This window comes from Hippopotamus amphibius, chromosome 10 (assembly GCF_030028045.1).
Source record: "Hippopotamus amphibius kiboko isolate mHipAmp2 chromosome 10, mHipAmp2.hap2, whole genome shotgun sequence".
NCBI classification, from domain to species: domain Eukaryota; kingdom Metazoa; phylum Chordata; class Mammalia; order Artiodactyla; family Hippopotamidae; genus Hippopotamus; species Hippopotamus amphibius.
Genome location: NC_080195.1, coordinates 49,098,959 through 49,387,316, shown reverse-complemented (window position 1 = coordinate 49,387,316; position 288,358 = coordinate 49,098,959). Strand labels below are relative to the sequence as shown.

General features: G+C 47.5%; 3 protein-coding genes and 2 long non-coding RNA genes across 10 annotated transcripts; 4 read left to right on the top strand and 1 right to left on the bottom strand.

Moving 5' to 3' along the window:
- Positions 1-22,534: 22,534 nt before the first annotated feature.
- SEC22A (SEC22 homolog A, vesicle trafficking protein) lies at positions 22,535-91,425 on the top strand. Of its 5 annotated transcripts, XR_009047693.1 has the most exons (8): positions 22,634-23,057; positions 28,596-28,796; positions 42,184-42,347; positions 43,500-43,694; positions 71,528-71,669; positions 83,965-84,134; positions 85,111-85,176; positions 90,316-90,377. XR_009047693.1 is itself a non-coding variant. In XM_057696851.1 (7 exons), the coding sequence occupies exons 2-7, from the start codon at positions 28,615-28,617 to the stop codon at positions 90,514-90,516; spliced, it is 924 nt and encodes a 307-aa protein (XP_057552834.1). In that variant the 5' UTR covers positions 22,535-22,593; positions 28,596-28,614; the 3' UTR covers positions 90,517-91,425. The 5 variants fall into 5 exon arrangements, 4 of the variants coding, with proteins under 4 accessions (XP_057552834.1, XP_057552832.1, XP_057552833.1 ...); XM_057696851.1 differs by lacking the exons at positions 22,634-23,057; positions 83,965-84,134 and adding an exon at positions 22,535-22,593 and having other exon boundaries at positions 71,528-71,643; positions 90,316-91,425; XM_057696849.1 differs by lacking the exon at positions 83,965-84,134 and having other exon boundaries at positions 71,528-71,643; positions 90,316-91,425.
- LOC130830014 (F-box only protein 34-like) lies at positions 48,695-50,951 on the top strand. Its single transcript, XM_057696848.1, is given in 3 exon segments — positions 48,695-49,379; positions 49,381-50,167; positions 50,169-50,951. Coding segments are annotated over 3 exon segments (2,133 nt in total). The 5' UTR covers positions 48,695-48,816.
- Positions 91,426-124,104: 32,679 nt separating the features above from the next.
- Positions 124,105-125,107, top strand: LOC130829712 (uncharacterized). Its single transcript, XR_009047643.1, has 3 exons — positions 124,105-124,136; positions 124,478-124,653; positions 125,005-125,107. It is a non-coding gene; the product is annotated as an uncharacterized LOC130829712 (long non-coding RNA).
- A 3,097-nt stretch (positions 125,108-128,204) lies between these two features.
- On the bottom strand, positions 128,205-276,598 carry ADCY5 (adenylate cyclase 5). The gene is made up of 21 exons (XM_057697711.1): positions 275,441-276,598; positions 191,814-191,963; positions 188,045-188,166; positions 175,264-175,375; positions 173,632-173,759; positions 171,720-171,878; positions 170,715-170,856; positions 168,634-168,774; positions 163,927-163,949; positions 162,895-163,039; positions 161,355-161,452; positions 158,017-158,104; positions 146,940-147,056; positions 146,334-146,498; positions 143,430-143,605; positions 141,294-141,323; positions 140,114-140,246; positions 134,301-134,564; positions 133,061-133,265; positions 130,088-130,212; positions 128,205-128,454 (listed from the first exon to the last, which is right to left on the bottom strand). Exons 1-21 carry the CDS (start codon positions 276,596-276,598, stop codon positions 128,326-128,328), a joined length of 3,810 nt encoding a protein of 1,269 aa, XP_057553694.1. The 3' UTR covers positions 128,205-128,325.
- A 6,697-nt stretch (positions 276,599-283,295) lies between these two features.
- On the top strand, positions 283,296-286,017 carry LOC130830259 (uncharacterized). 2 transcript variants are annotated; one of them, XR_009047769.1, is made up of 4 exons: positions 283,296-283,886; positions 284,461-284,557; positions 284,952-285,082; positions 285,711-286,017. It is a non-coding gene; the product is annotated as an uncharacterized LOC130830259 (long non-coding RNA). The 2 variants fall into 2 exon arrangements; XR_009047768.1 differs by lacking the exon at positions 283,296-283,886 and having other exon boundaries at positions 284,250-284,557.
- Positions 286,018-288,358: the final 2,341 nt, after the last annotated feature.

Here is a 288,358-nt window from a genome sequence, read left to right as displayed (position 1 = left end):
ACTCCTCAGTTAGATCACACGAACACAGTTGAAGGCAGTTTCCTGACCCCATTCCCCTCCATTCTTCTACTGCCAAAACCCCATCATCCTAAATTCCATGTTTATCATTCCCAGGTAAGTCCTTATGCTTTTACTAATCATATACGCATCCAAAACAGTAGTATTGTTTTGCAGATTTTAAACTTCGTATAATTGATATCATACTCTTAGTATCCTTTTGTAACTTAGTTTTTAATTTTTTGGAGTTTTTTTCTTTTTAATATGTGCGGATCTAATTCATTCAGATACCACTGCCACCTGTTTTAGTACACGACTGAAGTTTATTCCTGCTATGATGAACAAGGCTGACGCAAAGATTCCCAAACACATCCTCTTGTGTGCTTGTGAGGGAGTTTCTTGAGAGTTGATGCTTGGGAGTGAGGGGATTATAGCTTCCGGTGCCCCCTCCCTGGCAGCCTGCCTGGCCTCCTTGCTCAGCCAGCTTCCGGTGCAGCTCCCTCTCGCTTCCCTTGCGGCCACCTAGGCAGGTGCCCTGATGAAAGCAGCCGTTGTGTTGGTGGCTCAGCACATGGAAGGTGTCGCTCCCTCTGTCCCTCTTGGCTGCCACAGTTCCCCTGCCTGAGCCATCTCTAACTCTGGCACCCGTGCTCTCGTGCAGCCTCTGGAAGACTAGTTGGCAGCCCTTCTGCGTGAGCCCCGTGGGTCACTGCCTATCAGCAGCCTCTCGGCATTGCACCCCATCTCGGCTCTGAACTCTTTCCACTCACTGTCTTGCTCCCTCTGGGTGCACCCTAACTCCACCTCCATTCACTCCTTTCTCTTGTCACCGTCTTCTCCCTGCCACTACTCTGCCATTGCTCCCCTATCCTCACTTACTTTTTTTCTACTTGTTTCCACCAATGTCTTTATTTCCCCTGTCTCAAAACCCTCCTTGCCTCTGGCTTTGTCATTTTCTTACTCCATCACCAGTTTTCTTATCTTCACCTCTCTACTGCTAGACCCACCTCCCCCAAACTTTGTCCTTCTCTCCCACTCAATACAGGTCTTCTCTCTGTCACCAGGACCCCTTCTTCCACCAGTCTCAACCACCTTTTTTTCTTTCTTTTACCCTCACCACTGGGCACCTCTCTGCCACCAAATTACTTAATTCCTTTGGATCCCACATTCTTAATGGGCAGTCTTTCACCCCCATCATTTGCCTTTTCTTCTTTCTCCCTGGGAGATCTGAAATCTTCACCAACTAGACCTCACTCTCTGTCACTGGGCCCTTGCCTGTCATCTGGCCCCCAACACACATCACCGTGACTCAATCTGACTCAATCTACATCACTTTTCTAATCTAGTCCCACTGAATATTGTCCCACAGAGCTCATCTCCCTGGAAGCCCTGGGTTGGCCTCCTCTGTCCCAACAACCTCAGACATTGACCCCTCCAGGTCAATTGCCTAAGAAGTTGGGCTCCTCTATGCTGATCTCCACATTAGAAAAACAATGTGAGACATTAATTTAGGAATTCCAGCAAGGGTCAAAGAATCCAAGGAAATGATCAAGGTTGAGCTCCTCAACTATAACCAGAAGGCCCTGGATCCAATGAACTGGGAAACTCCCTAAAGTAAAATGAGAATCTGGGTATTTATACCCAGGAATGCCCTCCACCACAAGGAATGCTGGTTGCCATGCCTTACAGAGCAGCTTGCTGGTGATTTGAAGCTCAAATTTGAGATGAAGCCACAGAACCAGTCCCAGGCCTGCCTCTTGGTCAGATAGTTTGGCTTCTCAGATCTCACTGGCCAGAGGGTGCCGGTGGGGACATGGCAGCTTCCCAGGGGCTGGGTGTCCTTATGGAGGCCAGAGGGAGCCACCTGGGGCAGTGGGAACACCATTTCTGAGCTCCCGGCTCCAATGAAAAACCAAAACAATTATCTATCCCCAAAGGAAGAGAGAGGGGACTCTCTTCCTTTAGATGAGAGATCTAATACAGGAGACCAAGGAGAAAGGCAGTCAGAATTGGGGACCTCCCAAGACAGAGGGAAGAGCCAACATGCCCAGGTTAGAACAGCAATCCTTGTAAGCAAGACCCCACAACTCCTGGCACAGAATAAACAGACTCCTGCAGAAAGGAAATTGGTGGACAGTGTGAAGCACTTTTTACAATGGCTTTATTCTGGGGGAAAAGATAGGGGGCAAGAAGATACCTTTCAAAAATCCAAGTCAGTGTTAGCTTCTGCACCAAGCCAGGCCCAGTAGAAACTAGCGCTGTCTCATGGGCAGGGGGGATGCTGAAGTTCAGGAGTGCATGACGGTCTTGGGCCTGATCCTGAGAAGAAACTGAGGCTTGGGTATGCGCATCACACTTGGAAGGAGGGTTAGGACAAGGAAGAACTCTGGTCCTGGTAGAGCCTGGAGATAAGCATTCTCGCAACCACAAGGTTTCCTTCTTACCAGAGCAAAGCAAAGTGATGAATGCCACACCCTGCAGCCTCAAGGCCCAGAGTTGTCCCAGCAGCAGTAAGTAATATGACATTATTGACATCAAATACCCATTGGTGTATGGTAGACTGAGAAAGACACAACATGACTTCTGGGATATTCTTGCCCAAAATGCATAAGCTCAATCTGATCAAGAAGACACCAGTCAAACCCAATTGAGGGATATTTTACAAAATTACTCAACTCGCGCTTTTCAAAAGTATCCAGGTCATGAAAAGCAAGAAAAGACTGGAAATGCCACAGATGGAGGAGACTAAGGAGATATTGTTACATGCGATATGGGATGCTAGACTGAATCCCAAGACAGAAAGATATTTGTGGGAAAACTAGTAAAAGTCTCCCTAAGTCTATAGCTTTTTAGTTATTGCATCAATGTTAAATTCTGCGTTTTGATAATTATACTATAGTAATGTAAATTGTTAGCAGTAGGGGAAGCTGGGTGAAGACTATGCAGGAACTCTCTGTACTATTTTTCAACTTTTCTGTAATCCATGATTATTTCAAACTAAAAAGTTAAAAAAAACTCTAGGCCTCATGCCTTTGGGGGGGTCAAATTTTAATAGCTGACACAATTTTTTAAGTTAGTTATGGGTCTATTTAGGATTTATTTTCCTTCTCTAGACAATTTTGGTATTTTTTTCCAAAAAATTTTCTATTTCAAGTATGTTTTCAGGATTATTGGTATGATATTAATTTATATTAATCCCCAATGTGGTTTGAAATCTATATTAGTTTTATAGTTAGGTCACCCTTTTCATTAATTCATTTATGATTTAATATTCATTTGTGATTTTTCTTGTTCTATATTCCTCTTTGATCAGGACTGCAAGAGGTTTGTCTTTTTTATTAGCCTTGCAAGAAATATGTTTTGATTTTGTTGATCATTTTGTTTTATATTTTCAGTAATTTCTGGTTTTATCTTAATTTGTTCCTCCTTCCTTTTGTGTGTGTGTTCATTCTATTGTCCTTTTTCTAACTTCTTGAATTGAAAACTTTGCTCGTTAATTTACCCCCCCTCTTTTTTCCCAACATAAACCATCATATAGTATAGTATTTATTTTAGTTCTATTTGACTGCATCACTGAAGTTTTTATAAGGAGTGTTTTCATTGTTGCAGTTTTAATGGTCATAATTTCGGTTATAATTTTTCCTTTAATCCATGGATTATTTCTAAGTTGCCTTGTATTTTGAAATATATGAAATAATAATTATATTATTATTACTAATTTTATTAAAACATGGGCATTCTTATAGTCTAAATATCAATAATATCACTGTCATTTGGCACAAGGTTCACAATATAATTTTAATTAATACTGTCCATTTGCTCTTTGATCTTGCATCCAAAACATTTATCGGTGGACCAAAATTAGGAAACATTGTTTCAAAATGGCAAAACCAATAATGTTTCAAAATAGAATATATATAGCTGATGATCTAAGGGTTCAGATCAGTTCCCCCTCCGCACACCTTTCCAACAATTTGGTATACTCATGAAGACCTGAAACACAGCTTTAGCTTGGTTTGTGATTGAGTTCATCCTCTTCAAACAAATTACAGCCATTAAACATTCTCAAATTAGCATCTCTTCTCTGGCACTTGGAGGTGTCAATGACATTTGTGTGTGGATAGAGTTTATGGAGATTTGTGATGGTGCCGAGAGTATAGGTCCAGAATCAGTACTTATTATTGCTGGTGTTAAATTATGACAAGTAATATCCTGTTGAATTTATATATTCCCACTATTCGAAACACTGAGCTAAGCTGGAATCTGAAGACAAGGGCAGGAAAGTCACTCTCTAACATGGAACCCAATGAGGTTTAATATACAAGGGAAGGGAGTTTTTGTAACATATCCTATTTTGTGGTTTTGAGTGCTCTTTTCCATGAGCCCAAGATGTTAGAGGTAATGGCCCTAACTCATACAGACTACTAGCAGTAGTTACCCATCACTGCCTATGTTAGTTAGGGTTGTCCAGAGATACAAAACCAATAGGAGAGATTAAAAAGATAGATAGATAGCTATCTATATAGCTAGCTAGCTAGATGAGAGATAGATAGAAGATCGATAGATAGATGATTGATAGAGATGATAGATAGATAGATAGATAGATAGATAGATAGATAGATGATAGATAGATAGATGACAGATGGATGAGATAGAGTTAGAGTTAGAGATATCTACAAGGTGGGATGGCAGGCTGGAGACCCAGGAAAGAGCCAATGCTGTAGTTCAAGTCTGAAGACTATCTGAGACAGAATTCCCTTTTGCTCAGTGGAGGTCAGTCTTTGTTCTGTTGGTATTTAAACCTACCACTAACGAGGTGAAGACCACCTATGTCATGGAGGACAACCTGCTTTTCTCAAAGTCCACAGATTTAAATGTAAATCTCATGCGAAAAAACACCATCACAAAATAATGTATCACCAACCACCAAACACTGTGCTCCAGCCAAGCTGACATATAATATTAGCCATCATACTGTCCAAAGAAGACAGGGCTGTCATGAGTGCCTGCTAGTATTTTGGACCCTGGGAGACAGTGGGCACAAAAGGAAAAGTGCCCTGACTTTGATTCACAACTGTGTTTCTTCTTAGCTTTTTGACCTTGAGCAGTTTAGTTAACCTCTTGGAGCTTCAGATTCTTTCTATAACTAAATAATAGGGTTGCGAGAATTAAATGATATAATCCTATATAACATCCAAGGGTCCTCTTGTAGGTACTCAAAAATTGTTCATTTCCCTCTGTTTCCCCAGGAAGGAGCATTTTCCAGCTGCTGCCTGAGCCTAAGCCAATGTAAGAGGACAAACACCCTGGGCTCTGCTCTGACACCTTGATCACAAAGCCACATTCTGATTCCTAATTCCATTTTCCACATATGTGGACATAAGAATTCTTGTTGGAAAGGATTGTCGCTTTGTTCATGAGTACAATGGCTTTTTTTTAATTTTTATATTTTTGGCTGTATGGGGTCTGCATTGCTGCACACAGGCTTTCTCTTGTTGTGGCGAGTAGATGTGCAGGCTTCGTTACGGTGTGTGGGCTTCTCAGCGCCATGGATTCTCTCGTTATGGAGCACGGGCTCTAGGTGCGTGGGCTTCAGTGGTTGTGGCTCATGGGCTCTAGAGCACAGGCTCAGTTGTGGCACACAGGCTTAGCTGGTCCATGGCATGTGGGATCTTCCCAGACCGGGGATTGAACCCATGTGCCCTGCATTGGCAGGCGGATCCTTAACCACTGCACCACCAAGGAAGTCCCTACAATAGCATTCTTATGCGTAAATCAGCATCTGAGTCAGAAACTGCTGGCAAGAAAAGAAATCCATGCTAAGAAACTGATAGAAAGAGTGTTTGTTATCAAGACTGAGGGGAACCACATAGAGATTGAATTATAAGAAATAGCCTGTCCTCACTGGAAACCGTAAAATGAGTTACCTGTCCCAGATCTCTCTGAGGAGACATAGACTTGTTCATTTCTCTTGGGCTTCCTTTGCCATGTTCTAAACGTCTGCTCGCCTGTAATTCGGGGCCATGTGCGGCGCTTCGTAGACCCTCTGGCCCACCCTCTCCATGACCTGGCATCTCCCTGCACGTGGCGTCTGACCAACCTACTCTTTGTGTTTCTTAGGTCAAATTCAAAGAGTCTGATTGACTGCTGGCCAGCTTCTTTGGTCACATGGTCCAATTAACTGTGGCTAAGCAGGACTGAATCGTGTAATTGACAGACTAATCCTTCCAGGAATAAGAGTCTAAAACTTAAGCTGAAAGGTTAAGTTGAGAGTAACTTGCAACTTACTCTCTAGTATGGTTGCCCAGCTGAATCAGTCAGCGCACCTCAAAGACCGCACCGGCCCTCTGCTCCTACATCCGCAGCTCAGCTTGCCTGTGACTCACAGCAGGCCTCCAGACTTGCACAGGCTGTTTTCTCCCCAAGTGAGAGAAGCCAAGGCTGCTACGGGCCCCTCTGTCTCTGGCTGCCATTTGCCTGGCCACTAGATTCATTATGTGGCTCTTTATAGACGGCTGTGATCCCTGGCATGGACTGGACATCTCCTCTTGTCCTGCCTTTACACCCCTGTCTCCCGTCTCAGTGCCTCCTCCTCCCTCCGCAGACCTGCAGATCTTGTCTGTATTCACACTCCTCCCGCGGGGTTTTAGACATCCCCCCTCAGGATGCTCATGGCCCAGTGGTTTACTCCACTCCAGGATGGACCAGCACATACATAACATTGGTCTTCTGAACTCGCAAAGCTGAGAGCCAAACCCTGACATGGCTGGATCCCTAAGACAGGTGAAGTGTCCTAAGACGACATGCCTGACACAGCTGGTCTGCCTTCCCTGCTGCAGGACCACCAACTGCAAGCGGCAGCAAAGCACCACAGTGAGAGGAACCAGCAAGCCTGGATTTGAGCTCTGGCTCTTACGTTCACTAACCGTGGGACCTTGGCCAAGTTTTCTGAGACTTAGTCCTATGAAAGAATAGTAATTACCACATTCAGGGCACAGGGTTGCTAGAAAAACGAAATGAGATGGGTGCAAAGTAATTAGCACAAAATAAAGAAATGGTAATCGTTATTTTTAATCACGTTGAGCAGTGTTAATAGAACATTTCCTACTCTGCAGGAAACGGTTAAAGTGGAGGGACTGCTATGGCACACAGGCAGCTCCTCATTTCTGAAATAGACTTTTCTCTCCACTCCATCTATCCGACAAGGTCACTGCCGTGTGGGGGCGGTGAAGAAATGACGGATGTATTTATAGCATTTGGGGAAACCGTATTCTGGATTTGGAGAACTTCCCGCACCTAAAACCCTCTCCTGTAATAAAAGTTTAAAGTCCTTTCCTTGCCGCTTACCTTAATTTTTTTCTTAAACGTCAGCAGCAATGTCACATTGAGGTCTCTCTCTCTCTGAGCAAGCACCACTGTACTGAAATATATTTCTTACTGAATTTTGGTTGGACTGAAAATTATTTCTGTCATTTTTCCCTTTAGCCAAGAAGTATATAGTAATTAAAACACTATATGCGAACAGGAACAAGAAATAATTTATAGTTATGGGCGATCGTTTCATTCTTTCATGAACTTATATATTTATGTATTTGAATAAAACCTATGAATACTAACTGGCTCTTTATTCCAGCAAATGAGACTGATGGGGAGTAAACTGAAGAAGGAAAATGTGGGGCACATAACTGAAAAATAAGATGGAATGATGGACTTGAGATGCAGGTCTGCCACGGAATCATTTTGTGACTCTAAATATAACAGTTCACGCTTTGATTCTCCACCTGGAAGATTATGCTAATATAACTATCTGCAAAGTATGGTGTAAGAGTCTATTTTTTTAAAAAGGGAGAACATCAAAAAGATTTTTGGACTTTTGGAGCCAAATAGGCAAACATTCAAAATAAGAGTCTGGGAAATTAGAATCCTTGTTTAGCCTGAAACATTTTATCCTTGGTTAACGGAGTTTGTAATATTTGAAGATGCTGCTTTAAATATAGGGTTTCAACAGATTAATAGACTCACATGTTGTTCAGCCCAAGAAACAGATGAGTGCGCAACTTAAAAACGACGAAACACATTTGACCAAGAAACACAGAAAACAATTACCATCTTCATAAATAGTGTAGAAATTGCAAGCTAAACAATGATGTAACATTTTTTTCACTTTTCAAATTGGAAAAAATATTGAACAGCCTGATGATACAAGTCCAGCTTTCGTGAGGATTGGGGAAATGCACACAATATTGGTGAGAGTATAAGTTAGTGTTGGGTTTTTGAGAGCAAACTGGTAGTAATTTTAAATCCATGTGCTCTTTGACCAGGAAATTCCACTTCAAGGAATGTCTTACCTAAATATTCACATATGATAGTCTTTATGACATCAATGTTTGTAATGGCCTGAAAAGGGAACCTGAACATCCATTAGTAGAAAGTGATTCGGTCACTTAGGGTAATCCGTATTACCATCTGCCACTGTGAAAAAGAATGAAGTAAACCCATAGACACTGACTGGGGTAGGAAGATGGACTGTACATGAAATAGTCTCATAAAAACAAGTTGTAGAACAATATGTAGAATATGCTCTCCTTTTTTGAAAAAGCTTTGTATGGAAGATACTAAAATAGTAAGAAGATTGTAAGAAAAGTTAAAGGATGACTTTGTTTTACTTTATATACATCTAGATTATAATTTTTTAAACAAGTGTAAATTACTTTTTTTCTTAAAATAGTTGAAAATAGCATGTATACTAATAAGAAAAAATATCAAATTGTACACTTTAAATATATGCAGTTTATTGCCTGTCAATTGTATCTCAATAAAAATTCTTAAAGAAAAAAAGTAAAAGATATTCAGTGCAAAAAAAAAATCAATAAAAATTTAATAAAATAGCATGTAATTTTACATGGACAGGCTCTTACAACTATTTCTTCTTCGATCTCCCGCATTGCACTGGGCCAAACTTTTTATTGGATTTTCTCTTGTTGTTTAAGGAGGCTTTTTTTTTTTTCATGATCTTAGTAGTTTATTTGAGAGTATGTTACATTGACATTTCTAACATTTTTTTTAAAGCTTTTTATAATTGCTTTACATTCTTGTGCCAGTTTTTGAGGTACCCCAAGGTGAATCAGCTGTATTTATACATATATCCCCATATCCCCTCCCTCCCGTAATCCCTCCCACCCTCCCTATTCTGGCCCTCTAAGTCATCACCCATCATTGAGTTTATCTCCCTATGTTATGCAGCAACTTCCTGCTAGCTATCTATTTTACATTTGGTAGTGTATATATGTCTATGCTACTCTCTCACTTCGTCACAGCTTCACCTTTGCCCCACCACCCTAACCCCACGTCCTCAAGTCTGTTCTCTACATCTGCATCTTTATTCTTGCCCTGTCACTGGGTTCATCAGTACCATTTTTTTTAGATTCCATATATATGAGTTAGCATACAGTATTTGTTTTTCTCTTTCTGGCTTACTTCACTCTGTATGACAGTCTCTAGCTCTATCCACCTCACTACAAATAACTCAGTTTCATTCCTTTTTATGGTTGAGTAATATTCCATTGTATATATGTGCCACATCTTCTTTATCCATTTCTCTGTTGATGGGCATTTAGGTTGCTTCCATGTCCTGGCTATTGTAAACAGTGCTGCAATGAATATTATGCTACATGTTTCTTTTTGGATTATGGTTTTCTCTGGGTATATGCTCAGGAATGGGATTCCTGGGTCATGTGGTAGTTCCATTTTTAGTTTTTTAAGGAACCTCCAAACTGTTTTTCATAGTGACTGTACCAGCTTACATTCCCACCAACAGTGCAGGAGGGTTCCCTTTTCTCCACATCGTCTCCAACATTTATTGTTTCTAAATTTTTTGATGATGGCCATTCTGACCAGTGAGGTGATACCTCATTGTGGCTTTGACTTGCATTTCTCTAATGATTAGTGATGTGGAATATCTTTTCCTGTGTTTGTTAGCCATCTGCATGTCTTCTTTGGAGAAATGTCTATTTAGGTCTTTCGCCCATTTGTGGATTGGGTTATTTGCTTTTTTGGTATGAAGCTGCATGAGCTGCTTGTATATTTTGGAGATTAATCCTTTGTCAGTTGCTTCATTGGCAAATATTTTCTCCCATTCTGAGGGTTGTCTTCTTGTCTTGTTTATGGTTTCTTTTGCTGTGCAAAAGCTTTTAAGTTTCATGAGGTCCCATTTGTTTATTCTTGATTTTATTTCCATGATTCTAGGAGGTGGGTCCAAAAGGATCTTGCTTTGATGGATGTCATAGAGTGTTCTGCTTATGTTTTCCTCTAGGAGTTTTATAGTGTCTGACCTTACATTTAGGTCTTTAATCCATTTTGAGTTTATTTTTGTGTATGGTGTTAGGAAGTGTTCTAATTTCATTCTTTTACAGGTAGCTGTCCAATTTTCCCAGCACCACTTATTGAAGAGGCTGTCTTTTTTCCATTGTATATTCTTGCCTCCTTTGTCAAAGATAAGGTGCGCATATGTGCTTGGGTTTACCTCTGGGTTCTCTATTCTCTTCCACTGATCTACATTTCTGTTTTTGTGCCAGTACCATACTGTCTTGATCACTGTGGACTTGTCTCTCCATCTGTTTGTATCGTCTTTGATTTCTTTCATCAGTGTCTTATAGTTTTCTGCATACAGGTCTTTTGCCTCCTTAGACAGGTTTATTCCTAGGTATTTTAGTCTTTTTGTTGCAATGGTAAATGGGAGAGTTTCCTTAATTTCTCTTTCTGCTCTTTCATTGTTAGTGTATAGGAATGCAAGAGATTTCTGTGCATTAATTTTGTATCCTGCTACTTTACTAAATTCATCAATTAGTGCTAGCAGTTTTCTGGTAGAATCTTTAGGGTTTTCTATGTATAATATCATGTCATCTGCAAAGAGTGACAATTTTACTTCTTTTCCAATTTGGATTCCTTTTATTTCATTTTCCTCTCTGAATGCTGTGGCTAAAACTTCCAAAACTATATTGAATAATAATGGTGAGCATGGGCACGCTTGTCTTGTTTTAGGAGGCATTTTTAACATATATAACATTTCCCTCTAATTATAAAAGAATATCTATTTATTGGAGAAAATTTGCAAAATTCAGAAGGGTGTCAAATAAAATAAAACAGCAGTAATCTCACTCTCTGGAAATAAAAACGGTACATATATTTTTCCATAGTCTTCTAATCTTTTTAAAATAAATCCTTAAAAATTAGAATTATAGATATCATAAAAATCATCATACACTGATTTTTGTATATGTACTGATGTTTAACTTGATATTTTATTATGAGCACTTCCTCCTGTTATTAACCACTTTTGGCATAACTTTAATAGTTACAGAATATACCATGTTATGAATATACCATCAGTTATTTCATAGTGAACATTTGATAATTTCTAATTTTTGCTATTGTAAAGAATACGTATATATGTATATAAAATATATATATATATATTCCATTATATCTCTTGATTGTTTTTTCAGGGTAAATTTCTAAAAATGAAGGAGTAGTGCAACATCGGCCTGAATATTTTATAAATTTATTTATTTATTGGCTGCATTGCGTCTTCGTTGCTGCATGAGGGCTTTCTGTAGTTGTGGAAAGTGGGGGCTACTCTTCGTTGTGGTGCGCAGGCTTCTCATTGAGGTGGTGTCTCTTGTTGTGGAGCACAGGCTCTAGGCGCATGGGCTTCAGTAGTTGTGAAGCATGGGCTCATTAGTTGTGGCTTGCAGGCTCTAGAGTGCAGGCTCAGTAATTGTGGTGCACAGATTAGTTGCTCCGTGGCACGTGGGATCTTCCCAGACCAGGGCTTGAACCCATGTCCCCTGTATTGACAGGCGGATTCTTAACCACTGTGCTACCAGGGAAGCCTGTATCACCTCTTTTTGTAAAAAGTTTTCTATGTTTCTCTGCAGCTTAGTTAGTTACCCCTTTGTGATCCCCCCAGAACCTTTTGGTCACATTTTTATTGACATTTATCTTATTGGGTTATCATTGTTTTTATGCATGTTTCTCTCCCCATCCTGACTGTGAGCACCTTAAAGGGAAGGACCATTGTCACTGCCAGTATACAGAGGACACACTATTTGTTGAATGTGTGAAAGGTTGATGAAAATATAATTTTGGAAGATAAACCAAGATAACAGTGTGCAAAAGCCTTTGCGGAGTGGTGGAAATGTCATTTCAGAATTTCCAAGATACAAATAAGAAGCTTTTCCCCTCTGTTTCTAAGAAATATGGCTGTCAAAGACAGCGCTAGCCTGAAAGAAAAATAGCATCATATAAATATGACACCTATGTGTTAAGGATGGCTTTTGATGTGTAGTGTTAGTGACAAAGAAATGATGCCACCGTGGCAAAGCTACTGATGCAACTGCACTGCTGGTAAATCCTTGCCCTCCAGCATCTCTAGCCCCTCTATCCCCTCTAGCCCCTCTAGCCAAGACTCAGACACATTCTTCCCCCAAACACAAATCTGTACCTCCTTTCCCACCAGGTCCATCTGGTGTCAGAGGGTCCCTTAGATGGCTGTTGCACAGAGGGTCAACCCCATTTTTCTGTCCCTTGTTACAGTTAAAAACCCAGGCCTTCCATAGAACTGGCTCACAAACAAATAGTGCAGTCTCAGACTAGGGCACATAAGTTTTTAAAATAGGGGATGGTGAGAGTGCTAGAGATAATCTTGATATCTATATAATGAAAAAGTAATGGTGTCAAATAATTCTCTCCAGTAGAAACAGAATGCAAGCCACATATAATTTTAAATATTTAGTAGTTACCTTAAAAAGGAAAAGAAATTTAAAATTAACTAAAAGATATTTTAACCTACATATTAATGTATTATGATTTCAATGCACAAGAATTTTTAAAGTTCCACATTGCTTCCACTTTAAAATCTAAACTTAAATTTAACTGAAGTTAAACAAAATTAAAATGATCAAAATTGGGACATTTAGTATTGATACAATGCTACCATCTAATCCATTCTCCATTGCCAAACGTCACTGGTTGTCCAAATAATGTTCTTTATGGCTATTTCTTCTCAGTCCAGAATCTAATTCAGGATCATACGTTGCACTTAGTCATCATGACTCTTTAGCTTTTTTTAAATCTGGAAAATGGTCGCAGCCTTTCCAGACATTGAGATTTTTGAAGAGTATGGGCCAGTTATTATGAAGAATATCCTCTAATTTGGACATATTATTTTCTGTATGATCGTTTTCAAGTTTTGCATTTTGGCAGGCATCCCGCAGAAAATCTGTGTGTCTGCAGTAGACACAGGGGCTCCCTGCTGGGATCCTCCTTCAAGGGAGGACATGTTCAATGCTATGGACTAAGTGTTTGTCTCCCTCTTTTTATTTTGTTGAAGACCTGCCCCACATGTGATGGTATTAGGAAATGAGGTAGGTAGGTTTCAATGAGGTCTTGAGGGTGGTGCTCCTGTGATGGGATTACTACCCTTATAAGAAAAGAAGGAGACACCAGAGCTCACCCTCTTAATATACAAGGATATGGTGAGAAGGCAGCTAGCCTTCTGCAAGCCAGGAAGTGGGGCCTCAACAAAAACTAAATCTGCCAGCACCTTGATCTTGGACTTGCCAGTCTCCAGAACTATGAGAAATAAATGTTCATTGTTTAAGCCCCCCACTATATGGTCTTTGTTATAGCCGCTTGAATAGACTAAGACAAGAGGACTTATCGTGTACCTGCAGAGTGAGTGACCAGCAGATAGCCTCTAGCCAATAGGTTCTTTATTGTCAGCTTCAGTTTCAGAGAGCAACCTCGTGTGATGTCATGTCCATCTCGGGAAGCCCACATCTGGTGACTTGTGCAAGGATATCAACGCCTGGCCATGTAACCTGACACAGAACACTCTAATAGGTGGTACTTGCTCCAGAACTCCTGCTGGGCTGCCTGAGGCACTCCTTTGTCAGGCCTGCATCACAGTTCAACTTCTTCCTCTGTCAATACTGTTTCTTCCCCTTCCCTTCACAGGTTTTGGTCCCTAATAAATATTTGATACTCCAAACTCCGCTTAGTACCTACTTCCAAAGAACTCAATCTGTGGTGATACCAGAAATGGGATGATGCAAAAAAAGGCAATAATACAAGTGTTTGAAACTGAATCATTTATACCTGGCTGGGGATAGATGGAGCACTGACAGCACCATTTGTTAAAATCTTTAGCAGTGGAAGTTGGGAGGTATATGGGTGGAAGGAAGTATATGAGCAGGTACAATGTCTCAGGCATTCAAGATACTGTATGTGGAGAAAAGAATAGCTATGAGGGTATTAGTTGGATGGTTATTGCTGACTGCCATTGAGGTTCTACATAGAAACATAATAAAAAGCTAAAGGTGAGTAACAGGCAATTGAAAAGCAGGTATGAAAGCTCGAGGACCATTTTGATTACATATATAAAAAGAGAAAATCTCATCTTTAGCAAGAGGGCAGAGAAAGCCCAGTAGAAATCGGAGAACTTAAAAGCTTAAAAGCCAATCAAGGCAGGACCTTTATACCAAGGTCAGATTCCTAGTCAGGAAACATTGGTTGGGAAACAGGACACATGGGAAGGGGTCATATACGTAGAGGACCCCGAAGTTTTGGCATCCCCATCTCACTCCTGTCTCCTTTGAAGCTTCTGAGCCTGCAGAAGCAGCTGTGGCCCAGTTCTCCATATTATGAGCTGGTACCTGAGCCTTACAAGGCAGTATGTGCTCCTGTCCTCACCTATCCTTTTGGCCACCAGGTCTATGATGAGGGCTAAGTGACAGCCTAACCCAGCTGAGGATATGGTGAGCCTAGTAAGGAAGGAAAGGAGCTGTACACCAAGGGAGCTGCAAGATCTGGTCAACAGTTCCCAGAAGGAGCGGGGCAGTGCAGGGGTGACTGGACTCTAAGGCCGCTTAATCTAAGGGGTCAGAGCATAAAATTGGATAGGGAAGAGTTAGGCTCAGGAACACTTGCCTGAGATTCAGGGTTTAACACCCAGCAAGCACCCAGGACTCCAGGAGGCGATGAGAATTCAGTCCTTGGATGGTTCCTTGGAGTGTGGAAAAGTGTGGTACACACAGTGAAGCCGAAATGCCAGAACTGCTATGGCAGGCAGGAGGGGGTGGGATGAAGAGTGGAAGTGAACATGCTGGGATGCTTGCACTTTGTGTGGCTAGAAGAGTTGTCAGACATGTCATGAAGACCCAGAGGAGGGAGCTGTGGGGCATTACAAGAGGCTCGGCAGGGCTCTCTCTGTAAGCCAGGGCTGATGGCAGCAGAAACCATTATAAAATTTGGCTCCCTGATATTACAAGACCCTGAACAAATCGAGGCCAAGTGTTGATGCTTAACAGCCAAACACTGGGGTGAGACTGTTATTACTGAAACGACTGGCAAAGTCAGAGTGGCAGCCCACTGGCCTGACTGCAGAGAATTATAAAAATGATTAATAGAATATGGCCTCCATCGGGGCAAAATAGAGGGGCAGCTGACAAGCTAAATATTACTCAGCTTTCACTAACAGAAAACTGAGGGACTTCCCTGGTGGTCCAGTGGGTAAGACTCCAAGCTCCCAATGCAGGGGGCCCAGTTTGATCCTTGGTCGGGGAGCTAGATCCTGCAAGAATGCTGCAGCTAAGAATCATGTGTGGCAACTAAGAAGCCCATGGGCCACAACTGAGAGGCTGAGGGTACTCATCCACCAAAAACTCCTGATTCCTGATCAAGAGTATCATGATTCCTTGTATCCCTAATAGGAATAATACATGAGTCTGGGTACCAAGGGGTAGAAGCAGATTGGCATCGCTTATTAGGACTTAATGACTCATAGAGAGGCTTCATATTTCTTGTCTCCACAGCCCTGGGCTCTGAGAGGTCTGAGTTCCTGGTCTCCAAAAATGCCACATGTTTGGCAGATGATACAAGAGTCACACTGAATTATGAGCTATGGCTGTGGCCTGAGCACTTTGGGCTCCTTGTGCCCATGGACCAGGCAAGAGGAGGGTCACTGTCTTGCCAGGGGTTGAGCAGCATCAGGAGGCGGCTGGGCTGCTTTTACACAACAGGGAGGAACACGTGTGGAATGCAGGTGACTCACTTGGGAGCCTCTGTGTACTCCCTTGCCCAGTTGTGACTGTAAAAAATCAGGAACAGTAACCACAGCTAGAGCAGGGCATGGTGACCAGGGGATGAGAGTCTGGGTCTGCCACCGATGAGGCACTGAGGCCAGCAGAGCTGGGAATTGAAGATGAGGGCAATTAGAACGGATAGTAAAGGAGGGGCATGACGATCACATGAATGGTAGCCTTGAGACCAACAGCATCCACTGTGGCTCATCTCCCTCCTTTCCTTCCTCTAAGGTTTCCCTCCGGAAGAGGTCCACCGTATTCCTGGAGAAGTGGGTCTAAGCAGCACAAGGCGCTGGCTGAGGTGGACATGAAGCTAAGCTGCCTAGACCTCCTCTCCCCCCACCCCGCCAGTGAAGAAATAGCTGCCCAGCTTCAATGAGTGAAGACCCTTCAGGGTCCGTATTAGCTGCAGAGTGCTGCACCATCCGGGGTCACACCCTTCCCATGGCAGCCTGCATCTGGTCACTGAATGAGCTGGGACTATGACAGACGGGTCATTTTGGCCCACACAGGACACTCTGATAGGCAGTACTCACTCCAGCGCTCCCCACAGGGTCAGGCAAGGTTTCGTCAGGTCTGACTTGCCGTTTGAACACTTCTCAATCCTGTTTCCACTCTGTCTCCCTTCATAGGTGTTAATCACTAATACACATCTTGCACTCCGAACTCCGTCTCCAGAGAACTCAATCTGTGACAGTGTCCTTTTCAGTGTATCATATTAGGAAGCACATAAAGTCAGTTTGTTCTAAAATAGCGACATGAACGTTGGTGACTTGGTGGTGTCTCCCAGGCTTCTCCACTGTAAAGTTCCTGATTTTCCCTTTGTTTAGTAGGCAACTGGGGGAGATGTTTTGAGAATATATATATATATACGCTGTCCCTCATTATACTTTTGTCTACTTATGTGGGCTTTGGCATCCATTAATAATTTTCTAAGTCCATCATTCTTTCTGTATTTATTACTTGGCATTTTACCATAAGGAAAAGCTTCTCCTCCTCAACTATCTGTTTATATCTGGCTATCAACTATCTATCATCTATCTATCTATCTATCTATCTATCTATCTATCATCTATATCTATCATCTATCATCTATATCTATCTATCATCTATCATCTATCTATCATCTATATCTATCATCTACCTATTTATCATCTATCATTTATCTATCTAGCTAGCTAGCTAGCTAGCTACCTATCTATCTTTTAAATTTATATCAATATGGACTCATGGATCATTTGTTTCACTCATTTTTATTCCATTCAAGGTTATAAAAAATTACATTTATTGTTTAGTTTGATACTATGATATTGTCCCAGATCAGGTCAATGGGAATTCCTTCAAGCTGGCTCTTAGGTCCTTTGGGTACATCTCTGTCATTCTTTGGCACATCTTTGCTTTCTGGCATAAGATGTTCCAGGCTCCTATTGTTCTTTCTATGCCCCAGGCCTGAGATCAACCTTTTTTGCCAAATATTTCTGGTCCCTTTTATAGGAAGTGGCATTTTGCTCTCTTATTTTTAGATAACTCCTTTTTTTGTTTTTAAAGCCAAGTTGCAATTAGCACTTTATTATGGAATGCTCTGATTGTAATATGCTGCAAACTACTTATTAGATAACTCCTTTTTTTTAAATAAATTTATTTATTATTTATTTATTTATTTAATTTATTGACTGCATTGGGTCTTCGTTGCTGCACACGGGCTTTCTCTAGTTGCTGCGAGCGGGGGCTACTCTTCACGCTACTCTTCACTGTGGTGCTCAGGCTCCTCATTGTAGTGGCTTCTCTTGTTGCAGAGCACGGGCTCTAGGCGCATGGGCTTCAGTAGTTGTGGCACATGGGCTCAGTAGTTGTGGCTCACAGGCTCTAGAGCACAGGCTCAATAGTTGTGGCACACGGGCTCAGCTGCTCCGTGGCATGTGGAATCTTCCCAGGGCAGGGCTGGAACCCATGTCCCCTGCATTGGCAGGCAGACTCCTTACCACTGCGCCACCTAGGAAGTCCAAACATCAAGCTTTTTTTTTTTTCTGGCACACGGGCTTAGTTGCTCCGTGGCATGTGGGATCCTCCGGAGCAGGGATCGAACCTGTGTCCCCTGCATTGGCAGGCGGATTCTTAACCACTGCGCCACCTAGGAAGCCTGATAACTCCTTATTTTTAACTCCTTTCCCTGACTTGAGAAACCTGGCTTCCATCATTCTCAGCATATTGATTTCTTTGCTCAAACCTACAAAACACAGAAATAGTTTCAGAATTGCAAATTAGAATATAATATTTGTATGACCCTTTTTTCTTGTGAGGTAAAACTTACATACAATGAAGTGCAAAAAAATCTCAAGTGTACCATTTAATGAGTTCTGAAAACTTCATATGCCTGTGAAACCCAAAACCCTATCAAGATAACACATTTTCAGCACCCTAAAAATGTCCCTCATGCCCCTTTCTAGTCAACCCAACCACTAGAGGCAACCATTTTTATGATTTTCTTTTCACTACAGATTAGTTTTACTTGTATAGACTTTCATTTAAATGGAAAAATACAGAATGTACTTTTTAGTGTCTGGTTTCTTTTACTCTACATAATATTTTAAAAATTATTTTCATGGCCCAGGATATGGTGTAACTTTGTGAATATTGCATGTGCACTTGTAAAGAATGTACATCCTGCTGTTGTTTGCCTTTATTTCACTGTCATACTTTGAAAGAAATTTTGCTAGATATAAAGTTCTAGATTGATGGAGCTTTTTCTTTCAGATTTTATTCCATTAAATTCTGGCTTACATTCTTTCTGATGTGGCATCAGTAGTAATTCTTGACTTTGTTTTTTATATGCAATGTGGCTTTTTTCTCTGGTTGTTTCTAATATTTTCTTTTAATTATTGGTTTTCAGCAGTTTTTGTGTAATGTGCCTTGTTGAGGATCCTTCGTGTTTACCCTGTTTGAGGTTGGTTTGATTTCTTGGATCTGTAGATTTATATTTTTCATTAAATTTAGAAAATTTTTGGCTATTATTTCTTCAAATATTTTAAAATCATCACTCCTTTCTTTCTGGGTCTCTGATTATGCATGTGTTGTGTAACTCAGTATTGTCCTACAGGTCACTCAGGCTCTGTTCATTTTCTTTTCTTCCTTCCTTCCTTCCTTCCTTCCTTCCCTTTCTTCCTTCCCTTTCTCTCCTTCTTTCCTTCTTTCCTTTCTGTCTTCCTTCCTTCCTTCCTTCCTTCCTTTCTTTCTTTCTTTCTTTCTTTCTTTCTTTTTCTTCACTGTATGGCTCATGGGATCTTAGTTCCCCAACCAGGGATTGAATCTGTGCCCCCTGCAGCAGAAGTGCAGAATCCTAACCACTAGACCACCAGGGAATTCCTCTGTTCATTTTCTTTTCAACTTTTCTTCTTCTTGTGCTTTGGTATAGATAATTCTTTTGTACTAGTTCCTCATTCACAGAAATTTTCTTCTGTAATGTTTAAGCTGCTTTTAAGCCCATCTAATGAAGTTTTCATTTTGAATATTGTATTTTTCTGCCCTAGAAGTTCTATTTGGTTATTTTTATAGTTTTCATTTCTTTCATTACATTTATGTTTTCCTTTAAATTCTCAACCACATTTTAAACAGCTGCTTTAAGTCCTCTGAAAATTTCATTATCATTGTCATTTTGGGGTCCAAAGACTAATTTTTCTCCTGTTTATGATTCACATTTTCCTGCTTATTCATATATATAATAATTTTTATTGGATACTGGATATTGTGGGTGTTACATTGTTTAGTGCCTGGATTTTCTCTTTAAAGATTGTCAAATTTCATTCAAGGGAGCAGTTAATTTACTTGCAGATAAGCTTTTTTGGCTTTGTTTGAGTGAGTCTAGAATAGCCTTTACTCTTGGGCTAATTTAGCCTTATCTCTAAAGTGTGGCCTTTCTGAGGTCTTTTTACCAAATTCCCCATCTGTTTAATAAGGTTTTTCCATTCCAGTTGGTCAGAACTTGAATGATTCCAAACTTTATTTAAGGTCTAGTAGTTGTCCAGCTTACAGTTCCCACAGTAGTTGTTATTTAACCAGCCTCCTAGAGTTTCATTAAACTGACACTAAAGATTCAAGGAGACTCATGCATATTTCTGGAGCTCTTAATCTGGTTCTCTACCCTGCAAATTTCAGTTGCATCCATCTCTCATAATTCCAATTTTTGTCTCCTCAGTTAGTGAGAGTACTGTATTCTGCTTAGGTTTCTTCTATCCTGTGCTTTGGCAAATACCACCAGAAAGAAATCTGGGGAAATCTTTGGGCTCATCTTATTTGTTTTCCTTCTTTCCAGGATCACAGTTCTACTGTGCCTATTGTCCAATGTCTGAAAACACTTGTTTCATAGATTTGGTTCAGTTTTCTATTGTTTGCAGTAGGAACGTTAGTCTGGTACCAGTTATTTATTCATAGCTGGATCACCATAACATTTTTAAAATGTAAACTTTCTACTGAATAATAAAATGCATACTGAAAAATTGCATATATCTTAAATATACAATTTGATGAATTTTCTTTTCTTTTTCTTTTTTTTCTTTTTGCCTGCACTGTGAGGTATGTGGGATCTTAGTTCCCTGACCAGGGATCAAACCCATGCCCCTTGTAGTAGAAGCGTGGAGTCTTAACTACTGGACGGCCAGGGAATTCCCAACTTGATTAACTTTCATTAAGTGAACACACTGGTGTAACCAACACCCACATCAAACATTATTAGAACGCCATAAGCCTCCTAGGGGCTGTTTCCAAACATTAACACTACCTAAGGGTAACCGATAGTCTGATTTCTATTACCATATATTATTTTTGTCTGGTTTTGAACATTATATAAGTGGAATCAAGTAGTATACAATTTTTGTGTCTGGCATTTATCAGTCAGTTTTAGAATTGTGAGATTCATTCATGTTTTGCATGTAGTTGTTCATTGTTCATTCTCTTTCTTATATACTGTTCCACTATGTGAATATTCTAAAATTTATTTATCCTGTGAACATTCTTATATGTGTCTTGTGGTAAACATATGAATACATTTCTGTTGCACATATACCTAGGAGTGGAATTGCTGAGTTAACCCACTTCAAAACCCACCAGACATTGAGTAATTAGTCCAGACATTTCTTCTGGACTCCAGACTTACATATCCAAATCTGTTTGACATCTCCATTTATAAGCATCTCAAACTTAACATATCTGAAACCATTTGCTCCTCCTTCTAGGTTCCCTGAATCAGTAAATGGCTTAATTCATCTAGTTACTTAAGGAGTCATCCTTAATGCCCCTATTTTCTTTATCCTTCTCCGCAAACTAATTCATTATTAAGTCCCTTGGATTCTACCTCCAACTTAAACATGTCTCAAAATTATCCAAATCTTTCTGTCTCTGCTGTCATTACCCTAGTTGAAGCCCCATCATCTCTGGCCTTGACTAATGTAACTGCCTCCAAACTGAACTTCCTGCAAGCCCGCCTGTCCTCTTCCAAACCACTCTATTAGCTGCCCACTGACCTTAAGATACATTCCAAAATACAGTCCAAAATGTGGCCAGTAAGAGCCTGCACAGTCTGGCCTCTTCCTCACCTCAGCTCAAGTTTTCTCCCTACACCTCAACCACACTGACTTCCTTTCAGTCCTAAAACACATCAAGTTCTTTCATGCCCCAACAACCTCAAACGTAGTGTTCCCTTGGCCTGCAACATTCTTTAAGGCTCTTTCATATGCCTGGAGCTTAACAGGTACTTCCTCAAAGAGTTCTTCCCTGATAGTCCTGATTAATCTATCATCGCACCCACTAATTTTCCTTCATGGAACTGATTACAATTTATAATTATGTAATGATTTATGCTTTAACACGTCTTGCTCCTATCACACTTTAGATTCATCGAGTGTTGCGTCCACTCCTGTAACCCAATGCCTAACACTGTGCTTGGCACGTAGTATGCAGTCAGTAAGTACTTGTTTAATAATGCATGACCGATGCAAACGCTGGAAGGGGCTGCAGGAACAGCATCTGACATTTCTTTGCGAAGGTTAGGTGCCTCCCCGTGTGTGGTGGTAGATGGCGCAGGTCCCCTTCTGGTTCACTCCAAGAGGGCTTCTCCCCGCTGCTCCTAAGTGTTTGCCGTAGGGCCGCGAGAAACAAACTGCCTCCAGGTACAGGCGGCAGGCGGGAGAGACTAGCCTTATTTGTGAGGGAGAGCGTAATCTGTCACCCGAGGATTTTGCACTCTCTTCGCAAGGAAGCGTGAAAAGCTGCCAACGCCCCTGGAGGGGGCGGGTCACTGTGTCCTTCCCCCAGAACCTGATTGGCCTGGACGGGGACGGGGGCGGGGCTTGATCCCGCCAGGCCACGTTGCGCGCGGGACTGCCCCGCGGAGAGGCCCCTCCCCGGCCCCACAATGCAGTGCGGGCCGCGTCAGTCGGAGCGGCGGGTCCTGGCTAGGCAGGTAGGGCTCGGCCCCTCCCAGTTGTCGTTCGTCCCTCGTCGGGGTCGCTCGGACCCTGGGCCGGCCTCTCCCCTGGCTCTCCGCGTTACGCGCCACGGCCCCCGACCCTCGCCCTCGGGACCGCAGCCCTCCCTACCCCGGGCGGGAACTGAGCTCGTGGGGCGGGGGCCAGAGCCGAGAGGCGTCGGAATCGCGGAGCTCCGGCGGGGCGGGATCGCGGGGACTCCGTCCGCTTGGGCTTGAGGGGCCTGCGGGGCCGCCGAACGGCGGTTGCCCCTCCGCGGGGCCGCCGGGATGTGCGGCAGCTCGGGCAGGGGGCCCGAGGAGGAGGGACCGTCGCGCCGGGCTGCCCGCGGGGGCGGGGGTGGCGTTCCTCGGCGTCCAGGTGTCGGAAACGCGGCGGTCCTCTCAGGCTGGCCAGGGGGCCCGGAGAGCTCGTCGGGGCACCTCCCATTTCTTTTATGGTAACTTTGCCTTTTGTGGGGTTGAGTGAGTGTTGAGCCCAGAGACCTGCCCGGGATGGCTCGCGGGAACCTCTGAAGGTGTGGCATGAAGGAGACCTGAGCCATTGGCTCGACGGATGGACTAGGGTTCCGAAACGGGAGGCGGGGCCGCAGCCGGCGTGCCTGTCTCTGACCGCGAACACGGCTTTGGCTTCCATCCGCCTGGGGCAGTGGGAGGGCTTGAGAGCCGATTCCTCCTGTGCCTCTTCAGCCAAGGCAAAGCCCGGGGCTGGAGTGTCAGCCGCCGGGCGCGAGATGCTGGGATCCCAGCTAACAGGTGGAGCAGCCGCTTTTTAGACTCTGGGAATCACTTTTCGGGTTACTGGCATTTGCTCACGTGCTGAGACAATAAGGAATTAGGCAGTACCTTAAACAGTACCTACCGTTTCTGGCGTATGAAGGTTGTAGTTCAGTATTTGAATGTGACATCTGTGACACACATCCCCCAACTTAAGGGACGTCTGGGCATTTCCTGTGTGGAGAATCACGATCAGTTTAGTGCTCTGTGTGTGTGTGTGTGTGTGACTGATTCTTAAAAATCTAAGTATATTTTACACTGGTGTATACATGGGGCCTAGGTCTTATCAGAGGGGTGCCTGTGACCTTCCTGTCCATGTAGTTGAGTAAGAAGCTTGAATATGTTGAGAGGCAGTGTCTCATAGGGTGGTTAGAGTTAGGCATGAGTTTAAATCTGTCCCGTGCTAGTTTAGGGATTGAATGAATTACTTTTCTGGGCTTGAATTTCCTCAGAGATAAAATGGAACTGATAATACCTACCTTACAGGTTACTGGAAGGCTTAAATGAGGTAATGTGTATAAAGTGTCTGGTAAACAGAGGGCAGTCAATAAATAATAATAGCTGTTTGCTGTTAACTTTTAGTCTGCAAAGAGATGTTTCCGGTTCCTTGCATGTTCCTTTGAGGTAGATACCATTAGTATCTTTAAAATAACCCTGTGAGATAGATACTGTTGGTAGCCACAGTTGACAGATGAGGATATTGAGCATAAAAAGACAAAGCTTGCCCGAGTTTGTACGGTTACTACATGGGGGAGCCAGTTTTTTAATCCAGGCAATCCGGTTCCAGAGTTCATCCTGTTAACTACAATACTACACTGCCTCTTAAAGAAAGTGTAAGCTGTTTTTAAAAATTACTCTTATTATTTCAAAATGAGTAGCTAGATAGTTTCTGTATCACGGGGTTCTTGCCCCGTGTTGGTTCTAGGAGGAGCACAGTGATGCAGAGATACAAGAGACTTAGGTTTAAGCACTGCCATATATTAGCAGTGTGACATTGAGAAAGGGCTCCTCAGTTTCCTCATCTGTGAAATGGAGGTTATACCTACCTCACTCTTTATGAACTATGAGGTGTTACGTATATGACTGATGCATTTGTATATGTGTTGGAGGCCCTCATCCTAGATGTGAGTATAATCTGTTCTGGAGCCCGAGGTCTTATACATACTGTGTAGTACAAGCACCTGTAGTAGGAATACTGAAGGCTGCTGGTGAGGTGGGGAGCACAGGCAAAGTTGCAAAATAACTCTGGTTGTTCTCGGTACCCTTTCCCCCTCTTTTCAAGCTCTATCTCCTAAGTGCCTTTCTGCTAACCTATGGCTGAATAAAGTCCTTTCCTTTTCACTCAGTCTTGCCCTAGCTCTGTGCATCATAATTAGTGTGACTTTCTTCCCAAATAACCCCCCGATTTCCAGATCTCAGATAGCACTTTTAATAAAATAGTACGTACCAAGGTAGTGTTTCCCAAACTTTGGTAACATCAGATAGGTAAGATAATTTGAATGATAAGCAGATGAACATTAAAAGAAATTCTCCAAAAATTTTCACACACACATATTTGAGTGAAACAAAAGTTCTTTATATATTTTAATTTAAATTAGGAGAAGAACCTAACACCTCAAAACTGATTTCACAGATACTATTGCTAAGCATAGGGCAAAAAATAAATCAGTTGAAAGACCTGTATTAGGTGAAAAATACTACACGTGGGATGCAGATATGGTGAGACTTCTGAAATGAAAATGGTACTTGGATGACTGAAATAAGGAAATTATTGGGAAATAATGGACTAAAATAAGAGTGATTAACCTATCATGAAAAAAATTTTTTTTTACCTTAAAAGGCATTTATGAAAGCATCTTGCTGGAAAGTAGATATAAAATGTACTTATATATTGATTTTTTTTATTACTTTTTGAGAGATTACCTTCCTGGAACCTTGGGCCTAGAGTCGTTACCCCACAAGGTTCTGAAGAAGAAAGGTCAGCATCTTGTTATCTTGGCTCTGAAAGGCTGCTGACCACTGCTATAGGAGTTTGGCATTGTGGAAGGTTTTATTCCACAGCCTTTACATAAATGTTTACCCAGACCTACCTAGATTCTGATTTGGGCTCTTTCCTCTAGCAGTTGCTATTGGGCAAAGACTATACAAGCCAGCAATCAGATTTCCCTAGGAGTTTTCTGCTGCTGTCTAAAGGCATATGCTATATTTTTTTTCTGTTAAAGTTGAGGGAAAATGGACCAGTGGCCTAAAAATGTGCTCTTGAATCTTCCCATGCAAGTGTTTTAACCTCTTCCTTTTCTCAGTTTCCCACTGGTTCTTCCAACCACCACCTTGCCTAGACTCTGAAGGTATCCTGCACCTAGCTTGGCCTTGATGTTGACAGATTCCTTTTTCTACTGCCACAGTCCAGCTAAGATTGGAATGTGTGTTTGTTTTTTAAGGAACCGCATTAAGAATTCCAGGTAAAAAGGAAAAAGAGGGATATATTTATTGAGTGGATAAAGGAGAGATTGCTTATCCTAAGGTGATTGAAATCTATCTACAAATTAGTCAAGCCTCGCATTATTCATTAGACAGTCATCCTAGTTTCTTTTGTTAGTTTACTGGTTTGAATGCTAGGTTAAATGACTCTGGAAGGAAGAGATTTAATTTTTTCTCCTCAGAAAAATCTTACCTACTGATAAATAGAAGCAATTCTCTGAAAACCTTTCAAGAATTTAGAAAAGGAATATCACTGCGGTGCTGTGCTTTTGGTTATAAGCCTAAAAGTATGTATTAGTAATATCTGAAAGGCAGGTTTGTCTAACTATAGTTTTCCAGTTAGTAAAGTGGCGGGCAACATAGCTTTCCATTTGAATTTCTTTAATTTTGAACTGATGCTTCTTGGTGGTAGGAACCATCTATTCCTAATGTCTGACATAGGCACAGGCATACAGTATGTACTCAATAAACGTTTGTTAAACAAATGGAACTTAACCAGGTTGGTATTCTTTTCTCAGTATATGTTTTAGGAAGTATGAATCATATCTTTCTGTCTTTTAAGTCATTAAAAAGAAAAGAGTAGCTTTGAAGATTACATGAAAGTTGGCACCCTGTAATAAAGATTATTCCTAGTATTTCTGTTGAAATCCTAGAAAGATCAGGCATAAAGAATGCAGTCTGCTTTTAAACACTACTAAGAATATGGATGTTTGGAAACTATAAGTCACAACCCTGCTCTCATGTTAATTCCCAGAGTGGTCACTGTGTTACAGTATACTTCTGGAAAGACAGAGTTTTATATTTAAATCATAAATCTGTAAAGGTATGAAGTGAGACATTTTCCTAATTTCTTAGGCTAGATGTTACAGTTGTGGTTTAATAAATAAATAAAACGTGGTAACAATTTTAAAAAGATATTTACAGTATAGACATTATCCCTTGAGGAATCCCAGCTTTCCTTTGTGACTGCTTTTAGAAGAAAAAAACTGGTTGAATAGGAGAAAAAATGATTTGGATATGTCATGTTGGACCTTTTGTTCGAAGCTTCCATTATGGTAAAGGCTAATTTAATTGCTGCTGTTTTTTTTTTCCTTTTAAATAAATGGAGGAGAAAAATATTGAAGGGTAATGACATATTAGTACCTAGCTTTTCCTCTCATTCCCTCATGATAGGAGGAAAAGGGGAAAGTAAATTGAATGGATTAGCTTTATTATTTGGATTAATTTTTATTGTCAGTCAGTTACCATCATGAACGGGCACTCTGATTCCAACTTGACACAGCATCAGAAACCAGGGACCACTGGTTTCCAAACTTGGTACCAGTTGATTTCCTTTGTCATTTTTTGATATATTACTAACTCAGTTTTTCATTTTTGGAGTGAGATAATATTGACCTAGATGAGCTGGGCAGATAAGGATTAATTTAGTCTCTAAGATACAATATTTTGAAATTGTTACCAAATTTTTCAATTTTAGTTGTGCCTACTGCTAGAGAAGGAGAAGTATTAGTGGCATTGTGCTCTGATGGCCTGGCAGGAAAATGTTATCACTTAGTTTCAGACAGTGAACATGTTTTAATTCAGAGCTTTTCAAAGTATGGTTCTTAGATTATAAGCTTAGTAGTTACTTGGGGAATTTGCTAAAAATGGGAAATTCTCAAGCCCCACCCCCTAGTCAATGGATTAGAATTTTTTTGGGGGTAGACACAAAAATCTGCATTTCTAAAAAAAATCCAGTGGTTTTTATACAGGCTGAAATTTGAGAACCACTGTGTCGTGTGTGTGTGTGTTTTTTTTTTAATCAAAGTTTGACTGTTTAACTGATTTCTTTCAGATCCGCATAGCCCTATGCAGTCTTTTTATCCATTTTTGTAAAGCATGGCTAGAATATAATAAAAGAGGTCATTATGATTTGCTTTCTGGTGAAAGGATTGAGAACAATATTGAAAGTAGTATTCCTTTAGGTTTAAGATTTATTTTAAATAAAAAAATTTTTTTTTCTGATTATAGAAGTCATATGTGCCCATTGTGGGACATTATGGAAAGTTAGGAAATGATAGAATGGTGACAATCACCTATAACACTCTTTCCTGGAGAGAAGCATTCTGATTTTGACATGTTTCCTTCCAGTATCTATTCCTCCATTTATCCCTCCCTTCTTACATCTCTTTCTCTATGTAAAACAACATGTGCAGTTTTGATCCTGCTTTTTTCCTACATAACATATAAGCATTGTACCACATTATTAAACTATTTTTAACAAACATAACTTTTCGTTGCATTATATTCCGTCATAGGGGTGTACCGTAATTTGTTTAACCATCCCCCTATTGTTGAATGTTTAGGACGTTTTCAGTTATTTCTATGAGAAAAATATCTTTTTGTTTAAAATTTTGCCTAAATCTCATTATTTTCTTTAGGATAGGCTTATATATGTAAATTTATTGTGGTCAAAGGGCATAAATATTTTTAAACTCGTGTTGAATTGCACCAAATTGTGTTGAGAATGGTGTTTATTCCAGTATTTATTTCCAAATACACTTATGGAAATGGCAGAAAGAAGCAAATTTTTTTTAACAGCCAAGTTGTGACTGAAGGTATGGTATGTCATTGCTTTAATTAGTATGTCTTTGATTATTAGTGAGTTGCACATTTTTGCACTGTGTTTAACAGCTTTGGCTTTATTTCTTACCTAACCCAAATTGTTCATTTTGTTTTAGGTCTTCTCTGTTGGTTGAAATGTCTGTGATTTTATCTGCCTCAGTCATTCGTGTCAGAGATGGACTGCCACTTTCTGCTTCTACTGACTACGAACAAGGCACAGGCATGCAGGAGTGCAGAAAGTATTTTAAAATGCTCTCGAGAAAACTGGCTCAGCTTCCTGATAGATGTACACTGAAAACTGGACATTATAACATTAAGTAAGACTTCAGTTTGCTCCATTAGAATCATTTGCTTAGTGGTTGTCATTTTAATGAAATGTAAGTGGTCAAAATAGAAATTAGTGTTTGAATAGTTAAGGAGAACTTTTCAAGTCAAGAATCACGTGGTTCTGAACTTACAGTAAATAGTATTCATCATGTCATCACCCTTTTTGTAGTTTCTCTGCATTTATGTCTGGCTTTAGAAAATTTTATAGTTTTGTAGATCACAGATATTCTGTCTTATAATTGACCTTTAGGTATTTATGGGTATCCTTACATGCCCAGGAAAACTGTCATGGGAAATATAAAAAAATTCATACCTGGTATCTGCCCTCAAAAAACGGAAGAAGTTTACATCCTAGTGAGAGGGGATAGCACTCATCACCATTTATTGTATGAGGGTGAGTCAAAAATTATCCGTGCTCTGGCTGTAGGAATTCATTTTAATTAACTTTTAGGAAAGACAAATACATCATTTTTTCAACATAATCTCCTTGCTTTTCAATACCCTTTGTCCATCTGTCAACAACCTTTTGTATTCCCTTATTAAAAAATGTTTTAGGCTGAGCTACAAGCCACAAATGCACTACTGTCTTCACTTCATCAGAAGTGAATCTTCATCCTCGTAGGGCTGCTTTCAGGGGACCAAACAGGTGAAAGTCCAATGGAGCAAGATCAGGACTATAGGGAGGATGCTTTAACACCTCAAAACAAAGTTTTTGCAGAGTGCCGACAGTGTGGGCAGAAATGTGCGGACGTGCATTGTCATGCAAGATCACAATGCCCTTGGATAGCAGTCCTCTGCGTTTAATCCGAAGTTTAGGCTTCAGCTCTTCAGTAGGCATGTCACTATAATGAGCACTGTTGATTGTTGAACCTTTTTCCTGATAATGTTCTATTACTGGCCCTTGAGAATTCCAGAAAACTGTAAGCATCAATTTTCCAGCTGATGGTTGACTTTTGAACTTTTTCTTGGTCAGTGATTGAGGACGTTCCATTCCATACTCTGTCATTTACTCTCAGACTTGTAGTGATGAATCCATGTCTCGTCACCATAATGATTCTCTTTAAGAAACTTTCACCCTTCCTTAGAGTATTGGTCCAAATTTTGTTTGCAGATATCCAAACGCTTCTGTTTATGCTCTTCCATGAGTTGTTTCGGTACCCATCTCACACAAACTTTTCAGAACCTAAGTCTGTTGTGGATTACTTCATGTTGTGGTGTTAAAACATCCTTCCTATAGTCCTGATCTTGCTCCTTCTGACTTTCACCTGTTTGGTCCCCTGAAAGCAGCCCTACGAGGTTGAAGATTCACTTCTGATGAAGAAGTGAAGACAGTGGTGCATTCATGGCTCACAGCTCAGCCTAAAACATTTTTTAATGAGGGAATATGAAAACTTGTTGACAGATGGGCAAAGTATATTGAAAAGCAAGGAGATTATGTTGAAAAAATGATGTATTTGTCTTTTCTAAAAGTTAATTAAAATGAATTCCTACAGCCAGAGTGCGCATAATTTTTGACTCACCCTCATGTGTAAAGAAAGTAAAACCAGGCAATGGGATAGTGACTTTATGGCGGTCAAGGGCCTCTTTGAGAGGGTGACATTTGAACAGAGACCTAAAAGATGTGAAAGACGGCAGTCTTATGAATGCTGTGGATGAAGACCAAGGCAGGGACAGTAGCCAGTGCAGAAGGCCTTCACTGCAGATCAAGGGATCGAAGGAAAACCAAGATGATGAGGCAACATGGACAATTAATAATGTGGTGGAAGGTGTGGTTAGTTAGGAATGGGACAGGTTACGTAGGGCCTTCTAGGCTGTGATAAGGAGTTTGGATTGAGCCTAATGTAATAGGAAGCCACTAAAGAATTTTAAGCTGGAGAGTTATGTAAAATCTGATTTTGGCTTTGAGTAGTTCATCCTGGCTGCTGTATGAAGAATGCGCAATAAGAGTGGAAGCAGAGAGGTCATTTAGGAGACTCTTAGAGAAGTTCACATAGAGGTAATGCTTATAACTTCAATGAGGGTGATAAGGATGGGAAGGGGTTGGATTTGGGCTGTATTTTGGGAGTAGTACCAACAGATCTTCCTAATGGATTGAAGTTTAGTGAAGGAAAGAGAATAATCAAGAGTTACCTCTAGATTTTTGGCCTAAAGAATGTCTGTAATTACTTGGATAATGGGACTGAAATGAGCAAGACTGGAGGATGTGTGTTTCAGTGGTAAAAATCAAGAGCTTGTTTGGACTGTTAAGTCTAAGATGCCCATTAGATATTCAAGGGGCACTGTCAGGTAGGCAGTTGGATGTGTAAGTCTGAAGCTTAGTGAAGAGAAGGACAAGTGCAGAGATTTAGATTTGGAGGTCAGCTTACAGTTTATAATTAAAACCATGGGAATAGATGAGACCACTTGGGAGAGCATACATGTGAAATAATTAGAAAACAATTAACTCAAGCAACTTGATACTGATTGTGCATACAGTGGGAAATCAGGTAAGGACAAGGTCCATGTGCGATTTAATAAGGAGAGGGCTTTGTTACTGAGATGAGACATGAGCTGTGTCCTGGAGGGTTAGTAAGATTGGACTGAGGCAGAGAGGCGGGCAAGTCCAGGTGTAGGGAAGAGGCAGAAAAAGTAAAGAATGTGACTTAGCATGGTAGGTGCATTAACCTGCTTGGCCTGGTGTAGTGAATGGCAATTTAGGAATATGGGAAATGTGAGGTAATTAGTGTGGAGCCATATCCTGGATTTTCCTGAAAGTTCAGGTTGAAGGATATCACTTTGAAGATGTAATAGGTTATAGGAAACTCTTACTGCAGGTTTGAAGGAAAGCGACTTGATAAAAAACAATGCTGAGACAGTGAAATATAGGGTGAAATGGAACATCTGAGGAGAGAAGTCATCTTATAATTAGGGCCTGAGCTAGTAACATAAAAGTGCAAATGAAAAAGAAAATGCCAACCAGAAAGACACTTCAGGAGAAGAAATGGTTAAGCCTGATAAGGTAGAATACCAAAGATGAAGAGAAGGAAGGGACAGAGATGACTTGGAATTGGAATTGCATGAGACCTTTGGGAAGAGCTGCTTATGGGGTGAGGTAGAAGAGGAAGAGAGTGAAGCTCCATTTTGAGTTATGACAAGATGTCCAGTTGAGGTAGGATAGAGATTTTGGAATCATTCACATAGAAATTGAAACTGTGAGGGTAGAAATGCCCACTGAATTTCAGAGAGGCCCAGGATAGAACCTTAGAGAAGGTCCATATTTACTTGGATTACCTGGGATAATGAGTTGTTATCTTTAATTGGGTTTTCTGAGAGTTTTAACTGGAAAATGTGGTGATGGTTGTAGTGGTTAAATATATATCTAAAATGATGTCTTAGTCTACTTCTATTTTTTGAAGAAAAAGCCGGAAACATTCTAATATTTAATAGGCTATTTTAGTGCCCTGGGTCATTATTCTGAGTTTCAGTTGTTGTTTTATATTGTTGTAGACCGATCTCAGCATCACAGAAGATTGGCTCAAATGTATATTAATTCTGGCAGATACCCTGGATTTAAAAAAAAAGAAAAACTTTTTTTTGCAAATTTTTTTGTTACTCTACCTTATGTCTTTTTTTTAAAAATAAATTTATTTATTTATTTATTTATTTTCTTGGCTGTGTTGGGTCTGTTTTTGCTGTGCGCAGGCTTTCTTTTTTTAGTTGCAGTGAGTAGGGGCTACTCTTCGTTGTGGTGTGCGGGCTCCTCATTGCCATGGCTTCTCTTGTTGTGGAGCACGGGCTCTAGGCACGTGGGCTTCAGTAGGTGCAGCACATGAGCTCAGTACTTGTGGCTCACGGGGATCTAAAGTGCAGGCTCAGTAGTTGTGACGCACAGGCTTAATTGCTGCACGGCATGTGGGATCTTCCTGGAGCAGGGATCGAACCTGTGTCCCCTGCATTGGCAAGCGGATTCTCAACCACTGCGCCACCTAGGAAGCCTTACCTTATGTCTTAAAAGCAGAGTAGAATGTAGTGAAATATTAACATCCCTCCAGTGGCCAGTGCTATTTAATTGTTTTGAATTCTAAATTTTGTATTATTTACTTGCACTCCATGTTAGTCCACAAAGGACATAAGGCAATTAAAAAAAATTCAAGTACAGGTAAGAGAATCATATGAAGGAAAAAATAAACATAGGATAGTAAACTGAAATAACATTTTTTTCTGGAGATGCAAACTGTAGTCCGTTCATTTTTTTAGAAAAGGGCTACAAACATTGTTCTGAACTTCCTTGGGGCCAGAACAAAGGGGGATAATGGATCATTTGTAAGATTCACAGTATCCATTGGATAAAAACGTTGCTTTTCATGTTACCGAAACCTGATGTACATAGAGACAGAATTTGGATAGCACTCTTCCAGCAGCCGTAACAATGAGCTTTTTTTGATTTTTGTTATAATATTCCTTAGTGCAAGCAAATAGCATGATGCAAAAAGCAGTTTATTAGCGAGTTTAGGAGTGGTGTGAATCAGCAGAGACCTAATCAGCCTGATCTAAGAATACAATTTAGAAATCTCTAAAGGAATAAATAAATTACATGGCCCTCAGAACCACACATAGAAAAGCCTCTTTGTGTATTTTTGTAGCCAAGTTTTAAAAAAGGATTGAATAACAGAGAATTTTCAGTTGTAGTTCCTGACAAGAACCTGGATTTCATGTATTTTCTAGTACTGATTAGAAGTCTTGTTAGTTGGTTTCTAGTTTATTGAAATTTTTATGCTATATGACAATAAATTTAGCCTGAAATATATAAATTTGGGAATTGATGTGTTACCTGACATTTAAAATTCTCATATGACACCTCTTTTTCTAATCACCATGAGTTTGCCAGATTAAACTCCCAGATCTGTAGTAGTTGTTGTAGCACAGCATGAAGCCGGCATTAGTCTGCTTTCTTAGCTGTGTTTCTAAGTGCTTCTTTTCTTTCAAATCCCAGCTTAGAGCCTGTGTCTTTTGAATCACCTTCTGCCTCCTTAACTACTATTCAATTTCTCTAGTGATTTCACTCCCTTCACAGATCGCCTGTAGAACTTGTTGACAGATTTTTTCATCATTTTTTTCCTATTAATATTTTTTAGAATTTCTGTATCCACTCTCTACAACTAGGTTGTAACTCACTGAGATAATTGACCTGCCCTGGCTTGTATTATTTTTGATTCCTCGTCTCTTAGCATTGTGGTTTTCAAATTTGTCTAGAAATTGAGGTGCTCTTTGCAGAATACCACTGAGAAACAAAACTAAGTGTCTAATTCTGTGCTAAATCACATGGTACCTCACTTTAGATTTTTTTTTAAATTAATAAATTTATTGACTGAGTTGGGTCTTCATTGCTGTGTGTGGGCTTTCTCTAGTTGCAGAGAGCAGGGGCTACTCTTCGTTGCAGTGTGTGGTCTTATTGTGGTGGCTTCTCTTGCTGTGGAGCACAGGCTCTAGGCACACAGGCTTCAGTAGTTGCGGCACATGGGCTCAATAGTTGTGGCTCGTGGGCTCTAGAGCGCAGGCTTAGTAGTTGTGGTGCATGGGCTTAATTGCTCCGTGGCATGTGGGACCTTCCCAGCCCAGGGATCGAACCTGTGTTGCCTGCACTGGCAGGCAGGTTCTTAACCACTGCACCACCTGGGAAATCCCTCACATTCGATTCTAGTTGAATAGGTAGAGGAAGTCTAAAGTTTTAAGAAAAAAAAAAAATAGATGAGTAACATTTGAAATTGAGAAAATTCCTTTAATTTTCTCCTCCTGTATATTGGGAAAAAGGTGAATTTCATCAGATTATAGTAGCCGAATAATTCAGTTCAGCTAATGGATTACACTCTGTGGTGCCTGGCTTGTGCTGGCCCAATGCCTTGCACATCATAGTGACTGTCACATGAGGGATGGTTGGTTGTGGGGTATGGCAGGATTCAGAGTGCAATGAGTTGTCTTCATTTTCTCTATAATTCTTCAACTTGACTCATTGATTGGGGGTGCAGATGGGGGGGGTGTATAATCCAGTTTTGTAATTTGTTTTCGCATTACATAGTGGTATAATTCTCTGTGTAAAATTTTAAGGAAGTCATCTGTTTTATTGAAGGACACTTTCCTTACATTGTAATAAATGTTTTAATAGATAAACTTATGTTACTACTTAAGAAACAACAGTGACTGAAGCAATAATTATGAACCATGTGAAAATTAACTTGTGTCTTATGAGATCTTAAAACTTTGAGATTGGTTTTAGATGTTTAAAAATTATAGCTGTACATTTTGAAATCTCTTTAAACGCTGAGACACTGATCTTATGAACAAACAAACCCTTTAGGAGGTCAGTCATACTCTATTGTGAGTTTTAGTGCCAGAAGTGAAATTCCTTAGTTCTTTCACAGCAGATTCATCTGAAGTCTGATAATGGCTGAGAGCGTCACAGGTTCTCTCCTTACTTGAGACGTCACTTTCTTCATATTTGTGCCCAGACTTCTGCCTCCAGCCAGGAATGTTGTTTTAGACTTACCTGCCTTTTGGTTTTTGTTTTTGGCTTTCCTTTCACTTTTTGGTGGTATTTTCTGATTACAGGAGTAACAACTTCAACAATGACCCAGTTATTGAATACCTGAAATTGCCAGGCACTTTGGTTACTTCTCATTAAATTTTGCAACAGCTCTGTGAATGGCTTTTAAATAGAACTTTTCCCCATTGCCAAGGGCAGAAACACAACTCACACTAGCTTAAGCAAAAAAAAGGGTATTGTGAAGGATAGGCCAGTTTCCCAGCTGGCTAAAGCCAGGGACTCAGATGTTATCAGGAATCTTTCTCTTGTTTCTCCAGTCTTTCCTTTTGCAAGTAGATATTCTGCACATATTGGAAAACCCTGTATAGGTAACTCCAGGCTTACTTCATTCCAGCTGGGCAACTCCACTCCCTCCATATTTCAGGAAAAGGACTTCAGTTGGCCTTGCTGTGTCATGGTCCATTTCTGGACTAACATTGTGGTTGGAGGGCTGAGGTGCTCTTAGTTGGCCTGGCCCAGGTTACATGCCCACCCATTTGATGGGCTTTATCAAAGCCATGTAGAATAGGTAGTTGGGGCTGTAGATATTTCCCCAAAAGGAAGGGGAGAAAAGGATGCTGGGCAGATAGCCTTTAGAGTACTACTACCCCTATTTTACAGATGAGAGAACTGAGACTTGGGGATGTAAAGAAACTTGTTCAAAGTCACAAAGCTAATAAATGGTGTATCTGACATACAGTCTTTTTTGCTTCAGCATTCACATTATTCTCTGGTAAAAGGGGGAGTTACCTCCTTTTACCCTTAACCTCTTTCTTGACAGGGTGCATTCCTAATTCTCCTAATTCTTTTCATTTTATGGAGAGAGAAATTAACCACGGAAGAGGATTAAGTGAAACTATACCCCCCCCACCCTTTTTTTTGGTTGAGAAATGATGAGGAACAGTGTATATGTGAAGTCTAAAATTGATGAGATAGCATTGTCTCGTTGGAGACGAGGTGTTTGGTGGGGAGGGGTGTGACGGGGAATGCAACCCACCAGTAGCTACCAGACCACCTAGGGGAAGACGATAACCTGTGTTTTGTCGCATTACTAGCATCATATCACTTTTCTACCATTTATTATGGTAAAATCCACAGCTTTTCAGCACCGTATATGTTAAATAGGCTCTTATGAACTGGTCTAGGAACCTAATTACTCTTACAATACAGTTTCTGTAGGTGCAGTAAACTTCTGGAATACAACAGGCAAATGAGGGACTATCTATGATTGGTTATCTAAAAAAAGTCAGGATCTTTATTCTCCGGGGTGTGAAGGTATTAGGGTTAGTGGGAAAGGGTGAATCAGGAGATAGATTAACTGTGCAGAAAAAGAAAATGAAGGCTATCAAGGGCAAATTTTGTATCTAAGGTTTTGATGGTGTAATCATCTGTGGCCACTTAAAATCGTCTGATTCTCCTTTAGCTTACTGTTATAAGTTGCTACCACCTGGCATGTTACATATTAATACATATTTTCTTATTTAATGAGGTTTAAATTAGTGACTAAAATGGGTCTTTTATTTATGGGATAATGTATATAGCTCTTCACCACTGGAGGGTAATTGAAGGTTGGCTACCTAAGAGAGGAATAAGTGAGAAAATGTGAAGTTCCTGGTAGGATGCTGCACATGGCACTCAGTGTTACTGAGTTCTCTTTCTGTTTGTATCATCTTACTATCCTACTGATGGCGAAGTCTTGTTTTCCCCTTGTTTCTTATCAGATGTATTTGGTGATAATAAATTCATAAGGTATACTGACTTTCATAACATTAGACCCTTTTTTATATTTACAAGTTTAAGTCCTTTATTTTAGGGGATGGAGTTCAGTGTGGAAGGTTCTCTTTTGAAAATAAAATTTTTCTTATACTAAGCAATTCTAAGAGTAGATTAGAGATTTCATGTCCTACTGGAGAACTTTTCTTCACCTAGGAAAGCTATTTACTGGGTAAACATGGCAACAAAGGATAAGCAGACTTCCTGTGTGCAATGATACAATAGTAGAATGAAAACTCTATGTAATACAAATATTATTGCTGTTTCAATTTATAAATAGTTTGCTATATACTTTGTCATTTGGCATGCTAAAAAAATTCAGTTTTGTTTCTTTAATCTTGTTTTGTGTATTGTTTTATTTGTATTCCCAGTACCTAATTGCAGGTGTTTGGAGGGCAGGGACTTGGTCTTTGACATCAGAGTCTATAGAGTAGAACACGGGACGTATGCTAGGCACTCTGTTGTTTGCTGTGGGGAAGATCATCGTTTTCACTTATTATTTAGTTTGGTACTGCAAGCCAGCAAGTCCTAATAATGTCAGTGTTTAATTGGTGATGTCTAAAATTGTTTTGACATTTCATAAATAAAATTAGATACCAGGAAAAGTTTAATGTCTAAAACCACTTATTCATTTTGTTGAACTTCAGGAATTGCTTGAGGTGTGGCCTGCTTGGATACATGATATAATTAGCTTTTAAACAAAGTGATTGAAACAGGTAAATCCCCTTTATCTGGAATTTGAACTTCCCCCAGCCTTACCTGTTCAAAACAGTTGATCTTGGAAGGCCCTAAAGAAGTTCCTAGTGTGTGTGCTGTGGAGAGGAACCAGAGATGTAATGAGGTTGGATAAATTCCTTGGCCAGAAGAAAGGCAGTAGCTATAGAGATCAAATCTCATTGGTCACAAAGCCCAGAAGTGGAAGGAAATAAAAAAGAAAAAGGAAATTAGAGCAAAGTAGGAAGAAAACAATGGCAATTTAAGAATTGTGCTCAAGGTGGAGGAAAGAGGACTTTTTGTTGTTGTGAGGATTAGTAATGACTCTGATAAAAGGAAAGCAGACACACTTGTTAGACCTTTATAACCATCTGGAGGAGTCACTGCAGAAGTGAATAATTCTGCATGGTCCCTGAGAACAGCGCTGTGTTTTAAGTAGGGGGGATGTTGAAGACTCAGTGACCTGAACTCAAGCCTCCTGGGAATACTGACGTGGAAGAGTAGGTGAAATTCTGTTTTCTTCTGTCATTAGTCAGGTATTTATTGAGCTGCTTCTTTGTGTAGATACCACTGAGCTGTGCAATTATCTGTGCACAATATACTAAACAAATTAGGTATAAGTGAGTAAATAAATGATGCCATCTATGCACTCATTTATTTGTTAATTTATTGAGCACTTACTGTGTACTAGACATAACATTCTAGATGCTAAGAAGAAAGTGGTGGACCATAAAGAAATTATCCCTGGTCTCATGGAGCATAGATATTAATGAGAGAGATACTGCAACAAACATACAAATATATAAGCACAAACTGGTTAGTTACATGAAGACACATAGCAGGTGCTTTATTATAATAAAGTAAGAATGAAATTATGTAAAATATGTAAAGTACTTAGCAAAGGGCCTGGTTCATACTAAGTGATCAGTAAACTGTAGCTGCTACTATTACTATTACTGCTACTTCTCTTCTGCCTCCTCAGCAAGGCAGAAGGATAACAGCCAGATTGTCTATAAAAAGTGAGCTAAATGAACCTGATGGACAGGCTAAAGGCTGCACAAACTGACATGCCTCTAGTGACCTCAGACTATTTCAGTGCGATGGTAGGAGTCTTTCAGTTTGTCCCAGTGATATGAAAAAACAGAACTTTTGATAACAGGTAATTCAACAGAGCCGTGTGTACTTTTGGAGAACTGGCTTTGCATTTCAAATAAAGACAACATTGTAAGTGTAAATTCACTATGAAAAGTCATAATATTATAGAATATAGCATTTTCAGAGAGTATCATGCATTTATAGTAAAATAAAGACTTTGGAATAAAGACTGAAAACATGAACATAGACTCTTAAAAACAGAGGATTTTTTTTTTCAATTTCACAAATAATTCTTCAGTTAAATTGAGTGTAAGCAAGAGAAACCATTTGGAATAAACTCCTGTAGTTGTCTGTGGTTCACTCTGTTATTAATATGGAAGCACAGGAAAACCCTGCTGCAGCACAAAAAATGGTGTCTAAAAGCGTCAGTCATATTGAAGGATAGTGAAACAACTCCTAGCTAGCCACTTGGAAGTTCCAAGTGTGTAGAAGCCAATCACCAATTGTGTTCTGTCCCAATTCAAGTTATTGTGAGATCTGTTTGAATGCCAATGACGTGTCAAAGAATTTTGATGATGACAGTAAAGATTTTTTTGGAAAGGGAAAAGTGCTTGGGAAAATGACACTGTGATTTTTGATTTAGTTGTCAATTTTGTAGGAAAATATGTTATGGCTAAACTTTTTTGACTATGATCCATAACAAGAGATACACTTTACTTTGTGACCATTACTTAACATACAAATAGGCTAAACAGAAGTTTCATGAAACAATAAACGTTCTGGTATTTTCTGTCATATTCTATTTCAGTTTTTAAGAAAATGCTGTGTGTAATTCACTAAACTAATTTTATGATCTACTAGTGGGTCACAACTTGCAGTTTGAAAAACATTGCATCAAATGACTATGTGTTAAGTGGAACTTCAGAAAGGAATTCCAGGTTGTTCCAGAAACATAAGATTAGCACAGTTTCATTAGCAGCATATCCCACACCATTAATAATAGATGATTAATGTGTGCCAACCCCACATCATTTGGCTGCTTTGGGTGGTCTTTTAAGAAAGAACGATATTATGTACATTTGCTTGCATATGCATAAACCGTCACTGGAAGGATACACACGAAATTAGTAATAACAAGAGTTGCTAGAGGAACAGAGAACTGGGTATCTCTGAGCAGAGGTGGGGATAAGACACTTCAAGTATAGTATTTCCTTTCATCTTTCATTCTTTTAAAATTTGAGTAGTGAATATATTTATTTTAAAAGTTAAATTAAAAATAAATAAATTCTGCTTCTACAATATTAGAGAAAAGAGGGGAGGGGGGACTCCAATGTGGGTCAGGGTTTGGCAGTAAAAATTGCTGTGATAGATTAGCAGTGTCTGGCATGGGAGTGGGAGTTACAGCCTGTATGCTGTTTGCTCGCTTTGATCTAGACCAGAGCTATGTCTATAGCACCATGAAAGAATGTTTAAGTGACTCATTAAAAAGGGTCAATTTGTGTCCCATACTCAGCTTGTTACAGGGGAATGTATACTTTATTTTAGAAAGTTTTTTTTTCAATAGAAGATGGTTAATTTAAACATTTTTGTTTTTAATTTTAACTTGTTATTTAGAAATAATTTCAAACTTTCAGAAAAGTTGTACAAATAAGAAAATTACAAATAATACTTGTTTCCAAACTCAGCTTTTGCTAACATTTTACCCCATTTGCTTTATTGTTTTATCTATCTGCCTGATTTATTTTTGTCTGAACCATTTGAAAGAAACTTATAAATACCATGCCCCTTTATTCAAAAACTACTTCAAAGCATATTTTCTAAGATTAGGGATATTCTCTTACTTAACTGTAGTACAGTTACCAGGTCTGGTAAATTTAATATTGATACCATACTTTTACCTAAACTACTATACTGCCTGTTTTCTGTTTTTGTTAATTGACCCAGGAATATCCTTTACAGCGTTTTTCCCCCTCTCTGGCACAGGATCCAGACAAGGGTTAGGTATTGCATTTAGCTGTGTCTCTTCAGCCTCCTGTGATCAAAAACATTTCCAAAGCCTTTATTTCTTTTTTTACAACATTGAGGTTTTTAAAGAACACAGCTCCCCACCACCCATCTTTAAAGAAAATAGGATGTTGATTATTTTGATATTCCTTCATGATTAGATTCAGATTATGTATTCTCAGCCAAAATGCTACGTAGCTGACATGTCGTCCTGAGGCACAGGAAGCCCATCTGCCCCTCATTAGTGATGTTAGAGCACTTGGTCAAGGGGTTATCTAGTTTCTCCTGTGTAATAAATACAGTAGAATTCCCTTGTTTACTGCAGCCAATTAACAATCCATGTGAAGACATTTTAAAGCCATGCAGCGTTTCCTGCTCCTCACCAAAATATCTACCTAGATTTAGCATCCATTGATTATACTTGCTTGATACAATCTTTACTATGTTGGTTGCAAAATGCTGATTTTTCCAATTCTAGCACTATCTCCACATTTACCAGGTGTCATGCAGCATTCTGCTGTGAACAAGAGTCTTCCTTTCTTCCCTTTTGTTTGTTGTTATGAACACCTAATTTCTCTTTTTTTCCCCTAGTGACTCATAATTCATTATTATGTGAGGTAGAGGATTTGATTCTGGGGTCAGTGGATGACTTTAGGAGGTCAGTAATCACCCGACCTTGAAATTGTGTGCCAAGTTCTGGGCTGTTTCTAGGGAGAGTGTCTGTAACTTTCATCAAAACCTCTAAAAAGTTCTTGATTCAAAAAGTGTTAAGTTCCACTGGGTTGAAGGATTGAAACATTAAGCTATCTGTAACCCTTATCTATTTGAATAGTCTTTCCTGTAACCCTTATCTATTTGAATAGTCTTTCCTGCTTTCTACCCCAAGTGATAAGTAACTGAAGTATTAGAATCATAGTGTGTCCCTCTAGATACATTCCACTTTTTTTAAAATTAATTTTTATTGGAATATAGTTGATTTACAATGTTGTATTAGTTTCTGCTATACAGAAAAGTGAATACATTCCACTTTTTTGTCTACTGTTTTTAAATCACAACTGAAACTAGTATTATATTTTGGTTCCTTTAATTTTTTTTGCTGAAATTTGTAATCAGTGTTAATATCGTCATTGCCTCTGTAGCAGCAGTTTATGGTGTATAGAGCCAGTCTTGTGAAGTAATGAATTACCTTGATTTATTTTGAAATTTTAAATCCAATGTTTTTTACACTGTAGTTTTATTAGCTCTATGGGAGTGAGCTACATGATGTTGTGCACTGAAAATTACCCAAATGTTCTGGCCTTCTCTTTCCTGGATGAGCTTCAGAAGGAGTTCATTACTACTTATAACATGATGAAGACAAATACTGCTGTCAGACCATACTGTTTCATTGAGTTTGGTAAGGGCCTCATTTTTTTTCCTTTTCATTATCCTGTCTCCATTCAGTCATAAGTGATTTTTTGTCTAATACTGAGGGGCAGAGGGAAAACTCAGAAAATTCTGCTAACTTGCTTTCGACAGAATAATTTGACAAATAGTCTATACATTATGGCAACTTCTTCATTTAGATGCCTATTAGAAAAAATTCTGAGCAATGTAGAGGATTGTGATTATTGGTTCAAAGAATTAATCCCAGAGGATAATTTTTCAATGAGAAATTTATAAGCTAGAGAGTCAGAGTTTTGTGTTTATGCGATAGTATTTTTAGGCTGCTTAATGTAGAACAGAGGTTGGCAAACATTTGTTAGGAAGGACAAGGTAGTAGTTTTAGGCTTTAAGGATCATTTGGTCACTGTCACAGCTAATCAGCCCTTGCTGTTATAGCTTGAAAACAGCCATAGGCAATACATAAATGAATGAGTATAGTTATAGTCTAATAACATTTTATTCACAGAAAAAATCAGCAGGCTAGATTTGGCCTATGGACGTTAGTTTGCTTGACTCCTGACGCAGAAGGGAGAAGAAAGTAAATTCAAGGTGTCAATAGTGAAAATAAAATTGGGAGAAATTTAGGAAATGTCTTTTATTGTTTTCATTAAATTTATTCTTTAAAACATATGGTCTAATGGTGTAAGCAATAAATAAGAAAACAGATTTATATGAACATGCAATTTATGATGTATGTTTTAATGTAATTACAACTGGTAAATACTGGCAGACTTAATATTTTATGAGATCTGAATCCCTATAAAATTTAAGACTTTGGTTTAAATTTAAAGGGAGCTGTTTTTGTTTTTGTTTTGTAGAAGTTCAGACTAATTCCTTGAAGCAGATATAATAGTAGAAATATTCTCACAGTCATGTAATATTAAATCCTTAGTATATTTATAATTTTTAATTTCTGGAGTATAATTTCTAGTGAGAAAAACTGATGATGCCATGATATATTAACCATTAAACACAAATAATATTAGGACATTCCATGGCAGATTGAACAGCTTAGGATAACAGGTTAAACTTTATCGCAAAATTTACTGTCCATAAACATCACACTTTCAAATGATTTAATTAACAAATGACTGCAAAGAAATTTATTTTTTATTTTACATAGATAACTTCATTCAGAGGACCAAGCAGCGATATAATAATCCCAGGTCTCTTTCAACAAAGATAAATCTGTCTGACATGCAGATGGAAATCAAGCTGAGGCCCCCTTATCAAATTTCCATGGGTGAACTGGGGTCAGCCAATGGAGTCACATCTGCATTTTCTGTTGACTATAAAGGTGCTGGTAAGATTTCTTCTGGTGAGTTCTGGATCTCAATTACTTCCTTAAAGAAATATTTTCTAAGAACTGAGGAACTCTTTAAAATGAATTAATTTAGTCTAAAATTTTAAAGCAAGTACGTGAGAGAATGTAGAAGTTCAAAGTAATAATTTCGCCCAGTGTTTTATAGTCATCTCTCAGATATGTGACTAATCAGCAATATCAGAGGAACTCTTTGCTAGGGAAACATTTAAGAAGATTTCTTTGTACACATTTTTCTAGAAAAGAATAATGGCTTATTTGTAATATATACCTGTAGGCATGCAAAGTGCTTTGCATTATGTAAAAATGACTACATTCAAGGTTAGGGTTCTTGACTGTCACAGAACATGTGATCATCTACTCAGACGTCCCCTTCCAAACAAGGAATACCATTCTCAACAGTTGTGACATGTTGAAAATTTCTGTTTAAAAGTGGAACGCTTGTTATTTTATAAGGTAACATATGCCATTGTTGAATTGCTTATTTTAAAAATTCTTTCTTGTTAAAAAAAATTCTTTCTTATATTTTGAGCTAATAGGTGTTCGCTATAATGCCTACATTTGTCTGAGTTCTGTGATCTCTCCCTCCCTGTCTTCAGCTGTACCAGAACTTTGAAGTCAGCAACTCTGTGTCCTTTCTATCCTATTAGTCTGATTGACTTCATATAAAATATCCTCAGTTTCCTTAGCCTTTTTGTCTGCGGTATTTGGAAACCCTCCTCATCCTGAAAGTTCCCTCTTTATATGCTTTTGTTTGTTAATATTCTTCACATTCAAGGCTGAACACAACACTTCATATTTGGTTTGATTAATACAAATTATGGGAGAAAAGGGGAAGCAGATTTCACTAAAATGATCCAGCTAGTCAGAAAACAAGTAAACAGGCAAATAACAGTAACAAACCGTGGGGGAGAGGAGGTGGATTGGTATCCAGAGTTGTTAAAATATCTAAAATGTCCAGTTTCCAATTAAAAAAAGTTACAAGACATGCAGAAGAAAAGGAAAGTATAATTCATACACTGGGGGTGGTGTACGGTGGGGAAGGCAGGCAATAGAAACTGCCTGTGAGAGTGATCTGATGTCAGATTTAGCAAAGACTTCAAAGTAGCCATTAGAATTTTCTTCAGAGAACTAAAGGAAACCATGATTAAAGAAGTAAGGAAGGTATGATGGTGATGTCACATCAAATAGATAATATTAATAAAAGATAGAAATTTTAAAGAAAAAGAATCAAATGGAAATTCTGGAATTGAAAAATACAACTGAAATAAAAAATTCACCAGTTGGGCTCAACAGCAGATTTGAACTGGCAGAAGAGTTAGCAAACTTGAAGACAGAGCAATAGAGATTATGCAGTGCAAAGAACAGAGAGAAAAATGAATGAAGAAAAATGAACAGAACTTCAGAAAACTATGGGGCAGTATTAAGCACACTAACATGCTTGATGGGAGAACCAGAAGGAAAGAAGAGAGGGAGGGGAGCAAAGAAAGTATTTGAAGAAATAAGGCTGGAAAGTTTCCACTTATTCAAAAAATGTTAATCTTCTGCTCCAGGAAGGTCAAGAAATTCCAAATAGGATACATGCAAGAGATCCACAAATAGATGAATCATATTAGAAATGCAGAAAGACAACAACAAGGAGAAAATCTTTAAAGCAGCAGGAGAGAAACAATTTGTCATTTACAAGGTTAACCACAACAAAATTAACAACTGGCTTCTCAACAAAAACAATGGAGACAAGAAGGCGGTGGGATAACGTGTTCAGAATACTCAAAGAAAAAATAAAACTCAACCAAGAATACTGTATTCAGCAAAGCTGTCTTTCAAAAGTGAAGATGAAATAAAGATATTTGCAGATAAGCAGAAGATGAGAGAATTTGTTGCTAGCAGACTCACCTTAAAGAAATACTAACAGAAGTTCTTCATATTTGAAAGCAAGATCCAGACAATAATTTGAATCCATAAAAAAAAAAAAAATCAAGGAGCAGTGGTAAAGGTAATTATAAAAGATAGCAAAAATGCATTTTCTTCTTTTCTGCTAAGTGATTTAAAAAGCAATCATATAACTTGTGTGTGTGTTTGTGTGTGTGTGTAATCTCAGTAGATGCAGAGAAAGCTTTTTGACAAAGTTCAACATCCATTTATGATAAAAACTCTCCAGAAGATGGGCTTAAAGGGAACCTACTTCAACATAATAAAGGCCATCTATGACAGATCTACAGCTAACATTGTACTCAATGTTGAAAAGCTGAAAGCATTTCCTCTAAGATCAGGAATGGGACAAGGATGTCCACTCTCACCACTTTTATTCTACATAGTTTTGGAAGTCCTAGCCACGGCTGTCAGAGAAGAAAAAGATAAAAGGAGTCAGAATTGGAAAAGAAGAAGTAAAACTGTCTCTGTTTGTGGATGACATGATACTATACGTAAAGAATCCTAAAGATGCTACCAGAAGACTACTAGAGCTCATCAATGAATTTGGTAAAGTTGCAGGATACAAAATTAATACACAGAAATCTCTCGCATTCCTATACACTAACAATGAAAGATCAGAAAGAGTGATTAAGGAAACAGTCACATATACCATCACATCAAAAAGAATAAAATACCTAGGAATAAACCTACCTAAGAAGGCAAAAGATCTCTACTCAAAAAACTATAAGATACTGATGAAGGAAGTTAGAGAATGACACAAACAGATGGAGAGATATACCATGTTCTTGGATTGGAAGAATCAATATCGTGAAAATGACTGTACTACCCAAAGCAATCTACAGATTCATGCAATCCCTATCAAATTACCAAGGGCATTTTTCACAGAACTAGAACAAAAATTTTTACAATTTGTATAGAAACACAAAAGACCCCGAATAGTGAAAGCAATCTTGAGAAAGAACTATGGAGTTGGAAATCAGCTTCTTGACTTCAGACTATACTACAAACCTACAGTAATCAAAACAGTATGGTACTGGCACAAAAACAGAAATATAGATCAATGAAACAGGATAGAAAGTCCAGAGATAAACCCATGCACCTATGGCCACCTAATTTATGACAAAGGAGGCAAGAATATACAATGGAGAAAAGACAGTCTCTTCTTCAATAAGTGGTGCTGGGAAAACTGGACAGCTACATGTAAAAGAATGAAATTAGGACACTCCCTAACACCATACACAAAAATAAACTCAAAATGGATTAAAGACCTAAATGTAAGGCCAGATACTATTAAAAAAAAACACTGAGAGGAAAATACAGGCAGGACACATAAATCACGGGAAGATCTTTTTCAGTCTGCCGCCTACAGTAATGAAAATAAAAACAAAGATAAAGAAATGGGACCTAATTAATCTTAAAAGCTTTTGCAAAGCAAAGGAAGCCATAAACAAAATGAAAAGACACCCCTCAGAATGGGAGAAAAATACTTGCAAACAAAGCGAATGACAAGGGATTAATCTCCAAAATATACACACAGCTCACGCAGCTCAATATAAAAAACAAACAAAAATCACAAAAAAAACGAACAACCCAATCAAAAAATGGGGCAGAAGACCTAGACAGACATTTCTCCAAAGAAGACATACAATGGCCAACAAACACATGAAAAGATGCTCAGTATCACTAATTATTAGAGAAATGCAAATCAAAACTACAATGAGGTATTACCTCACACCAGTCAGAATGGCCATCATCAAAAAGTCTACTAACAATAAATTCTGGAGAGAGTGTGGAGAAAAGGGAACCCTCCTGCACTGTTGGTGGGAATGTAAATTGGTACAGCCACTATGGAGAACAGTATGGAGGTTCCTTAAAAAACTAAAAATAGAACTATCATATGATCCAGCAATCCCACTCTTGGGCATATATCCAGAGAAAACCATAATTCAAAAGGATGCATGCACCCTGATGTTCATTGCAACACTATTTACAGTAGCCAGGACATGGAAGCAACCTAAATGTCCATCGAGAGGGGGAATGGATAAAGAAGATGTGGTACATATGTAGAGAACAAATTTATGGTTGCCAAGTGGGGAAGGGGAGGTGGGATGAATTGGGAGATTGGGATTGACATATATACACTACTGTGTATAAAATAGATAACTAATGAGAACCTACTGTATAGCACAGGGAACTCTACTGAATGCTCTATGGTAACCTAATTGGAAAGGAAATCTAAAAAAGATTGGCTATATATGTGTATGACTGATTCACTTTGCTGTACAGCAAGAAACTACCATAACATTGTAAAGCAACTATACTCCAATAAAAATTAATAAAAAAACAAAACAGTGTATATAATGTATTTTGGTGGCTATGACATATGGAAATGTAATATATTTTCTAATAACAGTACAAAAGAGCTGCTTTGGGTTGAAGAAATGACTCCAGATGGTAATTTGATTCCACAGGAACAAATGAAGAAAGCCAGAAATGATAAGGATTCGTATTAATAAAACCTGAAAAAACATAATTGCCGTCCTTTTTTATCTTAGTTTCTTTAAAAAACATAAAGTTATGTAAAGTAATAACTATAACAGTGTAATTTGGGGTTTATAATATTTATAAATGTAATACACACACACACACACAGAGCAATGCCACAAAAATGGGAGAAAGGGAATAGAGCTTTATAGGAGTAATGTTTGTGTAGTTCACTTGGATTAAGTTAGTATAAATCTGAATCTGTTTCTGATAAATTAAGCTTTATTGATATATGGTAAATCCTAGAGCATCCACTAAGCAAATAACTCAAAAAATAGTGGAAAATCAGTAAAGAAAAATACTGTAGTATAAAATATTCACTTATTGCAATTATAGCAGTAAAAGAGGAATAGAGCAAAAAGGCATGAGAGATATCAAAATAAGAAGAATGACAGATATAAATGTATCTCAATAATCACATCATATGTGAATGGATTTTAAAAATGTGAATGGATGAAACATTCTAGTCAAAAGTTAGAGATTTTAAAAGTGGATTAAGGCTCCGCCGCGCCGCGCCACGCTGGGCGCTCGGTCCGCCTCAGCAGTGGGGAGCAAGCCAGGCCTCCCACCACCAGCGCTGTGTTGGTGTGTGCAGCCCCGGGCCAGGCCCTGGCCAGGGCAGGAGCCCAGAGCCTCTGTTATGCACCTAAAGCCATACTGGAAACTCCAGAAGAAAGTGCGACCTCTGGAAATCAGCAAGGAAACTCTGAGAACTCCTGTGAGCCACCAACAGGCTGTAAATGATGAAAAATGCAAAGCTAGCTGTATGAAACCAAGTGTCTCTCCTTCAGCCTCTCTTGGTAAAGCATCATCTCGAAAGCCTCTTGGAATCCTTTCTCCAAATGTTCTGTGCAGCATGAGTGGGAAGAGTCCTGAAGAAAGCACCTTGAATGTTAAAACCAAGAAGAATGCACCGTCTGCAACAGTCCACCAGGGTGAAGAAGGGGAAGGGCCGCTCGATATCTGGGCTGTTGTGAAACCAGGAAGCACCAAGGAAAAGATTGCATTCTTTGCAGCCCACCAGTGTAGTAATAGAATAAGATCTTTGAAAATAAAAAGCTCCTGGGATATTGATGGGAGAGCTACTAAAAGAAGGAAGAAATCAGGGGATCTTAAAAAAGCCAAGATACGGTTAGAAAGGATGAAGGAAGTCAACAGTAGATGCTACCAGCCTGAGCCTTTTGCGTGTGGCATTGAGCACTGTGCATTACGTGAGTGACAGTGGGGATGGTGTCTATGCTGGGAGGCCTCTGTCGGTCATACAGATGGTTGCCTTCCTCGAGCAAAGAGCCAGTGCTCTGCTAGCCAGTTGTGCAAAAAACTGCACTAACTCACCTGCCATGGTGCGGTTTTCTGGGCAACCCACAGGTGTGCCCCCAGCCTCTGAGCCCTTGTCTGCCCCAGGAGCATGTGAAGAACCCATGGAAAGGAGAAATCCTGAGGTCGGTGAACCACAGAGTGAGCCAGTCTGTGTCCTTGACATGGTAGCCAGGCTGGAGTCTGAGTGCTTGAAACGGCAGAGCCAGTGTGAGCCTGGGAGCCTCTCGAGGAATAACAGCTTCCATCACAATGCGGGCCGTGTATTGCTTGTGAATGGCACTCAGGCTGAGGAAAGCAAAACAAACAAAGGTGCCTTGGAGGTACCTGATACTCAGGTGAAAACTGTGGGGTCTGTATCTGTGGACTGTGGCCCCTTAAGAGCTGACCGTTGTTCTTCTAAGGGGGACCAGGCCTGGGATGGCGCTTCTCAGGGCTGTCCCTCACTGTCGGCAGGCGCAAGTTTGCACACGGACTGTGCACAACTAGAGCCAGGTCAGCAGACTGCCAGGAAAAACAGCAATAGACATGATGTGGAAATGACAGAGGAACTTGTTGGGTCACCTTTCCCTCCTCGCACCTGTCCCCAGGCCATGAAATTGCCCACAGATGCTGTTGATGGCATGAGTGAAGCGCTTGTGCCGCTTGCCAGCCAATGTCCTGGTCAGAGAAGAAAAGTCTTTGCGCATTAGTATCACTGTGCCCAAGGTAGAGAAAGACCAGCCTTCCAGTTCAGAGTCCTGCGAAGACCCACTTCCTGGGATGTTGTTTTTTTTGCCGTCTGGTCAGCACCAGTTGGGCTGTTCCTAAGTGAATGAAAGCACAACAGAAGACTCTACCGAGGCCAGTCAGCTTGAAGATGCCACTGAGGGTGACAGTGCATCTGAGGAAAGAAGTGTCTCGGCCGATTCATTTGTCACGCTGGCCTCGCCTGTGGAAAGTACATTACCAGCGCTTGAGGCATCCATTTGGAAGAAGCGGGTGTCACATGACTTTCTGGAGACCAGGTTTAAAATCCAGCAGCTTCTGGAACCTCAGCAGTACATGGCTTTCCTTCCCCACCACATTATGGTGAAAATCTTCAGGTTACTTCCCACTAAGAGTTTAGTGGCTCTTAAATGTACCTGCTGCTATTTCAAGTTTATCATTGAATATTACAATATCCGGCCAGCAGATTCTCGCTGGGTTTGGGATCCACGCTATAGAGAGGATCCGTGCAAGCAGTGCAAGAAAAAATATGTGAAAGGGGACATATCCCTGTGCCGGTGGCACCCCAAGCCCTATTGCCAGGCATTGCCCTATGGGCCAGGATACTGGATGTGCTGCCACAGGTCTCAGAAGGGCTTCCCTGGCTGTAAGCTGGGGCTTCATGACGATCACTGGGTCCCTGCTTGCCATAGCTTTAATCGGGCGATCCATAAGAAAGCAAAAGGGACTGAAATGGAAGAGGAATACTAAAGTCTGTGTGCGTGGCAACGGACTGATTTTTAAAACTGCAAAACACCACCTAGATAGACCATTCCAGTGAGTACTGCCTCTCAGAGTCATCCCTCCAGGAGAATCTCTGCTACTCTATCAGCACCGCCATTGCTCAGGCATCTTAAGTCTCTGAAATTACAAGCTGTATAAGAAAATCGATCTCATCATTTTATAGTGGCGCCTCACGTTTGATCCAGGTGTATCCCATGGTTTGATTCACTTGGTTGTGAATAACTGTGCCGGTTTTCCCAAGTCTAATCCTTCTTCAAAGGACGAAGACTTGGCACCATCAAGAATGTGCAGCAGAGTTTATCACAAACTATGCAGGCAATCCCCAAAAAGGGGTTTGGGGACTGCTTCGAGCACTGGCACCATATTTGAAATAATGACTAGTGTCCTATGAAAATAGCAATACTCTTGGATGAAAAGTATGCTTACAAAGAAAAGTCAGGCACCTTACCTTAGACCTTGTATGCTTGATCTGTAAGATTGATGTTTGTGGTTGAAGATGGATTTCATGCCCTGTGGTGTTTACAGTGTATATAATGGTTGTGTTTTCATAGGGCTATTGAAGTGCACATTAAACCCCAGCGCCTTTACTTTAGATGAGTGCTTTTGGCCCCTCTGTAAATAACACTGTTAAAATCCAGTTGTACATAGTGGACAGCTGACTGAACATAATCACCACAATGCAGCTAGGGTAGTGTTGCAGCTACAATTGTGTGGGGTTTTTTTGTTTTAGTTTTGGTCTCGTCTCAAGTTTGTATAAAATATGAATGTTTCCCAAATAAACTATGAATGTTTTCTGTATAATATATGAATGTTTCTGAGAAGAAACTCTAAATAGTGAAGAGGTTAACCTGTTGAAAGGATACCAAATAATGGTTTAACTGGACAACCTTAAAAATTAGTATAGAGAACAATCCTTTGTTATAGTTTAGAGATTCATCAAGAATGAAAGAATATTACATAGTCAGATTATGACATTCTTGTCTATTTTATTCTTTCTGTCTGGTTACAATTTTTTTTTTAAATTCAATAAAAATGCATCTTAAACAGAAAAAAAAAGTGGATTTAAAAAAAAACAAGATTCAAAGATACAGACAGATTGAAAATAAAAGGAAGAAAAAAGATATATAATACAAACAGCAACCAAAAGAGCACTGGAGTGGCTACTTTGATATCAGACAAAATGGACTTTAAGACAAAATTCCTACTAGAGACAACGGACATTTTATAATGATAAAAGAATCATGTATAATATGTCATCTGCAAAGAGTGACAATTTTACTTCTTCTTTTCCAGTTTGGATTCCTTTTATTTCTTTTTCTTCTCTGATTGCTGTGGCTAAAACTTCTAAAACTATATTGAATAATGGTGAGAGTGGACACCCTTGTCTTGTTCCTGTTCTTAGAGGGAATTCTTTCAGTTTTTCCCCATTGAGAACGATGTTGGCTTTTGGTTTCTCATATATGCCTTTTATTATGTTGAGGTAATTTCCTTCTATGCCCATTTTCTGGAGAGCTTTTATCATAAATGGATGTTGAACTTTGTCAAAAGCTTTTTCTGCATCTATTGAGATGATCATATGGTTTTTATCCTTCAATTTGTTGATATGATGTATCATGTTGAGTGATTTGCATATATTGAAGAATCCTTGCATCCCAGGGATAAACCCCACTTGATCATGGTGTATGATTTTTTTAATGTGCTGTTGGATTCTGCTAGCTAGTATTTTGTTGAGGATTTTTGCATCTATGTTCATCAGTGATATTGGTCTGTAATTTTTCTTTTTTTGTGACATCTTTGCCTGGTTTTGGTATCAGGGTGATGGTGGCCTCGTAGAATGAGTTTGGGAGTGTTCCGCCTTCTGCAATATTTTGGAAGAGTTTGAGAAGGATAGGTGTTAGCTCTTCTCTAAATGTTTGATAGAATTCACCCGTGAATCCATCTGGTCCTGGACTTTTGTTTGTTGGTAGATTTTTAATCACTGCCTCAATTTCCATACTTGTGATTGGTCTGTTCATGGTTTCTATTTCTTTCTGGTTCAGTTTTGGAAGATGGTATTTTTCTAAGAATTTATCCATTTCTTCCAGGTTATCCAGTTTATTGGCATATAATTGCTTGTAGTAGTCTCTCATGATCTTTTGTATTTCTGAGGTGTCCGTTGTTACTTCTCCTTTTTCATTTCTAATTCTGTTGATTTGCATCTTCTCCCTTTTTTTCATGATGAGTCTGGCTAATGGTTTATCAATTTTGTTTATCTTCTCAAAGAACCAGCTTTTAAGTTGTATTAATTTTTGCTATTGTTTCCTTCCTTTTTCATTTATTTCTGATCTGATCTTTATGATTTCTTTCCTTCTGCTCACTTGGGGGTTTCTTTGTTCTTCTTTTTCTAATTGTTTTAGGTGTAAGGTTAGGTTGTTTATTTGATATTTTTCTTGTTTCTTGAGGGAGGACTGTATTGCTATAAGCTTCCCTCTTAGAACTGCTTTTGCTGTGTCCCATAGGTTCTGGGTTGTTGTGTTTCCACTGTCATTTGTTTCTAGATATTCTTTGATGTCCTCTTTGATTTCTTTAGTGATTTCTTGGTTGTTTAATAGTGAATTGTTTAGCCTCCATGTGTTTGTATTTTTTGCAGTTTTTTTCCTGTAATTGATATCTAGTCTCATGGCGTTGTGGTCTGAGAAGATGCTTGATATGATTTCAGTTTTCTTGAATTTGCTGAGGTTTGATTTGTGACCCAAGATGTGATCTCTCCTGGAAAATGTCCCATGTGCACTTGAGAAGAAAGTGTATTCTGTAGTTTTTGGATGGAATGTCCTATAAATATAGAAATATACATATAGAAATATAATATAGAAAACCCTAAAGACTCTACCAGAAAACTACTAGCACTAATTGATGAGTTTAGTAAAGTAGCAGGATAGAAAATTAATGCACAGAAATCTCTTGCATTCCTATACACTAACAACAAAAAAGCAGAAAGAGAAATTAAGGAAATTCTGCCATTCACCACTGCAACAAAAGGAATAAAATACCTAGGAATAAACCTGCCTAAGGAGGCAAAAGATCTGTATGCAGAAAACTTTAAGACATTGATGTAAGAAATCAAAGACGACACAAACAGATGGAGGGACATACCATGTTCCTGGATTGGAAGAATCAACATTGTGAAAATGTCTGTACTACCCAAAGCAATTTACAGATTCAGTGCAATCCCGATCAAATTACCAATGGCATTTTTCACAGAACTAGAGCAAGAAATCTTACGATCTGTATGGAAACGCAAAAGACCCCGAATAGCCAAAGCAATCTTGAGAAGGAAAAATGGAGTTGGTGGAATCAGGCTTCCTGACTTCAAACTATACTACAAGGCCATGGTGATCAAGACAGTATGGTACTGGCACAAAAATAGAAAGGAAGATCAATGGAATAGAATAGAGAACTCAGAAGTAAGCCCAAACACATATGGGCACCTTATCTTTGACAAAGAAGGCACGAATATACAATGGAAAAAATACAGCCTCTTCAATAAGTGGTGCTGGGAAGATTGGACAGCAACATGTAAAAGAATGAAATTAGAACACTTCCTAACACCATACACAAAAATAAACTCCAAATGGATTAAAGACCTACATGTAAGGCCAGACACTATAAAACTCCTAGAGGAAAACATAGGCAGAACACTCTGACATCCATCAAAGCAAGATCCTTTTGGACCTACCTCCTAGAATCATGGAAATAAAATCAAGAATAAACAAGTGGGACCTCATGAAACTTAAAAGCTTTTGCACAGTGAAAGAAACCATAAACAAGACTAGAAGGCAACCCTCACAATGGGAAAAAATAGTTGCCTATGAAACAACGGACAAAGGATTAACCTCCAAAATATACAAGCAGCTCATGCAGCTTAACATCAAAAAAGCAAATAACCCAATCCACAAATGGGCGAAAGACCTAAATAGACATTTCTCCAAAGTAGGCATACAGATGGCCAACAAACACATGAAAAGATGCTCAACATCACCAATTATCAGAGAAATGCAAGTCAAAGCCACAATGAGGTATCACCTCACACCGATCAGAATGGCCATCATCACAAAATCTGGAAACAACAAATGTTGGAGAGGGTGTGGAGAAAAGGGAACTCTCCTGCACTGTTGGTGGGAATGTAAGTTGGTACAGCCACTATGGAAAACAATTTGGAGGTTCCTTAAAAAACTACAAATAGAACTACCATATGATCCAGTAATCCCACCTCTGGGCATATACCCAAAGAAAACCATAATCCCCAAAGAAACTTGTACCATAATGTTTATTGCAGCACTATTTACAATAGCCAGGACATGGAAGCAACCGAAATGCCCATCAACAAATGAATGGGTACAGAAGATGTGGCATATATACACAATGGAATACTACTCAGCTATAAAAAGGGATGAGATGGAGCTATATGTCATGAGGTGGATAGAACTACAATCTGTCATACAGAGTGAAGTAAGTCAGAAAGAGAAAGACAAATATTGTATGCTAACTCACATATACGGAATCTAAAAATGGTACTGATGAACTCAGTGACAAGAACAAGGACGCAGATACAGAGAATGGACTGGAGAACTCGAGGTATGGGAGGGGGCGGGGGGTGAAGGGGAAACTGAGACGAAGTGAGAGAGTAGCACAGACGTATATATACTACCAACTGTAAAATAGTTAGTCAGTGGGAAGTTGTTGTATAACAAAGGGAGTCCAACTCGAGGATGGAAGATGCCTTAGAGGACTGGGGTGGGGAGGGTGGGGGGAACTCGAGGCGGGGGGAGTCAAGGAAGGGAGGGAATATGGGGATATGTGTATAAAAACAGATGATTGAACTTGGTGTACCCCCCAAAAAATAAAAAATAAATAAAAAAAATTAAGCAAAAATGATATACAGCACAGGGAATCATGGCCATTATTTTGTAATAACTTTTAATGGAACATAATCTATTAAAATACTGAATCACTCTGCTGTACAATCTGAAACTAATATAATATCATAAATAAACCATACGTCAATTTTTAAAAAAAGACCCAACAAAGTATTTTGAGCTCACTGCAGCACTGTTAGTATCTGCAAAATACTGGAAACAACCTAATCATCCGCAAGTAGGAAAACAGTTGAATAAACTATGGTACGTCCACACAATGGAGTACTGAAAAGAATGAGGAAAATCTCTACAACCTGAGTGGTGGAATTTCTAGGACATATTGTTAAGTGAAAAAAACAAAAGAGTAATAAGTGACACCTTTTATACTGATGAACACAGTGGCAGGACAAGAATAAAGACGAAGGCATAGAAAACGGACTTGAGGACATGTGGGGGGAGGGGAAGCTAGGACAAAGTGACAGAGTAGCATTGACATACATCCACTACCAAATGTAAAATAGATGGCTAGTGGGAAGCTGCTGCATAACACAGGGAGGTCAGCTTGTTGTTTGGTGATGGCCTATAGCGGTGGGATAAGGAGGAGGGGAGGGAGGCTTAAAAAAGGAGGGGATATGGAGATATATGTGTAAATACAGCTGACTCGCTTTGTTGTACAGCAGAAACTGGCACAACATTGTAAAGCAATTATACTCCAATAAAGATCGAGAGAAAAATACATTTTTTTAAATGACAAAAAAAAAAAAAAAAAAAGCTTTTGCACAGCGAAAGAAACCATAAACAAGACAAGAAGACAACTCTCACAATTGGAGAAAATACTTGCCAACGAAGCAACTGACAAAGGATTAATCTCCAAAATATACAAGCAGCTCATGCAGCTTAATACCAAAAAGACAAATAACCTGATACACAAATGGGCAGAAGACCCAAATGGACATTTTTCCACAGAAGACATACAGATGGCCAACAAATACATGAAAAGATGCTCAACGTCACTAATCATTAGAGAAATGCAAGTCAAAGCCACAATGAGGTATCACCTCACACTGGTCAGAATGGCCATCATCAAAAAATCTAGAAACAATCAATGTTGGAGAGGGTGTGGAGAAAAGGTAACTCTCCTGCACTGTTGGTGGGAATGTAAGTTGGTACAGCTTCTATGGAAAACAGTTTGGAGGTTCCTTAAAAAACTAAAAATAGAATACCATATGATCCAGTAATCCCACTCCTGGGCACATACCCAGAGAAAACTGTAATCCAAAAAGAAACGTGTACCATAATATTAATTGCAGCACTATTTACAATAGCCAGGACATGGAAGCAACCTAAATGCCCAGCAACAGGTTAATGGATAAAGAAGATGTGGCACATATATATAATGGAATATTACTCAGCCATAAAAAGGAATGAAATGGAGCTATATGTAATGAGGTGGATAGACCTAGAGTCTGTCATACAGAGTGAAGTAAGCCAGAAAGAGAAAAACAAATACTGTAAGCTAACTCCTATATATGGAATCTAAAAAAAAAAAAAAAAAATGGTGCTGATGAACCCAGTGATAGGGAAAGAATAAGGATGCAGTTGCAGAGAATGGACTGCAGGACACTGGGTTGGGGGGCGAAGGGGAAGCTGGGACGAAGTGAGAGAGTAGCATAGACATATATACACTACCAACTGTAAAATAGATAGCTAGTGGGAAGTTGCTGTATAACAAAGGGAGATCGACTCCATGATGGGTGATGCCTTAGAGGGCCAGGTCAGGGAGGGTGGGAGGGAGTCGCAGGAGGGAGGGGATTTGGGGATATATGTATAAATACAGCTGATTCACTGTGGTGTACCTCAAAAGCTGGTATAAGAGTGTAAAGCAATTATATTCCAATAAAGAGCTTAAAAAAGAAAGAAAAGAAAAATGAAGGGGTTATTGCTTTGAAGACTTCCAGTAATGATGGAATAAATAATTCAGACCAGTAGTCCCGCTAAATACGTGTAGAAAAGCTAAATGGAATGTATATATTGTATAGAATATATAGGTCTAATATAATATAGAATTTAATCTAAAATATAATCTTCCTGAAGCCTTTGGAGATCCAACAGGATTACTAAGAATTACTAGGATACAGCGGAGAATGGAGGCTCAGGGGGATGAGCCCAATGTTTGGAGCTACTTTTCCTTTTCGGCTTTTACCAGTCCTGGAGGGAACTGCTGACAGCCTCTCAGGATTTGGGAGACAGGGATTAGACAGCAAAGCCCACCAAAGTGGTGAACCTCATAAGCAGCGCTTCAGCTTTGAGTTATAGCTTTGTATGTTTGCACTCTAGGAATATGGGTAGACAGGAATACTAAGTTGACAGCCTTTTTTGAGGACTGCAGCTTAGTTTTGAATCGCATTGGTCTCTAAAATTGGATTGAGCTGATTACACAGTGATTTGCTCCAAAGATCCTGGCAGAAGCAAACAAATTTCCTGGAAGAAATAGTCTCACAAGCTTCAAATTGTGTCTGCAACAAGATTTTGAAAACAGAATGGCAAACACTGATAAATAACCAGGCTCCTGAAGGGACTAGACTGTGTGAATGCAAACCATTAGAAACATAACGTGTGTGCACGCACATGTTCTCAGGAACCGTGGAAGCCAGAAGGCAACTTAATGATATCTTCTAAAGGGTAAAAGAAAATAACTGCAAATGTAGAATTCTGTGCTTAACAGAAATATCCTGAAAGAATGAAGTGGCAAGAATGTAAATTCTTGCATTGTTCCTGATTTTGATCTTACCAGGGAAAGCTCAGTCTTAAACAGTTAAATATAATATGATGTTAACTTAGGGTTTATATTGATGCCTTTTTACCAGGTTGAAAAAATTCCCTTATATTCCCAATTTGATGAGTGGTTTTTATCAGGAACTGAAGTTGCATTCTGTCAAATGCTTTGTCTGCATTTTTTGGTTTGCATTTATTGAGATGATTGTATGATTTTTCTTTTTAAAGTCTTTATGTGGTAGATTACATTGATAGCTTTTCAAACATTAAATCAACCTTGCAGTTCTGTGATAAACCCCACTGGGTCATGATGTATTATCATCCTGTTTATATATTGTCAGATCCAATTTGCTGAAATTTTGTTAAGATATTATATCTGTATTCATGAGGGAATTGGTTGTAGTCTTCCTCTTTTGTGATATTTTTTTGTCTGGTTTTGCTATCAGGAAAGAACTGGCCTCATAGAATAAATTGGGTGGTATTCCCTCTACTTCAAAATTTGAGAAATGTTTCTGTAGAAGTTTTATTTTTTCTTCAAGTGTTTGGTAAGTGAAGCCTTTCGAGCTTCTGGTTTTCTTTGTTTTTAACTACAAATCAGTTTCTTTGGTGAATATAGGGTTATTCAAGTTACCTACTTTTTCTTGAGTGAGTTTTAGTAGTTTGTTTCTTTTAAGGATTCTGTCCATTTCACCGAAGTTATTGAATTTTTTGGCATAAAGTTTGGCATCAGTCTTACTAGAGTTTATAATTTTTATTGATTTTCTTAAGAACCAGCCTTTGCTTTCTTTAACTTTTTATTGTTTTTGTTTTCTGTTTCATGCTTTATGTTCTAATATTTATTACTTCCTATCTTTTGCTTCCTTAGGGTTTAGTTGTTTTCTTTTTCTAGCTTATTAAGGTAGAAGTTGAGGTCATTTATTTCAGAATTTTCTTTTCTAACACAGGCATTTAGTACTATGTATTTCCTTCTAAATATTGCTTTAGCTAGATTTCATACATTTAAATGTATTGTGTTTTTCACTTTCATTCTGTTCAGAATGCTTTTTAATTTCCCTTTTGATTTCTTTTGTGATTCATGGATTTGTTCGGAATGTATTACATAGTTTTAAATATTTAGAGATTTTCCAGATGTCTTTCTATTATTGATTGCAAATTTAATTTCTTTGTGTCCAGATACCAAATTTTGTATGACTTTAATCCTTTTAGATTTATTGAGACTTGTTTTATTCCCTCAGAGTATAGTCTGTCTTAGTCATTTTTCTGTGTTCATTTGAAAAGAATGTGTATTCAGCTGATATTGGGTAGATGATCACCCAGTATCAGTATCAATGGTCAGTATCATTTAGACCAAGTTGGTTGATGATATTCAAGTCTTTTATATCTTTCTGATTTTTTGTCTACTTCTATTAATTATTGAGAAAGCGGTGTTGAAATTTCTGACTATATTTGTGAATTTGTGTTTTTCTCCTTTTAGGTCTATTGTTTTTATCTTGTACATTTTAAATCCTGTTAAATATTTAGGATTCTCTTGGTGCATGCACTTCTTTGTCACTTTTAATTTACTCTCTTTATACCTAGTAATATTCTTAGCTCTTCAGTCTGTTTCTTAATATACACATGTTATCTTCCTTTTTTAAAATTAGTGTTGGAATGGTATGTCTCTAACTATCTTTTTTCTTTTAACATTTTGGTGCTTTATATATATATTTTTACATTTATTCTATTGAAGTATAGTTGATATACAATGTTGTGTTAATTTACTGTACAGCAAAGTGATTGAGTTATACATATATATATTCTTTTTCGTATTCTTTTCCATTAAGGTTTATCACAGGATGTTGAATATCGTTCCTTGTGCTATACAGTAGGACATTGTTGTTTATCCATTCTATATACAATAGTTTGCATGTACTAATACCAGACTCCCAGTCCATCCCTCCCCTACCCTCCTTCCACCTTGGCTTCCACAAGTCTGTTCTCTATGTCTGTGGGTCTCTTTCCATTTTGTAGATATGTTCATTTGTGTCATATTTTAGATTTCGCATATAAGTGATATCGTATGGTATTTGTCTTTCTCTTTCTGATTTACTTCGCTTAGTATGATAATCTTTAGGTCTATCCATGCTGCTGTAAGTGGCATTATTTCATTCTTTTTTATAGCTGAGTAATATTCCATTGTATATATGTACCACATATTCTTTATCTATTCATCTGTCAGTAGACATTTAGGTTGCTTCCATGTCTTGGCTGTTGTCAGTAATGCTGCTGTGAACTTTGGGGTGCATGTATCTTTTCAAATTATAGTTTTGTCTGGATATATGCCCAGGAATGGGATTGCTGGATCATATGGCAACTTTATTTTTAGTTTTCTGAGGAACCTCCATCCATACTGTTCTCCATAGTGGCTGCACCAATTTACATTCCCACCAATAGTGTAGGAGGATTCCCTTTTCTCCATACCCTTTCCAGCATTTATTATTTGTAGACTTTTTAATAATGGCCATTCTGACCTGTCTGAAGTGGTAACTTGTAGTTTTGATTTGCAATTCTCTAATAATTAGTGATGTTGAGCATCTTTTCACGTGCCTGTTGACCATCTGTATGTCTTCTTTGGAGAAATGTCTACTTAGGTCTTCTCTCTGTTTTTTGATTGGGTTGTTTGTTTTTTTGTTATTGAGTTGTATGAGCTGTTTGTATATTTTGGAAGTTAAGCCTTTGTTGGTTGCATCATTTGCAAATATTTTCTCCCAGTGCATAGGTTGTCTATTCATTTTGTTTACGGTTTCCTTTGTTGTACAAAAGCTTGTAAGTTTGATTAGGTCTCATTTGTTTATTTTTGCTTTTATTTCTGTTGCCTTGTAAGACTACTGTGTGTTTATATTTAAAGAAGTTTCTTTTAGGTATCATGTAGTTGGGTCTTTGGGGAAAAAAAATCCAGTTTGACAATAGCTGCCTTTTTATTTAGGTATTTAGATCATTTATATTTAATGTGATTATTGATATGGTTAGGTTTAAATCCACCATCTTGGCTATTTGTTTTCTTTTTGACCTTTCTGATTTTGATCACTTTTCTTTTGTCCTGCCTCTTTTCATATTGTTACTTTTGATCTATTTACTGTTCTTTGTTGGCTTATTGTATCTCCTTGTTTCATTTATTTTTATGGTTGCTTTGGGGTTTACAGTATATATCTGATATTTTGTGGTAAGTCCATGATTAACAAGCAAGCCAAGAGCTAGTTCTCAAAATAGGAAACGATGTTTGCCGAAGGGCCATGTCATTGCTTCAGAACACCTGGAGCCTCTTTTATGATTCTTCTTTCCAGGTTTGCTACAGGCTCAAAATATCATCCCTCTTTTCTACAGATATTTTGAGCACCATTGGATCCATGGATCATAAGTGCTGAGTGGCAGAATGTCCTGTATTGAAGTCTGGATCCTTCTGTTGCTTTGGGCCCTCCTGAGTCATTGTCATTTAGTAAATATGTTGGAGCATCATACCCAAATCTAGAAAGGCATGTTAAGCAGTATGTTTTCTTAGTGGTATGGGTTGAAAGGTGCAACTTGATCTTTACTTTCAGTGTACTCTAGACCTTTAACCAACTGAAACTTGACTGAGGTGGTAGACTTTTATAATTTTGTGATTCTTTTTCACCCTCTGGCATATATGTGTCATCCCAAGGTATCCAACCTAAGACATATATGTTAGATATATTCTTCAGGTCCTATCAGCATGAGATCATCAATAAAGTAGATTAATACAGTGTTCTATGAGGTGTTAAGATGTTAGTTCCTCTGTAAGCCAAGAGTTAGCAAACTTCTTTTGTAAAAGGCTGGGTAGTAAAGCTTTTACAGGCCACATGGTCTCTCTTTCAACTACTCAACACTTCTGGTATAATATGGAAACAACCATATACAATATGTAAAAGAATAGGTGAAGCTGTGTTGCAGTAAAACTTTATTTACAAAAATAGGTGCTAGGCTGGATTTGGCCTGTGGATCATGCCAACCCCTGCTATAGACTAATCAGTGGCACATGGTTGATATAACCTAGTGGCAGTATGGTAGATGTACAGATATCTCTATTGAGTAAAAGCAAAATGCTTCTGATTTTCTCTGTTTGTTAGGCTAGAGAAAAAAGTGTTCAAAAATTAGTACCTGTGTGCTAGGGAATTAATTGATTTTTTCCATATGAAGACTACATCTGGAAAAGCATGTGCATTTGGAACCTACAGTAATCTGTTGTCATCCTCTAAGATGCACCTATTTGGAAGACAAGCTGGAGACTTTAAAAGGAGTATAATAGGAATCACCATCCATGCATCTTTTTAAACAAGCCTTGGATGGTGGCACTGATCTCTGCATTTACTCTAGGGATTAATATTTTGATGATATTTGTGTTGGGGAAGCTCCAGGACTTCCACTGGCCTTTCCTTCTCAAATAATTTTAATTCCATAGGTCTGGCAGTTGCTAAGAATATATGTCCATTAACATACATACTCAGGATCCAGGAGAAATACCTTAATTTGGGTAGGGTCCAACTTGACCTACTAGGAGGCAGACTCTATTAGAAACTCCTTGTATTTGTTGACTTCCATAAGTCTCCACTCTGATCCGTAGACAGCAGTGGTATATCTTGGATCACCAAATAGGAGATACTTGGAAAATGGGATTTGTTATTGTTTTAAGAAGATAGAAAAGTCTTAAGAAAGAGAATTTTTTGAAGTAATTCACAATTAGAAATTATTTTAATATTAACTTTGTTTATAAATTTATTTATTTATGGCTGTGTTGGGTCTTTGTTGCTGTGCTCTGGCTTTCTCTAGTGGCTGCAAGCGGGGACTACTCTTTGTTGCGGTGTGCGTGATTCTTGTTGCAGTGGCTTCTCTTGTTGCGAAACACGGGCTCTAGGTGCGTGGGCTTCAGTAATTGTGGCACACAGGCTCATTAGTTGTGGCTTGCGGGCTCTAGAGCACAGGCTTAGTAGTTGTGGCGCACGGGCTTAGCTGCTCCACAGCATGTGGGATCTTCCTGGACTAGGGCTTGAACCCATGTCCCCTGCATTGGCAGGCGGGTTCTTAACCACTGTGCCACCAGGGAAGTCCCTTAATATTAACATAGATTTGCTTTTAACTCAGACCGTGCCTGCATAATATTTTCTGTAGTCTCCCGGTTTAAATATGCTTTCCTGTTTCACAATTTTCTTTCCTAAATAAATTTGCTTTGGAATCTGGTTAATAGTTATTTGAGAAACATTATTTTGCAGGCCTTTTTCTCTATTATAGTATCTTACTTTTGATTTACTTTTTTTTGTATTTCTTGACTTTTTTTTTTTTTCCTCTTCCTAACCTTGTGTCCTGTCTCTCCACAGTCTGGCATGAATCTTTTTATTTTTCTTTTTTTTGCCATATTATTATTTTCCGAAGTCTGCAGATGTTCTGCTGGGGTCAGTATGTTAAATACTATGTTCTACTTTTACTTGTTTTCTTCTTTTAAACATTTTATTATAGAAAAATTTAAACATGTATCAAGTAAATAGAATATTATAATTAACACTTTTATGTACTCGTCACCCAACTATAATAACTATATCAACATTTTGACATTCTTGTTTCATCTATACCTCCACTCACTCCCCACTCATCCAGTTGATAATTTCTACAGTTCTTTCTTTTTCTTTTTGAATTAATTTTTAATACAATTTATAAAGGTTACTTTACATTCACAGTTATTACAAAATATTGGCTGTTTTCCCCATATTGTGTAATACATTGTTGAGTCTGTCTTACACCCAGTAGTTTGTACCTCCCATAGTTCTTTCTTTTTTAAGGGAAATTTGCACATGTTGAAATGCGTAAATATTTGCTATATGGTTTCAAGAAATGGATGCAGTTGTGTAAACCAACTCTGTTTCAAAATATAGATTTTACTATTATTCAGGTATGGCAAGGCCAACAGATTAGGAGGCAACAGCTGTTGAAAAGATAGTTTGTTATGCTCACGGATCTCAAGAGAAGGAAGGACACCACCAGCAGCCACATGGGGAAGTGCCAGTTAGGGCCAGGAAGCAAAGGAGCAGGAGGGAAAGGGCAAGAGTCATTACTGTGATTTCCCCAGGAAGGAACTAGGGAGGCAGAATAAGCAGGTTTAGGATTGGCTACTTTGAACACTTTTGGTGAGCTGTGGGACATAGGGCTGTCTCTGTCTGACGCCTGACCCTGTGGTGATTCAGGCAGGGGAATAGTGGCCCTGAGTGTGAGAACCCCATAGAGCAGGTAGTTAGACGTGTTGGCTCCGAATTAGGGGTTTGCTTATGAAAGTCACTCTTGCAGGCGAGTTGTTTGCTATCTCTAGGAATTAGATAGCCCTGGGAGTGGCAGTCCTCTGATGACAGGAAGGACCCAAGATGTCAAAGCATCAAAAATAGAGAGTAAAACACCATGATTAGTACATGCCCCTATCACAGTGTAGATCATTTCCATTTCCCCAGAAAGTTCCTTTGTGTCCCTTCTCGGTCTCCAGAACCTTATGTGAACAAGATTATGTAATGTAATTTTTGTGTTCAGCTTTGTTTGCTCAACACAATGTGATATGTGTGTGTTGCTTGTCTCCATAGTTTGTTTTTCTTTATTGCTGAGTAGTAGTCACTGTATGAACATACCAGTTTGTTTATCCAGTGTGGATAAACATTGGACATCAGCTTGTTTCCAGTTTTTGGTTATTGTATATAAACCTGTTACAAACATTCATCTTTTGTTGTCATATGTTTTCATTTCTCTTGAGTAAGTATTAGGAGTGGAGTTGCTAGGTCAAGGGTTAGGTGCATTTATTTTTTTAATAAATTTATTTTTATTTATTTATTTTTGGGTGCATTGGGTCTTTGTTGTGCGCAGGCTTTCTCTAGTTACGGCGAGCAGGGGCTACTCTTCGTTGCAGTACACAGACTTCTCATTGTGTGGCTTCTCTTGTTGTGGCACACGGGCTTAGTTGCTCCATGGCATGTAGGATATTCCCAGCTCCAGGCTTGAACCCATGTCCCCTGCATTGGCAGGTGGATTCTTAACCACTGCGCCACCAGGGAAGTCCCTAGGTGCATGGTTTTTTTTTTTTTTTTTTAAGAACTTTTATTGAGTTACAGTTAACAGACAATAAACAGCATATATTTAGAGTGTGCAGTTTGGTATCCCAATCTCCCAGTTCATTCCCCCCCAACCCTCCCCGCTTTCCCCACTTGGTGTCCATGTGTTTGCTCTCTACACCTAGGTGCATGTTTAACTCTTTATGAAACTGCCAGTTTTTTGAAACAGTTGTGCCATTTTACATTCCCATAAGCAATGTATGAGAGTTTTTTTTAATTTATTTTAAATTTTATTTTATTTATTTATTTATTGGCTGTGTTGGGTCTTCATTGCTGTGCGCTGGTTTTCTCTTGTTGAGGTGAGCTGGGGCTACTCTTCGTTGTGGTGCTTGGCCTTCTCACTGCAGTGGCTTCTCTGGTTTTAGAGCACAGGCTCCAGGTGTGCAGGCCTAAGTAGCTGTGGCTCTCGGGCTCAGTAGCTGTGGCTCGAGGCCTGCAGGGTGCAAGCTCAGTAGTTGTGGCACACGGGCTTAGTTGCTCCACGACATATGGGATCTTCCCGACCAGGGATCAAACCCGTGTCCCCTGCATTGGCAGGAGAATTCTTAACCACTGTGCCACCAGGGAAGCCCCAGTATGAGAGTTTTGATTGCCCTGTATATTCACCAACATTTAATGTTGTTATCCTTTTAAATTTTATATCCTTTAAAAAAAAAAACTTCACAAAACCCTAAACTTAATACACTTTTCTCAGTTTCTCTGACACCTCTATTTTTAGGATAAATACTTGGTTAATCAGCCTTTTTCAGTCTGTATAATTTTCTAGACAATTTGTCAATTGCCTGCAAATGCTGCTGTATTCAGCCATACCCCGCAAGGCAAGTAGATTTCCCAATCTCTTTCTCTTAACACGGACACACACACACGCCCCTCACAATCTAACAAGTATTTATTGCTTTTTTTTTTTTCTCCAAAGTATTGTGCTAAATATTGCAGGGCATTTTATAAAGATAATAAGCGCGTTATCTGCTTTCAAGATGGGAAAAGCAAATAAAAGTCAATAGATAAAATACAAGGTAGAACATGATACATGCTCTAAAAGATAAAAAAAGGAAGTAACACTTTTAGGTCTCAGAGCCTGGGAGGACAAGCAGGTTTTTGACAGGTGGTGATGATAAGAAAGGGCCTCATAGTGAAAAGAATAGTGTGGTTTTGTACCACACAATCAATGTCATTTAGTCATAACTTAGTAATAAATTATGCTCATTTACATAGAACTGGATTTTTCTCTTACGTTCTAAAACCTGTTTCCAGATATTTTGGGCATCATTGAATTACTATACCTTCTGAACTTTGTCTTTGACTCAGAGCATAGACACTGGTGTTAGGCTGAGATTTGAGGGTTAGAATGGTACCATCTTTTTGAATCCTCACCATGACTGCTCTGGTACTCTGGTTCACCAATTATTTTTCCTCTCTCTTGATTCTTCTATTTTTTCTTCACTGAATTTTGTTGTTCCACCTACAAATGTATTAAAATCTCCTTCCTCCACCCCATTACAGGGGAAGAATAACTATTTTTCAATCCTGTTGTATCTGTCAAGCTGTCATCCTGCTTTCCTCTCCTGTAATTTCTGAATTATTCACTTACTGCTTCTATCTCTTACCTTCACCAGTTATTTAACTTCTTGCAGTCTGAATTTTGCCTTCAGCCACTCTTCTGAAACGATTTTATGAAGGGTCCAAACCATCTCTTTAGTCAGTAAATCTAATCTTTTTTTTTTTCTTTTTTCTTTTTCTTTTTCAGTTCAGATTGTCTTTGGCCTGTCTGCAGGCATTGTAAGCCACGTCTTTGTTCTTGATGATCTCCCCTTCCTAGGCTTCTGTGACTCTTTCCTCTGCTGGTTGTTCTACATCTGTCTTCCCTGCCTCCTCTTCCTCCCTGTAAAGGTAGTGTTTACCAAGGATTTGCCCTTGGCCTACTTCTTTCGTTGGTAATCTCATCCAAATCCTTCCCAGCAGATGCAGACCTCGTCTGTTTCTCCAGCTCACTGCTTTTACATTTTCAGTTGCTTACTAAACATGCCTTACCATCACTTCAAGTTTGATATGTTTAAAATGTCTCCATTCTCGATCAAACCCGAGTTTCTTCCACTGGGTGTGGTAATAGCACCCTTATCTTTCCAGTCACCCACAGTTCAAACCTTGGCATTTTCCTTGATTTTTTTTTCTCCACATCTAGTTAGTTGCCAAGCCTAATAGTTTTAGCCTCCCCTCTATCTTCTCCATGTCTACTGCCACTATCCTAATTCAGTCCCTCATTTCAGTCAGTCTTTTGCAATGACTCTGTCACGAACTTCCTAAAGTAGAACTGTAGAGAGAGCATGGGCTTTTCAGACCCAAGTGCTAATTGTGAAGATGGCATTTATTAGCTGTCTGGCTTAGAGCGAATTTTTTAACCTCAGTTTATAGACGAGAAGATTCAGACACAGAAAAGTTAGTCATTCCTAACCTCATGAAGTACTCTGTGTTGAAGGATAAATGGGACAGTGTATACCTAGTGAGAAGGCACTGACAAGATATTATTTCTATCTTCCTCCTTTCATAACCCACTAACAGATGAATATTCTTTAAGCACAGCTCTAATCACCAATCTCTTGCTCTTCCATGTCTCCCCATTGTCTAATTTGACCATAATTTTTAGCCTCATATTTCAGATTGTTAATTTGCTTCAGTCTCCCTTTCTGACCTTATTTCTTCTTTCTTTTATAAACATCTTTTTGAGCAAAACAAAACCAGTAGCAATGCCCAATAGCAAAGTGGTTAAGAGCATGAGTTCTAGAGTCAGGCTACCTAGTTTTTTGTTTTGTTTTTTTTTTTTCAGGCTACCTAGTTTTAAATCCCAGTTCCTTTACTCAATTTGGGCAAATTTCTCAATCTCCCTAAACCTTAGTTCCCGTCTGAAAAAACTGGGATAACTATACTGCCTCCTCCTGCATTGGGTTCTTGGAAGGATGAAATGAGATCATGTACATAAAGCACTTTGTGCCTGGCGCATTGAAAGCAGCCACTATTTAGACGGATTAGTAGAAGCAGTAGTAGCAGTAGTTTTTGTTGATGCTGTTATTATTTGCTTCTCCCATTTCCATCTCCAGGCTCCTCATGTTCTTTTCTCTGCATGGAATGCAGTTCTTCCCATTTGTACGGGTCTAAATTTCAACCATCTTTAAAGACCTCCCTTGGTTCTCTTACCACTGCTGTGTTACCACCTTTCCCCTAGTTATCTTTCCTCTTCAGAATTCCTTAACTCTTTTAGTTTCGAATGCTTATTACTTTCATGTGCTTATCAGTCCATTTCCCTTTAAAAGACTAGAAGTGCCTGAGGGCAGATTGTGTAATTTTTTTTTTTTATCCTCTTAAACACAGCATCTTACACAGAATCATGCCAAAAAGTATTTGCTGAGTAAGTATATTAGTTCACTATAACCAGTAGCCCTTTTGTTCCAAAGGGATTTACTCTTATTTTTTTAGGAATTTTTGTAAACTCTCCATTAATCATTGGTACATAAAAATTTTAATTTTGTCATGAGAATGCAATTATTGGGCTCAAGGAGACTAATTAAAGAATAAGCATTGTAGCAGAAGACAGTAATAGCAAAACAAAAACTGACCAGGTGACATTGCTTTGAATTCAAGAAAATTATTTTTTTCTATATCGCCTCTCATTTCATCATTTCTTATAGTTCCATATCTGCTCTGTACCTATCATGGTGCCAGATTGAAGTGTGACGTAAGCATTGTGGATAACAATTGATCTAAAATCTGTTTTAAGAAATAGAAAATATAACATATTACATATATCATATAACAATACATTAAAATGTGATTAAATATTTTGTTCAATTTGTTAAAATGAGAAAGTGTCCTTACAAAGTGTCACCCTCACATTCTGTGCAGATGGAGTTTTTCTTGGTAAGTGTTCCCACAGGTCTTAGGAAGGGGGTGGGGTAGAAGTGGGGGGAACGTCCACTTGAGAATTTTCTTTCTCACGGTGATTTGGCACATCTCCAGCCTGTCCTTCAGCATAATGCGCGCCTTGTCCTTGTTAAAGGAGGCTTGTCATTTGCTTTCATGCCCTTAAAAATATTTCTGGTCATTTGAAATAATTAATTTATAAATGGTATACTGTCATTATAAAGAGAGTGCTCCAAGGGCAAGAGGCAAGTATTAGAAACTTAGTAAATATTTAATTTGTATAGACCTATTATTTATTTCTTAAATAGGTATTGATCAACACATTAAAATGGTAATATTTTTCCATTCAAGAATGGCCATTCCTTACTTGACCACAAAAGGCTGTGGTTCTTAATTACAATACAGAATTTTTTTTGTTTTTTTGGTAAGGTAAACTTGTTTATACTTTACAAGTGTTATTTCTATAATCTGTTTAGTTATCAGGTGGCTTTATGCCTGAAGTCCTTGTTAAGGATTTCTTTTTTACTCAGAGGCCAGTTCCCCCTTACAACTCAGAGGGAGTGGGGAAGCATGGAGGGAGGGATGCAAGACATGACTAACTGGTAGACCAGTTGGATAGATTTTTAAATTGTGAGACTTTTTTTCTCTAGTGATAGAAAATTTGATGTCAGTTCTTTATAAAGACATTTAGTTTCTTGTTTTCATATTAAAATCTCAAGGAAATTGATTGGGGGGCCAAGCAGTCAGCTTGGGCACAGAAGAAATTTAAGAAAATTTATCCTATATTAAGTGGATTTTCTGCTGAACTTGAGGAATAAATAAACTTTTTTGTGACGTGGGTTTTTTTGTTTTTATGAGTTGTTTAGGGAAGCTTTTCTGCTGTAATGGCTGAATATAAGTTGCAGAGATTTAAGCCCTTCCTTATATTAATGTTCCACTTCATTAACTTCATTGTTAGGGCTTTTACACTTCAGTGATTTAAATAAAATGATCTAAATGTAGTTCTGTTGTCCTCTCTTTCCCTCTCTCCCTTTTGAGGTCTAGATGATTATGTATTTAGTTTTGTGTTTTCATTTAGACCGTGTAGTTAGTTCTGTTAACCGCAAGACAATGAAGGGAAGCTAGTGTATCTAAATGTCTTACGCTGTGAAGCCCCAGCAGATAAGGGAATGTGTTTGTAAAATAAACTGGTCGCTTCTTCAACTGTTGTTTTAACATTTTTACCTTCAAGTGGTCTTCAGAGACCAGGAACCTCATAACTGTAAGAGTCCATTCTACTGTGGAGTTTAGGTCGGTGATTATAGATGAGCTTTCACATATGTCTCGTTATATTTATAGCTCTGGAACCTAAATAAGAAAGCTTTGCTTAAAAGCAAGCTATATTTGTCCTTAAAAATGTTTTCTAAGCATTTTCAGAAAAAGTAGGAATTATGCAGTAAATTTCTGAGCAAAGTCACCTTTGCAAATATTTGCAGCTACTTGTAAATGGTAGACGTATTTAGGCAGTAAGGGTTTTTCCCATATGATTTACTGCCAGATGTGAGGACTCTTTAGCATTGTATACCCCAAATGCAAATTAGGTGTCTTTGTTTAAAATGTAGTGGAAAAGAAGTTAATTTGAGTTCAGGGGAATGAAGCTGTCATGTCAGACATTTTGCATTTTAAAAAATATTTAATTTCTGAGGTGCATTATTAAATAGTTTTATGAAAATTCATCAATATTTGACCCATTTAAATTGAGCAGTGAATTTCATTTTGTATAAGTGTAGGTATTGATGTGAGATATTGATGTTCATTTCTAATCATTTCTTTTATTTTCCAGCTCACCAGCGACTGGAACCAGCAACTCTGTCAGGGATTGTGGCATTTATCCTTAGTCTTTTATGTGCAGCTCTGAATTTAATTCGAGGCTTTCATGCCATAGAAAGTCTCCTGCAGGTACTGTGCTATTTTTGCAGTTTCAGGTGACTATGCCTTTTGATTCTACTTGTTATACAATTGATTTAAATTGATTTGGGTAGTAGGACAGCTTACAGTACATGCTTAGATTTCGTATTCTTTTTACCTACTCTAGTTTCCCCTTCCTCTAAAAACACTGGTTTCTAGTTGGCTTCTTTGACTTAACACATATTTATTATCTGCTCTGCAGGAGGCACTGTTTAGAGGTATCCTGGGGACACCAAGATATGTGTGGCAAGGGCCCTGCAGTCTCAGGCCCTAGAGTTGAATTGGGGAGGCAGAGAAGTCCACAAGTAAATGTTAAGTACTGAGAGTTTGGAAGAGGAGCGATCAGTGTGAGTCAGGATAGGGGAAGGAAGCTCTGTGGTGAGGGAAGCTCTGGGAGGGGTGAACTGGACTGGAAGGATCTGAGTGGACAGAGAGGAGTGGAAGAAAGAAGAGGCATTCATGGGCAGGTTCTTGTTCTACCTCCGGGTATTCCTACCTAGTTATCTGCTCTTTTTCCTTTTTTATTGGTGGTTACCTATGAAATCACTAATTTCTTCAGCTATTGCCAACTATTTTGTTGTCCAGAGGAGTTTCTTCCAGAGACTATAGCTATCAGAATTTACTTTTTCTCTTATTCTTTTTGTAAACTTTTGAAACTCCCTTTCTTAAAGTTAAGCACTCTCAGCTTTCCTTTCCCTGTATCTACTCATTTTCTCTGGAGATTTTTTAACACTTTCACATTGTAAATTTTTTGGCCAGTACTGAGCTAAGAATATCATTTATAAAAACCAATCAAGACACCTTATATTCTGTTTTTAAATTGCTGTTAGTTTGGGGAATACTCTAGAGAGTGCCATTTTGAGTACCCTCTGAATGTCTTCAGCCATATGAAGCCAAAAGCAGAGGATATCAGAGGTTCCAGGCAGCTAAGTTTTGCCTCTGGTGGGGTTGGAGGTCTTCTCACGACTTCCCAATTCCTCTCCTGAACATCCTGGGCCTGCAGGTAAAGCTCCTCTTCCCTTTCAGGCACAGGACAGCTGGCTACTGTCTCTTGGCATTCCTGCCCCTGTTCCTTAGCCGGCTAGCTTTATTCCAGCAGGACTTCAATTTTGAGCCAGTTAAACAACCTGCCAAAAAGAAACAAAGGCAATTTGGAGACTGCTGACTGAAAATATTAATAAATAAGATCCTCTCTTGCCTTTTTTTTTTTTTTTTTTTTACTTGATGTAGTGGAAAGAACAGTAGCATAGGAGTGTGAAGAGTTGATTTTTTGTTTGTGGAAGAAGAGAGAGAAGGTTGGCTCCAGCTGAGCTACTGATTAGCTCTGTGACCTTGAATAGCTCACCTTCCATTCTGGTCCTCAGTTTCATTGCTTATAAAATGAAGGAGAAAGGTGGATTTCATGAGTATTTCTCTAAGTATAGGACACATTTACACCTGGTTAACAATAGATGGCTTTAGGTGGTAGAGGGATAAATATTTTTAATTTTAAGAGTTATGTATTTAGTGTATAGTAATGTATAGTGTCTGTGTCTAGTTTCCATTAATGGTAGAGATGTAAAAATTTCCTTTTAAAAGAAAATAACTTTAGGGACTTCCTAGGTGGCACAGTGGTTAAGAATCTGTCTGGCAATGCAGGGGACATGGGTTCGATCCCTGCTCCAGGAAGATGCCACATGCGGAGCAACTAAACCCGTGTGCCATAACTGTTGAGCCTGAGCTCTAGAGCCTGTGAGCCACAACTGTTGAGCTTGTGTGCCGCAGCTACTAAAGCCCATGCGCCTAGAGCCCGTGCTCTGCCACAAGAGAAGCCACCGCAATGAGGAGCCCATGCACCACAATGAAGAGTAGCCCCCACTCACCACAACTAGAGAAAGCCCGTGCATAGCAATGAAGACCCAATGCAGCCAATAAATTAATTAATTTTTTAAAAAGGCAATAATTTTAATAAAAGTCACCTTTATGAAGTATCTTAATAAATAATGGTATAATTAGTATTTAGAGTTGGCAAAAATTAGGAAGGTGGTTCTGTGAGGTTAAAATTCTGTTGTTAAAAAAATTCTCTGGTTGTTTGAAATTGGCACACTAATAAATAAGGGGAGGGAGGAAGCCTGGGTAGAGGAAAGGAGAGCCTTACCATCCCTAACTTAGAAGACAGTACATAAGTTGCAGAACCTGGGGTTTAGGCCACATGATTTTTAAGTTAAAATTCAGGCAAGGCTGTCGTATCTTACAAAAGCTTTTAACAGGTAATTTTTTCAGGCATTCAGATATCCTATCCCTCCTCTTCCTGGACTGATTCTTTCCTCTGATTCACAGCTTCAAAACTAAGTAGTATAGAATGGATAAACAACAAGGTCCTACTGTATAGCACAGGGAACTGCATTCAATATCCTGTGATAAACCATAATGGAAAAGAAAAATTTTTTAATGTATATATATATAACTGAATCACTTTTCTGTACAGCAGAAATTAATACAACATTGTAAATCAACTATACTTCAATGAAATAAATTTTTTAAAAAACTAAGCACGTAGTCTAAACTGCAGCTTTTGATGGCTTTTGAGCTGCTATCCCCAGCTAATGCCTGCCTTGATTCCTAAGTGTTTCACGTTCTCCCTCTGATCAGTAATGTCTTTGCCTCATCACAGTTTAGGTTTTCAGAACAACAGTAATCTGATTAAACTAATTACTGCTTATGTGTAACTGACTGATAGCTCTCAGATTTCTCAGCCTACTTATGTTTTAAAAACCAATATCTCTCATGAACATAGATGCAGAAATCCTCAACAAAATATTAGCAAATTGAATCCAACAATGTATAAAAAATACTATATACCACAACCAAGTGGGTTTCATTCCAGTTATGTAGGCTGATTCAACATTTGAAAATGAGTTAATATAATCTAGCACATCAACAGGCTAAAGAATAAAAATCACATGATCATATCATGCTTTTTTGTCAGAAAAAGCATTTGACAAAATCATGATAAAACTTAGAGCAAACTAGAAATAAAAGGGAACTTCCTCAACTTGATAAGGAATATCTACGGAAACCTACAGCTAACATCATACTTAATGAAAAACTAGATGTTTTCTTCCTAAGATCGGGAACAAGACAAGGATATCCCATATCACCACTGCTGTTCAACATTGGAAGACCTAGTTAATGCAATGAGACAAAGAAAACAAAAGGTATACAGTTTGGGAAGGAGGAAATACAGCTGTCTTTATTCACAGATGGCATGATTATTTCTATAGAAAATCCCAAAGAATCAGCAAACTCCTGGAACTAATAAGTGATGGTAGCAAGACAGCAGGATCCAAAATTAATACATAAATGTCAATTGCTTTCTTATATATCAGCAAGGAACAATTGAAATTTGAAATTAAAATTCCATTAATATTGGCACCTCCCCAAAATTAGACACTTAAGAATAAATCTAACAAAATACATAGAAGATCTATATGGGGAGACTATAAAACTCTGATAAAAGAAATAAAAGATCTACCATGTTCGTGGATAAGAAGACTCAAAATTGTTAGGATGTTGATTCTTCTCAACTTGATTTGTAGATTCAACAACAATTCCAATCAAAATCCCAGCAAGTTATTTTGTGGATATTGAGAAAGGGATTTTAAAGTTTATAGGAAAGGCAAAAGACCCAGAATAGCCAACACAATACTGAAGAAAAAGAACAAAGTCAGAGGACTGACACTATCCAATCTTAAGACTTACTATTAAGCTATAATTAAGACAGTGTGGTACTGGCGAAAGAATAGGCAAATAATTCAGTCAGTGGAGCAGAACAGAGAGCCTAGAAACGTACCCATACAAATATAATCAACTGATCTTTGACAAAGAAACAAAAGCAATTCAGTGGAGAAATTTTTCTTTTCAACAAATGGTGGACATCCACATGCAAAAAAAAAAAGAAGAATCTAGACGCAGATCTTACACCTTTTACAAAAAAAGTTAACTCAAAATGGATCACAGACCTAAATGTAAAACACAAAACTATAAAACTTATAAAAGGTAATGGGAAAACCTAAGTGACCATGGGTTTGTTGATGAATTTTTAGATCAACATCAAAAGCATGATCCGTGAGAGAAAAAATTGGTAAGTTGGACTCAATTTTAAAATGGCAAAGGACGTCGTTAAGGGAATGAAAAAATCCACAAGGTAGAAGAAAATATTTGCGAAACACATCTGACAAGGGCTTGTATCTAAAACATACAAAGAACTCTGAAACTGAAGAAATAAACAACCCAATTTAAAAATGGACTAAAGAACTGAACAGATACCAAAGTAGATATACAAGTGGCAAGTAAGCATATACAAAGATGCTCAACATCATATGTCATTAAGAAAATGCAAATTGAAATAGCAGTAGCACACATTAAACATCTATCAGAATGGCAAAATCCAAAAAACTGACCATACCAAATGCTGATGAGGAAATGCAACAAAAGGAGCTCTCATTCATTGCTGATGGGAAATCAAAATGGTACAGTTACTCTGGAAGGCAGTTTGGCTGTTTCACACAAAGCTAAACATAAACTTATCATATGATCTAGCAGTCATGCTTCCAGGTATTATATATGCAAATGAGTAGAAAACTTACATCCACACAAAAACTTGCACATAACTGTTTTTATCAGCTGTATGTGTAATTTCAAAGAAACTGGACTCAATTAAGATGGTTCTTTAAAAGGTGAATGGATAGGGACTTCCCTGGCGGTCCAGTGGTTAAGACTCCATGCTTCCAAGGCAGGGGGACGTGGGTTCAATCCCTGGTCGAGGAACTAAGGTCTTGCATGCTGTGTGACATGGCCAAAAAAAAAAGAGGCAGAATACATCCAAATAAATCCATCATGTTTGTTTTTCTTTTTTTAAAAGTGAATGGATAAACAAACTTCAGCAATCCATTCAATGGAGTATTATTTAGTAATATATACAAAGAAGTGAGCTATCAAGCCACAAAAAGACATGGCTAAACCCTAAGTTCATATTGCTTAATGAAAGAAGCTAGTTTGAAAATACTATATACTATATGATTCCAACTATATGACATTTTGAAAAAGGCAAAACTCTAAAGATAGTTAGTGAAGAGATTTAGATGGGGGGAGGAAGGGATGAATAGTAGGAGTATGGTATTTTTGGGGCAGTGAAACTGTTCTGTGTGTTACTTTAATAGTGGTTATGTCTTTATACATTGTCAAAACTGATAGAATGTACAACACAAAGAGTGGGCCCTAATGTAAACTATAGACTTTAGTTAATAATAGTATGTCACTATTGGTTCATCAGTTGTACCACATTAATGCAAGATGTTAATGATAGAGGAAACTGAGTAGGGGAAAGAGTGGTTATATTGGAACTCTGTACTATCTGCTTAATTTTCTGTAAACCTAAAACTGCTCTGAAGATAGCAGTCTGTACACACACCACCACCACCACCGCCACCGCCACCACCACCACATTAAAACAAAGACTGGGAAGGGAGGCGCGTTCTCCAGACTTTGATGTTTCATTAGGTGTGTCTCCACTTAGTTAAAGTACCACTTAGTTAAGGATAGCCTGCTACTCCTAGCCAGCTCTTAAGACATGGCGGATGGAGCTTTCTCTTCTAATGGAGGGACAGAGCATTCCCCTTCACGTGGGCCAGGTGGGGACACCAGAGCCGCAGCCAGAATGGAGCCTGGGTTCAGGAATCTGATTCATGTTTCATGGTCAGAGGTACAGATTTGTGCCTTCTGAGAACCATGGCCATTTTGAGAAAACCAATGAGAGACAGATCCAGTCCTCTGACCTTGTACCCACCAGTTTGTCTCAGCTCAGCCCCCAACTCCTCTCATCAAAAGTGGCTTGGGAATCTAGAAAAATGGTACTGATGAAACTAGTGGCAGGGCAGGAATAGAGACACAGGCATAGAGAACAGACTTGAGGACACGGCGGGGGGAAGGGGAAACTGGGACAAAGTAAGAGAGTAGCATTCACATATATACACTACTAAGTGTAAAATAGATTGCTAGTGGGAAGCTGCTGCAGAGCACAGGGAGACCAGCTCGATGCTTTGTGACAACCTAGAGGGGTGGGATAGGGAAGGTGGGAGGGAGGCTCAAGAGGGAGGGGTTATGGGGGTATATGTATACATATAGCTGATTTACTTTGTTGTACAACAGAAACTAACACAACATTGTAAAGCAATTATACTCCAGTAAAGATGAAAATAAAAGTATTAGTTTAAGAACTGGAAAAAAAAACCCCAAAGATGGCCTGGGAAAATAACTATATCTTAATTTGCATTAATTTGCATAAGGAAACTGGAACGGTAAGAAACTAATAAATGTAGTGGGAACTGGATGGATAGGAAGCACAGTGGGAATGAGAATCTTCACAATATATACCTGCTTATATATAATTTTTCTTTTTGAACCATATGAATATATTACTTATTCAGATTTTAAATGATAAAAATTAATATTTATTAGCACCTATTATGTAAGCAGGAAAAACACTTTTGTGAATCCAACTTAATAGGTAGATTTTCAAGAAACAGAAATTTCAGGCAGACAGAGTAATGCTAAATATTTTTATGGGGGGGTAAGGGGAAGGCTGAACATTTTCCCTGCATTTTTGTAGCTTCTTCTTGCCTCTTAGTGTCTGAAATTTCCCTAGAAGCTTCAAGGGTTTTTTGTTTGTTTGTTTTAAACAGTTCCTTAAAACTGTGGTGGTGGGCTTGAGAGCAGCATGGGGTGAATTGTGAATAGGGAAAAGGATAGAGTGGTCTTTTTCATTAGTAGATCATTTATAATTTGGGGACTCTCTGGATACTTATATCTTTGAAGATATGTCTTTCTGATGGTTGATACAGAATTCCTTCTTTTTCACTGTTGTCCTAGACTAAATTCACCCCAAGAACACTGCTTTGTCACTTGACCCAGGGAATTGTAAACTGGTCCATATGGGCTTTTTAAGCTATCTGGAAACTAGGGACACCTGGTTATGTTGTTGGGTCTCGTTGTTTTAAATCTTTGTTCTGCCATAACCCACATACACTCATCAACAGTTGAGTGTATGAGGTTCCTAAAACAGTGATGCTTTAAGAGAGGAGTGAGAAAACAAGAGTGCAAAGTTAGGGGAATGTAGTCCACAGATACTTTTTCACTTATAGGTAGTTTTAAGATATTTTCCAGTAAATTCTGATCCCCTCACCTAAATGAGAATTACTGCTTTTGGAAATTCACTGGACCAAAAGTAGAGATTCGCATTGTTCCAGTTATTGGGGATTTTACATCTATATAGACAGAATATTCTGGTAAGTGACTGGTGCTTGGAGATACGTTTCCTTGTTATGAGAATAACGAAGGGAGTACTACGTAGTGTTGGATTCTGTGTCCTAAAAGATGGAATGGACAATAGGCAAACAAAGAAAAATGTCAGAATCCAGAGCGCACTGTGATAAACTTAGACCTCTTAGCAGGATAGGATTACGGGTGCAAACTAGATTGATTTCAATAAGTACATCCTTTATAGCTTGAATTAACCTTGAAAGAAAATGTATACAAAACTAGGGACCTGAGTTCTCTCCCTTTTAATATTCCCTCATTAGCATCTATTTTATCATTGTTCATGACTTGTATTGGTTAAAAGGTCCTTTTTATTCTCACTAAAGCCATTGAACTTAAGACATACTCTTAGCCTTCTCTCTGGTTCATCATTGTACTTTGTGTTAGGAATAATCTCTTGATTTGCTGTAGATAATTCCCAGTCAATAAAGTAGATCCTTTTTGAGGTAGTCTGCTGTGTAGACTTGCATGCAAAATCCGGGACAAGGGGCTTAAACTTTCATCTGTTCTGAAGTTACCTGTATTGGCATTAACTCAGATAGATCATGGTGGTTGGTGATAGAGGAGGCGGAAAGACAGTTCCTAAACAGAGCGGCCTCAACGTTTCTTTAATACTTGATTTAAGAGCAGAGGATTTATTTGGGGATCATATTTTTAGATCTGGCTAAAAGTGTGTATTTCCTGAGTGTGAGCAATGTATTGATACTAATTTAAAGTTTGCTTTTTTAAGGCTGTGAATTCTAAATACCCTTCTCAAATGCTGAAAATGCCGCATTTATCTTCTAGTGTGTAACTTGGTGCCTGAGGCAATTTAAATTTGAGAACCCACATGAATCAACATTCCTGTATATTGTTAATGTTGTTTGAAGATTCAGCACGAGTTTGTTTCTTCTTGATTAATAACTGCCTCGTAGGGTGATAACAAGGGATCTATTAAAATGCCTAGTACTGCAGTTTTTCTTTGGTATCTAAGTTTAGACTGGGGAGGTTTAGGATGAGTACATTGATTTTTTTAAGTTGGTAAATTTGATTTGGTGTTCACAGTAATGTGTAAATTAGATTATTTTCACTCATTTCCATACTTTGTTCTGAGTTGAGAGATGTTAATAAGTTTATGGTGAGTTGACACCTCATGAATGCATGAGCTTTTATCACATTGGGCTTATTTTTCCTGTGTTCCTTGAAGGATCAGCCTTGAAACAATTATCTTAATTAGGCTGATGCCAACGTAGAAGCAATTCACATGTGGTGCATTAGAAAGAAACTGAGTATTCTGACGCAGGAGGAGAAATGCTGACCTGGAAGTCAGCATACCTGGGTCCCATCTGCCAGTAACTAACTTTGTGACCTTGGATGGGTTATTTTACTTTCTTGGATTTCATTTTCCTATTCTGTAAGAGAAAGATTTAGACTGCCTAGGCTCAAGGACCACTTCAGTACTAAGGTTCTAAGACCCTCTGATTCTAAAATTGTTTGCATTGGATACTACAACTAAAAGTAATCAATTTGCTTTTATTTCTTGAGTTCTTTATTTCCTGTGGATTTATTGCTAATTTTAAAGAAATTACATACCTATTAAAGCTCAGTGGAAGTTTTAATTTATTTTGTAGCATATAGTATCGATGCTAAGATGCAGTGCTTGCTTTCTTTCAGAAAAATAAATGTATTTTTCCTGAGTTCTGTGCTCATTGTTAAAGAATTGGGGGGAAATGTATAAAGAAGAAAAGAAAAATTCCCAAATTTTCTCTTATTTTATTAATATATACCATATACCTACACATATCATACCATTATATAACTTTTGTCCTTTTTTTTTCCACTTAAGATAAAAAAGTGAATGTTTCCCAATTATTACAAACTTGTAACTAGTATCATTCTAATACATTGTGTGGCTATATGAAGCTTTTGCTTACCTCTTCATCCTCACCATAAAAAAAAAAATTCTTTCCCTTTATTTGTTAGTTTTCAAGCAATATGTTGGTACCCTAGCATCCTCTGAAGGTGAATGTGATATTTAAATATTTGAACTCCCTACCTCAGCCCTTTCTTCCCCACCCCACCTTCATCCCTTCTCCTGTCCACCCTGCCCCCACTCAACTCCCACTTCTGTTCTCTCTCTGAACCTCTGCCCCATGTTTCCCCAACCTCTAGCTATTCAGCTGTTTTTCATCTGCTTCCTCTCTACTGGCTCTATTCTCTCAGCTCATAAATGTGTTGTAGCCTGCTGATCTTTAAAAAACAAACAGAAAAACCCTAACAAAAACCTCTTGATGTGCATTCCCTAGTATTTTGAAAGCATAGACTATGCTTGTTGCCCCCGTTCCCTCTATTCTCTTAGTTTACCATGATCTCTCTCTGCCCTCATAATTCTTTCAAACATTGACCATTAAGTTCACCAGTGTCCTTCTGATTGCCAAATATTGCAGCCACTCTTGAGGCTTTGTTTTCTGTGTCCTCTCTGTCTCATCTCACACACTGTTCAGTTCTTCCTTTTGAAAATAACTCGTTTAAATTCAAAAATAATGTTTATTTTAGAAAACTTAGAAGCAAATAAAATAAATCGCTATTAATAGTTTGGTGTGTTACTTTATTCTTCTTGACATTATCACATCCCTTCAGTTCCATAAAACAATTTTTTCCTGTTGTATTTTTTTCCTTTCCCTTGTTCCTCAGTTTATTTGGTAAACTTTCTTCCTCCACCTGTCCTTTAAATAGTACTGTTTGTGTTGTGTCCTTGGCTGTATAGTCTTCTAACTCTACACGTTCTCCTTGGATATTTTCATAACGACTTAAAAAAAAAGTTAATACATGTATATCCCCAGACATCCACAGTCACGCATATACACAGTAAAATGTGTATATGATAAATTTCAAAGCCTGTAATTTTCACAGTAAGTAATTCTCTTCCTATTTTTCCTCCCCAGATTCAACCACTGGTGTATCCTTCTAGAGGGATTATGTGCCTATGCTAATACATGTGTATTTACATATTTACTTATATATTATTCTTTTAAAATTATTCCTTTATAAATGGCAGTATACTATTCATAGTGATTTGCATCTTTTTCTACCTAAAAATATGTAGATCATTTCGTAGCAGTATGTAGAGATTCTTTTTAGTGACTGCAGAGCATTTTTTAAAATTTGTATCCCCGTTTTCCCCCACCACACATTTTATTTTGAAAGAACTCAAACTCACAGAAAGGTTTAAAAAAGCAATACAGTTAATATCTACTTGTATACATACCTACCTTTCTTTCTTCCTTTCTCTCTCTGTTTTCTTTTTTTATGAATCGTTGGGAAGTGAAATTGTGGGTATTATGACAGTTGATTCCAAAAGTATTCAGTATATCTGTCTTAAGGACTAGGACATTCTCCTTCATAATCACAATGCCATTATTACACCAAAGAAATTGAAGATCAATGCAGTATTAGCTAATATAAAATCTGTATTCAAATTTCGCAATTCAAAATTGACCCCAGATATCCTTTATATATATATTTTCCTCTCTCCTGTCTATCAGCCAATCAAGAATTAACGTTTGCATTTGGTTGTCATAGTCCTTTATTTCATTTAACTACTATTTAAATATATGGCTACTAAACTAGACCTCTAGGTTAACTCTTCCCTGAAGCTGACGTAAATGTCTGCTAAACGTAATTATTTGGATATCTCACTAGCAACTCCAAAATACCTTGTCCAAAATGAACTCAGTTTTTTCTGCTCTCAAACCTACTTTTCCTCCTATATTCCCAACTTAGTGAATGGTATCATTCAGATGTTGCCTAAACAGGAGACCTTGGAGTCATCCTAGCCTCTTCTTTATTGAAACTGCACAAGCTACTCCCTTTGCCTAGATTTTTCTTCCTGCCTTGTCTATTAGCATCCTTCAAGATGCAAACTAAGCTTTACTTACTGTGGCAAACCTTCCCTGGTCCTTTTTTTCTTCAGGTAGAATTAAATGTGTCTCCAGCAGGCTCCCTTAGTACCCTGTACACACACCTACCCCATCAGTTACCACTTTGGGTGGGAATTGTTGCTTTCTGTATCTGTCTTCCTGATTAGAGTTGAGCTTCTTGAGTTTGTGTTGACTTGTTTTCTGTTTTTGGTCTAGTAACACCGCAGTTGGTCCGTAAGTGTTTAATGAATGACTGTTTATTGAATGGAAGAATATGTTTATAGATATTCTCTTTAGCAAGTGGAAATACAAATTTTTCAAAGCTCAGCTCAACTTGGCATGCATTTGTTGAATTCCTCCTATGTGTACAGTTTCATGCAAGTAGTAAGATTTATTTTCTGCCTTGAAAGAAGGTTGGGATCTCATTGAGAAGACAAGGCTAGTACATTAGAGGTTTAAACAGTATTGAAAGGTAATCCTAATTATCTGAGTGATGCAGACAGTAACCTTTGGGAAAGAGAAGTTAAGAGAATGTTTTTGAATGTTTACTGTGTGTCAGTTACTGTTCTGTGTGTTTGCCATTGTTATTTCATTGAATTTCTACAACTTTTATTTTCAAAAAAGGGAATTGAAGTTAAATAATCCACAGTCATATAGCTAATAAGTAAAGATTTGAACCCAGATTGGATTGACTCCAGAAACATGTTCTTAAGTGTTCCAAAGGCAATTAAGAGAGTTATAAAGTGATAGTATAAATTTAGGGAAAATGTAGTATTCAGTTGTAAGACAATAATTAAATTATTGTATAGCCCACAGTTATAGGTTATATAATTATTACAAATTAAGTGGTTGAGAAATATTTAGTATCTTGAGAACATGTTTATGATATAGTGTGAAGTACTAAAATGCAGTATGTAAAAGTATGATTCCATTTTTTTATGTACAAGTATTTTTGTACAGAAAGGATTGGAAGTACCTAAACGGTTAGCATTAATTCCCCCAAAATTGTGATATTATGGACTATAATAAGTTTCTTCTTTGTTACATTGTGTTTCAGAGTCTCTACAATGAACATGAACTTTTATAATCAAAAAAGATCATTTAAAGGACTGAAGAAAAAACAATCAAGTAGAACTTATTTAAAAGTCTTGGAATTATTAACGTGGAGGGGTTTTATCTTGACCTTCCCTGCCTCTGGGATAGAACTGGCCTAACCATCCCAGAAAGGTTAACAGTTTCTATTTTAAGATCCTCTCACTAGGATAAGCCACTCTCCCTCTGCCTTACAGGTACTTCTGTTGCCCAATAGCAAATGGAAAAGGAATTTTCTCTTTATATTATTTCATGAAGACATGGTCATGAGAGGTACTCTCATGTCTTCTGGAAATTTTTATTGTATAAAGAGATTTTTTCTAAAAACAAGGGCCAAATTTAATGTTTCTACCTAGAAGAAAGAAATTTGATGCTCCTGCTTGGGCTTTAAATTACACTTTATAGAAACAGTGAAAGAAATGAGAAATATAGATATTTCAGAGGAACCAAAAAGGAGTAGAAGGGCTGTCAGGTGTGTCCATTAGTTTCCTTGTAAAAGAGATACTCTGCATAACTGGTCCTGTTTCTCCTCTGGGTGGTTTCTTTCCCTAGCGTAGCATGAATGACTGAATTTCCTCATTGGGATTTAGCACACTCTAGTGGACAGCAGCATTTCAGTTTTGATTGTCTTTTTTTTTATTTTTTTTTTTAAATCATACCAAATGACTTTATTGGACAGTTCAGGGATATGCTTACTAGGTGGTAGAGTTTGTCAATATTTATTTGAGTCAAATAGTAATCCTAGCAATCAGGCCTAATTTTATAGGCCACTGGGGTGTTGTACATTTTTATATGGTTTCTTTAGTAGGAAGAAATGCTTTTTACATTACATGGAGACTTGTTTCCATTGGCTTTCATCTTCTCTTGGGGTAAGATATAATTGGTGGGGAGGCCCAGACATAGAGGAGCACTGGTAGTCTTCCTCTACCTCACTGCCTGGTTCTTATGATGTATTTTATGTTTCTGTTTCAGAACTTGAGAATTTTTACATGCCACTTCTGAAAATTTTGGCCATTTGTGTGTAAATCTTGTCATATCCTATCCCAATGGATTGTTTTTGGAAATGGGCTTCCACCAGGAAAAAAAGTAATTTTTTATTTTGTTTTTGCAGAGTGATGGTGAGGACTTTAATTACATTGTTGCCTTTTTCCTGGGAACAGCAGCCTGCCTTTACCAGGTAGGTTCTCTCCCATTTTTAAGAAACATTTTCCCCATTATTGCTTGTTTCAGGTATCAATTCTAATGATTTCTTGTGCACTTTAAATAAATAAAAATAATGTCTGAGTCCTTTGCCTCTTTTTTTAATTTGAGCCCCTGTTAGCTTCTTGACCCTTCTGAATGGATGTAGATGCCAGTGAACTCAATGTTAGCTCCCTCCTGTGCCGGGCCTTCATTGGTGGCAGGTCATCAGCCTGTGGCAGTAAAGGCTACTTCTAGATATTCTGGTAACTTATTATGCAGCTTCCAGGCTCTGGTTTTACTCCAGGTGGAGAATTTTCTACTTTCAGGAAAGTCTTTGAAGAGGGAACCCAAAAGAAGGATTTTAGGATATTTAATTTAGCAGTGATGAATAGGATGAATTGTCAGAGCAGAGAGACTAGAAGCAAGGAAATTAGTTGAGAGGCAGAAGGTAATGAAAGCCTAAATTATGGTAATGGCAGTAGGAATAGGAAAAAGAAAGGACGCTGAGAAGAAAGACTCACTAGGACTCAAAGACAGAATAGATCTGAGACTTCAGGAGGGGAGCGGTTTTATACCTGAGTGATGGGGAGATGCGTACTCCCATTTCCAAGACCAGAGGAGGCACAGATGTGTCAGGGAAGGGAGAGGTAACCGTGCTAATTACCCAGATTCAAGAATGTCTTTGCTAAAACATGTTAGAGTGAGCAAGGCCTTTTGACCTTGCTTTTATAAGTGACACATTTCTTGGTCTTGCATAGAAAAATGTTAGATTCAGGACTGCAAATAAAAGGCTACCTAAAACTCAGTAGAATTCTTTAGGGAAATATTTTAAATATATGCATTTGACTTTTATGTAAAGACATACTAGAAATTTTAGTTTCAGTGGCCCCATTTTTTTAAAATCCGCTAATTTTTCTTAATCATATATTCACTTCAGAAATTGTTTCTTTTCTTTCAAATTTGACAGATTGAATTATAATGAGTGACATTTCTTGCAGGAAATGTGAAAACTTGTATTCGTTGATGCCACAAGTATCAGTAGTGTAATTTTATGAAATATTCTTGTGTAGATTTTCTACTTTAATCTCTACAGTCCTATCACACAGGGTATATTATCCTCATTTTTGAAAAGGAGAAATCTAAGGCAGTTTCAGTACTATCCTGAGATCACATAGCCAGTAAGTGGTAGAGTCAGAACTTAACTCTGAGTCTTCTGATTTTAATTGTCATATTCATTCCACTATATTATGCTGTCTCTAAACAAAATTCCTATATTTGCATGATTTTTATAATGCTATAGTTATAATTTAATAACTTTTATATGCATTATTTCATATGATTCTAAAACAATGTGAGGTAAATATTAACTTTAAAATAATTTCATGAGTGATTATTCTTATAAAAATACTTTTAGCTGTTTTGCCTTAATGAAATAATTTTAAATGCGAATAGTAATGCAAAAATATGGTGAGCTCTAAATCCTCAGAGAGCCCCACACTAATCCTATTAGTATCACCATTTTTCGCTGAGGCCAAGACAGTTCTTACAGCAGTCAGTGACCTGAACCCAGGTGATTCCAGAACCTATAGCTAGGCAGACCTCTGTTACCTTTCTCAGAACAGCTAAAAGTAGTTTTAAGAGTTGCCTCATGGGGGAACAGTGTCACCCAGCTGTTCTTTTAACTTGGGAAAAGTAAACTCTACTGGTACCATATAGTTTTGATTACTTCAGCTATTTAATTAGTCTTAAATTCAAGGTTCTTAATAGTTACAGAGCTATTCAAATAATGTTTTATAATGGGTGAATTATGGTGGTTTGTGTTTTATGAGGAAGTGGTCCATCTCACTTAAGTTAGCAAATTTGTGTCGAATGCTTGTAGTATTCCCTTACTGTCCTTTTGATGTCTGTAGGATGAGTCTTCATATTGTTCATTTGTGTCTTCTCTTTTTCTTTATCAGTCTAACTTGTTAACTTCATTGATCTTTTCACAGAGCCTGCTCTTTGTTTTACTGGTTTTTTCCTATTTTCTACTTTATTGATTTCTGCACTTAGCTTTATTATTTCTTTCCTCATGCTTGCTTTGGGTGTATTTGGCTCTTCTTTTTCTAGGTTCTTGAGATGGGAGTTTAGATGATTTGATTTAAGAATTTTCTCTTTTGTAATATATACATTTAGTGTTACAGATTTCCCTCTTAGCACTTCATTAGCTGTGTTCCATAAATTTAGAGATTTATTTTCATTTTCATTTAATTCAGTGTATTGAAAATTTTTTTCCCCTGCTACCTATGGATTATTTAGAATTGTGTTGCTTAGTTTCCAAGTGTTTGGATATTTTGCAGTTTTCTTTCCATTATTGATTTCTAGTTTGATTCCGTTGTAGTTCGAGAACATATTCTGTGTGACTGCAGTTATTCGACACTTGCTGAGGTTTGTTCTGCAGCCCAGAATATGGTCTGCCTTGGTATATGTTCCATGGGCACTGAACAGAATGTGTATTCTGCTGTTGTTGAGTGGGTGTTCTGTAAATGTGGATTAGATTCTGTTGGTTGATGGTGTTGTTCAGTTTTTATATATCCTTGATGATTTTCTGGCTGGTTCTATCAATTGTTGAGAGTATTGAATTTTTCAACTATAGTTATGTATTTGTGTATTTCTCATTTGAGTTCTGTCAGTTTTTGCAGCTCTGTTGTTTGGTTCATACACATTTAGGATTGCTGTGTCTTCTTGGTTGATTGGTCCATTTATCATTATGTCCCTCTTTGTCCCTGGTTATTTTTACTTTCTTTGAAATAATTTTTTTTATTTTAGTTTTTGACCGTGCTGTTTGGCATGCGGGATCTTGGTTCCCCAAACAGGGATCAAACCTGTACCTCCTGTGTGCAGTCTTAACCACTGGACTATCAGGGAAGTCCCAAAATATTTGTATAGTTATCTAATAGTAAGGTAGCCATTCATGTTAGCCTTTGATTAATGTTTGCATACTGCATCTTTTTCCATCCTTTTACTCTTTTTTTAAGAACTTTTATTGAGTTATAATTGACATACAATAAACTGCATATATTTAAAGTGTACAGTTTGATATTTTTTTATTAGTAATGTATATATGGCAATCCCAATCTCTCAATTCATCCCATCCAACATCCTTTTACTTTTAACTTGCCTGTATCATTTGAAGTGAGTTTCTGGTAGACAACATAGAGTTCATTTGTGTTTTTTAATATACCCTGCCAATCTCTATCTTTTAATTGCTATATTTAAGCCATTTATATTCAGTGTAATTATTGATATGTTACGGCTTAAGTCTGCCATCTTATTTTTTGTTTTCAGTTTTTCATTCTTCTGTTTTCTTTTTCTTATCTTCCTGTGGATTACTTGAACATTCTTTTAGAACTCCATTTTGATTTATCTACAATGTTTTTGAGTGTGTCTCTTTGTATAGCTTTTAAAATATTGCTCTAGGTCTTGCATTTTATCTCCTTATCTCAGTTTCCTGGTGTCATCAGTTCAGGTGAAGCATAGGAACTCTACTTCCCCTTACCTCCCTCTGTCCTCCTCTGTTTATAACATAATTGTCTTAAATAGTTCCTCTCTATGTATTTAGAACCACATCAGACAGTGTTAAATTTTTACTTCAACCATCAAACATAATTTTTAGGAAGTTCTTAAAAAGGCAAGCCTATTACATTAACCCGTATTTTTACGGTGTTCCTTTTCTATCCGGTGTTCCAAGATTCCTTCTTTTGTTGTTTCCTTTCTGTCTAGAGAACTTCCTTTAGCCATTCTCTTAGAGTACATTTGTAGGTGATAAATTCTCTCAGTCGTCTCTCATCTGAGAATGTCTTTATTTTTCCTTCATTCCTAAAGGATATTTTTGTTGGATATAGGATTCTGAATTGACAGCTCTTTTCTTTCAGCACTTGAAAAATGTTGTTCCACTCTTACCTGAACTTTATGGTTTCTGATGAGAAATCCATTGCCTCATTAATGCCAAGTGGAGGTGAATGTCCAGAGTCCCACTTTTCTCCACTGACACCACGGGGTAGGAGTGAGGGACTCCTACCATCCAATGGGGATCAAAGTTCTGGCTTCCCACTTGCCTTCTCTGAAGCTCTGGAGAGTTAGAACATCTCCTTAGAGCATTATAAGTTCCTCACATAGGCTTCAATGGGGTGGGTGTGGGTGGTCACAGATGTTTTTTGTTGTTGTTTTTGGGTTTCTTTTGGTTGGTTTGGTTTGGTTCTGGTAGTGTTTGGCTGGAGTAGAATAGTTATTATGTAAAAGTTCTCTGTCTTGGAAAGGTGCCCCTCTCTTGGTCTCTTGGCTAGAGAGAGGAAGATTTTTTTCATATAAATTTATTTATGAAAAATAAATAAGTAAATACATTTACTTATGTATTTACTTATTTATTTTTGGCTGCATTGGGTCTTCATTGCTGCATGCGGGCTTTCTCTAGTTGTGGTGAGCTGGAGCTACTCTTCGTTGCAGTGTATGCGCTTCTCATTGTGGTGGCTTCTCTTGTTGCGGAGCGCAGGCTCTAGGCGCATGGGTTTCAGTAGTTGTGGCTTGCAGGCTCTAGAGCGCAAGCTCAGTAGTCGTGGCGCATGGGCTTAGTTGCTCTGTGGCATGTGGGATCTTCCCGGACCAGGGATCGAACCCATGTCCCCTGCATTGGCAGGCAGATTCTTAACCACTGCACCACCAGAAAAGTCCCTGTGGATTTCATTAATGTTCAGGTTCAGCTTATCTGAACCCATTTTGCTGAATAGCTTGTGTGAGTTTTTTGAACTTTTCTGCAATAGAACCCCTTAAGACCCTGAGAATGCTTCTTAGTTGCCTGTCATCTTGAGGAATTTGTTCAGCCTGTTTGCAAGGGAGTCATCCATTTAAAATATGATACAAAATGCTTTTTCTTTTGAAAAATGAAGAACATAAAAGGAAAAACCTATTTTCCTTTTAAGCTGTGGAGCTTTCATAGCTGAATGTCTTAAAGATGTTACGTTGTCTTATCTGTAGTTGAAAAATCTCCTTTTTCTGCTCTCACATTTTAACATGTGACCTGTTACAGTTTTATAGTAGAAACATCTATTTCTTTTCCTATATCCCTAATCATCTTTCATTTTTATATTTTCAACAGTGTTACTTACTTGTCTACTACACCGGCTGGCGGAATGTCAAATCTTTTTTGACTTTTGGCTTAATCTGTCTATGCAACATGTATCTGTATGAACTCCGCAACCTCTGGCAGCTTTTCTTCCACGTGACTGTGGGAGCATTTGTTACACTACAGATCTGGCTAAGGCACGCCCGGGGCAAGGCTCCCGATTATGATGTCTGACCCCATCTTTCAGGCATATTGCCTCGGCTTTAGGGGGAAAAGGAGGGAGCGTATCTTCACCACCACTGTGATAAAGAAACTGTTCGCCACAAATGAGAAGCTCTGCTGTGTTTCCCTCCAGCTGTCCTTTTTGTTTTAAGTCAGCATGACATGCCTGTGAGCATGAAATACCTGCTGGGCAAACTCCTCTCAGCAGAATGTTGGCCATGAGATTGTCATTCACAAGAAGATGAGGAGACCTCTGCAGAGCCATGGCAGTGAAAGAACAGTCAGATGCCATTGGAAGACTTGGCCAGCAGCCCTGAATCCTGCCTAGAGAGTTCGATCAAAAAGTATGTGTGGTACTTGCTCTGAGAACTGAGCAGGAGCTCTACAACCTGGGTTTGCCTTTGTGAGGCATTAGTATAGACCAAATAAAAAGATGCTGCAGTGAATTGGAACGTTTATGTGTAAAACAGATGACTTGCTAAATATCAGATTATTTGCACATTTAAGGTACCATGAGTTTATGAAGTCCAGATTGGTGTGGAATGGGTTTTTTTCTTTTTATATTTTTGCTTGAATCTTAACTCTGGAAATCACCCAGTGTGGGAGAAAGCTGTGGTGAGCTCAGCCCTGGAGCATCACAAGTATTGAGAACACAGTGACACATGTTTCTTTCCTAGACCATGTTTATACGTTCTTTTGAAATCACTTTTAAAAAATATGATTTGTTAGGCTATAGCCATTGTTTGCCAAACTTCAATCACTTGAGTATTGTGTATGCTATTATTTACTTAATATTTATCTTTTAAATTCTAAAATATTTTAAAAAGAAACTAATCTCTACTCCAGGTAGAAAACCAGCATCAGTTTGCCATAAAAAAGATAACTACAAAATAAATAAAAATAAAACAAAAGATGTTATTAAATTCTAGCTGGATACTAATGCCTGCCAAGGCTCTGAATGCAAGAAGCCTACTCTTTGTTGCAGTGAGAGAGATGTTACCCAGCACCAAAATGGGGCTCTCTCTGTGGAATTATCAGAAATTTAAAAGAAAATTATAAAGGGAATGACATTCTCACTGTGATTCAGCATTATGTAATTCTGTGTTATATATCACCTAAAATCATCTCACATGCCACCAAGTGGTATGGGCCCTGCACTGTGGAAACACTGAGCTGTTCTAAAAGAATCAGAAGGTGGCTCTTCTCTCAGCACTTCTTATTATTCCTCTTATTATTTCATGGCTTTGAGGAGTTAAGCACCTACTACCTTAGAGAACTTACTTGCTTTTTGATAACTTTATAAAGATTGTTTAAGTAGCTATGAATTAATAATAGAGAAAGCATAGTTTGGTTCCATTAGTAAAGTCTACAGCTCTTCTGGTTTTGAAGTCAGCTTCATGAGTGATATTCTTGAGAAAAGATTCCAATTAAGGAATTCATAAGGTACTGAAATTTGATATCCAGAAAAACAGTGGACCCATTACATATAATTCATGTTACTGGGTATATTAACTAAGCAGAAGAAATTGTCCAGAGGGGTGAAGTCACTGAACCGCCCTGTTTCCAGAACCAGTATACATAGGTATGTCTGCAATGAGAAATCTTGCTTAACTAGAACATTTTTGCTACACTCTTTTTAGGAGGATGAGGCAAAAGAAGTAAGTAAGTAAGCTTACGATTTCAGGAATTTATTTAATATAAGAAACTCCAGCTCCCTCCAATTTTCTGCCTGTAACAAAACTGCACAGAAATTATGAATATTCTGAGACATATCCCAAGGTACCACATGATCCTAAATCATCAGAATAAAATTGCTTTGTGTCTGGCCTTCTGTAGCTACTGAGCCATGAAAGTAAAATGGTTCAATTTAGAAAGTTTTTTCTAAACTAATGGTTAAAGCAAGAAGAGTTTTCTTATAAATAGTTGATTAACCAGGAGACTGGAATATTCTGGTTAATTGTGATTTTGCTGTACATTGATATTTTATAGCTCTCACCAATTTGGTTCTCCTTATTATTGAATTATATATAATGTTTGGTATTTGGATACATTCAGCAAGAACACTTGAAAACTCACCAGCTATCTTTAAAGGCTTAATTTGTTTTTTTGTTTGTTTGTTGTTTTTTTTTTCACAGCTATTTTGGATAAGGGGATGTTTACATTTTAATGTAAAAAAAATGAAAACAGGTAAAAAAATGTTTTATGTATAGAAATGCTTCCTTTCATTATTTGGTGCCTGCATCTCTGGGTTTTTGCACAACTTCCCTGCCTCTATCACGTTGTTGCCAAAGAAACTATGAATTTGGAAAGATAAATTTTTGCCATGAATGTAAAGAAGTTTTTAAGCTCTTGAGAAAGAATCACTTAGGCCTCTAATGTGTATAACGGTAATGCGTTGCGTTTATATTGCAGTTTTACTTCTAAGGGCAAGTCCGCATTTACCTACTTAACTGTAATGGGTTTTGTAGGTCGAGGAGGTAGTATTTGCCTTCCTGTTAGGAAGAAGGACACTGAGGTAATCGGTTGTTAATGACTTACCTAGGGTCAAGAGCAAAGCACACACAATTTCTGACTTCTTAGCCCAGGGTTTTTCCGCTAGAGTGGAAACTAATGAAGACCACTAAGGTTATATTCAGGGAATATGTCTGTTCTTGGTAAAATTGAGGTACTGGGGACTTCTTAAAATAATGAGCTTTTTAGCCTGCTGTTGTCAAATCTAGGTGTACATTATCTTACTTAAGGTAATTCTGAAATACTGCTTTTGATTAAGGTGTGTTTTGAGGGCAGTGATACTCCCTTCTATATCCTAAAAATAATTGCAATATTTGCGTGCTGTTTTGGGTGTGTATTTGAAGCAGCATACCCAGAAAGACACACACACAATAACGTTAATAAAATATGAACATTAAAGGGAGAAAAGCAAGACCAATTAGACTGGAGGGAAGGGTGAACACATTGCTGTATTGAGGATAAAACTTGATTCTTGAACTCCTTGGAAGTCAAGGCTAGAAGAAGGAAAACAAGTTTTGCCTTGATCTATATCCATTCTCAAAAAAGCATATTTCTCAGAGGAGATGTCTTCCTGATGAATTCAGGTAAAAATGTTTGCAGTTGGGGGTCCTGTGAAATGCTAAAATGAAGAAAATCCTCAATTGTTTTACGTGTATTTCCATATTACAGTTATGCCTTGGATCCTCAACTCTGCCTTCAAAGGCTTTTATTTCAGCTTTTTTGGTGTGTGGTTAATAGAGGATTTTGTTCCCATAAGAATTCTCCTAAGCTAAAAACAAGTATCCGTGTTAAAGCTTGAAAATCCATTCAAGACAAATGCCTTGAGGCATGGAAAACCTTTACCCAGTCTTGTAATTTTATAACTTATATAAAGTGAATCTGCTATCCCTGGATTAGCACGTTTATTTGGTATTAAATATGGTCTTTTTCGCAGTGAAATCCAGTCTGGAGAAACACATAGTTCCATTTCTGTTGGGTTATGTCTGGAATCTCATTAGAATCCTGAATTGTTAAGGCTCCGCAGAGACCAGATTTGTCAGGTGAGCCTTTAATCCCCGTGTCACAAAAGTGCTTCCTCCTGGGCTTAGCTGCCCACCAAAAAGGCAGTCGCTTGGCCTTTATTCCAAAAGGTTTACTGAGTAACCCAAGGACCCACTCCAGGCTGTTGGATTTCCAAGAGACACAGCAAAGTGTGTGTGTCTGTCTGTCTGTCTGTTTCTTCACTTTTCTTTTTGCCATTTCAACAGACTTTTTGTTCACTTTAAAAGTTAGAGCTGTAGGGACTTCCTAGGTGGCGCAGTGGGTAAGAATCCACCTGCCAGTGCAGGGGACACGGTTCAATCCCTGCCCCAGGAAGATCCCACATGCCGCGGAGCAACTAAGCCCATGCGCCACAACTATTGAGCCTGCACTGTAGAGCCCGTGAGCCACAACTATTGAGCCCATGTGCCGCAACTACTGAAGCCCACGTGCCTAGAGCCTGTGCTCTGCAATAAGAGAGGCCACCACAATGAGAAGCCCGCATACCACAATGAAGAGTAGGCCCTGCTCACCGCAGCTAAAGAAAGCCCGAGTGCAGCAACGAAGACCCAACACAGCCAATAAAATAAATAAATAAATAAATAAATTTTTATATTAAAGAAAGAGCTGTAGTAGAATATGTGGTAAAAGAATAAATTGTTTCAAAATCAGCCACCACTCAGACCAAAGTGAATACTTAGCTTTACCACTCATTGTGGGTCACTCTTCAGGGCTGCATTCTTGTCTGTGGTCAAGCCTTGTCTGTGTTTTTCTGCTTTATTATCCCTAAGGAAATGGAGTCTTTCTACCTAAAAATACTGTGGTAAAATCAAGCCTGATTTTTGGTTTTAAATTGGCTTTAGGAATATCCTAACCTAAAGTTAATAGAAGAAACCCCTCCAACTCCAAGGGTTATTAATGAGCTGTGTATAGAGGCCATGTCAGCTGAGGATTTTACTCCTCTAGTCTTATTAGAATTAGAGGTGTCTCATCATCTTCTGAGACTGCTGTTGAATGCTGGCATATCGCAGCCTTCTGTTTGAACATTGAGCTTTCCAAAGAGAAATGGTACCTGTGGCTGCCACTCTTGTAACATCTCTTCCTTGGGTGGCCAGGCTTTCTAAGGTCTCTTCATTCAGCACATGAAATCACAGTGTCGCAGCACTGCGTGGTTGGAAGCCTCGTGGCTTGTATCCTCCTTGCTTGTTTACAGTGAGTGGCATTGACGTGTGCACATGTTTTCTTCTGCTTTGGTGGTGCTGGCGTGTAATGAATAGTCTAAGCACAGTGGAGGCTGTAGGAAACTCAAGGAGAGAATAGGCTTCATTCCCAAAGAGTTCCTGAAATCAACACTGTAGTCTTATGAATTGTTCCTGATGTTTCCTTGGCAACAAATGGTATTTTCAGCCAACCCCACCCACGGTTCACATCTGCCCTTTTCTCCTACATCTCACAGTACAGCAGTGCAAGCGTCACCCGCAGAAGCACATCCAGGCTCCATCTGACAGTAGGAAATAGGGCTCATATGTTCTGTTTGATGTCTGGTCCCAGCAGCCCCTTCCCAGCTCTGCCTTGGTCACCTGCCTCCTTTGTGCCAGTGCTTTTCTTCGAGGCTGGGTTGCCAAGGAGACCTTGCCTAAAGGTGAACAAAGAATACTTTGCCCTTGCACTTTGGATTCCTCCCTACCTAAGACTAATGTAATAAGAAGAATGCTTGTTAGTGCCTTTTGCGGGCTGGTGTAGGACCTCCTACATAGTTCAACCTTGTGGCAGCCTTAGGGGGTGGGGGTGGGCACACTCTCCCGTTCACCGGAGGAGACAAAGGCTCAGGGTCAAACCTGGGATTTGGGATTAAAGGACTCAAAAATTGGTGCTCATTTTTCCACGCCCCAGAGCACTTCAGAGAGAAATTCTTCGCGTGCGTGTTGCTGACAACATTGGGCTCTCACTGTTACAGCAGCAGTAAGAACAGATGAAGCCAATGTGGAGGGAAGATAGCACTGTGTACGCTCAGCCTCCTCACGGGAAGCTTTATGTGGGCTTTCCGTTGTGTAGAGGGAGCACCTGAGGCCTAAGGATGTTAAGTGATTTGAACACAGTCACAATCTAAACTATGTGGTGGCTGGCACCAGGATTTCAATCCAAATCAGTCTTACTCAGAACTCACAGTCTTAACCGCCCCGAAATATTAAGCTAGGCAACATGGAAATATGTTGAAATATATAAGAAATATATATGGGAGTGTATATACAAGTAATGCACATTACTTTTTAAATAGAAGAGATCAGGTCACTGCTAATTCCTGCCTTATAGATGTCCTAGACTGAATAAAATTGCTTCCTAAAACTCCTACATCGGGCTTCCTAGGTGGCGCAGTGGTTAAGAATCCGCCTGCCAATGCAGAGGACATGGGTTTGATCCCTGCTCCAGGAAGATCCCACATGCCGTGGAGCAACTAAGCCCATGTGCAAAAAAAAAAAAAAAAAAAAAAAATTAAAACTCCTACATCTATGACAGTCACATACCTATGGCAGCCATAGGTATGGTGAACCTTAAGTGTGCCTTAGATTTTAGAGTAAGGGGGTATAAAGTTTAGTCTTCCTTAAAAAACTAACTCATGAGTTAATGATTCTTAATATAGAATGTTACAGCTTCATGTGTTACAAACATTTACTCTTTCTAAGGAGGCCAGCATAGATTGGTTCTTTGATATGAAGTAATTTCATGGGAACTCTAGTCCCTATATCTGAAAACATTAAACAAAAGATAGGAGGTAACTATTTGCTTTATCAAATAGTGATTATGAGTTTAAAGCCAGATCCCTGGCTCTCCTTGCCACTGGCATTGGGACCTCGACAAGTCATGGAACCTCTCTGCCTCAGTTTCCTTATCAGTGAAGTAGAGATAATAGGGCTTTGGGCAAAGTGTCATGAGGCTTGAATGAGTCAATAAATGTAAATCACCTTGGACAGCATTTGCTACCATGTTGTGGTCTCTGGTTGGTGTTACTATTGCTTTCAAGACAAAATATTTAAATAGATTTAAATAGTCTTTTAAGTCACAAATGCCCCCAAATATATCATTGCACAGAGCTTTTCAGAAATTGTGAATGAAGAGAGGATCTTGTTGAAATATTTAGTAGGCAGGTGCCCTGCCCTGGCAAGCTCTTATGTGCAGACTTCTGGGCAGTGCACCTGGGACACATTCAAAGACAGAGAAGGGAACTGAGGGACTGAGATTTGCCAAATGCCTGCTGTACATCAGGTGTTTTTACATACAGGATTTGTGTGAGTTTAACAAAATCCATCTGAGGTAAATAAACAGGATTAAGTTGTCAATCCATTGTCACTCAGCCTGGAAAAAGTAGACTGCTCTCCAGGACCCTGCAGTCTCCTAGGTGCTGCAGCACTGCTATCAAATGGGGAAGGTGCCTCTGGGAACCTCGCCTTATAGAGTGTGGCACTGGCATTTTGGCCCCATATTCCTTTACTTTGAACGTCCTATTTCATTCTGTCGGGTACTTCTGGATGGCTGCCACCTAGTGCCCACCACTCTATAGGGCCCCCATGGGTGTGTACGTGCATGTAGCCTATGGATGGGTGGGAGAAAGGGCTGAGGGAGGCAGCCAGCAGCCTTGAAGCGCAGTATGATACATAGATGCTGAGGATGTGAGAGCTCAAGGCACTCTTAAAAAGTGCAGTACAACATGCTTTCAAGAGAGTAATCTGAAGAGAATGGACCCCTCTCCCCTCCAAACAAACAAAAAACCCCATGTGAGCCAGGGAAGTGCCACTCTAGCTAATAGACAAAGTCAAAGCAGAGAAGCAAATTTTGTAAAATTGGAAAACAGCCCAAGTTAGAATAACCAGAGATGCTGAGAAACTAGAGATTACAGGCAGGTCTAAATTGGAAATTGGTTGAGAGGGAAAAAAGTGGTGAGGCTCTTAATGGATTCCAGTGAGACTTCTTTCAATTCACAGGCCTAATAGACTAACAGTATGAAAAGGGCCTTGAAGAAGAAGATGCACTCACCAAGGGAGGGGGTAGCTCAGCTCTGGTCACTAGAAGCGGAGAGTGAGATTTGGGGCTGGCAAGCTAGTAGAGATAGGATGCCCCCTTAATCCTCAGCCCCAAAGAATCCTTTTCCTTCTCTTTGTCTTCTCACCATCATCCTGCCTTTCTGGACCTCTGCTTGCTCTGTGAACCTAGGTTGACCTCCATTCACCTCTCCCTACTCCATGGATCAGGGCCCTTGATAGAAAAGGGCATCCGTCATGCATGACTTTTGCAGCTGCTGCTGGGTTGGCAGGAGGAGGACAGAACAAAGGCTGCTTCCGACTTTGGTTTGAAGGTGATCTTCCCACAGATCCCCCTTGGCAACATGCTTTCATCTCATTTGTCCCTCTGCCTTTGACTCTAACATCTCAAAATCCTAATTCAATTGTGTTTATGTTTGCAGCATCCACATAGCCTGGCACTTGAAGATGGGATAAAGAGTTGCACAAATATTTAGAGTTAGGGAATGCCAGACAAGGAAGAAACCTTGGAGGTCAGCCATTCCAATGGCCTCACTTGGCTTTGTTCTTGTGTCTGTCTTGCGAAACAGTGACTTTGCCGGTGGGAAGGAAAGATAGGCTAGAGGAAGACGGCCAATATATTTTTCCTCCCAAGACAGAAAAAAACCCACCAAAGGGCTTTTGTAAAAGTTTGGAGAGCTAAGAAAAGTACTATAGTAATGGGATCTCATTTCATCTGTTGTCAGCCTTGAAGAGTGGCTGTTCCATCAAGATCACTGGTACTTAGCCAGGTGGGCCCACTAAATAGAAGTGGCCCTGGGCTGATGCCACAGCTTTTGTCCCCAAGTATCCAAGCCACTGCAGAAGCTGCACCAGTCATTTCTCCCAGTGCCTCCTAGGCCTAGGGGGAAGCACAGTCAGAAAATGTACATGAAAGCTCTTTATACGCTGTGAAGTTCATCCAAATGAGGGGGCGTGATACCCTCTGGTTGTCTGACCTCTCGCCTAACCCCCAACCCCACAGATAACAGCAGCGCTTCCAACTTTCCTTCTGACACCTGTGCTCCGTGCTGCTTGCCGCAGCCAGCATGGTCCAGCTGTGTCACTCCTCCCTTCTGGACATGATGACCTGTAGAGACAGTATTTTCTTCAGTGTAGAGCTATTTTGATCTAGACAAATTCAAAAGCTGTGGGTTTTCATAGCGTGCTTGTCCCTGACAGTGCAGTTCTCTTGTGCAGGTGGCAGTGAGTCTGCTCAGCACTACTTTTGGGCATGTACCTCTTGTGCCTAAGAATGCTTTCCTGCCCTGTGACGACACACGCTCAGCATCTCTTGCAGGCTCTGGGAAGCTCATTTTCTATCAATTAGCAGCTCTTGGCTAGTTTGCATATGGAAACAGCCATGTTTTATCGTGTAAAGTCTACAGTTCTGGGCATGATTTATCTGCGTGCCACTCGGGTGAAACTTGCCTTAGGAAAAGTTCTGTAACTGTATTCGTAATTTTGAAAGTCTTAATGTTAACATGGCTACCTGGCGAACACTGAGCTTCGGCTTCCTTAGCGCACCAAGGTTTTCACTGTGCCTCCCCGCTAACATTGCAGCCCCTACCCCCATCAAGTCATCCCCCTGGTTGGGTGAAGTCAGGTCTTGGTTTTAGCAGTCTTTGCTTCTTTGCTGTCGGTGGGCATTAAAGAGGTGCTCAAAACTCTTTCTCCATAATAATGGCGCCCTTGCTAATTAATATTCTAGGTATGGATGTGCTTTTGAAAAAAACTATATAAATCTCTATGGGAGAAACAAACATGTTCTCTGGGATTAGCTCAATGGAGATGGGGATGGGAAGGGCTTATGAAGGCCTGAGTTGTGTCCTTTGTTGTTGCAGTGTGCTTGGGTGTGCACAGGCCTGCCCACGTAGTTTCATGGGCCTGCCCAAGGCTTGGTCTCCACTACCCACAGCAGGGTGGGAGTGGTACCGAACCAGGTTCATTCTGCTTGATGTGCAGCAAGCCAAAATCCTCTGATACTGAGGTTTGCAGTAAAGACAGTGTTTATCTGCAAAGCAGTCAAGCAAGGAGACTAGAGAACAGATCTCAAATCCACCTCCCCAAAAGCAGGGGCTCAGGGTATTTATGGGGTGAAGAAAAAAGAAGCAGGGCAGACTGAGGCATGGGAGTGGGGAGAGTTGATTGGAAAACGTGTGGTAATTGATGTTCTGTGCAGGTATAACTAGGCTACAGGCCTCTGCTTGTTCTGAGGATGGAGTTTTCAGCTCTCTGATGTCAAAAGGTCCCTGAGAGGATGCTCACATGTGCCCAGTTGAAGGATTGGTGTTTCTCCCTAGTCTTAACCAGCTCAGCTTGCACTGGACACAGCTGACTCTTGGCTAAGCTGAACTGGACACAGCTGCAAACATCTTGTTTTTTAGGCTATGTGCCCCTTGGAAGACGTGCAAGTATTAAAACTACCTTCATTTGTGAAAGCAGGTGACATGGATTTAACCCATGGTTTCCATTCCCCCTAGTTTTTGATCATTCCTCAATCTTGAGGGAAGAGGGGCTGTTACTGAACAGAACTTGGGTCCCCTAGCCCACAGTACAGCAAAGCCAATCTACTGACACCTGCTTCTGGTGAATAGTACAGTGTTTATTGCAGGGTGCCCAGTAAGGAGAACAGGCAGCTTGTGCTCAAATGACACAAACTCCCTGATGGCTTTCAGGGGAAGGTTTTTAAAGGCAACATTTGAGGTGATGGTTGCAGGGGGCATGACCTTCTTCTGGTTGGTTGGTGGTGAAGTAACAGGGTAGTGTTTCAGGAATTTTAATCATCAACCTTCTGATTCCAACCAGTCCCGTTCTACTGCTTGTGGTCAGCATGTTGTCACCATCCTCCACCTGGGGGTCTTAGTTTCTGCAGAACAACTCAAAAATATGCATCAGATTGTTATATATATCCCTTGAGGAGGAACTAGGACTGTTATGTTTAAGCTATCGTTATTTTACTTGACTGCTTTTCCTTGGTTTCTGCATTCTCTCACTTCCCTAATTAGTAACTGCTTAAGTCTGCTCTTTGGAACTCAGGGAAGGCCTAAGAGACTAAAACCTTTTTTCTACAAATGAAAAATGGGGGACACAAAGGGGCTTTTGTATCCAGAACGGCCCTGTAAGGTCCTGCTCAGTTTCAGTCCCTCCCCCTTTTCTTTAAAACTCCTCAATCCTGAAGGGAACAGGGGAGGGACAAAAAAGGGAATATAGTTTTAGATAGAGAGGTTAATCATAATCTTAGCAGAGGAAGTGGTTTTAGAGGACCCTGTTTCAGGGCAATGACCATTTTGGCTACTTCCTGTTGATAGGGGGCATAGACTCGATCTAAGGAGGGCTTAAGGAGTGAATCTGCTTAGCACTCATTTGAAAATATTCTCTTGTTCCCTGCTTCAAGTTAATACTTTGACCCCGTTGACTGAGGAAAAGCACACCACCTAAAAGTTGTGAGTTGAGTTTAATTTGGGGATCTTACTGAGGACTATAGCTTAGAAGACAGTCTTGCAGATAGCTCTGAGGAGCTGCTCTGAAGAGGTAAAGGAGGAGCCAGGATATATACGATTTTTTGCTGGAAAAAAAAATGTAGTTAACCATCAAAAGAATACTCCCATTCAAAAAAAAGACACCTCATGTTAATGATTTTAGTTCTTTTCTGTATATAGGAAGATGCAAGAGTCTGGGCTTATTGAAATTATTCCTTTGATATGCATCTTAATTATATAGGGCCAGTATTCAAAATACAGAATGCTTCCTGTATTTCTCCATAATGAATTCCCCTCAGGGCGCACCATCAGGGGGCAGCATCAGTGGCTGGTAGCTTGATCCTTGTAGAACTGGAATGGCAGGCAACATTCCCTTTCCACAGCGTCCCCTCTTGGTCATAAATTCGACCAAGGTTTGGAATGCATTTCATGACTTATTTATCCCTTGGTGCCAGGAATTTTCATTCCTAGGACAGACGAGGATTTGGTTCATAGTCCACTCAATGTGTTATTTTTGTTTTGCTTTGTTTTTCAACTTTTTAAATTTATTTTTTATTTTTTTACATAAAGGTTACATTCTGTTTACAGTTATTACAAAGTATTGGCTATATTCCCTGTGTGGTACAAAACATCCTTGTAGCCTATCTTACAATAGTTTGTACCTCTCACTCCCCACCCTATTGCCCCTTCTCCTCACTGGTTTGTTCTCTGTATCTGTGAATCTCCTTTTTTGTTATATTCACTAGTTTGTTGTATTGCCTAGGTTCCACACAAAAGTGATATTATACAGTATTTTTCTCTGCCTGACTTATTTCACTTAGCATAATGCCCTCCAGATCCAACCACGTTGGTGCAAATGGCAAAAATTTTGTTCTTTTTTATGGCCAAGTAGTATTCCATTATATATGTATACCACGTCTTCTTTATCCATTCATCTGTTGATGGACTCTTTAAGTTGCTTCTCCATCTCGGCTGTTGTAAATAATGCTTCTGTGAACACTGGGGTACATGTATCCGCTCAAATTAGTGTTTTGTTTTTTTGGATACATACGCAGGATTGGAATTTTGGGGCCATATGGTAGTTCTATTTTTGTTGTTTGAGGAACTTTGCTCCTGTTTTCCAAAGTGGCTGCACAAATTTACAGTTCCACCAACAGTATACCAGGGTTCCTTTTTCTCCACATCCTTGCCAACATTTGTTATTTGTGTTGTTTTTGAGGATAGCTATTCTGACAGGTGTGAGGTGATATCTCAATGTGGTTTTTTTTAAATAAATTTATTTATTTATTTATTATTTTATTGGCTGTGTTGGGTCTTTTTTTTGCTGTGTGCGGGCTTTCTTTTTAGTTGCAATGAGTGGGGGCTACTCTTCGTTGCGGTGCGCGGCTCTTCATTGCCTTGGCTTCTCTTGTTGTGGAGCACGGGCTCTAGGCGCATGGGCTTCAGTAGTTGTAGCACATGGACTCAATAACTGTGGCTCACGGGCTCTAAAGCACAGGCTCAATAGTTGTGGCACACAGGCTTAGTTGCTCCGCAGCATGTGGGATCTTCCTGGAGCAGGGATCAAACCCGTGCCCCCTGCATTGGCAGGCGGATTCTCAACCACTGTGCCACCTAGGAAGCCCCTCATTGTGGTTTTGATTTGCATTTCCCTGATGATTAGCAATGTTGACAAAAATTAAAGGCAAAGAGAAAATATTATTAAAAGCAACAAGGGAAAAGCAACAAATAATACACAAGGGACTCCCCATAAGGATATGAGCTGATTTTTCAGCAGAAACTCTGCAGGCCAGAAGGGAGTGGCATGATATATTTAAAGTGAAGTGAGTCAGACAGAGAAAGATAAATGCCATATGATGTCACTCATGTGGAATCTGATTTTTTTTTAAATGACACAAATGAACTTGTTTACAAAACAGAAATAGACTTACAGATATCAGAAACAAACTTATAGTTACCAAAAGAAAACCATAGTGGGGAGGGATAAATCAGGAGCTTGGGATTAACATACACACACTACTATATAAGATAACCAGCAAGGCCCTACTTTATAGCACAGGGAACTCTACTCAATATTCTGTGATAACCTATATAAGAAAAGAATCTGAAAAAGAATGAATATGTGTAATACGAATAATCACTTTGATGTACACCTGAAACTAACACAGCATTGTAAATCAACTATACTCCAATAAAAAAAAAAAAAGCAGAACTAATACATGAGTAAGGAGTCAGGAGAGTGGCTACCTTTAAGGAGGGAGATTAGTTAATGGGATAGTATATGAGGCCAACTTCTGGAGTCTTCTTGTACTTGATCAGGAAGGTAGTTACATGGGTATGTTTACTTTGTAAAATTTCTTTGTACATTCATGATTTGAATACTTTTTGGAATACATGTTATATTTGAATTTTAAAAGTTTATTAAAAGAGAAACAAAAGCAAAAAATAATCATCCAAAACCTTTGGGATGCAGCAAAAGCAGTTGCAAGAGGGAGGTTTAGAGCAATACAGTCTTACCTCAGGAAACAACAAGAACCTCCAGTCAACAACCTAACTTTACAACTAAAGCAACTAGAGAAAGAACAACAAACAAAACCCAAAGTTAGTTGAAGGAAAGAAATCATAAAGACCAGAGCAGAAATATTAATAATGACAGAGATGAAGAAAATTGAAAATATCAATGAAACTAAAAGCTGGTTCTTTGAAAAGGTAAACAAAATTGATAAACCTTCATCCAGACTCATCAAGAAAAAAAGGAGAGGACTCAAATCAATAAAATTAGAAAAGAAAAAGTTACAACCCACACCACAGAAACACAAAGGATCATAAGAGACTACTGCAAGCAATTATATGCTAATAAAATGGACAACCTAGAGGAAATGGACAAATTCTCAGAAAGGTACAGTCCCCCAAGACTCAACCAGGAAGATATAGAAAATATGAACAGACCAATCACAAGTACTGAAATAGAAATTGTGATTTAAAAACTTCCAACAAACAAAAGTCCATGACCAGATAGCTTCACACTAGAATTCTATCAAATTTAGAGAAGAGTTAACACCTATCCTTCTGAAACTATTACAAAAATTTGCAGAGAAAAAAACACTCTCAAACTCATTCTATGAGGCCACCATCACCCTGATAGCAAAACCAGACAAAGATACCACAAAGAGAAAATGACAGGCCAACATCACTGATGAACATAGATGCAAAAATCCTCAAGAAAATACTAGCAAACCAAATCCAAAAATACATTAAAAGGATCATACACCATGAATGAGTGGAATTTATCCCAGGGATGCAAGGGTTTTTCAGTATCTGCAAGTCAATCAGTGTGATACACCACAATGACAAATTGCAGAATAAAAACCATATGATTATCTCAACAGATGCAGAAAAAGCTTTTGACAAAATTCAACACTGATTTATGATTAAAAAAACAAACTCTCCAGATGGTGGGCATAGAGGGAACCTACCTCAACATAATAAAGGCCATATATGATACACCCACAGCTAGCATCATACTCAATGGCAAAAAGCTGAAAGCATCCCTCTGAGATCAGGAACATGACAAGGATGTCCACTCTTGCCACTTTTATCCAACATAGTTTTGGAAGTCCTAGCCATGGCAATCAGAGAAGAAAATAAAAGGAATCCAAATTGGAAAAGAAGTAAAATTGTCACTGTTTGCAGATGACATGATACTAAACATAGAAAATCCTGAAGATGCTACCTGAAAACTACAAGAGCTCATCATGAATTCAGTAAAGTTGCAGGATACAAAATTAATACACAGAAATCTCTTGCATTCCTATACACTAACAATGAAAGATCAAAAAGAGAAATTAAGGAAACAATCCTATTTACCATCACATCAAAAAGAATAAAGTGCCTAGGAATAAACCTACCTAAGGAAGCTCTGAAAACTATAAGACATGGATGAAAGACATTGAAGATGACACAAGTAGATCAAAAGACACATGGTGTTCTTGGATTGGAAGAATAAGCATTGTTAAAATTACCATACTAGACTACCCAAGGCAAACTACAGATACAATGCAATCCCTATCAAATTACAAATGGCATTTTTCACAGAACAAAAAAAATTTTAATTTGTATGGAAACACAAAAGACCCTGAATAGCCAAAGCAATCCTGAGAAAGAAAATGGAGCTAGAGGAATCAGGCTCCCTAACTTCAGACTATACTACAAAGCTACAGTCATCAAAACAGTATGGCACAGACACAAAACAGAAATATTGATCAATGGAACAGGATAGAAAGCCCAGAGATAAATTATGGTCAACAAATCTATGACAAAGGAGGCATGAATATACCATGGAGAAAAGAGCCTCTTCAATAAGTGGTGCTGGGAAAACTGGACAGCTACATGTAAAAGAATGAAATTAGAACACTCCCTAACACTATACACAAACATAAACTCAAAATGGATTAAAGACCTAAATGTAAGGCCAGACACGATAAAACTCCTAGAGGAAAACAGGAAGAACACTCTCTGACATAAATCACAGCAAGATCTTTTTTTGACCCACCTTCTAGAGTAATGGAAATAAAGACAAAAATATGTGGGACCTAATGAAACTTCAAAGCTTCTGCACAGCAAAGGAAACTGTAAGCAAGATGAAAAGACATCCCTCAGATTGGGAGAAAATATTTGCAAACGAATCAACAGACATAGGATTAATCTCCAAAATATATAAACAGTTCATGCAGCTCAATATCAAAAAAAAAAAAAAAAAAACCCCAATCAAAAAATGGGCAGAAGATCTAAATAGGCATTTCTCCAAAGAAGACATACAGATGACCAAGAGGCACATGAAAAGCTGCTCAACATCACTAATCATTAGAGAAATGCAAATCAAAACTACAACAAGATATCACCTCACACCGGTTAGAATGGGCATCATCAGAAAATCTACAAACAGTAAATGCTGGAGAGGGTGTGGAGAAAAGGGAACCCTCTTGCACTGCTGGTGGGAATGTAAATTGATACAGCCACTATGGAGAACAGTATGGAGGTTCCTTGAAAAACTAAAAATAGAGTTACCATATGACCTGGCAATTCCACTACTGGGCATATACCCAGAAAAAACCTATTCAAAAAGACACGTGCACTCCAATGTTCATTGCAGCACTATTTACAATGGTCAAGACATGGAAGCAACCTAAATGTCCACTGACAGATGAATGGATAAAGAAGATGTGGTACATATATATACGATGGAATATTACCCAGCTGTAAAAAGGAACGAAACTGGGACATTTGTAGAGGCATGGATGGACCTAGAGTCTGTCATACAGAGTGAAGTGAGTCAGAAAGAGAAAAACAAATATCGTATATTAATACATATATGCAGAATATAGAAAAATGGTACAAATCAACCTGTTTGCAAGGCAGAAATAGAGACACGGATGTAGAAAACAAACATATGGACACCAAGTGGGGAAAGCAGGGGGGATGAATTGGGAGATTGGGATTGCCATATATACATTACTAATAAGAAAAAAATCAAATGATACACTTTAAATATATGCAGTTTATTGTACATCAATCATATCTCAATAAAACTTCTTAAAAAAAATAACAAGTGGTGCTGGGAAACCTGGACAACTACATGTAAAAATATAGCTGATTCACTTTGACGTACAGCAGAAACTGGAACAACAGTGTAAAGCAATTACACTCCAATAAAGAGCTTAAAACAAACAAAACAAAATAAAACAAATAACAAAGAAAGAATGAAATTAGAACATTCCCTAACACCATACACAAAAATAAACTCAAAAGAGACCAAAGACCTAAATGTAAGGCCAAACACTACAAAACTCTTAGAGGAAAACATAAGCAGAACACTGTCTGACATAAATCACAGCAATATCTTCTTTGACCCACCTCCTAGAATAATGAAAACAAAAACAAACAAATGAGACCTAATTAAACTTAAAAGCTTTTGTACAGCAAAGGAAACCATAAACAAAATGAAAAAAGAACTCACAGAATGGAAGAAGATATTTGCAAATGAAGCAACTGACAAGTGATTAATCTCCAAAATATACAAACAGCTCATGTAGCTCTATATCAAAAAAACAACCCAATAAAAAAATGGGAAGATCTAAATAGACACTTCTCCAAAGAATACATACAGCACATGAAAAGATGCTCAACATCACTAATCATCAGAGAAATGCAAATTGAAGCTACAGTGAGGTATCACTTCACACTGGTCAGAATGGCCATCATCAAAAAGTCTACAAACAATAAATGCTGGAGAGGGTATGAAGAAAAGGGAACCCTCCTACACCGTTGGTGGGAATGTAAATCGGTATAACCACTATGGGGGACAGTATGGAGATTCCTTAAAAAATTAAAAATAGGGACTTCCCTGGTGATGCAGTGGTTAAGAATCCGCCTGCTAATGCAGGGGACACTGGTTGGAACCCTGGTCCAGGAAGATCCCACATGCCACAGAGCAGCTAAGCCCATGCACCACAACTACTGAGCCTGCACTCTTCAGCCTGTGAGCTGCAACTACTGGAGCCCACGCACCTAGAGCCCATGCTCCACAACAAGGGAAGCCACTGCAATGAGAAGCCCATGCACAGCAATGAAGAGCAGCCCCCACTTGCCACAACTAGAGAAAGCCCGTGTGCAGCAATAAAGACCCAACGCAGCCAAAAATAAATAAATAAATCTTTAAAAAAAAATTAAAAATAGAACTACCATATGATCCAGCAATCCTACTCCTGGGCATGTATGCAGAGAAAACTGTAATTCAAAAAGATACATGCACCCCAGTGTTCATTGCAGCACTATTTACGGTAGCCAAGACATGGAACTAACCTAAATGTCCATCAACAGAGGAAGGGATAAAGAAGATGTGGTACATATGTAAAATGGAATATTACTCAGTCCTAAAAAGGAATGAAATAATGCCATCTGCAGCAACATGAACAGACCTAGAGATCATCATACTAAGTGAAATAAGTCAGAGAAAGACAACATATGATATCACTCATATTTGGAATCTAATTTTTTTTAATGATTCAAATGAACTTATTTACAAAACAGACTTACAGATATCGAAAACAAACTTATGGTTACCAAAGGGGAACTGTGAGAGGAGGGGAGATAAATCAGGAGTTTGGGATTAGTACAGATACTACTATATATAAGATAACCAGCAAGGACCTACTGTATAGCACAGGGAGCTCTACTCAATATTCTATGATAACCTATAGGAGAGAAGAATCTGAAAAATAATGGATATATGTATATGTAAAACTGAATCACTTTGCTGTATATCTGAAACACAGAATTGTAAATCAACTATATTCTACTATAAAATAAAAATTAAAAAAAGACTTACAGACACAGTTCAAGATCTGATTACAATGCAACTGTCCAGGGGATTTGGGTATTTTTTTTTTAATCTTTAGAGTATAATTGCTTTACAGTATTATGTTATTTTCTGATGTACAACAAAGTGAATCAGCTCTATGTATACATATATCCCCACAGCCCCTCCCTCTTGATCCTCCCTCCCAACCTCCCTATCCTACCCCTTTAGGTTGTCACAAAGCATCAAGCTGATCTCCCTGTGCTCTGTAGCACCTTTCCACTAGCTATCTATTTTACATTTGGTAGTGTGTATATGTCAATGCTACTCTCTATGTCCCAGCTTCCCCTCCCCCTTCTCCCTCTGGTGTCCTCAAGTCTGCTCTCTACGTCTGCATCTCTATTCCTGCCCTGCCACTAGGTTCATCGGTACCATTTTTCTAGATTGGATTTGGGTATTTCTGTGCCATACAATATTTCAGATAATAAGTAAAACATTTATATTAATGCCATTTACCCATAAGATATAATCAAAAGTTTACCACTCATTTGACGGTGCTTCCCATGTAATTTAACATACCATATAATCCTAATTAGTTCAACATCTTACTTTCATATGGAGAGAAAAGAAATCTCTTGAGGTGTTCCAGGGACCCTCTGGAAAACCCTAAATGAAGTTTTGCTAGAGGTCAAACTTCAACTAGAATTTGATCTTAAGTTTATTTAAAACATATCTAAAAAAGCTTTAAAACACTTAGTCAAATAGGATCGTAGGTCATTGAAATAATACTTACTCACTTAAGTGGCAATAAGAGATTTCAAAGACTTCAAAGACAAATACAGGAAGTTATAACAGATCACATTAAAAAGGTAAAGAAACGTCTAATCTGTTATCAATAGCATCTCAGTATTCAAACAAAAAAACAATAACAAAACTTTGTTCTCCTAACAGAAACCAAACTCCAGTCTCACCAATTTTTAATAAAAATTCATTCACCATTATATTTAATCCAATCTAACCAGCTATGACCATGCACAAAACTCATCAAGGTCCCTTTTCCACAAGCTTTCCATAAATTTCTGTATCCATTAGTTAATCCCTTATTTTCTTTCCCATTCTGAAATAACCAGATTTAGGACAAAATTACTTTCTTTTCCCTTAACACAATGGATTTTCATTTCTCATACCTTTTTACTAAACACATACATCCTACTTTCCTTGCATGCTGAACCGTTTCCCTTATTTCTAGTGGTTTTCATTACAATTTAATCTTTTAAAACCTTCATCTCCAGCAAAATCAAAGAAGTAATTGAAAATTGTTTGTCATACCAGCATTTCCTGATTAGCCAATTTATGAACATGCTCTGTAGCCTCAAGAAACATTTTCTCACAGCATAATTTCTTTCCTCAATATGGTACAAGAAGTGTGTCTAGTAAACCCAAGCATCTTTTGTCCCTCTCTACTAAGAGGACAAAACATAAACTTGACATGTTTAGCAATTAATGTTCTAATGTTATCTTATTTGAAATAATCTGGCTATTCAATGAGTTTATTTAACTTAATTTAGCAAAACTCTGAAGTTTCAAGTTACCAAAATCTGTAGAGACTATTTTTTAAGCAGATATCCCTAAAACATAGTTGTTCCTGAGGGGTTCACCTAAAAGCCTCTTCTCATTTACATTTTACTTAAGTTTTATCATACCAAGTTAATTTTCTTATTGACACATTTTATAACAGAAATATAAACTTGACATAGTAAGTCTAAGTACAATGAAAGTATTATACTTAACGACTCTAAAGATATGTCTGTATTAAATCAATAACTTAGTTATTATTCATTAAAGAAATCCTAGATCATGTGATACTTTTAAAAATTTGGGTTAGTTTCTGCTGTGTTTGAGGATTCATACAAGCCTTAATTTCCTTTAAGCCAATTAAATAGAGCTCATTTACAAATTAATTCTGGTAAAATCCAGAGGTAGAGACATGTTTATAATGGTACACAAAGACATACACACATCCACATAGACACAGACGGATCTCAGTTTTCCTCCTTGAGTTTAAAAAGGCCTCTTTTTCTCCTCTCATCTCAGGAACTGGAGGTAGTCTAAATAGCAGTAAGATAGGCGTTCTTGATAGGAGCCCTGGTTAACACTGACATCTCAAAGGCCCAGGGATAGAAATGCAAGTTCTTCCAAGGAAGACCTGTTTCTTAGGGTCAGAATTCTGAAAATATGTTTCAATCAAGCCAGCTTTCTCTAACACATACACAAAACCAGTTTGGAAATGTCAGAAGAACCCCATCTTGGGCATTTTTCTTTGGAATCTAAGGAGTGCTGTGGCCATGCAGTGTTACAAAAAACTTTTCCTTTGAAAGTCACCCAGTTGTGGAGAATACTCCAAGGGGGAAAACGAATTAACATTTCTCATTTTGAAAAGGAAGTTCTTCCTCCAGGTGGCCACAGCAAAAAAGTTTTGCTACTGTTACAAAGGAACTCAGCCCCCCAATAGACTTTTTTTTTTTTTTTTTTAACTTAAACAACAGAAATTTATTTCCTCGCAGTTCTGGAGGCTGAAAGTCCAAGATCAAAGTGTCACCAGGTTGGGTTTCTTTTGAGATCTCTCTCCTTGGCTTGAAAATGGCCACCTTCTCACTTAGTCCTCACGTGATCTCTCCTCTGACTAGATGACTATTAATAACAAAGACAATCTGACATGGATGGACACGAACAAGACCAAAACAAACAAACCAAACCAGAGGCCCAAGCCTTTAACCCAGGTACTGAGTACCTCAGCAGCTGTAACCTTTCATATTGTCTGCCAAATTCTCACCAGGTAGGCCTCCAACCCAGGACCTGGACAGGATTGCCAAACACTCTAGGCACAGGTACGTTTCTTTGCGAGGTTACTCACCCAAAAGACATCTTCCAACCCAAACCCCGAACTGTTTTTACACTGCAGAAGAAAATTAAGTGCCAGAAGTTTGCAGTGCCTCCCTGGGGAAACGTAGGGATGGTCCCTGGAACAAACGGGCCAGGCAGCTGCTGAGACTTGTCCACAGGCTCTCAATACCAGCAAGGGGCCAACAAACCTTGGGCAAAAACTCCACTTATATGTAACCTTCTGGCTGGCTTGCCAAATTTGTTACCAAACCAGGTTTGTTTTGCCTGTCGCACAGCAAGACAAAATGCTGAGATAACAAGGTTTGCAGCCAACAGAGTTTATTCACAAGGCAGTCAAGAGAGGAGACGGGAGAACAAGTCTCAAATCTTCCTCCGTGAAGGCAAGGGGTTCAGGGTATTTATGGGATGAATAAGAAAGCAGACAGTCTGAAGCATGGGGAGCCTGGGGGAAGGTGACTGGAAAAAGGTGTGGTCATCCACATTCTGTGCAGGTGTTACTGGGTCACAGGGCTCTGTGTGTTCTGAGGGGGGAGTTTTAGCCCTCAGATGTCAAAAGGTCACTGAGAAGATGCTCGCACATGCCCAGCTGAAGGGTTGGTGGTCCCATCCAGTCTTAACCAGCTCAGCTCTATCTAGACACAGCTAACACTGGCTCAGCTGAACTAGACATAGCTAACTCAAGTTTCTGGAAAACTTGGGCAAACATCTTATTGTTTAGACTGCATGAGGCTTGGAGGACATGCAAGTCTTATAGCAACAATTAGAATGACCTTGATTAACAAAGGCAGATTACAGGTGAAATGGAATTAACTGTTTACCCACTGTTTCAGTCCTCCATATCTTTTGATTATTTTTCAATCTTGAGGGAAGAGAGGTTATGACCACTCTGGGTTACTTCCTGCTAAGCAGGATAACCGTAACCAGGGCTTTAGGAATGAAACTGTTAAGCATTCATTGAAAATACTCTTGTTCCCGGTTTCAAGAGTTACAAGTCTTGGTACAGCATTTAGCCAAAATACCCAAATAAAAGGATAAGAAGTATAAATAAACCAAGTTTTAATAATCCTGAATTATAGATCTAATCTCTTGGGGAATCCAAGAAAATTTTCCTGAAAACCAGTCTGGACCCAGTATTTCTGGGGATAGTTATAGCCAGTTGCTGAATTTTATCTATATTGTTTCTATTTCAGCAGAAGCATTAATGTATACCCAAGAGGTATTACCAATACCATAAATCCCACTCTGTTCAGCCAGTATATAATCTAGAGCTATACAGTTCTCTAGGACTACTTTGGCTAGTGAGCCAATTTCCTTTGTAGGCCAGTCACAGTTAAGCATTTTCACTTGCTGTTTCAGCTACCCTTGGGTAAGGTTTCTGACCATGTGATCAGACTCTTCATTGTGGCAAAAGCACGCTATCAATCATGTGCCAAAATCCACCTTCTTGATATCCAAGCAAGTAGGTGGTCCTTTTTATTCTAGAGAACAATTTTAAAGAACTCTTCCAATGTTGGGTCTCATTTGGATTGTGAACAGAAAGGAGGTGACTGAGTATCCCAGTGAACAAATACTGCCTATGTATTTCCCAAGATTGGCAATCGAAACCACAGACCAAGATGTACCCTAAGGGACGCTAAATGCCAGATATATTGTTAAAATTTATGCTATTTTATCTAGGACATGGTCAAGCCAGGGATCCAGGCAACATCCACAAGGAATCGTTTAGTTTGCAAATAGGCAGAGGTGTGTGTAGCCCTTGAGAGTCTGTTTTTTCTTGTTTTACCTTTTTACACATCAAAGTGTCTTTATTAGCAGTTTGGCTGGCACACTTGGATATTAAATATGAAAGGGACATAGCCTGGGAAGAATAGTCCTGTTTCTACAATATCCTGACCAAGTAGAATTTTGACAAACGTAGACACCAGGGTTTTTGTTATGGGGTGGGGAGTGTTTGGTGTTTTTTGTTTGTTTAGGACAGAAGGAGAAGATCAAGTTTTGGCTTAGTCAAGAAAAAAAACAAGGCAGGAAATTCTGTTGATTAGCCTAACCTGGTTACATCCGAGGGCTTTTTATCCTAAGTCGCAGTGATGTTAGGGATGGTCAGAAAATCGGCAGGCACAGCCCAGGAGTCAGCGTGGTTCAATACGGAAAGCGGTTTTGGATGACATACCCAACAGCTAGAGACATTACCTGCTTTTGCCAAAGTTTGGGAAGTTCTCAGCATTGAGCTGTTCCTCCAAGCCTGGGAGATTAGAGACAGCAAGCCTAACAAAAGGGGAAAAAATCACTCTGGTGATCTAACAAGTTATTTAAGTTGCTTTCTGAAGAGTTTTGCTCTGCAAAGTCGCCATCACAGCAATCTTGTGCACCTCCGTTTCTCTCGGGTTCCTTCTGAAAAGGAACTTAAGATCTGTTAAGGGTGCATTTGCCCACTTGGAGAAGCCAGTATCAGGGGCAGAGAACCAGCCAAGGTTTGCCTGATCTCGGTGGTGGCTGTCTTCTGCAGCACGGTTTCCGTTTGCCGTGGCTCTCCTGTAGACGGCGGGGGGGGGGGTGGGGGGGGGGGGGTGGGGGGGGGTGGCGGCTCCGCTGCCCTCTGCAGGGCCAGCTTGAATTGAGTGTGAGGGACCCATGCTTTAATTCCCTTCCGCTTCACCGAGTAGCCCCTCATGAGGTTTGCTCCAGTGAGGATGGAACTTGTTTATTTTCCGAGATTTCAGCGGACTCAGCCTCCAGGACAGAAGCGATACAGGGGAACTTTAACCTGCTAGGAGAAACACGTATAGCAGTTAGAGGAGCTGCCAACGATTGTACATATCCAACAGTGTCTGGTTTCTTGATTCAGATTCCCTCCTGGTCTCCTAAATCATTTCTGGAAAATAGGAAGGGTCTCCCACGCAACATTCCATAGGGACTTACCTGGAGCTTGCTTCTAGGGGCTACCCTCACTCGAAGCAGGGCAACGGGGAAGACCTTATCCCAGGGAATTACAGCTAAAATTTGTCAAGAGACTAGTCTTTTTAAGACTATGATTCATCTTCTGTTTTGCCAGTAGATTAGAAATTACATAGAAGGCTTCACGCTCCAGATGCTTGAGTTACTATAAAGTCCCCTCCATTGTCACCCTGAATGGACACAGTTAACCCAAACCTAGGAATTATTTCTTTTAGTAGGATTTTTACAACCTCAGAAGCTTTTTCAGACCAACAGGGAAATGCTTCTCACTAGCCAGTAAACGTGTCCATAAATACTAATAAGTATCTAAGGTTTCCAGTGGCTCTTAGCATCACAGTGAAGTCAGTCTACCAGTCTTCTCGGGGTCCAGCACCTCCAGTCTCAGCTCCCTTGATTGGCGGTAGCCCAGTTTTAGCGTTATTTTTAGAACATACTATGTATTTCTGTATCACCTTGTGAATTGTCCTTTGCATATTTGCCCCTATAGTGTATTTCTGAATTCACTGCAGGTGGCATCTCTCCCATTGTGGGTCTGCTTATGTATATAATTTAGATCTTCCATAAGGTATTCAGGTACAAGCAGCTTGCCTTGTCTATTCTAGATTTATCCTTCCTTGGTGTACCTCTGTAGTCAGCCTCCTGAGAATGGCCAGGACTCCAGTCAAATCTCCATTCACTATACCTGTCTAAGTCTTCAGGAGACTAGTTTGGTTAGCATCTTGTCAAATCCACATCAGGGGTAAGGGCCAAATTGGGAATCCAGGTGGTTTAGTCCTGCCTACTAGCTTTGCCGTTTGGTCTTCTAGATTATTTCCTCAAACAGTCAGAAAACCTGATTTCTGATGTCCTGCACAGTGGACAATAGCCAATTCTTTTGACTCCATGACAGCTTCTAATAAGTTAAAAATTTCTTTTGCATTTTTAGTTTCCTTCTTTTCTACAGTTAACAGTCCTTTTTCCAAATGGCCCCATGGGCATGGACCATTTGGAATCAGTGAAAATAGTTATTCTCGCATCCTTACCTAGGTACAGGACTCTCATCAGGGCTGTTAAGTTCCACCTTTTGTGCAGAGGTGCCTGGGGAAGGGCTTCAGCTTCCAGTGTCTTTCGATGAGTCAGTACCACATACCCAGCCTTGCACTGCCCCTGGTCCCTAAAGCTGCTTCCATCTGTGAACATCTTGTAAACTTCAGAATTCGCAACCTAAAAGTTGAGAACTATGTTTTACTTGGGGCATTGCTAAGGACATAAGCCCCAGGATCTAGCCTCTTGGATAGCTGAGGGCCTGTACTGCAGAGGTAAGGGAGGAGCCAGGATGTACAGGAGTTTTTGCAGGGGAAAAAAAACAAAAACAAGCCGAGTAGCCGAACATCAAAAGATTAAAGCAACAGACATCACGTTAATGAATTTAGCAGTTTTCTTTGGGAAGATGCAAGAGCCTGGGCTTATTTAAATCTTTCCTTTGATATGCACCGTAACAATGTAGGGCCAGTATCCTGTTTTCCTCCATCGTAAATCCCCTCAGGGTACACTGTCAAGGGTGGCTGACGTAACTTGATGGCTGCAACATTCTTTGTTTACTGATATGGCAGGTGACATTCTTTGTCCAAAAAGAGACTGCTTTCAGAATAACATTAGGATTATCCAATAGTATGGCCCGATATTTTCCCCATCTTCCTGAAGTTAACCAGTATTCTCCCTTCTGTTCTAGGAGGAAAAGTACACAGTGGGGGGTATGCACAGTGAGGGGAATGCACAATAGTAAGTTCTCCTAGTGTTAAAATTCTGCTTCTTATAAAAGATCATATGTAGCTGCTGTGGCCAGCAGGCAAACTGGCCATCTCAGTGACTGTATCTAAATGCTTTGAGAAATATGCAACAGGCCTCCTTACACTCCCCAGGTTCTGAGTTAGGACTCCAAGGCTGATTCCTTGTTTCTGAAGAATAAATAAGTCAAGGGGCTTTATGATATCTGGAAGACCTAAAGCCAGGGCAGTTAGCAGTTTCTTTGATGACCTGGAATGCCCTATGGCATCCCCACTCCAGTTTAGAGGTTCATTGTCTCCTCTTTTAAGACCTTCATAAAGGGGTTTTGCTGAGTCCAAAGTTAGGAATCAGAATGCAGCAGAACCTGGCCATTCCCAGAAATCCCCACAATTGTCTCTTGTTAGTGTCAACTACAATTGGCACTTGCCATTGGCACTCGCCATCTACCTATACAAGGATTAAACCATGTGCTGCTATAGCTGCTGATTTTCACCACTCCCTGAAAGGAGTTCAGGGTGGAGAGCCGAAATGAGGCACTCTGTGCTCTGGGAAAAACTGGCAGAACAGGTCTGCAGCTAGTTAGATACTTTTGGGAGCTGATTTTATGAGCCCAATTCTTGTATCTCCTCATATCTAGAAAAAAAAACAACAACACTAAAATCCTTCATGGTGATTACTGCTCCTTGTGACTAGCAGAAACCGTCTGCAAAAAAAATATGTGCTTGGGCTTCCTAGGTGGCTCAGTGGTTGAGAATCCGCCTGCCAATGCAGGGGACACGGGTTCGATCCCTGCTCCAGGAAGATCCCACATGCCGTGGAGCAACGAAGCCTGTGAGCCACAACTATTGAGCCCACGTGCTGCAACTATTGAAGCCCACGCGCCTAGAGCCCGTGCTCCGCAACAAGAGAAGCCACGGCAATGAGGAGCCCGCGCACCCCAACGAAGAGTAGCCCCCACTCACCGCAACTAAAAAGAAAGCCAGTGCACAGCAAAAAAAGACTCAACACAGCCAATAAAATAATAAATAAATTTATAAAAAAAATAAAATATGTGCTCGATTGCATATACTCCCCCTTCACCAAGATCACATATACACTGACCTTTCCCCTACCTCTTTGGAGCAGATTCTCAGAGCTGTCTGAATGCTGTCTCCTGGGCTGAAGTCCTCATTCTGCCCCAAATAAAACTTAACTCGCGACTCTCACATTGTGCTCTTTTTTTTTTTTAGTTGACAGTTATTATGGCAACCATGAAGAAGGGACCCAGAGTGAACGTCTCTCCTTCACCTGAACTCTACTAGGAACCGGAGCCTTGGTGCCAGCAGAGGCCCCTTGCACCCATCCGCTCCTCAGAGTCCAGATGAATTTGGGTAAGTCTCTCCTGGTTCTCGGATCTCCTGTATTGGTTGATGATCCTGAGTTTTATTTGGTGGTGTAGCAGGTACCTGCCTCCTCTCAGTTGAAAGATATTGGGGGAGGGGGAGCTGGTTGACAGATACCAGAGAAATACCCACCCAGGTGAAAGAAATACCCACCTTGTTGAAAGATACCAGGGGAATACCCACCTAGTTGAAAGATACTGGGGGGGAGAGGGTGGAAGCTTGGTTGAAAGATACCAGGGAATACCCACCCAGGTGAAGGATATGGCAGGCTGCAGGGGGGGTGCTGGTTGAAAGATACCAGGATTTGCTCAGTTATAGGAGACTGAGTGGTCTGTGCTAAGTGGTTAGGTAAGAGGCTGATCTGATGCTTTTCCTCAATTCAGCTGCCTTAATAGAATTTGTTGGGATAAAGGAGAAGATATTACATGAGGGCTTTGCTCCAAAGAAAAGGGATAAGACTCCTCCTGGCCAGTTACAGCTTTCTCAGGTGACTGAGAAATTTATGGGCATGGTGGAGGCAGACTCCTCATACCATGTAGCAGTCCCACAGGGAAACCCTACTCATTAATTAAAACACTTGCTCACCCAGGGGTCGTGGCTAAGAATTGGCCATTCAGTGATCCAAGGACACTTGGTGGTCTTATACTACTGAAGGGGGAAACTGAGACACGTAAGAGGGCTGAAACAACTCTGGGGTGATGCCTAGAGGAGTTAAGCTCACAAGCAGCACACTGACCCACCACATCACACAATCTCACTAGTAAATTTTATCCCTGACAAATTCAACTTTAAAGTGGGAAAGAGCCTCTCAAACACAGAAACAAGGGGCATCAGAAAGCCAGCCTCTGACTAACACTCCAGCCAGGTTTATGTACGTATAAAAACTCATACTTGCAAGTACTACTTAATTGGGGAAATTTGCTAAAGGAGATCTCAACCTAAAATTACCAAATTGGGGTTCTTTTGATATTCTAAAATTAATATTTTTGCACACAGTTAGAAAAAAAGCTAAGAAAAGATCAGACTGAATGGAATGCTTACTTTGGTATCTAGAAGCTTCTAAAAGAGGAAACCATAGAGTAAATTCCTTGCAGGAAACCAACAATTAGTTACTTAAAACTATATCAGACTAACTTTTCAAAACCATTAAAAAGAAAGGAAAGGACATATCTACAAAAATTATGAACCTTCAATTGTGCCATTAAGTATGCAATGCCAGTTGAAGGTAAACCAGCCCCCATTTAATTCCCAACCAGTTGAGAAAGCTAGCTTGAAGGAAAACAAAACAAAACAAAAAACGCATATCTCTTCAGAATTCTGATCGTGAGGAATTCTGACCCTCCTATTAGGAGAACTTGATTTTGTCTCCCTGTACCTTGAGACCAGGGCCCTCAGGAACATTTATCTTATCTAGATCATCTCTAATTCCTGAGATTGAGAAGAAAAACAAACAAATAAACTGAAAGAAGCCTTTTAAAATTTCTTATTCCAACTGTTATTTATAAACTAGTGACTTTTATACTATGATATCTAACGACTAAGTTTAGACAATGCACTTAGACCCCTTGTGTCTGTCTGAATTATATGTATGTCTCAATATGTGTCTGTCTTTGGATAATATTGCTGTGGTTAATTTGTAAGTGAGTTCTATTTAATTGGCTTAAAGAAAACCACTTACAAATCAAACAATGCTAAATACAAGAGAAATTAAGCTAAATAAATTTCAGGTTCACATGAACTGGGAAATATTCAGTATTAAATTAATATCTGGTATTAACATTTAAGTTTGTTGATCTAATTAATATATACATGTTTTTAGAGTTATCAACATTAAGTATAATACTTTTATTGTGCCTAGGTGTAAATAAATAAACTCTTGCTATATCTGTTACAAATTTGTCAACAAGGAAAGTATCTTGATGTGAAGAAATTTTAAAGAAAGAAAATGTAAATGAGATAAGAGCTTTTAGATAAATTCTATTAAGAATAATTATGCTGGGACTTCCCTGGTGGTGCAGTGGTTTAAGAATCCACCTGCCAATTCAGGGAACATGGGTTCGATCCCTGGTTCTGGGAAGATTCCACATGCCATGGAGCAACTAAACCTGTGCGCCACAACTACTGAGCCTGTGCTCTACAGCCCATGAGCCACAACTACTGAAGCCCGCATGCTTAGAGCCCATGTTCCACAAGAGAAGCCACAGCAATGAGAAGCCCATGCACCACAAGGAAGAGTAGACCCCGCTCGCTGCAACTAGAGAAAGCCCACGTGCAGCAATGAAGACCTAATGCAGCTAATAAATTAATTAAATTTTTTTAAAAAAGGAATAATTATGCTTTAGGAATACCTATCTAAAATAGTTCTCTCCAGATTCTGTTAATCTGAAATTCTAGAGTTGTGCTAAATTAAATAGTGGAAGCTTATTGAATAGCTAGGTCATTCCCAAATAAAATAAGATATTGAAACATTAATTTCTGACAACTGGCTTCCTCTTACAGAGAAACTAAAGATAATTTGGACTATTAATTAATATATTTGGTACCACGTTCTCTAAAGAAAGCAAATGTTTTCAGAAATTGTCACTGGTATTTTTGTTCACCAATCTACAGAATGCCAACGTAAAGGACAGTTCATAACTGCTTGCTTCTTAGTTTTCACAAAAAATTAAGATTTTAAGAGCTGAGGATTCTAATTTAAACATGTAACTAAACCTAATAGAAATAATAAAGGAAACATTTCCATATACAGTAGGAAAGTAGGATGTATGTTTTCAGTAAAGAAGGTATGAGGAATGGAATTACACTTTATTAAGGGAAAAGGAAGTAGTTCTGACTCACAGGTGGCTGTTTCTGAATGGGAAAATAAAGTAATGGTTACAGAAAGTGAGAAAAGGCTTGTGCAAAGTGGACCCTGAGCAAAGAGTTTTGTGCGTGGTCAGGATTAAGGTTAAAATAAATTTGAGTAAATGAATTTTACAAGCTGGTACAAAACTTGAGTTTGGCTTTTCTCTCTGTTAAGAGCACAAGTTTTCTTAAAATGTTGAACTGCCTTTGATAACAGATGTTAAGTTTCCTTAACTTTTAAGTGATCTGTTCCATATTTGCCTTTGAAATATTTTATTGTTACTTCAGCTAAGTGAATAACTATTGTTTCACAGTGACCTGTGATCCTATCTGAATGTTCTAAGCCTTTTTGATATTTTTTTTTTTTTGGACAAAAACTTCCTAAATCAAATTCTAATGAAGTCTTTTGATCTCTAGCTAACTTTGGGATGCTTCAAAGGGCCTCTGAAACATCCCAAAGAGAGATATAAACTAGGTTCACTTGGTATGTTAAATTACATGGGAAGCATTGTCAAATGAGTAATAAATCTTCTTAGGTTTTTAGTGTATGATAAATCTTATTAATACAGATATTCTAGAAATTATATGGAGTTCCTAAAATTCTGACATGTCCTGGTAAAATTTTATGAGTCATAATTCTAGTTATTATCTTAAAGTGTTATATGTCACAGCATTAACCAAGTTACTTTGCCAATTGCATTGCATTGTAATCAGATTTTAAACGTGTCTTAAGTCTTTTGTCATTATAGACACTTATGGTTGTATTCTGATGCCTTTGCAAAAATGCTTCCTCTTTAAGATTTATAGAAAGGACTTTTGGATAAATACAAGTTTCTGACTTTCAGACCATAATGCTGAACTGGGTAAGAAACTGAAGAATTGTAATGAAAAACCTGATGGCTTCATAAAGCTATTAACAAAAAGGATTAGTTACATAGGACTGAGTGAACTAGTGAATATGGTTATAAATTTTATGGTTTCTATCTGAAAAATTACTGGTTGAAATCTGTGTTTTCCAGGTATAAGGAAAACCTTCCCCTCAAATTAATTATGACTTACAGTAACTTGGTAAATTATACCTTTACAAGAAGGATTGAAGCATTTATCTTTTCTATCTTCTCCCTCCAGACATTGGGAATGCTTAGATTCCCAGCAGCTTTATCAGATAAATTAGGAAGGCTACCTCACTAACAGGTATAGAAAACTCAAGGTATTTTGGGGACCTTGAAAAGGGAGAGATTCACATAGATCTGTTAGGTAAAATCTGTTATAAACCCTTGGTGTGGCTTTCCTAGCCCTGAGAGTTCTTTTAAAAGTCCAATCTGAGACTCCTTATAAAAGTTTCAGCAAGCAAAAAGCCTGTATGATCAATTATGGTTATATAAATCATCAGGTCAAGTTTATTGAAACCAGAGTGATTTTGCAAACAAATTAGTCTTAATTTGGTTATATTTGGTAGAAATGAGGGCAATTTCAGAGAGGAAAAGATGTTTCAATGAATGTTAAATCCCAGTTTTGTTAATGGAGGTCTGTATTTAGTACGACTCACTTCCCGGATAGTTCCTTGCTGTCATGTTATATTGATGTAAAGTTAAACTGACTTATTAAAAGGACACTCTATGTTTGTTTTTTAACCTATCTTTGGATGAAGATCAGATGCCCCACAACCTGCAACAAGGGGACTGTGTTAAGACATCATTTAAAGGAGCAACTACAACCTAGGTGGAAAGGCCCTCACCAGGTACTCTTAACGAGCTCATGTGCAGCAAAACTAAAGGCATCCACTCTTGGATTCATATTTCCCACTTAAAAAGGGCCCCTTCACCAGACCGGTCTATAGAAAGGACTGCTGACCTCAAACTCACCTCAAAATAATGTTCAAACAGAGGAAACTACACTCACACGAGGACAAGAGGAAGACGACATCAGAAGTAGAGAGCTTACCCAAGATGCTGGACTGATTTGTATGATCATTTATAATGTTTTCTCGACTTCTTGGATCTTTGCATAGAAACCAAATGTTTTTCTATTATGGACTTGATCCTATGCTAATTTAAAAAATCAATCTAATTGTTGGGTTTGCGGTCAATTACCTGTGTCTAGTACTTCTAGGTTACCTTGATGGATTTCTCTACTCCAAGGCTCTAATTGGAGGGCTCTTAGGAAATTTATTTTAGAAGAAAGTTCAGGGGCTTCCCTGGTGGAGCAGTGGTTAACAATCTGCCTGCCAATGCAGGGGACACAGGTTCGATCCCTGGTCCAGGAAGGTCCCACATGCCTCGGAGCAACTGAGCCCGTTTTCACAACTACTGAGCCTGTGCTCTGGAGCCCACATGCCACAACTACTGAAGCCCGTGGGCCTAGAGCCCATGCTCTGCAACAAGAGAAGCCACCACACTGAGAAGCCTGCGGGCTGCAACAAAGGGTAGCCCCTGCTCGCCACAACTAGAGAAAACCTGTGCGTAGCAACCAAGACCCAACGCAGCTCCCCCCAACATCCTCAAAAAAAAAAAAGACCCTTTCTAGAAATTCTGAAGGATCCTCATTCAGTTTTGTTTTAGCTCCTGTACTCTATTAAGGCTTCTTTGTTCTGGCCCCCTCTTCACAATTCTGCAAGAATGCAATCTCGATAATGTTCAGCATTCAAGTCCCAATTCGGGTTCGCTGTTGGTACAGCTACGCTTGTAGCAGCCCATACTGGGTTACCAAGGGTTCCTGTGTGAAGCCCATCTGCCTGCTCCCCAGCTTTATCCAGCACCATTCTATGTTCCTCTGAAGTGCGGAGGGTGTTTAATAGACTTTCAACATATTCCCAAGCTGGGTTGTGGGTTTCAGAAATCGAAAAGACATTTTCCGTTTTCTGTGTGTCATCTCTATAAATTGGCATTTTGTTTTGCTTTGGCTGCACTATGCAGCGTGCAGGATCTTAGTTCCCTGACCAGGAATCGAACCTGTGGCCCCTGCAGTGGAAGCAGGGAGTCTTTACTACTGGACCGCGGGGGAAGTCCCAGCATGTTGTTCTTCTAATTGATTAAACCTGAAGTTGAAAAGGGAGCGTGGACCCAGATCAATGCCACCGGCTGCCCAGTCTCAGCACTTACACCCCAACAAGGATTTGCCTTCATGGTAGGACTGCCCTCCCTATGTCTGGGTAGCTCCCTGGTGGATATGAGGGGGGACCATTCCTATTTCTTGATCCTCAGAAATAGGGGGGTTGGGAGCCTGAGGCTGCGGCTCAGGTGCTGGCAGGGAAGGAGCAGCGGCCCCATCACCTGGAGGTGGAGGAGAAGCAGGAGGACTGTCCACTGAGTTAACGGCACGTTGTCCTCCTTTTCATCAGGATCAAGTAAAACAGGTTTCTTTGCCTTCCCTTCCTATTGGACCATAACCTTATTTTCTTTGCACAAGTTTACTCTGATACAGTGACATAAAAGACTGTACACAAGGTATTTCATCCCACTTTTCTTCCTATTTAGAAAATAAATCTAGTTGCAAAATTGTATTGTAATTTAAGGACTCATTTTCAGGCCATTTTGCTCTTAAACCTAAAGCCATGCAGTGTTACCAAAAAATACTATCTTTTTCTTTTCCATAGATTCATAACTGAAAACTCCCCAATTTTGGAGAATGCAGCCTAGAAGGCTGCAAGAGGGAACAGAATTAACATTTCCGATTTTGAATGGGCTTTACTTCCAGGTGGTCACGGCAACAAAGTCTTTGTACCAGTCCTTGCTATGGTCACCAAGAAGCTCAATCCCCAACAGCCAATTCTTAAAAAGTAAGACAACCCCACATAGACATGGACAAACAAGATCAAGACAAAAGCAAACCAAACCAAACCAAAACCGGGGAGTCCCAAGACTTTATCCCAGGTAAGGGCGGAGGACCTTAGCAGTAACCTTTTACATCGTCTGCCACAATCCTGCCAGGCGGGCCTCAAACCCGTGATCTGGTCAGCCTTGCACAGGCATGTTTCTTTAAGAAGGTTTCTCACCCAAAAGACATCTTCTAAACCTCCAAACCATTTCTTCACTGCAAAACGAAACCAAGTGCTGGAGGTCCGCGGCACCTCCCTGGGGAAATGGGGGTGGGGAGTGGTTCCCTGGCAGGTACTTAGACTTGTCTGCAGGCTCTCAATACTGGCAAATGGCTGACGAATCACGGGCAAAAGCTCTGTTTGGACTTACCTTCTAACTGGCTCACCAAATCTGTTACCGGACCAGGTTCATCTTCCCCGAAGTACAGCAAGCCAAAATGCTGAGACGCCAAGGTTTGCAGCAGAGGATTTACTTGCAAGGCAGCCAACGGAGGAGACAGGAGAACACATTTCAAATCCACCTCCCCAAGGCAAGAGGCAGGGTATTAATATAATAAAGCAGGGCCTTCTGAGGACCAGGGAGTTTGGGGAAAAGTGATTGGAAAAAGGTGCAAGCGTAACTAAGCTACAGGTCCAGGACTGCTACATGTGTCCCCATGTGGCCACTGTTGCAACGAACCCCAGTGAAGTGTCTTTCAATGGTTCATTTTCACTTGTGTTCAGTTTCATTTGACCAAGCCCCTCTGGCTTTATTTCCTGAACCCAAATATAACCCTGAATTTGGTAGGTGCAGCAGCTAGGAATTGCTGAAAAGGGTCCCCTGACTTCCTATCACCTTTCCCTTCCTCTCAGGGGAGGAGGAGTCCTGGACACACATGAAGTTACTTCCCCGAGTGGGCTTACCAGACAGGCCTGCTTCAGTCTCATCTGTTAATTACCAGCTGTGTGGACTTAGGCAAATAACTCAACCTCTCTGTTTCTTCATCGGTGAAATGTGGTGGCCAGGAGGGTTAAAGGAAGTCATGTTTGTAGGGTGCCTATCCCAGGCTCTGGCACACAGAGAGTACCCAATAAATGGCAGCCATCGTTCTTAGCTATCCAAGTCAAATCAGTTCACCTCCTGCCCACATCTCCCCCACTGCCACCTACTTGGATCCTTTAGATAACACAGAAACATATTTGGCTCACCTGTTTTAAAACATCCTCCCCTTGACCCTGCATCTTTTCTGGTTCCATCCTCCATCCCTTGTCCCCTTCACCCCTAGCCCCCTCTCATCTCTCCATCCCTCAGCCTCCTGCACCCTGTCACATCTAAGGTCACCAGTCCAAGGTCACCAGTGTTCTCCCACCTGCTGCTACAATGACACAGTCTTCAGCTGACATTCTCTCCGCAGCAGTGTGCTGTCCCCACTCAGGGGCACTCCCCGCCCCCTGAGGCTCCCTCTGCAGCCCCTCTGCTGTGCTGAGTGCACTGTGCTTCCAACTGGAACCCAGCCCACAGCCCAAGACGCAAATCAGACCAGGACACGTTACCAGTGAGAGTGTTTAATAGTTAAATTATTTAAATAGACTTTTCAATTTCCATGGGAAATCATAATTGTATTCAGTTTTGCAAGAGCAGGGATAAAAAGAGTGCACACCCTTTGGAGGGAATGAAAAGCTAGCACTGCACGTGGTCACCAGTCACTGCCGGGATGGGGAGGACAGGCCAAGGCCAGGGAGGCCATGACCAACAGGGGAAACACAGGAGAAACTCAGCACACACATTACTCAGCTTGGGAGCAAAATGAAACCCAGCACCACTGGCGGGCCATATGGAGGGGGGCGAGGGACTTGAATACAACACCATGGAGAGAGCCAGGCCCTCGCAACAGCGCAAGAGGGGTGATGCAGAATTCAGAGGATGGAGCGGCAAAAGCACAGATAGACTAAGGCTGCCAGTTTTAGGTCCATAAGCTTTGCTTCTCAGAGCTGTGTTTCAAATTGAGGTGGGAGACGGTGTGTGGAAAGGGGAGGGTGGTGCTAGTGTCCAGTGAGAGGTGGTATAGGTGGGCATCAAAGTAACATTTTCCAGATAGCATATAGCTGTTTCCTCACCTCCTTCAAGCTCATGTTGGAGGCGCAAATAGTGCTGCCCTGAGAAGCAATGAAAAGATCTGGGCACAGGACCCAAGGATTCTGTTTGAATATGTCTCTATAATAGTATATCATTTTCCAAATGCCTCCCTCATAGGGTATAAAAAACAGAGCTTTTTCTTGGTATACTTGACTGCCCCCTCCCCGCAAAACAAAAATCAGACAAAACGAAACTTCTGCTAGCTTTGCCACATGGACTGTGACGCTGGTCTCTACTCTTTTCTGTCTGGTTTGCAGGTGGAGAGCAAGGCCACTGCTCTTTCCTTGCCTGAGGGCTGAACATTACATCCCCAGGTCTGAGGGACCATCTCCAGAGACAGCCACCGGCACCCTGCCCAAGAGAGAAAGCCAGGCAGGTGAGGCTTCCTCACACCCCCACGCCAGCTGAGCTCTCAGAGCTGCAGGAGGTGCCTCTCCACAGGCAGCAGATGCTGACAACTCAGGGAGCGGAAGGGTGGAGGGTGGCCTAGCTGTCCACTGTAGTTGAGGCTGCTTCCCTTGATTCCAACCCAGCCTGAGATGGGAAAGAAACTTTTGTTTTCTTTTCATTCTTTTGCATTTTAATTAGGGGAAGTGATGAGTGTGTGTGGTTGTGTGTGTGTGTGTGTGTGTGCGACAGAGAGAGAGAGAAAGAGACAGAGAGAGGGTAAAATGTGCATGCATCTTCCTACATATGGTACCCAAAAAGGACACGCTCACTGCTCTGGTTGGACCTGGGAAAATCTGAAGTGAGGGAAACAGGCGTCCTGAATGAGGCCAGTTCCACAGCATACACACACACACACACACACACACACACACACACACACACTCTCTCTCTCTCTCTCTCTCTCCAGTACATACATCGACATCCGTACAGTACAAATGAGCACAAACGCCCTGCTGTGCACAGCTATTTTCTAATATAGAGAATTTACAAAATATAGAATTTGGTATATTTGTTAAATCTCCAAGGTTTTCAATAATACAAAATAAAAAATACAAAAAGACAAGTTGGGACCCCCGCCCTCCCTCCCTCTCCGGTGGCATCCTCGTTTGCTTGTGGGTCTCTTACACGCATACAACTAGCGTAGTCTAAAGAAGGGCACAGAAACGCGTTTTGTTTTATTTAATAAATATTTTCTTTTTCTCAGAACCACCACCGCTTGCACCGGGTCCTCTGGCCTCCCCCTCGCAGTGAGTCCTGCCCCCTCCAGGGGCAGCGGCCGTGTGGGTGGGGGGCTTGTGGGAGGGGCCCGCGATGAAGGCCACGGTCGCTCCGAAGCCAGCGCTCCCGCCGAGGGCCGCCCGCCCCGCGAGTGTGGAGGCTCCCGGAGAAGAGCGGGCCCGGCCGACCCCGGCGCCGCCGCCGCCGTCCCAGCCCCGAGCCCCCGGCCTCCTGCAGCGCCGCCCCGCCCGCGCGCGGCCCCCGTCGGGAAACCCGAGGTCCTGAGCGGGCGCGGCGGCGGCGGCGGCCACGGGGGAGGCATCTTTGGTCAGCGTGGGGCTCGCAGGACGCGGGCACCCCGGGGCCCGGGCCGGGGACCGCCCGCCGAGGCGGACGCTGCCTCTGGAGTCCGAGCTTGACATCTCGGGGCGGCCCCGGCGGCTGCTAACTGGGCGGAGGCCCCGCGTTGAGGAAGTAGGTCATCATCTCGCCTTTGCCCTTGACCTTGACCACACCCCGGCACTCCAGCTGGTACGTGTTGGCGGCCAGCACCTGGTACATGTCTGTGGTGACCTGGGAGGCAAACGAGGAGAGAGGACAGGCCGTCCGTGACCTGAGCCCCGCCTGCCCCCGACTCGGAAGGGTGGGCGGCGCGGCCCAGGGTGGGGCTTGGGAAACGGCGGGGGCACGGCAGCGCTCGCCCCTGCTGGCCCTCCTCCCCCAGGAGAGCCGCCGGGGCTCACAGCAGCCTGGCTCCCCACGGCCAGTGCCCAAGGGTTTGCCGGTGTCGCACTCCTGAGTGACCAGAAAGGTCTGGAAACTGGTGTTTCACCACTGTCTGAGAACCACGGCTGATCTCTTTTCATCTTTCTATGAGGTAAGAACTACGCTCTCAGGCTCAGAAAACGTAAGTCGTTTGCCTCATGTGCCGTGGCTAATAGATGCTAGAGCCGGGCTTCACTTCCCATCCTACTGCGTCTCTGCTTTTGGAACAAAGAGGAGAACTCGCGGGTGGTTTCCACGATGACACCACACCCCTGCATGGCCAGGGGCCAGAGCAGGGGCGACAGGAGCAGCAGGACCAGTGCCGCACCACAAGGTGGTCCAAGAGCCATTTCCGAGTACAGCCAGCGCCCCCTGCCAGCGCCCCCAGCACACACCTGCTGTGGGCCGGGAAGGAGGGGCAGCGTATTCCATGAAAGAGAAGCCCTGTGCAAAGGTTAGTCCTTCACTGACTGAGTCCCTCACACCTGGCTGTAGATGCTTGAGCAGCTCTGCAGACACTCATCCTCTCTTCCCATCTCCCCTGAGGACCCCCACTCCCATCTTGCTGTCCCTCCCCAACGCTTTGGCACAGGGATGAAGATGAGAGAAGGCCATCTGGCCAGGCCCCTCAGGCAGCACCTAGAGGCCGGCCAGGGCTGTGCTAGGGTCAGCCGCTTTGTTCAGAGGCCCCGCAGGGAGAGAGCTTAGGGGACGGTTAAGCGGTGTCAGGGTGAGCGAGGACCTTAAGAATGGCCCAGTCTGCACTTGGGAAAACCGAGGCTGTGGAGGCTAAATGACCTGCCACAGACTCACGGGTACTTAGAGATGCCGGACGGCAGCCCAGTCCAGGGCCTCTCTGTGTCAGACTGGAGCAGAAAGGATCAAGGAAGGCCTGAGAAAAACAAAGAGAAGCAGCTGAAGAGCGGCAGGCCTGTGAATCACGAGCACCAGCTCGCAGAGGATGAAGAGAGGAGAAAGTCCCTGGGTCTCTGGCTGGGCCCCTTGGCTGCTGAGGCTGGTGGGGACACCATCTCGGGACCAGCAGCCTCATCTGGCTCTCAGAACCAGGCCCCGAGCGCTGTGGGTGCCATTTGGCAAGACCCTGCTCCTTGCGGCCACCTCGTGTGCGCTCTGTGAGCCTGCCTGTGGCATTAGCAGTCCTGGCTTGGCAGCCGCAGCGGGCGGCCCTTGTCCCCCCAGTTCCTCCTGTGGCCAGTAGAGGGCTTTGCACAGGCTAGAAGATCTGTCCATGGTGCCGAGGGCCTGAAACACAATTGTGTTCTCCAAGCTTCCAAGACATCAGTGCCAACTACCCCATCACCCTCAAATTTGGCTGCAGCAATTCTGACTGGGCACCGTGGGCAGCCTGCCAGAAGACCGCTTGGCATCACACAGAGGCCCCCATGTGGGCGCGGTGGCTGGTGGGCGCTCCTGCACTCACCTGGATGCGGTCGGGCACACCGGTGCTGTCCATGCGGCTGGCAACGTTCACTGTGTTGCCCCAGATGTCGTACTGAGGCTTGCGGGCCCCGATCACCCCCGCCACTACGGGGCCGATATTGAGCCCTGCAGGAGACAGACGTCAGAATGCTCATCGGGGTTCAGACGAACCCTTGCCCTGCCCGCCCTCGCTACCATTCCTCCCTCTACCTCAGGCAGGTTCTCCCCCCGACTCTTGGCCCGAAGGCACCCAGGGCTCTCGCGGCCTGAGGCTGTGCCTAACCCCGCAGCTGCCACTGCTCCACTCCTACCTCATGCGTGCTACCCAAGACCACAGGAGCTCGTTCACACAGCTGCTGCCACTGTGTCCACAGAACTCAGGCAACGCTCAGCTCCTGCCTACTAGACCTCTGCTAGCCTGCCCTCTTCAAGGTTTCCCATGACCTCCTGCATTGTCCAATTGCCTTTCCTTAATCACCCGTCTCTCGCTGGCATTTAAGTTTTCACCTTCAATTCAGACTCAACATACTAGACTCATGGTTTTCTTCTTCCTCACTCCTCTGTTTGTTTCAGGGGCACCACCATTCTCATTCTTAGAACCCAGCTCCTAACCACCTCCCTGCCCCCAGAGTCTCCTCTCTCCAGGTAATCCTCCGCCGGGCGTCTGAGCCAGGGCAGTGATGCCACAGCGACCAACACCGGGAAGCAACCTACCGCCGTCTGCGTGGGCCCTCCCTCTCCGTCTCTCTCCTACACTTCTGCTCCAGTCTGTCTGCCTTCCCGGTCCCGCCCAAGACAACACTGAGCAACCCTGCCCCTGAGCCTCGCCGTGCTGGTCTCCACCTCAAGTGTCCTTCCTCCTCCACTCCTGGCGAGGTCCTTCCCGGACACATCTGCCTCAACTGGCTTTCTCTAGACATTCCCTGCCCCATCTCCAAGCCCCAGGGTGCTCCGTCCTATTACATAAACTGTGTCTCACACTGGGCCTTATTAAACCTCATTGTTGCTTAACTATTTCTTGTGTGTGAGCTGCAGGACCACAAACACAGCAGAAGCTCCCACATGCACCCCTTGGCCACTAAGTCAGAAATGTCATCAGTTCTCAAAACTCTTCCCTCTGTGACCGTCGTCTTTGGTACCATCAAGCCACATGTAGCTTTTTACCCCACGTGCTATTCCCAGGCTGGACTGTCGCCCTCACTGGCCAAAAGCCACACTCCCCAGGGAAGATGTCCCTGAGTCTGTAGGACGAGCTCTGCCACACAAGGCTCCCAGCCACCTGCCCAGCTGCTTGTCTGCCTGCCACTCAGTCCCCAGTCCTGGTCCAGTGGAGGAGCTGGGGCCGCTCACAGAAACAAAGACACATCAGGAGAAAAGTGCAGATCGATGGGGTGAGGGAGATGGGCGGAAAGGAAAATAAGAATGGCAGCATCACAGGAGACCAAGAGTGACCGTAACACAGAAGCACAGGCCGCTGTCAGTTAGAGCAGCTCCTCGGCGGCCTCCGGTCTGGCCTCCCAGTGGCCAATGCAAAACGGAAACCGGTCCAGTCCACAAGCACATGCCCGCGGGCCCACTCGGCCGGCTCCTCAGGGAGAGCCCAGTTCCTGACCCTCGGGCCAGATCAGAAGGTCTCCTGAGGACATTCATGATCACAATTATTGATTGTTAGGAAGGCAGTATTTCAGTCTAATGTGCTAATTTTGAGAACAGAAATACCAGTATTTTTGTTGGTGAATCACTGTTCCCTTTTTAAAAAAATCTGAATCATTTTTGGCCTGAGATATTTCTTGGGGCGGGGGGTGATAGTGCACGAAAATTTTGACAAGAACAAAGGCCTGCTCTTTCGGAAAGCATGCTTTAGCTCACTGCCCTCAAAAGGAGGAGAGAGCAACGCTCCACAAAGCAGTTTCTTCCAAAAACGTGACTCTTACTCTGAAAGCCTGGGCATCCTTGGCAAGATGCGGGCTGAGGACAAAACAAACCTTAAACCTTATCGAGCAACACAGTCAGAGCTGTGATTCTGAGATTTTGTTTTGTGGATACACTAGGGGGCAAATAGGCAAGTGTGCTGATGTACCTGGGTGTTCCCTGCACTACTCTTTCAGCTCTTCCGTAGAGTTGAAACGTATCAGAATAAGAGACTGGGGTAATAAAACAACAAAGGTGAACACAAAAAGGGTGTACAGCACCGGGAATAATAGGCAATATTATATAACTTTAAATGGAGTATAATCTATAAAAATAGAGTCACTCTATTGTACTCCCGCAACTAATACAATATTGTAAACCACCTATACTTCAATTAAGAAATAAAATGATAAAATAAATGAAAAAAATGGAAAAAATTATATAGGGTTTTGGTTCAAAGATTTTCTGAACAAGTAGAATATGGCTCTGCCTGTTTTGAAACTGGCCCAGGGCCCCTGCTCAGAACTCCCCCCTCTCTCCTGCAGCGGCCCTGCCCCCAGGACACCACAGCATCTGCAAAGCTCCTCAAAGCCACCCAGACAGGGCCAAGGCATTTGGCGAAGAAGAAATCCAGGGAAGATACGTGGACTTGACGTATCTCCACATCCTCACCATTTCGTTCCCCAGTTTGTGTAGACCAGAAAGACTTTCACAGCGCCTAGAAGATCTTGTTTGTATGCACACAGAAACCACTTGGAACTCAGCAATAATCTCTTTCTGAGTCCCCACCTCTCCCACTGGGGGGCCCTGTGCCCTTGGCACACAGCATCCCCCACAAAGCCTTTCTGGCAGGCACCGTGAGTGGGAGAGGCGGGAACTCAGGAAAAGGGTGCCCCGTGCTCACCAGCAGGCAGAGGAGGCACCTCTAGGCCCTGGGAGCACTCTGCTGTACCTGAGGTGGGGGCCTACCCCACCCCTCTGGCTTGGACCAGGTCACGGAGGCGGGATGGGAGATGGCGGGCGGGGAGTCCGACAAGCCCTCGGCACTCGGGGCCAGGCTCACCAATCTTCATCTGGAAGTTGTTGAAGGAGTGCTCGTTGATGTACTTCATTTGGTCCATCAGCTTCATGGCAAAGTCGGCCAGAGCTTTGATGTGGGTCTTGCCCACCTTGTCGTAGGTGGAGTCGTTGAGGCCTGAGGCGGCCATGTAGGTGCTGCCAATGGTCTTGATCTTCTCCAGCTGCCTGAAGCGATCCTCACTGATGATCTGCACAGAAGGAGGCCAAACCTGGGTCACCCCAAAGTTGGGCGCTGAGGGTCTGCGGGCAAGTGCAGCAGCACAGCCCCTCAAGTCTCCCCAGTTCACACAGTGGGGCCCGTCTCCATCCCCAACTCAGTGCGGGGCCTGGACGCTCCCGGACAGGCCTCCTCCAGCACTTACCCACTGGCTGTCCAGCGGCCGTGGGCTGTGAGCCCAGCCCCATACAGGAGCCCCTGGGGCCAGGTGACCGGTCGCCTCTGGGGCTCTCTCCCCCAACAGGGACTGGCAGCTGTCTTCCCCTTTGCTGGCTTAGGTCTCCACCCCTCCCAGGGAGACCTCCGCATCATTGTCCCAGGCGACAACCAACTCCAGGTACCCCACTGCCCGGGGGTCTCGGGGGCTGCTTCTGACACTGCCCAGTCCCGGCTCCATCATCCCTCCCCTCGTTGCGCTCTGAGCCCCAGCCCGTCTTCCTGCAGGGCTTGCCCCCCTCACACCCACTGCACAGGGAGCTCCCAGCACTGAGACCGCTCTACTGGGCATCGTATCCCCAGGGCCTGGCACACACTAGGTGCTCGACAAGGCAGTAATAAACAAATGAAGAAAATGTCTTTGTTTCTGCCTCTGCTGTTCAGGGCTTTGCCTCTTTGTCCTGCCTCCTCCTTTAGCCTGGGAATTCCTCCTCCCTTGGACTCGCAAAGGCTGAGTCCCAGCCTGGGTCCCTGTACGGCCCTAGGTGACAGGAGAACAGTGCGTGATGGGGGTGGCAGGTGGGTCAGCCAGGCGGGGCCTCAACGTGGCAGCCGAGGCGCACAAGACAGAATTCAAACAGCTGGGCTGAAACCCCAGCTCTGCCACCTACAGGCAGTGACCCCAGGCAAGACACTGAACATCTGTGGGCCTCAGCCTCCCCACTGTGATGTGGTGATCGGGAGGAAGTACGTGCAGGTGCCTGTGACAGTGTCTGGGAAACGGGCAGCACTCCTGACGCCTCTGCTCACGTCTGGTGATGGGAAAGCGGGGGTCGGGGCCAGGCCGCACCTCGTCAAAGTCGGCGATGATCTCGTTGAGCAGCCGCAGACACTCGACGCCCTCATTATTGGCCTCCAGCTCCACGTAGAACTCGGAGAAGTTGGCGATGGAGGCGAACATGACGGCCACGCACTCGCACGACTGATAGTAGAGCTCGTCATTGCGCCGCTCGCGGGCCAGGAAATGCGCGGCCACGTCCTTGGGTAGAATGTTGTGCAGCAGCCGGCGGTTGTAGGCCTGCAGCTCCTCCATCTCCTCCTTCTCCTCGGTGGCCTGGGACACAGGACCCGGTCAGAGGGAGGGCAAGCATCGCGCCGCTTAGAAAAAGGCAGTGCAGCCGGCCCACGTGCCTGTGCGGCCGCAAGACTTCAGAAAGTGCCAGCTGTGCACCCTTGCTGCTGCCTCTACTTCCAGGTTTTCTATAAAGAGCATCTATCACTTTGCCCATCAGAAAAGAGAGATCTGTAAGTAGCTAATCTCCCTGCCTGCCTCTTGGAAAGCGACGCCTGTGAGAACACTGATCCTGAAGGAGGAAACCCCGAGTGGAAACAGGTCCTGGAGGAGAGGCTGGAAGGATCCTGTCTGGCCCAGATGAGGAGCAGGCAGGAGGGTAAAGAGATGGTCCAAACCCACACCCAAATGGCCTTTCAGCCACCCAGATGCTCCTCAGCTTTCCATTTTCCTCTTCATATCAGGAAACGCAATCGGACAGGCAGTTTGATAAAAATCACTTTAAGGAAAGCCGCTTGAAGCCCTGCCTGGTCTCCCTGGTTCCCCAAGAGCTGACTCATCCCAGGGCCAGATGCAACTGGCAGGGCCTGGAGGTGCAGGTGCCCCGAGGTTGCCACCTGGGCAGGACAGGGACATCACTGATGACGGGTTCTCCCCTAGCTGGGGGTCCTGGGTCTGGGACAAGCTCACTCTCCAAAATAAAGGGACAGTGCAGAGCCCCTGGGTCAAGAGGCCAACAGCAGCCCACAGGCTGAAGCACTAGAGGTAGTCCTGCGCCTCGGCGTGCAAGGAGCCAGGTGACCAGTGTGTTCCGGGACGCGGGGGTACAGACTGGAGTCTGCTGGCTTCCCTCCCCTCAACGGCAAACAGAATGGCCCCTTGAGCTGGGCTGACCGTGTTGCTAAGGCGGGCAGGCAAAGGACCATTAGCAGGGCTGTTTAAAATATTTAGCCAGCCTGCCTGGGCCACAAGGATGGAGGTCACACCTGAGGAAGTTCCTGGACCCTCAGGTGCCAAGGGGTCCAGAGGGTATGTGCTGTCTTCCTGCCAGGTGACCTCTGCTCCTGTGAGGTGGGACACTTTGACCACCACCCTCCCCATAAATAAGGGCCACCTGCCCCTACTCTGGAACAGGCTGGAGTGAGAATGCCTGCACTCCTCACTGGCTGTCCCACGGAGGAGCCCCAGCTGGTCCATCTGCCTCCGCAAATGCACCGGGCTGCCTCCCCTCCTGCTTCCACTGCCCACTGAGACCACATGCCTGGGGACCCAGGAGCACCTCAGCCCCTTTGATCAGCCCTTAGGTGGCAGAAATGTGACACGTGCCTTCCCAGAGAGCATCTGCCCAGTGTGTCAGGCTGGGGGTGGGGACACCGGGAGCACGGCCGCTGCTGGGAACAGACGCCAAGCACAGAGGCCTGGCCACATCTGGGGAACTCTGCCCAAGACAGGCTGGGCAGCTGCCAGCACAGCCAGCTGCTTCTAGGGCTGGACTCTGCCCAGGCAGGACAGCACAGGGGTCCACAGATGCTTGCTGGTCCTAATAAGGCCAGTGCTGTGGGAGGGGACAAGAATGGGCTCTTCTGAGAACTGAGGCCCAGAGGAGGGGCCCTTGCAGGTAACGGTGTGTTGCCTGTGCAGGTGCTTCAGGGAAGCGAAGAGCCCCAGGCGTCCCCCCTCCTCGTCAGCACTGCACCCATCCACCAGGACGTCCAACAGCTAAACGGGCTGCTGGGTGCGACTGGGGGTGGGGCCACGGACCGTCCCTCACCCCTCCCAAGGACCTGTGTTCGGGTTATTGTTAATCCCTCCCCAAAGCCCTGGAGCACAAGGGGAGGTGGAGGGATGTGGAAGCACTGTGAGCCTGTCAGCTTCAGCGGAGAGAGGCCAACACGCCTGGTGGGCAGAGACGTGCTCACCCCCACACTCACACGTGTGTGCGTGGCTTCGTAATTGTTTTCAAAATGGAGATTGGGTAGCCACTTCCCTTCCGATGTTCCCTTCCTGCCTGCCCTCGTGCGGAGCCCTTGGTTCCTGAAGAAGTAAGTGATCAGAGGAAGGGGTGCCACAGGCAGTGTGCCCAGCATGCAAGGAAGCAGGGCCGTGAGGAGGGCAGGGGGCACGGTGGGGCAGAGAAGGGGGCTGGGGGGCTTGGGAGGTCGGTTCCATCGAGCACACGAGTAAATGTGTGGAAGGACTGGAAGGGGAGGTTCTCGCGGTCAGAGGTGATATTTGCGTGCACGGAAGGGAGAAGGTTAGAAAGAAGCATGTTGCCTTGGAAATGGGGGCGCTGCTATAAACTCATGGTTTTAAATATCAACAGACAGATATTGGAGTCACTTCCATCCACATGTATGTGTGTACATGTATCTGTTTCTATGTTTCTATGTACCTACGTACACTTCCTAGCTTTGTCCACAGAGAGAACCTAGAACAGTGGGCACACGGAGTGCCCTGATCTGGGTTTCCAAATACCATTCTCCACTAAAAAGAACTGGGTCGCTTTGAAGGGAAAGTACATGATGAGTCCCAGACGTCTTCTTGTGTCAGAAAGTAAGAAAATGCTCAAAGAAGGATGGAGACGGGTCAAAGAACACGGAAGCCAACCTGAAGACACACTGACCAAAGCCAGGACAACTGAGGCATTAAATGATGAGAGGAGCAGCGTAGACTCCATTGAATTCCATAGGAATCTATGAGTCTATGCTGATATAGATTAAGGGATGACCGAGTAAATGAGAGGGGGAGAAGGAGAGCTGTGCCTTACAGGAGAAAGCTGATTAACAAACGCAGAAGGAATGACAGACACAGGTCATCACTACCTGGCAGGTAGGAGTCAGCAATGGATGCTGAGGCCGGTGGGTGAGGTTAGCTGAAGATCAGAACACTGGTGTAACACCAGAGTATCCTTCCACAAAAAGCTAACTGAGTACAAAGGGGAAGATGGGGACCTGACACTGCAGAAATCTGGCAGACGCCCTCTTGAGTGGGGGATCAAGGTTAACGTCACCAGGGGTGGGACAGGCCGACACAGAGGAGTCCCCAGGGTGATGCTCTGAGACGTGCACAGTGTCATTTCCATGGTTTTCCTCCAAGAAGGTGTGGCCTGAGTCTGGACACGGGAACCATCAGGGCCCTAGACTGAGGGTCACAGAACAAGGACCTCTTTAACGCTGGCAAACACCGAGAGGCAAAGAAAGACAGGAGACATTATAACTAAATGCACAGGGTACACTGGATAGGGTCCTGGGCCAGAACGGGGACAGGTGACAAAACGTGAACGGCTCTGTGAGGGGGATGGTATTGGGGGTGGACAGTGTTGATTTCCTGCCTGGGAGTTCTCATGGGGCTAACGCAGGGGTTGTCCCTGCTTTGGGGAGGGAGACACTGCAGAATTTAGGTGGGTGTCAGAAAAGAGAGGGGCGGGGTGATGGAGCAAATATAGACAAACGGCTGGTGGGGTTCTTCACACTGTTCTTTTAACTTTTCTGTCCGTTTAAAATCATTTTTTTAAAACTTCCTCCCATAAAAGAAAATAAAAATGGGGGGCGGGTGCCTGGGTGTGGGGTGGGAAGTCAGGGAGGAAAGAGAAAGAAGTGGAAATAACCTGTTTTTGTAGCCACATGTGGAGAGAAACACTAATAATACAAGTGCCTCTCATCAGCTGGGTCTCTAAACCTCCCCAAATCCTCAGCACAGCTTGGAGGTGGGGAGGGGAGGATGGGGCGTTGGGCTGCAGTCAGGGGTGCTGGAGGCAATGGGAGTGCTTTAGGCACATGCCGGGCGGGCCTCAGACCAAGAGGACTGCAGGAAGTCTTGTCCTCGTCCCCAACACACCCCTGCTGCCCCGGCTGCTTCGGGCCCGGGACGTTCACCCTGGCTGAGAGCTGGGAGGCGTCAGCGCTCTGGGAGACACAGGCACCCCACCTCGTGGCTCATCCAGGTCTTCTGGGGCTGCGAGAAAGCTGCCGTCGCCTGGGCGCCGGGGAGCCAGGGTGGGGGCTGCGGGGAGGCTCCAGGCTTCCTGCTCAGCCCGGCACGTGGCCTCGGCTTGACCCTGTGCCCTCAGGAGCTGGAAGAGGCCCCGGTGTGGGGGTGAAGGGGCGGCAGGTCAGGAGTCAGAGTGGCAGGCTCCCCCTCCCTGGCCTCCACCCCTTTTCGGGGGCCCCTGCGATACAGCCGAGTCACACAACAGCAGCCATCCTGGGAGGGGCCTCCCGGGGGCTCAGAGGGGAGGTGGGGGGGTTGAGCAGAGGCGTGGATGGACATTGGCCCGGCCCCCCAGAGCCTGGTCAGCCCCCAGGACAGAGCTGGGGGCCTCCCGGGAGCTTCCCCAAGGAGAGGGGCGTGCGTGATCAGGGAGGAGGCTGGGAGGCACCCTGAGAAGAGCAGGCGCTGGGTACCCCCGAGGCCCCTGCCAGCCCAGGGCTTATGAGGGGCACTCCGCATGGGAAACAGGCTCCCCCAACCCCAAGGCATCCCCACCGGAGACCTTAGTCGGGACCTCAGCCAGACATCACGCAAAACACCCGACGGCAGGGGCAGCCAGATGCCCCCATCTTCCCTCCCCACCCAGTGAAAACCCAGGGCTTCCTGCTCCAGCCTGAAGACTAATTTCAACGTTACTAGGAAGCGGAGGATGAGGCCGCCTGAACAAGCTGCAGATGAGCGGGAGAAGTGGTCTGCGCACAGGGCGAGGCCAGGGAGGCAAAGAGGCCAGGCTAAGCTACGCCCTGCGAGCGGCTGAGCTGGAGCGACAGGTCTGAGCCCCGCCCCCACTCCTACCTAACACCAGTCCTTCTCACGTGCGTGCCCGTGGCTGCCCTCTCCTGCACCTTTTCAGGTGGTCCAGCAGGTAGTAAGGGGCCACAGGGGCTGCCGCTGGCACCCAGGCAGCCTGTGCGTGGCCCAGCCGCACCCCTCCCCCAGGCGGACACAATCAGGGCACGGGGCACGCAGCCTGGAGACGCAGGGCTGGCTGGGTTTCCGCCTCCCCTGGGCACCCGGCACCCAGCGCCTCTGCCCCTGCCTGGGTCGGGGCACAGCCACCCGGCTGGTCTTCCTGTTGACGATCTTCGCTGCCCTTTCCAGCCATCTTCCCCTGGAAGAGTCTTCCAGCCCAGTCCTGGACACATGGAGGCCTGCTCAGGAGCCTCTGGCGCCCCAGGACCGTGTGCCCCTACTCCTCTCCTCTCCTCTCCGCTCTGCTCCTCTCCTCCTGCCACTCTTTCCCCCCAGTGCTCCTGACTCCTTGCCGCCCCCGCCACAAACTGGGCCTGTCCACGCCTCCCCTCGGTCCCGGCATCTGGACGCCCACAGTCTTTGCGACTTAATAGCCTATCTCACGGGCCCATCAGAGTCCCAGCACTGGGCCCTGTCGAGGGTGGGTCTGTCTGCAGCTCCAGGGTTTTGCCTCTTGGCCCCAGAGAGCGGGGAGCACACTTGCTGGGACACGGGGCGCCGGTGGGCAGCTGGCATGAGGCCTGAGCGGAAGCCAGGCCCGGCCCAGCCCAGGGGAGGGACGGCTCACTCGCGCCGTGCCGTGAGGCCCGTGTGCGCCCCACCCCTCGCCCCCGCCCCGGGCCACCCACCTGCAGTTTCCAGAGGAAGTCGAGGCGCGCGGTGGACTCCACCTGCTGGGCGTGCAGGTACAGGGCCAGCACAAAGACCGAGATGATGATGGGCGTCACCACCTTGAGCGCCACCTTGGTCGCGTGCTCGGGGCTGCAGGCGGGAGGCAGACGCCCCGGCATCATGCCCGGCTCCGAGGCTCTTCTCCCGTCCTCCCACCCCAGGTTCCCTCTCCTGCTCTAACTCTGCCTGAGGTGGGCCTCCTCCAGGAGGGCTTGGCGGGCAGCCCCATCCCAGCCCCTGCGCACCCCGCAGCTCAGCAGACATCACCCCTCTCCTGATGCTTCCTCGCCCCCGTCACTGGGGCGCTTCCCTCCGGTTACATCAGGGGACGCACGAGGCCCTCGTAAAAGGCAGCGTGTACATCCCACATCTTTCTCAGTTGACAAGACGGGTTGTAAAACGGGAGCCAGACGGGCCATACTGACCATATCTGGGCAATCTTGGGCAAGTCTCTTAACCTCTCTGAACCTCAGTTTCCTAATCTGTAAAACGAGATCACAAGACCCACATTTCAAGATTGTGGCAAGAATGAAAGATACTGTATGCGAACGCCTTGTACAGCATCTGACAAACAGTAGGAACTGCTAAACTGGGAGCTATTACTGAGTATATTTCTGTTAACATTATTAACACTCCTAATAAAAACAGCTGTCCCAAACCCTGCTCCTGTCCCAGCAAAGAGCCAACCCTGGAAGCTGCCTAGACTCCCTGCCTAGCAGCAGCCCCAAGGCAGGGCCTACCCGACAAACCCTGCAGGCCTCGCCTCCGCTCTTCCCCTCCGGGGGCAGAAGGGGCACCTGTTCTCCTGCACCGGGGTCTCACGCACAGCCCTGGGGAGAGCTTGGGGCCTGTGGAACGACCTGTGGGTCCTGATGGCCTTGGTCACCTAGTCTGTAAATCATCCTGGGGTAGTGGAGATCATAAAAGAAGGGCACCTACCCAGTGAGGCCCCCTTGGTACTTAGAGAGGCGAGGGCTTCCTCCTTCATCACCCACCTTGCCAGCAAGGCCCCCTCCTCCCTAGGCACTGCTGCTTTCTCTGCTGGGCTGGTGGCCTGGGCTGGTGGCCCCTGGCTGCTTGGTGCCAAGGGCAGGTAGGGGCCATACCAGGGAACTTGAAGAAAGAGCTTCAACTCACCACTGGGAGGTCCCGTTGTTGCTGAAGTCTCTGTGAACAGGAGTTGGGGGGTGCTGTTCAGGGCTGCTCTCTGCATGGATAGCCTCCACGCCTGCTCTCTGCCCCCCCCCACTGTGCCCCTACACCCAGCTCTGCCTCCCATGCCTCATACCTCTGCCCCGCCCCACTGTGCCCCCTACACCCAGCTCTGCTTCCCATGCCTCATACCTCTGCCCCCACTACTACTGCTCCTCTGCCAGCCCCTGGCACCCCCCGCCTCCCAATCCAAGGACACTTTCAGGATGGGAGGCTTACAGAAAGCTCAGCCCCAATTAGCCTCCGGTCACCACGACCACAAATCACCCAGCCCTTACCTGGGACCCCGGGCCCTCCAGTACCTCCACCTGGGCACAAGCCTGTCCCCTCTCCCACCCCAGCCAGTCGCTGCCACCCAGAGGAGGAGACACACTACTGTCCAGTGGGATAGCCACTAGCTACATGTGGCTACTGAGCATGAAGTGTGGCTGGTACAGGTGAAAGTGTGTAAAATATCTACTAGGTTTTGAAGAATTAGTGTGGATAATCGTCAAATATTTCATTAATAATTTTAAACTGACTACATAAGAAAGTAATATTCTGAATATAGTGGTTAAAAACACATTATTAAAATTAATTGCATGTTTTGTCTCTTTAACATAGCTACTAGAAAATTTTAAATGACATCTGGGGCTTGCATGATTTACCTAGGGGACAGTGCTGCCCTAGAGCCATGCCAGGGTCTCCCAACCCAGAAAGGACCTTCACTCTCTGCAGCTGCTTCAGCAGGAGGAGTGGAGGGGCTGCGGGGAGAGGCCGGGCGGGAGAGAAAGAGGAGGCAAAGTTCCCCGCTCCCACGCTCATCCACGGGTAGCAGGGACGACCTCCTCCCCTGCTGTCCCCACGGGACTGCAGCCTGCACCACTCCCGATGCTACAGTGTCTCCCCCCATCTGCCCACAGCTCTGCACAGCTGTGGAGCAGTTCTTTCTTGCATCTGACTTAGATCCTTCACTACATCTTCATTTTCTCAGGTGACACTCTCTGCACAAGAAGGTAACATTTCGGACACTGGAGTTATTGCCTGTTTTATCCATGACTGTATCTCCACTGCCAAGCTCGGTGCCTGGAACAGGGTAGGCTCTTGATAGACATTTTTGAATGAATGGATAGACGGAGGAATGGATCCCTTCCTCTAACACAGAAAAAGCACAGTTTGCTGCATTTTCTCAGGGTACACAGACCTGATGTGTCCTGATGTGTGTGTGTTGGGGGGACGGTAATGGGAAGAAAAAGGTACTACATACCAGGCACTTTATACATATTTTACTACTATAGATATTATTCCCATTTTACTGGAGAAAAATAATGAGGTTGAAGAAAAATAGCCAAATATATGTTTCAGGCTGAGATTCAAACTCAATTCGACCCCAAATCAAAGCTCTTTCCCCTCACCGAGCCACCCCCCTTGGAAACCTGACATCTGTCACTATACGACCAGGCTGACTGTCAGCTAGACAGCCAGGGGCACAACCCCCATGCCTGTCACCTCGTGGCTGTGGGACCTAACTGCTCACCATCACAGCCAGGAGCCTTTGAGCAGTGCACAAACTACCCAACTGCCCATGGTGGCCCTGTCTGCTTGACTGAGTTGCTGTGAGGACGAAAGGGATAACGTATGTCCAGCTGCTTGGCTTGAGGCAGGACAAGTGCCTATGAACACCAAAGGCTGTTCCTTTGCTCCCACACACCTTGCTTTCCAGTTCTGTTGGACCTTGACCTGACTCTGGGCCTGAGGCCGCAAGGGCAGTTGGGTAAAAATAGCTCATCAAAGGCTGCCCCGGACAGATGAGGAACAATTCACTGAGGCCTGAGGTCAGGACTGAGTAGAAAACCGGAGGCAGAAGGACAGGACCTAGTAGCCCTGAGGCCACCCTCCCCACCGGGGGAAGGATGGAGGGAAAGAAACAAGACACCATGCTGCTTTGCGCAGGTGGTCAGAGCTGGGAGCAACAGGTCCCTCCCCGGACAAACCCCCTGCCGCCTGCTGCGCTTCCTGCCTCTCGTCAGTGTCCCAGACCGCGAGCCGGGGAGCCGGGTGTGAGAGGCGGGGGCCACCTACATGGCGTTGGCGGTGACCAGCAGGTCGGCATTGTCAAAGAGCGTGACTCCGGGCACCTCGACGACGAACACGTAGATGAGCTCGATGGCCAGCATGAGCACCAGCTTCCCGATGCAGCTGATCTGCAGGAACACGGAGCAGGCCAGCAGGCTGAGCAGCACGCTGTAAGTGAAGTACTGCGGAGAGAGGGCGCGGCTTCAGCGCCCCGGGCCCCGCCCCCCAACATCCCTCCAGTCTGAGCTGGTGAACCTGGGTCTGCGGGTGTTTCTGCAGATGCAAACTTGTACTGTGGTGTGAATGGCCCTGGGATGAAACCAGGAGGTGGGGCTGCAGGCTGAGTGGAAGCGATACCAGCAGTGATGCCCAACGGTCAGAGCAGGGCTCCAGGCTCAGGCAGACTTGCGTTTCAGCCCTGCTTCATGATGGACTGTCTGTGTGACTCAGGTCATTTAGTCAACCGCTCTGAGCCTCAGCTTCCCCGTATGCAAAACCTCCTGTCTCAAGGGCTCACTATGATGACTACACGGTACGAAGCCCCCTGCACCACGCGTGGCACCTCCACAAGCGTGGGAGCGCGGGCCCCAGCCCCTGATTTGCAACTTTACACCCAAAGTCATGAAAACTGAAAGTGTTTTCATAACTGACGCGGTGGCAACACCTGAACGGACCTTATTTGGTGGCCACACTGACCTACTGATGTGAGGTGAATTGTCATCTTTACACTGTCTGCTGTGACCATCTATACATTTTGCTGCAGGAATATTTCTGTGTTTCATTACTAGGTGCTGACCACACTGCACCGGAGTGTGAGGCAACCGTTTAAAATCTGAAAAATTCCAAAGTCCAGAACATCCGACCCGAAAGGCTTCAGATGAGGGATTACGCCCCTCCCTGTACATTAGGGAAACCCTTCCTGGTCTCAGAGCCTCCGTTTCTTTCTCGGACAACTGATGGGCCAAACCAGACAATCTCAGAGGTCAACGTCTGCTCTGTTGTCCCGATACTAATCCTAGACATATCAGCATCTATTATTTTGCTCTTTTAAATTTATCATCGTTATTTCTGCATCAGGCAAAGCGACTCACCATTCTCTGCCTCTGCCTTCGGCTGCAGGCCAAATATTGCTGGCTGGCCGCGGGGTAGCCCCTGGGTTGGACCTTCTGCCTCCCTAGGCCTTTAGGAATCCAGACAGGGACGGCAGAGGCCCCCGGTGATTGGAAGGAGTAGGGACCAGCCTCAGCTCACCAGCAGGAAAGGGGCAGAGGGAGAGGTAGGGAGGACACCCCCAGATACCATCAGCCCCAAGCACAGCAGTCCTGTCCCTGGGGCATGGGGAGGGGACTGCAAGCACCAGCCTGGATTCCCATTCAGACCCTGGACCCAGACATCCAGGAGGCCAAGGCTCAACGCTGGTGTCCACCTCGGGGTCTGTGAGGCGTTGCTGAATCAGAACGACACTAGTGGGATGGGGTCAGCCCAAGGGGTCTGTAGCTCGTAAGGCCTGGGACCTGCGGGCCTGAAACTGATCGGGCTGGTGAGAGCTGAAGGCTGTGACCGACCACCTGCCGCCAACGAGGAACCAGAACAGGCCCTGCCGCCACGGCTCTGCTCCCACTCTCCCACGCAGCAACCACCAAGGGGCAGGTGCGAGGCCAAAACCAGCCTCTGCTTCTCAGCAAACCGCCCTCAGGCAGCAGCGCCTGTGGGCTCTCGGCCAGATGGGAGAGGGAAGGGAGGTGGGGCGCGGGGGGCGGGCGCGGGAGCACAGCTGCCAGGGCAGAGGAACCAGAGGTGTAGGTGAGCACCGGCGCAGGTGAGCCCTGCCCCTCACTGCTTCCCGTGCCCCATCTGTACGGGCAGTCGGATCAGGCCCATCCTCCGGGGTGGAGGAGGGGGGCCCGCACTGTGCCAGCCCCCCGGGGCCCTCCCGTCACCCTTGTTAGGAGTCATGGGCCCTTTGGGAACTGGAGGAAAGCACAGGCTTTCTCCCTAGAAAAGGGCAGAAACGGCCATCATCTTACAGGTTTCACGCAAGCCCTGGCGGGGGGCCGGGTTGTGGGAATCTCCTGATGCTCAGAGCGGATGCCCTGAGCTGGGAGCCTGGCCCTGCCGCCCATGGCAAACCTGCTCCCCGAGGAAGCACAGCAGGGTGAACCAAGCACCCCGTGCACCACAGGCGCTTCAAGCACGCTGCTCTCTTAAGGTTCTCACCCGTTTCTAAACCCAGGAACCTGTAGGTACATCATTTCTTTTTGGGGTGACAAAAATGTTGTTAAGATTGGATTCGGATGATGGCTGCACACGTTTGTGAATACACTAAAAACTAATGAATTATAATTTGAATGGGTGAACTTGGTGGCAGTGCTGGCTTGGGACTGGGTTCCCTTTGCGCCCCTCTACTCTCTGACCCACAGCAGAGGGGTCAGGCAGGTCTTCCTGAAGCACTGTCAGGTATGCTGCCGGGGCTGAGTATTCAGAAATAGCTCTGCCTTCAGGGTAAGAGCAAGAATTCCAAAGCCAGGTGGCCTGGGTGGGAACTCTGGCTCTGCCACTTACCAGCTGTGTGACTTTAGGCAAGTTACTTAACCTCTCTGAGCCTCCATTTTATCCGTATAAAGGAGGTAATAATAGTATCTTTGTCATAGGGTTGCTGTGAGGATTAAATGAGTAAATGTGAAGCACTTAGCAAACAACAGCTATGCTATTATTGTTGTTACTGTTATACTAAGGAGGTTGGCCTTATTCACTGGTGTCTGGCACAAGGAGTAAGAGAGACTGGGGGAGAAGGAGGTCTCTGGAATGGAAGTGAGCTTGGGGGCCCCTGACTGTCCGTCAGTAGCCAAGGGCAGAGAGGGCTGGGGTGGCAGGTCCCCCCCCCGGATTCAGCCCCTCCCTGCCCAGTACCTCGGGGAAGTTGCAGTTGGGCCAGGAACTGCTGCAGAAGCCCCGCTCGTCACCCAGGCTGTAGTTGACGGCAGACTCCACCACGTGGCACGCGTGGACCTGGATGGTGCTGATGTTGTGCTCCTCTGCCAGGCAGCCAAACAGGTCCTTAGAGTTGCACGTGAACTGTGGGGAGGAAAGGGTCAGCGCGTGGGGGCCGGGCCAGGCCAGGGCAGCCCAGCTCCACGGGCAGCCAGTGCCCGTCCCCCTCGTCTCGGGTGCAGCCTGACACTGACCAGGGCAGGAGAGGAGCCTGGAAGAGGCTGAGGGACGGGCAAGATTTGCCCAGCTACCCAGCGCAGGGCTCGTAAACCTCCCTTGGGGCGCACTTTCCCACGTCTTTCTGGCCCCTCCAGCCTTGAGACCGAGGACTACAGGCTGTGTGAGAGGCTTCAGGAGCTGAATCTGATCCCAGACCCGAGGTGAGACCCAAATAAGAATCTCCAGGGAGAGAGAACTGCAGGGCCTGGGGAGACGTCTCCTCCCAGCCCATGCTTGTGGGGGGCAGGGCTCCGCTGGGGTTCACCCAAAGGGCTGGGGAGGCGCTGGGGAGGTGGAGCCACCCACCATGTTGACAAAAGCCGACAGGAACACCAGGGTGATGGTGAGTACCCCCACCAGGGTGCTGTTCATCTTGGACCGCACGATCTTCCTGGAGAGGGTCTGCAGTGCGGCCGGGAAGAGCTGTCGCAGGGGCAGGGGCAGAGGGAGAGATGGAACAGGATTCAGGGCACTCCACACATCGCCACAGAGGAGCTCGGTGCAGGCCTCCCCCGCTCTGTCTCTCCCCAGCAGAACCACCGGGGCTTTCCTGAGCCCCTCCCCGTGGGCAAGCCTCCAGCTTCGCGCCATCGTACCCCTGCTTCCAGGCCAGGAGGGGGTCCACCTGGGGAGCTCACAGGTGAGAGAGGCAGGACGAAAGGAAAGATGCGACCTTCACCCCAACAGGGAAGCAGAAGAGAAAGCACATGTATCCGCTGTGTGAGTCCTGGACCACTTGGAGTTGCAATCAGGGAGGGGAGGGCTGGCAGTGAAGGAGTCACAGAGGGACTCAGAACTTTCCCAGGGAGGGTCAAGCTTCAGGGAGAAGGTAGGGAGCTGTGGGTCTGAGGGCTCGGAGAGAACCTGGGGTCTGGAGGAAGGGGATGGGCTCGTGAGAAGCAGGCAGAGCCGCGTGTGAGTGGAGGGCAGGGCCCGGTGATGTGAGTCAAGTGAGCTTTTTTTCCGCAGGATGCCCATGGACTGCCATTTCCCTCACCTAATCCTCCCTGTATTTCCTTCAACTAGACAAACCATATGTCCACTCAAAGACCCGCTGCGGTTTTGGTAATTAAATGACTGGGTCTACCAAATTTGATACACTTGGCCTTGGCCACCATGTCCTCGTCATCTCCCAAGCAACCCAGACTGAAAAAGAAGCTGGCAGACCCAGAGAAGCAGCGTGGGGGGTTCATGTTTCCCCTCGCCTACCCACCTAATGCCTCCTGGTAAGGACGGTCTGCAAGCATCTCAGGTCATCCTCAGGGCAGAGGAAGGTGGGGGGAATTGCACTGGGCCAGAGCCTGGAGGCCTGGGTTCTGGGAGTGGCTTTTCCTGTGTGACCCTGAGCACGGCTGCACATTCTGGCCAAACGTGTCAGACTGCAAGTCTTATCCACCCTCAGATACAGAGCATTTCTGTAGCTGGTCACACGGACAGCTAGGTAGGCAGGTGACCACAGCGAAGTGACCACTGTGTGACTGCATAGTCCCAGTGTGGAGAGGACTGGTTTGTGTGCTACAATGTTTAAGGCCAGCAAGCGCCAGGCCCTTGGTCCAGTGTTCTGCGGCTGTGACCCAAACTCACTACATGCAGGGCGTCCACGTGGGCCCATCAGGCTGCCCCCGGGGCTCTGGGAAGCCAACAGAAAAGGCTGGAGCTTGTGCTGCTTGCAGTGCCGCGAGCAATAATGTCTCTTGTCTCTGACCCAGGAGTCTCGAGGCATCTGCCAGTATCTATGAGACAGCAACAAGCTGACTTCTTAGCTTGTAAGCTGGGTAAAACCGGATCTCAGACCCTTCACAGTTCTTGACGCCAGGAAAGCGCCCTGCTTACCCCTCAGGCTCGGGCTTTGGGCTGGATATGAATGTAGGGAAGCAGTATATCTTTTCCACCCCAAATCCTCCTCCACCCTTCCAACAAGGCCATCTCCTGTTCAGCAGAGGGAAAAAAGGGACACAGAGAAGGACTGCAGCAGCGGCAGGGGCCTGCAAGCCATTCAGGCTCTAGGCTGAGTGATGAAGACCTTGGACTCCATGTCCCCAGGAGGGGTGTTTCTCAGGTGTGTTCCTGCATCATCAAATCTGTGGCATTTTTCTGAAAAAACACTTCCTTCTGGGGTACTAAAGGAGGCACTCTGACTGAACCCCCTAACATGGCAGAAGAAAACCTATGTGTGCTCTGGAGAACATAAGCTTGGATTAAAATATTGCTTCAATAGACATAGAGATCAATGGAATCGAGTGAGAGTCCAGAAAGAAATCCTTACCTTTATGACTGATTTTGACAAGGTAGCCAAGAAAACTGAATGGGGAAAGCATAGTATTTTCAACAAACGGTGGCTGAGACAATTGTATATCTACATGCAAAAGAATGAAGTTGGAGCTTACCTCACACCATATACAAAAATTAACTTGAAATGGGTCAGAGACCTAAATGTAGGAGCTAAAACTATAAAACTCCTAAAAGGAAATATATAAGAAAATCTTTGTGACTGGATTAGGCAATGGTTTCTTAGACACGATATCAAAAGCACAAGCAAAAAGGAAAAAATAGATTAAGTTGAACCTCATCAAAATTTCAAAATTGCGTGCTTCAAATAACACCATCAAGAAGGAAAAAAGGTGTCGGTGAGGATGTGGAGAAATTGGGACTTTTGTTTGTTGCTGGTAGTTACGTAAAATGATGCAGTTGCTATAGAAAGCAGTATGACGATTCCTTAAAAAATTAAACACAGAATTACCATATGATCCAGCAATTCAACTTCTGAGTATATACCCAAAAGAACAGAAAGCAGGGGCTGGAGCAGATACTGGCACCCTCATGTTTATAGCAGCATTATTCACGATAGCAAAAAGGTTAAAGCAACTCTAGTGTCCAGCTGTGGATGAATGGATAAACAAAATGTGGTATACATACATGATGGAATATTATTCAGCCTTGAACAGGAATGAAATTCTGACACATGCTACAGTATGGATGGCACCCTGAAGACATTATGAAAGAAGCCAGTCACAAATACTATATGATTCCACTTTCATGAGGTACCCAGACTAGTGAAATTCATAGAGACAGAAAGCAGAATGGTGGTTGCCAGGGGTGAGGGCAGAATGGGAAGTTATTGTTTAATGAGCAGAAAACTTCAGTATGGGAAGATACAGAAAGTTCTGGAGATGGTTGGTGGTGATGGTTGTACAATAATATGAATGTACTTAATGCCACTCTACTGTAAACTTAAAAATAGTTAAAATAAAAAATTTATAATATAGTTTACTATAAATTAAAAATGATTATAAAAAGGAAAAAGAAAAAACCCACAGAATGGGAGAAAATTGTTGCAAACCATGTATCTAATTAGGGTCTTGTAACCAGAATATACACAGAACTCTTACAACTCAACAATAAAAAACAAATAACCCAATTAAAAAATGGACAAACAGGGAGTACCCTGGTGGCCTAGTGGTTAGGATTCCAGGCTTTCACTGCTGTGGCCCGGGTTCAATCCCTGATTGGGGAACTGAGATCACACAAGCCGCACTGCGTGGCCAGAAAAGAAAAAAAGCACAAACAATATGAACAGACATTTCTCCAAAGAATCTATACAAATGGCCAATAAGGACATGGAAAGATATTTGACATCACTGTCATCAGGGAAATGCAAAAATCAAAAACAGAAAAACCACTTTGCATCCACCAGGATGGCTATAATCAAAAAGTCAGATAATAACAAGTGCTGGTGAGGATGTAGAGACACTGGAACCCTTGTGCACTGCTGGTGGGAATGTAAAATCATGCGGCCGCTTTGGAAAACAGCTTTGCAGTTCCTCACGTTAAACACAGAATTACCATATGACCCAACAATTATACTCTTAGGTACATACCCAAGAGAACGGAAAACATAAGTCCATATAAAACATTGTACACAAATGTTCATAGCACCATTATTAATAGCAGCCTGAAAGTGGAAACTACCCAGATGTCTATCAACTGATGAAGGGATAAACAAAACACGGTATAGCTACACAGTGGTTATTTGGCCACAGAAAGGAATAAAATGCTGTCACATGGTACAACAGGAACAAACCTTGAAATATGCTAAGTGAAAGAAGCCAATCTCAAAAGGCCACACAGTACATGATTCCATTTATACAAAATGTCGGGAACAGGCAAATTGACAGAAACAGGAAGTAGATTTGAGGTTGCTAGGAGCTGTGGGGAACAGGGAAAGAGGAGTGACTGCTGACAGGTATGGGGTTTCTTTTGGGGATAATGACAGTGTTCCAGAATTAAATAGTGGTGATAGTTGCAGAACTTTATGAATATACTAAAAACTACTGAAGTATAATTTCATGACTTTTACAAAGGTGAATTTTATGGTATGTGAATTATATATCAATAAAGCATTCATTAAAAAAAAAAATCCTGCTCAGCCTCTTACTGTGTGATCCTGGAGAAGTCATCAAGGGCTCTGAGTTTCCTTACTGGTAAACAGGGAACATCTACCTTCCAGGGTGGTAGATATTCCGGGGTGGTTATGAAGGCCCAATGAAATGATGCATTTGAAAGTGCTTTGAAAGCTGTTAAATTCAATAGAAAATTTAGTTAATATCTGCATTTTAAAGAGCTATGTCGCCAATAAGAACAAAAGTCCTTGTTTCTCATCAAAGGCATTTTCGGTTTCACAGCTGTGGAAGGTGTCTCAGCACTAGTGTGAAGATCTTGCTCTGAAATGGCATGACAGATGGTTTCTAATCTCTGCCTGCTTAAAATGTTGCCATTTCATCCCCGCACCCCCCATGTTGCTTAAGCCATTTCAGTTCTGATCACCCTAGCCATCAATTGAAGGGCTTTGGTCGTCACCAGTGTAATGACTGATTTAGACAAAAGTTATGAGTAGATGCTAAAGCCTTTGTAGAAGGTGGTTGGGGAACAGCGTGCACACAGGCTTCCTGGTGAACCGAGAACCAGGAGCCCCACAGGGGCCACCCAGAGGCCAAGAGAAGAACTGCAGGCTATTAAATAAAACTCAATCTGGAATACTAGAGCCCTTACATCTAATGAATGATTGCCTCAGTGCACTGCTTTTTACAAACCAATTTCCCTTGTCATCCTCTCAAAAGATCTGCTCTTGACTTAAAGTCTCAGCAGGAACCCAGGAATTGCTGCTTTTTTGAAAAAGTAGATTTGACATCCTGCCCTGGCAATGGTTTATAGAGTATCTCATCTCCTGTATAAAAAGTTCACCTGTATGTTTGACCCCAAATCCCACTTTTACTAACACCGGTGTGGACAATAAAATTCTTCACCTGGAGTAGAACCCCCTTGCGGGGCTGCTCTACAGCTGCAAAAAAATCCTGGAGGGCATTTTTCTGACAGGATAATTGTGTCTGTGCAAGCCAATTGCTCAATGCCTGTTCAGCATCAGAACTCAGAAAAAGAATCAATTTAAAAAAAATCCCAACCTCAATCTGATTAATTCAAATCAATATAACTTGAAAAATGGGAATGGTGGCCCAATTAATAAACAATGACTGGGGTGAGGGACAGTTTTGATCCTGGCCTCTCTGAAAGTCTCCAGGCAAATCAATGACCTCCCTGGGGTCCTGGCTCCCTGTCTGTGATGCAGGGCCAGGGTATTTATTGCAGGAATGGAAGAAGGTGATGAAATCTGACAGCAAAAAGTTTAAGAAAACAGACTTTCTGACAAGGAGCTAATAAAAGAAGCAGTGGCTCCTGCTTCAGAAAAAAATTTTAAAAGATATGAAAACTTCAGGACAAGATGGACAGATGCTGACCAGTAGTAGACACTGACTACTGCTCTTATCACCTGGCCTTTCAGGGGTCAACTGGACATATTAACAAAGGGAGTGTCCTGGAGGGGAAGGATTGTGGCCTCTGGAGTCAAGAACCATCTGGGTTTAAACCCCAGTTAGGATGAACTGGGAGATTGGGATTGCCATATACGCATTATTAATAAGAAAAAAATATCAAATTGTATACTTAAAAAAAAGAATCAGGATCTAAATGAAATAAAATAAAATAAAATAAACCCCAGCTATACCACTTCTTAGCTCCGGGAACTAGGGAAAGCTGTCTAACCACTTGAGGCCTCGTTTTCCTCATCTGCAAAGTGGATATAATAAAAGCCACCTTAAAGGTTTGGGAAATGTTGGTCAAGGCGGCATGGCTGGGATCGGGACCCGAGATAGCCTGACGTCAAAGCCACAGAGGGAACCTAAGATCTGCTTCCTAAAGGGTTCTCCACCCCCAAACGAACCTGTGCCCAGCAGCAACACATCCTCTTCTAGTAGACAAAGTGTGACCCCGCACATCTGGAAAGGTGAGTGTGGGAATTCTGAATTCATCACAGGACAGAAGCCTGCTGGGACGTGAGAGGTACTGGTAGTGGAGTAAGATCCTATTTTAGAAGCTGTGGACGGCAGTCAGGGTGGAGTGATAGGAAGGAGAGCCGGCAAGGTGGGACTTAGCTACATTCAGGCTTTGGGGAGAGGAGAGGAGGCTTGTAGGTGACCGCACAGAGCAGACAAGGGCCTAGAGGAAGCTCTGGTCAGAGTTCCCAGGAGCTCAGACAATCAGGTCCATGGAGTCAGTGGGATGCAAGCCAAGACGGAACCAGCAGCCCGGAAGATGAAAGAGATTTAAACACACACACACACACACACACACACACACACACACACACACACACACACACACACACACACACACACACACAGGCTCTGTAGTTGAGTACTCTTTCTGGGCCTATCTGTACCCAACTCCCAAACTGCAGGAAAGCCGCGTCTGGCCTTTCGAGTGAGAACATGCTAATAAGCCACTGGAGAGAAAGGGACCAGATCAAGTGTGGGGACAGAAGGGAGCCACCTCTCCCATCCACTTGGGTGGTGGCGGCAAAAGTAGCCGCAGTGTCGTGGGCAGGCCTAGGCTGCTTCACAGGATGACGGGGCAGAAGCCACGGGCAGGCGGATGGGACAGGCACCGCTGGCCAAAGAGGGAAGGGGCTGCGCTCCAGAGACGTGAGTGAGCTCACCGTCCCTGGAGGGGACCCAGCAGAGGCTGGCCCGCCCCTCGCAGGGTTATCCCAAAGAGGTTCCAGTCTCAGGTGGGTGTCTGGGCTGCCTCACTGCTCAGGCCCCACCCAATCTGAGATTCCCTGAGTCTGTGGACCACGTGTGACAGCAAGGAGGGATTTAGCGTGGTTTTCTCTGATGAAAGCAGCTCTGGAGCCCAGATTAGCACCAATGCCAAAGGAAGGAAGCAGTGGTATGTGCAGATGCTCAGAGTGGCCGGCTACGGCAGCTTCACCAGAAGGATGCGCTCAGGGGACGACCCTTAGGACAGGTATCCCAGAGACAGAGGGGCTCCGGAGGGCGGCTGATGCTCAGAGAAGCGAGACCAGGACTTCGGGACAAGATGAAGACCAAGGCACCAAATTGGCCTCACGGAGAAGTCTAGGTGTGTGTGTGGCCTGGACCAAGCTGTGTCAGAAAAAGATCACGCAGGCCCAAGATGAAAAAGCAGAGTCCTCTGTGAGCAGCACATTTCAGAAAAGCTTGCCAACAGGAAGGACCTGGAAATGGCTTCCTGACAGCTAAGATGACTACGGCGACTAGCTCAGACTACACTTTCTTCACGTGTCTCTCTTCCATAGGTTAAAATATGGGTGATTTAAGAAAGCAAGTCCAGGTTGTTTTGGGGAAATGGAAAAGTAAGTGAAACAGAGAAAGAGACCGTGTCTGACAGAACCACCTGGCTTTGGATCTGCGGAGCCCAGGGCAGGTGGGGGGTGATTTAGGAACCGCCATCTCTCATCGGAAAGCCACTAGCCATGACGTCTGAGAAATTGTGGAAATAAGATAAAAAATGTGAGTCCTGGCAGATCTTTTCACAGGGAAAAACAGAATGACACCGAAAATTCCAGTCCAGTCAGTCTCACAGCAGTACCTGAAATGAAAAGGTGATACAATCAACTCTCAGTCCGTCGGCCTGCAGGAAGTGTGACGTGGGGAGGAGGGCCAGGCCACCCTGCGGCAGAGATGCCAAAAGGGAGAATGACCCCTTTCACATCGTGCTATGCAGTTAATCCACGATGCAAAGAGGAAAGAAGTCTGATTAGTAACTGGAAGAGGAGTTCATGCTACACACAGTTGCTCAGGTTGGGGTCTACTTTCCAGAAAGTGGATAAACGCTAAGTAGACGGCTTATCAGAGGCTGTGAGAGAAGAACGCAGCCAGGACCCCACGGTGGGTATTAGAGTCTATTCGACAACACTTGGCCCAGAGCAGCAGGTTTCAGGCTTGATAAGTCACAAAGCACTTCTTTTTCTAAACAAACTCTTTACGGAAGCTCTACATCTGCAAGATGGAAGAAGCAGGCTCCCCTGGGGGAAGGGGGTGGGGAGGTGGGGGATGGGGGGAGGTGGGGGATGGGGGGAGGTGGGGGATGGGGGGAGGTGGGGGATGGGGGGACGTAGGCGTTCCATCCACCGGCCTCCCCCTGAGGAAACGGAGGCCTTAGAGCCGTCGGAAAAGTCACTGGGCTGGATGAAGGAACTGAGAACAAGCTTATTGATTGTGATACTGATTACGAAAAGAGGTAGATTTCACAGAACACAAGGAGGCAGGAATAACTGTTATAAATAATCTCTGACAGTGGCAAAGAGCATTCACTAGACCAAAGAACTAACTCAAAGCAGCCAGTGCAGAGGGGGAACTGGGTCCGTCCCCTCTCCTCCCCCTCTGCCTCCTCCTCCTCCCTCACCAGCAGATACGCACGCGAATCAGGATACACACAGCACATGAATTCAGTACAGCGCAGGTTTACCAAGGCAGCCAAGAGAAAAGAGAGAAAGCTAGGTTCCAGTTCAAAAACTGTAAACCGCAGATAGCTTTGATTCTGATTTGAACAGGCGGATTAAGTGCCTCAAATGAACAAACAATGACTTTGCCTCAGTTTATAACTTAAGAAAAGATTCTTTTCGAGCGTTCAGCAAAAGGATGTTTCAGAGGCCCTTTTAGCTATGGTATGCTTTTTTTAGGTTGTTTTATTGTGGTAACATATATATATAATATAAAGTTTACCAGTTGAACATTTTAAGTGTGCAATTCAGTGGCATGAATTACCTGCACCATGTTGTGAAGGCATCACTGCTGCTTATTTCCAAAACCCTTTCATCCCTCCAAACAGAAACTGTACCCAATAAACAATAACTCTCGGACTTCCTAGGTGGTGCAGTGGTAAAGAATCCGCCTGCCAATGCAGGGGACACGGGTTCGAGCTCTGCCCTGGGAAGATTCCACATGCCATGGAGCAACTAAGCCTGAGCGCCACAACTATTGAGCCTGTGCTCTAGAGTCCGTGAGCCACAACTATTGAGCCCATGTGCCGCAACTATGGAAGCCCATGCGCCTAGAGCCCGTGCTCCAAAACAAGAGAAGCCACTACAATGAGGAGCCTGTGCACCACAATGAAGAGTAGCCCCCGCTCGCAGCAACTAGAGAAAGCCCGTGTGCAGCAACGAAGACCCTACGCAGCCAATAAATAAAATAAATAAATAAATAAATTTATAAAAAAAAATAATAATAACTCTCCACTCCCCCTCCCAGTGCCCTTGTTACCCTCTAGTCTACTTTTTGCCTCTATGAATTTATCTATTCTAGACATTTCATATAAGTGGAATCATACAATATATGCTCTTTTGTGTCTGGCTCCTTTCACTTAGTGTAATGTCTTCAAGGTTCACCCCTGTTGTAGCATGTGTCAGAACCTCGGTCCTTTTTATGGTAGAACAATATTCCATTGTCTGGATATAGCACTTTTGTTTATTCGTTCATCTGCTAATGGATACCTGGGTTGTTTCTGTCTTTTGGCTCCTGTGAATATATGGTGTGCTTTTATAGCCACGAGATGAAGAAAGTGGGACTGTCCACTGGGGGAAAAGCAGGCTGGGGGGCTTGACAACGGCAAGACCAAAAGGCAAGAGGGACTGAACGCAGAGCAGGAGGGAGGCCGCAGCCTCGAGGAAGGAGCTGGTGGAGAGGCAGGAAGCCAGGATGAACCCCTGCGATGCAGCAAAGCAACTGGCTGAGCACACAGCCCAACGTGCCCAGCGGCCCCGGCCAGCCCCAGTCCTCTCTGGGCACCCACTTCTGCACCTGCTCAGGGGCAGGGCTGCAGCACACCAGATGGTTCTAAGGTCCTTCCGGTTCTGACCATCAGTCCACTAAGATCTTGACCATCACGTGATTACACAGTCAACAGCCTAATGACGGACCCTGTTTGGGATGAAGCAAGAAAGGGGACTTTGGAGGTGACAAAGGTCCAAGCTCCAGGAAGGAGAGTATGGTGCCCACTGTAGAGGGCACGGGGAGGGGTGACAGGGCCTGAGCCTCCCAGGGGCTTGGCTCCAAGTGAGTGTCAGGGCGGAGCAGAGAAATGGTTATAGCAGAAGCAACAGAGGGCTTGTCTCTGCTGGGACAGGAAAGCGTCTAGAACCAGGCTGGCCCCATCAGGGAATTCTTTTTGTTTGTTTGTTTTTAATGTGGCCGACTTTTAAAGTCTTTGTCGAATTTTTGTTACAATATCGATTCTGTTTTATGTTGCGTTTTTTTTGGCCGCAAGGCATGTGGGACCTCAGCTCCCCAACCAGGGATTGAACCCGCACCCCCAGCACTGGAAGACGAAGTTCCAACCACTGGACCGCCAGGGAAGTCCCGGGGGAGTTCTCAAACCAGTGGGGAAGGAACTGAGGAAGATGCCTGGGGGGCAAGGCAAACAGGAACCTGAGTGATTTCTACAACAGACCCTAATGACCTGTGGTCAGGTCCCCTTGACGCACACAGCGTGGATGGGGACACAGCAGGCCTAAAAGGTGGCGAGGGAGAAAACACAGAACAAGGTCTCACGCCCATAGTGCTAGTTGTGTGGCCTTGTCTGATGAGCAGCTCAAATGCCATCATCTCTACTAGAGGTGCCGCATCCAGGGCACACTGAACATGGAAGGCGGATCTCTTTCGCACTCATTCTTTCAGCAAATGTGTATTGACCACTGCTCTGTGCCAGGCATTGTGCTGGGTGCCCATCCTTCAGCCCACCTGATACCCAGGGGACAGACGGGAGAGGCAGCAACAGTGTCTTCCTGCAGAGATTCGCAAAGGCCAACGGAAACGGCCAGTTCAAGTAAGGCTCCCCAGACAAACTAGGCCCCCTGCAATCTGGCTTGCTGCCAATGCCAGTCAAGAGTTGTGACCCAGCATCAGGCGTCTGGACCCCAGGCGTGACTCTCCAGCTCCCGGGAGCGGCCCTATCGGTGGGCTGGGAAGAGAGAGCAGAAGGCGGCTGGGGTTCAAATACACGCTAGACTCACCTTCACGCAGGAGTAGATCACAGACACGAACACCACCAAGGTCAGCAGCAGGAGACAGGTCAGGTAGAAACTCAACATGAACACGGAGCTGGAAGGAGAGAGCAGGTGGGGGGCTCCAGGGCTCTGCGAGGCCCCACGAAGGAAGCCAAACTTGCTCCGTTTCGCCTGCACCCCCTGCCCAGTCTCGGGTGCCTGGCCCCTGGCTCACTGAGGAGGGATTCCTGAGCCTTGTGAAACCCATTCAGGACCCTCGTCCATAACGGTCTGGCTCCTGCCCTTCCTCCCGGAGCTGTCACTTTCTCAGGGGAGCACAGCCCACAGGGGAGCCAGTGGAGAACCGGGTGACACCTGCTCAATATTTTGCCTAATTCTTAGCAATCCACAGACTCGCTTCATTTAGCCTGGAAGGACTCACTTTAAAAGTCACCTGGTTGTTCCCTCCAGGAAGTCACGTATGGCTTGACAAGTAACTGTGAAGGCTGAACACTGATTTCATCAATGACCGTCATGTATAGAAACACATTAGTCAACAGCACAACCAGCTACTCTGAGAAACAGCAGTGACATGTGCCTTTGGAGGGCACAGTCCCTAAACACTGTCCCCTCCCCACTGCCAGGCCCCACACATCCTGCTCGGTTTCCCCTCTTCCCACCCAGCTCAACAACAACCATAAAAGCTGTACGGGTCCCCCGCCGCCCTCCTCACAGAGGCAGATCACAGGTGAGCGCGACGGGCGCCAAGCGCCAGTACGCCTGGCGGAAAGACGTGCAGGTGCCTCTCCTTCAGGGCCTGCCGTCCCGAGGCACAGCGCTCCCCCCCGGCCACGGGAGGCCCCAGAAACCCCTCCTCCCTTTGAGGGAGCGAGGTGGCCTGACACGGCGGGTGTTGTCGGCAGGTTAAAGGCAGGTGGAGGACACGAGAAGGCAGGGGACCACCTCCAGGGAGGGGTCTTTGTTCCAGGCCACCCCAGAAGCCAGCACTTAGCTGCCTTACACAAATAGGCCAAGGGGAGAAAACTCTCTTCGGAGGGAAAGACCTTTAAAGTAGCTTCTGAGGCTTCCCCGGAGAGAGGACGGCCAGAGAACAACCTCCGTCCACGCCTTGGCAGCTTGGAGCTGTGGCCAGAGGAGGAAGTGAAGCCACTGCAGGCTGAGCCGGGAACTGGACAAGCTGGCCCGAAGCCACACTGCCGAAAGGGAGACGCAGCAAAGAGGTAGGATTATGCCCCCAAGTGCAGGGGCCTCTCAGCTGCAATGGGACAGGACGTGCCGGCTGCTTATACCCACAGCTCCATTTCACTACTGAAAATGGGTCCTATGCCAATAAAGACCCACGTCCCCCAGCTCTGCGTGGCCTCGGTGCAGGGCCCACAGGCACCAGCTGCGTAACCAGGGTGCAGCTGCCCGCCGGTGTCTGGTTTTCCCCTGTGGTATCCCGACAGGGTCACATGGATGGAGCCCATCTATCTGCTGCCTCAACAGCAGACACAAATGCAAGGGCCATCTCTTCTACAACAAGCACCATGAAAAATAAAAGGCATTGAGTAGTGAGACACGGCGACATGTGCCTCCTGATATAATGCAGAGAAGGACACATCACTTCTGTGGGATTCTTGTCAAAAATGCATAACCTCCATCTAATCATGAGAAAACATCAAATAAACCCAAATTGAGAGATTCTACACATTAACTAGCTAGTACTCTTCAAAAGTGCCAAGGCCATGAGAGAGAAGAAAAGTCCAAGGGCACTAAGGAGATACAGCAGCTAAAGCCAATGCGGGGTCCTGGCCCAGCTCCTGGAACACAAAAAGGCCATTTGGGGGAACTGATGAAATCAGAATACAGCCTGTAGATTAGTTCATAGTAGCACTGCAGTGTTGATTTCATGCCTTTGACTACTGTACCGCAGTTACATAAGTTGTCGACAATGGCGGGAACTGGATGAAGGATGCAGAGAAACTCTCTGTAGTACTTTTATAACCTTTCAAGTCTATAATTATTTCAAAATGAAAAACAGAAGGCGTTGGGGTGAGGAGACTCTTCTAGATTAAGTTAGCTTTATGATGCATAACCAAATGCAAGCAGTGGGTCTTGAGTAGATCCTGGCTATGAAGAAACCAAGAGTAGAAGATGTTTAGGTGCACAATTTGGGAGATTTGATCATAGACTTGGTATTAGATGATTATAGAGGAACTGGGCTCAGTTTTGTTTGGTATAGAAGGCATTGTGGTTAAGAAGCGAAATGTCCTTAAAACAGGTATATATTGATGTGTTTAGGGGCAAAATGTCGCTGTGTCTAAAATTTATCTTAAAAAATCAGAATGCATGTGAAACTAATTAACTAAAATTTAAAAAATCAGACAAAAAATAGATGAAACAAAATTTGCAAAATATTAACAATTGTTCTCTCTAGGGGATGGGTGTTGCCCATATTAATCACTTTACTCTTCTGTATGTTTGAAATATTGCATAATAAAACGTAAAAACTATGTATATACACATATACATGTGCGCGCACACACACACACACACACACACACACACACATGCGTGGAGTGGTCATCCTTCTCACTCAGCTGCGACCCTACTGGGAATGACTATCTAACAAACATGTCATGTCCAACAGCCTCCTTCAGAGGGGTCCCCTTGGAAGCCATAGGCCTCTCTCTCAGCGACACGAGTCCGCAGAAGAGTTCAGGAACACCTCTTTGATAAAAGTCTTCAGAATCTGAAACCCATTCTTTGAAATATCTAGAGTAGCATAAAACCCTTATTTTTTGAAGATGTATTGATTTTCTGCAAGAACCGAAGGTCACGCAGAAACAAGCCTGGTGAACACTTTGGGTGATTCAATGGGCAACAGTGGTCTGTGTTAAAATGAGATGAGAGGATAAAGTGGAGAGAAGGGGTCTCCCATGCGCTGGGCAGTGCCCAGGCAGAAGTTTTCCACCTGCAATGAACACATCACCTCCGAAAAACAGAGGAGGCAGACTCCTGCCCTCCCAGCCCCACTGAGGACAAGTCTGGAAACTTCTCTCCCTACCTGAGCCCCTTCAGCTCAGACTCCCACCTCTGCTCTCCTACACGACCTCCCCTCCCACCCCTGGAGCCCCTGCAGCCAGAGAAGGGGGCCCGGGAGGGATGCAGTACTTACTGGGGCAGGATGGTGACCTGGACAAAGCCTCCCCTCCCACTCTGGGAGCCCCTGCAGCCACAGGAGGGGCCCAGGAGGGATGTGGTACTTACTGGGGCACGATGGTGATCTGGACAAAGGCTCCCCTCCCACCCCGGGAGCCCCTGCAGCCACAGGAGGGGCCCAGGAGGGATGTAGTACTTACTGGGGCACGATGGTGATCTGGACGAAGCAGATGAAGAGGAAGACGAGCGAGGCACATGCCACATAGGCACCGAATCGGTCGTCTACCTGCTTGGAGTACTGAGAGGAAACAGGCAGGGTGAAGGGGTGGAGGCACCTGGCCCCATCTGCTCCAGCCCCCTCCACCCCAGACACACCTGGGACAGCCCACTCCCAAGACCTGGAGGACCTGGCCAAGAACCAGCACGAGCCTTAGCTCTCTAGAAACCAGTGCACTCACCACCCGGCGGTGCCTGTTGAACTGTGTCCTGTTAGAAACGCTGCAGGCTGGGTCACCATGAGAGTAAGTCATAGTGATCGTGGCTCCCATTCCCGAGCGCCAGCTACGTGCTAGGCCACGTGCCGGGGCATGCACGCATCCCTGCACACCCTTACAAGAGCCCCAGGACACAGGCGCAGGACTACTGCTGCCTCTACTTCAGAGATGAGCCAGCTGAGGATCAGAGAGGTCACTCGACGCGTTCAGAGTCACAGAGCTCATCTCCGAGGCCCTGACTCCCAGCCCCCGCCCTTCCCACAACACCAACCAGCGGCACAAATGGCCATGCTGACAGGGTCACCCAGAGAGGGTAATCCAGGAGTCGGTTCCCTTTCTGCTGGTAAACAGACAACGTTCCCTCCCCGTAATGTCCCCTGCTGATCAGCGGTGCCTCGCTTGACCACGGCATGAGTTCACAGGAGCCCGTGTTCACCGAACACAAGGGAGACCCTGTGACATGTAGCAAAGACCCTGCACCAGGGTCTCGTTCTGGCTCTGTCACTACTTCACTGGGTGGCCTAGAGCAAGTCACCCAACTACTCTGAGCTTTATTTTCTCAGTCACGATTTAAGGAGATAGGACAAAGAGCGCTTGGCTGCCCTGCCAATGCTAATACTTTGAGTTCCCAGTGTACCAAAGGCAGCTGGCTGGTCCATTGGTAATTATAATAACAACAATAACAATAATACAAATAGCAATGTTTATTGAACATCTACTATGTGGCAGATACTGTTTCATGTGTTTTACATACATGGACTTGTTTTATCCTCACCATGACACTATAAGGCAGCTATGTTACACATCCCCATTTTCAGATCAACTGGATGATGGATGATGTCTTAGAGGGCCTGGACGGGGAGGGTGGGGGGGGGAGTCGAGGGAGGGAGGGAATACGGGGATATGTGTATAAAAACAGATGACTGACCTCGGTGTACCTCAAAAACTGGTACAAGAGTGTAAAGCAATTATATTCCAATAAAAAAAAAATCCCCATTTTCCAGGTGAGGAAACCGAGGAACAAAGGAATTAAGATTTATCCTTTTCCACCAAGGAAGTCTCCCTAAAACCCCCACTTCCTGGGTAGGGCAGCCTCAGAGCTGGGGAAATGAGGGGACAAGAAGGAGCTCTTTCCAGGGTGATGGAGACAGAGGAGGGAGCCGTCCTGTTGCCTCCTTCCCCTCCCCTTGGTCCTGGTTCTGCTCAGGGGTGGGGGTGGGGGGTAGTCCCACCCACGGTGCTGTACCTTCTTCTCTAAGTCGGGCTCCCTGAAGGTCAAGAGGAACTTGCGAACGTGCTCAGATCGCAGCCTATCGATGCTCCTGGCGTCAATGGCGCGGCCCAGAAATTCATCCACTTCATCCTCAGGGTTCACACTTTCCTGGGCGTTCCTGGGGAGCAAGGCGTGCAGACACGAGACAGGCTGGCCACCGGGGGGCGCTGCTGGGGGGGCTGGCTCCCAGCCACCCCGAAACCATCAGAGGGGCTTGATCAGCCCGAATAAGGGATGGGGAAGATGGGACGGACACCAGGACGGCCCAAAGCCCGAGCGCGCACATGCGCAGAAAGCTGCCCAGGTCAGCCCTGCGAGCTGACAGGCTTTTCTAACTCTATTGATATATTATACGGTGATATGAATAACTATCAAAGGTCTGTTTTTCCCCTACAGGTAACAGTCTCTGCTCTCACTCTCAGGCTGTACCGTCATCCTGAACTGGAGGCAAGACCTCTGCCGCAGGGCCTGGGAGCCACCCGGCAGCTCCGGCCCGGCCCAGGGGACTCTCCGGGAGGCAGGTTTCGTGATGTCTGGATGCTGAACTAATCACCCTACTCCTAGAGGGAAGCCGAGGTCTCCAGCGGGAATTCTCACAGTCCCCGCGACCGGGGCGTGGAGGAGAGACAAGGGCACGCTCCCTCAGGGCGCTGGGACGGGGCCAGGCGCTGGCAACCAGCGCGCAAGGCCTGCACCTCCCCGGGAGCCGCCCGTGTGCGCCCGTGTGCACACGCATGTGTCGAGTGTGTGTGTAGCCGTGTGCGCACGTTTGTGTGTGTGTGGAGGGGAGATCATACATGGGTGAAGCCCAGGCCCAGCCTCTCTTCTGGGGGCGCGGGCTGCCGGGCTGCTCTCCTCGCAGGTGCGATGGGCTCCGCCCACTCCCAGCCAAAACTGCGGGTGCTGGGCTGCTCGTCCGCGCAGCACGGACACCGAGTTCCGGGCAGATCTGGAGAGACCCCCCCCGGCCAAGGCGGCAGGAGTGAAGGAGGGCGTGTCACTCACTTGTCCTTGGGGTCTTCGAAGCCCTAAAAGAGAGGCACAGAGAGAGGAGGAGAGGAGGATGAGGACAGAGGGGACGAAGACGGGGCGGCTGCAGCCCACCCTCTCTGCACAGTCCAGCAGGGAGCCTGGACACAGGGCGCAGTGGCTCAGTCGTCCCCTCCTCCCTTCATCTGGCAGATGCAGCGGGGTTTGGGACAGGCTCCGTGCTAGATGCTGGGGGTGCACTGTGATTTCACGTCATCCACTGGCAGAACCCCTGCATCTAAGCTCCTGCTGTCCCCACACCGAACTCCATGTCATTCCCCAAATCTCCCCTTACCCGCCTCCAGGACCCTGGGCTTGGTGGGACCCCTCCCAGTTCTGCCACTTACTCAGATGGAAATAAGAGGAACTGCTACAGTGATCGATCCACACACACCTGCCGAGCATGGTAAGATCTCCTGGGAGTTCAGAAGTTTCGAGTGTTAGGAAACTAAACTCTGGTTGCCTGCCACAGCTTCTCTGGTATCTGAGAACCAATGTGTCCTTACAAGGCTGAAGCCCGCGGGGGACCCAGGAGGTGAGGAACCTGCCTGCCCCAGTGTGACAGCTGTTCTGATGCTCACACACACAGGGCAGGGGTGAGGGCGGGAGGGGCCCTCACTGGTTGCCAAACTCAAGGCCCTACCTAGAGTTCATCTATAAAGGACAGAAGTGTGTCAGGGTCTGACCAACTGCGGCAGAACGGAGGGAAGGGCTGGGGTCTGGGAGGCAGTGGGGGAGGCACAGGCGCCCCAGGACAGACAGCTTCAGGTCGCCATGGCGAGGACAGAGGGTGACCTCTTGGCCCTGGGGCCCAGTCCAGAACACACTGCTGGGCAGATGGGGCTTGGAAAACACTGGGGGAACCCAAACCCCAAGTGAACACATGTCTCCTCATTCCTACCAAGGAGGGGGACTTACATTGCCCTCCATGAGCCGGAGTCACCAGGCTCTGAAACAGACCCCCTTGCGTGCTGACATGCCGTCCAGTCTCCTCATCGGCTCAGGGCTCTCAGGGGCCTCGGCAGCCCCTAGTGCCATGTCCAAGTGCCCACCTATGGATTCTGGGCTCCTCCCAGGCTGCCCAGGGGCTGTCTTCCTTTCTCCTTGTCCTCTGGGAGTCACCAAGCCCTCTGTCCGGGCTGCAGGGCCCCACCCACCTCACTGTCCCCACTCAAGGCTGCAGAAGGGGGGGTCACCCATGCGCGTACCCCATTTGGGGGCAGGCAGGACCCCCAGGGCACAAGCTCCAGCAGGCCTCAGAGAATCTGGGCAGCCCAGCTCCCCACAGACCACGGAGAGGGGCCCGCCCACACATGTTCCCACCAGGGCCGGCAGCGATTTTACTTGGAGCACATCAAAGCCGTGTTATGCCAATGCTGGCCTCTACAGCTCAAACCTATACCTGAATGTTTCTAATAAACCTGTGTCTCACTTTCTCCAGTGCTCTTTTGGGGGTTTGCAGGGGCTGGTGCTGGGGCCGGGTCTGCTCTTGGCAACCTAGGTGCTGGCTTGGGGTGGTGAACTGACCGCAGGCAGGAAACACTTTGGTGGATAAAGCATGGCAAAGGGCCTTTAAGAACATGGGCAGCAGACTGGGACCCATCCCCTCAAGCCGCTTACTAGCTCTAGGACAACAGTCCTCGGCCTGGCAGGACTCTCAGACGGGTCCCTGCGGCTGTGCCCCAGCACTTCTGGGGAGCAGCTCAGCTCAGTTCTTCTGTTTGGTCCCCGAGTACTCTCCCCCTGACCTACAGCAAGAGCAGAGGCCATGGCCCCTCTGCTGGTCCACACTGAAGTGCAGACTGCAGTCTGCATGCATGTCCTGGTGAGGCTGCTGGTCTTCCCCAGGGCAAATGGGCCCAGCCTGCTGCCTCTGGAGAAAGTCCAGCTTCCCTGGGCCTGCTTAGGTGAGCAGAAGTCCATGCATGTTCCCCCGTTGACCTTTTTATTAACAAATAACCTTAGAGACCTTACAACACTCATGCCTAAACCAGCACAGCTCATCGCTACATCTTAAAAGCTAAGTAAAAGTTGGAACAAGATTTAAAGAAATAAACTGCTGGGACTTCCCTGGTGGTGCAGTGGTTAAGAATCTGCCTGCCAATGCAGGGGACACGGGTTCGATCCCTGGTCCGGGAAGATCCCACATACCACAGAACAACTAAGTCCATGCACCACAACTATGGAGCCTGTGCTCTAGAGTCCGTGAGGCACAATTACTGAAGCCCTCGCGCCTAGACCCCGTGCTCCGCAATAAGAGAAGCCACCGCAATGAGAAGTCCGTGCACCACAACAAAGAGAAGCCCCCACTCACCGCAACTAGAGAAAGCCTGCATGCAGCAACAAAGACCCAAAGTAGCTAATAAATAAATATACAAATTTATAAAAAAGGAAGGAAGGAAGGAAGCAACTGCTGACTACAAGTTAGTACCCTCTAACTGCTCTCAGTCACTGCTTAATCCAATTCCCACCCCTCCATTCCTTCTTCAGTGGGAGTCAGGATAGAAGCTCTCTTTTTGCATATCTCAAGGGTTTCTGGGCACGTTTAACACCAAAAGCCAACAGTGCCTGGTGGGCCGCCAGTCCCTGTCCCATCCCCAGCCTGGACACTGACTGGGCGGGCAGGAGCCCAGGAGCCCAGGAGTTGGTTCTTTGATGCTGGCCCCTTGGGTGACTTTGCCCAGCAAGGACGGGGATGCAAGCCTCTTCTCTCTCTCTCTACAGGGGTGTCCCTGACCCTTTTCTTCTGCTCGTGTTCCATTCCCTCCCTGCTGGGTGAAGCAATTAACACCATGGAAGAGCCTTTCTAGCAGACAGTCTCCCCTGAGACTGTTTGCCCAATTACAGCCCTTCTGCTAATTCTTTCAAAGTTTCTTGTCCTAACAATGATCAATGTGTGTGCCAAATTGGTGCTTATAGTCCAAACTGCCTCATTTGAGACTCTGAAATAACTAGAGTCCACTTATATCAAATATCACTAAAGAAAAAAACTTCCCAAAGATTTTAAACAGAGAGCGTACCAGCAGGCACCTTTCTTTCCTGCTGGTGGTTCTTCCTCTCCACCTCCAGTCCTGCCCCATCTTTTTCTTCCCTACTCTCCATCATTTTCTGCTCCTCCCCCACCATCTGCCTCTTACCCTCTCTGTCCTCCCTCTCCGGTCTTCCTGTTCCCATCCTTCTCTTTCCTCCCACCTGGATGAGAGCCTCCCTCTTTGCATCCTGCTTTCAGTCTCCCCACTTTCCTCTCACCCGCTCTCTCACCTCTTGGCTGTCCTGGTCATGTGGGTACAGAGTCCACAGGAGATGATGAAAGCACTAGGGTGAGAACAGGGAGGGTCCAGCAACCGCTCTTTGCTTTGGGGAGGGGCCTGGAGGGAGCAAGAGTGGTGCCTGGAGCCCTGGGTGGCACTGACCAGGTCTGGGACATCCAAGTTCAAAGCCCTGGGGGAAGGCTGGTCTCTCCCACTCTGTCCCTTATAACCTTGGTGTCCTGCAAATGGCAATCTTCACTTTTCACTGCTGTACATTTTCCTTAAACCTTTGTCACCTGCTACTTGCTAGCTGGCAAGAAGCAAAATGACTGGCCCCTAGCCTGTCCCCTTCCTCAGACCTCTGGATCTGTCTGCCGACTCAGCTGGACTCCCATGGAATCTCTAATCCCTGCCGCTGCAACTTAAACCCAGTCTGACCCACAGACCCCCAACATGGGGCTCCTAGTGTGGGCATGATCCTCTCCCCTTCCTCTACCTGGATCTGTGAGAACTAAGTACCCGTGCATGCGCGCGCGCACACACACACAGCTTCCCGCACCCTCACCCATCCCTCCCTCAGAGTGGGCAACTCCTGCCTGGGTACCAGGCTGCCCTTGAGCTGAGGCATGTGCTCAGATGTAGAAGCCAAGATCTCAGATAAAAAGAAAGAAAACACTGCTCCTGCAGACGGACTTCTTGTTATCCTCTTCCTCTTCCTCCAACCGTCTAAAGTCTTCTTTCTGGCATTACTGATGGAACCCAGGCAGCGCATCCTGAATCAGCCTGTCCCTGGTGTGTGCAGGGCGGCTGAGGGTGTCTGCCCCCCGAAGCAGGCAGGGGCCCTTGGGATGGAGGCAGCACCCCTACCACAGCCCCTGCTCACTCAGCCCGCGTGCTCCCGCAGGAAGACGTATCAGCAGGGTGTCTCTCAGCACAGAGGGTGAAGGACCATCGCCTGGCGCTTGCCAAAAAGCATTGGGATGGTTTCTAAGCAACTGAGCCAGAAGATGTGCTTCAACTGCCTGGGAAATGCACCAGATGCTGGAAGGTGTCTGACCAGCTGGTGGCCACCCAACTCCCCGGGGCTCCCCAGACGGTGCCAAGAGACCCCTGGAGGCTCTATTCGGACCCTGAGTCCAGACAGACGGGTCTGCTTCCAGCCTCCACCAGCAAGCTCTGCAACAGGGGAGGGAGGAAGGGGCGCCACTGCTCTGCTCCAAAGCCAAATTCGGCATGCCCAGAGATGCTAGGGCTCACGGAGAAAGCCCGGGGCTGGAAGTTAGGTGCTCTGTCTCCTGGTCCAAAGTCAGTGTGAGCCCCCTTTCATCATCTTCTTCTGTGTCTCTCCAGGTTCCCTGGCCCAGTCCTCACCCCCATAGAAGAGTCCAGGCCCGGAGAGCGCAGCCCACACACGGCCCCGCCAGCCACTCACCATCCGCTTCATCTCCTTGGACACCTGATTGCCGCCCAGGTGGTTGTAGAAGGGGCGCTCGGCCCCCCAGGGTGGTGGGTTGTGCCCAATCGAGTTGGTTCTCTGGCGATTCATCTTGGCAATCATAGCCTTCTCTTCTTTCTGGGAGAGCAACACAGATGCATCAGCCTGTGAGCAGGGCCCGTCAGGTGAGCCCAAGTAGGGAGTTTCTCATTCCTCCCAGGTGCCTGGCCAGGGGCCCCTCCCTTCTCTGCATAGCCTGGAGCCCAGCGGTCTGCCAAGATCCTAGAGCTCACCCAAGAAAGCACCCTAAATCCCTCCAAACTCCCCACCAGCCCTGGCTGGGAGCTGCGAGCCTCAGGTAGGAGCAGCAGAACAGGAGGACTAGGTTTGTCTTGTTAGAAAGCCAAGGTGCATGGGAACATCCGTCACTGAAACAGAATCTTAGAGCCTGGGTCTGAAAGTGCCTAGGGGTGATGGAGGGAGAGAACACCTGAGATTCCAATTTCTATCCCCAAACAGGCATGTTCTAGCACAGCGGACAGTAGGACAGGCCCTGCTGCTCAGAAGGCAGCTTCTGAAGGTGTGGGTCATTAGAACATGAGATTCTAGAGCTGACACGCATTGCACAAACACACAAGCGGGGCCTCAGCCAGCTCTCTGTGAGCCAACCACAATCTATCTGTCCATCCATCCAAATGAGCTCGAGGTGGAGGGTTGGAGAGGACCTGGGGGCACCTGGGTGGCCTTCCCTTCAACTCCCTCCCTGAGCCTGGGAAGGGAGCCCGTCAGATCAGGGAGGCAGAGGGGCGGGGACACAGCCTGCTTCAGCAGACACTGCTCTGGGTCAGGGCTGGAGGTGGGGGGTGACATTTTCTGTCTCCATTTCATCTCTTCTGGACCACTTGTCAAGCTAGAAGAACCAAGACCCAGAGAACCCAGGACAGAGACTAAGCCTTCAGCCTGGGCGGGGCAGGAAGGTGAGGCTTGAGGCCCTGTGGGCCTGGCAGAGAGGAGGGGTGCAGGAGGAAGGCCTGGGAGGATTTCAGTTCTTTTAGACTCCAGCCAAACAACAAGCAAATGCTTTAATATGAGTCAATTAAGCCAGTAAGTGCTTTCCCCAAAGCACCTAAATCCTCCCACCCCTCTTCTGGGTGTCTGTGGCGGGGCCTGATATAGCTCCCTCAGAGGCCCCTGCAGCCTGGATCCCTGTGCCGGGCTGTTCGTCTCTGATGTCCCTCTCAGGGTGGGTGCCTGTCTCAAAGAGCTCTGCCCTCCCTGAAAAATCTACTTTTGCTGTCTCCAAGACTTTCTCTGAACTTTTCTCACAGCTTACTTTTGTCTTTAGTCTAACTCCTTAGGAAAGAAACAGGGAAGCTTTTCTCTATCAAAGGGCTCTGACCAACAGATATATTCAGTTGAAAGATTTATGAGTAAAAGGCATTTTAATCTAGGGAAAAATATAAAATGGGTAAAATATAAAATGTTCTCTGCTTTAAAAATTAAGAACATGGAACATGACACTATTAAAAATAGAACACTGAAGTCGACTAATAATTCAGCTTCCTATTTTGGTGAGTGTGGGCTGAGACAAAAGAAGGAAGAAGAAAGACTGGAAAGTGAAAGAGGGGAAAAGACAGTTTCAAGAAACAGAGACATATAAGTAACAGGCAGAGAGAGCGCGCGATCCACCTAGTTAGGCGATAGACGAAGAAGGAGATGGTACACACAGAGTTCCCTGACGCTTCATTTCCATCTCGCAGCCTTCTGCTGTGTTGTTACTAACTGCTCTGAGGTCTGCTGCATTTTTGCGGCAGAAACAAAATAAGAACATCCCCTCTTTGCCATCAGCCTTTGCAAAGCCTCTTATTAGCTCTCATGTCCCTCCTGAGACGCAGGAACCACGAACTTGACTCAAGGCAAGGGTAAGAAGAGAAGGAAGCAGCAGGCCTAGAAACACCCCTCCCCCAAAGAACGAAGCCCTCCCATCCCCCGCCCCCGCCCTAGACCCCGCCCCCAGTCCCAGACCCCCGTCCCCAGCCCAATCCCCGGCCCCCAGCCCCAGCCCCTGGGCCCCGGACCCGCTTCTGGGTGCAGCGCAGGATGAGGAAGGTCTCGATGCTGTGCTCCTTGAGGTAGGCGTTGCGCTCGCCCCCGCAGCCCGGCTCCACCTCGTAGTCGCCATTCAGGTAGTTGAGTGTGGCCTTGGTGATGTGGATGCGTCTGCGGGTGGGCGGGGAAGCGGGGAGGGGAGGGCGGCGGACATGAATGTAGAAGCCCCGCCCCCACGCAGAACCAAACTGCAGCCGACTCCCCCCATCACTCAAATCCCAGGGCCCCAGACTCTGGCTCAAATGCTCACCCCACCTGCCTCCCTCCAAGGTCATCAAGGTGGCACGGGGGGCCCCTCCCCAGCTCACGTCCACCGAGACCACACCATGTCACAGCGGCATCATCTTATAACAATGTAACACCTCAGCCTGCCGGAGAACACGGCCTCCAGTCTCACAAACTTTGCAAACCTGCTCCGAAGCCAGCGGTGGCTCCTGCTGGCTATGGGACTGTGTCCAAATTCCCCAGCTTGGCATGAATGTCCTTCTTTTAACACAGGCACTGTTTCTCCCACTGGTTCCTAAAAGGCCATCTGCTCTACTTCCATACCTTGGAAATACTGTGTCTTCCTCCACCTGTGCCTGTCCTCAGCCTGGCCCCTCTCCCCACCCCCATCTCCCTCACCTGTCCCCATCCTGCCCCGTCTGCCAGGCCAGCTCACCTTCCACCTCCTGCGTCCTGGCCACCCCTGAAATTACCCAGGGTTCCTCCCTCCTCTGGAAGTCTACCCTACCTCCCGCATCGTACAACAGGCCGCCAGGTCCTGTGTAAGTATTTTCTGGGTGCAGAATGGGTGAGGTTGGGACCATGCTCGCTACAAGCTGCCACGTGTGGTGTCAGTGCCGGTCACTAGAGGAACTCCGCTTAAATTCTGCCGGCCCCAGGGCTGCAGCTGGCCGGCCCTGCCCACCCTGGGCCCTCCCCACGACAGCCGCCTGGGGGAGGCCGGCGGGAAGCGGCCCTAGCTCACTCACCCGGCCTTGCCTCCAGCCTCCATGTGGTTGGCCAGCGTGACGTCGTTGGACCAGACGTCGAACTGCCACTTCCGGAGCCCAAGGACGCCGCAGTGCACGCGCCCGCTGTGGATCCCCACTCGCATGTTCACGTTCACGCCTGTCACCTCCCGGACCAGCCTGGGGACGGAGCAAGCGTAAGGCCGGGAGGGGCTCAGGGCCAGGCGCAGAGAGCGGGGCGGGGGGGGGGGGGGCCGCAGGCAGGAGGTCAGGGAGCGTGAGAAGGCGCAGGGGTCAGAGAGTCATTTCTCTTGGAGCCGGCCCACGCGCAGAGCCTGAGACTGCTGCACCTGGAGGGCGGGGGCTGGGCCCGGGGCGCGGGCGCGGGCGGCGGTGCGGCGCTGTTCCCCGGCTCGCCCACAAGGTGGCGCAGCGCCCCACAGCGCAGCCCCTGCCGCGCCGCGTCCCCCGGCCCGGGGTACCGGAGCCCGCGCTCCCCTCGCGCAGCGGCGAAGCCGTGCTCTGCAAAGGCGAGCGCACGTCAGGGCCGACGTGAGTCAGCTGTCAAGTTACAGTCACTCCAAACCCCACTCATGTAATTCTCAGATTTATCCACACTGCTGCTGCTTCGACATCAGCAGGAGAAGGGAGAAGAGAACACAGGCCCTGCCCAGGAGAGAGGGGGAGCCGGGGCAGGTGCAGGGGGCGGGGCGCTGCACGAGCCGCAGGACAGCTCCAGCCCCAGCACACGCCCCGTGCACGCCCCCGGTGGGGGGCAGTGGGATGGGAGCTCTACAGCTCTGGGTGTGTGTCTGGGGCCCCGGGGCTGTGGAAGAGGGAGCTGTGCTCTGGGGGAGGTTCACCTCGTGCACCGCCTAGGGGTCTGGGCCCTCCCTGGCTCCCTGACTCCCTGGCTCTCGGGGTGTGGGCCCACTCAGCCAGCCTTGAGGCCGGCAGCCGGATTTGGCCTGGTGGGCAGGGCCACCATGGGGACTCCGGCCCACCCCCCGCCCCACCCACGAGCGGCTGACACCCACCACAGGGAACACTTATGTCACCCATCTGTTGCTCTCGTCCTGCAATCAACTCTGCAAATGCCTTTGCCGGAGCTGTGCCTTCCGCCCACAAGGCCTCTGGCCACTTGCTTGGGTTGAGATCTCTCATGCTACCTTTTTGGCTTAACTCCAAGGCCACCTCCTTCAGGAAGTGAAGACTTCTTCTAAAACTCACAGTTCCTGAACCTGGACACAGTCTCTGACCCACTCCCTTGGCTGACCTGTAAGCTTGGATTGTCCACATCATTTAATGACTGGGGCTCCTTCTGTGGTCAGCAGTGACCAAGAACTGGCCCAAGATCCTGTCTGCTATTGCCCCCAGGAAGGATGGATTTTCTGAAACAGGAACACCTGTGTTTGCATACACCTGCCTAGCAGTATTACCCCGCGGAGCTGTTTAGCTCCCGTGAGCCCAACCTTTCTCATCTGGGAAGAAACGGGACTGGTGGCTTCTACCCCTGGCTGGGTGGCTGTGAGAAGACAGGAGGCCTGGAGTGCAAGGCCCCCCCACGGCACAGGGTGCAGCACGATTGCCAGCCAGTCCTCCTCTCCTGGAGGGGTGGTTCCACACCTCCTGCTGCCCTGGAGTCTGCAAAGCACCCCCTTCTTCCAGGACACGTCCCACTGTGCAGAGCTTCCCAGGCTGCTGTGGGCAGAGGAGCCCGGGACAAGGCTCAGGGCCTGGAGGTGTAAATCAACCCTCCAACGTGGCCAGGGTCCTTGGGAGGTGGCTTGGCCCTGCTGTTTCCCTGCCTCCATCAGAGCAACATGAGTCAGTTACTTGGGCTGTGAGACAGTCCCCCTGCAGACAGGCAGTCCCCATGGAGATGGACAGTGTCCCCACAGGCAGGCAGTCCCCCCTGGAGACGGGCACTTACGAGATGGCCTCAATCATGTCCACGCCCATCTCCACGCAGCAGTGGGCATGGTCAGCCCTGGCTTCAGGCAGCCCTGAGACGCAGTAATAACAATCTCCCAGGATCTTAATACGTAAACAGTGATTCTCCTGCAAAGCAAATTAACTTTAAAAATTAAAAATAGTAGGAAAGAGAAGTGGGAGGGAAAGAAACAGGAAGCAAACAGATTCACCCCGTGCCTGGAATAACTTGCCTTTTAGGGCAGCAAGCACAGACCCAGTGCCGGCGTGAAGTGTGGCCCCAGCCCGGGGACAGGCTTATCGGGAGCCGTGGGGGACAGAGGACAGGCTGAGCCGCCCGCCCTGGAGAAGCATTCCAGCCACCCCAGGCTCAGGAACTCACTTGATGGCCACAGCTGAGGCCCAAGAAGAATGCAGCTGGTTCAACGTGGCATCAAATGGGGCAGACCCATCAGTGTGAGAGGCCCCGAGCTGAGAGTAAGGGCCCCATCCCACTCCCAGCCCTGGGACACACTCTGGCATGGGGCCTAAGGTTCTACTAACAGTTTTCTGACTCTCCTTTTGTGAGAAGACTGAAGCAGAGAAGAGATTTCACTAACGCTCACCTGGCCCTCAGCCTGAGATTTTTACCCAGGCAAGTTCTGCTATGCCAGCAGGCACGTGTGCGCTAAGAGAGCCACAGAGCGGACACACCCGCCCGCTGCTGGGCCACCCCGCCGGCCGCAGCCGGTGCGTAACTGGGATTGAGGTGGACTGTCGTTGATCACCAGGGCTGAGCTGTCCAGGTCTGTTTCCCAGAAGTTATTTCATGGAGCTAGGGCACTGGGACCCGCGTCTCTGTGCCCTGGATACCTTAAGGCCCTTCCGATGCCCAAGGGCCAAGCACGTCCCCGTTCACCTCGCCCGCGTTCAGGGATAAAATGAGTGAGGAGTGAGGAGTGAGGCCCACCGTCCATGCCCTCGGAGGCCCGGGCACCACCTCTCATCTACAACCTGGCCTGGCATCCTGTGACGGCCCAGGGGGCATGTCCACGTGTCGGTGGACATCGCAGTAAGTGGCCCCTGACACAAGACCCTCCAAAGGCACAGGGCGTCACTCAAAGTCACAAAGGCTGGGAAAGGACGACAGACCATAAACAGGGACTAACGAACGTGTGTCCTTCACCACTGCATGCCCAGGGGTCACTTCCAATCTGTCCCAACGTGGAAGAGTCCTCTTTCCGTGAGTCCCAGGGGCGACACACAGCTGTCTGCCGGCCAGTTGAGGTTCAGACTCACTTTTTTTTTTAATCAGTCTGGCCACCCTCATCAGCAAAGTGGCTCTGTGGCACCGAATTTGCTCCTCCAGACACAAATTCCACAGATTCAGGGGTCTGGGCTGCATTAGCTGCAGGCCTCAGTACCCACGTCTACGGATGGAGGGCTTGCTCCCTTGGGTGACACTGCGAGAGTGTCTCTGAGTGTGTGGCAGGGCTGACGTGGGCGTGAGGACACGCAGCCACAGCCCGTGTGGCCCTCCACCCCAGTTCCCAGCGGCACCCTACCCCGGGCATCCCAGAGCAGGCCACCCTGCCAGCCTGGGCTCAGGGCTCAGGCGCACGGGCTCCCCGGGGCCACGGGCAGGGGCACTCACCGCGGCCAGCTTGTCAAAGCGGGCGAAGAGCTCGTTGAGGGTCATGACCAGCTCCTGGGCAGTGCACTGAGACGCCAGGCTGGTGAAGCCCTCGATGTCGGCAAACAGGATGCTGGAGAGACAGGGGGGGAGACCCCCGGGGGGAGGAAGGTCAGGGGGACCCAGCGGGGGCCACTCTCCACCTTCGAAGGGCTGCCGGCCAGCAGGAGTCCTGGGGGCTCCACGTGGCTGCTGGGGAGGGGACAGAGAGCCAGCTGACACAGCCGCTGGGGAAACACCCGGCCAGCCTTCCTTTCCGTATCTCCCTGCACCCTCGCTCCCGCCCGGGAGGAAAGGGGGTGGAGGCACGCGAGGCCTGTGTCTGCCTGAGCCGGTGCAGACAGGGCTGTCCCCCACCCCCAGCCCCCTCTCAGGCCTGCCCCCCGTCTGGCTCCCGAGCAGTCCCCTCAAGGCGGCTCGGCCCAGGAGAGGGGGCTTCGGTTCATCTTGTCTGGAAAGTGTTTCAGGCCCTAATGGTGGCCGCAGAGAGGTCTCACGTCCCAGCCCCACCCCGAGGGAATCTGACCCCAGGCCCTCCACCTGAGGGAGTCCAGGGAGAAGGGAGAGGAAGACACAGCCAGTAAGCGTCTCTGGAAGCCCCCCAGCTTGTCCTGCCAGCCTCTTCAACCTCACCCCGGGCCCCTCAGGTACACCTGCTGGCGCCTGCTCTGTGCGTTGTCATCTGTCATCCATTCCTGAGACTGAACGTGTCTTCCTGTTCTTTCAAAACAGACTACCAGGGGGGAGGCCCCAGGGCCAGAATGTGTAAGGGCCCCAAGAGTTTTTTCTTAAAATGGATGTAAAAATGTAGTAACTCTTGTGAGCTGAGATGCTCCTGGTGGCCGGGCACGGGGGCTGGGGTTTCTGACCTGCCACCTCACGGAGCCCTGCAGGCAGCCTGAAGGAGGGCCTGGTGTCCCCATCCCAAGATGAGGGGGCCGAGCCTCTGAGAGGGGCCATGGACAGGAGCTCTCCCCACGGCCCGTGCTCTCTCCTCCGATCCAGGCAGCTCCCGAGGCTCCAGGCCAACAGTCTCACTTTAAACCAGATATAGAACTAAACATGTCGTGTCGCTTTACTTGGAAAATGTGTGTTCGTGCATTAAGCATGCCTTTTCATTCTGCTGCCTGACATCTGGGGCCTTCCTGACCTGGGGAGCCTGCCCCTCCCAGGCCAGCCAGTCCCTGGAGCCAGTCAGCCACTCGCCTTGGAGTCCAGAGCCTCCCACCCCAGTCAGACTCCCACACCTGGCCCACCACTCCCCCACCCCACCCCCAATCACCCAGGGACAGGTGCCAGGTAACCGGGATCATCCTAGGCCCCAGAGCCCGCCAACATTACTCAAACTAGCCAATCCCAAGCCTGCTCACCCCGCCTCATCCATTCCTTCCTGCAGAAACCACAGCAGAGGCTCCTGCCCACGTTGCCCTCACGCAGCCTCCGCACTGACCCCTGCGCTTCCCCGTGGCCCCCCTCCCATGGTGTAACACATCCTCTCCCCTTGGGAACTGTCACAAACCATCCTTTTCAGTGCCAGCCGCCTCCTGACCGGTTGGCCTCACCATACCTGGAGAATAATACCTACATTTTAAAATAGTTGGACACTGTTCTAAGCACTTTACATGTGTAAACACATTTAAGCCTCACAACAGAGAGGTCGAGGCACCTGCCCAAGGCCACACAGGCAACCTGGCTCCACAGTCCAGGAGTTAAGCCAATAAATATCATGCTGTCTGTCGGCCCCACCATCATCTTAAGTGAATAAAAGCCCAACTCCCTGGTCTGGCATTGTCTACGGGCCAGAAGGAGGTGGAGGGGCAGGTGCGGCTGCCGTCGGCGGGCGAGTACAGGGCTCCATCCTGAGGGGACACGCACGGCATGGCGGGGGGGGGGGGGGGGGGGCCTCCCGGGGCTTGGGCCAGGCAAGTACAAGAAAAGTGCTGGAGGGCAGCCCCCGGGCCCCGAGCCCCGTGCTGTTTCGTGGCTTCGCAGCTCCTCCACCCACTGTGACCCAGTCCAGACCAGCAGACAAGTGCAGGAGGAACGCCACAGAGGGTGGGAGATACGGGGGTGCTGGCAAGAGAGGGGACACTCGGAAACCAGACAAGCTCTCCAGAGCGGCAGCCCCGGGGCGGGGCGGGGGCGTGGACCACGAAAGGCGGAGCCCCCCCCACACACACCGTCGGGCTTTGATGCAGACAGGCTCAGCGCCCGCCCCCGGGGGAGTCTGCGGACACCCGCGCTGGTGAGGGGGCGCGTGGGGGAGGCGGCCACGCCCCAGACGCTGACCCCTGCTCCCCAAGGAGGTGCAGACCCCAGCCCAGCCCACCAGCCTGACTCTCGGTCTCTCAGGAGCCCCACCCCACCAGGAAGAAGGGGAAGGTCGCTCCCGGTCTCTGTGAAAGCGCCGTGACATGGTGGTCTGGGAATCCTTCTCTGCCTCTTAGGAAATCAAAGCCAAGAGGAGCTGGGGTCAAGATCAGCTGCTCCAGAGTCAAGGAACACCTTGAGTAGGTGTCAGTATTTTGAATGCAAAGCCAGCAGACACCAGGCCCAGGGGCAGGTCCACGCTGGGTCCCAGTCTACAGAGCAGAAGCCTGGCTTTGGGGGCTGATGAAACCCCCATGGTGGGAAGGAAAAATATCCCCAAACCCAGCACGGGCGGGAATGCTACCGGGCAGCGTAACCCGCAGAGCCAAGCCGAGGAGAAGAGGGGAGGAGGGGAGGAATGAGCTGCCCCGAGAAGCAGGAGGCCACGTGTGTGGCCCAGGCCTCGTGGGGCCTCGCTCCACCAAGCCCCGAGCCCCGCGGCTGCCCGAGCTCCCCTGGCCACTCCGCCAGGACGGCTCCGCCAGGACGGCCCCGCCAGCCACACACGGACACGGGCAGGCCCACGACCCTTCTCTTTCTCCACAGGGATCTGGTTGGGCCTAGACGGCACTTTTCTCCACTGTAGCTCTCATCCTCTAGACCCGTGGTTCTCAGACCTGGTGGCCGTCAGAATTCCCCTGGGAGCTTTTATAAAGGGAGGCCCTAGAGCCCCATCCCCAGAGATTCTGACTTCATTGGCCTGGGGTGGGGCTCGGCTATTGTTTTTGTTCTATTTTAATCTTCCCAGGGCTGAGCACCACTGTACTAGTGTAAATGTCACCTCCTCAAGGCTTCCTCCGCCCTATTTAAACCTACAACCCCTCCCCTGTGTCTAGTCCCTTCCCTACTGTACTTTTCGCCATTTAATATGTTTATTATTGTTGTTGTTATTTACTGTCAGGCTCCTGTCTGCTTCTCCCCACTAGAATGTAAAGTCTTAGAAGGAGGGATTTTGGTCTACTTCATTCAATGCCACATCCCAGCCCCTAGTACAGCGTCCGGCACGCAGAGGAACTGCTCGATAAAATTTGCCGCGGAATGAGGACAGGGCACAACTACCTCGCCCTCTGCTCTATCCATCCCCCTCTACGCGCACACACAGCACAATACCCAGCATGTAGTGGCTGCCTGCGTTAGTTTCCTAGGGCTGCTGTAACAAAGTCCCACAAGCTGGGTGGCCTAAGACCACGGAAGTTCATTCTCTCCCAGTTCTGGAGGCTAGAAGTCTGAAGTCAAGGTGTCGGCAGAGCCAGGCTCCCTCTGAAACCCTGGGTAGAACCCTTCCTGGCCTCCTCCAGCTTCCGGTGGGGGCTGCCGACCCTCGTGCTCCTCGGCTTGCAGCTGTGCCACTCCCACCTCTGCCTCCGTCCTCATACGGCGTGCTCCGTGCGCATCTGTGTCTTTGCATGGCATTTTCCTCTTCTTATAAGGGCACCACTTATATTGGATTAGAGGCCCACCGTCTCCTGCGTGACCGCATCTTAACTTGATGTCATCCACAAAGACCCTATTTCCAAATAAGGTCACATTCACAGATACCAGGGGTTAGGACGTCAACGTATCTTCTAGGGGGACACAACTCAACCCACACCGTGTCTACTCTGTGTTTGCTGAATGGAAGAGAACACTCATAGTTTAAAGAGAGGAATATGCGGGACCAGGAACTCTAGTCGCTGTTCCTTCTGTCCCACTGGGCCGCTTGAGGTCCCAAGCACGTCGTCTGAGACGCAAGCCTGGGGAGTCCCAGGCCTGGCACCCAGCAGACATCCAGCAGCGGTCGTGGAACAAACGGTGGAATCGTGGCGAAGGCCGGGCCGCTTCCTGGTCTGTGCCAGGGGACACTGGAAAGAACATGTGTGTGGACGGGGCCCCCGGGTGCCCTAGAAAGCCTGACCCTCCCTCTGATCTGCTGGGATCTGCTCTTCCACAAAAGAAGTTCTTTCAACAGCTGCTGAGGAACCAGGGTGGGGCACGTTGCTGGCTCCTTTCCTGCAGGTGATGGGACCGTGACCAGCAGCCAGGGAGGAGGTGGCTCCAAGCAAGGCTTCTAACTTGTGCGGAAGCTCGGACAGGCCCCCCGTCTGAGCCCTGCAGCCTCTCCTCCATGTTGATGGAAACTCTGCCACCTCCCACATCACCCCACCTCCTGTCAGAGGCGACGTCGCACTCCTCTGCCGCCTCGAGGGAGCGTTCTGCTTAGTGTCTGTCACTTCTGGAGGCTCCTCTGTTTTACGAGGTTTACCCAACGGCAGGCTGTCTGTTCTGCCGGCCAAGATTTCCTGATCGGCTCCTTGGTGATTCCGAAGGCCATTTTACAACAGCGCGGGGCCCAGACACGCGGTGAGGTACTAATTCATCGATTAGCTCCCACGTTAGAACCTGTCTTGGCAACGCGATCAGGCCCTCGTGGCGGGCGCACGGCAGCTGGGTAGGCCCGCTCCGGCTGTGCGCGCCTCCCTAACTGCCTGCCATCCATCACTCACGGTCGCCTGCATTCGACTCCAGAGGCAAGCGCAGGCAGGCTCTTCATCCCCGTGACCACAACAGGCCCTTCAGCTCTGTCGCAGCCTCAGCGCAGCCTTACCATGTGCGGTTTTGGTTAAGCTGTTTCCTCACTGTCTCTCCTTCTCGCTGCCAAGAGGCTCTAGGACTCGATGGAGCTGCCAGCATCTGATTCCGTTCCTGTGCAGAAGCCGCACCCCGCAGCATCTCTGAACAGCCAGGAGCCAGGGCTCTGGGTGGGCAGCGGCACAAGCACCCACCCCTCTGAGCTCCTGCATTCCCCGTATTCCTCTCTGGCACAGAGAAGGAACCTGAGAAATGCCAGAGGCAAACCATCTGTCCGGGTGGGTCCAGGAGGAGCAGGGGCCTGGGGAAACAGAGATCACGGGGTGGGGGCCAGGAGGGGAGCACAGCAAGGTCTCAGCCCAACTCCTAGGATGGTGAGCCTAGAGGGAGTGGAAGGTTCTGGGGAAGCAGGGCGGGAAGTGCCCTGGAGGCCCCCAGTGTGTGGCCTGGGGAGGCCCAGCCACAGGCCAGGGGTCTCTTCTGGACCGAGAGGGCTGCCCCCTCAGCATTGCTCCATTTGCTCCAAGCCCTACAACCCAGGGAGCCACCCGGGTCCATGTTACTTGTGAGATAAAGGAGGGGCAACGGGCCACTCCCATGCCCTGGGTGAACAACACAGTCAGGTGTGGTCTTGTCAACACCTGGCTGAGAATGGGTACCAGATAACTGGGCATTTTCCGAGGGGCGGTGGAAAATGATTAAAGCAGGGCATCTGGACAGGGAGCAGCCAGAGGACCATCTGAGGACACAGGCTGGGAGAGGCGATAGGGGGAAGGCCAACAAGAGGATGGGGAGCACACCAGGCGTCGCACACATCCATCAGCAGGGAGAATCTGCCCTGGGACAGCCGTGCCCTCTCCACTCCCGCAGAGACAAGACACCTTCCCTCAGAAAACAGAGGGCCCTGCGACAGCCTGACCGCCAGGACCGGGTCCAGGGCGCCTGGGATCAAGGTGTATCCTGGGACCCCCACTGCTGGCCTCAGGGCCTCCTGCAGACCCCATTCCAACCTCCCAGCCCCTCGCTCTCGCTCCTACCCACCGAATCCTGCTCCCCCCACCCCAACAGTGAAGCCCCCACAGCACCTGCAGGCTTTCTGTTTCCAGAGTCTGGGGAGAACTGGGGCAATGCTTCCTGAAGGAGAAGCACTGAAGGGAGGGGAACTGCACCAGGACCGAGCCAGAGCCAGGACCTCTCGGTGGTGAAAAGATAGGTGCTTTTAATTTTCTTCTCATGCAGCTCTTATTTTCCAATTTTTCTATAAAGAACATCCATCCTTTGTATAATAAAAATAATTTTTAAAAGATGGAAAGTAAAGCACATTCTTCTTGTAGGCCCTGATTCTAACCCTTCCACCTTCACGATGTCTTCTTTGACTCACGCTGCCGAGAATCAGCCTTCTTGTGTCTGAATTCTTTTAGAATCAGAATCATAAAGCACAACTGATTCCAGCTGTTTCAAAGACAGCCTGACATGCTTCACTGGTCTGTGACCCTGCACCCCAACTTCTCTCTCTTCCGTTTCCCCCAGGACCCCCTATTTTGAGTCCAGAGAGGTCCTGGCTCCATTTCCCACGGACCCCCATTCTGTGTCCCAGGACAAACTCAGGTCTGTTGTCAAGACCCAATTCCAGGCAAGGATGTGAAGAAACTGGAACCTCTGTGCACCGTTGGTGCAAAGGTCAAATTGTGAACCACTATGGAAAAGAGCATGGGGCCCTTTAAAAAGTTAGAAATAGAATTACCATACGACAGAGCAATTTCACTTCTAGGCGTATACCCAAGAGTACTGAAAGCAGGGACTCAAGGAGATATTTGTACACCCATGTTCAACAGCAGCACTTTTCACAGCAGCCAAGAGGTGGAAGAACCCAAGCATCCTTCTTGTGGCCGCAGATAAACAAACTGTGGTAAATGCATACAACGGGATGTTATTCAGCCTTTAAAAAGTAAGGAAAACAGGATACAGTCTATAATACGGATGACCCTGGAAGACATTAAGTGAAATCAGCCTGACGCAAAGGGACACATACTGTATAAGTGCATCTCTACGCGGTGCCTGGAAACAGCCAAATCCATAGGAAGTGGAATGGTGGTTGCCGGGGCTGGGGGTGGGAGGGATGGAGAGTTTCAGCTCTGCAAGACGAAAAGACTTCCGGAGATGGATGGTGGTGAGGACTGCACGACAACATGAAGGTGCTTCACGCCACCGAACGGTACGCTTACAATGGGCAAATGGTACATTTTATACTATGTACGTTTTACCACAACTAAATAATTAACTGACTGATCGATTGACTGAAAGAAAAGACCCAGCCGCATGGTCCCCCCGGCAGGGCCAGCTGGGTCATCGGCCGCCTTCCCACGGCACTGGGCTCAGCCCTACTCACGGGTGCGGGCTGGATAGTCCCTAAGGGGCAAGCGCAGTGCCTATTCCATCTGCTCTGAGTCATGCCTGGGACATAGTAGCAGCTCAATAAATGTCTGTGGAATGAATGACATGATGATATAAAGCCATTTATATCTACATTTAATGCAAAACATAACAAGAAAAAGTCTTTTTCTTAATATCTGGTTGGAGACAGGAAAGCTGCACGTTTGTGGACCACACCTCTCATCCACCCGCTGGTTGGGGACGTGGGGAGGTAAACATTTTCCCTCTCTGCCCACAGGGTGCACAGTCCACCCACGGGTATCTGAGCATCGCAGACATTGCCGGGTGGTCATTATAATTCAGAACCACACTGTAGCTGAGCCAGACGCCAGAGCGACCTGGGGACGCAGCCAAGTCCTTGAAGGAGACGGGTGAGGAGCCGATAACCTTAAAAGGGGGAGGTTGGGGAGAGACGGGAAGGGAGGGGGAAGGGCTGAGGGCAAGGCAGCCCTCCCCAGACCCTGCGCCACCCCCACTCCCATGCCCGGATCAGCAGCCCCTCTGCCAGGCCCCCAGCTCCAGCCCCACAGGACTCCTGGGTCTCTGAGAGTGAGGCTCTCCTTCAAGCCAGTGAGCCAAGACCCCTCCACCCCACACTCCATCCCAAACGCCTCCCAGGGTCCAAACAGATGCAGTCCTACGAGGAAGGTGTTTCTTCAGGGGAGGACCCCCGCCCCCTGGAGAAAGGGGCCTTCTCTCCACTCTCACAGAGAGCAGAGTCTCTGCAATGACCCCACCACCTACAACCTGTAGAAGCTAGGGGCTCCAGGGTACTGGCCAGTCAGGTGCAGGGCTTTCTCATTCAGCAGGGACCCTTGTGGAAGCAGGAAATCCTCAGGACCCTCGCAGGCCTGGCTAGGTGTTCCCTGCCTCCTGAAACCTTTGGGGTATGGGGCTACCTGACCTCACGCTCACCTGGTAGCCTGCCTAGGAGCCTGCCCTGCCCCCGCAGAGCAAAGAGTCTGCAGCCACCTCGTGGGCCAGGGGCTGTACACCCGCACGCTGTACCTGCCCTACCCTTCCAGCACCCCCGCAAGAAGCCCCAGGGCCCCCACTTAGAGGCTCCGCTCCTCAGCGACTGCGAGGTGAGCTGTCCAGCGCTGAACTCTGCCAGAACGCAAAGTCCACCTCACCAGTCTCCACTCCCTGCGTGGTATGTCTCCAGCTTACTAAGTAATCTCTTGTTTGTGTGTCCTCTCAAACAGACGGGGAGCTTCCCGATGGCAGAGACAGTGTCCCCTCAATTGCCACCAGGGCCCTGCCTCGAGCTACGTGTCTGAGAGCACAGCTAGTGGTTCCCAGCGACGGAGGCAGAGGTGAACCCTCTGCTAAACGGATGAGTGGAAGGACATCGCCGTTCCCATGTCACAGATGAGGAAACTGAGGCTTAGACTAGGTGATCTGCCCAAGTCCCCAGCCACGAAGTTGCAGAACGAGGTAGGAACTAGCCTGCTCAACAGAGACACTCATCTTCCTCTACACGGGCGACCTCTCGGCAAGGGTGACCGATGGCACCCGGGTTCTCCTTTACTCTGCGCCCCTTCCTCCAACCCCCATCTCCCTCCTCCCAGGGCAGAGCACCGGGAGCCCCCAGCCCAGAGCTGGCCTCCACCTACATGTCCTGGAGGCCCTTGTCCCGGGAGTGGAGACAGCATGGCCCTCCGGACCCTGGCGCTGGGGCTGCAGCAGGGCCAGATATCTGGGGGGACGTGAGGGCAGGCAGGCGGGCTCTCAGGCCACAGGCCTGAATCCAGCCATGGCCCCAGCCCCTAGGACCTGTCCAGCAAGAAGGGCTGAAACATCCCCACCTGTCACCGCACGTCAGACAGGAGAGGCATCTGGGGGCTCTGTGGGTGTCTCAAGGGTTCCTCGGCCTCCGGCCTGCCTCAGCCCACAGCCGGCGTGGCTCAGCACCGGCGCATCCGACCGGTGCCCCAGAACCCCGGGAGTCGTACGCTGTGCAACAGTCCTCCTTGGGGCCAGGGGGCAATGAGGCCCCGTAGAGTGACGGGCACCTGTCTGTCACCCTCCCCCGACCAGGCCCAACGCTCCAGCCATTCTTTAGTCTCCTCCCGCCCTGAGATCCAGGCCCCAACTGTCACACCGCAGAGTTGATTTATTTTTCTTGTGGCCTTGCTCTCGGTGGGGTTAGAGAACAGCATGTCATCACCCTCTCTAAATATTACAACTCCACAGAGAACTGGTGAATGTGACTCACCACCCTTGCACTCCAGCTCGAGAATCCCCAGGCCTTTCTTCGCCGATCGCAGCGCGGTAACCGTCATAATAATAACAGCAATAATAATAGCTGCTCCCAGTTACTGAGCACACGCTCCGGGCCAGATACCGGGCGAAGCATTTTCTGTGTATTATTTCAGTGACTCTTTAACACCCCTGGTAAGCAGGTCCTCTTCCTACCCTATTAGGCAGATGAGGAAACTGAGGCTCAGAGGGACTCAATGCCTGTAACTTGCCCTGGTCACAGAGCAGAGCCAGAATGACACGAAGGGCTGCTGGACCCCGGGCCCCAGGGCTCATCCCTGGACCACAAGCCACGCCCCACAGTGCATTTCTACACTGTGATGTCATCCGCCCACCTACTACTCAACCCCCAACCCAAGCCAAAGGTTCAGCCCCAAACCAGAGACCAGAGCAAGCAATGTGTTTTCACCAAGAGCTGCGGTGACGGCGGGTGGCGGCTGATGAAACAGGAAAAGGGGCCCCAGCGGGATGTTTGCATATGATTGCTTGCGCCGGCCTCTGATGTGTACCAGCCACCCCTAGTCCTGGCAATTTCAGAGGCAGAATTACGTCTGTTCCCACGAAAATGATGGCATCTTAGCTCTCCTGTCCTTTCATCTCTCTCCTGACTGCTGTCATTGATCCTGAGCACATTCTAGAAGAGACATCCCCTCCCCTCCCCCACCCCGTGGCTGGGGTCTGATTCTGATTTCCGGCGTGATTCTTGTACTGACCCAAAGTCACGGCCTGTGTGGGAGTGGAGGGTGAGGGGTGTCACCCACACGGTGGGCCACTCCACAGGACAGTCACTGGGGAAGAGGCCTGCGTCAGCCTCTCGGGTCAAACGCTTTTGCTGGAGGGCTGGGGGCCCCAAAGCCAGCCACAGAGGGATGGGCAGCGAGACGAAGCCCCCCACGCGGGACGACGGAGGGGTGAGAGGGCAAGGTGCTGGACGGAGATGCAGAGGCTGCCAGACGGGGCAGACGTGCCAGCCAAGCCAGGCTGAGAACCCGTGCCTTGAAGGCCAGGCTGTCTCTGAGCAGTGCATTTTCTGGGCTTCCTCTGTGTTCCACTTTACCGTTTAGTAAAGCTGCTGCAAGCTCTGCTGTGCTGACAGCAATCAAGGAAAGCACCTTCTGTCCACGCTCGGCCTGGAACAGAGCCATGCCAGGGCCAGCGGGGTGGTGAAGACAGGACCAAGAGAGAAGATTCCAGAAGGAAATTTCCAGGGCTTTGTGTGTATCGGGACCACTTGGCAGGTCACTCCTTCCCACTTGAATCTTCGGCCTTTGGGATGTGTTCTGATAAATAAGGCTGTTTCTCTACGTGTCCTAAAGTGGGGACCCCTAGATTTGAGGGGTAGCCGTCAGACAGGAAAGGCCCTGTGGTCCCTCAGTCACACACACACAGGCGGGAAGCCAAACCTCTCACCTCCTCTCCTCTGAGTCCCCTCATCCCGGAGGGCTCCCCAAGCCTCCTTCCCACAGAATCACCTACAAACCCCTTCTGCTGGGCATATAAAAAACATCTTGTCTGGTAGTTGTGCCAGGTAAAAACTCCCATATCAAAAAGCTTCCTGGGGGGCGATTCCCTCCCTTAACTAGTGGATCTTGGACAAGTTAATCTCTGTGCCTGTTTATTCCCCTGTTAAAAGGAGGTAATAATAGTATCAAACTCTTACATTCGTTGTTGGGATTAAGTGAATATACAAAAGCGCTTAGAGCCGTGCTTCGGTTAAAGGAAGCTCTATCGCGTACTAACCATTGTTAGTGATTACTCCACCACGTGCACACGGCGCGGGTGCGAGGAGACCGCAGCGAAACCCTCGCATCAGCACCACCTACCGAGGCCCGGACCCCGCTTCCCTCCTGCGCTGAGCCCGCAGACCCTCAGGACGGCGCCTGAGTGTGGACACTTGGCCAGGGCAGCCTTCTTCCCGAGAGCCCGAGCTGCTGCTGGCCACACCGTCCCTGCCTGCCCGTGGGGTGTGGGTGGGGATACTCTGAAAACTGAGGACAATACGTTGTGCAGGTTCTTTTTCCTCCCAAAGGCTTAAAGTCTGTTTTGGGAGTCGGAGGGGGGACACACGGGCAGGATCGGATTCCAGGGCACACGGGGAACTGGGCAGGTCTGCCCACGCCGCGTGACAGCACACGCCCTCCCTCCCCCGCTGTAACAGCCTCGTCTTGAATATGTGTATTAGTGTGTGTGTGTGTGTCCACACGCATACACCCACACAATAAGTTACATTATTCTATTTAACCCCTTTATCGAAAATGCAGTCCAAACCTCCAGAAGGTTCTCTTTACACCAACCTTAGAGGACTCACACGTCCTAGGAAAACGCGCCCAGGGGGGAAGGAACCCTCTCGCAGGCAAACACAGCAGCTCCTTTTCTGGGCATATGGGAGGATTACCGGGCTCTCCAGGAAGCCATGCTGGATGAAGGCCACTGTATCGCTTCGCGTCCCCACGGAACGCGGAAGTAGATTTTGCCCGCTATTAACCCACATCTGTTTACACGTCCTTGCTGTCCGTGTTTCTGCCTAGGGAAGCAGCAACCATGCACTAAAAGGAGCCTGGGCTTCGGGGTGGGCCGACCTGGGTGCACCCCACTTTCCCACTCCTGGCCGAGTGACCTTGGGCAGGGTCTCAGCCATACTGAGCTCAATCTTCTGAACAAGGGATGCTGACAAGGGTCCCCACCCTGAGGGCTGTCAGCCTCCTGACAGGATTAGCAATGAGGTGGGTAATGCCTGGTACAGTGCCTGGCACACACTGGCTTAGCAGGCACGGAGGCTGCCGGATGGTGGTGAAGATGGAGACGATGATGGTGACATTTGGGTCCCGAGTCTGTACTTTCTGTCTCCCTTGTTAGGCTAGGAGTTTCCCTATCAGCTGGTGGTGTTGCTTTCTCCTTTCTCCTCCTTCCTGCAGCCTCACCTCCTCCCCACCAGCACTAACTCACTTCAAAGGCCAAGAGGGGCAGGGCTGGGGCACCCCAGAAAACAGACACTCCAAAGCCACCAGACCACCCTGTTGGTCTGTGCCCTCTTGAAGGGGAGGGAAGAGACATCTCCTTTGGGGTTCAGTCTTCCCACCCCGTCCCTGTCCCCCAGCCGCACCCCTACCTCACGTTGTCATGTTTCTGGATGTAAATCTTGTGGAACATCATATCCTCCTGCTTGGCGTTGATGTCTGCTTTCATCTCCATGGCAACGTGACGGGGAAGGACAGACAGCAGGAGCCGCTCCTGGGGAGGGAAGCAGATGCTTTCATCACAGCTCCTCCCCCTGCCTGGCAGTCCCCTCCCTCCCCAGGCTTCACCCCGCCACACCTGTGCCCCCACCTGCAGGGCCCTGGAAAACCTATCAGGCTCTCCTAAACCTCACGGGGCTAACACTTGCATATGCCGGGGGTGGAGACATGCCGCAGGGCTACCTGGTCCCCATCTCCCTGGGACACCTCCTGGTTCTTTGATGTACATGGGGAAAAGCACTTCTGCTGAACGTGTGGTGCCAAGCGCCTTGGGTCAGAATCCTGGGTGTCACCTGAGACCTTAGGCAAATGACTGAACTTCTCTGAGCTTCCAGTTCCTCATCTATAAATAGGGGTGGGGTTGTTGGGAGCTCTGGATGAGATTCATTCAGTCATTAAACATTCACTGAGCACCTACCATGTTCCAGGCATCACGCTGGGTGCCAGGAGTGATAACCATGAACAAGACAGGCAAGGTTCCTCCTTCACAAATCCCCAGCCTCCTGTACTATGGGGCACTGAGCAGGGGGAACCGACCTAGGCTGGGGAGAAGTGGGGTGGTCACAGAAGGCTTCATGGGGACCAGAGGATGAGGTGCGGAGGAGGGGGTTCCACTTCCACGTAGGAGATGGTGGCCCAGGGGGATGGGAAAGCTTGCTGACTTTGAGAAACTGAGAAATTAAGATCGACTGAAGGGGAGGTAGGAGAGAAGCCGGGAGAGGGGCCAGGGCCCCCCTGTGACGTGGGGTAGGGTCATGGCAGCCCTTGATGGGGTCTGGACTGGGCCCCCTTTCTGTGTTCTCCTCTGCGGCCTGCCTGCTCCAAGAGGTCCAACTGCCCCCGGAGTGCTCACCTCCCACCTGCACCCTCTGCAGCCCCTCCCCACACCAGGCGCTGTGCCAAGCTGGCTCACGAATCCTCTCACCTGGAGCCCTCCCTCCTGGCTGACCCCAGCCCTCTTCATTCTCCCTCTGGTCCTTCAGCACGGGAAGCTGGGCCACTCCCTCATGTGGCCCTAGTTTCCCTCCCTCCTCCTGGCCCCACCTCTGTCCTCTTCCTGCTCACGCCTGCCCCCTGGGAGCAAGGTTTCCACCAGCATCTCCACTGGTCACCTCCCACGCCCACTCCCTCGTCCAATCGCCAACCCAACGTCTTGCCACCAGCATCTGACATCACGTCCACGCAATGCTCACCCTCCCGATGGTTCTTCTTCTCACGTTCCCTGCCTTTGCCCATGGCACCCCCGTCCTCCTAATCACCAAGGTCAAGGTCTTGCTCTTCAGCTAGAATCACCATCCTCATGTACTAGATGCTAACCTTCCTCAGGCTCAGCCCCTTTCCAGGAGGAGGGTCCTGGCTCCAGCGGCCAGCATCCCCTCACCATCCTGGGCCTTCTCGTAGAGTCTGCAATCTCCGCATTCCCATGGTCTATTACTGGGATCTCCCTGAGGGTGGGAACGGTGTCTTGTTCAGCTCCAGAGCTGACAGCCTTCTGCTCGGGCAACTCTGGTGAACTAGTGAGGAACAGTGCTCTCTGTGGGCCAGCCTGACCTCCCCAGGCATCAGTGGACACGGCCATGAAAGGCCATTATATTTACTGAACGCTCAGTAAACAGCTACTGGTGATAAAAATACAAACTAAAAGACAATTCTGTGGAAATATAGGATGACTGGGAGAAAGTATGCTACAAATTGTTTAGATTCATGAGAGACCTTCCCACATTTATAACTAGTCCTGGGGCTGAGGGCCAGGAGGAGTGGGCAGAGGGTAGCCAAGGGACAATACTGAGGCCCCTCAAATGGTACCTAGGAGCATCCTCAGAGCTAAGAGCAGCCCTTTCTGCAGAGGGCAGGGGAGGCCCAACTCTGGGTCCTGGCTGGTGCGTGCCTGTCCCCCGGAAGCGTGCCTCCCCTCCCCAGTACCCTGGCCTGAAACATGGTATGGCAAACACCTTTTCTCCCCCAAATCCCTGCGGACTTGCTGGGACGTCCAGCCTGGCCAGGGCCAGCGCACATACCCTGGGATGGACTGTAAAGGTTAATTTTACTGGAGAAGGGACGAGGCCCAGGCGTGAGCGGGGACCCTCCGTAACCTGGAAGGGCAAGGCAGGTATCCTAATCTCAGGTGAGAGATACTGGGGCCTGGAACCGGGATGAGAGACGGAGCTTTTGAGGCAGGTCGGGGCTTGGGGGTGAGCCAGGTGCAGAGGCTGAGGTACGCTTGTCAAGAAGAGACAGAGGAAAGACTCAGGGACACCCTTGGGCACGGGTTTCATTCAAGAGGCTGGACCTGGAGCCCAGATGGGGCCAAGAGAGCACACAGGAAGGCTGGGCCTCAGACTGGACAGCCTGAGCTGGGGAGCTGGCCAGACACGGTGGCCATGGCACAGGGCTGGAGGGGAAGCAGGGGCAGAGGGTGACCAGGGGAGGGCCTGGAGAGGCACTGCGGAGCTCTCCCCCCGGCTCGCTCGGCCGTCTGGCTGTCACCAGCCGTGTGTCTGTACCTCCCTGGGCTGAATCCAGACAGAGGCAGAGAGGCCCTCACGCTGCACCAAACTCTGTGCTTGTGGGGTGTCCACAACGCACAGGCCGTGCTGGGCAGGAGGGCGCGGGCGGCCACTGCGGTCCAGGCCTCCGGCTCCCCATCCTCACGACCAAAGGCAGACCTTCCATGTTTACACCCGCCGTGCGCCGACGCAGCACGCAGCACAGAGCGGAGTTTGGGCAGACACTGACCTAAGAAGAGAGGCAGGCCCCTCCGGTTTGGAGTAAGCTTCTCTCTGAGAGCTGGAGTGAGTCTGAGTCCAGTAAGAGCCCCGGCACCCTGCAGACCTGCCCACCCTCCCCCGGGGCCTCTCTCCAGCCCTGCTGTCTGCGAGTAACGCCCTTTGTACGGTCTCAAAGCTCCCAGCTTCTGTCTGGTTCACACGCAGAAGCAGACACAGTGGTGACCCAGCCAGACCTGAACCCCAAACAGGACACCCCCAGGATGCCAGGCAGGCCACCCTGACAATCCTCAGTCCTCGCCCTCAGCCAGAGGAGCACACGGGGCAGGTCCCTCCGCCCAGGGCTCACGGGGAGAAGCCCCCGGGTCTGTGGGCCGCGTGGATGGCCTGCCTCCTGGCCCAGGAGTCCCCTGCAGGTGAGGTTTAAGGTGAGATGCAGTCTTCCTTTCTCTGAACTAAGCAAACCTCAGAGCTCAGCACAGAGGACATGCCGGGTGAGGATGTCACAGGGGCTGACAGCCAGGTCTCCTCTCCTCCTCCCTCCCCCCTCGCCTGGGGAGCACCTTAATCCCAGGAGGGAGGGGATTTGCTGGCGCTCTCACTACCCCAACGCATCAGTCCCTGGGGAGGGTGGAGGCTGCTTCCTGCCACCCAGGGCCCAGGCTGCTTGGTCTGCTTGCAAAAGCCAAGGGCAGGGCCAGAACTGGTCCTCCAGAGCCTCGCCTAGAGCATCCCCACAGGGCCAGGAACGCTGGGCTCCCTCCAGGGCAGACCTTCCCCAAGGCCGCCCCGCCCCCTCCCCCCGGCCCGTCCAGGGAGGCTGGGCTGGACGCAGCCCTGTGCACTGCTGGTGGGCAGGCGGCTGCCACCAAGGCAGGAGCCCCGCCGGCCGTGCGGGGCGGGGGGCCTCACTCACCTGCTGCTGGTTCTCCCGCTGCGAGTGCAGCCGCGCCTGGATGCACTCCCGGGTCTCCTGGAAGGCCTGTCTCTGGGAGACCTCGGCCGGGTAGTGGGTGCAGACGCCCACGATGTTGGTGCAGGAGAAGATGAGGACGTTGGAGACGAGCTGCAGAGGGAGAGACGAGGACACGCAGCTCAGGCCTGGAGTGGGCGCCGGGCACTGGAGCCCCAGCCACGACCCTCCCGGTCCCAGAGCCCGGAGCCCGCAGGCCCCACAGCAGCAAACACACACCTAGCTGCCAGCAGACAAATGCCAAGGGCAGCCACCCGCAGCCAGCTGCTGGGCGTAGCCACGCGTAACCCGTCGGGCTCTCTGACGTCCTCAGAGCCCAAAGCCTGGCTGGCCTGTGACGTAATACGGCCCTAAGGAGGCCGAGTCACTGAATAAGCATCCTGGCCGCATCCACGGCACCAAAGGTTAGAAGGTGAGGCGTGCTGGGGTGCCGTGACGGGACTGTGAGTGCTGGGGTGCAAGGGCACGGCAGGGAAGGGTCCTCGAGGGGGACAGGGTCTCATGGTTTGAAAGTGTGACAGGGTCCACACAGGACCAAAGACTGCTCTTCCACAGAGAGGCCTTCGCTGGCTATTCCCCAGGGATCAGCTCCAAGAAGCAAATACTTGCTGATACCCAGCACTGTGCGCAGTCCAATGGGGACTGAGGGCAGGACGAGCCCGGCGAGCAGGGATCCGTGTCCACGCGGGTCTCCTCCCCGTCTCTGCGCCAGCACCGGGGCCTCCGGACGGCCTCACCCCCACCCCTGCTGGGCGAGCACCCACCGTCACCCCCAGCCCTCCTGGACGCCCTCCTCCGTGCTGACAGAGACGTGTGTGGAGACGTACCACGGTCCCTCGGGTCAGAGCCAAGGCCGGAACTCTTTTGAAAGCAATACTTACTGAAAAGCGAAGGGAAAACACAACACAGCCCACAAAAGCGGGTTGACATAGCACATTCCAAATGCTGGTCAAAACGTCCCTGGGCAGGTTCAGTTCCTGGGGTGTCTGGGTAAACGGATCCTGGTCCTGCCCTTGCTTCAGGCCACCGCGGACAGAAGCCACACAAACAGGCTCCGCTTTCTAGGCCTCGGTCCCTCCCTCCAAACACTCAGTTCTTGGTCTCAACTGCAGAAGGGGAGCCCAGGCCAGACCCTGCACCTCCGCTGTCGCGCCTCCGGCCCCCGGGAGCCCTGCGCCGGTCTCCAGTCCACGCGTCCATTTGGATCGCAAAGAGCCTCCCTCTGGGACTTCAGCCGCCTGGCAGTGGCCGGCAGCAGCACCCACATTCTCCTTCCGGGTGTGTCTGGACCTAGAAGTCCTGTCCTTGGCTCTGCTCTGCGTTCTACCTGAAGGCTCTCCCCAGCCCAGCTCGGAGGCACTGCGGACCTCCACCCAGGCGCTCAGGCCCAGAGCCCTGGGGGCCCCATGCTGGAGGTAGTGCCATCTTTCCCTGGGGACACCCTAGACTGTGCCTGTCCCAGTCCATGCACAGAAAGAGACTTTCCTCTCCCATCTCAGTCTTGCTCTCTCCTCAGGTGCACGATAAACTCTGGTTTTCTGGCTGAAGGACACTTTGGGTACCACCCAGATGCCTCCCTGGGGAGCCTTCAGGGAAGAGGCCAGCTCAGATTACCAGCTCCACCAACTCTCTGCTGACCCGCAACCCCTACCCCAACCCCACCCACCCCTGAATCCTACCACTGTCATTTTATGGAAACACACCGCAGAGAAAAACCCAACCTATTTATCATAAGCAAAGAAAAGGCCTGCTCTACAGAAGCGGACAGTCCGGTTGAGGAAAGCAGTCAAGACTGACAGGGAACCAGCAACAGGAGCAGACGCTTCCTCCTGCCAAGCAGGAGGGGGAGGGGAGACCTCCGGGGAGGGCCGTCTCGCTGGGCCTGGGGTTGGGGCATGTCTGCCGAGGCTGGCAGATATGAGAAAGGACATCCCTGGAGAGAGCATCCAGGAAACTCAGGCTTGCGAGGTACTCAGGGTCCTTCAATAAATAACCCAGGCTCTCGGATCCTGAGGGGAAGTCCACAGAGGGGAGATGGAGCTGGAAAGGCAGACTGGAGCCAGACTGAAGAGACATCCGAATGTCAGGCTGGGAAGTCCTAGCACAATCTGACAACAGGAGCCGGGAAAACTGTTGAAGCAAAGCATGGCAGGATGAGCACACGGCTTCCAGAAGATACATCAGGGGCAAGAGTGATGCAGGGAGTTGAGAGATGGGTCAGGAGGATACTGCAGAAGCCCAAAGGAGGAGGGAACAAAGACCTCCATGAGGCTGGGGGTTGCCAAGGCAGAGCTGACTCAGAAGGAAGAGCCCCCAAGATCAGGGAAGAAATAGACTGTGACCTGCAGTATGAACCAATGCAGTGACTGTGAAGGGAAGGCCCAAGGACATGCCTCCTGCAAGTCACTGGGGACCACTGAGAGAGGGCTAAGGAGAGAGAATGAGATGACAAGGTGGAGGCTGAAGGTGCAGACTACAGGGAATTCTGAAGAATGTTCTCTTTAAAGGATCGCTTTTGAAAGGTGAGAGGAAGGTGCCAGATGATCAAAACAGGAGTGAGGAGAAACTGGAAAGGAAAACATGTTACCCTCAGACAGAATAATGCGTCATGATAATGCAACATGGCCAAGAGGGATTTATCCCAGGAACGGAAGGCTGGTTCAACGTCAAAAATCAATGCTGGGGGGCTTCCTAGGTGGTGTCGTGGTTGAGAATCCGCCTGCCAATGTAGCGGACACAGGTTCGATCCCTGCTCCAGGAAGATCCCACATGCCAGGAGCAACCAAGTCCGTGCACCACAACTATTGAGCCTGCGCTTTAGAGCCCATGACCCACAACTATCGAGCCCAAGTGCTGCAACTACTGAAGCCCACGCGCCTAGAGCCTGTGCTCCGCAACAAAAGAAGCCACGGCAATGAGGGGCCTGCACACCACAACGAAGAGTAGACCCCACTTACCGCAACTAAAAAGAAAGCCCACGCACAGCAAAAAAAAAAGACCCAACGCAGCCAAGAAAATTAATTAATTAATTAATTAAAAAAAAAATCAATGCTGGGCTTCCCTGTTGGCGCAGTGGTTAAGAATCCGTCTGCCAATGTAGGGTACATGGGTTCCATCCCTGCTCCAGGAAGATCCCACATGCCATGGAGCAACTAAGCCCATGAGCCACAACTATTGAGCTTGTGTGCCGCAACTACTGAAGCCCATGCGCCTAGAGCCCATGCTCTGTAACAAGAGAAGCCACGGCAATGAGGAGCCTGTGAACCACACAAAGAGTAGCCCCGCTCTCCACAACTAGACAAAGCCCATATGCAGCAACGAAGGCCCAAAGCAGCCAATAAACAAATAAATAAATAAATAAAAATAAATTTATTAAAAAAAAAAAAAAGAATCCATGCAAGGGATATGGGTTCAATCCCTGGTCCTGGAAGATCCCACATGCCTCGAAGCAAGTAAGCCCATGTGCCACAACTACTGAACCTGTGCTCTAGAGCCTGTGAGCTACAACTACTAAGCCTGTGCGCCTAGAGCCTTTGTTCCACAACAAAAGAAGCCACCACAAAGAGAAGCCCAAGCAATGCAATAAAGAGTAGCTCCCACTCGCTGCAACTAGAGAAAGCCTGCAAGAAGCAATGAAGACCCAACGCAGCCAATAAATAAATAAATAAATAAATAAATAAATGTAATTCACCATGTTAACAGACTAAATAGAAAACCAGGGACTTCCCTGGGGCGCAGTGGTTAAGAATCTGCCTGCCAATACAGGGGACACAGGTTCGAGCCCTGGTCCAGGAAGATTCCACTTGCTGCAGGGCAACTAATCCCATGTGCCACAACTACTGAACCTGTGCTCTAGAGCCTGTGAGCCACAACTATTGAGCCCACATGCCACAACTACTGAAGCCTGTGTGCCTAGAGCCTGTGCTCTGCAACAAGAGAACCCACCGCACTAAGAAGCCCATGCACCACAATGAAGAGTAGCCCCCACTTGCCACAATTAGAGAAAGCCCACACGCAGCAATGAAGACCCAATGCAGTCAATAAATTAATTAATTAATTTAAAAAAAGAGAGGACAAGAGAAATTACATATTTTTTAAAAATGGTTATTTCAATAGTTACTGAAAAACTGACAAAATTTAACATCTATGCAAGATTTTTTTATTTAATTTATTTTCTAAATTTTTTGGCCAGACTGTGTGGCATGTGGGATCTTAGTTCCACCACCGGGGATCGAACCAGTGTCCCCTGCACTGGAAGCATGGAGTCTTACCTGCTGGACCACTAGAGAAGTCCCTATGCAAGATTTTTTTAAAACTTTTAACAAATCAGGAATAGAAGTGAAATTCCTCAGTCTGATCAATGACATATACAAAAACCTATAGCTAAGATCATACTTAATGGTGAAAGACTGAATGTTTTCTCCTAAGACCAGGAATAAACCAAGATTGTCCCCTCTAATTACTTGTATTCAACATCATACTGGAGGTTCCTAGACCATGCAATAACACAAGAGAAAGAAATAAAATGCATACAGATTGGAAAGGAAGAAATTAAACTGTCTGTATATGCAGATGACATGTTTGTCTATGTAGAAAATCCCAAAGAATCTACAAAACAGCTGCCAGAATTAATAAGCAAGTTTAGAAATACAAAAGACACACGATCACAGGAAACAAGGTCAATATACAAAAAGGCAACTCAATTTCTATAAGCAAGCAACAATCAGAAGTGAAATTTTTAAAGTGCCATTTATATATCACCAGAAGTTGAAATATTTATGCATAAGTCTAACAAAATATTGCAAACTTGTTTACTGAAAACTATAAAACACTGATGAAAGAAATTTTAAAAGACCTAAATAAATGGAGAGACATACCATTTGCATGTATTGGAAAACTCAACATTGTTCAGATGTCAATTCTCCCCAAGCTGATGTACAGATGCAACATAATCATAATCAAAACCCAAGCAGAATTTTTATTTTTTATTTTAATTTTTTGAAATAAATTTATTTATTTATTAGATTTTTTTTATTGGCTGTGTTGGGTCTTCGTTGCTGCACTCGGGCTTTCTCTAGTTGCAGAGAGTGGGGGCTACTCTTCACTGTGGTGCACAGGCTCCTCATTGTGATGGCTTCTCTTGTGGAGCACGGGCTCCAGGCACACGGGCTTCAGTAGTTGTGGCACATGGGCTCAATAGTTGTGGCTCACAGGCTCTAGACTGCAGCCTCAACAGTTGTGGCAAATGGGCTTAGTTGCTCCACGGCATGTGGAATCTTCCTGCACCAGGGCTCAAACCCGTGTCCCCTGCATTGGCAGGCAGATTCTTAACCACCACCTAGGAAGTCCCCAAGCAGGGTTTTTAAAAAGAAATTGACAAGCTGACTCTACAATTTATATGGAAAAGCAAAGCAACTAGAATAGCCAAAATAATTTTGAAGAAGATGAACCAAGTTGGAAGATTCACACTACTCAATTCTAAGACTGACTATAAAGCTATAGTAATTAAGCTAGTGCAGTACTGGCATAAGGATAGAAATATAGATCAATGGAATAGAACTGAGAATCCAGAAATAAACCCTTACATTTATGGTTTGCTAATTTTTAACAAGAGTACCAAGACAATTCAATGGGAAAAGAATAGTCTTTTTAGCAAATGATGCTGGGATAACTTGATGTCCACATACAAAAAAATGAAGTTGCACCCCCTACCTCATACCATATACAAAATTAGCTCAAAGTGGATCAGAGACCTGAACATGAGAGCTAGAGTTATAAAATTCTTCGAAGAAAATGTGGGAATAAATCTTCACCACCTAGGATTAGGCAATGATTTCTTAGACATTACTCCAAAAGCACAAATGATGAAAGATTAAAAAAGAGGTAAACTGCACTTCATCAAAATTAGGAAGTCCTGTGCTTCAAAAGGAACCATCAGGAAAGTGAAAAGACAAGCCACAGAAGGGAGAAAACATCTGCAATCATTTATCACGCCTTTATTTTTGACAAATACACAAAGGCAACTAAATGAAGAAAGGATAATCTTCTCAACAAACGGTGTCAGAATAATTGGATATCCATATTATTAACTCAAAATATACAAAAATTAACTCAGAACAGTTCATAGGCCTAAATGTAAAACCTCAAACTATTAAACTTCCAGAAGAAAACATAAGACTTTGAGTTAGGCAAACATTTCTTATATACCACAGCAAAACATGATTCATAAAAGAAAAGAAATGATAAACTGATAAATTAGACTTCATCAAAATTAAAAACATTTGCCTTCCAAAGACACTGTTAAGAAAATGCATAGACAAGCAGCAGAATGGGGAAAATTATTTGTAAATCACATATCTGATAAAAAGATTTGTATCCAAAATAAAGAGCTCTCAAGTCAAAAATAAGAAAACCAACAACTCACTTTTTAAAAGAGCAAACTATTTAAGTAGACAATTCACCAAAGAAGATATAAGGGTAACAAATAAGAGAAATAAGAGATATAAAGATGACAAATAGAGATGCTCAAAATTATTAGCCATTAGGGAAATACAAATTAAAAAAAAAACAATGAGATACTACTAAACACTATTAGAATGGTTAAAATTAAATTAAATTTAAAAAACGAAAAGAAAAGAAGAAAGAACTGCCAGCACTGGTACTGGTAAGAGTGTGCAGCGACTGGAACTCTTACACCTTGCTAGTAGGAATGAAAAACAGTACAGCCACCTTGGGAAACATTCTGGAATATCTCATACATACACTGGCCATATGACCAGAATCTCACTCCTAGGTATCTGTCCAAATCAAATGAAAAGTTATGTTCACACAAAAATCTTGCAGGAATGTTTATGGAATACTACTCATCTATAAAATGGAACAATCTAGTGATAACATACAACATGAATGAGTCTTAAATACATTATGCTGAGCGAAAGAAGCCACACTCAGAAGGCTACGTACTATATGATTCCGTTTGTATGGCATTCAGGAAAAGGCAAAGCTGCAGGGCCTGAAAACAGATCTGCGGTTCCCAGGGGGCAGGGTGAGAGGTGGACTAAAAAGCACAGCAGGAAGAAATCTTTCAGGGCAATGCAACTGTTCCCCATCATGGTTGTGTTAGTGGTTACACATCTATATGCCTTTGTCAAATTCACAGAACTGTGCACCAGAAAAGCTGAATGCTACTGTATGTAAATTATACTTTAATAAAAAAACAGGACAGGAGTAAGATCCAGGAGGGACTAGCAAAGAAAACAGGAGGAGCCAGCTGGACAGGGAACGAGCAGCCTTCCCTCTCTCTGAGGCCAGAAAGAGGGACCAGAGTCTATTTTGAGACGTGACCCCCGAAGTAATTATCAGCTGGCCAGTGCTGTATCTCAGTACTAAACCTCCTGACCTCTCCTGCTGTAATCTTACTCCTCCTGCAGCCAGAAGGCCAATAGCAAGAGATGGTGCAAATCCAGGTAAAATGATGCGCTGTAACCCAAGAGGGTCCAAATGGCTTGGCTAAGCTTGGCATGCCTCGTGTTCCTCTCTCCCATTCACTATACACACAATGGGGTGAGCAGGAAGAGGGTGCTGGGTGTGAGAGAGGGGTCCTGAGCAAGGCATTTCAGATATTTGTTTATCTGAAATTCAAGTTTAACTGGGGATTTCAGCAAATTGGACCTGAGAGTGAAAAAGAGATTAACACATCAAACACACACACACACACACACCCACACCCACCACCCACCGAAAAAGCAGGAATCTGTGCACCAGGTCTTAACAGATGCTAAGGCCCCTGTGCAGACACTAAGGTTACGAATGGAGAGGAGGCATCAGTAGAATCTGATGGAATCCTGCCTACAGGCTTCCGGGAAGGAGTGTGTAGCTTAAAAATGATCTCACCCCTCAGGCACAAACGCCAACCAGCTTTCTCCTCCACTAAAATTATCAAATACTGAGCCCCTTCATACGTTCTTATGTAAAATCCTTAATTAGTGAATAATAATAGGTATCATTCACAACACGTAAGCAAGGCCTAATTAGGGGTTTGTTGGTTTTCCCCGTGCCGACCTCACAGGACCTGTCCAAGCACAGGGAAGATGTGCGCGTGCGTGCGTGCGTATGAAAGGATACCGACATTACACCAGCTGGAGTAACAGGCACACCTGACAATACAGCAAACCTCAGCTCCGGCAGTGGCCTCAGCATCTGCTTTTAAAACCAGCCCTGCAGATGGTTTGGGTTTGGGAGGTCCCAGAACCACACCCGGAGAAACCCCGTGAGAGGGGAATGTTTGGAATTCTGGTCCCCGAGTGGAAACCTAGAGGAGACGCCTGTGCATATTTACAACTCCAATGGCATTTCTAAAACCCCAGCACGTCAGAAACCCAATCTCCGGCTGTCTGCAGGCTGCGGGTTTGATTTGGCCACGAGTGAAGTTACAGTGCTCAGTGTGTGCAGTGTCTCCGTGGCGAAGGCTGAAAGGACTCCCAGCAGCCTGCCTTGGACACGGCCATCCTTGCTGCCTCTCCTCTCTGAGTTTTCAGGGGGGCCCACGGCCCCACTGCCATAGGACTGCTACTCACCAGTATGGAGAAAGGCACAAGGCAAAGAGGAAGCAGGGATGAACAGGTCTGGAATAGAAGGAAATAAGTTGGGGAAGACCCCCTCGCCATCTGCTATTTCGCATGGATTCTGTTCTGGACAAGTCAGCTCGCCCCTTCAAGGTGGTTCACAGGGGGGATCTGGTGGTCGTGGTAGGAGATGGGGGATCAGAATTCCCCAGGGAGCCAGATTTGGTGACTGGGGAGAGGGGGCGAGATGTTCAGTTATATTTGAATTTCAGATAAACAATTTTTTTTCTAGTATAAGTATTATGTCCCATGCAACACTGGGGACATAGTAATACTAAAAAAGTATTTGTTTATCTGAAATTCAAGTTTAACTGGGCGACCATATTTTCACTGGCAACCCCACCAGGAAGCCCTTTCAAACCTGCCCTCCCCCAGCTCTGACACCACCCGCCGTGGCCAAGCCCCAGCACAGTAAGAGTGACCCAGCTCCCACTACACCCACCCCCTCTTCCAGATCCTTTTCCACTCTCAGAGGCTCCTGCACAGACAGACTACAGTGCTTCCTCTTCACATCAGGGTCTACAATCACCCCACTTAAATGCAAGTCAAAGCTGGGATCTGATTTCCCAAATCCACCCACCTGGACACAGGGGGTTAGACCATTTCAGGGCCCCTGGGGGCTGAGGACCAGCTCCCACTTCTCTGCAGGTGTGATCTGGGAATCCAGCCTAAAAGACAGGCAGAATCCTTTCTGTTCTAGTGCTTTTTCTGTTTACAAACACAACACTAGCAACCAAATAAGTCCCAATAAAAGGAGCTGACAAGCGTGACCAGGGTTCCTTCTGCCTGCCCCCGATCTCATTTCTCCTGCATGGTGCTGGCGGGAAGCTCGGGGGACCTCGGTGGAATCCCATTATGATATAAGATAAATCAAGGAAGGATAATCTTAAATTATGTACTCAGAAGGCGTATTGGCAGGGTTCCTTGTATACTGTACCATGCTCGATTAGCTGCTAAATGGCTTTTTAAAAATATTACATATTTTAACTTTTTTTCATCATAGTGATGCCTCTTTAATATTTTTCCTTCACAAAGAATAAAGATTGCTGTGTGCTTTTTTGGTGATCAAAGCCACATTGTTTCTGCCTGGGGGTGTCTGTGATGAGGTCCTCTTTCACGGAGGTGGCTGGTCCATCTCAATGTCTCTGGACAAACAAGACCAGGCTCTCTGCTCGCTTTATTTCTACTATGGTTCTGCCCAGGTGGCACCCCCTCCTCCTCTCCATTCCAGCGAGGATCTAGCTGCTCGGGGCTTATCAGTCTCTCCTGCACTGGAATCCTCTACGCAGCTATCCTCTATGTCAGACATCCTCATATCCCCTGACATCATGACACGTTCCTGCTCAAAAGCCCACCATGACTCCCTCTTACCAGTAAAACAAAGCCCAAACTCCTGTGCTGGCATTGAGACTCTGCAAGTCTCATGGGTCACATTTCCCTTCTCTTCACTCACCCCAACCATATGGGCTGTTCACTGCCTCCAGAAAACACCAATCTGCAATATGATTCCAAAAATACGATATTTAATACAATTTTACTATTACTAAAAACAAATCAATAATTAGCATCTGCTTAATCCATACTTAGGAAAGACAAGGTAGGCTACAATAGGAAAAAAGACAAGTATCCACGAATGACTGGGTGCAGCAATTTGCAGCTTTCTAAACACCCTCACAGGTAATATTTCACTGCATTCTTATTGCATCCTTCTAAGATAAGCAAGCTGGGTGGTGTCACCCCCTCCTGCCGATGCGGGAACTAAGGCTCCAGGCAGGAGCCTGTCCGCAGTCACACAGCAAAGCGGCGGCAGAACTCAATCGGATTCTCATTCCGAGCTCAGAGCTTGTCCTGCTCTACTGTACTAAGCTGTTATTTATCCCAACTCAATTTAGGTCCACTTTTGTTTTATTCTATTTAATAAAGAAACACTCGACTTTCTTTCACCCTCATCCTAAGTGCCCCAGGCCTTCTTCATAGATCCTGGTCACATAAAATGCTGCCGATTAGGGACCTGCTCCCAGCCGCTGCCTCCAGCCCGGCTCTCTCCAAGGAACTCACCACTGTGGCTGAGAAAGGCCCATCATCTGTCTCGTAAGGCCAAGTCTTACCCTAGTAGAGCTTCCTTTAATTCTTTTTTTCACTGAGATATACTTCATATACCATAGGATTGATCCTTTTTAGAGTATACAATTCAGTAGCTTTTAATGTATTCTCAAGGTTGTGCAACCTTCACCACTAATTCCAGAACATTATTGATCCCAAAAGAAATCCCACACCTGTTAATCACTACTTATTTCCCACCGCCACCCCCAGCTCCTGTCAACTACTAATGTACTTTCTATCTTGATGGACTTGCCTGTTCTAGACAATTCATGTAACAACCTTCTGTGTCTAGCTATTTTCACCTAGCATACTTTCAAGATTCATCTCTGTTTAGCATGTATCAGTACTGCATTCCTTTTAATATTTATTTACTTATTTGGCTGCGCTGGGTCTTAGTTGCAGCCTTCGGGGTCTAGCTCTCTGACCAGGGATCGAACCCGGGCCCCCTGCATTGGGAGCTCGGAGTCTTAGCCACTGGACCACCCAGTACTTCATTCCTTTTCATGGCTAATTAATATTCCATTGTACAGATACACCGCATTTGTTTATTCGCTCATCAGTTACAGACATTTGGGTTGTGTCCGCTTTTTGACTATTATGAACAATGTTGCTATGAACATTACAAACTCACGTACGGTTTCTTGCAGAGACATATGTTTTCAGTTCTCTTGGGTATATACCTAGGAGTGGAATTGCTAGATGCTATGGACTGAATGTTTGTGTCCCCTCCCCCAAAGGCATACGTTAAAATCCTAACCCCTGATGCGCAGTACTAGGAGGTGGGGCTTTGGGAAGGTGATTAGGTCATGAGGGTGAGGCACTCGTGCGTGGGATTAGCACCCTTACAAAAGTGATCACATAGAGGTTTCTAATCTCCTTCCACCACGTGAGGACACAGTGAGGAAATGACCATCTATGAACCAGGAGGTGGGCTCTCACCAGACCCAAATCCGGGGGTGACTTGAACCTGGACTTCCCAGCCCCCAGAATGGGAGAAATAAATGTTATTGAAGCCACCCAGGCTGTGTTATAGCAGCCTGGATGGATGAAGACACTGGAGCACATGAAAACTCTATGTTAAGCATTTTGAGGAACTGCCCGTTTTCCAAAGTGGCTGCATGCACCTTTTATACTCCAACCGGCAACAGCTGAGGGTTCTGACTCTCTACGTCCTTCCCAACACTTGTTTTGTCTGTCTTTTCTATTACAGCCAACCTAATGGGAGTGAGGTGGTATCTCATGGAGATTTTGATTCCCTTAAAATGTAAAGCAAATAGTGACAATGACATGTAAGGCAGTTTACTCTGTAACTTGACCAGCTGTGCCCTTAGAGGGAAACGGCCACACTGTACACTTTACTTTTGTCATCTTGGCTACGTATTCCTAGGAAGACCCCAGACCTTGTGTACACAGCCAGAAGAAAAACAACAGCTGCCATATAGCAGTACTTACTTGAACAGGACATCTTCTTAATTCACTAAAAAACACTGCGCACCCAGCACAGAGCACCGTGCCGGGGCACTGGGGAACCCTGACCCCGGCCGCCCAGCCCCTGGCCACCAGGACTCCAAGTCTGGTGGTAGAGGCAGGCACGTGCACAGAAGCAGCTGAGAGGACACAAACTCTGCAGGCTTTGCAGTTGCTAACCCCAAGTAAGTTCCACAAATGTTCAACAAATATGGCAGAGAAAGTAATACTCTTACTATATGAAGTGGTTTATAAATTAACAAGGAATAAGTAAAAATTTAACAGAAAAATGGGTGATGTAGGCGAAGAAGTTTTTCAAAGAAGTAAAAATCCAAATGACTTATAAACACATGATATGAAACATGTGAACCTCACCAGTAAGCAAAGAAATACAAATGAAAACAGTATTTTGCCTATGAAACTAGCAAAGCTTTTTTTTTCATGGCAAGAATGCAACAGACCTGGCCCCCCCTACACCATCAGTGGGGATGTGACGGTACAACCCTTCTAGAAAGCAATGTGGCCATGTGTATGAGGAGCCTTAAAGATGTTTAGACTCTTTGACCCAGATTCAGTCTCCTCTCAAGAACCTGTGCTACAGAAACTCAGTAGCTTGGGCAGGGCTTTATATCCAAGGATGATTAGAAAATTTTCAAATGGGGAGCAGCTAATGTTGAACAACTGGAGGATAATTAAATAAATTATGGTGCTTCAATACCCTGGAATATGTCAATGGCCTTGCAAATGTATTTTTTTGAAGAAGATTCAACATCATGGGCACGTTTTCAAAATATAATGTCAAGTGGGGTAAAAAGAGAATACAGAATTGCATATTCAGCATGATTCCAGTCTAAAAATATATGTATGTTAACAGTGGCAGAATCCCTCTAGGTGGTGGGATTGTAAGTATTTTTCACTTGTTTCTTTAGACCGTTAAATACTTTTCTACTTTTCTACCATACGTGTGAATCTTAAAAGAGAAAAATGACAAATTTATACTAAAAAGAGGAAAAACATACACACTTTTACTCTGAGCATGGCAGGCTGAAGGAACTTCTTGTCTAAACAGAAGAGATCAGAATTCAAATGCCCACAAAACCAGCCAGAATGAGTCAAATGGGAAAAGAGATGTGAACAAGAAAAAGTCACGCCTGGGCAGTGGGGACAAGGAAGGCTAGACGTGTCTGGAGATGGAAGCTGCAGCGCGGGACCACAGCCTCTGCGCAGCCAGCGTGCCAGGGCACCCAGGTGGCAGCAACCCCTGAATAAAGGGGTGGAGGGAGAAAGGGGCAAGGCTGCCTGGGGAGCACGAGGACGTCGACTGGGACAGAGTCAGCAGGGGAACCGGGCAGAGACAGGGTGGGGCCCGTGGCTGGGTCACGAAGGACACCCATGTCCGCGTAAGGAGCTGGCATGTGACCCAGGAAGCAGTAAAACCTCTTGCGGACTGCATTTCCAAAAATAAAAAGTATATTAAAATTTCGATTTATAAAATGTGCATTCATTAGAGAAAATTTCAAAATCATAGAAAAAAGCAATTACCCCCCAAAGACAACCAGTATTAACTGGTTCCTCCTTTCCTTCCTTCTTTCCTCCTTCCTTCCTTCCTTTTTTCCTTCCTTCCTTCCATCCTTCTTTCCTTTCTTCCTTCCTTCCTGCCTTTTTAATCTAGTCATAGTTTTTGTTTGTTTGTTTTTGCTTTTGTGAAGCTGGGCTCTTACTATTTCTATAATTTGGTATCCTGCTTTTTTTCACTCAATGTTAGAGGGTAAGCCTATTCCCCTGCTATTATGACTTCTAATGCTGCAGGCTTTCAACAGGGAAATGTGTGCAGAACTACCTTTCAGGAGGATTAACTGGACAGCCGGAAAAGAGGTAGTCAAGAGGAAGGTGCTGGAAGTGGAGAGACCAAAAGGAGAGGTGGGGAAGTGGCACAGGTGAGAAGCAGCAGGGCCTGAGAGGGGCTAGGGGCCTGCAAAGGGAAGGGGAGCAGTGTTCTCGATGTCCCAAGCAAGGCATCTGCCAGGAGTGGCTCTCCAGGGGAAGGGATGTTTCCACAACGAGTGGAATGAGTGAGAGCGTGTCACGAGAGCTAGCTGGAAGGGAGAAATTAAAGGAAGAGTTGGAGGCCCAACTGAGTCGAGTCTGTGGAAGAGGCTGACAAGGTACCAGGAATCACAGGTCGTCAGGGCCCCACGGGTGACCGCTGAGGGAGACTGGGTAGAAGAGGGGTCCAGAATGCAAGGGGTTAAGTCCTAGGGGCTGTGAAGGTGACTCTTTCTTGGGATGCTTGGGAGGGATGGAGGAGTGAAGGGAAAGGCAAGAGAACCGGATTTCCCCAAAGGCAGAGGGAGGGGAAGACGCAGGGGCAAAGGAGGGCAGACGTCCACTGAGCTGCAGGACGGTGCTGTCCACAGTGGCCATGAGCACTTGAAATGTGACTGGTCTGAACTGAGGTGTGCTGCAAGTGTAAGTGCACACCAGAATTTGAGATAATTTTTAAATTACTTGTGTAAACGATATTCTGGAGATACTGGGTGAAGTAAAACTACATTGTGGAAATTGTTTTCACCCACTTTTAAAAACCTTTTTGGCTACTGGAAAAGCGAAAATTCTGTGTGTGGCTCTCGTTGTATTTGTGTTGGACAGCACAGCTGTAGGACAAAGAGGAAGCAAAGCAAGAGGGCCTGGAGCACAGCAGACCTGGGGCACTTCGCAGGCTGATCCGCAGAAACGTCAAACTGCTGCTCTGGAAAACTCATCATTGGGTGAACTGACCTAGAGCCTCACCTTTGGGCCACAGAAGCTCTGGGCTCCCTCCCTGCCCTTCAGGGGGTCTCCTTCCAAAGACTCAGATTCACTCATCTACCCGGCTCAGGGCAGACTTCAGACGGCACACCCCGCGACAGCTGCTCCCTCTGGCTTTTGGGAGCATGAAACGTGCAGGAGAAAAGGCACAGGGGTGTCTGGGGGCCGAGGCTCTCCCACCATAAGATCCCAAGGGACCAGAAGGTCTCTCACGGGGGCTCAGTTATAGACTGAGGTATTAACACCGCATTAAGACAGGATGCCAACGTTTCTAGCATGTCACAAAACTTGGGGCCTTTGGGAAAGGATATGAACTTAAAACCATGGGGAGAAGGGGCGGCCCGAGAGCAATGAACAGACGTCTGGAGGCGGCACCGTGTCAAGAAAGGACTAGGGACTTAGGACGCTAAGTACTCATCCTGGATTTGCAACCCCCCCCCCCCAAAAAAAAAGCACTGTGGCTCCAAGCAAGTCACTTTTCCTCTATGGACCTCAGCTTCCTGGTCTATAAAACTGGACAGGCAATGCGTGATGGCCAAGGTCTTTGCCACCTGGGACAGTCCACGGAGTGGCCCTGGCCGGGGACTCTGGCAGTGCAACCGTCCTGAGCACGGCACTGCGAATGGAGACGCCACTCACAGGATGCTATGGGAAATCTGATTTCAAATATTCTGTCCCGTGTTTTCCTAAAATGCAATAAAATGCCCCACATGTCAGCATATAAGCTGCAGCTTCAAGGCAGCTGGTCACACCTGGAAGTCACACAAAAGTCTCCCGTCTGACCCATGCTGTATCTGTGGGGAATCCCAGAGGAAGCTGGAGTCCTTCAGAATCTATGCCAGGCAACAACCTCCCTCACACCCCCCCAAGGTATGGGAATCACACGTGCAAAGCAGCGTGGAAATGCAGACACGTTCCCACAGAAGCCAAGGACCAAAGTTGGGGCAGAGGGGCCGGGGGTGACGGACAGGCTGGCTTGGTGGGAGTGCCTTGGCAAGGCTTCCTAGAAAAGCTGGATGGGGCTTTGCCGCCCATAAACTGCTTCTCACGCAGTTCTCTGACCTCTGTGGTAAGGGAGAGCTTGTTCTGTGGCCTGGCAAGAAGTTTTGTGGGCTAGAAGTTTATGTATCATCTGAGTGCAAATGAAGTTTGTCTCCTCCAAAAATCTCATCTTGAAGAACAATTACCCAGCCCCACCTCTCCCAGCTCCTCCACCCTCAACGTCCTCCACCCCTTGCGGGAAAGTCAGACAAGCCTGCATTGTTCTAGGTGAGCAGCGGTGACAGCTGAGGGTGATGGCGGGCTGTGTAGGTGGAGTGAAGGGGCTGGCAAGATGCTGGCGTCGGGTCCAGGGGGAGGGAAGAGAGCGCCCCCCGCCCCAAACAGAGTTCAGCTCTCCACCCTGCACAGGTAAAGCACGGCCTCTCCTCCCACAACCTCCTGCCTCCCTCCAGTCCTCACTCCAGGGGCCCATGTTAGGTCTGCTGAATTTGGAAGGGAAAAAGAGACACTAAAAGAAAGTGACATTGCCACGAGGCTGCTTACCTAACCTCGACTTGAGTGTAGAACACGCGTGGGGCTGCGTGTGTCTGTGTGAAAAGCCTGGGCCCCCTGTGAATGACCCAGGATGGGGGGGTCGCCCTGCAGCTGCTCAGAACCAGGCAGGCTTGCCCAGCTCCACTGGGTACCTCAGCAGGGATTCCGGGGGCTCCAGAGGTTACTCTAGAGGTTGCCTGGAGAGACAGGCAAGGAGATACCATGGAAGGAGTGCTTGGCTGGGAGCCGGGGGAGCCGGGTACTGGCCTTGTGACTTTGGGCAAGTCACATAACCCCCGGAGCTAACTCTGAAGTGGAGCTACAGACACCTGCTGATTTTCCTGATGCAAATATGTTCCAGGTACAAAGGAATACAAGATGGTCTAGCGATGCCCTAGCGACGCCCTGAGTGGCTGGGGGAGGTGAGAACTAGATGAAAGCCCTCCAGGGGCTGGCCATGCCTCCCTGTGCTCACTGTTACATCCTCACCCTCCAGGACAGAGGCTGACACACAGCAGGCACCAATAAATGCTGGTTAAATGAATAGATGGATGAAAAGGACGCTGAGGGCTGCAGGGCACTTTCAAGGCCTTGAATATTCCAGCTCACATCAGAAGCCAGTCCAGACCCCCCGCCGTCTTCGCCTCTGACACTGAGCACCAAGCTCAAGGCAGGAGGGTGGGTCACAGGAGCCCCATCCACGGGAATGCAAAAGCCTGAGTTAGAATTAAGTAAAACACAGACGAGGCCCAGAAAGATGGACAAATGAATGTGGCGCTAACTGCCGTGGCCGCTAGGGCTTGGAGATGGTTTCTACCAGAGAGATGTGTCCCTGTGAGGGGTGCACAGTTCTGCTGGGCTGGGACCTGGGAGACCCACGTGTGGTCTTGGTGGGTGCCTGACTGGCTGGCTGGCCTTGCACAGACCACTGGGAAATCCCTGGAGGCCAGACCTGGGAGGAGAAGTGAGATAATGTGGAAACGAGGCTCATGAGAAGGCCTGATGAACAGCAAGGACCTGGATTACTGCAGGGCCAGCCCTTCTCCTTACAGCTGGGATGCCTCAGCAAGTCCGCTGGGTCCCAGGGGGTTTCTTCTTTTGTAAAACAGGAGAACCTGACCCCACATCTCTCAGCTGCTTCCCAAGGGCCCTCACATCCTAGGACTCGGGGGGCCTTCTCTGTGATGTGACTCAGCCTCCCGAGAGAAAACCAGGAGCTGGCCCCGGTCGCCACTCACTCCCAGCTATCCTGCTAACAAGGGGTAGGGAGGCTGACCAGGGCTGGTCTGAGACGAAGAGCCCAATTCGTGGGACAAAAGCGTTAAAAAGAGGTAAGTCTGCATCCCCAAAGACACGACCTGGGTGCTGAAGGGTGAGCCATTAAACTCCACCATGACTGATGCAAGTCTGTAAAAAGCACCCAGTGGGAGAAGTGCAGCAAACACTCAGTTATAGACGGACCCCTCCACGCCCCAGAAACACGCTTTCTGCGGGAGGGCCGTCTGGGGGGCTACAGATTATCCCACTACCACCTCCCACCACATCCTATTAGAGCAGGTAATCAAGGTGAACCTTTTCACTTAAAAAATAATTTCACATTTGCAGCAAGATGGGTGGACCTAGAGATTGTCATACTGAGTGAAATCAGAGAAAGACAATTATCGTGTGATATCGCCCATACGTGGAATCTAAAACAAGGCTGCAAATGAACTTATTTACAAAACAGAAACAGAGCCACAGATGTAGAAAACAGACTTACGGTTACCAGGGTGGAAAAGAGTGGGGGGGAGGGATAAATTGGGAGAGGGGGACTGACATATACACACTACTATACATAAAATAGAAAACTAATAAGGACCTACTGTATAGCACAGGGAACTATACTCGATACTCTGTAATGACCTATATGGGACAAGAATCTTAGAAAGAGTGGTATATGTATGTGTACAGCCGATTCACTTTGCTGTACAGCAGGAACTAGCACAACGCTTTACACCAACTATACTCCAATAAAAATTAAATTAAAATAATAATTTTAAAGGCCGTGACAGAGACTGTTGTCCACCTAAATTCATTCTCCCCTCTTCCAAAACATTACGCAGTAGCTGCATACGTGGCTGCCCAGCTAGAGTATTTCTCAGCCAACCTCACAGCTGGGTGTGGTCATGGGACGATGCTCAGGTCAAAGGGATGTGAACAGAAGTGATGTATGCAACTCCCATGCCACCTCCCTCTCCATCATCACACCAGCCCCTTGCCCTACCTGGACCAGCACCTTTTTTTCACTTGCTTCTGGGTTGGAACGTGGATAGCCCCCAGCTTTGACCATACAGATGAGGATAATGGCCTTGTGGGCGGTGGAGTAGCCTCATGGGACCAGACAGTGTCCCTTTGGGACTACTACCTGAGAGAGAAACAAACTCTCATCTTCTGAAAGTGACTGTATCTCGGTGTCTCTTTGCTACGCTAACATACCTGCAAACAGCAGAGGTTTCTAGACCAGAGCAGCCACTGGCAGCCTGATCCCATCCTTCCCCCGCCTCTCCCATCACTCCCTCCAGCGCAGAAGGGAGAAACCACAGCGTGCAGAGCACAGAAGATGAGGGAAGGCAGGATGGGCTTAGAGGTGTGAAAATGGAAAGCCCACTTCAAAAACAGTGGAAGGTTTCCGAGGTAGTGGTCCTGACAAGAACTGAGCCTGAGCCCAGAAACCAGACCAGAGACAAAGCAGACAGACTGGCTCGATTCTCAAGGGCGGAAGGAAGTGGAGTGGCTGCAGTCCACACGGTGGGAAACGGAGGCCCGGAGGAAAGAAGGAGTAGGCTCTGCGTTATCTCAAGTGGGTGAAGCAAGGGGGGGCGGGGGCGCGGAGAAGAACATGGGACCTGGTGTCAGAGGACCTGGGTTCTGGTCCCGGCTCAGTCACTTATGAGACGAGTGGTGTGGACCAAGTCATTTCACCTTAGTAAGCCTCAGGTTCTTCTTCTAGAAAACAGGGAGATACTATCAACTTCTTAAGGGCTACGGATAAACTAAATAGGGCAATAATATAAAATGTCAGAAGAGCAATTATTCTCCCACCACCCACCTGGTTTAGACATAGGGAAAGGAAGACACGGAGAACTCCGGCCAACCTGTGCCCAGGCTCAGGGTGGGCAGTGGAGTGGGGAGGATGAGAACAGCCATCAGTATTTGGCAGGCGTCTTGAAGCACCAGAAAGGGCACTGGAAGCCTTTCCCAGAGCATCTCTCCGGGAAAGTGACACGTGACCAACCCCTCCCCTGCCCCCGCCAGGGGTCCTAGTCTGGAGCCTCAGGACCCTGTGCACGGGCAGCCCGGCTTCTCTTACCCAGTCTTGGAGGACCAGGCAAGGGCTGGCGCAAGGCTGCCGCTCCCACAGCCCTGGGCACAGAGGCCTCCAAAGATGGGGACCACCCCTGCTGGACAAGGGGGGCTCCTCCCCTCTGTCCAGTGGCCTCTGCAGGCTCTAGCCTGGCGACGACAGGCCTTGACTGGGAGTGAAAGCAAAGACCAAAGCTTCGCTTCTCCGGGAGCTCTTGGCAAACTGTCAGGCCTGCATCAGCACAGGTGTTTGAGCCTTAGCTTCCTGTCTGATGGCTGCTCCGCATTTCCACACCATGAAGCACAGGAAAGCAAAAGGTGCCTGAGGGCCTTGCCTCAGGAACAGCTGGGCTTTGGGCTACTCCTCAGCCAGATCTGGGGAAGAATGAGGGGTTTTGGAGACAGGGAGGCAGCAAAGTCTCTGAGGTCTGTAGTGAGACTAGAAAGACTGCTTGCGACTCCCAGCCCAGCGGTTCCCTTCTCATCTTTGAGCCCTTTCCCTCCTTCTCTTCTAATTTTATTTTATTAATTTTTTAAATTAAAGTATAGTTGATTCGCAATGTTGAGGCAATCTCTGCTGCACAGCAAAGTGACTCAGTTATACACATACAGACATTCTTTTCCTCCTTTTCCGCTACAATCCAAGTTCTTTTCTCTCTTCAAAAAGTTATGTGAGTTGGTGGAGAAAAGCGAACTCAAGCTCAGCCCTTGCCTGGTCCTGGAGGGGTCCCTGATACCCTAGCACCACCATCAGATGAGCCCCTCCCACAGGCCCTTTGCCGCTCTGTCCCGGGGCGTGTCCAGGAGCCGTGAGAGGTGAGCTGCCACGCCAAGTCCAATGCCTCTTCTCTTGCCTCAGTTTACCCCCATGCTCCCTGCTAGAATGCCGAGCCTTCTCGGTGCCAGCTGCTCTCACCCACTCCAGCCCCAGCCCCATCGTGGCCGGTCCCCCTCACCTCTCCCCAGAGACCTGGCGGCATCATTCTGCTCTGCCCCCCAGAACACAGACAGAGAGGCGTTTCCCAGGAACACCGTGGGATCCAGAAAAGCATCACAGCACCCTGTGGGGCAGGATACGAACCCCTGAATGGCTCGCCCATTCTGAGAGGGCCCGGCTGAGAGGAGCCAGGAGAGTCCTTTCTCCTTCCCGTCTGGGGGAAGCAGAGTCCTTCCCAGAGCCCAGAGGTGGATGGAGAGAGCCGGAGTCCTCAGAAAGGATTCTGGAGTGGAACCCGAGCCAGCAGTATCAGATGCTCTCCATTCCCCGGCCACACGCATGTGCCCAGAGTGACAGGGCGTGAGAACGAGAGAGGGAGGAACGCAGCAGCCCAGGCCCCCCACCAACCCCCGCCAGTGCCCTGCCCTTAGCTAGCTGTGAGGGCAGCAAAGCCCGACTGGGCTCGTGGCTGGCAGCAGGGTCACCCGCCCGTCCACTGTGGCTCAAGGTCTGCACCAAGGGAGCTGCCGTGGAAAGGAGACCCGGGGCGCACCTTGTCTGAAGCAAAGGGCCCCTCCCCTAATAAATCAGGTTTGCAAGTCTGGATGTTTGTCACCTACACTTTCTTAAAGAGGGCCACAGCTACAGCAGAAAGCAGAGTCTCTCAAAGCCACCTTGGACCTCAGGCAGCCCGAACCCTGACAAGAAGAGGAGGGGCAGAGGTGCTCAGAAAGTGGCCCCCTGTTTGCTCCTGGTCAGTTCAGGTCCTCAACCACTGTGGGAATTATCCACAGCAGATTACGTACCCAGGGTCAGCCAGGCTGCTCTCGGGGCACAGGGGCCACATCTCACGGAGCCTCAGCACCCCAGACCGTGCTCAGCTCATTAGGTGCTGAGGTACAAGATCAGTACTGGGTGAGGAGGAGAATGGGCAGACATGTCAAGGAATGACTGTCTGGTCCTTACCAGGGCCATTTCTAGGCAGCGATATGTACACAAGGAATACAGATTGATCTGACCTCAGCATGAGCCCAAAATAATTAAGAGAGGAAGTCTGCTACAAATCATCCAGTGCATTCCAAACCATCAAATGCATTTAGAAATCCTCTGCTGTTTGGTATTATCCATGCCTCTGGCTTCCTAGCTTAATGGAGCTAACTGGATGAACACTCAGAGGGACAGAGGACTCTCTTGGAGCCGACCAGTCTCAGCTGGGCTGCTCCAGGAGCCAGAATGGGATGGAGAGAATGAGGGCTGAGGGAGCAACAAGTGCCACCCCACGGACTCACAGCAGCACCCACCCTGCCCTGAAGGGCCCTGGGGAGGGAGCTGGGGCAGGAGTCTTGGTGAGCACCTCAAGTGCTAGCACAAGCCGCCTAAGCTAAATTGTCCTGTCAAAACAAACCACTGCAGGCATTGCAGGGTGGGTCCCGGCTTTCATCTCTGCCACTTGCTGAGCTGTGGAATTTGGCCAAGAAGCCAAGATCCCGCCCCCCCACCTCCCACCCCCCCAGACAAAGGGGATCAGGCCTGAGGGAGTACAGGACCTGGGCTGGAGTCCAATCCCACTTCATCTGCATGGTCACTTGGGAACCTTAGGATACATCTCTTGACCTTTTGGCTCCTATCGAATCAGGACAGGACTTCCCCATATTTGATGGAGAAGTTTCTACTTGGTCATCATGGTCAACTCCCAACTCTCCGTATTCGGGGAGTCACATCAGCATGCGGCTGGCCCCGCGAGACAGGCTGGAGACGTCCAAGATGCGGCCCCTGCCTTCAAGGCACTCACGGTTACGCGGAGGACACGAGAGAAGGCGCAGGAGTAGATGATGGAGAGCAAGACAGCCGGGTTCAGACTGCAAACGCCTCTGTGGGTCACAGAGGCCAAGACAGGCTTCAGGGAAGGGACAAGGTTGGGTGGGGAACCAACTAGGGTTTGGGTGGGGAGGGGAAATGTTCAGATGAAAGTGACAGCCCTGGAAAAATCCTGGCATGGCTGGGGTGGTGAAGGGGCCACCCAGCAGGATCAGAGAGTGACAGGTGGTAACGCTGCATACAGCTGCGGCCCAGGAGTGAACCACTGTCTACCAGGATGGGAAGCTTGTCTTGGGATCACAAGCAGTAAGGAGCCACTGAAGATTGGTGGGGGAGGGGGGGAGTTTCATGATGAAATGATTATTAATAGCAACTACTGTCTATTGAATGCCTACAATGTGCAGCTATAACCTCCCTTAATCCTCGGGACAATCCTATAAGGTGGGTGCAATTAGAATTCCCATTTTACAGATGAGGAAGCTTGTGAGGCATGACAAGATGAAGCAATGTGCTCAAGTCCACACAGCTAGGATGTGGCTGACCGCTATGCTACCTGGCCTCCAGGGAGGAAGAATACATTGTCTGCAGTTGCAAAGCGGCATGGAGATGGCCAAAGGGAGGGGCCGCGGCATCCACTGGGGGCCTGGGTCTGCAGGCCAGGAAAACTGTTGCATCAGGGGGATGAGGATAGGGATGGGGCTGGAGAGGAGAGCTGAATCAGAGACTCCGCGAGGAAGCTATTGATGAAGTTTGAGACTAACCCACCCAAAGCCCCCGGAGACTCCAATGTTTAGGGGACCCTTGACAGCGATGGAAAAGTTGAGAAAGGCATCAAGTATGGGGCAGATGATGGGTTCAGTCTGAAGAGCTGTGAGTTGTCCACAGGACGGACACTGTCTTGTCGCTCCTCACTGAGTTCTTCTCGCACATAGCCTAAACTTCACCTGCAGCCCCGGTCTTCACAAGTTACCCTCCAGGGGACTGAAGCTCCCACCTTCCCTCATCCCTTCCACAGGCCCCATCTCAATGCCACATCCACCCCACCAGAGTCCCTGCTCCAGGGACGCACCTCTGTTCCCAGGAGAAACGGACAGGATCTGGTTAGTGTCTGTTCACTGCCACAGAGTCCAAAGTGGGGGACTTATTATTTCCAACCCTGTGTGTGTGAAAGCATGCATGTGTGTGTCAAGATCCTGCAGATATAAACAGCTCTGCCTCCAAGAAGGAAGCACACTCTCATTTTTCCTCAGTGGAAGACAAACAGAGATAAACCAGGCACTGAGCTTTCCCAGGTCCTGCTGCCAGTAATCTTGGCCAAGAGGGCTCTCCACAGGGTGTCCTTCCTGCAGACTCTGGGCTCTGACCGTCAAGTGTCAAGGCGTCACCCCAACAACCCAGGCTACCCTGCTCTGGGCTCAGCCACCCGTCTGGGACGGGCCCCTCTGTTCCCAGTTTTCAGAGAAATCTGGAGAATGAAGGATATTTACAACCCAAGGTCAGCAGGCACCATCTTGCTTTCTTGAGAAAGACTGTCTGCAGCTAAGAGTTTGCCCTAAGAATGCATGAGGGGTCAGAGGTACATGAGGCTTCTGGCAGGCCAGCCATTCTAAGAGCTGGTTTCCTCCTTCAGTGTTAAAACGAGGGGCCACTCTGTGCTGGGCACTCTGGCATCTGGGGAAGCTGGACAGGGCACTCGCACAGCAGACGGATAGCTGGGGGTTGGGGGGGTGACTTCAAAGGCCTCGTTTAACCCTGAGAAGCGAACACCTTGCTCCCCTGCCCACATCAGTGTCTGTCCTGGCGACTCTTAGGCACACACAGTGAGGAGGCCTAGCAAGGTCCCACAGCTGGGCTCCATGCAAGACTTCAGAGCGGGGGTGGGAGTCCCGGTGGTGACAGTGATATGGGGGGGTTTAACCCAAAAGTTGAGTTCTCTCGTAGCTGTTTGGGGGCATGTGTGCAGCATACCTGGAATCCCTCAATCTGCCTGCTCTCCAGGGCAAGGGGCTGCAGGGGGGTGCGGGAGGCTCCAGGACTGCTTGGCAGTGCTGCCTGTCTCAGCGGGACTGTGGCTAAGGTGGTGTTTGGTTTGGGGGCCCACAGGTTTGAGGAGCAAGGAAATGCCAAGACTGTAGCCAAGGTGGTCACAGTTCAGCGCACGGGTCCAGGGACAGGCTCTGGACCTTGGCACGTCTGTAAGAGAAGTCAGGATTGCTTCTGAGGACTGTATGTTCTTTCTGTCTGTTGCCTCCCAGGCCAGACTACATATTTTGGGGAAATGTCTCATTAGGACAAGGGTTGTTTGTAGAGGCCTTTCCTCTGTGAGGCCTCAGGACCTAACCTGCTAAGGGGAAATCTCGATCAGCCAACAGCCAGTCTGCCCGTGACTTGGATGCCCAGGGAGGGTTAAAATAGGTAACAGTGGGGACTTCCCTGGTGGTCCAGTGGTTAGGACTTGGCACTTTCACTGCCGGGGTGCAGGTTCAACCCCTGGTCAGGGAACTAAGATCCCGCAAGCCACATGGTGCGACAAAAAAAAAAAAAGTAAAAATGAACCCCTCCACCTTAGTCCCAGCGCAGAGGGGACCGGGTGGGTTAAGAGGATGAGGACAGGCTGGAGAAGAGGGGTCTGGGCAGGCAGGAGCGAGGAACCAGCGCCAAGCCTTCAGCAAGGAAAGAGCAGGAAGAAGTTTCACTGAAATATTCCCAAAGCCTAATTTTAGACAATAGTTCCTTTCTCCGGTTGCATTCTTCTCAGAATTAGGATCTGCACCTGGCGCATTCCCGTCATCCCCTGGGGAAGCTGCACCCTCTGGTGTTTTCAAGCATGGAACACACTTTCTCTGTGCGGAGGCAGGCCAGGGGAGAGACGTGTCCCAGGCAAGGAGCAGGCCACCTTGCACCGCAGCCTGCCTAAAATCAGACGCGTGCTCCACCCCACAAACACACACGCCTGTCCACCTCCAGCTGACGTGGGCAGAACAGACAAGAACTGGAGCTGCACAGAGCAGCCAAGATGACCTTTTCAAAACACAAATTTGATCATGTAAACTACACATCCTCTCCCACTTCAAAGTTTGATAACTTCCAAGTCTCTTGGAATAAAACCCAATCTCCTAACTCAGCTCCCTGGGCTGTGTCATCTGCCTCTTTCTCCAGCCTCATCTCACATCACCTCTTGCTATCACTACCTTGAGTTCAAGCGCACTCCCTCTGGCCACAGGGCTTCTGCATGTGCTTGTCCCTTTCCCAAGAAAACCCCATTCCCATCCCTTTTTACCTAGTTACCTCCTACTCTTTTTTTAGACTGCAGCCAAATATCCAATTCTTCTGAAAAACCTTTTCTGATCTCCCAAGGTGACATCCCCCAAATAGCTACCACAGCCCATGTCTCTCCCCCTTTTGTGTCGAGTAAGGTAATTTTACCATTACCAGTGTGATTTCTCATCGGTTTACAACTTCCCTACTAGACTGAAAGTCCCATCTGCTCACCAGCGAAACATCAGCCCCTAGCACGGTGCCCAGCATATAATAAATGCTCAAGAAACTTTGCATGAATGAATGAGTGGATAAATGAATGAATGGACAAGAAAATCAAACCAGTCACGAGCTGGGCATTCTCCAAAGCTAGAGCCACCCATAATTCCACTTGAGAACAAAGCTGAGAAACAGCTTGGGCACAGCGACCACACACCCACCCTGCCTCTTCACCCTGAGCCCTGGAGCTCTTCCTTCTCCAGCGTGTTTACTCAACTCTGATGTTCACAGCCTCACCACATTTCAGACCCTGAGAGGGCTTGACGCCCTACTTTTTTCATATGAGGAGATGCGTTCAGTGTCTAAGATCACACTGTCAGGTAGCAGGACAGCAGGACGACATCAGGCTCCTTGATTCTAATGTGTTGCTGTGTCAGAACAGGCGAGGCTATGCTATAGGAACAAACACACCCTGACAACTCTGGCGCTTAGCTTCGCACAGGTTGAGTTCTGGCTCATTAAAAATGTGATACAGGCCACATTTGGACCACGTGGAAGGTCCATGTCAGGTCCCCGTGGAAAGGAAGAAGAGAAGGCACTGGGTATTTTCATAGACCAGGCCTGGAGGTGGTATACATCGAGGCGTACGTGGCTTTTGTCCACATTTCGCTGGCTACAACTCAGTCACATGGCCCCAAATTAACTGTGAGGGAGGTCCCGGAACACAGGCTTCCCAAGTACCCCTAAAAAGGGAATGCTGTGGAAAGCATATCTCTGCCCTGCTGTGTGGCCCTGACCAGGGCGACTTCTGTCCAGAGTCCTGAAGAGTCCTGTAGCCTCCACTGACCTAATGGCCCCATGTTCCTATGGGGAAGCCAAAGCCTCCTATCCTGAGATGACATGCTGACCAGGAGCTCAGTTTCCCAGAGCACAGAGCCCCAGGCAGAGACCACCCCAGGCAGGTGGTCCTCCAGACCGGTGTGGGAGTTGGAGGGGAAGGACCGAGGTGATAGGGAGACCACACCCTCCTGCTCCAACCACTCTGACCTCACTCCTTGGAGGCTCCAGAAGGTCCAGCTGGTCCCGTCCTGGAGGGCAGCATGACGCTATTCTAGGGAAGCCTCGCCACTGTGTTGAAATGGAAGGCTCTTATCCCTGACATCTGCCGGAGATGCTGAGGGCTGCTCTGATTGGCCAAATGTCTTTAGTTGTGTCTCTTCGTCCCTTTGTTTTCCCAAAGCTAAAATGGAGACACTCAGCACCAACTCCCCCATCACAGCTGAGGGTTTGTGTGCAGACTCCAGAGGAGAGGTGAGGAACAATGTTCAGATGGAAGTGACATCAGTTACTATAAACAGAGAAAGTCCTCTCAAGCTCCAAGGCAGCTCCTTCTCTTTGGCCATCCTCTGACTCTGCAAAAAGGCCCATGTTGTCAATGCCCTGTCCCACTCTCTCATTATCAGAGTACACATCCCCAGTTTCCAGGAACTCGGGCTGAAATTCTCCAAGTGAAGTGAATTCCTGGTACTGGCTATTGTTCTATGGTCCCTGGAAAGAGCATCAGGCCCAGATACTTACTTTCCTACCTGCTTCACCTGCTCACCTGCTCACAGACTGGTTCCATCCCTCCAGCCGAGGGACTCGGGGCAGCTTGTGGCACTTTACTGTAGCACCTTGTCTTCTGCTGGCAGAGGTTCTGGTGTTGGAGGGCGGGGCTCATAGAGAGGCTGAAGGGTGGTGTGGGGAATGTTCGAGACCCCCATGAGGCTGAGCCTGGGGCACTCGCTGGCTTCCCTGGGGCGGGAGCTCCCATCAGCTCCCCTCCTGGAGGACTTCTGAGGCAATTCGCTCTGCCTGTCTGAAATAACAATAAGTCTCTCCACTCTGGGGAGGGGGAGTCTTATGAGGTAAGAAAGGAACTGACACAGGGCAGGAGGCAATTAGTTTTAGGCCCACAGAGCAGGTGGGTTCACAGGAACTTTGAGAGAACCCAGGACAGCAATTGCTAAGGGTTTCGGGGGTGGGGGACTCGGAAGCGGGGATGATGGGAAGGGGGAGAGGAGGTGCGAGCAGAGAGTGGGCGAGGCAGACAATGGAGGCTGTCAGCAGCGGCTAGGTGACGGCACAGTGTGGGAAGGGCGTGTGGGTGAGGGTGGGGTCGCCTCACGGGGGCTCAGAGACATGGGACTTCAGGGGGCGGCGAGTGGCAACCGCAAAGTTGAGAAACCCAACCGGAGGCCCCAGGTCTCCACCAGCCTCTCATCAGACCTTGTCTGAACAGCAGAGAGACCCCAGACTAAAAGCGTTTTCAGAACTGCGTTTCTCTTTCCTGTTAAGTATGTCACCGCAGGTCTCTACATCAACTTGAACAGACTATCCTAATCTTCGCAGAAGAGGAAACTTGAGACTCAAAGGAGAAATCAACTCAACCCAAGGATACACAGACAAAATATTAAATGCAGGAGAATTCAAGTCCAAGTCCTTTTAACCCCAAAGGATACAGCCAGACATCTCTGGGTCTGAATTTCCTCTGCCATCAATAGGCCAGACTCTCCTAGATAGGGCTACTCCCCTAATTAGAAGTAATTAGGGGACTTCCCTCACCTCTCTTCTCAGAAAGAGTGAATCCAGCTTGAGTACATTTGGTTTCCCAGGAAAAAATCAGCCAGAAAAGTCCCAGTTACAACTACCAATGCCTCAGTACGACTATCAACCACAAACATTCACAAGGAGCCTTGTAAATGAGGAGCGAGCTGGGTAGAGGCGGGTGGGAAAACGACTCTACTACCCTCTGCCCTCCCCTGGATTCTGTCCTATCAAGCAAAGCCAAGCTCTGAGCAGCCAGCATTCAGGAGACTGCGGATCTTGGGCCCCAGAGGGAGGAGTGCAGAGAGAAGAGGTGAGACCTAGGTAAGCTTTGTCAGTTCACGTACCAACCTAAACCATGTGCTGCCAACTGTCCCCGCCTGCCCTCTTTATAAACATGAGCCCTGTTGGCTCCCTCTCTTGGAGTCAGGATGCCCCGCAGGGGCCTACCTCCCTAAAATCCGGGTGAGCACACGCCCACAATGCCAGGCCTGGGGTCACCACCACGGGCCCTCCTCAGATCCCGTCCTTCCCCCACGAGAAGTACACACAGCATGGTGCCCCCTCTCACGGTGCTTCACCTCTACCCACGTAGAGCCTACCTGACTGTGCCTCAGTCTCCTCTCCTGTGAAATGGGGACACCTTCTAGGTGGGCATGAAGATTAAATGAGTTGACTATATTATAAACTGCTCGCAGTGCTAATCAATATAGCTGTCATCCCACTCGGAGTAAAAGGAAGGACCAAGGCGTGACAGTGGTCTGGAGGCCCCGCACAGTCTGCACTCTCTCCTTCCCTCCCTGCCCAGGCACATTCCAACCCCATGGCCTCTGCTCTGGCTGTTCCTTCTGCACGGACACGCTAACCCCAGACATCCTTCCCCAAACAGAGGACCAAACATCCCTTTCAAGCCAGAAAAGTCCTCTAAAATGATATCCATCCTTTTGTCCCCAAGCTGGACTGCACTTAATCCAGCGCTTAAAAATCATAAGCTGTTGGTGAGGACATGGAGAAACTGGAACTTGTGTATTGCTGGTGAGAATGTAAGATGGCGCAGCCGCTGTAGAACACAGCATGGCAGTTCCTCAGAAAGTAAACACAGAATTTCCCCTGGATGCAGCCATTCAAGCTCTGGGCATATACCCCAAAAAAGCCCAAAGCAGGGACTCAAACAGGTATTTGTACACCCATGTTCACAGCCACATTATTCGCAATAGCCAAAAGGTGGAAACAACTCAAATGCCCACGGATAGACAAACAAAACGTGGTATATACACAATGTAATATTACTCAGCCTTAGAAAGGAAGGCAATTCTGACACATGCTGCAACAAGGATGGCTCTTGAGGACACTAAGTGAACTAAGGCACACACAAGAGTACACATACTGTATGAGTCAACGTATACAAAGTACCTAAAACCATAGGATTCATAAAGACACAAAGTAGCATAATGGTTACCGGGCTGGCGGAGTGATTAATGGCGACGTAGTTCCTGTTCAGCATGGAAAAAACGTCTGGAAATGGAAGGGGATGATAGCTGCACCACATGGTGAATGTGTTCAATGCCACCAAACCGTACACTTAAAAATGGTTAAAATGATAAATTTTATGTTATTTATTTTTTGCCACAATTTAAAAAAGAGAGAGCGAGAAAGCACGAGGTGAGAAGACTCCATCGCGTGTGGCACCGCGCCGGCCCCCGCCCTCCCTCCCGGCCCCCTCCACAGCCACCCCAGAGTCTGACGCTGCTCCCGGGCGACCCTGGGCATCCCACACAACGGGTGGCCGAGTGCTGCCCCGTCCTGGGGAGGGAAGAGGGTGGCCGGGTCCGCTGTGGCCCCAGGGATGTCCTGTGAGGGACGGACGCTCAGGCACTGACACACGGGAGAAGGCTCTCGCTGAGGAGATGGGGCTTCATAAACAGATGGAAGTGCAAAGGGAGAGGCAGTGGCTGGTGAGGCGTCTGGGGGCCCTGATTCTGCCTCCGGGACGGCGGGCTTCGGGAAAGCCACGTGAGGGGCAGGCATGGCCGCGGCGTGGGACAGAAGGAAAGGCGGCGGCCGCCATCCCCTCCACAGCCCCGCCCGGCAGCCGGCCCGCCGCCCCCGCGGGGATGCGAGTGAAGGGGGTCAGCGGGACCCTCGCACTCGACAAGCTCCCAGGCCCACCACGCTCGGCTCTGCCTCCAGCTGTACCAGCCATCGGTCAAGGCCGGGGAGGAGAGAGAGATTCTTTCGGTCTCCGGGGAAGTGTGCGGCTCTGCCCCGGAACCAGGGTGGGGTGGGGCTGCCCAGCTGAGCTCCAGGCTCCCACCTTCCGGAGACGGACAAGCTCTTCGGGAGAGGAAAGCAGATGGAAAGGGGCCCGCCCACCGGGCTAATTTTAGGCTCCAGAGCAGCCCTGGCAGCTCCCTGTGCAAAGGCCCCTGTGAGAGTCAGCTAGGGCGGCGGACACCACGGGGCCACCCAGAGGGGCAAGAACACACACAGGCGCGCGCGCACCCACGCACGTGACACGCATTGAAGCTCGTGCACAGGCGCCCACATCCACGTACACGCACAGACGCGCGTGCACAGGCACACACCTTTCCTTCCCGCAGGCCTCGCCAATGCTCCTTCCTGCCCCGCAAGAGGGAGGGAATTCGTCAGTCCTTTACCATCTGCAGCTCTGAACCCAGTAAGGCGCCACCAGATATTATTAACCACGTGACCTGATGACTCCCGGGTCAGAGGGCCTGAGGTGGCTAGGTCCCAAGAAAAGGCCCTGCGGGAGATTTAATAAGAAACAGCCTTTAGCCCACAGCTGCAGGTGGGACCAGCTGTCTCCTCTGAGAACAGAGGAGGACGGCTCAACAGTACAGTCAAGCAATTTGGTTGGACTTGAGGATGAGCTGTCCAACCAAGGAAAACCTAAAACACGGACATGTGGACTCTGGTCCTGGAGTGTGACTGCGTCACAGAAGGCTGCCTCTTCCCCTGGACAGGGTGAAGTGTGGCCCACCTGTGGACAAGGGGCGCTTCAGATGGCCTCTGGAGCCCTTGACAACAGCAGCTGTGTTTGCACTGCCACTGACTTATGCCCTTCCCATACATTGCCTCAGGCTCAGAGATGTTGCGAGCCTTGCCTCAGGGCACAGTGGGGAAGGGCCAGAGCTGGGACTTGAAGCCAGGTGTGTCCTTGTAAAGCCTGTCAACTGTCATGTGCTCTGCCCTTTCTCTGACCCCAGAACCAAGTTCCAGGGGCCATTTAAATTCACTGCCTGAGAAATTGTTCCTTCTCTGCCTCCTCCCCATTAAAGCCACAGGAACTGGCCCAAAGCCTGAGGGCACCACTTCTCTCCCCACCTCCCACTCTGAGGCTCAGCTCTGGGACCATCTGAGACCCAACTTTTCTAATTCGAGGAGCACAGAGGCCACTAGTAACCATCTTGGCCTCCTTGCTGCTCCTAAAGCCACCACTCCTTCTGCGACCATCAGGGCAGAAGAAGGTGGGGACAACAGAACCTCAGGGATGCCATCATGTGCAGGGCCAGCCCTTCAGTCTCCTTGAAGTCCCTGGGACCCCGCCCTGGTACTCGAAGTCATAATATTTACAGGGAACACTGCAAAGCCAGCCACCCAGCAGCTCTGCCTGGTTGGCAAGTTACCACAAACAGCAGATGTCTCTGAACAATGTGAACGCAGCCCCTCTCCTTACGCGCTGCACCCCCACGCCCCCGGTAAACAAACAAACAAGCAAGACGCTGGAGCCAAGCTAGCCGCCCTCCCTGCAGAGGTCACCCTGGAGCCCACACTGCACTCCACTCAAGAGCACATCCTTCTAGGGGCAAAAAATGTCCATCGCAGACACACACACCCAGTCACAGCCAGAGCTATAATGGGTGTGTGTGTGCACGTGTGTGCATATGCGTGTGTGTGTGTGTGTGTGTGTGTGTGTGTGTGTGTGTGTGTGTGAGAGAGAGAGAGAGAGAGAGAGAGAGAGATGGGGGTGGGGGGAGCAGTGGAGAAAGGAAAGGGAATGTCAATAGAGCCAAAAGGCTTATTTTATTAAAACCTTTTATAAATAAGTCCCACTTAGCTCCAGCCAGACATGCAGTGTTCGTGCCAGAAATCATGACTCTTCTACTTTCTGGAGACCTAGCTAATGAGAGAGAGATGTGCACAGGGTGGAAGGGGAGACCTGCCAATGTTTTCTCAGGACCCTGAGTTCCAGAGAAAAGGACCCCCACAGGATGCCAACTTCCACCCCAGCCTCTCAGCTTCCCGGCACACTGCCCGTGATGCCCACGGTGCCCTCTGGACAGAACTGAAGAGCTCCCAGAGCCAGGCCTGACTTCCATTCAGGAGACCCTCTGTTCTGATTTGCCGAGGACAGTCCCGGTTTATGCCTGATGTTCTGGAGGAATTACTCACAGTGCTTTCTTCCTTTTCACTGCCAAAAGGGTCTTGGTTTTGATGCTAAATTATACAGACACTGTACTCTGACCCCCAAGGCTCCTGAACTCTGGGCCTAAATCTGCCCTCAAGGAAGGCATCCCACCCTCCTTGTGCAGTTCCAAGGACCTTCACTGCCCCTGACCAGCTTCCTTGACTTTCCAGGCTGTAGAAACTTTCTTCCCACACTGCCTGCCAGCCACCCATGCCTGTGACTTCTAGAAGGGGCCCAGCTGGGTCTTCTCAACACCCCATAAGTGACCAAAGGTCATGAGCCAGCAGAAAACGGCCACTCCAGAAGACAGAAGGAGGCAGCCAGGAGTATCACCCAGCACTGCTCGTGGAGGCACTAGGATCCATGAGACATCGCTGTATCTTCAAGAAGAGAAGCAGATACTCCCTCAAGCTCTACTGTGTTCATTTGCTCATTCATTCAACAAAAATTGATTAAACATCAGCTAGGCTCAAGGCTATGACCTATAGTCAATGGAACCAGAACCCAAAAAATTAAAATATATAGACCATCTACAGGGCTTCCCTGGTGGCGCAGTGGTTAAGAATCCTCCTGCCAGTGCAAGGGACATGGGTTTGAGCCCTGGTCCAGGAAGATCCCACGTGCCGCAGAGCAACTAAGGCTGTACACCACATCTACTGAGCCTGCGCGCTAGAGCCCATGAGCCACAGCTACTGAGCCCACGTGCCGCATCTACTGAAGCCCGCACGCCTAGAGCCTGTGCTCTAGAAGAAAAGCCACGGCAATGAGAAGCCCATGTCCTGCGACAGAGAGTAGCCCCCGCTCACTACAACCAGAGAAAGCCCGCGCACAGCAACGAAGACCCAATGCAACCAAAAATAAATAAATAATAAATGTATTTTTAAAAAAATTTTAAAAAAACAATCTACAGAATTAGGATGGAGGTACACACACATAGATGGATATATACAGTTATTTGTGCTTGTGAATTGTGAGCTATCCCATGAATAATCTGAAAATCACTGGAATCAGGCTTTGAAATGCATTTGGTGATTTTTTTTCAATACTTTTTCCTCCTTGGTGGTGTTAGCCCATATATTAGATTGTTATTCAAACGAGCCTGGATTCTGAGACCTCTTGTACATTCTCAGAAAATGCCAGGGTTTGGGGAAGCTAGCCAGGGGAAAAAATCGATTTGGCCAAATGTACCAATCTAGAAGTATGTATTAATTGTCCAGGATGTGACCAGCATGCAGGAGGCAGGGTTAACCACATGCAAACATGAGGCAAGGATAAAAACAATATGCAAATCCAACCGCCTGCAGAGAGCAGCCTGAGGACAGCTGGGGAGGACATTCATCTCAGCCCAGCCCAGGCACAAATACGGGACATTCAAACCAAGCGACATAGTAACCTCCCTGGAAAAGGTCTATTAGCAGAGGCAAGAGAGAATTTATCTTCATACAACATTAATTAGACAAACATGTTCTGAGGCCAATGGCAGGTCAGGCAGTCTGCTAGGGCCGCAGAAATCAGCAATAAGTAAAGCCCAATCTCGGATCTTGAGACACACCCAGTCTAGAGGGAGAAAGATAAATAGGACCAGGAGGGCACAACAGCTGGGTGAGTGTGGCCACAGAAGGGCCCCAAGGAAGGAAGGAAAAGAGCCCATCCCTACAACTTGGGGCATGGCCCAGGAAGGCTTCCTGGAGGAGGTGATGTTTGACTTGCATTCTGAAATGCAGATGAGTAGTGGCAGAGCAGAAAGCAGCTGGAGGGACTGAAAGCCTTCCAAGAAAGCTTGGAGAGGCAGCTGTGCAAGGCAGATGGGGGTAAGCCAATGTGCAGAGCCAGAATGGCCTGGAAGCGATGTGCTCAGTCCTGAATTCTGGAAATGCAGCATTACAGCTGTGTGGAAGGTGCACCAAAGAGGGAAAACGCCAAGTCAGGGGACCCAATTAAAAGGCTGTTGCAGTGAGGTAGGTGAGAGATGATGAGGGCTTAACCAGGGCAGGCTGGGAGGGGGATGTGGGAGGTGGGAGGATGGAGAGGGAGTTTGCAGAGTCACAACCATCAGCACCAGATGACCAGGTGAAAGCAGGAGGCGAGGAGAGGGAGTGGTCAAGGATGACTCCCAGTTTTTAACTAGGCAACAGGGATGGTGATACCAGAAAACAAGACAGAGAAAAGAGGTGGAGAAGAAGCTGGCCTTGCCAGGGAAGTGGGGTTGACGGATCAGGCCGTGCACAGGATAGGTTTTTGAGGTGCCCAGGGACAAACAACCTGGGAGCAACCGACTGCTCGAAATCAGCGAGTGGCTCTCCAGAGAAATCTAGGCCAAGGGGGCAGATATGGGGGACCACTGACTGCATCACAGGAGGGCAAGGTCAGCCAGAAGACGAGAGCCTGCTGGGGAACCTGGGAAACACTTCAGTGCTTAGGCAGGAAGGAGAGGACCGGAGGCCGAGACAGGAGATGGAGTGAGGACCAGGAGTGCCAGGAAGGAGGCAGGGCCAGGCTGACGAGAAGCAGGACACCAGCAGCTGAGGGGGCTCGACCACACGGCAGCCAAGAGACCCCAATGTGCGCAGCAAGGGCTGCTTGCGTGGTGCGGGGAACGGCTGAGTTTAGGGAAATTCCCCTCATCGAGAGGGCTGGTGGGGACGAAGAGGAGACAGAACGTGAGAGGTGGAGGCGGGCCGGAAAGAGACTGAGAACGGGTTTCCTTTCATGTAGGAGAACCTGTGTCCTCTCTCAGCATCTGAGGGAGAAGAGGCTGAACGATGCCAGGAGTGATGGGGGCGGGGGGGGGGGGGGGGGGGGTGAGGCACGACAGAGGCCAGGCCAGTGGCGGGAGCACCCTGTGCAGGGGAAGGTCATGGTCATGGCTGGCTCTGAGAGGCCAGGGCGGGCACCCAGGAGGTAGCTGAAACAGAGAGGGACAGGGGTTACGGGGTCCTCAGCGAGGCAGGAAGTTCATCAGCAAACAAAGAGGGCTTAGTGGTGACACAAGACTGGAAGGCAGAGAGAGGCAGTGGGGAGGGCTCCAGCTGGCCACTCTGGGGAGGAAGAGATGAATAAAACTGTGAACCTCATTAGAAAAGTCTTGCAAGAAATTCTGGCCCTGGAGGGGAAGGGAACTGGTTCAGAAGAATTAGGAACGCAGCTTAAAGAGTTTCCTCAGGGCTAAGATTTATAGTCTTGTCCCTAAATCTTTCAGTCCCTTTCCCGCAATACCAGTAAAGTCCACTTGCGCACGGAGAGTTTTCACAAAAGACAGCTAACCGCTCCCCCACTCCCCCCCCCCAACTCCCTGCACACCACAGCCAGACTCCTGGTCCAGCACAGGCCCACATCTGTCTCTCGCTCTTGGTGATGCCCCCAGCAGAGCACCACACGCAGGGAGGCATGTGACACACGGATGCGAGGGACACTAACCCTGAGGTTAGAAAAACCTATAACTTTCCCTCTCGTTGCCCACAGGTCAATCAACTCTTCCAGAATAAGTGCTTGTCAGTGCGTGGCTCAGAGCAGGACCACCACCAGCGTGAAGTGAACACAATCAGAACCTAACTGCACGGAGAGGACACAGATGTCCAAAATGGCCCACATCCTTCCTCAAGAGCAGGGCCAGGGTGAGGGAGTATACAATGGGGGCAGAGCCCTGGGAGGCGTCTGGGGAGTGGTCCTGCAGACGGCTGGACACCTGGACAGAGCAGATGGCCCTAGCTGACGGGGTGTGGGTGGCTGCCAATCCCTGGGCCATCAGGATTCCAGCTTCAGTCTCAGGCTAGGAAGCTGGACAGACACTTTGAACCATCAGCTCAGAAACCAGAACCCGTTCCCTGCTACTCATCCCCAGCAGACACAGCTCACAGCCAAGCCTGACTTTTTAGCTGCTTGTAGGAAAGGGGGGAAAGAAGAGGGATCCAGTGGTCCCTGAATGCTCTCACTGCGGCAGAGGCAGTGCAGCCTTCAGAATCCGCTTGATCACCCAGCTGGGTGTCAGTCTAGTGCTTTACTCTCAAGGTCTCCCACTGCACCTTCCAGCCCGTTTCACCCGTGCGTGCTGGTGGAATGCACGACGGAGGGCCAGCCTCGGTGAGATCTGGTTAGCAGGGGCGCTACCTGAGGCTTGTATAGGTGGTCTTCAGGTCTCCCTAAAATGGTACATTCCCTTGCAGGGAGGATGAATATCCTTCCTTAGATTTTTCCAGGGGGATGAGACACAAAGGAGGATAAATAAGTTGCTTTAGAGAATTAAGAGGTGCTGTGGAGTAAGCAACGAGGGCTGGGCTTGGACTCCCGTGGACGTGGGTAAAGCACCCTCCTATAATCCCCTGGTGGTCCTGGGCCATCGAGGCAAGGCCACCCAGTCACATCCTTGGAATGGACTGGTCCTGTTCCTTCCCGCCCCTTCACCTGCTCAGGACAGCAGGCTGGAGTTTGCATCCATGAAGGTTCACCTCTGTGGTCTGTCCCCCAAAGTCTCTACCTGAGAAGAAAGTATTTGTTCAACCTTCAACCCTGCTGCAGAGACTCAGGGCATGAAGGTGGCATTCCAAGATGTCCGTCCTCCCTGGGATGACTTTGGAAAACCAGACGCAAACACTAAAGCACTTTGCGCTGATCCAGCATTGGGCGGGGGCCAGCGCACCTCCCAACCACCCCTCCAGGGGCTTGGGGGCCGCCCAGTGCACCTGTGGGGGCCGCCCAGTGCATCTGCACGTGAGGACCAGCTGCCTAAACAGACTGGCTGGGGCGCCAGGAAGCTGGAAGGATGCACAGGCACGCGGATCCCTCCAGGTGGGTGGGATGGGAGGGAAAGGAAGTGAAAGCGTGTGGGTCTGAGATGAGAAAAGTGAGCTACGTACGTTCTGAGAATTTCAAAGCACATGCCACCCCTGAGGCCGCTGGGCCACTAAATTAGGCCAAACCCACCCTTCCTGGCCAGTTCGTGGGGTCACTGCACTATGACTAGAGACTGCCTAAACACTTCCAGATGTCCTTGAGGGCTGCACGGGGGACAGCAAGTGGAGCTCGGACAACAGAAAGTGAAAAATCATCTCTTGGGAAAGAGAAGCTATAAATTGCAATGATGACTTCCCACCCAGAAGGAGGGAGAGACCCCAGGGCTGAACACGGAGGGCAGACGATGGGTACGTCCCTCCCGGGAGGCAGCCCCCACCCAGGCCAGGAGGCTGAGAAGCAGCCACACCCCTGGGGCCGTCCCTGGTCTCCTGGCTCCAGCCCAGCCCCCACCGGCTCCCCTTCCCAAGGTCCAAATGCCACGGGATGGAAACACAACCAAAATAACCTCACCCCATGAGATGTGCGGAGCCGTTTCCAGGGCCCAGGGCTCCTATTAACTTGCAGGGGTGACACAGGCAGTCCCTCAGGCTTTGGCACAACCTCTCGTTGCACAACTCCAGGGGGCACCACTCATAAGGGAGACGACGTGTGAACAGCTCCCTCTGCAGCTACAGGCCGTTGCCCCATAGCCCTGCAGGCTGACGGGTGGCCAGGTCCTGGGGCGCCTGAAGTCCCCACCATGGCACCTCTGTCACGGCTTCCCCAGCAGACCGGGGCTCCGAGGCTAAGGGCAGGGCCGCAGGTTTCCAGAGGCCTCGGAAGCGCAGCCGCTGACACAGGCCACTGAAGGGCAGCCAGCTCCAGCGAGTGCCTCCTCCTTGCGTCTAATTTACTTTCCATAATTAGGAAAAATGCACTCTGTAGTGGCAGGAGTGGGGAAAGCAAGTTACAGAACAGTATATCCTGTATTATACTAATTTCAGTTTTAAATGATCAGAAGGAAATAGCAAAACGTATAGAATTAAGGGTGATTTTCCATTTTCTCCTTTATCCTTTTTTTAAGCTCCCAGATTTCTTCAAAAGATATATATAGCTTTTATGATCGGAGAAAGAAAGCTATGCATGCAATAAAGATTTTTTTCCTCAGAGAAAGCTTGAGTGGAAAATTCTGTGAGTTCCAGGTAGGACAGAATCTGTCGGGTTTGCAGAAAAGCTGAGGAATGGTGAAGATGGGCTGGTGTCTGCAGGTATCACAGGTGAGGGCGTGCTCCTGGAGACTCCCACACACCACACAGTTAGAGAGATCAGGAAACCATCTCCAACTCACTCAGCTCACGACTGGTGGTCCGAGGCCCAGAGGGCACGAGGCTGGCCTAAGGCTGGTTAGCCTACAGGTAGCAGCCACGTAGGGTCTGAACCCAGGTCTCTCCACCCCCAGCAGGGAACACTGTTGCTGGCCTGCTCTGCATCTCTCTGTGTCTGATTCACACACACACACACACACACACACACCCGCCCTTACCTATCCCACGCTCCCAATAGAACAAGCTCTTTTTCCATGTGTGTGTGAGGCCACCAGTCTCCCCCACCTCAGGTGGCTCAGGGGACATGTGACTCTAAGTGCCCTGGGCCCAGACAACGGCACCCAGTAGGAAGACTCGGAACTTCAGCCCCTGTAATCAGGCCACGTACCAGGCACACGAGTGAGTGGCCAGGCACAGAAATCCACGCACCTTCTGCCTGAATCGCCCCTCACCCCCCTGTACCGACACGGGCCTTGGTTCAAGCTGTTTCCCGTAGAGCTGAGCTCTGTGGCTGTGGGCATGTTAGTCCTCTTCTCTGAGCCCCCGTGTCAAATGAGGACAAGGACTTCAGCTCCCAGGGGCGTGGCATCACACGAGAACCAGAACACGTGAGCAAAGTGCCCATTCAAGCTGGCCTGGCCAGGTGCTCACTAACTGGGAGCTACTGTTGTCATGAACTTGGGCCTCCTGCAGACCCACCTTCCACCCACGTGCCAACCCCAGGCGCAGGCTGGCCCATTCCCTGTTTTCCCTCCTTCCCTCCAGCGCCGGCGGCTGAGGACCCTCAGAGACTATGAGCAACAACAACTAACTTTAAGACGGCAACGTTTTAAATATATTTTTCTAACTATAAAAAGTACATACCTTGTCTTTATTCTCTTAACTCAATTTGATTAAAAAATATTTTTTTCACCCAAAGCAGAAATAATAATAGACGTTGCCTCCAATACTTAAGCAATTAACTGTTTTTGAATGAATAAAAAGAATGTGTACTTACCCTAGCCTTCTATAGCACAGCTGAGAACCGAGAAATAGCCAAAAAACACTCTACATGGGACAAAACAAACACCCTTAGACTATGCACTCACATTCAGTAACTTCACCCATAAGTGATAATCTCAGGTTATCACTAAGTACCTGGTAACTGTTAGTTTCCACAAATTCTAATAATACAGTTGCCAAGCTCACGCAGGTTAGAAATAGCAAATTGGAAGTGGGGGTGGGGTGGGGGTGGGAGAGGTGGAGAGCTGCTTGGGCAGGCACTGTGATAACTTTGAGAAGTGACAAGTGACGGTCTATTAACCAAGGAAGAAGATGACAGAAAATGATTTTTTAAGTATGAAGATGAGTCAAAAACGATCCGCACTCTGGCTGTAGAATTTATAGAAGTTTTAATATAACCAGAGTGCGGATCATTTTTGACTCACCCTCATATGAATAAGTTTAAAAAAAACAAACAAACCAACCCAGTACTTGGACTATTTCATGCAGGAGCAAACATCACTACAGCCCCCAGGCTGGTCTGCCCTGTATTATAGCAGAAGACGATATTAACTTACATAGTGATGGCTGGAGTCACCCAGAAAAGGTTACATTGTATCAGTGACTATTTAAGGAATGGACAAAGTACATGTTTGAGGAAGATTTCCATCAGAAATAGTTATAATAATAAATGCCAGCATAAATACTTAATTATCTAGAAAAGCAGGCCACACAGAATGGCCTATTCCCTGAGCATTCTGGAGAGAAGGGGGTCACTGTACAAACTTACTTTCTAAGTGAATTACCCCTCGGACTCTCCCCACTTTAAGCAGTCTTGTGTGATGAGCAGAGGGGCTCCCCAGCTCTCAAGCCCGTAACATCGACTTCTCCCCACTCAAAGGGCCCATCAGGCCAGTGCCCCATGTTCAGGGAATCTCAGGCCCAGTGTCCCCTGGGCCAGTCATCTGACAAAGGGGCCACCGGGGTATGCAGTATCCCCAAACGGGGTTCCACTGAGGCCCCAGGAAGGGCCTTCCCTTGAGCTCCATCCCATCCCGTGTTGACCGGAGCTGCCTGCACACCTGCCTCCCTTGCTCGGCCAGACAGTAAGCTGTGTGCAGACAGCACACGGCCTGTTTGGTTCCCCACAGCTGGCAGCACGCTCAGGGCCTAATGGGTGTTCAATAAACTTTTGCTGGATTTGAAGACCCCATGTCTACGCCACAGCAGATCGGGGGCCCTGCTTTCTGGAGCATACACAGGCATGCACGCCTACAGGCACCCTCACACACAGGCTTTCCCACCACTTTGGAGCAATTCACGGAGGATGTGATCTCCTGGAAATGGGAGAGGATGACAGGAGGTCCAGCTGGGAAGAAATCCCCTCTTGCGCAAGAAGCATTTTATGCTAATTTTTTTCTCCATAAACTCTAAAAAATAGAAGGGCTAAATCTGTCTCTGTCCTGGTGTTCCTGAGAATGGGTGGAACTAGTTGGAAGGGAAGAGGGCCCTGCCAACAATTTCCTCTGTACCTTGCCTGACTCTTTTCTTACTCTTTGCTGTGGCATGGTGGGGGAGGGGGGGTTGGCACAGAAACATCCAGAATCACTCGGCCCCTCTTTTCTCCTATTTGGCCAGGCAGGAGTCTCCCCTGCACGCAGAGACTCGAGGAAAGGAACAACTGCTCATCCATCCCAGCACTTAATCGTCAGGTCTGGAAGTCCTTCCTGACGTCTAGCTTAAACCCCTCCTTCTGTTCTGTGGAGAGGATCTTCTTTCCCACTATCAACCTTTTTTTCCCTCTCTGATCGCAAGTGGTGGACTTTTCAAACCAGAGAGGAAGAGGGGTGAGGCAAAGGGGGCCTTGGCTAAGTGTATCTCTGGCTCAAGCTGTTTGATCTCAGGGCTAAAACAGTGAAGGGGGTATGTGGAGGAGACACGGCACAGAGGCCGCCGCGGAGAGTGAAGAAGAGGGGACAGGAGAAGAGTAAGAAGGAAAGCTTATGGGTTAACCCTCCTGTTGCAAAGCCTAGCTGACTGTCGGGCACCAACAAAGCCGCTCACAGGTGTCTTGGGGTTCAGACACCCCCTTGTCTGGGTGCCCCACCTCCTCAGCCTTGCAGCCCCCAAGCAGCCGTCTGCTGCCCTCCTCCTCAGAGCAATCCCAACCTGTGCCCTTTGCCATGGCAACCAGCTCTCCTAGCACCTGGAGAGCAGGACTCATCAGCAAAGAGGCCCCCAGCTGACCTCTAGCAAAGCCCCCTTCCCTCTAAAACCGAGGGCTTCACCCAGCCCTCAGCTGGGACCCATGCACCCTGGCTACAGAGTGGTGGGTGAGGCCAGCGTGCACCCCGACGCGGGCCATCCGTACACACGGTCTGGGGGCCGGGCTAAGGGGACACAGGGACACTGGGAGGTGCTCTGTTCTCTGAGAGTGTGCAAGCATGGCTCTGAATATGCCTTACTATCTGTCATCGCCACACCCTCTCCCCCTCCTCACCTCTGGTCCAGATTCCAGGCCAGTGCTCCAAACCATCACACTCACAGCTGCCACCACCAGGATAATCTTCAGATGCCATTTTTATCCAATCACTCTTCAGTTCAAGCGCCTAGAATAGCCTGCCCCGGCTCATCAGATCATATCTAAACCTTTACAGTATCGACACCCCCACACACGCCAACCCCAAATCCAGGTCCTCGCCGTTCCTGCCACACCCGTGGCTTCTGTCTCACTTTTCTTGTTCCTGCCACGTTTTCCTTGCTCGTGCCCTTATCCCCCTGCTGCCACGTCCCTGCATCCTGGCTCACATTCCCCTCCTGTATTCTGTCACTACAGAGATTTGCATCTACCATGATGTTGCTATAGATGACCACTAAGAATGTGGGTTCCAAATTTCTAACTTCCATGCAAACTCCTCAAGGGGGGACCTTCCTCTTTCGTTAGGCTGCAAGATCCCCTTGTTAACCTGGGAGCTCCCAGAAGACCCACAAGGCTTCCTCCAATAAACTAGGTACTCACTAGACAAGCACCTCAGCTACCCCATTAGAATGCCCCAGGGATGAGGCTTGGGGAGCCATCCCTCCACCTCCTCCAGGCCTCAGCCCCTCACCGGCTTCTCTACATCACAGCCACAGGTTCCAAAGCAAGGTGAAGGGTGAAAGTGTAGAGCAGTGCTATCCACTGGCACTTTCTGCAGCACTGGAAATGTTCTGTAGCTGAGCTGCCCACTAGTTACACGTGGCTATTGAGCACTTGAAAAGCGACCAGTCTAAAATGAGATGTACTCTAGGTATAATATAGACACCAATTTCAAAGACTTAGTAAAGATGCAAAACATCTCACTGATAATTTCTTGTATTGGCTACATAGCAAAATGGTAATGCTTCGGATATTTTGCGTTACATCAAATATAGTGCCAACGTAAATCTACCTGTTTCTTTTCTTTTCTTTTTTCTTTTTTTTTCTTTTTGACTGTGCCATGCGGCTTGTGGGATCTTAGTTCCCCGACCAGGAATTGAACCCAGGCCCTCGGCAGTGAAAGCACCGAGTCCTAACCACTGGACCACTGAGGAATTCCCTGTTTCTGTTCACTTTTTTAAAATGTGGCTACTGGAAAAATTTTCAATTACACATGTGGCTAATGTTATGCTCCTACTGGATAGTGGCAGTCTAGGGAGCTCTGGGTGTGTTTACTAGTCTGTACCCTTTAGTTAAAATAGTCTCTCTTTGACCTCTGTAGGGTGTAATGAGTGTCCCTTTTGAATGGGTCCCACGTCTCACTTTTTTTCTCCCTCTCCATGTTGTTTAATGTGGTAAAAATCACATAACATGAAATCTACCTTTTTAAACAAAATTTTAAGTCTACAGTACAGTATTGTTAACTTTATGTACTTTGTTGTACAGCATCACTTTTCTTAGTTTTATTTATCTTCATATATACCCTCTCTGATAGATGCCTCATATTCTCTCTGGAACAAACTGGTATTATAGATGAGTTAATTGATTTATACCTTCAGTGTCCTAATGCTGAATCTCCCATCCCTGGAATCCTTTCAGAATAACCATTATCATAATAGCATGTTTCATTTGGATTGTTCCTTACTGTACTGTGTACTTTTTGCACACTGACCCTGTCAAGCAGGCAGGTCAGGCACTGACAGCCCTGGAAAAGAAGTAAGGAAATAAAGATCGGGGGGTTAAGCCAAGAGTGTGCAAAGGTGGTGTCAGGACTAGGACCCAAACCCTTGACACCCAGACGCCGTCCACTGCACACATGCAGGAAGGGCAGTGGACACAGTTGAGAAGCAGCAGAATTATATGCTCTCTTTGCCTCCATGGGAAAGACTGGGACACAACCCAAACAAAGGAAACGAAACATTATTAAAATAGGAGTGAGTGACTAGGACAAGTAAGAGGTCTAAAGTGGGAGCCTTGATTCCAGAATCACCTCTGCCCTTGAGGAACTGTGTGCCCCTGGCTCACCACCCCCTCTCACATCTCTGCACTTCGGTTTCCTCATCTGTAACACAGGATGCTTTGAGGAGCAGTGGGATAGGCACCCGCTTACCCTGCTATTGGAAATGCAAACCAGCTTCATCCTTTTGTACAGCAATTTGGTAATATGTGTCAAGAGCCTTAGAAATCTTCAAACTCTTTGACCCAGTAATTCCACTTCCGAGAATCCTAAGGAAATAATCCTAAATAAGCAAAAAGCTTGATGTGCAAGGACCTTCCTCTCAGCACTGCTAAAATACTAAATGAGCTAAAGTCTAATAGTAGGAGAATGGCTAAACTATGATATGGCAAATTCACTTAATGAAATATTATGCAGTTATTTGAAAGAACAGAGCACCAACATAGAACGTGCTTTTGGCCATATGAAGAAAAGCAGGATATTAAAAGGCTAGTACTGTATAGTTGTAATTAAATTTTTTTCAAAAAGAAGTTTTGTATTGTTATATGGGGGTGCAACACCTACATGTTCACAAAAACTCAAAGGAAATTCACCGTAATGCAAATAGTGACTATTTAGAGGGATGGGACTAGGGGCATTTGATTTTTCTTCTTTTCTCAGTTTCCAAATGTGCATAAATAACTTTGGGAAAAAATACACAACGAGGGTCCTGATTTGAAGTTCCCCAAGAGTACTCACGGCTCCAACACACGGATGGGTCAGACCGCTGGGGAGGGGGCCTCAGATTCTAAGCCCAAGTCCATGTCTGGGTCGGTCAGAGAAAAACCCAGCATCTGAGGACTCCTCCTCAGGAAACGCAAAACACCATGAGACCAGGTACCAGCGTAATTCACATGCAGGTGGGGAACAATCGTCCCAATCTCACCCCTCTACTTTAAAAAAAAAAAAAAAAAAAAAAAAGACCATTTTGTGGCTATTGGCACGAAGGGTAAAAACAAGCTCATGTCTGACCACCCTATAGCCCAGAGCAGATGATTTTCCACCTGCGCTCCTCCTTGGAGCCCCGTTAGTGGCTGGGGTCAAGGTCGGGGAGCTGGGCAGAGGAAGGGGAGATGGCTACTTAGGTGATTAGTAACTGTTTTTCCCAGGGAGACCTCTATAAGATTTCACTGAAACAAATGGTGGCAAGATGAAGGCAGCGTTTCCTGCGGGGGCAGGAAGAACGCTGGGATCATCCTGACCCCTGATCTCCCTCTCTGGTCAGCATTCCTCATGGCAGGAACAACTTCTTCCCAAACTTTCCAGCTGTGCTTTGCGGCCCCTGCTGTGACCTGTGCCTGTCCCGGAGCAAAGGGCCTTAGAAACACACCAGGCGGACCCCGCGGGGCTTTTGCCCCCGCCCCAGATTCCACAGGCAATGCCTCAGACAAGGCCTGGCCAGGCTGGAGTGGGTCCCCAGGGGACAGCCAAGTAGACAAGGGCTGTGAAAAGGCAGACTCCTCCGAGACCAGGGCTAAATGCCCCTGAGACCTTAAAGCAACACAGGCAGGACACAAGAGGGAAGTACATTCTACGAAGCTGCATGGGAACCCCCGGGCCCCCATCTCCCTAAGAGCCGACATAGCCTGAGGACAGAACAGGCTCGTGGAGGATTCAGATACATTAAGAGAAAGCAGAACCACAACTGGTTATCAAGGGACAAGAGGGATGCCTGGACCATAAGCAGGACCTTTTAAGGCTGATGGCAAGGAGGACAGCCCTCTACTCTACAAATATACAGCTCGGGCCAGGCGCAGGGGTGGAATGCTGGGGCTACAGAGCATGGCTCTCACCCAGAGTTACTATTCTTGGGATCAAACCTGGCTGCCTGACAGCACTGGTCTGCGGGTAAGCCTGGTGACAGTGTGATTGACAATGCTGGCAGGATGTCAGAAGGCAAGGGTGGGGGCAGGGGTGCTTGTCATGCAAGCAAGGGTGTCTTCCAACCTCTCCATCCCAAGGCAGAGCAGCTCCTAGGACCACGGTTGGGAAAAGTGTTCAAATGGGACTCTAGTCATGTCTGCAGGTTTTCCTTTTGGGCATGGAAGATGTACTTATACTTATTATCTAATTAAAGACGGGCAATAAAGAATAGAAAAAAAAAAGAAACCATTAAAGCATCCCTCAACACCGATGGGATGAACAATGAAATCAAAAGATTTCTTTACCAGGGCCTCCTTGCCTTGCAGAGTCTTGAGTAGCATGAAGAGCACAGATTTAGAACCAGAGAGACCTGGATTTGAACCGTGGCTCCACCACCCACAGCACGGGTGACCTGGGCCCAGTTTTCTCATTGGTGAGATGGGGTGGTAGTAACATCCGCCTACCAGAAGCACGACGAGGACAAACGTCCCAGTGCAGTGAGGAACCCACTCTTAGTTCCTTCTTCCTAAGGAAGCCACCTTCTCCGCCTGATCCACCCCCACACCACCGCCAGGTGAGGGAACCAACCACATCAGTCCAAAGCTCTCAAAGGGTTCCCGCTGTCCATGAGATTAAGAGTGTACCCCAGAGCCAGCCCTTCCCAGCCCACAGGGGCCCCTCCTCACCCAGCCTCCCTCATGGACCCCAGGGGCCCTCCTTCCTGTGTATCCTTGTCAGCTTCCTCCTTCTATCCTTCTGCTCTCAGTGCATCTCTCTGTGGAGTCCATCCCATCACAGTCCCTCCTCTGTGAGGTCTCCTCTGACACTCCAGCCAGAAGGGAATCTCTCTCTCCCACCACCTTCTCACGTGCTGCTTGGTGAGGGTCAGCTACGTGGAGCTATTCACCTTCCTGACTTCGCAAACAGTGTGAGTTTGGCTAGTTGATGAGAAAAGAGGAAGACCCATGCCTCTTCCCTCAAAGAATCTCAAACCCAGGGAGGAAGTACAGAGATATGCCCACCCAGGAAACAGCGCATGAAGGAGAACGGCCAGCTGCCGCAGGAGCGGTACAATCTCACTGCGTCTGAGTCACCGCCCCGCCCGGGCCAAGCAGAGCCGCTGCTGCCAAGTCGGGAGGGGGGACTTTGAAACACAGCACGAACGGCTGGTGAACAAGCACTGCCAAGCGCCCGAGCGCTGACAACACAGGACCCCAGTGAAGACATGGTTCCTCTTCCCCTAGCTTCCCACCTTGGACAAACACTGTCCCTGCCAGACCCCGGGGATGGACACGGTCTCCCTGGAGCTGCCGGTCAGTTCTGAGCATCAGGCAGAGGGCCTCCTGGTACCTCTGGCCCTTGCCTCCCCGCCCCCCATCCTGGACTTCGTGCTCCAGAGAGGTCAGCGAGACAGGGCCAGAAGGCAGGCAATCGGCCCATGTCCCCCGCCTGTGTTTGGGGCCTGGTTCCTGCCTTGCCCTGTCTCTCCAGCTGTGCTCTGGAGAGAAGAATGTGTACTATGCCCAGAACAAACACTCGCACAGGCCTCCTGGGTGGAAAGGCAGCTCGGAAAAGTGGGAGCCTCCACCCGCATCAGACAAGGGCTCCTGGCAGCTCTGTGGACGGCGTGCGTGTCACCAGAGCCACTGAGTTCAGCTCTAGGGGGTGTTCAGACCAGATGGAGCATGGTGGGAAAGTCACAAAACCAGGGCTCCCTGGATGAACCAAGCTGAACCTGGACTTGTCTGGACGCGAGTTCCCCACCGCTCCCCCCCCCCGACCCCCCGCCCCCGCCCGCAGCAAGAGAAGGCAGATGACGGACAGATCTGTGTCTTACTCCATCTTTTTCACTCCATCTTCAGCTGGCTCTCAAAAAGAAACGCCGTTCGAGGGGTCTGGTAAATGCGTTCACTTTGGGGTTGCAGCTCCCCATTCTGGCCTCCTCTGAGTCTCCGCTTCCCTCTGTGTCACAGAGAAAACTAGACGGACCCTCCCTGCCTCTGGGGTGCCGCTGGGACAACACAGAGATGACAGAGGGAGGGCAGCGGGCAATAGCAGGTCAGAACCACTGGAGATGTGACCTACGACGGCTGCTGACGCGGAGCCTGCAAGCAGAGCTGCCGGGTGAAGGCCGGAGGGCCGACTGCGGCCCCACCCCGCGCGCTCCTCCCTGCGCCCCGGGGTGAGGCTCTGAGCGGCAGCCTAGAGGTGACAGAGACGGACAGCAGACACCAGTCATCTCCGGCCAGAGCGTGAACGTCTTCCAAGTCCTCCCTGGAAGGCAGACGCTTCCAAGAGTCCACCCAGGCAGACAAGAGGACTCCAACTTTGTTCTCTCCTTCGGGACCTGAGAGAGCTACCGGAGGCAAGGAGGAGAGCAGGGCGTGAGGGGAGACGCACCCCTGCCAGGCCTGAGCAGGGCTGTGCTGAGGGCAAGGTCCTGCCGTTCTCCACTGTACCAATCATGCCTTTTCCTTTTTCTTTTTTTCAAATGTTTTCACACCTTGGGGCTTAGTCAATTCCAAGAGATAGTAAATCACTTGCCTCTTACCTGCGTGCAAGCCTTCCATGTGCAAACCAACCAATCCAGAGCCCCACCCCAAACCACCTCCTATATCAAGCTCTTACACTCCCACACCTGGCCCACTAATTACCCAGGGACAGGTGCCAGGTAACCGGGACCGTCCTAGGCCCCAGAGCCCGCCGACACTATTCTAACTAGCCGATCCCAAGCCTGCTCAGCCCGCCTCATCCATTCCTTCCTGCAGAAACCACAGCAGAGGCTCCTGCCCACGTTGCCCTCACGCAGCCTCCGCACTGACCCCTGCGCTTCCCTGTGGCCCCTCTCCACCACCTCCCCCCCACCAGTGTAACGCATCCTCTCCTCTTGGGAACTGTGAGTAACAAACCATCCTTTTCAATGGCAGCTGCCTCCTGACCTGTTGGCCTCACCAGACCTGGATGAGAATAACACCTGTACTGTGTTTTAAAACATTCACCCTGCGGTCCTCCAGTCAGGTACAAACACAGCTGTCCGGTGCAGCTGACCAGCAACGTGGTGTCTCACTGGAGTCGGAGGGAGTGAGCGGGGAGAGGAAGAGGGTTTTTCCCCCTGAAACTGTGCTCTTGAGACCCAGGGCTATTCCATGTCTCCCATGATCACTCAAATGGTACCAACAACGGTCTAATGAACACTGCTGCAATGCTGGGAGCGACAAGGGCCCCTCGGTGGCCTGGGGCTGAGCAGGCTGGCGTTCCCACAACTCCGTCCAGCCGGGCTCCTTAGAAGGCCCCGCCCCTCCGCTGCCCCACGCCAGCTCCTCTCAGGGACGCGCCGCCGTGCTCGGCCAGCCTGTCGCCCGCACACCCACCCAGTGGGCCACACCTATTGCTCCCGTTTCCCGGGAAATCCAGGACCTTTTCCATCTGGGCACGAGGTCACGCCTTGGTTTTGGATCAAAATTCCTCACCTTGAAGCCATCCACACGCAGGCTTGGGGACATCAGCCACCCCCTTTCCCTGAGCTGACTGCTCCTCTGTTCCAGGCATGTGACACCCCCTCCGCTGCCCCTCCCTGCCAGGCTTCAGCAGCCCTCTGCCCGCTTGATCCCTCCAGGGCACATACCCAGTCCCAGCTCTGGCCACCAACTCTCCCTTCTCAAGACTCCCTACCCTCTCCCGTGTCCCAGGCAGCCCCCATCGATAAACTCCTCTCCTAGACCCGCTCTCTTCTCACATATTAGCATCACACTCCAGCATCCAACATCAGCCCTGGGACTTCCCTGGTTACCAAAGAAAACGGGATTGGATAAACAAAAGGCGATACATCCACGCAACTGAATATTATTCAGCCACAAACAGGAACGACGTACATGATATATGCTACCACGTGGATGAACTGCAAACACATCATACTAAGTGAAGGAAGCCAGACACAACAAGACACCTATTGTGTGATTCCATTTATATAAAATATCCGGAATAGGTAAATCCATAGAGGCAGAAAGCAGACGAGTTGTTGCCAAGGGCTGGGGGAAGTGGAGAATTAGGAATAACTACTAATGGGTATGAGCTTTTCTTTGGGGGTAACAAAAATGTTCTGGACTAGACAGAGCTCATGATTGCACAGCACTTACGACTACTGAACTGTACACTTTAAAATGGTTCATTTTGTATTATATGAATTTCACCTCAATTTTTAAAAAAGAATCAGATCAGAGAATCCATCCATGATACACAGTATACAGTGGGCACAGAAAAAGAAATCTAAGAGGTGGTCTGGGATGGTACAAAGAGCCCTGGACCTATAGTGAAAACTCCAAACACCAATACAATGTTCATGATGCTTGGGAAACATTAAGCAAACCGTAGAACATCACCTCCATGGGATACTCTACCCTATGAATACAGTCATAATACTAAGCTTCAGTGTTGCTGTGAGGATTAAATGAGATAACACAGGGCCATCACACAAACAACACTCATCTGTACACGCAGCAAGAAAGTCAGTATGCGAAATGTTAAGTTTAAAAAAAAAAAGCAGACAACATTCTAGCTATGCAGACACAACGCATCTCTGTAGATACAGAAAAGACTTAGAGAAGTAGCTGCTGTTTTTGAGCTTATGAAATATTTTCTGGAGGGGGGTAAAACTGTCTATACAGAGAGTGTACGGCAGGAGTCCAGGAGGCCACATTCTAGTCCTGATTCTGCCCCTAACCAGCCTAGGAGGCCTCTGTGCAAGGCTCTCCCCATCTGAACCTCGATTTCCTGGTTTTGAGAATGGCTTAACCATGACAACGGCCCAGTTTAACCAGACCCACTCTGCCGCTAGTTCCTCTCTGTGCCAGGGCCTGTGCGAGGCACCACAGAGGCCCGGGAATTAGTGAGAGTGCCTCCCAGTGTTTAGGGAGTGTGCAACAGCACTGTACAGCCAGGCAGGATACAGACATGAGGACAGACGGCCCAGCACACACGGCTCTCCGTGTGGTCACTGAACCAGGGCCTCAGGCAGGACGTGGCTTTCTCTCGGGTGGAGAGGGCGAGTTCCCAACCACAGACCTGTCCAAGCAGCAAGGTGGGGTGAGGGAAGAGTCACCATAAACTCGCATTTGAGGGTCTAGCACCACAGGTCTCAAGGTGGGCTCCCCAAGCCAACAGCAGCAGCACCACCTGGAAACTGGATAGAAATGCATATTCTTGGGCCCCACCCTGACCTTGAGAATTAGAAACTCTGAGGTGGGCCTCACCACCACCACCACCCCGCACCCACCCCCCAAAGCCCTCCAGGTGGTTAAGGTATCCCTCCCCCAGCACCTGCTTCCTTACAAGTGTAGACACTGCCCCGGAAAGACACTCCTTCCTGGCCCGGCCCTGCCCACCCTGCAGGCACCTGAGCTGAGAAAGTTTCCTGGGCTGGAGGAGCTAATCTGTCACCTAGATATAGATTAACGTTTCCTCTCTTCACCAGCCGCTGGCCTGGGAAACGCAAACACCTAAAGGGAGAGCCACCATAAACCCGTCTGCTGTAGCCGCCCCAGCTTTTTCCACCGCCGGACACACCCATTCCCCCGGCCCCAGATATACGCTCCACAGGGCAGCGGCCCCATAGCCCAGAGGTCCCCAGACAGGAGGAGGCAAAGGGACATTCCTCTGTTCTCCCAACACAGCCCAGGGCTGGGATCCTATAAGCTCAGCGGGAAGCCCCCATCCGCCCCCAGGGCCCCCTCCAGAGCTGGGAGGATGAGGGAGGGAGGGATGAGGGCAGGAACACAGCTTATCACTCTTAAGGGCGGCAGAGTGACTGGGAGTTTCCTTTCTAGAGCTCCCCAGGAAACAGCTCACAAAGACTCCCTTCCGGGGCATCTCTGCCCTGTGGAAGAGTTCTCCTCCCCTCCTCCTCCTCCTTCTCCTGGAGAAAGCAGCCTGGGACCACCCCTGCCTCCCAGGTGTCAGCTCTCCCTCCATTATTCCAAACCCCTTGGCCATACCCTGCATCTGATCTGGCTTTGGAATCACACTTCCCCTGCCTACTAGTTGGATGACCTTCGAGACTTGGTTTTCTGGAAAACCAGGGTCACGATGCCCTCCTTAGAGGGCCGCAGTGAGGATGGTATGGAGGACATAACACAAAGCACACACGGGAAAGGCTCAGCAGCGTAAGCTCTCACACCCATCACCACCATCATGCCCATCCTTTATTCGAACACCTTCCATGAGTAAAGCTCAAATTCCTTAGCTCAGGCCGCCTGCCTCCCCGCCCCACCCCCATCTCCAAACCAGCAGCAACACAAAGACGTTCCCAATGTGTCAAATATGCCTCTCACTACCGAGCCCAGCCTTCATGACCTTCCTGGTTCTGTCCATCAGAAAGCTCTTCTTTCCTGCCCTGGGGGCCCTCTCCCCACTCCCACATTCTGCCCCGGCCTCCTGGTGGGGAGGGCCCGCTTTGAGGCGGGCCTGCTCTCCACCACGGGGTTCCCTCACAGAGGGCGGAGCAAGCAAAACAGATGTCTGGAGAACGGAGTGGACCCCTTCCGGGTTCAGAAGAGAAAGCACGGCCTTAAATAAGCAGGGAGCAAGTGGACGCCAGCCAAACTTCTCCCATGGCTGTCTGAGGAGTCAGGGGATCGTGCTGGGGCCCTGCCCTGGGCACCTGGGGTGGGGGTCCCACTCTGAGGCCACGTCCTCAGAGTTCCCAGCCTAAGACAGAAACATCCAGAGACGACAGATGTTGACCCGGCCCCAAGAGCACAGAAGACAAAGGCCTGAGCCCCGCGCAGGGCGCCAGCGCCTGTCGGCTCTCCTCACCCGCCCCCATCCCTGGGCTGAGACCCGCCACCCAGAGGTGCTTCAAGGCCCAGCTCCCACACTGTCAGCCCAGCACTACCTGCCTCACCCCCAGGACGCAGCCCAAGTCCTAAAAGCAGAGCAGGAGGGGGTTAAAACCACTCCTGAGCTCAGACCCGAGGCCAGGGCAGCCAGGAAACCAGGCCTCTGCCTTCCCCCAAACGGCTCAACCTAGAGGGACAGCTGGGCTGACACACCAACACAGGTGAGGGAGCCCATGCGCAGCTTTCGTCCCGTGTTGACTGCACAACAGAGGTCCAGGTGGACGGACTGCAGCCTTCATCACCCTTCCCCACGCACAGCCCAGTTCCTGTCCCTGCAGCCTACAGGCCCACTTACCAAACCTCCCCCCCCAAACAGAACTTCCACCTTCTGGAGCATGCCCTCCCCTCACAAAGGTCATCAGAGCTTCGGACACCAAGCCAGAGCTCAGTACACCTGCCCTCCTCTCTAGAAAGTGCCAACAAGGCCCCCATTCACAAAAATCTTCCTCCACATAGGGAAGGATCAGAAGAGACAGCAGGAGGGAAGGAGGCTAGACTTCGGGGAGGCTTCCTGACCAAAGGGGAGGAGAGAAAGCATCTTCCCCTACAGGCTTACCAGGCCCAGCCTGGCTGCCCTGTCTTAGTTCAGATTCCTGCCACCAGGCTGCCCTTCGAGAAGGCATCCTCCCCACTAGGAAATGGGGGCCATGGGAGAGACAAGACCAGAGTGACAGGGAAGAGACCTGATAGGACTGCCCCCGTGTGTCTCCCTCTGACTTCAAATAAATGTCAAAGAATGCAACCACAATGTCCCCGCACATCCAGGCACTCCTTAAAGAGGGATTCTCAAAGGGGCCAGGGCCCCAGGGATGGTTCTTAGGGGGATGTGTTATGGGAATGAAGATGGCAGTTCCAGTGCTGGTGGCAGGCAGCTCTGAGAGAAGGTGAAAACAAACACCTCTGAGGGGAACATGCTCCACGGTCAGGCTAAAGGTGGGGGTCCAGTGCAGGGGGAACCGGAGCCCCCATGGAGGATGAATTATCAGCTGGTTATCTGCTACATGGAAGGCTCTGGGGCCCACCCCCCCGCATCTGTCATTTCCTATCTCTGGTCTTCAGCTTCGTCACGAAAAACATCTGGAGAACTAGAAACACTTGGATCCTTCCTCAGGCTAAAAACAAAACAAACAAACAAACAAAAAAGAGCAGTCATGGTCACACGCTCAGTCAATGATTGCCCTAAATAGCCCCTCCGCGAACACCAGCGGCTGGGGACCGTCACTTGCCAGGTACAAACGCCCACCAGGGCCTCCAGGGCAGGCATCAGAGCCCAGCCTTGGACTTCGCTTCCTGGTTAGATCCAGATCTGTGAGACATCACCGCGCCCCTGGAGACGCCCTCGGTGTCAGAAGCAGACTTCACGACACAGGCTGGTCCAGGAGGCGACAAGCCTCTCTCCCCTGTTCTGTTTTTCTGTTGTCATCTGAGAAATGCTGCCAGCTTATGGGAGAGGAGCTGGGGACCCTGCTTCCCGGCACATAGGACCAGGCTATTTTCTTAAGCAGTGACCTTTCCCAAGGCAGGCACTGAGTGTGCCTAAAACACATCACATTTCCCTGAACCCTCATCTCAGGCAGGCAGGAGCACTTCCCAACCCTGCCGAGATCCCGGAGCTATGAGCTCAGGCCCATGGGTGGGCTGGGACTGGAGGAAGGCTGTCCGTTCCTGGGAGGCCTCTGATCTCAGTCCGAGGAGGGAGGGAGATGCTCTTTCCCAGACAGACTTTGTGAAGCAGAACCCGAGAAAAATGCACATGGGGCGGGCCTCCCCTCAGAGACTTGAGACCTGAGGTTGGGAGGCCAGGTCCGGGGTCAACTCTGTATCCAGACCTGCCTAGGAGTCCTCCAAGCAAAGCCAGACCAGTGTGGCTCTCAGCAGAGGAGAGGACTGAGCCCACAGCCTCCAAAGACTCGGGCAGCAGGGCCACCACAGGAGGCGTACCTGAGCCCACTGTCGGTCTAACCCAAATGCCTCTGGCTGCAACTGGAGGCACCTCTTGTTCTCGCCTCGGAACGAACAGAGAAAGCAGTTCCCCTCACCTTGGATTTGTTTGATGAGTACTTATTAAACATGACTGTGCTGGATGCGTGAGACAGAAACCCCAGGATCTGTCCCGAAGGAGCGGGGAAGAAGCAAAGACCAAGGCAGGGCAGGGCCACGCAGTGGACACAGCAGTGCCTGGGAGCCACGTCCCAGCCCCACTGGGGACTGTGTGCCCCTGGGCAGGTCATTTCACCTCTGTGCACGCAGCCTCACTCCCAGACAGAGCTAGGGGAGGTGACCCCAAAGGTCAGCTCTGGTTCAAATAAAACAGAACTCAGAGAGGAAGAGAGCCAGATTGGAAAGTATTCCAGACAGTCTGTGGCCAGCTAAAGGCACATAAACTGCTGGAGGACCTGCCCACGATGGGTGAGTGAAGACTGACTTGCGGGGGACACCGAACCCCCAAGGCCTGAACCACTTCTCACTCCGCCCCCAGCCTTCTCTGCTCCCAGGTGGACAATCCTAGCCCTCTGGCCACTCCACACTGATTGCAGCCACCAGCCTGTGCCACACCTGAGCCCCACCTCCACACTCACTGTGCAGCTCTGTATAATCTCTTAGCCTCTCTGAGCCTCAATTTTCGAATCTGCAAAATGGGGATGAGGATAATAATTCCGACCTCACTGACAGTCCAGTGAGATAATGTATGGGAAACACTCCTCAGAAACAGTACCAACAATATTTTTTTTTCCCAAAGAGTCCAGCACTAAATGCCAGAGGGAGACGGGAGCTCCAGGTCAGCAGGGAGAGAAAGCATCATTTCTGAGGACCAGTTCTAAGCTAGGGTTTTCACTTGACAACTCATCTTTAAAACAACCCTTCCAAGGATTTACAAATGAGGAAACTGAGGCTATGCAAGGTTAGGTAACCTGTCCAAGGTCACATGGGTAACCAAGGCAGGAAGCAGGACTTGATGTGGGGCTGTCTCACTCCAAAGCTTCCATCGCACCAGTCTCTGGGACCCCCAGACACGAGAGTCGAGAGGTGAGCCACAGCGGAGCCTGCAGCCCCCTCCTGGTCACCAGGGAGGAGACCTGCAAGTCCTCCCACAGTCCCCACTGGCCCTCGGGTCTGACAGGAACTGTTTTTTCTAGACTCTGATATTTTCTGTAAACACGGCTTCGGTTGCCAAGAGAGGGAGAGAAATTCATTTGTTAGAGAGGAATGAGATGCAAGCATTAAACCTGCTTTGACTCAGCCAGGGCCCGGGGACAGGTGGAACCAGCCCTGGGCAGAGCCCTGAGCAGCCCTGCCATCCACTAGTGCACTTCACGCCAGGTGCCAGCATGCCTGCAGCCTCGCTGGTCAGGCCGCTTCTCCCCAGAGCCCTGGGGAGATCTTCACGGTACAAGATAAAATGACCCAGATTCTTTCTGAGCTGGGCCACTTGTCCTCCCGGGGGTGACAGCGGCCCCTGGGAGGACTAATGAGCCTCTCTTCAGTGTCTGCGGGAATGTTTAGAAAATGATTACTTTTCCTGCGACCAGAGAGAGAGGGTGACACGTCCCACAGCGCCTCTGTGGCCTTAGGGAAGAGCTCCAACCAGGGAGAACACAGTTTAATTACAAAACCCAGGCCTCGGGAGGGCACAGAGAGGCAGAGATCAAATTCGGATGCACCTTTTTTTTTGTTTTTTTTTTCATAAACACTAAGTATACACAGGTACATGGATATGATCGTTGGAATTTGCTATATCAACTTCAGCAAGAGGGAAAAAAGAATAAACCACGTAAATGTGGGAAAGATCATGCCGCGTGTTGAAACTGAAGGATGGGTATGTTGGGAGCTGGTTATCATTCTCTCTACTCTCCATGTTTCCCATTAAAAAATCTGAGACAAAGGCCCCACCCATGGGCAGGAAGTTATAAGGCAGGACCCAGGCGAGGTGCCTGGGGAGGGCACAGGGAAAGGGAGATGGAGGGACAGAAGGAAGGAAGAGACGGTGCAGGGGGGCCAGAAGCGGTGATGATGTTGTCACACAGAGGGCAGCGCCCTCCAGGACCTGCTGTCTTGTCCGGCAGCTGACGTAAGCCCCCTCCCACTCCCCCCCGCCCCGACAGCTCTCTGAGAGTTCAATCTTTAGGACTCACTTCCAGACTTTTCCCACAAAGGGCCAACAGCAAGAATCTCCTTCTCTGGAACTTTTATCACCAGGACATTTCGTCCCATTGAGTTGAGGAAGACACCGGGCTGCCCCACAGGGAGGTGGCCTAGCCGGCCTCCCAAAGGTCCTCCCCGACCCCGATCTGATTGGGAAAGACTGGAGGGAGCTTTAAGGACGAGGGACACTCAGACTGCCTCCTCACCTGAAGTAAATGACAGTTCCCTCACAGAAACTTGTAGAGACCTTGAGATTTTGAGCAAATTTCCCACCAATCAGGTCTTTCACACCCACGGACAGGGCACCCTGGTGCTGCGGAAGTTGCAACCCTCTGGCTCTCGTTCGCAAGTCTTCCTTGTTACGGACAGGATAGGCCCCCCAGTGTGACTGTATTTGGAGATGGGGTCTTGGGGAGGTAATGAAGAGTAAATGAGGTCATCAGGGTGGGGCCCTCATCCGATAGGGCCAGTGCCCTTATAACTAGAGGCAGAGGCACCTGAGATCTCTCTCTCTCCAAGCGCAGGCACCAAGGAAAGGCCATGTGAGAACCCTGCAAGAAGGCAGCCACCTGCGAGCCCGGAAAAGCGTTCTTACCAGAACCAAATCTGCTGGCACCTCGACCTTGGACTTCCAGCCTCTAGAACTGTGAGAAAATAGATGTCTGCTTTAAACCACGTCTGTGGTATTTCGTTAGGGCAGCCCAAACTGACTAATCCTTCCCCGCAGAGACACGAACCCAAAGGATGCTGTCGTTCTATCTGACCCAATAAGCACACCTGGCTGCCTCACGTGCCCCTGCGTTCCTAGCACCTCCGAAGGTACAGCTTCCCTCCTTCCTCCTCGCCCCACCACGCGTGGCCTGGGCCAGGAGGCATGAAAAGGCCACAGCGGGTCTGTCTTTCCAAGGAAGGAAAGCAGTTGTACCAAGGAGAGGCCCCCACCCTCTCCCCCTCGGCCCTCTTCCCAGGTTCCCCACAGGGCAGCGCGCGAAACCACCGGTGGATGGCCAAGCCAGCCAGAACCAGGGAGCGCTCCTCCCTCACAGGCCCTGGGCAGCCAGGCCCCTAGAGAGGACGCTTCCTTAAGCCCTGGCCCCTGCCACCGCCTGACTGAACAAATATCCACCCCTGCTAAGCACTGCCCTGTGTTCGTTCAGGCAGCAAGTTTTTACTGTGTCCACTTTGCTGAGTGCTGAAGACAGACACGGATCTCCTGACACGGAAGAGGCCAGAAATCCATAAATAAAGGAAGTGATACGGGAAAGAGGACAGTATCTCAAGTCGGAAGTCGGGTCTAAGTCCCCAACAATTTAGATGGGTCTAAATCAGCCATGGACCAGCCCTGTGACCCTGGCTGGCCCCCTCACTTCTCTCGGCCTCTGTTTGTTCCATTGAAAATGAGAGAACTGGAAATGACTGCTCAAGTTCTTTCCACCTCTGACATTCTGGAGTTCTGTGAAGCGAAACTCAGAAAATGACACACTTGAAGGCTTGTAGAGTCAGATGGCCTGAGATGCCTGAAACATGATGCAGGAAGATGCAGAGTAGCCCTTCAGCCCGGTGAGACCCTGGACTCGCCATGGCCACCAACTCTTCTGTGGGCAAGGAGATAGCCCCTCTCAGGAACCAGAGTGGGCTCATTTCCCTGAAGAGCCCTGGACACCAGGTCCACTGGCAGGTCTGAGCTGCAAGCACCCAGGGCCCCAGGAGCCAGGACCCACGCGGGTCACTGGTTCCTGCAAAGGCCAGGGGCACACGTGCACCCAAGGATCCCACCCACCACCTGGTCTGTGCTCCCTCCGTCCCAGGTCCCAGAGAGGGCCCTGCCTCCCCCTTGCCCCAGAGCGACTCCCCAGAGACCTGCCCTCCACCACTCCAAGCACAGGCCCGGTGCTGACCCCAGGCACAGGCAGACGGCACGGAGCCGAGGCCGGGGAGGCAGCCCCACCCACTTCTCTCTGAACGGCAACACCTTCGCCCTGCCGCATCCTCCTCGCCGCCTCTTCCCCACTTGCCAAATTCTGCCCGTTTTCCAGGAGAAAAGCCTTCCCTTCACCCCTCCTTCCCATCCCCACTCCGCTCGCTCACATGCCTCGGGCGTCATCCCACTCTCCCAGACCTGCTCCAGCCTCCTTCCAGGGCGCCCCCGGCCAGGAGCGCCCCACCCCGCACGCGCGCGCTGTCCGCCCCCTTCTAAGGAGCAGCCTGAGCCCCGCGTGCGTGCCCACAACCCCAAGGAACCCCCCCCCCATGGCTGCATGATACAGACACGCCTCGAGCCAGCAGGAGAGGCCTCACCTCCCGCAGGCCCCAGGGAGGACCCTGCCCGTGGGTCAGCAGGAAGCCGCAGGGTACCAGACACGCCCCGCGCTCCGGCTTCCAGGCCTGTGCTTCTTCCCCGCCCCCCCAGCAACGCCGGGGCCTCAGAGGCTCCTTCGTGAAGCCCCCCTGGCTCCCCCCTCCCCGCCACCCCCATGGGACAACATGTCCCCGGCTGCCTGGGCTGACTCCCCCTCCTCCACAGCCCCCCACCTCGACGCTCACTTGCCCTTCTCCGCGCTCCCCGCTTATCCCCCTTGGGCCGCGAGGTATCCTGTGCTTGTCCTAGACGCCCACGCGGCCCTCCGCCCCGCGCACGTGACAAGCTCCCGGCGGGCGAGGCCGGCCCCCTCCTCATCGCTGGACCCCATGCCACGCAGACAGAGACACGTAAGAGCTGTCTGTTCCCTCAAGGGAGGCTGCACAGCCCGTTCTCCGGAGGGAGCAGGCGGGGCGGGCGGCCGAGGTGCGCCCTGGAGGCTCCGGCGCTGCCTGCCGTGCGGGCGTCACCCACCCCGGGCACAGGTCTCCCCCGTCCAGCGCGGCCTGACTGTGCGTTTACGAGTCACGGTCACGAGGCCCACGGCAGCTTCACGAGGGATGTTCTCGGTACACAGAGTCACACACACGCACACACACAGAGGCACCCCAGACAGGCAGACCGTCTCCCACCTAGAGATCAGAGCTGACGTTCCCAGAGACGGGCGAGGAGAGGGGCAGAGATGTTCAGCCCCACATCCCACTGTGGCTTGTCCTCTCCAGGGATTTATTATCTCCTCGCTCCCTTTCCTTCTGCCTGGAGCAGGGGTGAGGTAGGGAGGGCTGCAAGAAGCAGAGGCAAGAGGCAGGAAGGCGGGGTGGGAGGCGAGGGGTGGGCTTTCTGCACCCCAGGCTCTACGAATGGCTCTAGCTCCAGTTACCTGCATGGCCAAAAGCCCAGGTCATCTGAGACAGATGCCAGAGACCCAAAGCTAGCCAAAGCCTGACGGCAGGCCCCGGGCCTGGCCTGCTCAGTCCCCTCTCCACTCCTCTCCCCTGGGGGTGGCAGGCAGCTTAGAGGAGCAGTGGAGGCAAAGGGCCATATACCCCATCAGACCCTGCCCTCGTTTCCCCAGGCTACCTTAACAAAGTACCACAAACTGGGGGGCTCAAAGGATGAAAGATAATTGTCTTACAGCTCTAGTGGCCAGAAGTCCAAAACCAAGGAGTGAACAGGGTTGGTTCCTCTGAGAGCTGTGAGGGAGACTCTCATCCAGCCCTCCCTCCCAGCTTCCGGTAGCCTCAGGCGTTCCTGGCTTGTAGACAGTGCTCTCCCTGTGTCTTCAGGCCATCTTCCCCCAATGTGTGTCTACCCCTAGGTCCAAATTTCCCCTTTTTCCCTAAGGATACCAGTCATACTGGATTAGGGCCCTCCCTAATGACCTCATCTAACTCGATTATCTGCAAAGACCCTATTTCCAAATAAGATCAAAGGTACTGTGAGTCAGAACTTCAACATCTTTTAGGAAGACAACTCAACACATAACAGATCCCAAAGGTGGGAGCTGCTGAAGGTACTGTTATTGTCCCTACTGAAAGAACAGTAACTAAAAAAGAGCTGACCCTCCTGAGCTGAGCATGTACCACACACCATTATAAGCATGGATAAGAACACTGTGACGTTCCTTTTATCAGCTCCACTTCCTGATGAGAAAGCTGAGGCCCAGAGAGGTTAGGGAACTTCCCCAAGGTCACAGAGTTTACGCATGACGAAGCCAGGATTCTAATGCAGGTGGTCCTCAGCCACTGCACTCTAATAATCACATAGGACGACGTAAGCATCTGTGCCAGATATCAGCTCACTATAACGCCTCGTCCTAAATCCAGAACCTGGGTGTGGTCCACTCTGGCTATCAGATTGAGCCATGGAGAGCGTTCTCACAGGGCAACTGCCCCATCGCACCCTGGCCAAGTCACCACCCACGAGAGCGGACAGGCCGGCAGTGGGGAAACATGTAGGTGGGAGGAGTTCTGAGTGGCTGAGTGAAGAGCAGAGGGCAGGGGACATACAAGACAAGTGGAGCCCACTGCCTCCCTTTCTGGGACCTCCTCCCCCCCGCCCCGATGGGCACAAGACCACACTGCGCTCACAGTGGAAGAGACTTGCTGATTTGTCCAGAAGGCTTTTCACGTAACAGGGGAAGGCTGTGGGAGAGAGAGTTGAGCATGAAAACCCTGCAATCGGCCGCCCTGGAGCCCCACGGCTGTCCCTAGTACACGAACCACAGCCCTGGCCTGGAGCCAGGCCCCGCGAGTCTCAGCCTTCCGTGATCGTGTGTGCTTGTCGATGTTGTTGCTGTTATTATGATCACATTACTCCGTGTTTCTTCCCCGGCTACTCTGGGGACAGCACAGACGTTAGCTCATCATAATGCAGTCTTTACCGGGAGGCAGAAAACCGTGCAGGCACTGGGACTGCCAGCTCCCTCCCTGGCAGAAAGGGGCCCTCGAGGGGTTTTACCCAGCTCCCCATACGGCCACACTCTCTCCCCTTCTCTCGGCAAAGGGGCACCAAAGCTGAGTGCAGATTTAGATGAGTAGCTAAAGCAGCCAGAAGTTAAAGTACACAAGACCACGGAAGAATCAGGGTGGCACAGTGCTCAGAGGGACGAAACACCCCGTTGACTCACTTCCTCTCTTGGCTTGTCCGTGGGATTCCCATGGGAAGTGCGGAAGGTGAGGGTGTTTTACACAGATTAGCGCACAAGCCTCACAGCAGCGCTGTGCCGTGGAGAGCAACAGCCCCAAGCGGTCACATGGGGACACTGAGGGTCAGACAGCCGTGGTCACTCATCCAAGGTAACTTGCACACAGGTAGGCGGCAGAGCTGAGCTTCAAATCCCAGTGCCTGCCATTAAACCACACAGCCACTGAGTCAGGACCCGCACATCAGGGGCAGTGAGCTCAGCTCATGACCTGGGGGCTGCCAATCCCCCACCCCCGCCCCCACCAGAACGCCCAGCAGGGGGGCCCGCCTCTTCCCAGACCCTAGGACAGTGGCTCCCAGGAGGGACCGGCAGCAGCACCCTTGGTCCCCCTCCTCGTGCTGTTGGGAGCCCTGAGAAGCCATCACACTCCAGAAGAGTCCAAGGATTGAGTCCAGGAGAGGGACAGGCACACAGACTAATGAGACGGTCCCTTATCAAGTAGGGAAGAAAGACAGACACAGGAACATCACAGTCTGTCAAGGGTCAGTCACAATCTGGACACACAGACCAGAGGGGACGTCCCAATTGTCTCTCCTGGGGAGGAGCACCAGCCCTGACCTCGAAGACAAGAAGATGATACTTCCCAGAACCTCGCAGGGAGGGGACAGGCCAGTGACTGGGGTTCCCTGGCCCTCGGCTCAGGAGTGGGTCACACACGGCAGCAGCTCAAGAGGGCACTTAGTCTGGAGGCCACCAGGAGCACCGGCCCAGCCCTCCCTGACTGCCCACCCATCCCACGCCCACACTTGCCTCCCAGACTCACACCCTGAGCTTATTAGCACAAACCTTTAGTGCTTAATTGGCTCTCTGGATTGTGAAATCCTGCCCCACTGACCCCCACTCCCCCCACCGCGGCCTTGTTATAAAACCCATCCCTACCCCACCCCTAGGGAGAAAGGGAAGTGGAGGGAGGCTCCTGATTACGGGGATGGAATTCTTGGCTCCGAGTTCCCGCAGGGAGGTGGGAAGTTTCTCATCTTCCATCCCCAGCTTCGGCCATGTGGCCCCCAGCATCCTACCCTCTTTCCAGGCTTTCTAAGCACCCAGGACCAAGCACCTTCGTGTCCCACAGCCAGAAACTGGGTCCTGAGTGGCGGAAGAGGGTCCTGATCCCATCCTCAGGGACCTCCCGGTCTGAGGGAGGAGGTAGCATCTCCTGCCCTCAGAGAGTTCCCAATCTGGTGGGGACAGACTCAGCCCCTGCCCTCAGGAGCTCCCAGTCTGATCGGGCGAACATGGTCCTTGTCCTCAGGAGCTCCAAGTCTCACTGGAGGAAATGCCGCCCCTGCCCTCACTCCCACTCTGACGGGAGGGGCAAGCTCCTACCCTCAAGGAGTTCCCTGACTCTGAGACGCGTTGGCATTAAGTCCCAAGGCAGAAAAGCCCCACAGAACATAGCCCGGCAGCTGGCAGTAAGTGTCCAGTCCCAGGAGTGCAGTGTCTTCCTGAGGCAGAGAAAGGGGCCTTGGGGGTGAGGAAAGTGGAAGGCACAGGCCCTAAGAAGGGAAGGGCGGGATTGGCCCGCTGAGTGGGAGGAAAGAGGGAGCCATCCCGGGACTCAGGCCTGGTCGCCAACACCCCAGCCCCTGATCCCCTCCCTCATTACCTTGGAGGTGGCAGAAGCATCATTTCCAATTCTCTCGCGTGCAGACCAAGGCCAGGGAAAGGCACCAGGCAGCCTAAGGAAGCAGGAAGGTTCCTGCTGCTCACTCTATTCTCCAGTTGGTTCCATGCTGGCCTTTGAGCCCTGGGGTCAAGGCTGTGGGGGGAAGGGAACACGGCAGGGGCCAGCCTCAGAACAGATGAGCTGGCCCTGAGGCAAGGAGACTGGAAGCAAGTGCGGGGAGCATCTCTCACCGGGCACCTCGTACCACACACGGTCCCTGCACACCGGTCTACGTGGCTGGCGGGGCTGGTGCCTGCGCGGCTGCTCACAACCGGCTCTCAGAGGGATCGGGTGGTGGTCAGGGCCACGGCACGCGGCCCCTCAGCTGAGGCTGTTCCTCTCCACGCTCTCCGCTCTCAGACAGTGAAATCTGCTCATCTCACGAGCAGAGCCCAGGGCTGTCCCCGGTAGGCTCGGAGCTCTCTGAAGGCAGAAGCCAAGTTTCCCTCCTCTGCAAGGTGGGAGTTCAGTGGAGCAGGGCAGAGAAGCAGGCCTCCTGTAGGCAGGAAGCAAGCCCTCTCTTGCATCCTCGCAAGCGGCCCTTAGATCTCCCAGGCCTCCCTGCTGATTTCTCTGGAAAGATGGTTCAGGCGGGATCCACAGTCCTCTCACACATGCCTCCTTCCCAGGGCTGAACACCCCTGAGGGCGCGGGAACAGCAGCAGAGATGCCTTGGGGGCGGGGGTTTTCTGGAGAATGATGAACATGGGGAAGTCGCTGTCTCCCATCCCCCCCCACAGCCCTTCCTCCACCCTGACTCAGAGAGACCATCCTTTTGGTCATTTCCCCCTTTTGCATCCCATGTTCAGCCTGGTGAGCGAAGGCTGGCTCTTCCAACGGGCTCTGGGTTGAAGGGTGTGTGTGTGCGTGTGCGTGTGCGTGTGTGTGTGTGTGTGAGCGCGCCCATCTGTCCTGGGGGGCAATAATAGTTAATAAATAAGTGAATGGCAAAAATAGCCTCAAAGGAGCTGACAGGCAGAAGGCCAGAGTGGCCGGGCGTGGGGCCAGCACCCTGAAATGCCAAATGTTAATTTAGCCAAAAAGAAAAAAATGTCCATTTCAAGACCGCCTGCATTAGCCAGGGTCAGGGGCTGTTGTGGTTTCTGGCTCTGGCGCAGCCCCTCCCCACGCATCCTAAGTGCAGCCCAGGCACAGAGGGCCCCTCGCTCAGGGTGAGGCTAACAGCCCAGGAGAGAAGGGGCCCGGCCAGGGGCCCACGAGGTTTTGGACGGGCAGGAAGCCGGCATGCCACTTCCCAGCAGTCCTCCAACAGTCCACCCAGCTGGCCAGCCCTGTGTCCAGTCCCAAAGGTCCAACCAGCTCGGGGAACGTTCTGGACATCGTCACAATCCCTCGCCCTGGGCATGGGCCCTGCCCCACCTAGACACTCACTTGGGGGTAAGGGATTTGACTCAGTGTCCTGGTTGTCACTCGACCTCAGCCAGATCCCTCAGGTGTCTCATCTGATTTCTCCCAGGCCCTTCTCTACAACAGGCCTGGCCGGCTCCGAGCAGTCTCCACCCCGAGGCCTCTGGTAGTCCGTGGGTGCTTTTGTGGTCCTTTGTGGTGGGTGTGCAAGTCTGGATGAAGTTACAGAAGGAAGCACATCTGGGAGAGGCAGCTGTTTGCCCGCTCTCTTCCCCAGTGGTGCTAACCCTTTCAAAACCATCCTCAGTTTATTTACCGGCCTCTCTAGAACAGTCCCTGGAGAGGATGCTGGTCACATCCCTGCAGCCTCCCTCAACTACAGCCACCCCCAAATTCAGGGGGAGCTGGCTCAGCCCACCCCCCCATTCACACTCACCCAGGGAGGTCCTGGCTCCAGGTCCCAGGCTGGTCCCAGTCAGTTCTAGAGGCTGCCTCACTCCTGGAGGGTCTGAGCTGGACACGTGGTGCCCAGCAGCCAGAATAAGGATGGGGCAGGAGTTGGGGGGAAACCCATGGTCTAGGACCTAGTCCTTCTTCCACTCAGCCTTCTTTGCGGACGTAATGCAATCTTCTCCTCCCCTGTTTACTGCCGTCCAAACACAAAGGCCTTCAGGAGAAACACTAGGCTCTCTTGCACTGTGTGGGAATGTAAAGGCTCACACGCAGCCCGGGCAGACCCCAGGTCATTTACGGAGGGCGTCTGTCTTGGCGGTCCCTGTGCTAAGTGCTGTGCAGACATCATCACACAGAATGTTCAACACAACCATCGGGGCAGCGATTCTTATCGCATCCCGTGTGGTGGAGCGCACGTCGGCTCAGAAAGGACCGGGGGCCTGCGGGGGAGAAAGAGCTGGGACGCGGCAGAGCGGCGATGTGAACCGCACAGGCACAGAGAACACAGCCGTGGGCGTGAGGAGTCCTTGCCTGGGGAAGCTGACACTCTAGCAGGGGACCGGGGGCCGGCAGGCAGTGAACGAGGGGCTTACGTGTGCACTTTGTCAAGCGGTCCCCGAGAAGGGACAGGGGGTGGAGGGTGACACGCTGGGCCCGCAGGAGCACTAGGAGCTCTGCTGGCGACCCAGGTGGCCAGGATGCCAGGGGCCTAGAGAGAGATGACGTTCTCAGAGACTTGAGATCTCTGGGCAGCAGGAGCTGGCTGGGGTGGGAGCTCCCGGGTTCCAGAGGGAGGAGGAGCTAAGAGGTTGAATGTTCCGGTGCGTAACACCTAGATAAAGGCAGAGCCCTGGGAATTTGAGGAGAGGAGGCTGACACGGGGTATTTAAAGCTCAAGAAAAAGCAAGGAGCAGGGCCCTCGAGATCCATCCCAGGTGCCCCAGGCGGAAAGGTGACCTCTGTTCCCAGAGGCAGGGGGGCTGGTCTCCTGGTTAGGGAGCACCAGAGAGCGGGTTTGGCACCACTGGTAACCAAGGCAAGGAGAAACCAATAGGCAAATGCCCAGATGGTCGCTGTGACCCTCCCCGTCCTGCTGAAGGCCCTGACCCTCAACCCCCCACCACCCCCGGGCTTCTCCAGTCTCCCTAGACAGCAGCAGCCTCTGCACTCAGCACCGGCTCGCCCTCTCCCAAGAGGCTGCTCCCTCCAGATCCGCACGCTAGAGTCACTTTCCCAAAGACAGGTGGGGTCAGGACCACTCACTCTCTTGCATGAGAATGTTCTGGAGATCCCCAGTGCCTCCAAAAAATGCAACCTCCTTGGCCCAGAAATATATATTCTTCCCAACCTAGTCCACCTACTAGCAGCCTCGCCTTTGCCACACACCTCTCCCATTCCCTCCCTGCTACAGGCTGCGTGCTATCTCTGCTGCTAAAACTGCAGGCGTCACGCTGCACCTAGCGGGTGTGAGTGCCCGTCTGTCCACTGCGCTTGAGAGATCAGAGCCCAGTCTTAGAGCCAGGCTGCCCAGTTCATTGTATGAGCTTGGGCCCGTTACCTAACCTGCCAGTCTCAGTGTCCTCATCTGCAAAATGAGGGTGACAACAGCAGTGCGTAGCTCCCAGGGCTGTTGTGGGGATTAAATGAGTTAACAGAACAAAAGAAAGCACTTAGAGCAGAGTTGGGGCCTGGGAGGCGCGATGCACAGGCTTGCTCTTGAGGGTGGGGTCTGCAGCTTACTCATCTTGGTTTCCCAGTGCCTGACACGTGGTAGACACTTGTTAAGTAATTTAGTCCAACAAACATCTAACACCAGTACCTAGGGGAGGAGAGAACTGACATAACAAAAATAAAGCCAGTTTAGGGATGAGGCGAGCTTTGTTTGGGGACGCGCTGAGTTCAAGGAGCTGGAGGGACACTGACCAAGAGGATTGATGGCCAAGGACCCGTGAGGACCCAGCACTGCCTGGCGTGTGACTCTCAGTTCCCCCAGGGCTGTATCATTTTTGTCCCCGCTGCACTCCGCATCCAGGCCTCGGGAGTGAGGTCCTTTCTGATTTGGCCCCAGTGCCCCTGGGAATGTACACACTGGAGGGACCTTCAGAAAATGTCTGATCTGCGTTGTCCAGATGAGGAAGCTGAGGCCGAGGCAGATGTCTCCCGGTCAAAACTTCCGTGCCTGCAGTGTCACAGCCGGTGTTCCTGCAGTCATCTGAAAATCCCTTTGTCTGCCTCCTCTCTCTGACCACTGACGTGCTCTGCTCCCGGACCACTTCCCAGCTCCCGCCCTCCAGATCAGAGTCTCTCCCTAACCTCTTCCAAAAGCCACCTCCAGCTCTGGCCCCTGAGACTCACCAGGCACAGGCTCAGCAGAAAGGTCCCTCCTACCCTCAGTCTAACCATCTCATTCTGCCTTCCCCAGCTACCTTCGGGGGAAGTCAACACAGAAACCTCTGTCTCTGCGAGGGGCTGGGAACTCGCCCAACACTTCAGCCTCAATCCTTTCTCCAACAGGGGAGGCACTGTAGGGTGGAACGGTGTCCCTGGGGCACCTGCCTCAAATTTTAGGGTGCCTACTTAAGATGTAGATTCCCGGGGTTCACCTTAGACCTGATGGATTAGACTCTCTTGACAAGCGGCCCAGGAATTGATTTTTAAACAGACTTTGCGGGGAATTCATGCAACACTAGTTTGAGAGCTGGGGGCGTGCTGGCTGAGAGCACGAGCTCTGGAGCTCGCTGTACCACTCTCTAAACATACAACCTTACATGAGCCACTTACCTACTCTGGGCCTCAATTTTCTCATCTATAAAACATTCTTTTTAAAAAAAAAAGAATCAATACCGATCTAAAGGGAGATTATGAGGGTCAAATAAGTTACCAAGTGCTCAGAGCTGCCTGGCACACAGTAAGTACATGATAAATGGTAGGAATTAGCAACATGGTCCTATCTTTAAGTTGGGCATCTCAGAAAGGCAAAAGATTTCCATCAGACTGAACATTCCCCCAGGGAAATGACAAAGCCCCCTCTTCCCTCCCCAAGCCCAGGCCCCAGGGGTGCAACAAAGGCGGGTGAATGGAAAAGAAACAGAGATGCTGTTGCCAAAGGACAGCCCACCCTACACCAGGCAAGCTATCAGAACACCTCCAAATCCAGAGGGGTCCTTGGAGAAAAGGAGGAAGGAGGAGTCCCCCTCCCCAGGGAGTGTCTGTGCTCAGCCTCTCCCCAGCCCTGGATGGACGTCGATCACAAAGGCCTGCTCTCCTCAGAGCAGGAGCGCAGGCACCTGGTCCCACACACTCTCGCCTGCCAGTCAGGTAGCTTCCCTAGGCTTTTCACTCTGGGGGCCTGGAGAGGTCCGCGTTCACACAAACATGGAGAGAGGCGCCTCTGGGACCACCTGATACCCACCCCCTGGAAGGGCAGCGCGGCGCGAGAGGGCGGGCACAGGTGGGAGAGGTCAGGGTGGCACATGGCCCCTGGGCGTGGCCAGCCCGGTGGCCTCTCAGCTTCTGGGAAAGCCAAGGCTCTGAGCCCCTGCACGCTGCACTGGGGAAGGGGAGGCCCTACGCCTCACCCTCACGCGACAGCGACAGGTCCCCTGAGCGGACCTGCACACAGCCACTGCTCCCTCCCTCCAGGCCCCTCGCTGTGCTCTCAGACGACTTGCTGGGGGTGTGAGGGTCCAGCAGGAAACGCCCCGCGCATCCCTCGGGGCAGCCTCGGCCCTTCTCCCCACCTCTCAACCAAGTTGCAGGGCCGATGCTGCCTCTGTCACCTCTCCCAGGCCCCACCCCCGCACCCCTCACAGCACAGAGGTTCCAGCGTCTGCCCTGAGACGCTCTTCCCACTCCACAGCGGAACCAGACATGACCTTCGGGGAGTGGGATGGGACCGTCCGTATGTTTTTGTTCCCTTAAGAGAAACCAGGTCTGTTCTTTAAATACAGCCTTCGGGTGATTTTCCTTTTACTTCCAGGAGATGATACAGAGTAAAATTAAAGAACAAAAAACCTGCTGGCGAACACAGGCTGGAGCGAGTCTTACAGACCCAGACGTGGCAGGGAAAGGCCTCACCTGGATGCCATCACCCGCTCCAAGGAGAAGCAAAGAGCGATGCCAGGGGCCGCTCCCTGTCACCCCGGCTCAGAGCAGAGGATGACACCACTTAGATCCAGCAGGACTTCCCTACAGATCTGCTTGTCAGTGAAATCACCCCAGAGGCCCCGAGGGGGAAGATTTACATCAGCCCCACAGACATCAGGGGGGAGAGAAGCAGGGGCAGCACACACCCCACACGGGGACGATGTCAGATGGTGACTCACTGGCTTTTCTAGGCCATTGTCACCAATGCCGGAGAAATAGTCCACTTTAAAAATAAGTGTAAAGCAAAATCCAAAATTAACTCTCCCCAGATAACCCTTTTCCAAAAAAGACCACGTCGTAATCCACATGTGGCCATTCGTGGAGGATTTAACCCGAGGTTGTCTCTGGGTCCTGGATAGGGATGCTTCCCAGGCCTCAGTCCACACATCTGGTGATTTTCAATCCTTCCAGTCCTCAGATGGACCCCGGTTTCATGTGCATCTCTTGGTCCTCCCAGAGCACAAGGACTACAGCTGGATCCTTGTACCTTTCTAGCCAAAGGTGCTAGGAAAGAAGCAGCTTCAAAGCGCACAGGAAGGAAATCCTTTCAGGGTGCAAGCGCATCTCTCCAGCACCCTACACATCACCTTTCTTTCCTCTCTTAGTCTTTGCCACACATGCTGATCACTATGCTTGCAGGTGGGGAGTCACTAACTATATAAGTCCTTACATAGTCATGAGCTTGAGAGTCAAAGAAAAACCAACGGCGGTATTAGTGTTGGATCACATTGCTATTTACCTGCTGTGTAACTCTGAGCAAATTCACTCCCTCCTTTAACAAACGTTTATTGAGCATCTACTACAGACCCTGTTCTAGTTTGCATTCTAGTTGGAGGGAGACTCACAAAGACGAATGTACAATTTCTCCCCTTCGAAAGGGAAGTACGTGAAAGAGAGAGAGGGAAGAGTTCACACTGATCACCAGGCATTTGTGCGCAGCTAACGGGCCATCAGGAACGCTGATTGAGATTTGCTGCTCTGCTCAGATGGCTCTGTCAAGCACATGGTGTAGCGGTTATTTTCTAAAGCATCCTTGCAGTTCTTGTGGCACTGCGCTAAGCCATTTACTGAGCCACGTTTGGGGCTAATTGCCGGTGATAAGAGGAACATACTGAGCCACAGCCTTGCCTGACAAGATGATATACACCAACCACCAATCAAGTTTCCTTCCCCTCTTACACACCTGCAATAATTTTTAGTGGCCATCACTCTTTACTGAATCACCACGATAAACCCCTTTCGATGTAAACAACTAGCCTCTCAATACAGCCATAAATCAGACCCGGCATCCTCCTCGTGAGCCCTGTGCTGATGAAGGGAGGCGCAGGGCAGTAGTTCCCATCTCCGGTGCATGGCAGAACCCCCAGGAGCTTTCCAAAACGCTGACGCCCAGGCCCACCCCAGAGAGCCTGGGTACCAGGGTTACGTAAAAACTCCTAGCTATGCCTTCGCCTCCCACACCGTAAGCTCTGTAGGGTGACTGGAGGTTAACCCACCCTGAAAGCTGAAGTCTCAGCCCTGGGCGTGTGAGGTGAAAAACGGAGCTGACATACGCACCGTACCAGGGCAATCAACTGCAAGGAAGTTGATAACACACTGTGAGAACTCCTATTTCATGGGACTGCTTTGAAAAGAATGAAGAACACTGTTTGGAATTTGTGTAGTTAGCTATGCTCATATGTATTGTTCGTACAGCTGAACTTGCCTCCCGGCCAGCCTCTGAGGTCTTTCCCACATCTTACAGGTGGAAAGAGGAAAGTGGGAGGACTCAGGAGGAGGAAAAAGATGCCAGGAGAAAACTGAGAAGAAGAAAGGGCACCAAGGATGGGAGGGAGAGGCAACTGGGGGCAACTGGCACCTTTCCCAATACCCCCAACAGACCAGTAGGGAACCCAAGAGAGGGAGGGCAAAGATGGAAAGCGGTGTTTTCTAAGACCACACCCCCAGGCACACAGCACCTTGCCAGTAGAGGACAAGCTTGCCTTGGTGCAGGGAGGGAGCACCATGAGGGACCCTTCGCTGCCAAAAGTCAGCATTCCCTGTGGAACCTGAGTGAGAACTGTCCGCCTTCATCCCACAGTGCCTGGCAGTAGGGGTCAGAAAATCAGTGACGGTCCATAAAACAGACAAGGTCCCTGTCTTCAGAAAGCTGATTGTCAAGTTGAAAGACAGACAGATAAACCTACCGAGATAAAATTACAAACCAGGATGAGTGCTACAGAGAAAAAGAAGCGTGCGTTTCAGAGTGACTTAGATGTTAGATGCAGAGTGTCAGATGCTGCAAAGGCGGGGCCCCTCTGCCTCGGCAGGGAGGGGTACGAGCCTACCCTGCTCACCCGGGATGCAGTGATGGTCCCTCTTCCTCAGCAGCCTCCTCGGCTGAGAGGTCAGTGCCAAGGCACTTCCGAGCTGGTGTTACCCACTAGGAGCCCGTCAGGGGATGGCTGCGTTCCTTCCAGGCAGCGTGGTGAAATGCTTACAGGAAAAGGGATGCGACCAGAGGAAGACTGGGAGCTCTGGCGTGTTAAGTGAACAAATAAACAGCCTTCTCATCCCCGAAAGAAAAAGTGAAAATTCACTTAGCAAAAGAATGGCACTTGAGCAGGAGTTACATTTCCCTTTAGTTTCCTTGAGAAGAGTGGCAAGGACAGAAGAGGATTTGAAGAAGGATGTTTGGGGTACTTTCCAGGATGTTGATGGCTGTGGGGAGCTGGGCTCTAAAGAGATCCTAGAATAAGTGCTAAACTGCGCCATCTACCAGATGCAACTCTATAGAAAGACCCCGGGTCTGACCTCCGATGTGTCCCTAGCCACCTCCTGCCTTCCCACCCCTGTTCCACATACGCCACCAGAAGCCTGAACACAAGGCACCTCACGCCCAGACCTAAGCTACCTTGGCATCACATCTGACCCCTCTCCTGGGTCTCGGTCCCTCCTCACACATCCAGAAGACCACTCAGGGGCTCTTCACAGGTAAACATTTGATCTCAGGTGCCCCCCAAATGCTTCAGCGCTGCCCCCTTCCACAGCATCACTGCAGGCTCAGGAAATGACAAATTAACACCCATCTGAGCCAGACACCAGGCGGGAAGGAAGTCATCACAAATAAGAAATCACGCGTTCCACAGCCACCCAAGACAACTGCTTGACAGCAGCTGTGCCTTCTACTTTAGGCACCACGGGGTCGACTTAGGGCTGAGTCCAAATGTGAAAAGAGCACTGGATTTGGAGTCAGAGATCTGGAGTTGTATAGCCGCTCCTAAGTTAACTAACTGGCTGTGTGACCTGAATGAGGTCACTCAACCTCTCTGAACCCCTACTTCCTCCTCTCCAACACAATACCAGCAGCAGAGGTCTGCAACTATGAGTACTCTTGCATGCCTCACCTTGTCTGGGCACCCAACAACAGATCAGGGAACTGACTGAGCGAGAGCAAGGCGACTCAGCCAGGATCATACACCCAGGGACTTCTCCTGGGCCCCAGGGCCCCAAAGCCAATGTCTTTGCCTTGTTAACTCACCACCTGCTCAGGGCCGTCAAGAGAAGAAAGCAAGATAACACATGGTAAGATCCTTTGTCATCTATAAAATGCTAATCAAATGCCCAAGTATTTGAGTCTTTTGGCTGATATTTCAGCCACTGTCTAGGGGACAGAAAGTCATACATTTTTAAGAAGCAGAAATTCAAAACAAACAAACAAACTATATACATGTGTATACACATATACACATATATATAAAACAAAAAATACACCTATAGCTTTTAAATTTTCACATCATTCCACTCGTCCAGAAACCACTCTACTGGTGACAAAATATGTTATCATTACAGGCGTGAGGGGCCAGGCAGGACTAGGGTTCTGAGTCTGCCATAGCGCTCTGCACCTGATGCATTTTCACCCCAGTATCGCGGCCACTCCCCTCCCTAGTGTTCAAGTCGAACCCAGATTAGAAGCCCAGCTTCTTCATTCTCAATAAGGGTGGCCCCTAGAAAAAGATTCTGAGACAAGGATTTGAAAGAAGTGGTTTACCTGGTAGGGGACCCCAGAAAACATTAGACAGGGAATGGAGAAATGAGACAAAGAAGGGAGGAAAGAAAAAGAAAGGAAGGAAGGGAGAGAGGGAGGGAGGGAGGGAGGGAGGGAGACAGGGAGGGAAGGAGAAGGGAAAGGGAAGGGAAGGGAAGGGAAGGGAAGGGAAGGGAAGGAAAGGAGGCAAGGGAAGGCAAGGGAAGAAATATTTTCACGCCTCTACCACTGTGGGCAACCAGAGCTGAATCCTTCTGCAGGACTAGGAGCCAACAGAGAAGGCTTGTCTCAAAGTTACACTCCCCCCACACCAGGGTCAAGGGATTTATTCACCAGCACCCAACAGTCATTGGTTGCGAGCTGCTCTGGGGATGGGCACTCCCTCCCAGTACTTCTGACCTGCCCCACAAGCAGGCAGAGAGGCTCGGGGCCAGAGAAAGCCCTCTGGCGCTGACAGCTGGCAGTCTGGCTGGCAAGAGCAGAGAGGTACATGCCCAGGGAATATGGGCAGGCGCTGAACCATCTGCTATGCTCACTCACTGAGTGACCTTGGGGAAGTTACTTACCTTCTCTTATCCCATTTTCTGCAGCCCTGAAATAGGGATAAAAATGTCTTTCTCATAGGGTTGATATTAAGATTAAATGAGGTCATATGTAAGGGATTAGCCCAGTGCCAGGCTTGCAATAAAAACCCAATATATACTCATTGTTTATAATTGATATTCTTTAAGGTCTTCCTCCTTTTGGAGGGTGGGGGTGTGAAGTAAACAAAGAAAATGTGGGGAAGAAGGATGCTCTGAAATGGCCCATCACTATTTCCCGGGGGGGTAGTCATGCCCTCAGTGCAGGGAACCCAGCCCCACCAAAGGTTGTTATACAGAGCCCAACGGGCTCCAATGTCTAATGACAGCAGAAAATCCCTAAAGGAAACTGAAACTAGATAAAGGAGGCATCTCCCTGGTCCCTTCCAGCCCCATCATTTTACTTCATAAAGGATTTTGAATACAGGTGGGGAATGAGACTTTAAAACAGGCAGCCAGCCAATGCAGGCTGAGCAATCTCCTTCTTGAGGGAGCAAAGTCCCCAAACGAGCAAATGCCCCCATCTAGATAATTTTGCCTAGGCCTACCCCAGAGACAGAGGGCTAGACCCTGAGACATTTCAAAGACCGTCCCAGCCACTGAGGCAGCGTGTCCTAAAGAGAGCTCCAACAAACACTAATGCCTCTGTTAAGTTCCTTCAAAAACTGGTTCTGGGGTCGAATATGTTTGATAAAGGCTTCATGCAATAGCCCCCTCTTGGCAAATTCTACCGCATATTAACATATTAAAAGCTTTAAAGTTCTACAGTAAAGAATTCTGTTTAACCCAGTATTTCCTAAATGCATCTGACACAGGACTGAATGTGTGTATGTGAAACATCTATTAACCTCCCTCCAAAGGACAGTCAGCGGGGGCGTCTAGGCCAAAGGCAATGCTGGGTGCTGGGACCCAGGCGGAATCATCTTTGGACCCTCGTGGCCTAGCACAGTACCTGGTACACAGTAGGCATCTAATAAATGGTTGTTTTCTGAATGAATGGGGAGAAGGATGAAAGAATGACTTAATAATGGCTTTCAAATCTGTGAAGGGATATAGTACCGGCAGTGCCAGGCAACAGTTCTCTGTTTCCAAGAAGGCACACGTTTTTCATTGCAGCAGGAGGGATTCTGGAAGCCCTGCGCAGAGTTTAGGATAACAATCCACCAAAATAGGCTTCCGAGCCGAGCTGTAGCGCTTCCTCCTGTGGAGGTGTTGGTCTAGCACGTCGGCACAGCCGGGAGTCTGCGTGCAGCCGTCCACCCACCCCACCACCCGCTCGTTCGCTCATTCAGACCCTGCTGAGCACCTACTATGTGTTGCGCATCAGGGTCCCTCAGGACCCCTTCCAAGAGCCAGGTGGGACTGTGAGGACCTGTGTGACAACCCCCAGGGAGCCCCTAAGGGGAGGGGAGAGGAGGCCACCCAAGCGTGCGGTCAGGAAGCCTCAAGCCCAGGAGCAGTGGCTCACAGCCCTCCTAGAGCAAGAAGCGTGTGTGGCGGGAGGGGGTGGGGGCGGTGTCCGGGCTGACACACGAGGCTGGCCTGAAGAATAAAGCCACTACTGTCTCCCGCTGTTTGTTTGTTTACCCCCCCTCCTTTTCTTGTGACTACGTCCCATTGTTCCCAGAGAGCATCCCTGCCCCCACTTCCAAGCTTTTGCCCTCCCCATACTCACAGCTCCAATCCCCTCTTCCTTTCCTTACATCCTGCTTCTCCCTTCTAATTCCCGACGTCTTGTCTACCCCCTGACCGCCCCACTTTCCACATTCTGTACCATCCGTTCTGGACCTGGGGTACCCTCAGTGTTTTTCACATTCATTTACCAGACAAATGAATGAATAAACTAGGTCTCAAACTAAGGTCCGTCTTTCTACTGACCACCACTACCACCACCAGTGTTGAGCCACAGATGGCTTTGCCTCAAACAAGGGTGGGGGGATGGGAACGTCTGGGAGGCAGGATGAGAGGAGAATATGCATCCAGGTCTGGGCCGTCCTTCCCATGCTGTCTCACCATCACCCTCACCTTCCAGCTCTGCATCCTCCATCAGTGCACTTGCCAGCCCCACCTGAACACCTCCGGATGGGCCTGCAGGTCTGCAGTGACTGAGCGACTCTTAAACAGAGGCTGATCTGGGCATGACGAGAGGACACCCCAACAGACTGCAGCAGGCAGTCGTGCTGTGGCACGACGCGAAGCCACAGAATCTGAGGGTTGGGTGTGACCTGAGCGGTTATCTTAGTCAATGATCCCAGACCTAAGAGTTGGTCAACAAGATCAGCCGGAGAGCTTTGACAACGAGATCCAGGCTGTTGAAAAAAATAGATCCCTTCCTGGGACCCGCCCCAGACCTTTGGAAGCCGAGCCTTTCATTCCCTCAGTAACGAGCTTGGCAGACAGCTGTCCGGTCTTCCCTTGAACACCTCCACTGACACAGCCGGCTGCCCCAGGAGGCATCTGCTTTGATGGCTGCAACCCCAAAGACTAGAAATGTATTTTCTACTGGAGTTGAAATCTGTATACTGTTTCCACCCATCTGCCCCAACTCTGCCCTTGGGAGCAACCAAACACAAACGTAGTCCCTCCTCTAACATCTGACCACAGGGATCCCAGCAATAAACAACACGGCACCCACGTGTCTGCTTTCGTACCTTGCTACTGTCTGCTCTCCCCCCAGCTACATGTCTCCCACCCTTTCAAATGTTTTCTCAAAAGTCAAGGTTTCCAGTCCCCTTACCAATCTGGTACCTTCCTCTGAATTCCAGAATCAAACATAGTATTTCAGATGGGGCCTCAATCTTCCTATGAACCAGATACGCCCATAAGCCTATCCAAGACCCCGCTGGTTTTTCCTAACAGCTGGACCAAAATGCGGGTTCACGTGACGCTCACGGTCCATTAACTGGAAACTCCCAGGTTTTGTTCACAATGTTGTAAAGAGAGATCTTCCCTGTCCTGCATTTGGACGTTGCCTGGAAAAAAGGGGGTGGGAGTTATGTAGGGCTTTCCAATTATGGAATTTTGTGTTTGGGAGAGAAAACCAACACTGATCCTGCCCTCCACTAGACACGGATGAACGAAGGATACACTAAACTGTAACTGATGTAACTACACCGAAAGGACTTATGGGCATCATCACGTCAGAGCTCCCAGGGCACACTGTGTCATTCCCCACACACCTGATGCCCCTGGGAAGTAAACGGCCATGAGCTGGACGCACCACAAGATAAATAAAGTCAATGGAGGTGCCAAGCGGGCAGCTGTGCGCTGGAAGTCACCCAGCAAAAGGCCGGCACAGTCACAGAGAGGCTCCCACCTTGGTCGCCTCCCCCAACACCCACCCCGCCCCTGGCTGGGGCCGAGGTGGGCGTTCCACCTGCACCTCTCGGGAGAAGACTAGGCCGGGCCCAGCAAGGACCACAGCCCTGCTTCTGCCACCAGCTGCACCCTCTGACAGCGTGACCCGTGACCGGGGCCTGTCTGCACAGGAGAGCTTCCATCCATGCCTTTTACACTGATTTTTAAAATTCTTTTGTGAGGCTGGGCAGGTTTCTGTGCTGGGGTTTAATACAGCCTCTGCGTTCTCTTTACAGACAAACATGAGCCCACTGCTCGATGCTGCACAGCACACGGACCTCATGCTCTCCCTCCAGATCAAAACTGAGACTGAATTATTAACAGTCAACACCGCTGCAAGTGCAGCAGCGGACCATTCCGCTCCCCGGCTGCGTCTCTGCCATTCCTGAAGTCCTCCCCATAGGCCCTGAGGCACCCCTGGGACCCACAAGCAACCTCTATCTAGAAGCCCTGCTTGACCGCGCCCCCTCCCCCCCAGAGACTTCTGCTCCCCTCCAAGCACCCCCTTCCCGCTGCACAGAGAAGGAGGCGACGTAACTGAAAACAATCAGCAAACGTATTAGCAAATACAATCAGCATGGAGGCAAGATAAGCAGACCCTCCCCGGCTACACACTCAGAGCCACCCTCCCACCCGAGCCTGCTGCTGCTGCTGGCTTCACTGTGGCCAGATCTCTCCCGTCCAGAAACGTGGGTGATGGCCGAAGTCACTGGCGGCGGGTGGTTCCCGACCCTGTGCTGAAAGGGCGTGTCCTCTTCCACACCACCCCGGCGGGCAGGGTGGCAGCGGCTGGAGAGGCACACGCGGGGCAGCCACGGTGACCCACCGCACAGGCCTCTGGGCCACGTTCCAGAGCGAGGAGGCAGCTCTCGACGGGGCTCACCGGATGGCTGAGTGGGTGAGCAGCTTGGGATTTTGAAAGGGAAGGGTGGGACTCCAAGGAGTCAGGGGACCTGACCACTCAAGTCTGACCCCCAGCCTCATTATGAAAATGGAGCACGTGCATCCAAGGGTATTTCCCTGAGGAGCCAGAGGTCAAGGTGGGAAGGTCGATCAAGGCCCAGAATTAGAAATGCAAACAGCCATAGGAAACCAGCCACCAACCAAGAATAAACAGGACAGAGCTGTGATGATCTCCTTTCAAAGTCAACACAAAGGCTTCCCTGGGCCCAGCCCCATCACCTAGGCCAGCCCACGTGACAGACAGATACACACACACGCACACACACACATGTCCGTATGCACATGCATACACACACACTGGGGCCAGCCCACATGACACATACACACCCACTCATGGACCCAGGACCCTGCCCTCAGCAGCCCCAGACTCCTCAGTACACTCACACATGCTCATGGTCACAGAACATCACCCACACAGCACCCATGCCTTTCTGATCTCTGGAACAACTGGTGACAGTGGTGTGATCCAACAGGCACAAAGGCAGACATGCAGGAAATCACTGAGTTTCTCCAAAAGGGTTAGGGGGAAGAGAGGAAGAAGCTGAAGATAGGCTGGGTAGGGATGGGTCAGCCCACACTGCAAGGGCAACCTCTGACAAGCTCACAGGGACCCACACAGGGTCAGAATCTTCTTTTCAGAAACTGTGTCAGGCGGGTATAATGTGGCTGCAGAATAATAATACCCCACATCTGAACAGGACCCTCTAGTTTTTAAAGAGCTCTTCCATCCATTATCACCTCCTAGAGTAACACTGGACAAGCAGAGACGCTCATCTCCTTGGCCAAATGACTGCCCGCCCCCCATGGGGCCCAAAGATGTTTTCTCTAAAATAATCTCTAATAGCTAAGCATATGTAATAGTTGTGTGAGTGTACTCATTTGTGTGTGAGTATGTGCAGAGGCTTTATGTAGCAGAGTGGGATACAGGCAAACAAAAATGAGGTTGCCATGGCAACAGGCTTCGGCATCATTGCAGCCTATTAACACAAGTGAGGAATGTGTTTGGCAGATGCTTGAGTGTTATTTATGGTATGGGTGTAGCAGAGGGACTTCTAACAGGCAAAGAAGGAGAAAAAAAACAACCTGTGATGCTCCTACTGTACCCTACCGCGGAGACAACAGTGAGACGAGCACAGAAGGCTCAGAAGGCTGCAAATGAGGAGTAAGAGGTGCGGAAGCAGAAAAGCAGGCAGGCAGAGGAGAGAGAGAGCAGAGAGCAACAGGGGACTGCAGGGGGAGGAAAGAGGAAGGAAGTGAGAGAAAAAGAGCAGGGGGAGAGGATGAATACCAGGGGAAGAGCTAGAGCAGGAGGTGTAGCAGAAGGAAGAAACATCATCCCCCAAAAGGGCTGTCCCAGCTTGCCTCTCAGCGCTGTCTCTCAGGAGGCACCCGATAAGATACTCAATGTTTCTCCTCCAAAGTGGAGCACCGTGCAGAGCCCCAAACCAGAAGAGGGGCTGGGGAAGAATAAAATACCCAGATCAGATACTGATGCTGAAGATCTTGGCTGTGGGAACAAGGGGGGCAGGCTCTCAGGAGAAGTGAAAAAATGCCAACAGTTTCCTAAGGGCCTACTCTGCATCCAAGGCACCGTGGAGGGAAATTCCCAAAGCCCCAACATTAGGAACCGCACACTGCTGCCCCATTTCCCTGGATGTGTATTTTCATCAGAGAAAAGAACAAGGCATCTAACACAAGCCATCCTCCAACACCTGTCGCTCTGGGGTACCCTGACGCAGAGAGTAATGCTTGACTGTCCCACTAATATTTCCCACCATCCAATAGGGTTTGCTCAAGAAATACAAAGTTTATATCAGACATAATCACAAAGGCAAATCAAATACAAACCGAAAAAGGTACAGGTTTCTCTCAAGTCAAATACGAGTAGCAAGAATGCTTACATTCTGTTATCACGGAACACTTCTAACAAGCTCTGCTACACTCAGCAGAGCAGGTTGAGAAGTTAAGTGCAAACCCACCCAAAAGCCTATAGACAAGGGAAAGTCTGAAGACCACAATGGGTAAAAGAAGCATGGGGCAGGAGGTGGTGGAGGTGGGGAGAGAAGGTAGAGGGACTGGCCTGGGGAACTAGATGGGGAAGTCAGTCGGCCAACCCAGTTGCTGTAATGGCATCTTCATGCTAAGATGGATACAGAGTACCCCAGGTCCAGCACTCCTGTCCCAGGATCTGACTCCAGTCTCCTCAAATCACACATCCAGGATTTCCTACGGCTGTAATCAGACCCTGAGTCCCAACTCTGGTTCAGTAACTACTCTGAATGATCCTGGAAATCTCTGCTGCTCCATGTGGATGCCATGCCTTTCTTTCCATAGAAAAGCTATATCCACCCAAGCAATCTGCCTCCCATTCAAGCCAGGAACAACCCCCAAAGATATAATACTCATGTGAGAATTTGGGTCCCCAGGTCAAAACATTTGGAGGCTTTATAAGTACTAACAATAGTAGTTAACTTTTTTTTTAACCAGCTCTCAATAGGTTTTTCTCTTAAGTTCAAAGCTGATCTCTAAAGATTTTTTTTCCTTCTGATCCCAGATTAGATAAACTTCAATTGCGCATCAGTAACCCCAACTACTTCACTCACTGGAACACAACCAAACTGTTAAGCAGTTACTAAATCCCTACTAAGTTCCCTCCGCTGTGCTACACAAGGGAGAGAGGGTAGAGAAGGAAAAACACGTACACCGCAGGATTTCTGCATCTAAGGAGCTTACAGTGGATGGGGAGTAAAACCAATGGGCACTGGGGAATAAGTCAGTCCCTCACTCTGTGGCTCTGACTCCACTGCTGGTCATGCAAAAGAGGGACAGGCCGGGCTTCCTAGGTGGCGCAGTGGTTAAGAATCCGCCTGCCAATGTAGAGGTCACGGGTTCGATCCCAGCTCCAGGAAGATCCCACATGCCGCGGAGCAACGAAGCCCGTGTGCCAAAAAAAAAAAGATTGAAAAGAGGGACAGGCCAGTATGGGAATGGAAGGAGGGGCTCCTTGTGGAAGGAGAGGCTTGGCACAGAGGGGTTGGAACTGGAAGGGGCATGATAAGCCTCTCATTTGCTAGGCAAGGAACCTGGGGCACAGGGAGGTTGCAGGTCTCTTCCCTCCCAGTCACAGAGCACCTTGGAGGTGCAGCTAGAGCCCTGCTCCATGAAGCCCACACTGGTGCTATTCCCTGTGGGAGAGGATGATACCCTGGAAGCCAGGGCGCATAGGGGAGTCCCCTGCAAGAAAGATGCAGTACTCAACAGGATTAAAGTCTGAGAAAAGGCACTGCAATGACAATGGAATACAGTGAAGAAGTTCTATAAGAGGATGTAGATGCCTGGAGAAAGGTGGGAGGGGGGGTGCAGTAGTGTCCTCGGTTAAGAGACTAGCCTGCAGCAAGGGCCCACTTGACACTCACAGCCAAATAGGTTGCACGGCAACCAAGTAGGCTCAGCAGGAGCCACTGGAAGAGACCTATGCAGCCACAGACAAGGGGAGAAGGGGTGCATGTCAGAGGAGCCCGTCTCACCCAAGGTCGCCATGGCAAGCACACCTCTCTCCCACAAGTCTTCAGTGGAGTCACCAGTTAATCAGGCAGAAGTTTTATTTCCTCCTGAGCCCACCGTTCAAGGCTCGCCTAACCTGTCCCAAGTGGGTTAAAAAGCCCCCACCACAAGCCAAAACCAGGAGCACCCATGTGATGGGGTCACAACATCCAACACTAGCTTTCTGCTCAGGCCAGGATGGGGACTGTCACCGCACACAAAGTTTCCTTCACACCTTTGCTGAAGGCAGCTTTTTGGCTTGGGGCACTTTTGCAAATGAAACAAACTTGCCAGTCCTCCCTCAAGTTCAGAGATATCTCCAGCTCCCAAACCCCCAGACTCAGACAACTGGTAGGGTTATATCACTTCTCCTCCCTAAGACTGGGCAAGGGGCACCCAGGATCTCCCCTCTCCAACACTCCATTCTGGACATTCGGTTAACAAACCATCAGTAACTCTCAGGAGGGAGAGGCTGCTACAGGGTCCAGTCACTTTTGTCAGGGGCCTTTTATATACAGAGACAGAAGCACAGGAAGAGAAGGGGACCACTCCATAAAATTTTCTCCTCCAACTCTCCTTCCTCATTAGCACCCCTAACAACGGCTAAGGTTTGGTGTGTCTTCTGCCAGCAGGAACATGACGCACAAGAGCACTCTTTTTGTAAAGGAAGATGCTGGAGCTCAGAGGGGGTCCAGGGGCTAGAAGACACCGCACAGCTGGCACAGCCATATCTCTCTGGCTCTTCTCACCCCTTTAAAGGCTGCAGGTGGGTTGCCCCTCTTCGGAGTCAGGCCGAGGCCTGCACACCCCACCACGCAGTCCCTGTGCCCAGGCGGGCCCCTACCTGCTTGAGCAGGAACTGGTCCTGGGCGTTGGTGCGCAGGGCGATGGCCAGGTGGAGGGCGGACAGGAGCACCCCGCTGAGTACCGCGGCCCGCATGCGCACGGGCAGGAGCGTGTAGATGGTGTAGATGAAGAACACAGTCCACCAGATGCCCTCAGAGGCACTGCGCGGCTGGGGCAGCAGCAGGCCCACCACCTGGACGACCAGCACCACGGCGATGAGCGCGTAGCAGGCCAGGCCCATGTGGTCCTGGTGGAAGGCGGCGCGGTTGCACAGCACGGCCATGACGAGGATCACACCCACGGCGGCCGCCAGCACGGCCAGGTGGGGCAGCTGCAGCGGGGGCCGCGCCGCGTGGAAGGCCAGCATGACGAGGCACACGAGCACCAGCACGGCCATGAGCATCGTCAGGCTGCTCTGGTTCAGGCGGAAGAAGTAGCGCTGGTAGAGCCGCTCCAGCTTGTCCGACGGGAACTTCTTTGAGCGAAATATCTGCAGCAGGGCCAGGCAGCAGGCGCCCAGCGACAGCGCCGCGCCGGGCCCCGCGCCCGAGCCCGCCGAGCTGCCGCCACCCCCGGACCGCTCGTCCTCCTCGACGGCGCCGGTGCCGGCCTCCCGCTCGTCGGCCGCGCGGCCCTTGCCCCGCCGCTCCTCCAGGCCCAGCTCCACCGAGCGGGGGCGCACCTCCGTGCCGCCCGCCGCGGCCGCCGCCGCCGCCGCCGAGCCGCCGCCGCCCGCAGGGGGCGCCCGGGTGCTGCCCCCGCCGGCCGCGCCCCGCCGCTGCCTCCGGCCGCCGCGCCCGCAGTCGTCGCCGCCGCGCTCCTGCCAGGCCGACTTGGAGCGGAAGCTGAAGCCGAAGCCCCCGGCCAGCGGGTCGTCGCCGCCCAGCGGGGGCTCATCGTCGTCGCCGCCGCCGCACCAGCGGCCGGCTAGGCGCTGCTGCTGCAGCTGCTGCGGCTGCGGCGGCGGCGGGGTCACCGCCCCCCCGGGCCGCCCGGAGGAGCCGCGGGCCGCAGCCCCGGGGGCGTGGGGGTAGCCGTTGGCGCGGGCGGCGGCCTCGCCCCACGCCGAGCGGTGCTCCGCGCCTCCCCGGGACGCCGGCGCCGCCGCGCTCTGCGCCGCGCAGCCCGGGGGGCTCACGCTTTTGGAGCCGGACATCCCCTCCTCGGCCTCGTCGTCGTCGTCGTCCTCCTCCCCCGGGGGCCGGGCCGGGGGTCTCCAAGGGGAGGGCGGACGGCCGAGCAGGGGGACCAGGCTGGGGTCACACGTCGGGGGCGGCGGCCCGGGGCCCTGGGCAACAGCGGGGCATCTTGGCACCCCCGTCCTGAGCGGAGGAGGAGGGCGGCGGGAGAGCGAGCGCGAGGCAGGCGCAGTCCCGAGGTGAGAAGTGGCCGAGGATCCGCTTCAGGAGCCCCGGGTCCGAGATGGAGTTGGCTCCGCTCCGAGGCGGCGGGGGCCGCGGGCGCTGCTGAGCCGCGCGCAGAGGGACGTCCGGACTCCCGGCTCGCGTCGAGCTCCACAAGGACCTGAGTTGCGGGCGAGGCGGGACGGCGAGGTGTCCTTGCGGGCGGCGCCTCCGCGGGGCTGGCGGTGCCCGGGCGCGGCGCTCGCCGAGTCTGCCTAAGCGGAGCCCAGCGGCGCGCGCGGCGAGGCGGCAGCCGGGGCGGCTCGGCGGGGGTCCCGGCGTGGATGCACAGCGGGCACCCTCTCCTCGCGGCGGACTGGGAGCGACTGGGAGGTGCGGGCGCCAGCCAGCATTATTTTCTTACGAGGGGTGGGGAGGTGGGATGGGGGGGGTGGGGAGGACGGGGGAGGGGGCGGCGGGCGGAGCAACCGCTCCCGAGCCCTGGGGGGAGGGTCCTGGAGCCCGAGGGGGCCGTCGCCCGCATCCCCCACCTCCCGCGGCGGGAGTGGGAGCCTGGCCCCCGCGAACGCCGAGCCCAGCCTTCAGCGCGTCCGCACGGGGGGGGGGGTGGGGGGCGGGGGCGAGGACCGGCTCCCGCAGCGCGGCCCTTCCCCTCTCGCCGCCCCCTTCCCCTAAAACGGAGCGGGGCCGGCCTGGACCCGCCGGCCCAGGAGGGCTGCCGCGCCGGCTCCGCGAGCCCCGGGCTCCTCGCCGCCGGCTGCGGGCCCACCGCGGCCGGGCGCAGAAGGACTAGGCTGAGGGCGGAATCCGGCGCAGCGCCGCCGCCGTTCCGCCCCAACGCAGGCAGGCTTCTCCCAGGCAGCACAGCATCCAGAGATCGAGGGCCGGGGCTCAGAGGCAGCCGGCCGAGAGGGGCCGACCCGAGAGCCGCTGCGCCCCGGGGGCGCTCCGGGAGGGCCCGCGGGAGCCGGGCTCGGGGCGCGCCATGCACGCCTCCGGCCCTGCGCTGCTCCGGCCGCTCGCGCCGCTCCTTCCTGCTCGCCCGCTTGCCGCCGCCGCCGCCGGAGCGCCCTCCGCATCCCCTCCTCCCGCCGCCTCCCCGCCCCCCGCGCCGCTCGGGCCGCGGCTCACAGCCGCGCGCGGCCGCCTCCGCCCGCGGCCTGGCCGCGGCCCCCTCCTCGACGCCCCGCTGGCATCCTCAGGCCCGGCCTCGTGAGTCGCCGGGTACCGTGGGGGCCCCAGCTCCCCTTCCTCACCTAAAATGCTCGCCGCGCCCCCTCCCTCCCTGGCTCCTGGAGCCGCGTCCAACCCGCGGTCCCTTCGCCGGACCTGAGTGGCGTGCGGCGCTCCCCCGCCCCTCTCTTGGGTTCCTGCGCCCCTCGTCCTAGCTCCCCTCTTTTGTATCCCCCTTTAATCCCCATCCCCCCATTCTACCCAACTTCAGCCCCCGCGCTGCGCCCCCCTTCCCCGGCCCGGCTCGATTGGCCGCTTCCTGAGCTGTCAGACTTGAGTCCGACGCTCTCATTGGGCGATTCTCCGGCCGTGCGGCTGTGCCAAAGGAGGGCGCACCGGGCTGGGGGCGCCCAGGCAGCCACTGCCGCAGGGAGCCGAAGCCCGGAGTCCCCGGAGGGCCGGAGGGGCCCAAGAGCCAGACCCGGAAATGGACGGGGGAGATGGAGAGACAGAAGATCTCTGAGGCGCAAGAAGACAGTGACACGAAAGATGGAGATGCAGTGGGTGAGGCCGATGCAGCCAGGGCGGGGCGGACAGGAGCGCTTCGGTGGATAGTTACCGAGGGGGAACCCAGCGGACGGCATTACGAAAACCTGGAGTTTGTGAAGAGCTCTTTGCCCGTTCACACGTTGTTGTTGTTGTTGTTATTGAAATCTCATTTGATTCCCCTTAATAACCGTGGGTTGTGATAGGGGACAGTCCTGTGATTATTTTCAGTTTATAAATCCGGAAACTATGGCTTCAGAGCTTCATTAACTTGCCATGGGCCACACAGGTCTCCTGACTTGCAACGGAAAGATCTTTCGTCAGCGCCAGGCTGGCTCCCTACCTAGCAAGGTGTTAGCCGGAAGGATGCATACCAGGGCAGGGTGGAGAGCCCCTGCTGGAGGGGCACGGGGGAGCGGGCAGAGAAGACCCAGATACTCCTGCACAGCGCCAGCGGCGAAGAGGCAGGAGTGGAGAGGACTATACTTCAGGTCAAAGAGGACCTAGGTCTGTGGGGTAATGTGCCTACCCAATTCCCCTTGCCCCTAAGCTATCCTGCTGGGAGTTCCCGCAGTCTAAACACTGGGATGGGTGGGGACATGTCACTCCTACTCCGGCGAGGGAGAAACAACCTTCCCTTTACTCTTCCTCCAGCTCTCTCTGCAGAGCTTCTGAGAAAGCGGCTAGAGGTCTGGGTGAGCTTCTCTTTCTTTTTCTGTTGGTCATCTCTTTGCAAATTGGAAGATAAACCTTGTCAGAGTCAGAAATTGGGAGGAGAAACATTCCAAGAGATCTGAATAAACTAACCCTAGAGTATTCCAGCCTTTGAGTAGTCAATCCATGATTAGCAAAGTCATAAGAAGCACCATGAAATTAGTCAACAAACATTCATAGAGCATCCCCTATGTGCAAAGCACTGTGCTAGATGCCACGAGGATAGGGAGGTGACCCAACTCTGGTTACAGTCAGGGAAGGAGAGGAGCTAGCCACTGACTCCAGTTCAGAGCACAATTCAGTCAGTGTTCAATCGAGGTCCAAAGAGAGCGTCTGGGGGGTTTGGAGACAGGAGGCATTAATTCCCACTGTAAGGGCCAAAAAGACTCTAGAGGTTGAATCTGGGCCAGCAAAGAAGGAGGAGTCAGAAGAAAAGGAGGATGGACTGATATTTATTAAGCAACAATATGTCTGTGCATCTTATTGTCATATAACCGTTTGAGAAAGGTGTTGTTCTCCCCACTATAAAGATGAGAAAACCAAGACTTGCGCAGGGTCCACAGTTTGTAGCAGAATGGAACCTAAGTTCAGTCTGCTCCTTGTATTCTACCACACAGCCATGTAGCAAATATGATACGAGAGGAATACCCAGATAGGCAACTGCGTGGACAGAAGCTAGATGGCCTGAGGTATCAAGGTGATTGGGTTTCATCCTTGATCCCCTTCTCATTCCCTGAGCTCTCCCTAGGTCATTCCTTTCCATTTTATTCAAGAATTTAAAATAACCATCCTCTTATAACAAAAACTATGTATGATCAAATGTGGAAAAATCAGAAAAAAGAAAGACAAAAGAAAACATTCATAATTACAGCAGCTGGAAAGAACCATTAACATCTTAATTTTTTTCTTGACCAAAAATGGGACTTTTACCCTACAAAGAGTTTTAGAATCTGCTTTTTTTTCTACTTAGCAAAATATTGTGGGTTTTTTTTTATGCCAATAAGCATCTGTCTACAATATCCATTTTATTGTCTGAACAGAATTCCATTGCATGAATATAGCATAATTTATTTTAGTCCCCTACCATTGGACATTTTTCACTGTCATAGCAGTTTATAAAAAGTTTCCACTCTTTTACTGTTATAAACAATGAGCATTTTTGTAGATAAATCTTCACACATCTTTAATTGTATCCTTAGGAGAAATTCCTACAAGTACAATTGCTGGGCAAAGGATAAACATTTTTTCGCTAAGGTATTTCTGAAGTCTGAATCTTCAGCCCTTGCCTCCCTTCCCGGTTCCAAGCCTACCCCCCGTCCACTGGAGAGCTCCCCATGGATGTTCCTTGGTATCCACCACCACCTCAGTTTCAGTTTGTCTAAAACTAAGGTCACCTCCCAAAAAGCTTGCTCCTCCCTCTGTTTTCTCTCCACTGGTGGAATTACCATCGCCCGACTCCCAGCTTGTAGAGTGGTGAGGCCTCCTATCCCAGTTCCCAGAGTCCAGCCACCATGCCCTTATCCCTTCACATCTCTCACTTCTTCCACATTCTCTGCCTCCACCTTTGCCCAAATCCTCCCTCCTTGTTGCCTGGACAATTACCAACTCTCTCTCCTTCCCCTCCAATCTGTCCTCCACTTTGTCCCCATCTGATCATGCATGTCTCACCCCCGCTGAAAACCGTCCAAAAAACTGCCTCTTCCTACCAGCAGCTTTCACTATCCACCACTTCCCCACATTGTCCCCCCACCCTAAAAGGCTCTTTAAATCTCTGCAGAGTTCACCCTTTTCACATACACCCCCAGCACAAACCAAATTAATAGCACCTCTGTGATGCCTCTCTAATGCCTCTTCCTTCCCCCACCCCCACCATCCCAGGCTGCTAGGCACTCCTTCCTCCTCAGCTCCCAGCACACCTTACTTTTTTCTCTATTATAGCACTTGTCACATTGTATTATCTTGACTTGTTTTCGGAACTTTCTCCACAGTCTGCTGAACTCCTTGAGGGCAAAATTGGTATCTTACTCCTTCTTGTTCCCCCTACCTGGCACCCAACAAACAGCTGAGGAAGTACCCCTCAGCTGTTTGTTGGATAAACACATGGTACACCTAGGGAATGGTGATGCGAATGGAGGGGGGGCTGGGGGGGCGGGGGGGCGGGGACTGCCTGGCAACCATGGGTGAAGATGGAAAGGTGGGCTGGACTCTTTAACACTATGTGGAGGAGGATGGCCTTCAGTTTAAAGACAATGAAGAGTCCCTGAATTGGGGGGACAGGGGTGTCCTGGGCCATTATGTTTTGGGGAGGCAAACTCTGGCAATGTTGTAACTAGATTGGAAAAGCAAGATCCAAGAGCAAAGGGGGCTAGTCAGGAAGCTACAGCAGAGCAGATGTAGGTGGAGCCCAGAAGCGACACAGTGATGGGAATGATGCCATCGGCTGGAGGACACCTGTGAAGGGCTGACGAGGAAACCCAGGGGTCAACCCCTGTGTAGAGAAGAAGTCTGAAAGTTCAGATGAAAACCAAAAGGGGGCGGGGTGGGGGGTGGTTATCACAGGAACAAAAGGCAGAGGTTTTGAAGAGCAGCTCCAGGATGTGCACCTGGCTGTTGTCATCAGATAGGGGCTGACCCAAGGACCACTTCGGGCCTCTCTCTGAAGTGAGTACTTGCTTTGCAGAGGCACCCCGGGGCACAGCAGGCCCTTTGGAAGATCTGCAGACCCCCACACCCTCCAGCCATCTTCCTCTTGTACCCCAGTTACCCTTCAGGGCTTCATTCTTCATTTCCCCCAGGCTTCTTTTTGGAAGAATAGTTCTATTTTGGAAATTAGAATATCAGTGTTTTACAATGTTTAGAAATATTTGTAGAAGTGGGTCTCAGCAATGCTCTCGTACCTAAACATACCTTCCCCACAGTGCTTAGAATCCCACCATCAGCTAGTCACGCTTTGGGGTGACAATCGTCCCCTTAAAATGAATGCAGAAAACCTAGGGACAGAACGTTTATTCGCGTTTGCTTAGGCCTGGAGAGGAGGACGAATGGGAAGTGATGGCTAATGAGTACAAGATCTCTTTGGGAGGGGTCATGAAAATGTTCTAAAATTAGATTATGGTGATGATTGCACAACTCGAGAAATATACTAAAAACCATTGAATCGCACTTGAACCCAACCAGGTGAACTTTATGGTAGATAAATTACATTTCAAGAAAGTGGTTGAAAAACTGAGTGCAGATCCCACTGGGAGACTGAAGGACTTACGCCAGGACTGCCAGTCATTATTAAGTTAGTGTGGGTGAGTTTAATCGGCAGGCTTCCCCTCTAAACAAGTTTCTCTCACTGAGAGAAAGGATGCTTGCTCTTTAGGAGTACGGATGAGTTAGGGAAAGGAAAGAAAGAAGACTTGGGACCACTAAAAAGTTCCCAAAGCAAATGGAACCAGAAAAGGGCACGGGTGCCCGGGAGCAGAAAGGAGGAGGGCAGAAGTGACCGCCAGTTAGCAGTTGGAGATTAGAAATGAACTTTGCCTACTGCCTGGGAGAGCCCTGCCCTGTAATGAGTTCTTCACAATGAATTAAAGAACTCTAAGAACCCTAGGCTCTCTCAAGGGTGAAAGAATCTTAAAGATCATCTAATTCCCCAAAGGTGTGTCAGCCTCCCCTGGCTATTTGCATTTTGCGAGCAGGCCTCAAACTAGATGACCTACCTTTCCTTTGAAGAACGAATTTACTATCCCCAAGTCAGAGAGTAGCTAACAGGATGGAACATCGTGTGTCTTGAGGGTAGGTCGTCTAGGGAGGCTGGGGGCCCAGTGTTTTAGCCATTGGGCACAGATGGCTGAGGTCCCTGGGAGCCAAACTCCACCCCAGCCTGTGCCCCACCAGGAACTCTGAGAAGGAACCAAGGACATCAGCCTTCTTACTCTTGGCCTCTGGCTTCCTTGGCTTGGAAATCAAGGATGATAAAAAGTTTGCAATTGGCCATAGGGAACTGGGGCCCTAGATTTTTCCAGACTCTACACTCACCTCCAGACCTCTGGGCCTCAGGGAACAGGAAATATTCAAAGAGCTCAGATTGTAGCTGAGGTGGAAATGGCTGATAATAGCTCAATCTGCCACTCTCCCAGGTGTTGACATTTGCATTTTAATGGAGGCGGTTACTGCCTTCAGCTGAAAGAGTGACTAATATGTTCTTTCAGTTGCTGCTGGAGGTAATGGGAGACCCTTTGTGGCCCAGGGCCTTTTAATGCCCTCTAGTCACAATACTCGATCACTCCTGATCAGCAGCTGCCAACCCATTGGATTCTAATGTCCACATTCCACGCTTCATCTTTGTTCTTGATTTTGGTTTCTTGCACTTTCTCCTGAATCCTTTTCTCCTGGAAGTATGGGAACATCCCCATGAGTCACTTCTTTCAGCACGTAAACTAATCACCCTTCTCAAGGAGAAAACCATGCTGGACACAGTTGAATGGGGGGAGCCCGAGAAGTCTGCCAGCAAGAAGACAGCCCCAAGAAGTCAGAGGTGAGGAAATCATAGGAAGAGCTGGAGAACAGCACAGTGCCAGCAGAGATGGGCCGTGCGGCTTACGCCAAGCACTTCTTGGATGAACAAGAAGCTGAGAACTAATAGGAGAAAGTATTCAGGTAGGCTGGGGAAGCAAGAGGCTTCTGAGAGAGGTGAGAAGGGGACAAAAGTATGTGTGGGAGTTGGATATACAACAACTGCACGGAGTTTTGAGGATTCAAAACATTCCTCTCGTCATAGAAGATTGTATTGTATGATCCTATTTATATGAAATGTCCAGAAGAGGCAAATCTACAGAAACAGAAAAGAGATCAGTGGTTGCCTAGAGCTTGGGGGGAATGGGTGGGGTAGATGGGGGTTAACTGCTAATGAGTGCAGTGGGGTGGTGAAAGCTGTTCTAAGATTGTGGTGATGGTTCCACAACTCCGTATATGCTAAAAAAGAAAAATAGAATTTCATACTTTAAATGGATGAACTTTACGGAATGTAAATTATATCTTAATAAAACTGTTTAAAAATGGGGAAAAAGTGGAATCCAAAAAGACCATTCCTTCGGTAATCCTGCTTCTGTTATAGAAGGAATACCCTAGTTTTAAGTTCCTAGTCTTTTCCCGTATGAAGATTTGTTTTTTTGTTTGTTTTTTGTTTTGTTTTGTTTTTTTTGGCTGTGCTGCATGGCTTGTGGGATTTTAGTTCCCTGACCAGGGATTAAACCCTGGCCCTCGGCTGTGAGAGCGTGGAGTCTTAACCACGGGACCACCAGGGAATTCCCCAAAGGCTCATTCTTAAGGTAAAAAGTTTTCGAGGACCTCAGTGTAGTGTATGTACCTTTAGTTAAGAAAATACATAATAGTAAAGAGCTATTATAAGTGTATTAATTGATTTTCATTTAGAAAATGAATTAATACTTTACTAATCCCAGTATTTATATATGCTACAAAAGTGGTTCAGTATTTGTAGGGGAGCATTTTATTACGCCTACAGACAAGGCTTAGTAGCCCTTTCTCAGAATCTCCTTGGTCCTTTAGGGTCCTCAACCCCCAGTTTTAGAATCCTGGTCCATGCTCTACCAAGGTGTGTCTGACTCAGCTTCCCTGTCAGGCAGATGCGATGGGTGGGGATCCATTCGCAGAAAATGTGGTACAACCTCCATCCCGTTATGTCTCTGCCTCTTCAATTGCTAGGGCAAAATGGCAGCCTCTCTCCTCCCAAACCAATGAGCTCTGCTGAGAGCAGATCCAGCACAGAAGGCAGCCAGAGCCATGCCGATTGGCAGACACTTGTCTTCAGCAAATGTAATTAAAGGCAGCAGCAAGTAAGTGCCTATTAATTTTTCATTAGAAAAGTCAAAGGGAACCTTCTTGGAAAGCGGCATCATTGAACTTCCACCTTGGTGATAAAGTCAGACTTTCCCCCACTGTGTGTACTTCTCCCACGAGTACACACACCCACTCACACACACAAACACACACACAAAATGAGTCCACAACCTCTTTATTGAGTGTGGGAGAGAGAGAGTCAGAGACCATCACCCGTATACCCTTCAGAGGTTATTTCATCCCAACCCCTTTCTCGTTACCCCAGTGTCTATCTGAATATGTAATTGCCTATGTATATAGACCTTATACAATATACTGATCTCTCCCCAGACTGTGTTTACATACCATTTGTGTAGTTTGAACCAGATCTCAGATGCCCTCGGGGAGACAACTATTCAAAGCTGTCTATGATGAATCCTTTCACAAAGAAAACACAGTGCCTGCACTCTAACCTGTTTGTTTTATAAGCCAAGGGCGATAAACTGTGAGTCAAGGAGAGGGGACTGGGGACTGGGGCCCAGTCTGGCCCTGTCAGCTGTCCCCCTGTTGGTAGGCAGAGCCTATTCAACTGGCTTTAGGCATCAGTTACTCATCTGCTTTTCCTCCTTGTGCTTCCTTCCTAAGGCATCCGCCTGATGAGAAAGCAGTCTTTCCACTGAACAGAGAGGAATGAGGGAAGAGCGCTAAACTTGGGATCAGAATACCCGGAGGCTCTTCTCCAGCTCTACCGCTTTCCAGCTGTGGGATGTCCGACAAGTCACGCGTCACCTCTCTGAACTGCAGTCCCCAGCAGGGCACCCGCTCTCCTACCCTTGATGATTTTCTGTGAGGATCTGGACAATGATGTGAAATTCCTCTTCAAATTATTCACCCTTATGTAAAGTGCGAATCACTCTTAATAATGGGGAATTAATAAACTCATTCTTAATCAACCCGAAGACTCACTTGAGAGGTTAGCATGGAATGTGGTACATCTCTGGCTCTCGCATACATTTGTAGATGACTGTGATAAATATTTGTATGTCTGTGCTGCGTGTGTACTGGCTCGTCTAGTAGTCTGGGAGAGCTGCTCTTTCATCTCTGCTGTGTTCAAAGCAGGGCCCCCAGGGCCATGCAGATGAGGTCTCTGTTCTCAGAGACCTTCCCTCTTTCAGGATTCTGACAGACTGCAGCCCGTCTGCCGTGCAGACTGGAGAGCTGCGCCCTCCTGCAGGCGTGGGTGGTGATTAGAGTGGCCTGTGAGGAGCTTGAGTGGTGCTGAGTGTTGTGTCTCTTCTCACTGGCCACTCTGCTTGGCCTCGGAGTGGTTTTGTCCAGTCCCTGTATCACTGACTGTGAATCTGTGATTGGGGATGGCAAGCCAAGCCGTGTTAGCGACCGTGCTGGGGCTGGCTGACCTTCCCCAAGCCAGGATAATCTCTTTCCCTGGCAACAGGCAGAGGCACCAAGGGACAGTGACAGATTGTGAAATCCTGTGGCTGGGCTTTCTAGAATTACTTAAAAAGAGAAAATTGTAACAATACCTTACATTTGTATAGTGCTTTTAAAAAGAAAGAAAACAGTTTTTAAAAGCTATTCAAGGAGAAGGCAGCTTTGGAATTGTCTGGTGGAGAGCGAACCAGATGGGTAAGAAATGTATTGTCTTATTCTTATCGACTGAGTAACATGAGAGTGTTAGGAGAAATCTCTCCCCACTCCCCCCCTCCCCCTCTGCCCCCCCACACAGGTAGGGATGCGGAGGAAGAGAGAAGCAGAGTGACTTGATTAATATTACATAGCACTGGGGGCAGAATTTGACCCAACCTTCTTGACTTCTGTTGTCAACCCAAGCAGGCAGAGGATGAAGAAGCTGAATGACCTAACAGCTTGTTACGTCCACCTGAGATTCTGGCATGTAGACAGCCCTCCCTGAGTCAGACTTTGTACTTGGTCCTCTGGGGCATACAAGTTAATGTGCTTCATTTCTTGTAGGTCTGAAAGCAATGAAGAAACGTAGGGTTGGCACATGAGAAAAATTGCCATCCCCTTGCAAAGTATCTACTAAGGATCTTTAATCCAGGCAGGAGCAGACTCAACAGACAGGGATGCACAGGGCTGCTTGTGTTGCCTGGGGACTTTCAGTGCTGTGTGCATATTTAAAGAAGGCATCCGCACATGCTGGCCACTGGACCAAACGTGGCCACTGCCTGTTCTTAGACATAAAGTTTTGCTGACACACAGCCACACATTTATTTTTGTCTCAGCCTGCGTTGCACTACATGCAGAGCGGAGGAGCTATGACAGAGACTGGGTGGCCCACGAAGCCTAGAATCTTTGCTACCTGATCTTTAAGAAGGAGTTGCCCACCTGTGCCTCACACCATACACACACAAATTAACTCGAAATTTATAATACACTTCAATGTAAAACTTAAAACTGTAAGACGAATACACTGGAGAAAATCTTTGTGACTTTGGGTTACAAAGGTTTCCTTACCACAACACCAATTTTTCAAATTATTTGAGAACATTTTTGGTAAATTGGACTTAGCCAAAATTAAGAACTCTTCAAAAGACATTGTTAAATGAATGAAAAGACAAGTCCCAGACTGGGAGAAATTATTCGTAGATAAGCATATCTGATAAAGGATGTGTAGGCAGCATCTCAAAAGAACTCTAAACTTGATAATGAGGAAAGATCCCAATAAAAATGGGCAAAAGATCAGAACAGACACTTCACCAAAAATGGGTGGAAACAGACAGATAACACGTAAGGACATGAAAAGATGCTCAGCATCACAAGTCATCAGGGAAAAGCAAGTTAAGAATCACAGTGGGATACCCCCACAACCATTAGGATGGCTGAAACTACAGTGACCATACCAAGAGTTGGACAGGATGTGGAGCAGCTGGAACTCCCATGCGCTGCTGGTGGAAATGTAAAACGGTACAACCCCTGTCAAATAGCGTGGCAGGTTTTTTTTTTTAAAGTTAAGCATTCACATACCATACAATCCCTCAATTTCACTCCTAGGTATTTCCCCAAGAAAAAGCAAAGCCTGTAAGCATATGTCCATACAAAGACCTGTATGCTAATATTCATAGCAACTTTGTTCATAACTAAAAACAACCCAAATATCCATTAACAAGTGGCTGGATAAACACATTTGGTATATCCATGTAATGAAATACTACGCAGCAATGAAAAGGGATGAACTATGGATATATTCAACATGAATAAACCTCAAAATGATCATAATAATTATCGTAACTGGAAGAAGCCACACAAAAGGA

Bases quoted from the DNA above. Each gene is read 5' to 3' on its own strand.
- SEC22A (XM_057696849.1), top strand. From the start codon at position 22,888: ATGTGCGGCAGCTCGGGCAGGGGGCCCGAGGAGGAGGGACCGTCGCGC. The intron at 42,348-43,499 runs GTAAGGGCCTCA...TATTTTACATAG, and splicing joins ATACTGTTTCATTGAGTTTG to ATAACTTCATTCAGAGGACC. The intron at 85,177-90,315 runs GTAGGTTCTCTC...TATTTTCAACAG, and splicing joins CAGCAGCCTGCCTTTACCAG to TGTTACTTACTTGTCTACTA.
- ADCY5 (XM_057697711.1), bottom strand. From the start codon at position 276,598: ATGTCCGGCTCCAAAAGCGTGAGCCCCCCGGGCTGCGCGGCGCAGAGC. The intron at 171,879-173,631 runs GTAAGTGCCCGT...CTCCGTCCCCAG, and splicing joins GACATGATTGAGGCCATCTC to GCTGGTCCGGGAGGTGACAG. The intron at 163,040-163,926 runs GTGAGTGACACG...CTTGCTCCCCAG, and splicing joins TTCGAAGACCCCAAGGACAA to GAACGCCCAGGAAAGTGTGA.